This window comes from Petromyzon marinus, chromosome 48 (assembly GCF_048934315.1).
Source record: "Petromyzon marinus isolate PM22_M1 ecotype Great Lakes invasive population chromosome 48, UKy_Petmar_22M1.pri1.0, whole genome shotgun sequence".
In the NCBI taxonomy this organism is placed as follows: domain Eukaryota; kingdom Metazoa; phylum Chordata; class Hyperoartia; order Petromyzontiformes; family Petromyzontidae; genus Petromyzon; species Petromyzon marinus.
In genome coordinates this window covers 7,856,603-8,102,064 of record NC_133714.1, presented here as the reverse complement: position 1 = coordinate 8,102,064, position 245,462 = coordinate 7,856,603, and the positions used below count along the sequence as shown (strand labels likewise).

General features: G+C 53.0%; 6 protein-coding genes and 1 long non-coding RNA gene across 11 annotated transcripts; 3 read left to right on the top strand and 4 right to left on the bottom strand.

Moving 5' to 3' along the window:
• Positions 1-29,231: 29,231 nt before the first annotated feature.
• On the bottom strand, positions 29,232-63,235 carry LOC116952693 (inter-alpha-trypsin inhibitor heavy chain H4-like). 2 transcript variants are annotated; one of them, XM_032972279.2, is made up of 16 exons: positions 62,988-63,234; positions 59,745-59,908; positions 58,901-59,011; positions 55,416-55,520; positions 53,497-53,639; positions 52,049-52,218; positions 51,412-51,528; positions 50,352-50,523; positions 48,781-49,605; positions 48,050-48,115; positions 46,375-46,587; positions 44,500-44,529; positions 42,689-42,739; positions 40,781-40,888; positions 30,945-31,292; positions 29,232-29,934 (listed from the first exon to the last, which is right to left on the bottom strand). In XM_032972279.2, exons 1-16 carry the CDS (start codon positions 63,069-63,071, stop codon positions 29,738-29,740), a joined length of 2,904 nt encoding a protein of 967 aa, XP_032828170.1. In that variant the 5' UTR covers positions 63,072-63,234; the 3' UTR covers positions 29,232-29,737. The 2 variants fall into 2 exon arrangements, with proteins under 2 accessions (XP_032828170.1, XP_075930625.1); XM_076074510.1 differs by lacking the exon at positions 44,500-44,529 and having other exon boundaries at positions 62,988-63,235.
• An 11,693-nt stretch (positions 63,236-74,928) lies between these two features.
• Positions 74,929-94,358, top strand: ORC5 (origin recognition complex subunit 5). Of its 2 annotated transcripts, none has more exons than XM_032972379.2 (15): positions 74,929-75,165; positions 78,940-79,110; positions 79,583-79,675; positions 80,338-80,541; positions 81,324-81,398; positions 84,730-84,841; positions 86,396-86,526; positions 86,732-86,780; positions 87,588-87,678; positions 89,151-89,203; positions 89,547-89,659; positions 90,607-90,654; positions 91,344-91,454; positions 92,881-92,993; positions 93,674-94,358. In XM_032972379.2, exons 1-15 carry the CDS (start codon positions 74,956-74,958, stop codon positions 93,717-93,719), a joined length of 1,620 nt encoding a protein of 539 aa, XP_032828270.1. In that variant the 5' UTR covers positions 74,929-74,955; the 3' UTR covers positions 93,720-94,358. The 2 variants fall into 2 exon arrangements, with proteins under 2 accessions (XP_032828270.1, XP_032828269.1); XM_032972378.2 differs by having other exon boundaries at positions 74,933-75,165; positions 78,934-79,110.
• A 568-nt stretch (positions 94,359-94,926) lies between these two features.
• Positions 94,927-112,785, bottom strand: LOC116952767 (kininogen-1-like). The gene is made up of 10 exons (XM_032972392.2): positions 112,430-112,785; positions 110,357-110,473; positions 106,642-106,741; positions 102,879-103,039; positions 102,094-102,207; positions 101,020-101,125; positions 99,198-99,364; positions 96,597-96,707; positions 96,258-96,371; positions 94,927-95,181 (listed from the first exon to the last, which is right to left on the bottom strand). The coding sequence occupies exons 1-10, from the start codon at positions 112,691-112,693 to the stop codon at positions 94,975-94,977; spliced, it is 1,461 nt and encodes a 486-aa protein (XP_032828283.1). The 5' UTR covers positions 112,694-112,785; the 3' UTR covers positions 94,927-94,974.
• Positions 112,786-116,130: 3,345 nt separating this feature from the next.
• On the bottom strand, positions 116,131-135,600 carry LOC116952754 (uncharacterized). Of its 3 annotated transcripts, none has more exons than XM_032972371.2 (6): positions 135,503-135,600; positions 126,281-126,469; positions 122,458-122,650; positions 119,762-120,267; positions 119,139-119,318; positions 116,131-117,994 (listed from the first exon to the last, which is right to left on the bottom strand). In XM_032972371.2, the coding sequence occupies exons 2-6, from the start codon at positions 126,416-126,418 to the stop codon at positions 117,896-117,898; spliced, it is 1,116 nt and encodes a 371-aa protein (XP_032828262.1). In that variant the 5' UTR covers positions 126,419-126,469; positions 135,503-135,600; the 3' UTR covers positions 116,131-117,895. The 3 variants fall into 3 exon arrangements, with proteins under 3 accessions (XP_032828262.1, XP_032828263.1, XP_075930624.1); XM_032972372.2 differs by lacking the exon at positions 135,503-135,600 and adding an exon at positions 123,960-124,090 and having other exon boundaries at positions 126,281-126,369; XM_076074509.1 differs by lacking the exon at positions 135,503-135,600 and adding an exon at positions 123,960-124,142 and having other exon boundaries at positions 126,281-126,345.
• On the top strand, positions 126,964-198,449 carry LOC116952741 (voltage-dependent L-type calcium channel subunit alpha-1D-like). Its single transcript, XM_076074508.1, is given in 43 exon segments — positions 126,964-127,840; positions 138,304-138,520; positions 141,122-141,227; positions 143,301-143,440; positions 145,185-145,327; positions 146,031-146,183; positions 146,416-146,618; positions 148,156-148,259; positions 149,695-149,846; positions 150,268-150,352; positions 150,534-150,560; positions 150,969-151,129; positions 153,443-153,668; positions 154,288-154,409; positions 154,412-154,494; positions 155,964-156,084; positions 156,812-156,926; positions 157,798-157,885; positions 159,311-159,380; positions 159,915-160,086; positions 160,702-160,831; positions 161,875-161,934; positions 163,728-163,834; positions 164,710-164,797; positions 165,795-165,902; positions 167,096-167,148; positions 171,175-171,315; positions 171,846-172,047; positions 173,128-173,286; positions 173,595-173,705; positions 175,342-175,425; positions 176,634-176,684; positions 180,152-180,298; positions 181,179-181,244; positions 181,770-181,861; positions 184,350-184,509; positions 185,986-186,113; positions 188,757-188,853; positions 189,516-189,618; positions 191,073-191,174; positions 193,442-193,554; positions 195,408-195,554; positions 196,463-198,449. Coding segments are annotated over 43 exon segments (5,499 nt in total). The 5' UTR covers positions 126,964-127,692; the 3' UTR covers positions 196,877-198,449.
• Positions 198,450-203,413: 4,964 nt separating this feature from the next.
• On the top strand, positions 203,414-232,023 carry LOC116952749 (interleukin-17 receptor A-like). Its single transcript, XM_032972358.2, has 15 exons — positions 203,414-204,335; positions 208,575-208,599; positions 209,481-209,606; positions 210,833-210,951; positions 212,367-212,475; positions 213,106-213,147; positions 214,940-215,079; positions 216,873-216,947; positions 218,098-218,152; positions 219,950-220,113; positions 221,858-221,929; positions 226,513-226,555; positions 227,499-227,600; positions 228,209-228,241; positions 229,874-232,023. Exons 1-15 carry the CDS (start codon positions 204,198-204,200, stop codon positions 230,773-230,775), a joined length of 2,145 nt encoding a protein of 714 aa, XP_032828249.2. The 5' UTR covers positions 203,414-204,197; the 3' UTR covers positions 230,776-232,023.
• Positions 213,682-219,972, bottom strand: LOC142931081 (uncharacterized). The gene is made up of 2 exons (XR_012947088.1): positions 219,811-219,972; positions 213,682-217,151 (listed from the first exon to the last, which is right to left on the bottom strand). It is a non-coding gene; the product is annotated as an uncharacterized LOC142931081 (long non-coding RNA).
• Positions 232,024-245,462: the final 13,439 nt, after the last annotated feature.

The window sequence follows — 245,462 nt, the reverse complement described above, 5'->3', positions numbered from 1 at the left end:
AATTCACGTTTGGAGTCGTCCTGCTGCTACTGCTGCTGTTGTTGGGGGTACTCGCCCGGCTGGGACGTTGCGGACGCGTCGATCAGAGAGGGGTGGAGGGTGGTGGGGGGGAGTAGTGGGGGGGGAGGGTCAGAATTAAAGAAGTCAAACCAAAGTGGAGGAACCAAACAAAAAGGAGACGGATTTGCAGAACCCCACGGACGGGAGTTGTGCTCCGAGCAGCTGCCCGGCGGATTCCCGCCCATGTAGAGCGCGGCGTGTGTGTAGCGATCCCCAGTTCACGACCCTCACGGTCGCGAAGTGGCCGTGAGGGTCGCGAAGTGGGGAGTGAGTGACTGGGTGTGAGGGTGAGTGAGTGAATGGGTGACTGCTGGATCATCAATCACTGAGTGAATGGGTGTGAGGGTGAGTGAGTGAATGGGTGACTGCTGGATCATCAATCCCTGAGTGACTGGGTGTGAGGGTGAGTGAATGGGTGCGTGAGTGGAGTGCATTGGTGAGTACTGGATCATCAATCACCCTGAATGTGTGAGTGAATGAATGGGTGACTGCTGGGTCATCAATCACTGAGAGACTGGGTGTAAGGGTGAGTGAGTGAATGGGTGGGTGAGTGGAGTGCATTGGTGAGTATTGGATCATCAATCACCCTAAATGTGTGGGTGAGTGAATGAATGGGTGACTGCTGGATCATCAATCACTGAGTGACTGGGTGTGAGGGTGAGTGAGTGAATGGGTGACTGCTGGATCATCAATCACTGAGTGAATGGGTGTGAGGGTGAGTGAGTGAATGGGTGACTGCTGGATCATCAATCCCTGAGTGACTGGGTGTGAGGGTGAGTGAGTGAATGGGTGACTGCTGGATCATCAATCACTGAGTGAATGGGTGTGAGGGTGAGTGAGTGAATGGGTGACTGCTGGATCATCAATCACTGAGTGAATGGGTGTGAGGGTGAGTGAGTGAATGGGTGACTGCTGGATCATCAATCTCTGAGTGACTGGGTGTGAGGGTGAGTGAATGGGTGCGTGAGTGGAGTGCATTGGTGAGTACTGGATCATCAATCACCCTGAATGTGTGAGTGAGTGAATGAATGGGTGACTGCTGGGTCATCAATCACTGAGAGACTGGGTGTAAGGGTGAGTGAGTGAATGGGTGGGTGAGTGGAGTGCATTGGTGAGTATTGGATCATCAATCACCCTAAATGTGTGGGTGAGTGAATGAATGGGTGACTGCTGGATCATCAATCACTGAGTGACTGGGTGTGAGGGTGAGTGAGTGAATGGGTGCGTGAGTGGAGTGCATTGGTGAGTACTGGATGATCAATCACCCTGAATGTGTGGGTGAGTGAGTGAACGGGTGACTGCTGGATCATCAATCACTGAGAGACTGGGTGTGAGGGTGAGTGAGTGAATGGGTGCGTGAGTGGAGTGCATTGGTGAGTACTGGATCATCAATCACCCTGAATGTGTGGGTGAGTGAGTGAACGGGTGACTGCTGGATCATCAATCACTGAGAGACTGGGTGTGAGGGTGAGTGAGTGAATGGGTGCGTGAGTGGAGTGCATTGGTGAGTACTGGATCATCAATCACCCTGAATGTGTGGGTGAGTGAATGAATGGGTGACTGCTGGATCATCAATCACTGAGTGACTGGGTGTGAGGATGAGTGAGTGAATGAATGGGTGAGTGGAGTGCATTGGTGAGTACTGGATCATCAATCACCCTGAATGTGGGTGAGTGAATGAATGGGTGACTGCTGGATCATCAATCATTGAGTGACTGGGTGTGAGGGTGAGTGAGTGAATGGGTCCGTGAGTGGAGTGCATTGGTGAGTACTGGATCATCAATCACCCTGAATGTGTGGGTGAGTGAATGAATGGGTGACTGCTGGATCATCAGTCACTGAGTGATTGGGTGTGAGGGTGAGTGAGTGAATGGGTGCGTGAGTGGAGTGCATTGGTGAGTACTGGATCATCAATCACCCTGAATGTGTGGGTGAGTGAATGAATGGGTGACTGCTGGATCATCAATCACTGAGTGATTGGGTGTGAGGGTGAGTGAGTGAATAGGTGGGTGAGTGGAGTGCATTGGTGAGTACTGGATCATCAATCACCCTGAATGAGTGAGTGAATGGGTGACTGCTGGATCATCAATCACAGTGACTGGGTGTGAGGGTGAGTGAATGGGTGCGTGAGTGGAGTGCATTGGTGAGTACTGGATCATCAATCGCCCTGAATGTGTGGGTGAGTGAATGAATGGGTGACTGCTGGATCATCAATCACCTAGTGACTGGGTGTGAGGGTGAGTGAATGGGTGGGTGAGTGGAGTGCATTGGTGAGTACTGGATCATCAATCACCCTGAATGTGTGGGTGAGTGAATGAATGGGTGACTGCTGGATTATCAATCACTGAGTGACTGGGTGTGAGGGTGAGTGAATGGGTGCGTGAGTGGAGTGCATTGGTGAGTACTGGATCATCAATCATCCTGAATGTGTGAGTGAATGGGTGACTGCTGGATCATCAATCACTGAGTGAATGGGTGTGAGGGTGAGTGAGAGAATGGGTGCGTGAGTGGAGTGCATTGGTGAGTACTGGATCATGAATCACCCTGAATGTGTGGGTGAGTGAATGAATGGGTGACTGCTGGATCATCAATCACTGAGTGACTGGGTGTGAGGGTGAGTGAATGGGTGCGTGAGTGGAGTGCATTGGTGAGTACTGGATCATAAATCACCCTGAATGTGTGGTTGAGTGAATGAATGGGTGACTGCTGGATCATCAATCACTGAGTGGGTGTGAGGGTGAGTGAGTGAATGGTTGGGTGAGTGGAGTGCATTGGTGAGTACTGGATCATCAATCATCCTGAACGTGTGGGTGCGTAAGTGAATGAATGGGTGACTGCTGGATCATCAATCACTGAGTGACTGGGTGTGAGGGTGAGTGAGTGAATGGGTGGCTGAGTGGCTGAGTGGAGTGCATTGGTGAGTACTGGATCATCAATCACCCTGAATGTGTGGGTGAGTGAGTGAACGGGTGACTGCTGGATCATCAATCACTGAGTGACTGGGTGTGAGGGTGAGTGAGTGAATGGGTGGGTGAGTGGAGTGCATTGGTGAGTACTGGATCATCAATCGCCCTGAATGTGTGGGTGAGTGAATGAATGGGTGACTGCTGGATCATCAATCACCTAGTGACTGGGTGTGAGGGTGAGTGAATGGGTGGGTGAGTGGAGTGCATTGGTGAGTACTGGATCATCAATCATCCTGAATGTGTGAGTGAATGGGTGACTGCTGGATCATCAATCACTGAGTGACTGGGTGTGAGGGTGAGTGAATGGGTGCGTGAGTGGAGTGCATTGGTGAGTACTGGATCATCAATCACCCTGAATGTGTGGGCGAGTGAATGAATGGGTGACTGCTGTATCATCAATCACTGAGTGACTGGGTGTGAGGGTGAGTGAATGGGTGCGTGAGTGGAGTGCATTGGTGAGTACGGGATCATCAATCACCCTGAATGTGTGGGTGAATGAATGAATGGGTGACTGCTGGATCATCAATCACTGAGTGACTGGGTGTGAGGGTTAGTGAATGGGTGGGTGAGTGGAGTGCATTGGTGAGTACTGGATCATCAATCACCCTGAATGTGTGGGTGAGTGAATGCATGGGTGACTGCTGGATCATCAATCACTGAGTGACTGGGTGTGAGGGTGAGTGTGTGAATGGGTGGTTGAGTGGAGTGCATTGGTGAGTACTGGATCATCAATCACCCTGAATGTGTGGGTGAGTGAGTGAATGGGTGACTGCTGGATCATCAATCACTGAGTGACTGGGTGTGAGGGTGAGTGAGTGAATGGGTGGGTGAGTGGAGTGCATTGGTGAGTACTGGATCATCAATCACCCTGAATGTGTGGGTGAGTGAGTGAATGGGTGACTGCTGGATCATCAATCACTGAGTGACTGGGTGTGAGGGTGAGTGAGTGAATGGGTGGGTGAGTGGAGTGCATTGGTGAGTACTGGATCATCAATCACCCTGAATGTGTGGGTGAGTGAATGAATGGGTGACTGCTGGATCATCAATCACTTAGTGACTTGGTGTGAGGGTGAGTGAATGGGTGCGTGAGTGGAGTGCATTGGTGAGTACTGGATCATCAATCACCCTGAATGTGAGTGAGTGAATGGGTGACTGCTGGATCATCAATCACTGAGTGACTGGGTGTGAGGGTGAGTGAATGGGTGCGTGAGTGGAGTGCATTGGTGAGTACTGTATCATCAATCATCCTGAATGTGTGAGTGAGTGAATGGGTGACTGCTGGATCATCAATCACTGAGTGACTGGGTGTGAGGGTGAGTGAGAGAATGGGTGCGTGAGTGGAGTGCATTGGTGAGTACTGGATCATCAATCAGCCTGAATGTGTGGGTGAGTGAGTGAATGGGTGACTGCTGGATCATCAATCACTTAGTGACTGGGTGTGAGGGTGAGTGAATGGGTGCGTGAGTGGAGTGCATTGGTGAGTACTGGATCATCAATCACCCTGAATGTGTGGGTGAGTGAATGAATTGGTGACTGCTGGATTATCAATCACTGAGTGACTGGGTGTGAGGGTGAGTGAATGGGTGCGTGAGTGGAGTGCATTGGTGAGTACTGGATCATCAATCATCCTGAATGTGTGAGTGAATGGATGACTGCTGGATCATCAATCACTGAGTGAATGGGTGTGAGGGTGAGTGAGAGAATGGGTGCGTGAGTGGAGTGCATTGGTGAGTACTGGATCATGAATCACCCTGAATGTGTGGGTGAGTGAATGAATGGGTGACTGCTGGATCATCAATCACTGAGTGACTGGGTGTGAGGGTGAGTGAATGGGTGCGTGAGTGGAGTGCATTGGTGAGTACTGGATCATAAATCACCCTGAATGTGTGGTTGAGTGAATGAATGGGTGACTGCTGGATCATCAATCACTGAGTGACTGGGTGTGAGGGTGAGTGAGTGAATGGTTGGGTGAGTGGAGTGCATTGGTGAGTACTGGATCATCAATCATCCTGAACGTGTGGGTGCGTAAGTGAATGAATGGGTGACTGCTGGATCATCAATCACTGAGTGACTGGGTGTGAGGGTGAGTGAGTGAATGGGTGGCTGAGTGGAGTGCATTGGTGAGTACTGGATCATCAATCACCCTGAATGTGTGGGTGAGTGAACGGGTGACTGCTGGATCATCAATCACTGAGTGACTGGGTGTGAGGGTGAGTGAGTGAATGGGTGGGTGAGTGGAGTGCATTGGTGAGTACTGGATCATCAATCACCCTGAATGTGTGGGTGAGTGAGTGAACGGGTGATTGCTGGATCATCAATCACCGAGTGACTGGGTGTGAGGGTGAGTGAGTGAATGGGTGGGTGAGTGGAGTGCATTGGTGAGTACTGGATCATCAATCATCCTGAACGTGTGGGTGCGTAAGTGAATGAATGGGTGACTGCTGGATCATCAATCAACTAGTGACTGGGTGTGAGGGTGAGTGAATGGGTGGGTGAGTGGAGTGCATTGGTGAGTACTGGATCATCAATCACCCTGAATGTGTGGGTGAGTGAATGCATGGGTGACTGCTGGATCATCAATCACTGAGTGACTGGGTGTGAGGGTGAGTGTGTGAATGGGTGGTTGAGTGGAGTGCATTGGTGAGTACTGGATCATCAATCACCCTGAATGTGTGGGTGAGTGAGTGAATGGGTGACTGCTGGATCATCAATCACTGAGTGACTGGGTGTGAGGGTGAGTGAGTGAATGGGTGGGTGAGTGGAGTGCATTGGTGAGTACTGGATCATCAATCACCCTGAATGTGTGGGTGAGTGAGTGAATGGGTGACTGCTGGATCATCAATCACTGAGTGACTGGGTGTGAGGGTGAGTGAGTGAATGGGTGGGTGAGTGGAGTGCATTGGTGAGTACTGGATCATCAATCACCCTGAATGTGTGGGTGAGTGAATGAATGGGTGACTGCTGGATCATCAATCACTTAGTGACTTGGTGTGAGGGTGAGTGAATGGGTGCGTGAGTGGAGTGCATTGGTGAGTACTGGATCATCAATCACCCTGAATGTGAGTGAGTGAATGGGTGACTGCTGGATCATCAATCACTGAGTGACTGGGTGTGAGGGTGAGTGAATGGGTGCGTGAGTGGAGTGCATTGGTGAGTACTGTATCATCAATCATCCTGAATGTGTGAGTGAGTGAATGGGTGACTGCTGGATCATCAATCACTGAGTGACTGGGTGTGAGGGTGAGTGAGAGAATGGGTGCGTGAGTGGAGTGCATTGGTGAGTACTGGATCATCAATCAGCCTGAATGTGTGGGTGAGTGAGTGAATGGGTGACTGCTGGATCATCAATCACTTAGTGACTGGGTGTGAGGGTGAGTGAATGGGTGCGTGAGTGGAGTGCATTGGTGAGTACTGGATCATCAATCACCCTGAATGTGTGGGTGAGTGAATGAATTGGTGACTGCTGGATTATCAATCACTGAGTGACTGGGTGTGAGGGTGAGTGAATGGGTGCGTGAGTGGAGTGCATTGGTGAGTACTGGATCATCAATCATCCTGAATGTGTGAGTGAATGGGTGACTGCTGGATCATCAATCACTGAGTGAATGGGTGTGAGGGTGAGTGAGAGAATGGGTGCGTGAGTGGAGTGCATTGGTGAGTACTGGATCATGAATCACCCTGAATGTGTGGGTGAGTGAATGAATGGGTGACTGCTGGATCATCAATCACTGAGTGACTGGGTGTGAGGGTGAGTGAATGGGTGCGTGAGTGGAGTGCATTGGTGAGTACTGGATCATAAATCACCCTGAATGTGTGGTTGAGTGAATGAATGGGTGACTGCTGGATCATCAATCACTGAGTGACTGGGTGTGAGGGTGAGTGAGTGAATGGTTGGGTGAGTGGAGTGCATTGGTGAGTACTGGATCATCAATCATCCTGAACGTGTGGGTGCGTAAGTGAATGAATGGGTGACTGCTGGATCATCAATCACTGAGTGACTGGGTGTGAGGGTGAGTGAGTGAATGGGTGGCTGAGTGGAGTGCATTGGTGAGTACTGGATCATCAATCACCCTGAATGTGTGGGTGAGTGAACGGGTGACTGCTGGATCATCAATCACTGAGTGACTGGGTGTGAGGGTGAGTGAGTGAATGGGTGGGTGAGTGGAGTGCATTGGTGAGTACTGGATCATCAATCACCCTGAATGTGTGGGTGAGTGAGTGAACGGGTGATTGCTGGATCATCAATCACCGAGTGACTGGGTGTGAGGGTGAGTGAGTGAATGGGTGGGTGAGTGGAGTGCATTGGTGAGTACTGGATCATCAATCATCCTGAACGTGTGGGTGCGTAAGTGAATGAATGGGTGACTGCTGGATCATCAATCAACTAGTGACTGGGTGTGAGGGTGAGTGAATGCGTGGGTGAGTGGAGTGCATTGGTGAGTACTGGATCATCAATCATCCTGAATGTGTGAGTGAGTGAGTGGATGACTGCTGGATCATAAATCACTGAGTGACTGGGTGTAAGGGTGAGTGAGTGAATGAATGGGTGAGTGGAGTGCATTGGTGAGTACTGGATCATCAATCATCCTGAATGTGTGGGTGCGTAAGTGAATGAATGGGTGATTGCTGGATCATCAATCACTGAGTGACTGGGTGTGAGGGTGGGTGAGTGAATGGGTGCGTGAGTGGAGTGCATTGGTGAGTACTGGATCATCAATCACCCTGAATGTGTGGGTGAGTGAGTGAACGGGTGACTGCTGGATCACCAATCACTGAGTGACTGGGTGTGAGGGTGGGTGAGTGAATGGTTGGGTGAGTGGAGTGCATTGGTGAGTACTGGATCATCAATCACCCTGAATGTGTGAGTGAGTGAATGAATGGGTGAATGCTGGATCATCAATCACTGAGAGACTGGGTGTAAGGGTGAGTGAGTGAATGGGTGCGTGAGTGGAGTGCATTGGTGAGCACTGGATCATCAATCATCCTGAATGTGTGAGTGAATGGGTGACTGCTGGATCATCAATCACTGAGTGAATGGGTGTGAGGGTGAGTGAGAGAATGGGTGCGTGAGTGGAGTGCATTGGTGAGTACTGGATCATGAATCACCCTGAATGTGTGGGTGAGTGAATGAATGGGTGACTGCTGGATCATCAATCACTGAGTGACTGGGTGTGAGGGTGAGTGAATGGGTGCGTGAGTGGAGTGCATTGTGAGTACTGGATCATAAATCACCCTGAATGTGTGGTTGAGTGAATGAATGGGTGACTGCTGGATCATCAATCACTGAGTGACTGGGTGTGAGGGTGAGTGAGTGAATGGTTGGGTGAGTGGAGTGCATTGGTGAGTACTGGATCATCAATCATCCTGAACGTGTGGGTGCGTAAGTGAATGAATGGGTGACTGCTGGATCATCAATCACTGAGTGACTGGGTGTGAGGGTGAGTGAGTGAATGGGTGGCTGAATGGAATGCATTGGTGAGTACTGGATCATCAATCACCCTGAATGTGTGGGTGAGTGAACGGGTGACTGCTGGATCATCAATCACTGAGTGACTGGGTGTGAGGGTGAGTGAGTGAATGGGTGGGTGAGTGGAGTGCATTGGTGAGTACTGGATCATCAATCGCCCTGAATGTGTGGGTGAGTGAATGAATGGGTGACTGCTGGATCATCAATCACCTAGTGACTGGGTGTGAGGGTGAGTGAATGGGTGGGTGAGTGGAGTGCATTGGTGAGTACTGGATCATCAATCATCCTGAATGTGTGAGTGAATGGGTGACTGCTGGATCATCAATCACTGAGTGACTGGGTGTGAGGGTGAGTGAATGGGTGCGTGAGTGGAGTGCATTGGTGAGTACTGGATCATCAATCACCCTGAATGTGTGGGCGAGTGAATGAATGGGTGACTGCTGTATCATCAATCACTGAGTGACTGGGTGTGAGGGTGAGTGAATGGGTGCGTGAGTGGAGTGCATTGGTGAGTACGGGATCATCAATCACCCTGAATGTGTGGGTGAATGAATGAATGGGTGACTGCTGGATCATCAATCACTGAGTGACTGGGTGTGAGGGTTAGTGAATGGGTGGGTGAGTGGAGTGCATTGGTGAGTACTGGATCATCAATCACCCTGAATGTGTGGGTGAGTGAATGCATGGGTGACTGCTGGATCATCAATCACTGAGTGACTGGGTGTGAGGGTGAGTGTGTGAATGGGTGGTTGAGTGGAGTGCATTGGTGAGTACTGGATCATCAATCACCCTGAATGTGTGGGTGAGTGAGTGAATGGGTGACTGCTGGATCATCAATCACTGAGTGACTGGGTGTGAGGGTGAGTGAGTGAATGGGTGGGTGAGTGGAGTGCATTGGTGAGTACTGGATCATCAATCACCCTGAATGTGTGGGTGAGTGAGTGAATGGGTGACTGCTGGATCATCAATCACTGAGTGACTGGGTGTGAGGGTGAGTGAGTGAATGGGTGGGTGAGTGGAGTGCATTGGTGAGTACTGGATCATCAATCACCCTGAATGTGTGGGTGAGTGAATGAATGGGTGACTGCTGGATCATCAATCACTTAGTGACTTGGTGTGAGGGTGAGTGAATGGGTGCGTGAGTGGAGTGCATTGGTGAGTACTGGATCATCAATCACCCTGAATGTGAGTGAGTGAATGGGTGACTGCTGGATCATCAATCACTGAGTGACTGGGTGTGAGGGTGAGTGAATGGGTGCGTGAGTGGAGTGCATTGGTGAGTACTGTATCATCAATCATCCTGAATGTGTGAGTGAGTGAATGGGTGACTGCTGGATCATCAATCACTGAGTGACTGGGTGTGAGGGTGAGTGAGAGAATGGGTGCGTGAGTGGAGTGCATTGGTGAGTACTGGATCATCAATCAGCCTGAATGTGTGGGTGAGTGAGTGAATGGGTGACTGCTGGATCATCAATCACTTAGTGACTGGGTGTGAGGGTGAGTGAATGGGTGCGTGAGTGGAGTGCATTGGTGAGTACTGGATCATCAATCACCCTGAATGTGTGGGTGAGTGAATGAATTGGTGACTGCTGGATTATCAATCACTGAGTGACTGGGTGTGAGGGTGAGTGAATGGGTGCGTGAGTGGAGTGCATTGGTGAGTACTGGATCATCAATCATCCTGAATGTGTGAGTGAATGGGTGACTGCTGGATCATCAATCACTGAGTGAATGGGTGTGAGGGTGAGTGAGAGAATGGGTGCGTGAGTGGAGTGCATTGGTGAGTACTGGATCATGAATCACCCTGAATGTGTGGGTGAGTGAATGAATGGGTGACTGCTGGATCATCAATCACTGAGTGACTGGGTGTGAGGGTGAGTGAATGGGTGCGTGAGTGGAGTGCATTGGTGAGTACTGGATCATAAATCACCCTGAATGTGTGGTTGAGTGAATGAATGGGTGACTGCTGGATCATCAATCACTGAGTGACTGGGTGTGAGGGTGAGTGAGTGAATGGTTGGGTGAGTGGAGTGCATTGGTGAGTACTGGATCATCAATCATCCTGAACGTGTGGGTGCGTAAGTGAATGAATGGGTGACTGCTGGATCATCAATCACTGAGTGACTGGGTGTGAGGGTGAGTGAGTGAATGGGTGGCTGAGTGGAGTGCATTGGTGAGTACTGGATCATCAATCACCCTGAATGTGTGGGTGAGTGAACGGGTGACTGCTGGATCATCAATCACTGAGTGACTGGGTGTGAGGGTGAGTGAGTGAATGGGTGGGTGAGTGGAGTGCATTGGTGAGTACTGGATCATCAATCACCCTGAATGTGTGGGTGAGTGAGTGAACGGGTGATTGCTGGATCATCAATCACCGAGTGACTGGGTGTGAGGGTGAGTGAGTGAATGGGTGGGTGAGTGGAGTGCATTGGTGAGTACTGGATCATCAATCATCCTGAACGTGTGGGTGCGTAAGTGAATGAATGGGTGACTGCTGGATCATCAATCAACTAGTGACTGGGTGTGAGGGTGAGTGAATGCGTGGGTGAGTGGAGTGCATTGGTGAGTACTGGATCATCAATCATCCTGAATGTGTGAGTGAGTGAGTGGATGACTGCTGGATCATAAATCACTGAGTGACTGGGTGTAAGGGTGAGTGAGTGAATGAATGGGTGAGTGGAGTGCATTGGTGAGTACTGGATCATCAATCATCCTGAATGTGTGGGTGCGTAAGTGAATGAATGGGTGATTGCTGGATCATCAATCACTGAGTGACTGGGTGTGAGGGTGGGTGAGTGAATGGGTGCGTGAGTGGAGTGCATTGGTGAGTACTGGATCATCAATCACCCTGAATGTGTGGGTGAGTGAGTGAACGGGTGACTGCTGGATCACCAATCACTGAGTGACTGGGTGTGAGGGTGGGTGAGTGAATGGTTGGGTGAGTGGAGTGCATTGGTGAGTACTGGATCATCAATCACCCTGAATGTGTGAGTGAGTGAATGAATGGGTGAATGCTGGATCATCAATCACTGAGAGACTGGGTGTAAGGGTGAGTGAGTGAATGGGTGCGTGAGTGGAGTGCATTGGTGAGCACTGGATCATCAATCATCCTGAATGTGTGAGTGAATGGGTGACTGCTGGATCATCAATCACTGAGTGAATGGGTGTGAGGGTGAGTGAGAGAATGGGTGCGTGAGTGGAGTGCATTGGTGAGTACTGGATCATGAATCACCCTGAATGTGTGGGTGAGTGAATGAATGGGTGACTGCTGGATCATCAAGCACTGAGTGACTGGGTGTGAGGGTGAGTGTGTGAATGGGTGGTTGAGTGGAGTGCATTGGTGAGTACTGGATCATCAATCACCCTGAATGTGTGGGTGAGTGAGTGAATGGGTGACTGCTGGATCATCAATCACTGAGTGACTGGGTGTGAGGGTGAGTGAGTGAATGGGTGGGTGAGTGGAGTGCATTGGTGAGTACTGGATCATCAATCACCCTGAATGTGTGGGTGAGTGAGTGAATGGGTGACTGCTGGATCATCAATCACTGAGTGACTGGGTGTGAGGGTGAGTGAGTGAATGGGTGGGTGAGTGGAGTGCATTGGTGAGTACTGGATCATCAATCACCCTGAATGTGTGGGTGAGTGAATGAATGGGTGACTGCTGGATCATCAATCACTTAGTGACTTGGTGTGAGGGTGAGTGAATGGGTGCGTGAGTGGAGTGCATTGGTGAGTACTGGATCATCAATCACCCTGAATGTGAGTGAGTGAATGGGTGACTGCTGGATCATCAATCACTGAGTGACTGGGTGTGAGGGTGAATGAATGGGTGCGTGAGTGGAGTGCATTGGTGAGTACTGTATCATCAATCATCCTGAATGTGTGAGTGAGTGAATGGGTGACTGCTGGATCATCAATCACTGAGTGACTGGGTGTGAGGGTGAGTGAGAGAATGGGTGCGTGAGTGGAGTGCATTGGTGAGTACTGGATCATCAATCAGCCTGAATGTGTGGGTGAGTGAGTGAATGGGTGACTGCTGGATCATCAATCACTTAGTGACTGGGTGTGAGGGTGAGTGAATGGGTGCGTGAGTGGAGTGCATTGGTGAGTACTGGATCATCAATCACCCTGAATGTGTGGGTGAGTGAATGAATTGGTGACTGCTGGATTATCAATCACTGAGTGACTGGGTGTGAGGGTGAGTGAATGGGTGCGTGAGTGGAGTGCATTGGTGAGTACTGGATCATCAATCATCCTGAATGTGTGAGTGAATGGGTGACTGCTGGATCATCAATCACTGAGTGAATGGGTGTGAGGGTGAGTGAGAGAATGGGTGCGTGAGTGGAGTGCATTGGTGAGTACTGGATCATGAATCACCCTGAATGTGTGGGTGAGTGAATGAATGGGTGACTGCTGGATCATCAATCACTGAGTGACTGGGTGTGAGGGTGAGTGAATGGGTGCGTGAGTGGAGTGCATTGGTGAGTACTGGATCATAAATCACCCTGAATGTGTGGTTGAGTGAATGAATTGGTGACTGCTGGATCATCAATCACTGAGTGACTGGGTGTGAGGGTGAGTGAGTGAATGGTTGGGTGAGTGGAGTGCATTGGTGAGTACTGGATCATCAATCATCCTGAACGTGTGGGTGCGTAAGTGAATGAATGGGTGACTGCTGGATCATCAATCACTGAGTGACTGGGTGTGAGGGTGAGTGAGTGAATGGGTGGCTGAGTGGAGTGCATTGGTGAGTACTGGATCATCAATCACCCTGAATGTGTGGGTGAGTGAACGGGTGACTGCTGGATCATCAATCACTGAGTGACTGGGTGTGAGGGTGAGTGAGTGAATGGGTGGGTGAGTGGAGTGCATTGGTGAGTACTGGATCATCAATCACCCTGAATGTGTGGGTGAGTGAGTGAACGGGTGATTGCTGGATCATCAATCACCGAGTGACTGGGTGTGAGGGTGAGTGAGTGAATGGGTGGGTGAGTGGAGTGCATTGGTGAGTACTGGATCATCAATCATCCTGAACGTGTGGGTGCGTAAGTGAATGAATGGGTGACTGCTGGATCATCAATCAACTAGTGACTGGGTGTGAGGGTGAGTGAATGCGTGGGTGAGTGGAGTGCATTGGTGAGTACTGGATCATCAATCATCCTGAATGTGTGAGTGAGTGAGTGGATGACTGCTGGATCATAAATCACTGAGTGACTGGGTGTAAGGGTGAGTGAGTGAATGAATGGGTGAGTGGAGTGCATTGGTGAGTACTGGATCATCAATCATCCTGAATGTGTGGGTGCGTAAGTGAATGAATGGGTGATTGCTGGATCATCAATCACTGAGTGACTGGGTGTGAGGGTGGGTGAGTGAATGGGTGCGTGAGTGGAGTGCATTGGTGAGTACTGGATCATCAATCACCCTGAATGTGTGGGTGAGTGAGTGAACGGGTGACTGCTGGATCACCAATCACTGAGTGACTGGGTGTGAGGGTGGGTGAGTGAATGGTTGGGTGAGTGGAGTGCATTGGTGAGTACAGGATCATCAATCACCCTGAATGTGTGAGTGAGTGAATGAATGGGTGAATGCTGGATCATCAATCACTGAGAGACTGGGTGTAAGGGTGAGTGAGTGAATGGGTGCGTGAGTGGAGTGCATTGGTGAGCACTGGATCATCAATCATCCTGAATGTGTGAGTGAATGGGTGACTGCTGGATCATCAATCACTGAGTGAATGGGTGTGAGGGTGAGTGAGAGAATGGGTGCGTGAGTGGAGTGCATTGGTGAGTACTGGATCATGAATCACCCTGAATGTGTGGGTGAGTGAATGAATGGGTGACTGCTGGATCATCAATCACTGAGTGACTGGGTGTGAGGGTGAGTGAATGGGTGCGTGAGTGGAGTGCATTGTGAGTACTGGATCATAAATCACCCTGAATGTGTGGTTGAGTGAATGAATGGGTGACTGCTGGATCATCAATCACTGAGTGACTGGGTGTGAGGGTGAGTGAGTGAATGGTTGGGTGAGTGGAGTGCATTGGTGAGTACTGGATCATCAATCATCCTGAACGTGTGGGTGCGTAAGTGAATGAATGGGTGACTGCTGGATCATCAATCACTGAGTGACTGGGTGTGAGGGTGAGTGAGTGAATGGGTGGCTGAATGGAATGCATTGGTGAGTACTGGATCATCAATCACCCTGAATGTGTGGGTGAGTGAACGGGTGACTGCTGGATCATCAATCACTGAGTGACTGGGTGTGAGGGTGAGTGAGTGAATGGGTGGGTGAGTGGAGTGCATTGGTGAGTACTGGATCATCAATCGCCCTGAATGTGTGGGTGAGTGAATGAATGGGTGACTGCTGGATCATCAATCACCTAGTGACTGGGTGTGAGGGTGAGTGAATGGGTGGGTGAGTGGAGTGCATTGGTGAGTACTGGATCATCAATCATCCTGAATGTGTGAGTGAATGGGTGACTGCTGGATCATCAATCACTGAGTGACTGGGTGTGAGGGTGAGTGAATGGGTGCGTGAGTGGAGTGCATTGGTGAGTACTGGATCATCAATCACCCTGAATGTGTGGGCGAGTGAATGAATGGGTGACTGCTGTATCATCAATCACTGAGTGACTGGGTGTGAGGGTGAGTGAATGGGTGCGTGAGTGGAGTGCATTGGTGAGTACGGGATCATCAATCACCCTGAATGTGTGGGTGAATGAATGAATGGGTGACTGCTGGATCATCAATCACTGAGTGACTGGGTGTGAGGGTTAGTGAATGGGTGGGTGAGTGGAGTGCATTGGTGAGTACTGGATCATCAATCACCCTGAATGTGTGGGTGAGTGAATGCATGGGTGACTGCTGGATCATCAATCACTGAGTGACTGGGTGTGAGGGTGAGTGTGTGAATGGGTGGTTGAGTGGAGTGCATTGGTGAGTACTGGATCATCAATCACCCTGAATGTGTGGGTGAGTGAGTGAATGGGTGACTGCTGGATCATCAATCACTGAGTGACTGGGTGTGAGGGTGAGTGAGTGAATGGGTGGGTGAGTGGAGTGCATTGGTGAGTACTGGATCATCAATCACCCTGAATGTGTGGGTGAGTGAGTGAATGGGTGACTGCTGGATCATCAATCACTGAGTGACTGGGTGTGAGGGTGAGTGAGTGAATGGGTGGGTGAGTGGAGTGCATTGGTGAGTACTGGATCATCAATCACCCTGAATGTGTGGGTGAGTGAATGAATGGGTGACTGCTGGATCATCAATCACTTAGTGACTTGGTGTGAGGGTGAGTGAATGGGTGCGTGAGTGGAGTGCATTGGTGAGTACTGGATCATCAATCACCCTGAATGTGAGTGAGTGAATGGGTGACTGCTGGATCATCAATCACTGAGTGACTGGGTGTGAGGGTGAGTGAATGGGTGCGTGAGTGGAGTGCATTGGTGAGTACTGTATCATCAATCATCCTGAATGTGTGAGTGAGTGAATGGGTGACTGCTGGATCATCAATCACTGAGTGACTGGGTGTGAGGGTGAGTGAGAGAATGGGTGCGTGAGTGGAGTGCATTGGTGAGTACTGGATCATCAATCAGCCTGAATGTGTGGGTGAGTGAGTGAATGGGTGACTGCTGGATCATCAATCACTTAGTGACTGGGTGTGAGGGTGAGTGAATGGGTGCGTGAGTGGAGTGCATTGGTGAGTACTGGATCATCAATCACCCTGAATGTGTGGGTGAGTGAATGAATTGGTGACTGCTGGATTATCAATCACTGAGTGACTGGGTGTGAGGGTGAGTGAATGGGTGCGTGAGTGGAGTGCATTGGTGAGTACTGGATCATCAATCATCCTGAATGTGTGAGTGAATGGGTGACTGCTGGATCATCAATCACTGAGTGAATGGGTGTGAGGGTGAGTGAGAGAATGGGTGCGTGAGTGGAGTGCATTGGTGAGTACTGGATCATGAATCACCCTGAATGTGTGGGTGAGTGAATGAATGGGTGACTGCTGGATCATCAATCACTGAGTGACTGGGTGTGAGGGTGAGTGAATGGGTGCGTGAGTGGAGTGCATTGGTGAGTACTGGATCATAAATCACCCTGAATGTGTGGTTGAGTGAATGAATGGGTGACTGCTGGATCATCAATCACTGAGTGACTGGGTGTGAGGGTGAGTGAGTGAATGGTTGGGTGAGTGGAGTGCATTGGTGAGTACTGGATCATCAATCATCCTGAACGTGTGGGTGCGTAAGTGAATGAATGGGTGACTGCTGGATCATCAATCACTGAGTGACTGGGTGTGAGGGTGAGTGAGTGAATGGGTGGCTGAGTGGAGTGCATTGGTGAGTACTGGATCATCAATCACCCTGAATGTGTGGGTGAGTGAACGGGTGACTGCTGGATCATCAATCACTGAGTGACTGGGTGTGAGGGTGAGTGAGTGAATGGGTGGGTGAGTGGAGTGCATTGGTGAGTACTGGATCATCAATCACCCTGAATGTGTGGGTGAGTGAGTGAACGGGTGATTGCTGGATCATCAATCACCGAGTGACTGGGTGTGAGGGTGAGTGAGTGAATGGGTGGGTGAGTGGAGTGCATTGGTGAGTACTGGATCATCAATCATCCTGAACGTGTGGGTGCGTAAGTGAATGAATGGGTGACTGCTGGATCATCAATCAACTAGTGACTGGGTGTGAGGGTGAGTGAATGCGTGGGTGAGTGGAGTGCATTGGTGAGTACTGGATCATCAATCATCCTGAATGTGTGAGTGAGTGAGTGGATGACTGCTGGATCATAAATCACTGAGTGACTGGGTGTAAGGGTGAGTGAGTGAATGAATGGGTGAGTGGAGTGCATTGGTGAGTACTGGATCATCAATCATCCTGAATGTGTGGGTGCGTAAGTGAATGAATGGGTGATTGCTGGATCATCAATCACTGAGTGACTGGGTGTGAGGGTGGGTGAGTGAATGGGTGCGTGAGTGGAGTGCATTGGTGAGTACTGGATCATCAATCACCCTGAATGTGTGGGTGAGTGAGTGAACGGGTGACTGCTGGATCACCAATCACTGAGTGACTGGGTGTGAGGGTGGGTGAGTGAATGGTTGGGTGAGTGGAGTGCATTGGTGAGTACTGGATCATCAATCACCCTGAATGTGTGAGTGAGTGAATGAATGGGTGAATGCTGGATCATCAATCACTGAGAGACTGGGTGTAAGGGTGAGTGAGTGAATGGGTGCGTGAGTGGAGTGCATTGGTGAGCACTGGATCATCAATCATCCTGAATGTGTGAGTGAATGGGTGACTGCTGGATCATCAATCACTGAGTGAATGGGTGTGAGGGTGAGTGAGAGAATGGGTGCGTGAGTGGAGTGCATTGGTGAGTACTGGATCATGAATCACCCTGAATGTGTGGGTGAGTGAATGAATGGGTGACTGCTGGATCATCAATCACTGAGTGACTGGGTGTGAGGGTGAGTGAATGGGTGCGTGAGTGGAGTGCATTGTGAGTACTGGATCATAAATCACCCTGAATGTGTGGTTGAGTGAATGAATGGGTGACTGCTGGATCATCAATCACTGAGTGACTGGGTGTGAGGGTGAGTGAGTGAATGGTTGGGTGAGTGGAGTGCATTGGTGAGTACTGGATCATAAATCACCCTGAATGTGTGGTTGAGTGAATGAATGGGTGACTGCTGGATCATCAATCACTGAGTGACTGGGTGTGAGGGTGAGTGAGTGAATGGTTGGGTGAGTGGAGTGCATTGGTGAGTACTGGATCATCAATCATCCTGAACGTGTGGGTGCGTAAGTGAATGAATGGGTGACTGCTGGATCATCAATCACTGAGTGACTGGGTGTGAGGGTGAGTGAGTGAATGGGTGGCTGAGTGGAGTGCATTGGTGAGTACTGGATCATCAATCACCCTGAATGTGTGGGTGAGTGAACGGGTGACTGCTGGATCATCAATCACTGAGTGACTGGGTGTGAGGGTGAGTGAGTGAATGGGTGGGTGAGTGGAGTGCATTGGTGAGTACTGGATCATCAATCACCCTGAATGTGTGGGTGAGTGAGTGAACGGGTGATTGCTGGATCATCAATCACCGAGTGACTGGGTGTGAGGGTGAGTGAGTGAATGGGTGGGTGAGTGGAGTGCATTGGTGAGTACTGGATCATCAATCATCCTGAACGTGTGGGTGCGTAAGTGAATGAATGGGTGACTGCTGGATCATCAATCAACTAGTGACTGGGTGTGAGGGTGAGTGAATGCGTGGGTGAGTGGAGTGCATTGGTGAGTACTGGATCATCAATCATCCTGAATGTGTGAGTGAGTGAGTGGATGACTGCTGGATCATAAATCACTGAGTGACTGGGTGTAAGGGTGAGTGAGTGAATGAATGGGTGAGTGGAGTGCATTGGTGAGTACTGGATCATCAATCATCCTGAATGTGTGGGTGCGTAAGTGAATGAATGGGTGATTGCTGGATCATCAATCACTGAGTGACTGGGTGTGAGGGTGGGTGAGTGAATGGGTGCGTGAGTGGAGTGCATTGGTGAGTACTGGATCATCAATCACCCTGAATGTGTGGGTGAGTGAGTGAACGGGTGACTGCTGGATCACCAATCACTGAGTGACTGGGTGTGAGGGTGGGTGAGTGAATGGTTGGGTGAGTGGAGTGCATTGGTGAGTACTGGATCATCAATCACCCTGAATGTGTGAGTGAGTGAATGAATGGGTGAATGCTGGATCATCAATCACTGAGAGACTGGGTGTAAGGGTGAGTGAGTGAATGGGTGCGTGAGTGGAGTGCATTGGTGAGCACTGGATCATCAATCATCCTGAATGTGTGAGTGAATGGGTGACTGCTGGATCATCAATCACTGAGTGAATGGGTGTGAGGGTGAGTGAGAGAATGGGTGCGTGAGTGGAGTGCATTGGTGAGTACTGGATCATGAATCACCCTGAATGTGTGGGTGAGTGAATGAATGGGTGACTGCTGGATCATCAATCACTGAGTGACTGGGTGTGAGGGTGAGTGAATGGGTGCGTGAGTGGAGTGCATTGTGAGTACTGGATCATAAATCACCCTGAATGTGTGGTTGAGTGAATGAATGGGTGACTGCTGGATCATCAATCACTGAGTGACTGGGTGTGAGGGTGAGTGAGTGAATGGTTGGGTGAGTGGAGTGCATTGGTGAGTACTGGATCATCAATCATCCTGAACGTGTGGGTGCGTAAGTGAATGAATGGGTGACTGCTGGATCATCAATCACTGAGTGACTGGGTGTGAGGGTGAGTGAGTGAATGGGTGGCTGAATGGAATGCATTGGTGAGTACTGGATCATCAATCACCCTGAATGTGTGGGTGAGTGAACGGGTGACTGCTGGATCATCAATCACTGAGTGACTGGGTGTGAGGGTGAGTGAGTGAATGGGTGGGTGAGTGGAGTGCATTGGTGAGTACTGGATCATCAATCACCCTGAATGTGTGGGTGAGTGAGTGAACGGGTGACTGCTGGATCATCAATCACTGAGTGACTGGGTGTGAGGGTGAGTGAGTGAATGGGTGGGTGAGTGGAGTGCATTGGTGAGTACTGGATCATCAATCACCCTGAATGTGTGGGTGAGTGAGTGAACGGGTGACTGCTGGATCATCAATCACTGAGTGACTGGGTGTGAGGGTGAGTGAGTGAATGGGTGGGTGAGTGGAGTGCATTGGTGAGTACTGGATCATCAATCATCCTGAACGTGTGGGTGCGTAAGTGAATGAATGGGTGACTGCTGGATCATCAATCACTTAGTGACTGGGTGTCAGGGTGAGTGAGTGAATGGGTGGGTGAGTGGAGTGCATTGGTGAGTACTGGATCATCAATCACCCTGAATGTGTGGGTGAGTGAGTGAACGGGTGATTGCTGGATCATCAATCACCGAGTGACTGGGTGTGAGGGTGAGTGAGTGAATGGTTGGGTGAGTGGAGTGCATTGGTGAGTACTGGATCATCAATCATCCTGAACGTGTGGGTGCGTAAGTGAATGAATGGGTGACTGCTGGATCATCAATCACCTAGTGACTGGGTGTGAGGGTGAGTGAATGGGTGGGTGAGTGGAGTGCATTGGTGAGTACTGGATCATCAATCATCCTGAATGTGTGAGTGAGTGAGTGGATGACTGCTGGATCATAAATCACTGAGTGACTGGGTGTAAGGGTGAGTGAGTGAATGAATGGGTGAGTGGAGTGCATTGGTGAGTACTGGATCATCAATCATCCTGAATGTGTGGGTGCGTAAGTGAATGAATGGGTGATTGCTGGATCATCAATCACTGAGTGACTGGGTGTGAGGGTGGGTGAGTGAATGGGTGCGTGAGTGGAGTACATTGGTGAGTACTGGATCATCAATCACCCTGAATGTGTGGGTGAGTGAGTGAACGGGTGACTGCTGGATCACCAATCACTGAGTGACTGGGTGTGAGGGTGGGTGAGTGAATGGTTGGGTGAGTGGAGTGCATTGGTGAGTACTGGATCATCAATCACCCTGAATGTGTGAGTGAGTGAATGAATGGGTGAATGCTGGATCATCAATCACTGAGAGACTGGGTGTAAGGGTGAGTGAGTGAATGGGTGCGTGAGTGGAGTGCATTGGTGAGCACTGGATCATCAATCACCCTGAATGTGTGGGTGAATGGGTGAACGGGTGACTGCTGGATCACCAATCACTGAGTGACTGGGTGTGAGGGTGAGTGAGTGAATGGTTGGGTGAGTGGAATGAATCGTTGACTGCTGGATCATCAATCACCCTGAATGTGTGGGTCAGTGAGTGAACGGGTGACTGCTGGATCACCAATCACTGAGTGACTGGGTGTGAGGGTGGGTGAGTGAAAGGTTGGCTGAGTGGAGTGAATCTTTGACTGCTGGATCATCAATCACCCTGAATGTGTGGGTCAGTGAGTGAACGGGTGACTGCTGGATCACCAATCACTGAGTGACTGGGTGTGAGGGTGAGTGAGTGAATGGTTGGGTGAGTGGAGTGAATCGTTGACTGCTGGATCATCAATCACCCTGAATGTGTGGGTGAGTGAGTGAACTGGTGACTGCTGGATCACCAATCACTGAGTGACTGGGTGTGAGGGTGGGTGAGTGAATGGTTGGCTGAGTGGAGTGAATCGTTGACTGCTGGATCATCAATTACCCTGAATGTGTGGGTGAGTGAGTGAACGGGTGACTGCTGGATCACCAATCACTGAGTGACTGGGTGTGAGGGTGGGTGAGTGAAAGGTTGGCTGAGTGGAGTGAATCTTTGACTGCTGGATCATCAATCACCCTGAATGTGTGGGTCAGTGAGTGAACGGGTGACTGCTGGATCACCAATCACTGAGTGACTGGGTGTGAGGGTGAGTGAGTGAATGGTTGGGTGAGTGGAGTGAATCGTTGACTGCTGGATCATCAATCACCCTGAATGTGTGGGTGAGTGAGTGAACTGGTGACTGCTGGATCACCAATCACTGAGTGACTGGGTGTGAGGGTGGGTGAGTGAATGGTTGGCTGAGTGGAGTGAATCGTTGACTGCTGGATCATCAATCACCCTGAATGTGTGGGTGAGTGAGTGAACTGGTGACTGCTGGATCACCAATCACTGAGTGACTGGGTGTGAGGGTGGGTGAGTGAATGGTTGGCTGAGTGGAGTGAATCGTTGACTGCTGGATCATCAATCACCCTGAATGTGTGGGTGAGTAAGTGAACGGGTGACTGCTGGATCACCAATCACTGAGTGACTGGGTGTGAGGGTGGGTGAGTGAAAGGTTGGCTGAGTGGAGTGAATCTTTGACTGCTGGATCATCAATCACCCTGAATGTGTGGGTCAGTGAGTGAACGGGTGACTGCTGGATCACCAATCACTGAGTGACTGGGTGTGAGGGTGAGTGAGTGAATGGTTGGGTGAGTGGAGTGAATCGTTGACTGCTGGATCATCAATCACCCTGAATGTGTGGGTGAGTGAGTGAACTGGTGACTGCTGGATCACCAATCACTGAGTGACTGGGTGTGAGGGTGGGTGAGTGAATGGTTGGGTGAGTGGAGTGAATCGTTGACTGCTGGATCATCAATCACCCTGAATGTGTGGGTGAGTGAGTGAACTGGTGACTGCTGGATCACCAATCACTGAGTGACTGGGTGTGAGGGTGAGTGAGTGAATGGTTGGGTGAGTGGAGTGAATCGTTGACTGCTGGATCATCAATCACCCTGAATGTGTGGGTGAGTGAGTGAACGGGTGATTGCTGGATCATCAATCACCGAGTGACTGGGTGTGAGGGTGAGTGAGTGAATGGGTGGGTGAGTGGAGTGCATTGGTGAGTACTGGATCATCAATCATCCTGAACGTGTGGGTGCGTAAGTGAATGAATGGGTGACTGCTGGATCATCAATCAACTAGTGACTGGGTGTGAGGGTGAGTGAATGCGTGGGTGAGTGGAGTGCATTGGTGAGTACTGGATCATCAATCATCCTGAATGTGTGAGTGAGTGAGTGGATGACTGCTGGATCATAAATCACTGAGTGACTGGGTGTAAGGGTGAGTGAGTGAATGAATGGGTGAGTGGAGTGCATTGGTGAGTACTGGATCATCAATCATCCTGAATGTGTGGGTGCGTAAGTGAATGAATGGGTGATTGCTGGATCATCAATCACTGAGTGACTGGGTGTGAGGGTGGGTGAGTGAATGGGTGCGTGAGTGGAGTGCATTGGTGAGTACTGGATCATCAATCACCCTGAATGTGTGGGTGAGTGAGTGAACGGGTGACTGCTGGATCACCAATCACTGAGTGACTGGGTGTGAGGGTGGGTGAGTGAATGGTTGGGTGAGTGGAGTGCATTGGTGAGTACTGGATCATCAATCACCCTGAATGTGTGAGTGAGTGAATGAATGGGTGAATGCTGGATCATCAATCACTGAGAGACTGGGTGTAAGGGTGAGTGAGTGAATGGGTGCGTGAGTGGAGTGCATTGGTGAGCACTGGATCATCAATCATCCTGAATGTGTGAGTGAATGGGTGACTGCTGGATCATCAATCACTGAGTGAATGGGTGTGAGGGTGAGTGAGAGAATGGGTGCGTGAGTGGAGTGCATTGGTGAGTACTGGATCATGAATCACCCTGAATGTGTGGGTGAGTGAATGAATGGGTGACTGCTGGATCATCAATCACTGAGTGACTGGGTGTGAGGGTGAGTGAATGGGTGCGTGAGTGGAGTGCATTGTGAGTACTGGATCATAAATCACCCTGAATGTGTGGTTGAGTGAATGAATGGGTGACTGCTGGATCATCAATCACTGAGTGACTGGGTGTGAGGGTGAGTGAGTGAATGGTTGGGTGAGTGGAGTGCATTGGTGAGTACTGGATCATCAATCATCCTGAACGTGTGGGTGCGTAAGTGAATGAATGGGTGACTGCTGGATCATCAATCACTGAGTGACTGGGTGTGAGGGTGAGTGAGTGAATGGGTGGCTGAATGGAATGCATTGGTGAGTACTGGATCATCAATCACCCTGAATGTGTGGGTGAGTGAACGGGTGACTGCTGGATCATCAATCACTGAGTGACTGGGTGTGAGGGTGAGTGAGTGAATGGGTGGGTGAGTGGAGTGCATTGGTGAGTACTGGATCATCAATCACCCTGAATGTGTGGGTGAGTGAGTGAACGGGTGACTGCTGGATCATCAATCACTGAGTGACTGGGTGTGAGGGTGAGTGAGTGAATGGGTGGGTGAGTGGAGTGCATTGGTGAGTACTGGATCATCAATCACCCTGAATGTGTGGGTGAGTGAGTGAACGGGTGACTGCTGGATCATCAATCACTGAGTGACTGGGTGTGAGGGTGAGTGAGTGAATGGGTGGGTGAGTGGAGTGCATTGGTGAGTACTGGATCATCAATCATCCTGAACGTGTGGGTGCGTAAGTGAATGAATGGGTGACTGCTGGATCATCAATCACTTAGTGACTGGGTGTCAGGGTGAGTGAGTGAATGGGTGGGTGAGTGGAGTGCATTGGTGAGTACTGGATCATCAATCACCCTGAATGTGTGGGTGAGTGAGTGAACGGGTGATTGCTGGATCATCAATCACCGAGTGACTGGGTGTGAGGGTGAGTGAGTGAATGGTTGGGTGAGTGGAGTGCATTGGTGAGTACTGGATCATCAATCATCCTGAACGTGTGGGTGCGTAAGTGAATGAATGGGTGACTGCTGGATCATCAATCACCTAGTGACTGGGTGTGAGGGTGAGTGAATGGGTGGGTGAGTGGAGTGCATTGGTGAGTACTGGATCATCAATCATCCTGAATGTGTGAGTGAGTGAGTGGATGACTGCTGGATCATAAATCACTGAGTGACTGGGTGTAAGGGTGAGTGAGTGAATGAATGGGTGAGTGGAGTGCATTGGTGAGTACTGGATCATCAATCATCCTGAATGTGTGGGTGCGTAAGTGAATGAATGGGTGATTGCTGGATCATCAATCACTGAGTGACTGGGTGTGAGGGTGGGTGAGTGAATGGGTGCGTGAGTGGAGTACATTGGTGAGTACTGGATCATCAATCACCCTGAATGTGTGGGTGAGTGAGTGAACGGGTGACTGCTGGATCACCAATCACTGAGTGACTGGGTGTGAGGGTGGGTGAGTGAATGGTTGGGTGAGTGGAGTGCATTGGTGAGTACTGGATCATCAATCACCCTGAATGTGTGAGTGAGTGAATGAATGGGTGAATGCTGGATCATCAATCACTGAGAGACTGGGTGTAAGGGTGAGTGAGTGAATGGTTGGGTGAGTGGAGTGCATTGGTGAGTACTGGATCATCAATCATCCTGAACGTGTGGGTGCGTAAGTGAATGAATGGGTGACTGCTGGATCATCAATCACCTAGTGACTGGGTGTGAGGGTGAGTGAATGGGTGGGTGAGTGGAGTGCATTGGTGAGTACTGGATCATCAATCACCCTGAATGTGTGAGTGAGTGAATGAATGGGTGAATGCTGGATCATCAATCACTGAGAGACTGGGTGTAAGGGTGAGTGAGTGAATGGGTGCGTGAGTGGAGTGCATTGGTGAGCACTGGATCATCAATCACCCTGAATGTGTGGGTGAATGGGTGAACGGGTGACTGCTGGATCACCAATCACTGAGTGACTGGGTGTGAGGGTGAGTGAGTGAATGGTTGGGTGAGTGGAATGAATCGTTGACTGCTGGATCATCAATCACCCTGAATGTGTGGGTCAGTGAGTGAACGGGTGACTGCTGGATCACCAATCACTGAGTGACTGGGTGTGAGGGTGGGTGAGTGAAAGGTTGGCTGAGTGGAGTGAATCTTTGACTGCTGGATCATCAATCACCCTGAATGTGTGGGTCAGTGAGTGAACGGGTGACTGCTGGATCACCAATCACTGAGTGACTGGGTGTGAGGGTGAGTGAGTGAATGGTTGGGTGAGTGGAGTGAATCGTTGACTGCTGGATCATCAATCACCCTGAATGTGTGGGTGAGTGAGTGAACTGGTGACTGCTGGATCACCAATCACTGAGTGACTGGGTGTGAGGGTGGGTGAGTGAATGGTTGGCTGAGTGGAGTGAATCGTTGACTGCTGGATCATCAATTACCCTGAATGTGTGGGTGAGTGAGTGAACGGGTGACTGCTGGATCACCAATCACTGAGTGACTGGGTGTGAGGGTGGGTGAGTGAAAGGTTGGCTGAGTGGAGTGAATCTTTGACTGCTGGATCATCAATCACCCTGAATGTGTGGGTCAGTGAGTGAACGGGTGACTGCTGGATCACCAATCACTGAGTGACTGGGTGTGAGGGTGAGTGAGTGAATGGTTGGGTGAGTGGAGTGAATCGTTGACTGCTGGATCATCAATCACCCTGAATGTGTGGGTGAGTGAGTGAACTGGTGACTGCTGGATCACCAATCACTGAGTGACTGGGTGTGAGGGTGGGTGAGTGAATGGTTGGCTGAGTGGAGTGAATCGTTGACTGCTGGATCATCAATCACCCTGAATGTGTGGGTGAGTGAGTGAACTGGTGACTGCTGGATCACCAATCACTGAGTGACTGGGTGTGAGGGTGGGTGAGTGAATGGTTGGCTGAGTGGAGTGAATCGTTGACTGCTGGATCATCAATCACCCTGAATGTGTGGGTGAGTAAGTGAACGGGTGACTGCTGGATCACCAATCACTGAGTGACTGGGTGTGAGGGTGGGTGAGTGAAAGGTTGGCTGAGTGGAGTGAATCTTTGACTGCTGGATCATCAATCACCCTGAATGTGTGGGTCAGTGAGTGAACGGGTGACTGCTGGATCACCAATCACTGAGTGACTGGGTGTGAGGGTGAGTGAGTGAATGGTTGGGTGAGTGGAGTGAATCGTTGACTGCTGGATCATCAATCACCCTGAATGTGTGGGTGAGTGAGTGAACTGGTGACTGCTGGATCACCAATCACTGAGTGACTGGGTGTGAGGGTGGGTGAGTGAATGGTTGGGTGAGTGGAGTGAATCGTTGACTGCTGGATCATCAATCACCCTGAATGTGTGGGTGAGTGAGTGAACTGGTGACTGCTGGATCACCAATCACTGAGTGACTGGGTGTGAGGGTGAGTGAGTGAATGGTTGGGTGAGTGGAGTGAATCGTTGACTGCTGGATCATCAATCACCCTGAATGTGTGGGTGAGTGAGTGAACTGGTGACTGCTGGATCACCAATCACTGAGTGACTGGGTGTGAGGGTGGGTGAGTGAATGGTTGGCTGAGTGGAGTGAATCGTTGACTGCTGGATCATCAATCACCCCGACTGCTGCTTCACTCAGAACCAAGTGCTGTGAGGTTCAGAACCGAGTGCCACCACCCCACACGTAACAGCAGCAGGCTCCCAACCATAACGAGGGAACGATGGAGCTATAAGAAACCATTTTAGATGTTCGATCTTGCACAACTATTGTCAAAACATCTTCCTTGAGATTCAAGTCAGGAATCGGGTTCTCATTCTGGCTCGCGTTTTTTGCCTCTTGTTTGTAAAGTTGTGTCCACTCCCAGAGCCTCGATGTAACTTTTTAATGACTCTTGAACAGGCGATTCTCTCTCACACGTTCAGATACCTGCATCACGACCACAATGATCAATTTCAATTGATGGCAAAGCAATGCATCGTTGCAAAACCTATTCTCTTGAACGCACGAGAGTTTACCACCACCACCACCACCACCCTGCCCCCAATATTTAAATTCCAGCTCATCGTATCTTTCTCCGCTTTGGGGTAATTTCCACACCAAATGAACCAGCTTTCGGTGAAATTTGGCGGACCACTTTTGCATTTGGCAAAGAATTGCTTCCACCCAAGGTTTAGGTAAATGTGACCGCCCCTTTCGCAGATATAGGTCATCGAGATTTGACCCTTGGCAACCGGTCCAGTCACTGGTGCCTTCGCTAATAGTTTATGTAGAAAGGCGAGTACAGTCCGCGTGTTTTCATGACGCGAATTGGATACATAACGCGATGATGAATGTACGAGGAAAAACTCATGGTTTTTTATGACGCGCATATGAATTGGACACAATGGAACTGCGTCGCAGCGCGAGTAGGAACGAGCGGTCGTACGGCTGCCTCGGCGTAGCCTCGTCGCGCAGGGCGTTGGGGATGCTGCTGGATGCTTATGGACGCTACCCACGCGCCTCGGTCTTTGTTCGGCCTGTGTCACGCATACCGCGTGCTATCGCGGGCTGCGCTTTGCCCCCTATATTATTTATTATCACGCCGTTTTTTTTTCCATAACTTGGTTGTTCTTCAGGAAGGCAACTACTCCCGCGTTATAGGAGAACACACTGCATGTTGTCCTTTAAAGCTCGAACAAGGGATCTATCTGTTTAGTTCCATGGGCGAGGGGGGAGGGGGAACTGAGTGATATGACGAAAAATGGGTCTCCATTATATTTGACCTTGCCCAGGTGGGTGTCAACTTGGATTTTCTGCAAAATGTCACGTGCTGCAGCCACGATACTTCCGATTAGCGCGGTTGGCTACGCACGGCGCGAAAGACGTTCAACATACACAGGTGCATACATGCGTACAACAACCACTGCAAGTCAGTGAATTCCCGCCGCACCACGTGCTCTCTCCATGACCCCCCCCCCACTTTTATACTCCGAGCCGCCCCTCCCTTTCTTTTAGAACCTTCTGGAATGTCCTCTTGTTGTGCCCCACCTCTTCCTCCTCTTCTCACCAATCACTTTTCTCTCTTACCTAACCGCCCCCAACGGTCTTACACCTCGTCATCCCATCTTACCGCGTTCTACCCCCCCCCCCCTACCCACCCACCCAGCCCGCCGTCCCCAAGTTGAACCTCCCGACCAATCCCACGTCCAGTTCCGCGGCAGCTGTGGCCGCCAGCCGCTCGTTTTTTTGTTATTATATCGATCGCCCGCAGGTGCCCTGACGTGACGCGCACGGACGCTTGAAAGCGTCGCCAAACGCCAAACGTTTGGGAGTTGCGAGCCGTCTTTCGTCACGCGGCATCGGGTGGAACGCCACGATTCGGGATGACCGCACAGTTTCCACCGCTGTTGCAGAGGTTCGTGGTTCGAACCTTATAGCCGCCCTGGTTAATACCGCGGGTGTATTAAAACTGTTTTAACTTTTTATTTTTTATGTTGCCAGGCCCACTGAGCTACGCAGTTCTTTTTCGGAAGTGACTTGGCCACAAATGACAGCTCATCGAAGTGGCTTGTCATCACGCGTACATTTATTGCGTCCAAATACTCTAAAACACGCGATGTTGATTCGAAATGTGGAGGGGGGAAAACCCGGAGGACCTGGAGAAAAAGCCACACGGCCACGGGGAGAGAGAGAGAGACACGCAAACTCCAAATATACAGCAGGCGTCAGCGTCGTGATCGAACCCACCGCTTCCTGTATACCAGGCGAGGTAGTTAACACCTCGCCGCCGGCAGCGCCTGTTATTAATCATTTAGCCTCGCGTGGTTTGTGTTCATGGTGGATGCGAATTGTGGGCGACACGGCCCACGAAACCAGAAAAAAATTTCAACGATTAGGAACAAACAAAAAAACCCCACGGAAATCGTCGATCCGTGAGACGTAGCCGGGACCCCTCCTATAATGAACGAGCGCCCGTGACTCGGCGACGACAAGTGAGCAGTGATGACGGTGGCCGGGCGAAATCGTCGGGGGGGAAATTCTCTTCGCTCCCGACGTGGCGACCGACGCGAGAGCCTAGGCGCCCAGCAGCGCGAAGTCGGTCTGCAGGCACTCCGACGGTGACTCCGAGGTCGCGGGCTCCAGGTCCTTCCTCAGGACGCTCAGCGTGCGCGAGCCGATGGAGATGGACGGGGCCAGGTGTGTGCTCAGCCCGGGGTACGCGGCAATGTGGGGAGGAGGAAGCAGCCTCACGTTCTGGTGCAGAAGCACGCCTGGGATGGGGGGGGGGGGTAGAGAGAGAGCTTGACATCTCAACAATGTTGAGTAAGGGGCAAAGAGATCTCGGCAAGAAGACGCCCCGACCGTAGCCGTGGTCGTTTCATCTCCGGACGTTTCGACAGCCAATCCTGGCACACCCCTTCAACCCCTGTCGGGTTCCGCACACGCCAGTTCCCTTGGCTTAGCCGTGTTCAGGAGGTCTGAATGATGGGCACGCAGTCCCCTCCTGCAGCACAGCCACTCGGACCGCCTTTATATCGGCATGGGGTTCTAACGTCTCCCCACGATCCCTCGTCGCCCGTCGCGACCGCTCTCCGATTGGGTGCGTCTCGAGTTCTCTTGAGGTCCTCCTCGTGAGTGCACGAAGGCCGCCTTTAAACTGGGATGGCGATGCAGCAGAGAGTCGCAATCCCAAATCCCCACGAGGAACGTCTTGAGACGCCAAGGTGGTGAGATGTTAACTACCTCGCCTGGCATACAAATAGGGGGTTTGATCCCGACCGTGACGCCTGTTGTATATCTGGAGTTTGCCTGTGTCTCTCCCCGTGGATGTGTGAATCTTTCTCCGGGTCCTCCGGTTTTTCCCTCCGCATTTAGAATCAACATCACGCGATTAAGAGTATTTGGCTGCTGTAAACTTCCACGTGACAATAAGCCGCTCCTCCGTTGAGCAATCATTTGTCATAGTCAGGTCGCTTCTGAAAAATAGCTGTGCAGCTCAGTGGGGCCTTACCCAGTCAAATAAAATAGCATAGTTCAGTTTCATCGTTTAGGAGCGAGAGACGCCCAGGGAATTGTCGCGACGGTCTGCGATGTCTCGCATTTCGGACGAGGGGAAATTCGAGAATTTTTTTTGAAGGGCGCTGATACGGAGCTGGGAGCTGCCACGGCGGTGTAAGGGTTGCCACACCGGACTGGCATTCCCAACCGTCGCCGGGTCGATTCGACGCTCCGGCATGACAGTTGGGACAAATGGTGCAAGACTCCCGGTCCGCTCACTCACCCAGGAGCCCCTTGGTCGCTGGCGACAGCCCTCGCGGATTCAGAACGGACAGCGCCAGCTGATGTCGGCGCTTGGCGCCGTGGATCGACGCCACGATCTCCACGCCGCCGGCGACGCTCACGACCACCGCCTTGTCCCATTCCACACGCACAGTGACGTTGTCGATCTGGTAGTTGCTGTTCGTCTGCAGGGACACGCTCAAGTTGTGTGGCAGGTTGAGGTGCAGGTGGGTGGCGGTCACGTGGATCTTCAGGCTGCCCTGGTCGGTCGGGACCTGGATGTTGACCTCAGAATAGCCGTGCCAGCTGTTTCTGTGGTTGGTGCCCACCTTGGCGCTCACCAACACCCCTGCACCCGTTGCGCGGAATGTGCACAGCAGCGCGACGTTCAGCGGTGTGACAATATAATGTTCGGCAGCGTGACACTGGAACGTTCAGTGGTGTGACGGTGGAATGTTCAGTGGTGTGACGGTGGAATGTTCAGTGGTGTGACACTGGAACGTTCAACGGTGTGACACTGGAACGTTCAACGGCGTGACACTGAACGTTCTGTGGTGTGACACTGGAACGTTCTGTGGTGTGACGGTGGAATGTTAAGTGGTATGACACTGGTACGTTCAGCGGCATGATACTAGAACGTTCAGCGGTGTGACACTGGAACATTCAGTGGTATGACACTGGAACGTTCAGCGGTGTGACACTGGAACGTTCAGTGACAGTGGAACGTTCAGTGGAATGACACTGGAACGTTCAGAGGCGTGACACTGGAACGTTCAGCGGCATGACACTGGAACGTTCAGTGGCATTGACACTGGAACGTTCAGCGGCATGACACTGGAACGTTCAGTGGCATGACACTGGAGCGTTCAGTGGTGTGACACTGGAACGTTCAGCGGCATGACACTGGAACGTTCAGTGGCATTGACACTGGAACGTTCAGTGGCATTGACACTGGAGCGTTCAGCGGCATGACACTGGAATGTTCAGCGGCGTGACACTGGAACGTTCAGCAGCATGACACTGGAACGTTCAGCGGCGTGACGGTGGAACGTTCAGTGGCGTGACACTGGAACGTTCAGTGGTGTGACACTGGAACGTTCAGAGGCTTGACACTGGAACATTCAGCGGCATGACACTGGAACGTTCAGTGGCGTGACACTGGAACGTTCAGCGGCATGACACTGGAACGTTCAGCGGCGTGACGGTGGAACGTTCACTGGCGTGACACTGGAACGTTCAGCGGTGTAACACTGGAAAGTTCAGCGGCATGACACTGGAACGTTCAGCGGCATGACACTGGAACGTTCAGTGGTGTGACACTGGAACGTTCAGTGGTGTGACACTGGAACATTCAGAGGCGTGACACTGGAACGTTCAGCGGTGTAACACTGGAACGTTCAGAGGCGTGACACTGGAACGTTCAGCGGCATGACACTGGAACGTTCAGTGGCATTGACACTGGAACGTTCAGCGGCATGACACTGGAACGTTCAGCGGCATAACGGTGGAACGTTCAGAGGCGTGACACTGGAACGTTCAGAGGCGTGACACTGGAATGTTCAGAGGCGTGACACTGGAACGTTCAGTGGTGTGACACTGGAACGTTCTATGGCATTGACACTGGAACGTTCAGCGGCATGACACTGGAACGTTCAGTGGTGTGACACTGGAACGTTCAGCGGTGTAACACTGGAACGTTCAGAGGCGTGACACTGGAACGTTCAGCGGCATGACACTGGAACGTTCAGTGGCATTGACACTGGAACGTTCAGCGGCATGACACTGGAACGTTCAGTGGCATGACACTGGAACGTTCAGTGGTGTGACACTGGAACGTTCAGCGGCATGACACTGGAACGTTCAGTGGCATTGACACTGGAACGTTCAGTGGCATGACACTGGAGCGTTCAGCGGCATGACACTGGAATGTTCAGCGGCGTGACACTGGAACGTTCAGCAGCATGACACTGGAACGTTCAGCGGCGTGACGGTGGAACGTTCAGTGGCGTGACACTGGAACGTTCAGTGGTGTGACACTGGAATGTTCAGAGGCTTGACACTGGAACGTTCAGCGGCATGACACTGGAACGTTCAGTGGCGTGACACTGGAACGTTCAGCGGCATGACACTGGAACGTTCAGCGGCGTGACGGTGGAACGTTCACTGGTGTGACACTGGAACGTTCAGCGGCATGACACTGGAACGTTCAGTGGTGTGACACTGGAACGTTCAGAGGCGTGACACTGGAACGTTCAGCGGCATGACACTGGAACGTTCAGCGGCATGACACTGGAACGTTCAGTGGTGTGACACTGGAACGTTCAGTGGTGTGACACTGGAACATTCAGAGGCGTGACACTGGAACGTTCAGCGGTGTAACACTGGAACGTTCAGAGGCGTGACACTGGAACGTTCAGCGGCATGACACTGGAACGTTCAGTGGCATTGACACTGGAACGTTCAGTGGCATGACACTGGAGCGTTCAGCGGCATGACACTGGAATGTTCAGCGGCGTGACACTGGAACGTTCAGCAGCATGACCCTGGAACGTTCAGTGGAATGACACTGGAACGTTCAGTGGTGTGACACTGGAACGTTCAGCGGCATGACACTGGAACGTTCAGCGGCGTGACACTGGAACGTTCAGTGGCGTGACACTGGAACGTTCAGCGGCATGACACTGGAACGTTCAGTGGTGTGACACTGGAACGTTCAGAGGCGTGACACTGGAACGTTCAGCGGCATGACACTGGAACGTTCAGCGGCATGACACTGGAACGTTCAGTGGTGTGACACTGGAACGTTCAGAGGCGTGACACTGGAACGTTCAGCGGCATGACACTGGAACGTTCAGCGGCATGACACTGGAACGTTCAGTGGTGTGACACTGGAACGTTCAGTGGTGTGACACTGGAACATTCAGAGGCGTGACACTGGAACGTTCAGCGGCATGACACTGGAACGTTCAGTGGCATTGACACTGGAACGTTCAGTGGCATGACACTGGAGCGTTCAGCGGCATGACACTGGAATGTTCAGCGGCGTGACACTGGAACGTTCAGCAGCATGACACTGGAACGTTCAGTGGAATGACACTGGAACGTTCAGTGGTGTGACACTGGAACGTTCAGCGGCGTGACACTGGAACGTTCAGCGGCGTGACACTGGAACGTTCAGTGGCGTGACACTGGAACGTTCAGCGGCGTGACACTGGAACGTTCAGAGGCGTGACACTGGAACGTTCAGCGGCATGACACTGGAACGTTCAGCGGCATGACACTGGAACGTTCAGTGGTGTGACACTGGAACGTTCAGTGGTGTGACACTGGAACATTCAGAGGCGTGACACTGGAACGTTCAGCGGTGTAACACTGGAACGTTCAGAGGCGTGACACTGGAACGTTCAGCGGCATGACACTGGAACGTTCAGTGGCATTGACACTGGAACGTTCAGCGGCATGACACTGGAACGTTCAGCGGCATGACGGTGGAACGTTCAGAGGCGTGACACTGGAACGTTCAGAGGCGTGACACTGGAATGTTCAGAGGCGTGACACTGGAACGTTCTGTGGCATTGAAACTGGAACGTTCAGCGGCATGACACTGGAACGTTCAGTGGTGTGACACTGGAACGTTCAGCGGTGTAACACTGGAACGTTCAGAGGCGTGACACTGGAACGTTCAGCGGCATGACACTGGAACGTTCAGCGGCATGACACTGGAACGTTCAGTGGTGTGACACTGGAACGTTCAGAGGCGTGACACTGGAACGTTCAGCGGCATGACACTGGAACGTTCAGTGGCATTGACACTGGAATGTTCAGCGGCATGACACTGGAACGTTCAGCGGCATGACACTGGAACGTTCAGTGGTGTGACACTGGAACGTTCAGTGGTGTGACACTGGAACGTTCAGAGGCGTGACACTGGAACGTTCAGCGGCATGACACTGGAACGTTCAGCGGCATGACACTGGAACGTTCAGCGGCGTGACACTGGAACGTTCAGTGGCGTGACACTGGAACGTTCAGCGGCGTGACACTGGAACGTTCAGTGACAGTGGAACGTTCAGTGGCATGACACTGGAACGTTCAGCGGCATGACACTGGAACGTTCAGTGGTGTGACACTGGAACGTTCAGAGGCGTGACACTGGAACGTTCAGCGGCATGACACTGGAACGTTCAGTGGCATTGACACTGGAATGTTCAGCGGCATGACACTGGAACGTTCAGCGGCATGACACTGGAACGTTCAGTGGTGTGACACTGGAACGTTCAGTGGTGTGACACTGGAACGTTCAGAGGCGTGACACTGGAACGTTCAGCGGCATGACACTGGAACATTCAGCGGCATGACACTGGAACGTTCAGTGGTGTGACACTGGAACGTTCAGCGGCGTGACACTGGAACATTCAGCGGCGTGCCGCTGGAACGTTCAGTGGCGTGACACTGGAACGTTCAGTGACAGTGGAACGTTCAGTGGCGTGACACTGGAACGTTCAGCGGCATGACACTGGAACGTTCAGCGGCGTGACGGTGGAACGTTCAGTGCCGTGACACTGGAACGTTCAGTGGTGTGACACTAGAACGTTCAGTGACAGTGGAACATTTGTCTTCTATGCTCTTCCTGAAGTCTGGAAGAGACTTACTTTCGTTGCCTCTGCTTCCAATGGAGCAATCAATGCAAAATAATTCAAGAAACAAGTCAATTGAGTGAGCATATTTCAACACATCAATGAGTCAATCAATCAAACATTTACCTAACCATTCAATTAACCGATTAACGAGGCAATCAAAATAACAGTAGACCAAATGAATAAAACCGTTCACAACATTCAATTTTGATTTATAGCTTTCGTGACTGCAGGGATTCAAATTCTTGGTTCGTTCGGTAAAGTCACGTAGAAGGGAAACAAAATAATAAAAATATAAAACAATAAAATTCTCACGACGTTTCGACTGTAACACAAGCAATCATCATCAGGTGTGAATACCTTCACGACATTATTCGACCTGGCGAAGAGAGACCTCCAAGACAATTCCTTGGGGGCTGTAAAAGGGTCACCGAGCCGACTGAATCACCGTGGTGGCGAGGCTGGGCTCACCCCCAGATTACCCACTGACTCAAGCAAACCGACCATGGCCCCGAAGTCGACTTGATCGGTGGGCCCGGGAATCGGCACCGCGGACAACACGCGGACTGGAGGCCTATGTTGACGTCCTCCCCCACCCCCCTCCCTCGTAACGCGGTGATAATGCACGCAGCGTGCTTCAAAACAATGTTTTGACAGTTCTGAGAATTTGCAACAAAATTCCACGAGAAATGTGTCGCCTCCGGACTCTGGAGACCACCTGGAGAGAAGATTCCAGGCCACGCGTTGACAACGATGGCGAACAAATGGAGAGACTCTTTGACTTTTTGAAGCTATTGACATTACAGTTGTTATCACGTTACAGTGTATTATTATTATTCGCTCTTTCCCCATTAAAAACGATCGTCATCTCCCCCTCCCCCCCCCCCCAATTTATTTTCTCCCGTGCTATCGGTGTAACATCACAAGACGAAGAATCCCTTTCTGAATTCCTGTAAAAAATATCCAACCCCTCCCCCCGCCCCCACTACGTTGCGAATGGCACAAGGGAAAGCGGATATCGCAGAAGTATTTCTGAAATCTCTTATTTTGGTAAGTCATGCACACCCTGGTCCACGCATTGTGGAAGAGTGCTCCCTCGCTCGGACCGCTTGCCGCTCAATCCGATGCGGTGAATCCTCCGCGCTGAAATTTGGCCCAAGTGAAATGCAGAACCGAGTCCGGATGCGATAGGGCTGCCCTTTTGTTGTTTGGGTACAATCGTCGCGCTTGAGAGCAAGGGTTTAATCGATCCGAACCGGGCGTCTCGGCTGCGCCAGCTCAGAGCCCTGACCTCCGAAGCCTCAAAGGACGCCGCCTCAAATGAAATTCGAGAAAACACATTTGATTACTGCGCTCACGGGGGCCCCTATTCAATCGCCGCCGAAAACCGGCGGCGATTGTTTAACAAAGCCTGACTCCTCCGATGGTGAGCCGCAAGGTCAAAGCCATTGCAGCGTTTCCTTTGCTTGAACACGTGCCCCTGGTTTCACGTAATAATCTGGGAGGCCGGGTCAACGGACCTAAAGCATATTGTATTTTTAATGCGGACCAAAGGACAGTGGCCTAGCTATCGTGTGGTGCGGCCGGCACTGTGGCTGGAGGGCCAGAGGTGCCCAGGTACGGCGGGGGGGAATTGGAGAGGGAGCGGCCCACTTCCTTCCTTGCACAGGGCCCACGCCAATCGTGCTCCACCATTTGGACTCATGGTACCCTTCCAGGCTAAGTCTGCCTTCGGGTTCACTGTTCATTCTAGAGGCTCGTAAAGCTCACAATAAGGCTTGGCCCTAGGGCTCCACTTAGTGGTGTAGTTGGAGAGTATGCAGGCGGTGCAACTGCACCCCCCCCCCCCCCCGATGCGCAGGCGCCGGGAGGGGAGCGTGGTAGGAAACTGGCGAACCCGGAGGGAACCCACGCGGAACAGAGGGAGATAAAATGCAAAGTCCACCCAGGAAGGTGACCCAGGTCAAAGAATCGAACTCAGGGCCTTGGTGTTGTGAGGCACGAGTGTTGTTCTGCCTCACGGCAGGTGTGGGGGTGTGTGTACACAGGAATTTCCTGTTTGGAGGTTGAGTTTGGTCACGTGACCAGTAAGTTCCGATTTAGGATTCTCTCAGCCACGCGGCGGCGTGTCAGCCATTACACAGAGTACAAAATGGTGGCACAAATAGCGTCCCAGTGAAGGCGGGTGCATCTGTTCATTGTGGGACTTTAAGAAGCATTGTCTGTAAGTTCGTTTATGTTCTTATAATGCTGGGAATGCTATTATAATGTTAGAATGGCCGTTATAATGATGTAAATGCCTTTATAATGCTGTTTAATTGTTATGATAAATATGAGGCCTAGTTAACAACGAAGCCTGCCACGTGCCTTATTGTGAATATTACTTGTAATTTAATAAGTCGAGTCAGACTTGTACCCATGTAACCTCATTGTGATCTTGAGAGCAAGGATGACGAAATATCTCATCCACAGTTCAGTGTTATGTGTGGTGCTGTACATTTCGGCTGCAGTATGGTGATTACATGATGTGCCCTTACTTAACACAGTAGCTTACTCTCTTGTATAGCTGTTCAGTACTAATGTGGGTGCCTGGTCCATCCAGGGTCTATTGTTGAGTTTCATGTTATCTAAGACAATGTTATGATGCTGTAGTGTTCATTCATTGTATTGATATTTCCAAGTATTAACAGATGCTGTATTTGTGCTGTGTTTTTTCCATCAGTTTTACCTCGTTCAATTCATCAAATACGTTTGGAGTCGCATGTTCACCCTGGCTCTGAAGGTTTATTGAATGCGAGGTTAACTACTCGGATAGTGGTGCAACGCAGCGCACAGCGAGGCCGAGATAAGTGTGTCAACCTGATGAAAGCCATTGATTGATGGTTTGGTGGTAATGATAAAGATGTTGATGTCGATGACATTTAGATAATGATGGCTCTAGGTAGCGATGATTGCTGGATGTATTTACGATCCACCATTGGGATGACAGATACCAGTCGTTAAATATAATAGGATAATGATAGAGTTTAATTGATTACAATAATTCTGATGATTGTTTGAGGATGACTGAAGAATGATGTTGTTGACACATTAATGATTGCGTGCATTTCATTCGGTCATTTCTCGGGAAGTAAAAGGCAACGGGGGAGGGCGCGCGGCACAGGTTTGCCACCGGCTATCGTTGGTATGGCGGCGATCGTGTCGCTACAGTTCTCTGCGGTGAGCAACGACCTCTTTAAAAACAGCGGCGCTGGCGCGACGCCCCCCCCCCCCCCCCAAAGAAAACAAACGCCGAGCCGCTCGCGGGAAACGGGACACCCAGCACCCGGCGACTCGCAGACCGTCTCGGAAACGGGAAATGGTGAAGGGTGGGTGTTTATACGTGCGGAATGTCCGAAAATGACCCCATGCCAACGAGCAGCCTGGCGGCTATTTCGAAAATAAAAACCAAGGTCTCCCGATTGACCGAAAGAGGCCTCCGCAGGGATTGGTCGGGAAGTAGGCTTTGAAGAGGTTGGAGGGAAAGGGGTTGGTGGGAAGAGAGGAGATCCGTTTTTGAAAGGAGGACAGGGATTGGCTAAGGGGAAAAACAGGGGCAAGGAATGTTCGAGAGAGGCTCGAGGAGCGTGGACGTTCGAGAGGAGACGGAAGTCCAAGCCACAAGAACAAGCCCGGGCCGAGACAGCGCTGTGTCCGAAATAGAGGCAACGTAAATAATTACACGTGCCGGCGTCACTTCACACGCAACAGGAGACCAGCGCACCACGCGTGCGCGATGGGGCAACGCTCTATCCCGCCGCCTGACTTCCGTGGACGTTAAAAGAGGGACAAGGAATGTTTTCCCCCCCGTGTCCACACTGAGCTTTCCACTTCTAGCCCCGCCCACTTCCCCACCCCCCCAGCCTCACGTCCTCTTCCCCTTGCGCTCACGCGGCCCTCCCCATACTCCCCCCCTCTCTCTCTCCCCCCTTGCTCCTCCCCCCTTTCTCACCTATATAACCTCTTGCCACGGCAGCTCTCCCGCCTACATCAGCATTTTCCTGCTGTGGTTGTCCCACCTGATGACGGACGCTTGTGTTGCGATCGAGACGTCGCGATTTGTTTTATTTTATTTCTACCTACGTGACTTTACCGAAAGAACCAAAGAGTATTCAAAGCTTTCCCCTGCCCTCGTCCCAATCGGGCAGCCCGTTCCAAACGTGACCCCGCTAATCACCCAACTGTGCAGCGCGTGTGTACGTACGTTGGACTTCTTCGGACTTCTTCGCCGGCGTACGTAGCCGGCCGTGCTAACAATGTGTACGCGCGTGTTCAAGGTGATTTGTTTTGCTTTTTCCTGCGCTTTGGTCTACTGTTCCGTTTGTTGTTTTGTAACTGTTGCCGTAACGTTCTTAGCCCGTCTGTGAGAAAACAAGCTTCATAGCTCCTCGGATTCCTCCTGCCGTATAAACGTTGTGATTGCGAGTCGAGGGGCCGTGTGTGCGACACACGGCTCGTGGTGGGAGCTCTGCACCGTAAGGTTGACCAGCGCCAATACCAACCTATGGCAATGATGTTTGTTGCTGTGTTCACGGTGATTTGTTTTGCTTTTTTCCTGCGCTTTGGTCTACTGTTCCGTTTGTTGTTTTGTAACTGTTGCCGTAACGTTCTTACCCCGTCTGTGAGAAAACAAGCTTCATAGCTCCTCGGATTCCTCCTGCCGTATAAACGTTGTGATTGCGAGTCGAGGGGCCGTGTGTGCGACACACGGCTCGTGGTGGGAGCTCTGCACCGTAAGGTTGACCAGCGCCAATACCAACCTATGGCAATGATGTTTGTTGCTGTGTTCCGATTCGTTCTCGCTGTGGTTTTCACACCCGATGATGATGATGATTTGCTTGTGTTGCAATCGAAACGTCGTAAAGAATTTTATTGTTTTATTTTTATTATTTTATTATTTCCCCTTCTACGTGGTGACTTTACCGAATAGAACCAAGAATGTGAATCCCTGCAGTCACGAAAGCTTTAAATCGAAATTTAACACACACACACTTGTTCAAACATCGACAACATATTAAACCAAATTGACGGTACGTTAAATAAGCGTATTCAATGTGTCGTCGATTTTTCAGCAGATGTTAAAATAAAAATCAAGTGTAGCAATACATATCGTTGCCGTACCAACTGTTGTTAGTATTCATCTTATTCATGACCGTGTCACCTGACTGGGGATCCTCCAAGAGCACGATCGTCTTTCTGTCCGAGCCGTGCGATGAGAAGCAGAGCGTGATGTTTTTGCTCGGAAGGTGGAGAACCGTGGGAGGACGTTCTGCGTGGCACGGGGAGAGGGCGGGGGGGCGGCAGGGTTAAGGCAACGAGGGGGACGCATGGCCGTGCCACGAACACACAGTGACTCCTACTGGGCATGGCTTGGCCTAGTTTTTGGCTCGCGTATGTGGTGGGACCCGTTTTTTGCCAGCATCAAGGCGATACCAATGAAGAGGACAAAGGCTTTTAGCCTTTCTGGAAATAAATACGGGCGCTGGGATGTTGGAAGTGCAATGCAGACATCGACAACGCATGTGGTTTATTTTTGCATGCTGTTTAACGCAAGTACGTGTGGGCTTTTTGTTGTTTGCAAACTTGATGCCTTTGTAAGAGGAGTCTTATTTTTTTGCGTTTGGACACTTGGACAGCTCTATTTATTGCCCAAAAGGGTTAAAGCCATTCCTCTCTTCTTTTTTTTACCCCCATCATCATAGTTTACGCTTCATAGCGAGGTTTCTGAAATGTCATTTTTTGCCAAGACAGCCCGCGTAGCGGTTTTTTATTCTCCCGGTTACGCTTGGCTGCGAGCGTCCCCCGATGTTTCGCACCACACCAAAGGCGTCCGGCCAGCGAGGAGGTGGAGGGGTGGGTAAGAGGGGACCCCCCCTCCCACCCACCCACCATAGCGAAGGCGTGATCAAGCAATTGCAGGGCTGAGCCTCTAGTTTATCTACCGCAGCATCGCTAGGCCGTGGAAAGCCGGAGTTACCTATTTTTATTCAACTTTTCAATTTTACCAACGTAAGGCCCCCCCCACTGAGCTGCGTGGCTCTTTTTCAGAAGCGACCTCGCCACAAATGATCGCTCAACGAAATGGCTTATCATCATCACGTGGGAATTTTTAGCAGCCAAATAGGGGGCCGTCCATAAATGACGTCACGCACCTGGGGGGGTGGGGGGGGGGTCAGACATTTGTGACGATGTGTGACGAGGAAGGGTGATTTGAGAAATGTGACGTCACATCAACATGCGCAACCTTTAATAAATATATAATTGTTTTAACAACGCTAATTGTTATAACACTCCTACAACATCAGTGCAGCGCCACATTAAATACGCACTGCAATGACAATAGTTTAACGCGATTTGAAGCACGTTTTATTTTCAAAATGGAAATATGTTTTTGGGGGGGGAGGGGCAGAGCGTTGTGACGTCATATTTGAGGGGGGGGGGGGTCTGACTTTATGTGACGCCGTGTGACGAGGGAGGGGGGGTCAGAAATCGTCCAAAATTGTGTGACGTCATTTATGGACGGCCCCATACTCTAAACGCGTGATGATGTTGATTTTAAATGTGGAGGGAAAAACCGGAGGACCCGGAGAAAAATCCACGCGACCACGGGGAGAGAGACACAACAAACTCCCAAATATACAGCAGACGTCAGGGTTGGAATCAAACCCACGACCTCCTGTGCACCAGGCGAAGTAGTTAACATCTCCTAGCCACCTTGATGATGATGACAGACAGTCAGGGTCGGGATCGAACCCACGACCTCCTGTGCACCAGGCGAGGTAGTTAACATCTAGCCACCTTGATGATGACAGACAGTCAGGGTCGGGATCGAACCCACGACCTCCTGTGCACCAGGCGAGGTAGTTAACATCTCCTAGCCACTTTGATGATGATGACAGACAGTCAGGGTCGGGATCGAACCCACGACCTCCTGTGCACCAGGCGAGGTAGTTAACATCTCCTAGCCACCTTGATGATGATGACAGACAGTCAGGGTCGGGATCGAACCCACGACCTCCTGTGCACCTGGCGAGGTAGTTAACATCTCCTAGACACCGCGGCGCCCTACCTGGTTTGATGAGGCCTCTGTGAAAGCTGTCGAAGCTGGGAACCATGGTGGCTGTACACACACAAAGACAAAGATCCCCCGTACAGCCTTGACCGACTTTTGGGACAAGTGCTGTGAGTGAGCACCTGTTAGGGTGGTTATTTCATCAACACTGAAAAGAAACAAGAACATTTAAGTCAGATATCTACCGCTGAGTACACTGCCACAGGTTCGTCCACAAGTCAAGATGCACAGCGTGTTTTTTATTTAGCTAAACGGTTGCATTAAAACATAATAATTGCTTAGTCTTTAAGTTATTTTAGTCTGAACATTTGTTAAAATTTACCAAATAACCACGTGTGGTTTGTTGAAACAGTGTGTGGTGAGTGTAGTGTGAGTGGTGAGTGTAGTGTGAGTGGTGAGTGTAGTGTGAGTGGTGAGTGTAGTGTGAGTGGTGAGTGTAGTGTGAGTGGTGAGTGTAGTGTGAGTGGTGAGTGTGAGTGGTGAGTGTAGTGTGTGTGGTGAGTGTAGTGTGTGTGGTGAGTGTAGTGTGAGTGGTGAGTGTAGTGTGAGTGGTGAGTGTAGTGTGAGTGGTGAGTGTGAGTGGTGAGTGTAGTGTGTGTGGTGAGTGTAGTGTGTGTGGTGAGTGTAGTGTGAGTGGTGAGTGTAGTGTGAGTGTGAGTGGTGAGTGTAGTGTGAGTGGTCAGTGTAGTGTGAGTGGTGAGTGTGAGTGGTGAGTGTAGTGTGAGTGTAGTGTGAGTGGTGAGTGTAGTGTGAGTGTAGTGTGAGTGGTGAGTGTAGTGTGAGTGGTGAGTGGTCAGTGTAGTTTGAGTGGTGAATGTAGTGTGAGTGTAGTGTGAGTGGTGAGTGTGAGTGGTGAGTGTAGTGTGAGTGGTGAGTGTAGTGTGAGTGGTCAGTGTAGTGTGAGTGGTGAGTGTAGTGTGAGTAGTGAGTGTAGTGTGAGTGGTGAGTGTAGTGTGAGTGGTGAGTGTAGTGTGAGTGGTGAGTGCAGTGTGAGTGTAGTGTGAGTGGTGAGTGTAGTGTAGTGTGAGTGGTGAGTGTAGTGTGAGTGTAGTGAGTGGTGAGTGTAGTGTGAGTGTAGTGTGAGTGGTGAGTGTAGTGTGAGTGGTGAGTGTAGTGTGAGTGGTGAGTGTAGTGTGAGTGGTGAGTGGTCAGTGTAGTGTGAGTGGTGAGTGCAGTGTGAGTGTGGTGTGAGTGGTGAGTGTAGTGTGAGTGGTGAGTGTAGTGTGAGTGGTGAGTGTAGTGTGAGTGGTGAGTGTGAGTGGTGAGTGTAGTGTGAGTGGTGAGTGTAGTGTGAGTGTAGTGTGAGTGGTGAGTGTAGTGTGAGTGGTGAGTGTGAGTGGTGAGTGGGGATTGTGAGTGGTGAGTGTAGTGTGAGTGGTGAGTGTGAGTGGTGAGTGTAGTGTGAGTGGTGATTGTGAGTGGTGAGTGTAGTGTGAGTGGTGAGTGTAGTGTGAGTGGTGAGTGTAGTGTGTGTAGTGTGAGTGGTGAGTGTAGTGTGAGTGGTAAGTGTAGTGTGTGTAGTGTGAGTGGTGAGTGTAGTGTGAGTGGTGAGTGTAGTGTGAGTGGTAAGTGTAGTGTGTGTAGTGTGAGTGGTGAGTGTAGTGTGAGTGGTAAGTGTAGTGTGTGTAGTGTGAGTGGTGAGTGTAGTGTGAGTGTAGTGTGAGTGGTGAGTGTAGTGTGAGTGGTGATTGTGAGTGGTGAGTGTAGTGTGAGTGGTGAGTGTAGTGTGAGTGGTGAGTGTGTGTGGTGAGTGTAGTGTGAGTGGTGATTGTGAGTGGTGAGTGTAGTGTGAGTGGTGTTGTCATCACCTTGCATCTCGTGCACGTCATCAAACGTGTCTGCAAGTAACAGAAACACAACAGGTTGTGAGCCTCCCCAATCCTCAATCATTCCCCCCCCCCGACCCCCCATTTTGAGTCGACGATGGCCCAGTACGAGCCAGCCAGTGAGTATTATTACTTGTTTATTTACACAGAGAAGCCTCATTGAGCTTCAACGATTATTTTCAAGAGGGTCCTGCCACGCTTTCACCATGGAGTCATTTGCAGGTAATCTGTGCAGCGACGGGAAGCTGTGGCCAAAATCAGTGACATTGGTTGGGGGTGGTGTTGTTATTCTTTAGTTATGAGAGGAAATCGTAGAAAGGTGAGGAAACTCGTGCAGACCAGGGAGAGAACGTACAGACTCCACTCTCTAGATCAGAGGGAGAACGTACAGACTCCACTCTCTAGATCAGGGGGAGGACGTACAGACTCCACTCTCACTCTAGATCAGGGGGAGAACGTACAGACTCCACTCTCTAGATCAGAGGGAGAACGTACAGACTCCACTCTCTCTCTAGATCAGGGGGAGAACGTACAGACTCCACTCTGTCTCTCTCTAGATCAGGGGGTGAATGGGTCGAGGTGTGTGGGTGAATAAGTCGTGGTGTGTGGGTGAGTGTGTCGGGGTGTGTGGGTGAGTGTGTCAGGGTGTGTGGGTGAATGTGTCGGGGTGTGTGGGTGAGTGAGTCAGGGTGTGTGGGTGAGTGGGTCGGGGTGTGTGGGTGAGTGTGTCGGGGTGTGTGGGTGAGTGGGTCAGGGTGTGTGGGTGAGTGTGTCGGGGTGTGTGGGTGAGTGGGTCAGGCTGTGTGGGTGAGTGTGTCGGGGTGTGTGGGTGAGTGGGTCAGGGTGTGTGGGTGAGTGGGTCGGGGTGTGTGGGTGAGTGTGTCGGGGTGTGTGGGTGAGTGTGTCAGGGTGTGTGGGTGAGTGGGTCAGGGTGTGTGGGTGAGTGTGTCGGGGTGTGTGGGTGAGTGGGTCAGGGTGTGTGGGTGAGTGGGTCGGGGTGTGTGGGTGAGTGTGTCGGGGTGTGTGGGTGAGTGGGTCAGGGTGTGTGGGTGAGTGGGTCGGGGTGTGTGGGTGAGTGTGTCGGGGTGTGTGGGTGAGTGTGTCAGGGTGTGTGGGTGAGTGTGTCAGTGTGTGTGGGTGAGTGGGTCAGGGTGTGTGGGTGAGTGGGTCGGGGTGTGTGGGTGAGTGTGTCGGGGTGTGTGGGTGAATGTGTCGGGGTGTGTGGGTGAGTGTGTCGGGGTGTGTGGGTGAATGTGTCGGGGTGTGTGGGTGTGTGGGTGAGTGTGTCGGGGTGTGTGGGTGAGTGTGTCGGGGTGTGTGGGTGAATGTGTCGGGGTGTGTGGGTGAATGAGTCGGGGTGTGTGGGTGAATGAGTCGGGGTGTGTGGGTGAGTGTGTCGGGGTGTGTGGGTGAGTGTGTCGGGGTGTGTGGGTGAGTGTGTCGGGGTGTGTGGGTGAATGTGTCGGGGTGTGTGGGTGAGTGTGTCGGGGTGTGTGGGTGAGTGTGTCGGGGTGTGTGGGTGTGTCGGGGTGTGTGGGTGAGTGTGTCGGGGTGTGTGGGTGAGTGTGTCGGGGTGTGTGGGTGAGTGTGTCAGGGTGTGTGGGTGAGTGTGTCGGGGTGTGTGGGTGAGTGACAGGGAAAGCGATGTTGTTGGATGCAGACAGGGTAGAGTTAGGGTTTGTGTGTACAACAAGTGTGTATGTGTACAGCAGGTGCCTGTGTGTGTACAGCCAGTGCGTGTGTGTGTAAGCCAGTGTGTGTGTGTAAACCAATGTATGTTTGTGTGTACAGCCAGCGTCTGTGCGTGTGTACAGCCAGTGTGTGTGTGTAGCGTCAGTTTCTGAGCGTGATCGTTACCATCGACCGTGTCGAAGGCTGGAAGTGGAGACAACATTGGATGAGAAGCAGCACTTCCAAGTAATGAAAAGCTTTGAGGACCAGGTAGGCCCCTCTGCCCGGAGCTGCCGTAGCCGCCCTTGTGCATCGTTGGTCGAAAATTCACTTGTGGCTGACTGCTGCCGATGTACCTGCTGCTAAGCCTGCCGACGTGTTGACTCGATCCTCCTCTAGCTGACGAAACCACACGGTGCATTGAAAGCCGGGAGGGGGGGGGGGGGGGAACACACACGGCAAATTGGGAGGGATGCTGAACCTGACACCGATCATCGCTCCCTTCTGCTCGATCCCCAGAGTTGTTGCGTTCTTGAGACCCGAGATGACATCCAGAGGAACCGCTATTACAGCACCGTCATCATCATCACCACCACCAACACCGCCTCACCTCATCTCTTCTCTTCCCCTTTGGTCGTCAGTCTCTGGTTGCCACTCCTATGCCCGTCTCGGTAACTCTCCCTCCTCCAAGCCTACACACATGTGATGGTGGTGGTGATGATGAGACTGTAATAGCGGTGGTGTGATGTTAACTACCTCGCCTGGTATACAGGAGGTCGTGGGTTTGATCCCGACCCTGACGCCTGCTGTATGTTTACAGTGTGCGTGTCTCTCTCTCTCTAATCATCACCAGGGTGGCTAGGAGATGTTAACTACTTCGCCTGGTTTACAGGAGGTCGTGGGTTTCATCCCAACCCTGACGCCTGCTGCTGCTGTATATGTGGAGTTTGCGTGTCTCTCTCTCTCCCCGTGGTAGCATGGATTTTATCTTCAGGCCCTCCGGTTTTTTTCGCTCCACGTTTAACAACGTGCATCAACGTTATTTAGATTATTTTGCCGCTATATATTTCCAGGTGAAAAGCCACTTTGCTGAGCTATCATATGTGGCCAGGTCGCGTCTGAAAAATAAATTAAGACCTCAGTGGGCTTTTCCTGGTAGGGTGGGATGGTTTCGTGTTATATTTGTCTATGTTTGTGTGGTCCTCTATATGTGAAGGTGTTATCAGCCGATTAGTCCACGTGGGAGTTTCCATGTGGGAGGAAGCCGGAACACCCAGAGAAAACCCACACGTGCAAGGGGGCAACACTCTATCCCGTGCGGACGGAACAGGTTGGGTTTCACATTTTCCGTGCCGCATCCTCATGGCGACCCACGGTACGGCACCTCCTTTGACGCCCGCGGCAAGGTCGCTTCACAGCGCTTGTGCGATCCACCAACCGTCACTTCCTCCACGGTGCCGGATTAGAGGCCATGTGCGCCACCGCCAAAACACAAAGACACCAAAGCTGGGCCGTCGAGCGAAGCTGCCTTGTGTCCTGTCACCCAACCCCGCCACCCACCTCCCCGGCGGGTACTCCGCACGGTTAAACTCAGCCGGTTGTCGGACTTACGCATTGCCACGGCCAATTTTTGCTGTCCCTCCGTAGGATGCCGACTGCCGATGTTTCCGCAACGTGCTTCTCATTTTGTCTCCCCCCCCCCCACCCCCACGCCGGGAGAGATGACAATCGGATGCGGAGTCGGTGGTGCAAACGTCGGGGACCCGCGAGCGGTGGGCACAGCGAGCCGCGACGCGGTGGGCCGGGGTTCGTGCACGCGCGAGCCGCGCCAAGGATTGCGTCGCGGCCGGCGGTGAGGCACCTGTTAAGAGCACCTTGGCGTCGCGGACCGGGAAGCCGGGGTGATCGACCACATCATCGGCGGTGCCTGCAGACGGAATCGCAGGGGGGGGGGGGGGGGGCGGCACGTTGCGAGGGTGGCACTTCCCCGGCTCTCGCTTTAACGACAGCCCCCCGTGACCAGGCGTGGAATTACTCTCGACTAAGCTATCAGGTAGGTAATTAACGATTGTGCTCGTTTACCCAGGAAAGCCTCACCGAGTCTCAAGGTTCTTTTGTCAAGAGGGTCCTGGAAGGTAATCGGAAAAACCCGGAAGACACCCATGGGGCGCCACGGTGGCGAGATGTTAACTACCTCGCCGGGTATGCGGGAGGCTGTGGGTTCGAGCCGGACTCTGACACCTGCTGTGGATTGTCGTCCGGGTCTTCCGGTTTTTCGCTCCACATTTAGAATCAACATCACGCGTTTAAGAGTATTTAGCTGCTATACACTTGCACGTGATGAGGCGATTTGTTGAGCTATCATTTGTGGCCAGGTCGCTTCTCAAAAGGAACTGTATAGCTGGTAAAATAAAAAAAAACTTGGTTAAGGTTATAAAATAGTTGGAGAACATACGAACGCCAGGCAAGACATGCGCCCCGAGTCGCGAGTTGAACCCAGGTCTCTTGCCACGCCAGCGCGGCCACTACAAACGGAGCCACGCTGCTGCCAGCAAACAATGCCGTGTTGGTGCTCGGTTGGGTCACACCTGCCTTTGGCCTCGACTTCGAGGGACTTTTTCGGCTTGGGTTCATCGCCTCCCTCCTCCTGCTCACCGTCGTCGGGCACGGTCACCACCATCGACGTGAGCGGCGTCACGAACCCGTAGCGCAGCGACAGCGCGAGCGTCTCGTTGTCGAGACGCCCCTTCGTTGCATCGTCGGTCGCCGACACCTTTTCCTTGAGCAGCTGCTTGATGGTCAGGAAAGCCCACAGCCGCTCCGTGTGGCTGGGAGGCTCGGGGGGCCCGGGGGCCGGCGGGTACGGCCGCGGCGGGAACGGCCGCGGCCAAGGCGGCACGACGCACTCCACGGCGAGCGAGGTGGCGCCGCTCTCGCTCTGCCCCTCGACGGTCGCGACGAGGCTGCCCGTGTCGCCCCGCACGCGCCCCGCCACCACGATCTCCGAGCCGCTGAAGTAGTTGGAGAAGGTGCTCTGCGTGAGTGCCGCCACCTCGTTGCCGGTGTACTTGACGACGACCTTGGACAGCAGCGGCGTGCCCACCTCGTCGTAGAAGCCCTTGAGCTGCAGCGTCGCGTCCACGTCCACGAAGATCTTTCGCGCGAAGCCCGAGTTGGGCAGCGCGAGCTTCTCCAGGAAGTTGAACTCGACGTCCTGGCCGAAGCCCAGGCAGTAGAGGCTGTAGAGGCCGGCGATGTCCGAGCGTGCGCTCTCGATGATGACCTCCAATTTGGTCTCGCCCACCGTCGGCTGCCCGTCCGTGAGCAGGATAATGAGGGGGACGCTCGTTTCCTTGCTCACCTCCTGGTATTTGAGGAGGCTCACGGCCTCGGACAAGGCATCCTTTATGTTTGTCCCTGTGGGGGGGGGGGGGGGGTCGTGCGTGGGGTCGCGCGCAGCAGACAAGTGCACAAAGGTAAGACGCCAAGGAGGCGGATGGACGGGGAGGCAAGGCGGACGGGAGAGGCAAGCGCACACGCGAGGCAGATTGAAGGCAGGCAGACAGCAGACGCAGGACAGAGACGCACGAGATGGAGGGACGGGGGACACACGGGAGAGGAGACAGACAGGAGACACAGAGCCCTCCCCCGCCCCGAGCAGCCCGCCGTGTGTCTGGTTGTGTCTGATGCGGGGAGCGGTGCTGGAGTAGCGGTCAGCGCTACGCCGCGCAACGAACCAGGCGACCCGAGTTCGATTCCCGCTCATGGCCAACGCCGGTAACGAAAATTTGAACCAATCCTGGACCTCCCCTAGGTCGATTTGAGTACCCGGTGCGGTGTGTAGTTAACATCACCACTGGGGGAGACAGAGGCGGACGAGCGTGGTGCTGGCCACCCACTCCCTCGTGTACCGATTCCGGCCTTCACAGGTGCTACTCGCTAACAGCACTTGCCCCAACAGTCTCTTAAGGCTACACGGGGTATCTTTGTCCCTGTCTTTGATTGCGCCAGCCTACCACGGCAGAAGATGTGTCACGGCCACAACGCCTCGATGAGCCCGTTAGTTATCAATAGAGAGGCTCCTGTGACTCCTTCCCCTCCCCACCCCCGAGGGGAACCGAGTGTCATGGTGGCTGATCTAAAAACAGTGCCTGGTCCCTCACCTCCGTCTGCCACCATGGTAGAAACAAATTTCTTGGCGCCCTCGATGCTTTCAGCTGAAGCCTTGACCAGGCCTCGATTGGCCCATTTATTCACGCCGTAGGAGAAGGTCACGATGTTAAAGTGGTCCTTTGGTCTCAGGTCGCCCAGGATTTTCAGCATCGCTTCCTTTGTCTAAATGACAACAATGATTAGTGATGTGCCATGAACGATTGGCTTCCGGTTTTGCATTGGCTTCCGGTTGAGGAACAAATACGTTTAAAAGGTCTCACTCATTACACGCAAATCTGCTCATCACGAATGAACCACAATACCTTGCTGATTTCATCAAGGAGCATAAACCATCACGTGGAATCCGGTCATCCTCGTAGCGGCTTTTGGCTGCACGCTTTCAGATGCGCTTCTGCGGCCGTCTGGAACGCTCTTCCTTCCGATGTTAGGATGCTACTGGAGCTATACACTTTTGAATCTCGATTGAAAACGTATTTCTTTAGAACGGATTTTTGCATTTAGTTTTGATGCCCTTGCCTGCACCTGCCATTCGCACGGTTCGCTACGAACGATGCGAAAGAAGTTCAACATACATACGTACAATTAGAGTTTGGCTTTATGGGGGTGGAAGCCGGGAGGACCCAGAGAAAGCCCGTCACACACACGAGGGGATAACACTCAACATACGGATTTAATTCACAACCTGACTCAAACCAGTGAGTTAGCAAAATCTGTGGCCCACACCCGTTGCTCTACTGCCATTCACCAACACCTCGAAGCACTCTTTGTGGCAGGGCCAGCGAGAAAGGTCTGTCTCCTATCGTATGGACCAAATCACTTGACGGAATCTCAGACGTAGCTCTGTGATATCCGCTTTCACGAGCCGTTCTCTGACACAAAGTGCTTCGCTGCTCCACGAGACATCTAAACGGGCTATTCCTTTCATGGCATTAACACGGAGAGCACAGTTAGGCTACAATTAGGGAAAAATACATCACATTTTCGCTTTAAGTGTTACACTGGACATCCTCCATCAGGTATCCCTTGTCCCATGCTGTCTCGGCGTCTCACCTGCTTAATCTTGGTCCCATCCATCGACCCGCTCACGTCTATCACAAACACGATGCTCTTCGGCAAAGCGCTCAGATGTTTTGGCGCAAAGAAGTGCGCGAAGTAGCCGTTCACTATCTGAAACGCAGGGACACAGCAAGTGGCACATTCACCACGTGCAGGACACACACGGTTCCGGGGCGACGGACTCAGGCGCAAGCTGATCCGGCACTTTGGCAACACGTGTCGGTGGACCGCGGAACCCCCTGCTGGGGTGTGGGGTGGTCAGGCGTTAAGCAGTTCATGGCCCGTGGTTGCCGATTTGTGAGCGGTGCGTGAATGCGTAACCTGTGATTGGAAAATGGTGCATCGCATCTGATCGGTGATTGGCGAGTGGTTCGTGATTCTTGGCCAATGATTAGTGGGCGTTTCGTGAATCTTTCGTAGTGATTGGTGAGTAGTTCAAGTTTGACTGTGAGTTTATCGTTATTGATGGCCCATGATCCGCGGGTGGTGAGCGGTTCGAGTTTGACAACAAGTGGGTGGCGATTCGAGGTCCGCAAGCGGCGATTCCCTTCGTGGTTTGTGGTCGTGTTGCGATTATTATTATCGGCTGGGTTGTTCTCTCTCTCTCTCTCTCTCGGGCCCACGTCCCCACCTCCAGTTGCCCGGCCTCCTCCGCTCGCTCCACGTCGTAGCGGACGATGAAATCCCCGAGGACTCCATCCTTCGCCAATGCCAGCTGCTGCTCCACGCTCGGCTGAAACCGCACGACCACAGAGGTTGCCGTGCGCACGATGGAGGTGGCAGGCGGAGGGTCCGCGTCAACTGCAGAGGGGTAATCACAACACCATGTGGATTAATTATCGTCATCGTCTTCATCATCACCTTCGTCTTCGTCATCATCAGGACCCTCCTGAAAACGAGTCATTAGACCCAATGATAATCTGGGAGAAAATCATGTTTTTTCTTTTTGCAAACGTTTCTGGGCACCAGGACAGTCTTAAAAAATAAAACAGGTTTATCAGTCCAAAACCAGGACGTTTGGTAGCTCCTTAAGTTACGAGACATGGGCACTTGATGCAGGATGTCCAACGTGAGATCTGAAGGGGGTTGCGATCCAGATGTATGGAGCGTGACATCAAACAACACCTTACACCACTATCTGCACATCTAAGGAGGTTCCATCATTATTAGGCCTCCATTTCAACAAAATCCTGATCATCATAATCAAGCAATTATCTACAACTGGACGAAGGCCTCCTCAAGCCGCTGCTCTCTCTCAAGATTCCAGGATGCAACAATCCAACCAGCTCCTGCTGCACATGAGCTGATACCATCCGCTCCATCTCCACAGCGTACGTTATTCTGGACCATCGGCCGTTCGTCCCTTATAAGTAACGTGGCCTGCGCCAAGCCCATTCCCGTGTGATGGAGCGCCGCACTCGCAAACACTGCCGGAACCACCCACCGCATCAGAAGGTTAAGAGGTGTATGCGCTCGTTTCCGTCACACGTGTAAAATTTAAGACAAGCCACATGGTCGTGAGACTGTGGTCATGCAACCCAAGCTATGAGCCACAGAGTAAACACACTGTGGGTTTACTGTGTGTGGGCTTACTGTGTGTGGGTTTACTGTGTGTGGGTTTACTGTGTGTGGGTTTACTGTGTGTGGGTTTACTGTGTGTGGGTTCACCATGCTCCTTAAATGGAGGAACAGCAAAACGACACGAACTCTCTCTCTCTCTCTCCTGAAGCCCTCTTTTCGTGGCCAAGCAGACCTCGAAATCGGCATTTAGCTCCTGAGCCGCGTTCAGTGCCATCGTGCGCAAAAACGGAATCGAATTTAACCAGCAGATGGAATGAAACCCAGTGACAAGACACACGAAGCGCCGCCTCTCTTGCAAGGGGCGACCCGACCCGAGTTGGTGGCTTCCACCGCTTAAGGCGCTGGCAAGAACGTCCAGTCGGTGGCAACAGTTTCAGCTTCACTCCTCTTGCAACCCAGGGCACGCGCCCGACCGTGCTGACGACAACGACGGTGCCGAGGTCGTGTTGGGGTGCCCGCGGGGGAGGGAGGGAGGCCTTCCTCAACGACCGCACTCACCGCCGACGTCATTGGTGATGAGGTTGCTGGTGCGGAGAGGAGGCACGGTGATCCGGGACAGCCCAGCCTTCTCCTCGATCGACACCTCCACCGTGAGGTTGTCCACTGTCTGCTGAGGACGCACGCTCACCACGTGCTCATACCTGGAGGGCCGACGGTCCGCCTTTTATTACCGCGCAGTCGGCGAGTTCGGGTCTAGCCGAGAATCCGGTCGCCTGCTGTGAGTGCCGAGGACTAGGGGTGCCGCGGTGACGTGATGTTAACTACCTCGCCTGGTATACAGGAGGCCGTGGGTTCAATCCCGACCCTGACACCTGCTGTATATTGCGAGTTTGCATGTTCTTCTCGTGGTCGTGTGGAATTTTCTCTGGGCCATCCGGTTTTTCCCTCCACATGCGTTAAAAGTATGTGGCTGCTGTGCATTGCCACGCGACAAGCCGCTTCGTTGTGTGAACAATTTTGGCCAGGTTGCTTCCGAAATAGAGCTACGTAGCTCAGTTATCCTTACTTGGCGAAGTAAAACATTGTTTAATAGTTTTATTTTAAAACCTGCAGTCAGTGGGCAACAGAGCCTTCGGTAGCAGCCAGGAGTCTCGTCTGTGGGGCAATGCTCTTCCCCAGGACATCACCAGGGACTCCCGGTCGGTGGAGTCTTTCGGGCCCCCGTTTTAGAACGTATCTCTTCTAGCTGGCGTGTACCACCCGTCCGTGGAGGCCCCGTGCCTTCTGCATCGTTTTTTTTTATCCTTTTTAGTTTTATTCGCCAATATATTGTAAGGGGTCGTTCACGGTTTGGCTCTTCTCTGTAGAGCGCCGTGAGGCCTTGCCCGTGAATGGCGTCGCAGAGTAATCGAGCCTTGGTTTGGTGGTCCGTGATTGACTTGGCGGTTGTGCGGTGTGGCTCACTGTGGTGTTGGGGTGATGGTGAGCAGTGGGAGTTAGGCGATGGTGAAGGAGGTAAGGCTGCCAAACCCTGAGCCACAAGGAGATTAGCCCTTGCTGATGTCGTCAAGGAGCGTGAAACATCAAACTCCGGTCATCCTCGCAGCAGCGGATTTTGGCTCGCCATCGAACAAAGACGGTCACCACACCGCCAGCTTCTGCAGCCGTCTGGAATGCTCTTCCCATCTGATATTATGAAGCCACTGGAGCTACGCACTTTTAAATCATCTAAATTGCTTTATGTGTCTAGTTTTATGTCCTTCCCCCGCACCTCCGAATAGCACGGTTGAATACGTACGGTGCGAAAGATGTCCATCACACGTGCATTCGTGCGGTAGGCTGCCGAGCATTTAACCCTACCAAATTTCCAAAGCGAATCACTCTCCGCTCTGTGATCTTCCGTAATTTGTTTGCACCGGTAAAATTTCCGGCTTGAAAACCGGCATGCGGGGACCGAATCGGAAAAGTCAACGGCTCAAATCAGTACGGTTGGCGAGTATTGGGGGGGGGGGGGGGTGGGCGGGAAAACAATTTACAACTCACCACTCGACCCCAACTCACCACGGGCAACACCACTCACTAATTTACAAGTAGTAAGTGGTGTTGCCCGTGGTGAGTTGGGGTCGAGTGGTGAGTTGGCAACACGGGCGGTGGGTTGTTGATGTTACAGTGGCGGTTTTGGTGAGGTGCCGCTGCCTTCTGGTTCGTGTTCTGGTGAGTGAAAGTTGCGCAGGTGAGCGTCGTGGTTGAGTTGGTGAGGTGGAGGCATATGGTGATGTACTGGCGAGTGTCGTGGTAAGTTGCGTGGTGGCATGTGCTAAAGTTCTGGTGAGCATCGTGGTGAGTTGGTGATGCGGTGGCGTCTAATCCTGGTGTGGTGAGCGTCGTGGCGAGTTGGTGGCATGTGCTCCTGTTGTGGTGAGCGTCGTGGTGAATCGGTGCCGTGTGTCACCGTGCTGGCCACGGCGCTCGCTCACCATGCCAGCTTCCGCTGCAGGAGCTCCTCATAGCTGAGGGTGAAGAGCGCACGACTTCCAGCACCCACGTTCACGCTCACCATGAACTTGTCTGTTTCCCTTTCTCTGCACGCGGGGGCACGGGGGTCAAATCATCGTCGTCATCTTCGTCATCTTCATCGTCATCATCATTGTCATCATCATTGTCATCATCATTATCATTGTCATCATCATTGTCATCATCGTCATTATCATCGTCATCATTGTCATCATCGTCATCATCATCGTCATCATCGTCATCATCATCGAACATCATCATCGTTATCGTCAGGGGCGGAGCCAGGGGGGGTGACAGGGGGTGACATTCTGCGTATAAGTGTACGACACTCGGTCTGGCGGACTCAGTTCAACTGCATTGTCAGAGTGTGTCGCCAACCGATGGCGTCTAGTTCAACAGCCTGACTCTCTAATCATTCTTGAAATTAACATTTGTTGAATGTCACCCCGGGCCTGAAATCCTGGCTCCGCCCCCTGGTTATCGCCGTCATCGTCGTTGTTGTCGTACTGCTGCTGCTTCTTCTTCTTCCGTACGGCTGACGTAGATGCAGAGCAACGACTACTATTTCACATTCAGGTGGTCAAGCCAAATAACCGCATCAGGAGCAGCAGAGTGGTGCATCGCTGTGATGTCTCCTTCATCTTTGTGGATCGGGCATTGCGTCATTATACGTTGTATCGTCTGCTGCTGCCGATTCACTGAGATGTAACGCGCAGATTTTCGCAGCGAAATGTTCAGATTCATAATAGAATTTCGGGTTCGGCCACGTGGTCACGATCTGACCAAATGTGTGTTGTAACAACCCTCCACCACCCGACGCATCCAAACAAATTAAATTGTCACGTGGTGTACTGTACACGCGTTTAACGATTGTTATTTTTTATCCTTTCAGCTCGCTCGCCGCGGGTTGAGTTGACTGACGAACGATCCCCAGAAGCCACATTTAGCTTTTAGAAACGAATTAAGGTTTTAAACTGCGCCACGCATCATGGGGACAAGATAAAGGAAGTCATGTGTCACCTGACTCGGCTTCTTACATACAGTGAGGGAAAAAAGTATTTGATCCCCTGCTGATTTTGTACGTTTGCCCACTGACAAAGAAATGATCAGTCTATAATTTTAATGGTAGGTTTATTTGAACAGTGAGAGACAGAATAACAACAACAAAATCCAGGAAAACGCATGTCAAAAATGATATGAATTAATTTGCATTTTAATGAAGGAAATAAGTATTTGACCCCTCTGCAAAACATGACTTAGTACTTGGTGACAAAACCCTTGTTGGTAAACACAGAGGTCAGACGTTTCTTGTAGTTGGCCACCAGGTTTGCACACATCTCAGGAGGGATTTTGTCCCACTCCTCTTTGCAGATCTTCTCCAAGTCATTAAGGTTTCGAGGCTGACGTTTGGCAACTCGAACCTTCAGCTCCCTCCACAGATTTTCTATGGGATTAAGGTCTGGAGACTGGCTAGGCCACTCCAGGACCTTAATGTGCTTCTTCTTGAGCCACTCCATTGTTGCCTTGGCCGTGTGTTTTGGGTCATTGTCATGCTGGAATACCCATCCACGACCCATTTTCAATGCTCTGGCTGAGGGAAGGAGGTTCTCACCCAAGATTTGACGGTACATGGCCCTGTCCATCGTCCTATTGATGAGGTGAAGTTGTTCTGTCCCCTTAGCAGAAAAGCACCCCCAAAGCATAATGTTTCCACCTCCATGTTTGACGGTGGGGATGGTGTTCTTGGGGTCATAGGCAGCATTCCTCCTCCTCCAAACACGTCGAGTTGAGTTGATGCCAAAGAGCTCCATTTTGGTCTCATCTGACCACAACACTTTCACCCAGTTGTCTTCTGAATCATTCAGATGTTCATTGGTAAACTTCAGACGGGTATGTATATGTGCTTTCTTGAGCAGGGGGACCTTGCGGGCGCTGCGGGATTTCAGTCCTTCACGGCGTAGTGTGTTACCAATTGTTTTCTTGGTGACTATGGTCCCAGCTGCCTTGAGATCATTGACAAGATCGTCCCGTGGAGTTCTGGGCTGATTCCTCACCGTTCTCATGATCATTGCAACTCCACGAGGTGAGATCTTGCATGGAGCCCCAGGCCGAGGGAGATTGACAGTTATTTTGTGTTTCTTCCATTTGCGAATAATCGCACCAACTGTTGTCACCTTCTCACCAAGCTGCTTGGCAATGGTCTTGTAGCCCATTCCAGCCTTGTGTAGGTCTACAATCATGTCCCTGACATCCTTTGAGAGCTCTTTGGTCTTGGCCATGGTGGAGAGTTTGGAATCTGATTGATTGATTGCTTCTGTGGACAGGTGTCTTTTATACAGGTAACAATCCGAGATTAGGAGCACTCCTTTTAAGAGTGTGCTCCTAATCTCAGCTCGTTACCTGTATAAAAGACACCTGGGAGCCAGAAATATTTCTGATTGAGAGGGGGTCAAATACTTATTTCCCTCATTAAAATGCAAATCAATTCATAACATTTTTGATATGCGTTTTTCTGGATTTTTTTATTGTTATTCTGTCTCTCACTGTTCAAATAAACCTACCATTAAAATTATAGACTGATCATTTGTTTGTCAGTGGGCAAACGTACAAAATCACCAGGGGATCAAATACTTTTTTCCCTCACTGTGTCTGTGATCTCACATGAACCAACCAATCCGATTCACCACTATAAATTAATGTAGCCCAATCTATACACATATATAGACTCTATCTAGCCCAATGTTTCCCGCATGTGTGTTTGGCCATCATTCCACCCGTAACAAGAACGAGAGTGCCACCCAAGGAAAAAAAAATCCGCTAGAAAAAATACATTCCATAAACGCAGGGCTCGTCGATTTATCCCGGCGTGACCTGACCTGAATAGCGGGCAAATAAGGTTAGCGGACAGAAGCTCACAGCTCAGCAAATGATCACCAGCCTCGCATGCCATCTGCGAGGGGCAAAGCGATAAGGAGGGAGACAGCGAAACAGTGCGTGTGGGGGCAAGGCGAGGGGAGAGAGGGGGAGTGAATTGACCGCCGTTCACCATCCATTGCGGTGAACGGATGACAACTCCGGACGTAGCCATGGTAGCGAGACTGCTGAGGTCGAGTCCGGGTTTCGGCTGTGTGGAAAATCAGGCGCCACAGTGGCGAGATGTTAATTGCCTCGCCCGGTATACAGGAAGTCGTGGGTTCGATCCCGACCAAAGCACCACGCTCACACCACTCACCAAGAGCCAATACTACACCCGCCACGAAAGAAGTTCAACATACGTATGGACGTACATCAAGAAAAATGAGAAACCGTGCATTGCCTGGGTCAGATTGAGGCATTGGTGGGTGGGTGGATGGGTGAGTGGGTGGGTGGGTGGATGATTGAGTAGGTGGGTGGGTGGATGAGTGAGTTGGTGGGGGGGTCGTGGGGATGACATCTGTGAGGCTTTCACCTGGTAGCAACGAGCCCGGCCGACCAGCCCTGAGCCACGGCCGACGAGTACACCTGTTTGGCCTGCTCCTTCTCCTTCACCACGCCGGGGTACGTCTTGTTCCGTACCGTCCTGAGCAACGGCGGAACACAAAACGGGGTCGCCTCATCGTCCGACACGAGCGGGCCTTACAGTCTGTGTTCTCCTATAGCGGCGGCGGTCGTTGCGCTCTGGACGAGCACGGCATGATGGGAAAAATCGTGTTGTAATAGATAATGTACAATGTAGGGCTAAAGCGCAGTCCGCGATAACACGCGAGAAGCGTGACGGTAAGTACTAGAATTTCGTCCGTGTTTTCTTACTTCATAATCTTAACATGTCCCATTGGCATTGGTGAGTCTCGTTCACACCACGGAGTTCAACCGCCACACAGCAGGCCACACACGGCCTTCTCCTCCTGATTCTTCCCTCGCGCACCTCCACTATCGAATTCCACCCATCGCCTTCTCCCCTCCCCGGGTTCTTATCACCTTGCTCAATTCAAATACGGCCATGCCTCTTACGGCGCTCGGTATGACATGAGTATACCAAGTTTGCGGTCGATACCACATTGGGAAGTGGGTAAAAATTGAGTTACGAGATTTGAGGATACGACAACGACAACGACGATAACAACATCAGCCGACAGAGTGAGTTAATAGAAAGCGTGTAATAATAAAAAGGAGACTGAAGACTTGGCGACGCTTCCCCCCACCCCCCCCGCGTCTAAGCAAGCGCAACGGCAGTGGCAAAACGTCGACGCGTTGCTTTGGCGACGCTGCCGCCGCTCCGCGGACCGCCGCCGACGGAAATAATAAAAGTTCACATTGAGAAGGCGGAGATGAAGGCGGCCTCCGGGAGCTGCACGTGGAAGGTGACCTCCTTGCCGTGCGAGGCCGTGTTGAGCACCCAGCTGTTGATGGTGGTGTGGGCGTATCGCGACGTGATCCGCGACACGACGCTCATCTCCGTTATCTTCGGCGTGGCGCCCTGCGAGCGAGGACGTACACACCACCGCAGTGAGCGAGGATCGGTCCGCGTAAAGAGAGCTGCTTCGCTCAGTGGGTCTTACCGGCTGAAATAAAGTCCCGGAGTCTAGAGAGGGCACCAATGTCGGGCGAACGCCGGACGCCCGCTCTGTGCTGAATGCACACGGACTCGGCTCCTCTGTGCGGCAGTTGGAATGGAAACGTTTCTTAAGCCTGAACCGTTTCGATGACGTACGTGCGGGTACGTGTACGTCATCAGTTGTTTCGTACGTGTACGTCTCATCGGAACGGAATCAGAAGAAGACCTATATCTTTATCGGCACGTCTTCAGGTCGGAAGGCGTACCGAGGCTCCCACGAGGCCATGCGGGAGGGCGTGTGGCACAGTTTGGCGCCCGCTATCATAGAGTGCGGTGGTCGTGTCGCGACAGTCCTCTGCGGTGAGTACAATGTCTTTAGAAACGACGGCGTGCAGCATGTGGACTAATCGCCAACTGTTTCCATCTGTATGGGGATAGAGTGCTGCACCCCTCGCGCAAGGCGTGGGTTTTTTTTTTCCAGGTGCTCAGCTTTCATCCTGCACGTATAAAAACTCATTAATTGGAATAACACCTTAATACGCAGAGAACCGCAGACCTTGGGTGTGGGTGGGGAGGGGGGGGGGCAGTTTTGGCACCGTTTTATCGCCTGGCTGCCTTTCCCACTTTGCGGTTTCTCGCGCCTCCTAAGTCGTTCTCCCTCTCTCTCCTCGGGAGCGAGGGGCGAACACCATGCAGCGCGGTGTTTAAAAAAGTTGAATGCTTCATGTTAAAAAAAACAACAAAAAGACACGTTAAAACCGTTTACGAAAATGGTGAGGCTACGCTGAGAAAGGGCATGGAATTGCAAGATACACACGTGAAGGGTGACTCGGGAAGCGGTGCCACGGTTTCGACAAAGTTACCGGCAGCGACGCGTGAAAATGTTCGTTGCAAATTTGTGTTGAGAAACAAAAGCGACACGAAGATCAAATGGCCAAAGTACGAGCCATGTCAGATTTAAACTATTAAACAAAAAAATCGATCAACTGCTTTTCTTTACCAAGTGAGGAACACTGAGCTACGTGGCTCTGTTTTTCAGAAGCGACCTGGTCCACAAACGATAGCTCAACGAAAGTGGCTTATCATCACGAAGATCAAATGGCCAAAGTACGAGCCATGTCAGATTTAAACTATTAAACAAAAAAATCGATCAACTGCTTTTCTTTACCAAGTGAGGAACACTGAGCTACGTGGCTCTGTTTTTCAGAAGCGACCTGGTCCACAAACGATAGCTCAACGAAAGTGGCTTATCATCACGAAGATCAAATGGCCAAAGTACGAGCCATGTCAGATTTAAACTATTAAACAAAAAAATCGATCAACTGCTTTTCTTTACCAAGTGAGGAACACTGAGCTACGTGGCTCTTTTTTTCAGAAGCGACCTGGTCCACAAACGATAGCTCAACGAAAGTGGCTTATCATCACGAAGATCAAATGGCCAAAGTACGAGCCATGTCAGATTTAAACTATTAAAAAAAATGATCAACTGCTTTTCTTTACCAAGTGAGGAACACTGAGCTACGTGGCTCTTTTTTTCAGAAGCGACCTGGTCCACAAACGATAGCTCAATGAAAGTGGCTCATCATCACGTGGAAATGTATAACAGCCGAATACTCTGACGTTGATTCTAAACGTGGAGAGAAAACCCGGAGAACCCGAAGAAAAATCCACTCGACCACAGGGAGAGAGACACGCAAACTCCAAACATACAGCAGGCGTCAGGGTCGGGATCGAATCCACGACATCCTGTATACCAGGCGAGGTAGTTAACATCTCCTAGCCACTGTGATGATGATGAGAGAGAGAGACACGCAAACTCCAAACATACAGCAGGCGTCAGGGTCGGGATCGAACCCACGACCTCCTGTATACCGGGCGAGGTAGTTAACATCTCCTAGCCACTGTGATGATGAGAGAGAGACACGCAAACTCCAACTATACAGCAGGCGTCAGGGTCGGGATCGAACCCACGACATCCTGTATACCAGGCGAGGTAGTTAACATCTCCTAGCCACTGTGATGATGAGAGAGAGACACGCAAACTCTAAACATACAGCAGGCGTCAGGGTCGGGATCGAACCCACGAACCTCCTGTATACCAGGCGAGGTAGTTAACATCTCCTAGCCACCGTGATGATGATGAGAGAGAGAGACGCAAACTCTAACATACAGCAGGCGTCAGGGTCGGGATCGAACCCACGACCTCCTGTATACCAGGCGAGGGAGTTAACATCTCCTAGCCACTGTGATGATGAGAGAGACACGCAAACTCTAAACATACAGCAGGCGTCAGGGTCGGGATGGAACCCACGACCTCCTGTATACCAGGCGAGGGAGTTAACATCTCCTAGCCACCGTGGCGCCCCAGTTGTCGATGACACAGCAATAGTAATGTGGAGTTGGCAATGGGCTACAGGAAAAGATCGAAGTAGTTAAAAAAAAAGGCTGCAACGTTGGGCTCCAGTTAAATCTGAAGGATACGGGCTCAAAGGCAACTTGAGTGTGGCCAATAACAGCTTATGAACATACACGTATCCCTCCGCTTCGTGTTGGTCATGGGGGGCTCTTTGACCATATTTCACCACACCGATCAGTGTGCGGGTTCAAGTACAGGGGAAGGGATCGACCCAGGAGGACTGCTTTGGATATCACTCGCCAATGACGTTTGCCATGGCCGAGACTAAAACCCAGGTTGGTGGGTTCATAGCGCACGGTGTGCTAACCATTTGCACCACCAATGTAACCCACTGGAGCGAAGTCATTAATCCGGTTTTTCCCCTCCACATTTAGCATCAACGTCACGCGTTTAGAGTATTTGGCTGCTGCTATCAATGTGCGCGTGATGAGCTCTCATTCGCGAAAGCCAAGGTCGCTTCCGCAAAAAGAGACCGACGCAGCAGCTCAGCGGGGGACCTTACCTGGTAAAATAAATATTTAACAAAAACATAGCGTAATAGTTTTAAGTAGGGGTTCAACGAACTGCGTAAAGCACAACACGCACCTCATTCCCGTCGACGGGACCCGCTCCAGTCCACGTCGGAAGAGCGAGCGCGAGACACAAACCCAGCAGACCAAGTCTCGCCATGGCTCCTGGACTCACGCTTTGCTTTACCCCACCTCTTAGCAGCGTCTCTCTCTCTCTCTCTCGGGTTCCTACTCACGATCGCTCGCTCGTTCGCTCGCTCTCTCTCGAGCGCGCGCACACACACACGCGCGCGCGCCGTGCTCGCTTCGTTTTATGGATTAGCGAACCGCGAGTACAAAGGGTGATCTGTGTGTAGGTTTTTGTTTGTGTGTGTGGTCACGGGGTGTGTGTGTGGGGGGGGGGGTGAATGTTGATTTTACATCGGCGTGGGGATTGAACACTTTCCCATCAAGGGGACATGTGCTTGCTGATTTGCCAGGAATATAAAAAAAGCCCCGCGCACGCAGTTTTAGATGGGAACGTCGACCGCTCGGGGTGATGGGAGCGGGAGGTGGAGGAACTAGGACAATATTTGAGGTGAGATACCAGTCAAGGCCAGCACTGGCTGACTCTCGTTTCACAACCCACGCTGTTGACAAGAAGGGCTGGATTCAGTTTGGCCGAGGGCCCAGTGCTATTGTAGTCTTGAAGAGGGGGTTTCACCTCTGTGTGTAGATTTAACATTTAATTCCGTCTCTTCACAGTCAGAATCGTGGCTTTAAGGTAAGCGCCACTTTGAAGGGGAAAGCTGCTCCTATGAAGAGACTCGCCCCTGTCCTGGGAATGTGGAATTTCCACCACTGGCTTTGCAGGACTGTAAAGCAGGAGGTGAACACCAATGCCTCAATGCTCGTTTAAGCAAGACATCACTGCGACTCTTTATCACCACCCATGCCCGATACTGAAACACTCCATAGTCCAGTCGTGTCCTCATATAACGTAGTGGCAGTTCCTGAAGGACACCGCGTAATGGAAAAAAATCGCGTTATAATGAAGAATGTAGGGTAAAGCACAGTCCGCGATAACACGAGATGCGCACGCAGGCTGAAGAAAGACCGAGGCGCGTGGGTAGCATCTAGAAGCATCCAGCAGCATCCCGCCTTGTGCGATGATGCTACGCCGAGGCAGCCGTACGACCGCTTGTGTCTACTCACGCGACACAGTTCCGTTCGCTTGATCGCATTGCATCCAATTCGCATCCGCGTTATTAAAAAAAGATGTGTTGCCGAATACAATCATCGCGTTATATCCAATTCGCGTTGTGAAAACAACGCGTTGCAGGAGAACAGACTGTAATTCACCCTGGTTGTTTCAACTCTGGTTGCTACACGTGACGCACGAATTGTAAAGCTGAATCAAAGTTAAAACGAACACAACTTTTAATTTACATCATTAGACCTCCTTTGCCAGTACCAAAATATAAGAATATGGGGGAAAAACCCTATTCTTAAAACTTTTAATTGTTGTGCCCAGGGGCGGAGCCAGGATTTCAGGCGGGGTGACATTCAACAAATTTTTATTTCAGGAATGATTAGAGAGTCAGGCTGTTGAGCTAGACGCCATCGGTTGGCGGACACACTCTGACAATGCAGTTGCACGGAGTCCGCCAGACCGAGTGTCGTATACTTGTCACCCCTGTCACCCCCCCTGGCTCCGCCCCTGGTTGTGCCTCACTGGCAGTAATACACACAGCGAATCTATGGCTTTAATCACCAGAATACCCGATAGGGGTGTATTATAGTGCTACCGATGGCACCTGGATCTGCTCCGTGACCTGCCAGCGGGCATTCGACACTTCACGTTGCCTTAAAGTGCACATAGCCTGGCACAAGCGCCGTGGTGCTGTCACCGCCACTTAGGGGCGAATGTCGGTTGTTTGTGTTGCGGCGTTTCAGCTGTTTTAAAAAGCAGTATGTTTTTGAGAGGGTCTCAAAATCCGAAGGCCCCAAAAGCCTCTGCATTAACCAGGGGCCTGCTCGACCTTGGTGGATTCAAGGTGGGGTGATTGCCTTCCCCAACCAGATTTAGACCCTAAAAGTTGGTATTTGATTAATTGTAATATTATCGTGGATCAGACTTATAACGCTCGCAAAATTCGTTCGGCGAGTCGCTGACAGCTGTTTTTATTATTAATCTAGGGCCCTATTTTAAAAAGTCTCAGATGAAGAATGTTCGTACACGTAAGAAAAAATAATGCGTGACTAATCTGCACGTGCCCATCAACGAGACCAGGGTAACTCTCGTTTGCAAGCGTGGCACGGGAGGGGGGGGGGTCACCAAAACGGTCAAATGGCAAAACAAATAAAGTTTCGATACGGCAGTGAAGCAAATATAAACCAGCGCAAAAAGACAACTGCGTCACGGGAGTCAATGTTCAATCATAAATTCCCCGTAGCCTAAGTCGTATCGGGCAGATTATAATTGATTTGAAGCTTTCGTGACTGCAGGAATCCATACTCTTTGGTTCTTTCGGTAAAGTCACGTAGGTATAAAATAAAATAAATTGCGACGTTTCGGGCGCAACACAAGTATCCGTCATCAGGAGGGGAAGCATGGTCTGCTGCTGATGCAGACTGTTTTAAAAGGTTTGAAATGGTTGTAGCCCAAGGATCATAAAGAAGTGGGCGGGGCTAGTTATGTTAATGTGAGAAATTAGCATGTTAATGTAAGATAGGAGAGCAGCCTCCTCGACTAGGGCACGGAAGTGGCTATGTTAATGTGAGAGATTAGCATGTTAATGTGAGATCGAAGAGTGGTGCAATCCAAAGGCATGAGAGTGCAATCCAAAGGACATGTGAGCATGAGAGTGCAATCCAAAGGACATGTGAGTATGAGAGTGCAATCCAAAGGACATGTGAGTATGAGAGTGCAATCCAAAGGACATGTTCAATTTATAGTTCCATTTATTTATTTGTATAGCCCTGTGAGCCATTCGGCTCTTGAATCGGGTGCAACCACAACAAACAAAAACATGAACAAAAAAACATCTTAAAGTGACTGTGTGACTGTGCAAACAGAAAATCCAGGGAAAAAAAACCCATCAAAATATTCCTGAAATAGCACCGTACACCAACGCTGTGTGCAAAAATCCCAGTGGGATGCAAGTCAAACAACAACAACAAACATAAAACAACTAAGATTAAGGCCATCAGTCTAACTGCGTACTACAATAAACACAAACATGGCCAAACCAAAAAACTTTTCGAAATCAAAATAAAGCCATAAATGCAATGTAACAGTGATCATAGGGACTGTGACCGAATTTTTAACAATTAACTACATAAATAACATGTAACACCAAACCCTAGAGCCATAGCTGGCTGCATGAGTCACTCCACAAACAACAGGAGCATCAATCGGAGTATCACATTTTTCAATGCACCTTTAAGATCAGCACACTAAATCAAATACAGTTAATACTTTGCAGCGGTCATCCGGAGCGAAACATTTTATTTTAGGCCACTGAATAGCAGTGGCAGCTAGGGGTGTACAACTCCTCTAGAGCAGTTTTGAGTGAAGATCTCATAGGTAGTGATTCAAGTTGCAGTTTATTGGCAATAGCATTCCAGACCCTGGGGGCATCAATAGCAAAGGCCCTTCCTCCAGTTTTTGTACGGCAATAGGGAATGTGAAGCTGGTAAATGAGCGAAGACCTGAGGTCAAATTTGTTATTTGAGACAGAGAGGAGATCCAGCAGGTAGTCTGTGGATTTTTTTTGTAAGTACAGCGTGAATAAATAAGATCTGGTGCACAAGCCGTCGAACATTAAGAGATGTTAAGTTTGACCCAATGTAGAGATCACAGTGGTGAGTCCTATATGGGCAGTTCAATGCAAATCTTAAGGTCGAGTGATAGATGGAATCAAGCTTCTTCAGTACATTACTTGGGGCTGATTTATACACGATATCACAGTAATCAAGTAGAGGCAGTATGGTAGCTTTTATCAATTCCAAACGGAACATAGGGGGGAAGCAGTGCTTGTGTCGATACAGAAAACCATTTTTTTGTCTTTTAACCAATATAATCAATGTGATCTTCAAAATTAAGTTTTGAATCCAGGATGACCCCAAGATACTTATAGATCTTGACTTACTCTATTTGATAATTATTTAAGGAATGTAATTGGGGAAAAATAACTTCCTGCTTTAGTCCCGGTGAGAAGCATAGCACCTTGGTTTTTGAGGTATTCAGGACTAGTTTAAGAGCAACTAGCAGATGTTGTAGTTTGTTGAAATCACCCTGGAGCTTAGCAATCACGTCATCCGGAGAGCGGCCAGCAGTAATCAGTATCGTGTCATCTGCAAAAACATTTACCCTGGAATTATCCAGGTCAGTGCCCAAGTCATTGACATAAAGAGAGAACAAGAGGGGGCCGAGGATGGATCCCTGTGGAACCCCTTTTGTTATCTTAACACTGTTTGACCTCCAACCATCTGTGAATACAGTTTGGGTGCGAGAAAAGAGGTAATTTTTTAACCATTGTACTGTGTTTTCAGAAAAACCGAGGCAACTTAGTTTACTAAGCAGGGTGTTGTGGTCTGCTGTATCAAAAGCTTTGGACAGGTCAAGAAAGAGACAGGCACAGTACTGCTTATTATCAAGGCTACTGTAAATTTGATTCAGAGAGTCTAATGCAGCAGATGTGGTGCTGTATTTTTTTCAGAACTCAGATTGTTTTAGATGTAGTAGATTGTTGATGGACAGGAAACTGCTAATTTGGTAGTTCAAACATTTTTCAAAAATTTTCATCAATGGGGACAAAATTGAGATAGGTCGGTAGTTATTGGGATCATTTTTAGGGCCCCTTTGTGAAGTGGATGGACATAGGAATGTTTCCATTCTAGAGGAACTGATGCTTCTTTGATGGATAGGTTGAAAATATTGGCTATAGGTTTGTATATTAGGTGACCAACAGTTCATAGAGCAAAGACGGGAAAACTATCTGCTCCGGTAGTGGAGGACCCTTTGAGGTAGGACAGTTGTTTCAGAACATTACTTTCGTGGATTGGCTGGAAACTAAATTCGTTTAATGTTTGGACAGGGGTGTAGGAATTTGCATGAGCAGGGGTGACTCCCAATACATTATCAAAAAGATTACCAGCTTCAGAAAAATGAAGGTTAAAGTTGTCAACTATTTTTTGGGATCTGAAAAATATTCCTCATTTCGGTTAAGCTCAACGGGCAGATTGTCTGTTTTGAATGCCTTTTCGATACATTTGATTGTTTAAAAAAAAAAATCCTGGCATTTCCATGTGATGCCAGGAGAGTGGAGGAAAAGTAGGCATTTTTTTCATGCCGTATTTTTTTGACGCATCTATTCCTTAAAATCCTGTATTCTAGCCAGTCATTTACCAAATTACTTTTCTGAGCACATGCCAAAGCCTTGTCCCTAGTTTTCATGAGCTTTGTAATCAAAGGATCATACCATGGTGGGCGGTTGCCTTTAGTTTTAAATCTAACCAACGGAGCATGTTTGTTAAGAATTTGGAGAAACGTGTACCTGAAAGTCTCCCAAGCCGTAGTCAGGTTGGGGATATCACAGACCTTGTCAATATCCGAGTGAAGCACATCATTAGTAAATGCCTGAGTGCTGAAGTGCCTCAAAGAGTGCTTCTCAACAATTTTAGGGGGGGCTTTGGGTCTGGCTGATGATCTCACCCCAAAAATGAAGGAGTGATCACTAAGGTTATTACCCAGAACACCAGTCAGTGCGAAATTGTAAGGGGCATTTATCAATAGGACGTCAAGCAGAGTTGACTGTCCCGGATTTTTTAGGTTGGGTCTTGTGGGGACATTTATTAATTGAAACAGGTTAAATTCATCTGTAAAATTTGTGGCCACGGCCGGCGGGTTTAGCCAATTCCAATTTAGATCACCCACTAAAACTATTTCACCTTTAGGGAGGCCCCCAAAAAGCTCTCTCAGTGCAGATGCAGCTTCAACATCCTTCCCACTAGGCGGTCTATAGCAGCACACTACCATTTTCTGTTGATTATTTGGGAGAGTTATTCTGAGAGCCAAACCTTCAAAGCAACATTTTTTAAACAAGTAATGAGCTGGTGAACATGCAATAGTATTACGAACATAGATGGCAATTCCACCTCATTTAGATCCTCGGTCAAGCCGAAAAAGGTTGTAGTTGTCAATCATAATCTGCAAGTCATTGACGGCAGGAATAAGAAATGTTTCTGTTAGGCAAAAAATGTCCCGGTCAAGATTTGACACTTCTAGTTTTAGTTCACTTAATTTAATCACAAACCCTCTGATGTTGACATGTAGAACACAAACACCTTTTCTGCCAGAAAAATCTACAGAATTATACGAGTTCTTTACATTTGGGCCAGGATGCAGCTCAATACCACCCAGAAATAAGAAAAGTAGAATTAATAGTTTGCACAAGTATTTTCTGTGAAAGGATGAAGAGCGGCGAACCTTGGACGAATAGCAGTAGCTCGCAGATGGTGTTATATATAAGAGCAGAATGAAGTTTGGAAGGAGTGCTGGTGAAGTAATGGGACAAAGATAGGGTTTAAAAGGATACAATTATGGAGTGTAGAAGTGTCTATGAGCTGTTTCATTAGCAGGTGTAGTGGCAAATCGAGCAACAAGTATGGACGCAAAGTAACGAGGGTAGCTGTTCGTAGAGTTGAGTGTGGCACTAGATATGGCCGGGAGGGACAGCAGTAGGATACACAGCAGGAGAATTGCCATCTCTAAAATATCCGGGGTAAACACAGATTAACTCACAAGCGGAAAAGAAAAAAAATATATACTTGTAGGCCGAGCGCTAGAAAAACGTCTTGCTGCACTCAAGCATGAGAGTGTATTCCAAAGGACATGTGAGCATGAGAGATCTAAGAGAGAGGCATAGAGAGAGAGAGAGACACAGAGAGTCGGAAATAACAGCTGACATAGGCAGGTAGGATGGAAACATCACAGTCAGTTAAGACTTTACCTGGTTAATATCGTCGTTCCAATGATTGCTCAGTTTGTACCAATATTGTTAGTTGAAGTTGTGTCTGTGTTTATATATCTGGATGGCTTCATGAACAAATCTCTGAAGGTAGCCAGTAGGTTTGCAGAGTACCTCCGTCTTGGAAAAATAAATTTCCTGTGAGCCCACAGCGTTAAAACGTTCGTGAACACAAGGCAGATCTGAAACACGGTAAGACCAATACCTCTGTCGTTGCTGATCATTGGTTTAACACTGTGGGCTCACGCGAAATATATTTTCCAAAGACGGAGGTACTCTGCAAACCTACTGGCTACCTGCAGAGATGTATTCATGAAGCCATCAGGATAAATAAACACGGACACAACTTCAACCGAGAAGATGGGTACAAACTGAGCAATCATTGGAAGGACGTTATTAACCAGGTAAAGTATTAACTGACTGTGATGTTTCCATCCTACCTGCCTATGTCAGCTGTTATTTCCGACTCACTGTGTTTCTCTCTCTCTCTATGCCTCTCTCTTAGATCTCTCATGCTCACATGTCCTTTGCATTGCACTCTCATGCTCACATGTCCTTTGTATTGCACTCTCATACTCACATGTCCTTTGGATTGCACTCTCATGCTTTTGGATTGCACCACTCTTCGATCTTACATTAACATGCTAATCTCTCACATGACCATCACTAGCCCCACCCACTTCTTTATGACCCTTGGGCTACACCCATTTCAAATCTTTTAAAACAGTCTGCATCAGCAGCAGCAGACCATGCTTTCCCACCTGATGACGAACGCTTGTGTTTCGCCCGAAACGTCGTGATTTATTTTATTTTATACCTACGTGACTTTACCGAAAGAACCAAAGAGTATGGATTCCTACAGTCACGAAAGCTTCAAATCAAGATTGAACCGTCTCTACGGGGGAGGGTTTCCACACATCTGTTCGAGCTTTTAACAGACTGCGAGACAAGAAGGCTCACCTGATCGAGTCACTAACGTTTCTCAAGAAATGTCGGATACCAAGGTAATACCGATGGCATTTACACTCACATCTGCTGCTGTCACTTCTCCTAATGCTAAACGGAGCTTGTTCAAAGTTAACCTATCGCTAATCTCAGAGAGAATATGATTGCTCCGATTTGAACTTGATCATTTAGACAAGATTCTCTTACAATGACACCTAAAATTAACAGTTCAAATGTCCACTTCTGATTGGGACCATGTAGATACCATGACAGTTTCTTTATGAGACCTCCTTTGCCAGTAGCAAATATAGTAATAGGTTTTTACCCTTTTATCTGGTACCAAAACTGACACCTTTATACAAGGGATCATGTTTGCAATAACCACAACACAAGCAGTCAAAATGCAAACAAAAAGAGACAACTCTGATAATGATATGCACTGTCCTTGAAATTGATTGGTCCACACCCGAGACGGCTTTTCTTAGAGCCTAGTCTCCACTGGTGTTGGACCAGATGACGCCAAAAGGCGTACAACTCAAAAACAGCGCACTATCAGAGTATTGAGAGCTCGGGGTAAGCATTTACATTTTGAGACCTCCTTTGCCAGTAGCAAGATATAGTAATAGGTTTTTACTCTCACTGACAGCTCATTCTCAATTAATGTGGGTGATTCATCACGTGTTTGTGCCACATTTTGTATCTCAGTTGAGCCCATTATTTTTTCCTTACTTCCTGTTTCTCTACTCGCTCCTGGTAGAGCTGGTGGTGGTATCGATCGGAAGTGGGCAGATTGTGTTTGACCTTACGTGTGCCGTGGCATTGGGTACTGGTATGATTCTGCTCTTGGCCTCCACACGTTGCGATTCTCGTAAATACGTTTCTTTGCGTGCTGTGATCGCCTCCAATTTGTGTGCCACTGCCTCGCTGAATTGTTACCTTGCCATCTGTGTATGTAATTATGTTGGTAGTTTGTGGGTGCTTGCTCCTCTCTGCATTGCGGGGCTTGGTGTATTAAATGCCTCACATGTGGGGTGTTGTAGCTGCTCCCGTGATTTTTACTTCCCTCAGAAAGGCTGGGTACATTATCCCTCTCCCTGTGTGTTGGACCCGAATTATGGCTCCTAGTTCTATATATCCATGCCATGTGAGCCCTATTCTCAATGTGGTGTAAGGAGGCTGTCTCTGGGTCCAAAACTATTCCCACAATTTCTGTAATCTCTGGACTCAAGGATTCAAAAAAACATGATATTGAACATTTTGTCACCTTCGTGATACTGATCCACAGCGCCTACGTGGTATGCTCTTTTAAATCGTAGGAGGTAATCTCGCGGATCCTCGTCTACGCACTGGGTCATAGATTTGGCAGCATTAAATTCCTAAGACAGTGTTGAATATTCTCCAAACTTCTGAATCACTGCCAGGCTCAGTTGTTTGAAATCATTCCTAACCTTGTATGGTAGCGACTTGACCCATGATATAGAATGTTCACGTAAACTTATTTTCAGCAGACTCGCTTTCTCATCCTTTTTCCTCAGACCTCTGATCATTGCCTCTGCTTCTACTGTTGCGATATGAGTGTGTATGTCTCTGTTCCTATTGTGTGGATTAAAATAGGGAATTCTGACTAGAGCTTTGTCCATCAATTTCAGTCTTACTACTGAATCAGAAATTCGGAAAGTTGGTCGTCATCAGTGGAGTCAGAGTCAGATGAGCTATCACTCCAACTGTGGCGCTGTTTAACGTAACTTCTGTAGTGTATTTTGCGCCTGTAACGTGGGCAAACTTTGCTTGGTGATTCCTGCTTATCCCATGGCTTGTGCTTATGTGGTGAGTGCCTTTGAGCTCGGTTTTCCTGCTGCTCACTCTGTGTATGGTGTTTTCTAGGTGTAGCGCTTGCGTTCCGAGGTCCTTGTTTGATGTTGGATTTAGATTTGTTTTGTGCCTCGTGCCTGTCGTGATGTTTGTGTCTGTCGTCTGTGGTGCGGATTGTTTTGTCTTGGTGGTTTTTTGCGTAGCATGCGTCTCTCTGGTGAGCTGTCCCTGCGATCTGTGCTGTGTCGGTCGTGTTTGAGTGGTGTGCGTCTCTCTGGTGAGCTGTCCCTGCGATCTGTGCTGTGTCGGTCGTGTTTGAGTGGTGTGCGTCTCTCTGGTGAGCTGTCCCTGCGATCTGTGTTGTGTCGGTCGTGTTTGAGTGGTGTGTGTCTCTCTGGTGAGCTGTTTCTGCTGTGCTGTGTCGGTCGTGTTTGAGTGGTGTGTGTCTCTCTGGTGAGCTGTTTCTGTTGTGCTGTGTCGGTCGTGTTTGAGTGGTGTGCGTCTCTCTGGTGAGCTGTTTCTGCTGTGCTGTATCGGTCGTGTTTGAGTGGTGTGTGTCTCTCTGGTGAGCTGTTTCTGCTGTGCTGTTCGTGTTGCCAAGTTTCCGCCCTTTTTGGCGCTATCAGTACAGAATATCCTGGCGACTTCGTTTTAAGATTGTGTCTCCCTCTGACTTCGGGGTTGTCAGTCCCACTTGTTCCCTGCTGCATCTGTATTTATCCATCCCTTCTCTCGAGTTGCAAGGGGGTTTCTTTGTCAAAGTTACTTTGATCGATGACCATATTTGTTGTGTGGGTCTGTTCCTGTACTACGTTGACATACCCAAGAAGGTTGTGTACTGCTACCTTCGTATTTGTTTTGTGAATCAACGTCTGTGAGTTTCGCTGGTGCCGCTAGCACCGATTCCTTCTCCGTCACGAGTGCGTGAAAACACATTACCTCGTTTATCAGAGACAGTTTCTCGCCCGTTTCTTTTCCGAATTTTTCCTCATTCCATAATCTCCGTCTGTCTGCCTGTGCGAGAGGGTATGAGTCCAGTCTCGCTATTTCTGTAGTTTTTACATCGTGTTCGCTTTTGTCACATTTTATCAAGTCCTTAAGTAGTTTCCCTCGATGTGTCCCAATGTCATCGATACGGCTCTCCTCCGATCCACTCAAAAAATTCCTCTTAATCCTAGCATCTCTGGCATTCCACTTCAGAGTGCGTATCATAACTCAGATGTCGCTGCGAGACTTCCTTCCCGCGGGGTAGGTGCCGCAGAGTCGCCGGACACCCCGGCTCGCCAGCAAAGGGGCAGTGCACCAAGCCGAGAGTGCAGGCAGATCTCCGTCTCCCGTGGTTCTTTCGGTAAAGTCACGTAGGTATGAAATAAAATAAGTTAAATCACGACGTTTCAATTGCAACGCAAGCAATCATCTACCCCACACCCCCATCCCTCCCTCTACCCCCTTGCTCCTCCTCCCCCTCTCTTACCCTATATAACTTCTTACCACGGCATCTCCCTCCCACTTCAGCAACAACAAAAAATGTTCTTGCTGTGGTTTTCCCACCTGATGACGATTGCTTGTGTTGCAATCGAAACGTCACGTGATTTATTTTATTTTATCTTCTAACCTACGTGACTTTACCGAAAGAACCAAAGAATATGGATTCCTGAGTCACGAAAACTTCAAATCTAGATTAGATCTCCATCTGTTGCATCTCCTTTCCCATGGCTTTGAGCAGGGTGCCATCCTGTAACCTTGGCTCGTCAGGGGGGTGGTCGAGTGTACTCATCTCCATCTATTTGCGATCCGTACGGGGATTGAGTGTTGCCCCCTCGCACGCGAATGTTTTCTCCGGGTGCTCCGGTTAACCGCCCCCTGCCTCGCACATCCACACACCTAGAAGCAATTATTCTTTGGCCGATAACAGCTCGACACACAGAGGACCGCAGAACTTGGACAGTTGCTGCCATTCTTCGCGCTCCTTCCGTGGTTCCTCCTCGTGCCCCTGAGTCGTCTGAATCTTGTCGGCGCGTCACTGTGTTGCGCGTTATGAGCAGCTGACATTCGCATTTGCAGGTCTTCACTTAATAAGTTTTATTTGACGCCGAAGCCTCCGAATCCCAACGGCGCGATGACGTCACGCCTGGGAACGTCCCACCCCCACCTCGTACGGTGACGTCAAGAGACGTCCTGTTTTACGCGATGACGCCGCGACGACCGGTTTTACGCGATGACTTCACGAAGCTTCCGTCCACGCGTTGACGTCACTACGCCAGCTTTTACGCGATGACGTCACGACGTCCGCTTTTACGCGATGACATCACACCCACCAGTTTGTCGGCGGTAACATTGCAGAAATGCTTCAGCTTCACAGCGAATTTACTCTCAATAAGAATAATAAACGTCAGTGATATTAACGTTATCGCGATTACAGCAACTCTGAACCCCCCTCGGCTAGAAACGCTGCGTGGAGAGTCGGGAGAGGCGATCGCCGTGGTGAGTTCGCAGGCTTTGTTCAAACTAAGTTTGGGCGACTTCTGCAGCCGCATCACATGGGGGTTATTGGTGTTGCCAGGGTTCGCTCCCGCCATAGGAACGTGGAATGCACACTCGTGCGGGCGTTGCTTGTCGGGCACGGGGGTAGGAAACCCGAAGAGTCCAGCGAGCAGCTCTCAGGGGGAACACTGCGGCTTCATTGATTATCGAACCTCGGCCACCTGAGGCCTGTCCCTTGGTATCGATACGAGTCTATGGGTCCCTCTGTGAGTCTGGGTCCCTCTGTGAGTCTGAGTCCCTCTGTGAGTCTGGGTCCCTCTGTGAGTCTGAGTCCCTCTGTGAGTCTGGGTCCCTCTGTGAGTCTGGGTCCCTCTGTGAGTCTGGGTCCCTCTGTGAGTCTGGGTCCCTCTGTGAGTCTGAGTCCCTCTGTGAGTCTGTGGGTCTCTCTGTGAGTCTATGGGTCCCTCTGTGAGTCTATGGGTCCCTCTGTGAGTCTGGGTCCCTCTGTGAGTCTATGGGTCCCTCTGTGAGTCTATGGGTCTCTCTGTGAGTCTGGGTTCCAATGTGAGTCTATGGGTCCCCTCTGTGAGTCTATGGGTCCCTCTGTGAGTCTGTGGGTCCCTCTGTGAGTCTGAGTCCCTCTGTGAGTCTATGAGTCCTTCTGTGAGTCTGGGTCCCTCTGTGAGTCTATGGGTCCCTCAGTGAGTCTATGGGTCCCTCTGAGTCTATGGGTCCCTCTGTGAGTCTATGGGTCCCTCTGTGAGTCTGGGTCCCTCTGTGAGTCTATGGGTCCCTCTGTGAGTCTATGGGTCCCTCTGTGAGTCTATGGGTCCCTCTGTGAGTCTGGGTCCTTCTGTGAGTCTATGGGTCCCTCTGTTCGTCTGGGTCCCTCTGCGAGTTTGGGTCCCTCTCTGAGTCTATGGTTTGCTCTGTGAGTCTGGGTGCCTCTGTGAGTCTGGGTCCCTCTGTGAGTCTATGGGTCCATTTGTGAGTCTATGGGTCCCTCTGTGAGTCTATGGGTCCCTCTGTGAGTCTGAGTCCTTCTGTGTGTCTGGGTCCCTCTGTGAGTCTATGGGTCCCTCTGTGAGTCCATGGGTTTCTCTGTGAGTCTATGGGTCCCTCTGTGAGTCTATGGGTCCCTCTTTGAGTCTGGGTCCTTCTGTGAGTCTATGGGTCCCTCTGTTAGTCTGGGTCCCTCTGTGAGTTTGGGTCCCTCTGTGAGTCTATGGGTCCCAATGTGAGTCTGGGTCCCTCTGTGAGTCTGGGTCCCTCTGTGAGTCTATGGGTCCCTCTGTGAGTCTATGGGTTCCTCTGTGAGTCTGGGTCCCTCTGTGAGTCTATGGGACCCTCTGTGATTCTGGGTCCCTCTGTGAGTCTATGGGTCCCTCTGTGAGTCTGGGTCCCTCTGTGAGTATATGGGTCCCAGTGTAAGTCTATGGGGTCCGTCTGTGAGTCTATGGGTCCCAATGTGAGTCTGGGTCCCTTTGTGAGTCTATGGGTTGCTCTGTGAGTCTATGGGTCCCTCTGTGATTCTGGGTCCCTCTGTGAGTCTATGGGTTGCTCTTAGTCTGGGTCCCTCTGTGAGTCTATGGGTCTCTCTGTGAGTCTATGGGTCCCAATGTGAGTCTGGGTCCCTCTGTGAGTCTGGGTCCCTCTGTGAGTCTATGGGTCCCAATGTGAGTCTATGGGTCCCAATGTGAGTCTGGGTCCCTCTGTGAGTCTGGGTCCCTCTGTGAGTCTGGGTCTCTCTGTGAGTCTGGGTCTCTCTGTGAGTCTATGGGTTGCTCTGTGAGTCTATGGTCCCTCTGTGAGTCTATGGGTCCCTCTGTGAGTCTGGGTCTCTCTGTGAGTCTATGGGTCCCTCTGTGAGTCTATGGGTCTCAATGTGAGTCAAGGGTCCCTCTGAGTATATAGATCGATTCGTGAGGATATGGGTTCCTATGTGAGTCGGGATCCATGTGATTCTGTTGGTCGGAATTTGAGTCTTTGGGTCCCTGTGTGAGTCTGGATCAAGATGGAAGTCTGTCGATCCCAAAGTGAGACTATGGGACTCTATGCGAGTCTGTGAGTCCCTATCTGAGTCTGTGTCCCTATGTTAGTCTATGGCTTCCCAATGTGAGACTATGGGTCTCTATGCGAGTCTGTGATTCCCTATGTGTGAATGATTCCCTATACGAGTCTGTGAGTCCCAGTGTGAGTCTATGGAACCCAATGTGAGTACGGAACCCAATGTGGCTGGCTCACCAAGCCCTATTTCAGTGCCCTATTTGGCCCTCGGTAACGGAATAACTTCAACAGATGCATAAATAATATCGTGGCCTTCAAGGAAACAATAGGCGACGTTTCAGGCAACAGCCCTTCATAGCACATGTTAGGCCATACTGCGTAATGAAAATATGTATGCATCCCTGGTTACGGTGTTAAGTTTGGGGGTACGGGTTTGGGGTTAAGGGGTGTAAGGTGTCAGGGATAGGGAATTATAATTAGGGGTCAGATGTTGTGATTGAGTCTTTGGGCTTACGGTGTTGGGATTGGAAGTATGGGTTAGGGAGTTAAGAGTTTAAGGTGTCAGGGATAGGGATTTTGGGGTTATGGGTTCGACATCAGAGGTAGGGGTCTGATGTTGTGCATGGTCAACCCATACGGTTTACCCAGTATTCTTGTACAGGAAAATTGAGTTTTCAGGTCCATACGGTGTATAGCCGTTTCAATACGGGCAAAAAGATGTTTGAAACAATTTCTATTTTTATTTCTCCCTTGTGATGGGAATTTGCAGGATGAACGTTATCGCTTTTATAAGGGTTACCAGGTGATCAATAAGGTCTGAATTGGTCTGTAATAAGGTAGGAACTGATAAGGGGTTGACAGATATGTAAATGACTCAATTGGACATTGTGAACAAGAACTTCATAGCTCATCGGATTGTTCCAGTCTAAGTAAAGATTCTGATTCTGAATAGAATGTTGGTTGGGGCTACCAAAGCAATTCTGAAAAGTAATATCGGCTGAAAAAACTTTAGTGTATAAGTGCACTGAAAGTTTGACTGCTTTAGTCACCGGGACTCGGATAATAATGATGAATACCACAGACTTATGCTAAAACTCCACAGGTTGTCATCGACTAAGACTGTGACTAAAATATAAAACGCTGACCAAATTAAAACTGAATGGGTGAGCCAGTGAGTGGGTGTGTGAGTGATTGGGTGGGTGTGTGAGTGAATGTGCGAGCGAGTTATTCATTGGGCAAGTGGGCATTTTAGTGAAGGAGAGAGTGAGTGAGATGGTGAGTGACTAAGTGGGTGGGTGTGTGAGTGATTGGGTGGGTGAGTGGTTGCGCAAGTGAATAGGTGTTTTAGTGAGGGAGAGAATAGGTTAGTGGATGGGTGAAGAATAATAATAATAATGAAAATGTATAATGCTCATTCCACCCTAGGATCCCAATGCGCACTGCATGAAAGCAGGAAACAGAACCAGGGGCAACCGACCAAACTAAAGAGAGATGGGTTTTCAAAGCAGATTTGAATCTATCTACCGACTCATGATTTTCTGATTTCAAGTGGCAAAGCGTTCCATAGATTTGGGTGCCATGCTAAGTGAGTGATTGAGTTGGTGGGCGAGTGAGTGCATGGATTCGTGAGAAGAGGGGGGGGCGGGCGGGCGAGCGAGTGAGTGGGTAAGATTTGCGCAGGTTGTCGTCGGCCCCACAAATACTTTCGCCGACCCTAAAGCACGCCGCCGGCTCTATTAACGCCTCGCTCACTGTCTTGAGGCTCAGGAGCCGGCGCCCCGCCTGCGCTTGCGGTTTTGGCGGGCGGGCACCGCCCTCGAGTGGCTGGTGCTGCCACGCGCGAGGATGGAGGAGGAGGTGGAGACGCTGGCGCGGCTCGGAGCGCTGGCGCCGGGCCGGGAGGCGGTGCTGCGCACCCTGCTGCAGCTCTTCGGACAGGTGTCCCTGCGTCCCGTCGCTCATCGCGCTCCGCTGAGCAGATCACTGCGGGGAACTGGCGTCTGTGCCGGAGCGCCTGTAATCCTCCACTGGAGGAGGCAGCGAGGGTTGGTGGATCGCGCAAATCGCGAAACTCCCCCGTCCCTGGGCTTGCGTGGCCAGGACGGCGAGTGGGTTAACATCCACCTGTACAAGGAGCGGGTGTTGGACGCGTGGATTTTCACCGTGCACTCCGGTGTCCTCCCACATGTATGAACACTCGTTCGTGGAGTTGGCCAAGATATCTCGGTGTAGGACCCACAGAGATTGGGCAATAGACGGTGTCAGTTCTGACTGACTTCTACGTTTGGCAACGATTAAATCAAAACGGGGGCATGAGATGCAAATGGTATGAAATTATGTTGTATAAACAAATGCTTCTATTATTCTTATTATTGCTGCTTGATACTCATCATTTTTTCTATAATTGCAGCCCGAACACTACTCCTACCCCTCCATATTTATTTACGGAAACACGTCGACCGGGAAGACCCACGTCATGCAGACGCTTCTGAGAGAGCTTCAGGTATGGCTCCGACTGATCGCGGCAGAAGCCAGCTCGGGTCATCGACTCGCGATCTGAAGGACCGCGAGTTCGAATCCCCGGTCAGGGTTTCGACTTTATGATTCTGCACATAAACGTCTTTCTGCTACTTTAGTGTTCCTTGGTGATTCTACCGAATCTATAAACTTTAAACTATTTTAAAGTTCACTAGGTAAGGCCCACTGAGCTATGTAGCTTTTTTTCAAAGAGACCTGGCCACAAATGATAGCTCAACGAAGTGGCTTATCACGTGGACATTTATAGCAGCCAAATACTCTAAACGCATTTTGATTCTAAATGTGGAGGGAAAATCCGAAGGACCCAGAGAAAAATCCACGCGCCCTCGGGGAGAGAGAGACACGCAAACTCCAAATACACAGCAAGTGTCAGGGTCGGGATCAAACCCACAACCTCCTGTATACCAGGCGAGTTAGTTAACATCTCGTCACCATGGCGCGTTTTTCCCTGTTGGTAGTCTGGCTGAACCATGGTTGCATGACTCCATATTTCCTGACTAAAATGCAGACGAATTCCACATTACCACATCAAAAGCCATATGTGTGATTCCACTCCTCCACAACCACAGGTACGGTTTAACCGAACGCCGCCGCCACCGCTCTATCTCTCCCTCTCTGTGCCGCCAGCTGCCGCACGCGTGGGTGAGCTGCGTGGAGTGCGTGTCGCCGCGCCTGCTTTTCGAGCACGTGCTGGATCAGCTGGTGGGGCTGTGCCCCGACAGAGCCAACTCCGCCCACCAGCGCTGCGACAACCTCAGCATCTTCACCAGGGCCTTCCGCGCCGCCGTCACGGCCGCCCAGAACCGGCTGTGCGGGCGCACGGTCTACGTGGTGCGTGGCCGAAGGTCGCATCGCACGATGCCGTGTGCGTTCGGTGTCATGTTCGTCGTCGTGAGCATCGTCAGCAGCAGCGGCAGCCTCGCTGTCAGCAGCAGTACCGAACACAGGGGCATTTGGTCTTCGTCGTACGTGGCCAAAGTTCGCTTCTTACTGGCACTTGCCGGCAATGGCTATCATGGTCATCGTCATTGTCTATCATGGTCGTCATCATGGTCATCACCAATGTCTATCATGGTCATCACCAATGTCTATCATGGTCATCACCAATGTCTATCATGATCATCACCAATGTCTATCATTGTCGTCATCATCGTCATCACCAATGTCTATCATGGTCATCATCAATGTCTATCATGATCATCACCGATGTCTATCATTGTCGTCATCATGGTCATCACCAATGTCTATCATGGTCATCACCAATGTCTATCATGGTCATCATCAATGTCTATCATGATCATCACCGATGTCTATCATTGTCGTCATCATCGTCATCACCAATGTCTATCATGGTCATCACCATTGTCTATCATGATCATCACCGATGTCTATCATTGTCGTCATCATCGTCATCACCAATGTCTATCATGGTCATCATCAATCTCTATCATGATCATCACCGACGTCTATCATTGTCATCATCATCGTCATCACCAATGTCTATCATGGTCATCATCATCATCATCGCCAATGTCAGCTGCAGCGGCTCCTGCTGCCGCTATGAAAAAGGGACAATGCACGTTGACTCGGCGGCGCGATTCCTTCCTGTGCAGGTGCTGGACAAGGCTGAGTACGTACGGGACATGGACTCCGGTCTGCTTGGTGCGTTCCTCAGGCTGCAGGAGCTGGTGAGTCCGCCGCACTCATCACCGCACGTCGCCAACCCTTGCGAATTGTGCGCGAGTGCAGGGGGTCGGAAACCTGCGGCTCCGGAACCGCACACGCGGCTCTTTAAGGACTGCTGGCTTCGTGACGTCATTTAACGAGGACCCCCACCGTCTCTCGTGTTCACCGCACGGTGCATTGCGGCTCTTGAATTGTTGAGTTTCTTTGCGAATTCGAAAAAAAATGTCTCTTCTCGTTTATTTTTGTTGCCAACCCCTGCGTTATGTTATGGCCAAGTACCTAAACCCTTTGACATCTCGCGACGGTGGCTAGGAGATGTTAACTACCTCGCCCGGTATACAGGAGAGCGTGGGTTCGATCCCAACGCTGTTCGCCTGCTGTATATTTGGAGTTTGCGTGTCTCTCTCCCCGTGGTCGCGTGGAGTTTTCTCCGAGACCTCTGATTTTCCCCTCCAAATTTAGAATCAACATCGCGTGTTTAGAGTTTTTGGTTGCCGTAAATTACTTCAACATGGTAAGCCACATCGCTGACCTATCACTTGTGGCCAGGTCTCCTCTGAATAAGAGCTGTCTGGCTCAGTGGGCCTTACCTGGTAAAATAAAATTTAAAAAATTGTTTATAGTTTAGTTTTAAAACGATTTTCAAAGCTTATTTTCATCGGTCGTGATCAGTCCACTGCTGGATGACGCCCTCCCCCAAGCTTCTGCCATCTTCCGCGGTCCTGCGATGTAACGCCCTGTCCAGCGCCTGCTGCACACGCGCTGATTCCATCGCTCCATCTCTTCGGCGTACGTCCTGTCGGAGCGTTCCGCTCCCTGGCTGCCACTCCGTCGTGATTCTTGACCATCGGCCACTGCCGTCGCTTGCAGCGACATGTCCTGCCCAAGCCTCACTCACTTTTATCAGCGGTCCCGACGATGCCAGTAACCTGCTTTTGTTATCTATTTTTATTTTCGACCAGGCAAGGCCCACTGAGCTATTCTTTTTAGAAGCGAACCTGCTCATCGCAAATGATAGCTCAACGAAGTGGCTTATCATCACGTGGTAATTTATAGCAGCCAAATACTCGACATTTAGAATGAACCGGAGGACCCGGAGAAAAATCTACACGGGCACGGGGAAAGAGAGAGAAAGAGATATGCAAACTTCAAGTATATATCAGGGGTCGGGATCGAGTCTACGACTTCCTGTATACCAGGCAAGGTAGTTAACATTTTGCTGCCGTAGCGCCCCATATAATCCGATGTGTTCCTCTTTCCGTCTTAGAATGTTTTAAAAAAACGCAACAGCACAGCACGTTTGCGTTGAAAATCGGTAGGTTGTAATAGGGTTTGGAAATGCCTATGGGGACCCGTTTGCCGGAATCAAGATATTGAATGACAAATGAAGCTTTACACTTTCTGGCATAAATACGGGAGATGTTAACACCAGAAAGCTGTTTTCATCATTCAATATCTTAACACTGGCAAAGGGCTCCAATGGATATAGCTGCCTAACCGAAGCTACTAATGCTTTGGTGATTGCATGGTCTTTTGTACTCCATAAGAGAGGTTTTTTTTGGGTTAGATCGCGTAAATATAAATGTGTCATTAAACCCGCCACCACACGACGCAGCCAATTAGAAGGTTTGTCGCGTAAACAGAACATGCCATTCGTTACTAGTACAGCACTAGTGTATAAGGTAGTGTATTGTGTATAGTGTAGTATATTGTATAGTGTAGTGTATCGTGTAGTGTATAGTAGTATATTGCATAGTGTAGTGTATAGTATAGTGTATAGTAGTGTAGTGTATAGTGTAGTGTATAGTGTAGTGTATCGTGTAGTGTATAGTAGTATATTGTATAGTGTAGTGTATAGTAGTGTAGTGTATAGTGTAGTGTATAGTAGTGTAGTATATAGTATAGTGTAGTGTATAGTAGTGTAGTATATAGTGTATACTAGTACAGCACCACACCGGTGTATTGGAGAGCACATCCACAAACATTACCAATCTGATTTTTGATTTAAAGCTTTCGTGACTGCATGGATTCATCTTCTTGGTTCTTTCGGTAAAGTCACGTAGAAGGGAAATAATAAAAGAATAAAAATAAAACATAATAAAATATTTTCTTTCGTTTTATTTTTATTATTTCCCTTCTACGTGACTTTACCGAAAGAACCAAGAAGAAGATTACCAATCTGAGCACGACGTTTCGCCAGTAATTACAACCGGCATCATCAGGCGACAGCCAGATTTGTTCTGTTCACATTTTGGCAGCCTTTGGTCTCTATCACTGGCAAGACAAAGCCACGAAAGAGGCTTTCTCCGGTGCAGGCCAATCAGTCTCGAGGGCAGCGCACACATCTTCCAAGCACGTTGCCATTTGTTTCCCACAAGTGTGTGTGTGGTTACTGTAGGCTGTCATCTTCTACGATGCCAGAAAGGGTGCTTTAAAAACAAAAACCGCACCTCTGATTGCCACGGTTGGCTACGTGCGGTGAGAAAGAAGTTTAACATACAGTCATGAGGCATACATGAAGAGCCTAGCGCTTACATCGGTAGCGTTGGCAAAGGCGATGCTGATGGAGCGCCTTCAGGCTTCTAAATTAAACTATTTAACAATTTAACAATTTTTTTTATTTTACCAGGTAAGACCCCACTGAGCTATGTAGTGGCTTGTCACGTGGAGATTTATAGCAGCCAAATCCTCTTAAATGCGTGATGTTGATTCTAAATGTGGAGGGACCCGGAGAAAGGTCCATGCAACCACGGGGAGAGAGAGAGACACCCAAACTCCAAATATACAGCAGCAGGCATCAGGGTTGGGATTGAACCCAAGACCTCCTGTATACCAGGTGAGGTAGTTAACATCTCATAGCCACCGTGATGATGATGAGAGAGAGAGACACCCAAACTCCAAATATACAGCAGGCATCAGGGTCGGGATTGAACCCAAGACCTCCTGTATACCAGGTGAGGTAGTTAACATCTTGCTACCACCCCCCCAATGACCGCACAGGGCTTCTAGCCAACTATGGCAATAGGAGGTGCGGGCCTCTAGCCCTGCGCGGTCACAGGGCTTCTGTGCGGTTAGAGGTCACAGGGCTTCTGTGCGGTCAGAGGTCACAGGGCTTCTGTGCGGTGAGAGGTCACAGAACTTCTGTGCGGTGAGAGGTCACAGGTCTTTTGTGCGGTGAGAGGTCACAGGACCTTTGTGCGGTCAGAGGTCACGGGTCTTTTGTGTGGTCAGAGGTCACAGGGCTTCTAGCTTCTAGCCCTGTGCCGACATGCCACGACCAGGGCGGCATAACCACGTCACCCCCCCACCGTCCCGCCGATCCGTGCCGCGCAGACCGAGTGCAACGTGACGGTGGTGCTGCTCAGCGAGCTCGTGTGGGAGAATTTCCGCGGGGATGCTGGTTTCTACGAGCCCATCACCCTGCACTTCCCCGTCTACACCAAAGGTGTCACCCCCCCAGTAGACGTCTTCACGATTTTCCGTGCCGCAGTCCGTTTCTCTCGTTTGTGCAGTGCCTCGGTCGTACTGTCTGAATTGTACTGTCCCGTTTGTAGCGTCTCGTCGTGCCTCACCCCACACTTGGCTCGCCCCACGCTCGTCACGTCTTACCCCACGAGATGGTCGTGTGTCTCGCCCCACGCTCATTGTGTCTCACCACGAGTACGTCGTGTGTCTCGCCCCACGCTCATTGTGTCTCACCACGAGATCGTCGTGTGTCTCACCCCACACTTGTCTCACCCCACGCTCATTGTGTCTCACCACGAGATGGTCGTGTGTCTCGCCCCACGCTCATTGTGTCTCACCACGAGTACGTCGTGTGTCTCGCCCCACGCTCATTGTGTCTCACCACGAGATGGTCGTGTGTCTCGCCCCCACGCTCATTGTGTCTCACCACGAGATGGTCGTGTGTCTCACTCCACGCTCATTGTGTCTCACCACGAGATGGTCATGTGTCTCACTCCACGCTCATTGTGTCTCACCACGAGATGGTCGTGTGTCTCACCCCACGCTCATTGTGTCTCACCACGAGTACGTCGTGTGTCTCACCCCACGCTCATTGTGTCTCACCACGAGATGGTCGTGTGTCTCGCCCCACGCTCATTGTGTCTCACCACGAAATCGTTGTGTGTCTCACCCCACGCTCGTTGTGTCTCACCACGAGATGGTCGTGTGTCTCACCCCACGCTCGTTGTGTCTCACCACGAGATCGTCGTGTGTCTCACCCCACGCTCATTGTGTCTCACCACGAGATGGTCGTGTGTCTCACCCCACGCTCGTTGTGTCTCACCACGAGTACGTCGTGTGTCTCGCCCCACGCTCGTCACGTCTTACCCCACGAGTACGTCGTGTGTCTCGCCCCCACGCTCGTTGTGTCTCACCACGAGATGGTCGTGTGTCTCACCCCACGCTCATTGTGTCTCACCACGAGATGGTCGTGTGTCTCACCCCACACTCGTTGTGTCTCACCACGAGATGGTCGTGTGTCTCACCCCACGCTCATTGTGTCTCACCACGAGATCGTCGTGTGTCTCACTCCACGCTCATTGTGTCTCACCACGAGATGGTCATGTGTCTCACTCCACGCTCATTGTGTCTCACCACGAGTACGTCGTGTGTCTCGCCCCACGCTCATTGTGTCTCACCACGAGATGGTCATGTGTCTCACCCCACGCTCATTGTGTCTCACCACGAGATCGTCGTGTGTCTCACTCCACGCTCGTTGTGTCTCACCACGAGATGGTCATGTGTCTCACCCCACGCTCATTGTGTCTCACCACGAGTACGTCGTGTGTCTCGCCCCACGCTCATTGTGTCTCACCACGAGATGGTCGTGTGTCTCGCCCCACGCTCATTGTGTCTCACCACGAGATGGTCGTGTGTCTCACCCCACACTCGTTGTGTCTCACCACGAGATGGTCGTGTGTCTCACCCCACGCTCATTGTGTCTCACCACGAGTATGTCGTGTGTCTCACTCCACGCTCGTCTCCTTGCCTTCAGGGGAGCTGCAGCAGATCCTGTGCAGAGACCAGCCCTCGGAGGTGACCTCTGACCTCTACACCACCTACGTGAACATCCTGCTGGGCGTGTTCCACACAGTGTGCCGCGACCTGCGCGAGCTGAAGCACCTCGTGAGCGATGCGTCTCCCGCACGCAGCCAAACGCCAAACACCAACGGCAAACACCACCAAACAACGGCAGACACCGCCACTGTCGTCGTCGTCGTCGTCATCGTCGTCATCGTCGTCATCGTCGTCATCGTCGTCATCGTCGTCGTCGTAGTAATAGTCACGAGCGTAACAACTGCTTGTGCTTTTCTCTCTATCCTCGCCACAGGCCGCCTTGAACTTCCAGAAGTTCTGCGAGCCCCTGCAGAAGGGTGAAGGTGAGAGAGCCCCGAGTGGACGAGAGCCAGATGCATGAGCCCTTGCCCCCCCCACCCCACCCCCCCACCCACTCTCCCCGCACCGGGGTACGGTACCAGCGCCGGTCTGCTCTCCGTTCTGCGGTTAACCGGACGCCACGGCTGCTGACACATGCTCCCATTGCCTGGCGGCGAGCGGGCAAGCTGCTCACGTGACGGAACTTTTTACGTAACGCTCGCCGTTTGTGAAATGCCGGAGGAGTTGGAAGGAAGGCAATGGTTGAGGCGATATCTGCGGCCGCCTGGAACGCCCTTCCGATATTAGAAAGCCACTGGGAGCTATGCGCTTTTAAATCTAGAGTGAAAAGCGATTTCTTTAGAACTGATTTTTGTGTTAAGTTTGTTGTTATCCTTCCCGCGCACCTCCGATTAGCGCGGTTGGCAACGTACTGTGCGAAAGAAGTTTGACATATGTACGTACCTAACCAGCCCCCCCAAACCCCCCCCCCTGGGGATAAGTGGATGGATTTGCCTCACGCCTCTATCGCGGATAACGGAGATGCCGTACCGCAAATGACTTATCTGAAGTCACCAATAATTATAATAATAATGGGTTTTCCCGGAGCCCTACAGCTGCCGCCAATAGGAGTCGCGGATAATGTGGCGCGGCGGATAAGAGGGGGGAAAAGCCCTCCCATCACGTGGCGATCGTCGCTCGTCAGCGTCGCACGTGCCGGCCATTGTCGTCACCGAATTGCGTCCGTCCCCCCTCGCCCCCCCCCCGCCCCCCCCCGCCCCCTCGCCCCCCCCGCCCGGACGTCGTTGCAGCCACGGCGACGGACGTGCACAAGCTGTGGCGGAACATCGAGCCGCACCTCAAGAAAGCCATGCAGACCGTGCACCTGCGGGAGGTCTCCAGGTGCGGCAGCCAACGCAGCGGGGGGGGGGGGAGGGGGGGGCCCGACTGTGGGCTGGCCGAACCCACGGCCGCGACGTCTCCTCGGTGCGACCGCGCACGCAGGCAGGCAGGCAGGCAGCAACCGACTGCCTACCTGTGGATGTGAAACGCTCGTTGATTGGCTGAAAACATCTCGATATGTGGTGCACCGCAGAGCTTGGGGAGTTGTTGGCAGCGCCGGCTCGCCCCCACCGCCACTGCGGGTGCGGAGTTACGAGCCGAGAGGTTGCCTTCACTATTCCCAACTTCCCGTACCCGCCCAACGCTCTCGCTCACCGTTAACCACCCGCCGCCACTTTTGCCATCGTTTATTTGACCCATCGTAGTGTGCGTTGTCCACGACCTTGGTGAATGCGCTGAACACGTTTGTTGTTGTTGTTGTTGTTATTTGTACGGCGGGAATAGCTGTGATGAGATGAGCTGATGAGAAGCACGGGCCCGTGTTACGTATGAATTAGAATAAGATCAGACAGTGATTTCTTTGCAGCTCGAAATGAGCATCGAGACATCCGGAGATCCTCTCCTGTTGTACAGCCCTGCAGAGGCAGCGGTGGAAATTCCACATTCCTGTGGTTGAGTCTCGTCTCTCCACAGGACAACCGCTGTTGACCCTGGAGGCACGATGGGTTTGGTGGAGTCAACCTCCAGCCACGATTTTTACTCGCGACCTTCCCATGAGCTTAGCGTGTTGAGTTTGCCGAGCCAGTGATAATTGCCGCGTCAAACACTCGCACTCACGTGGCTGTATAATTTAGTTTGGCTGTGTTGGGTGGTGGAGGCTCTTGCGAGAGTTAGCCGCATCATTTCTTGGCCTTAACCCAACTACAGTAAAACCTTTTATTGCGAGCATTATTCGTTCCGGAAACGTGTTTGTAATCCAAAGCACTCGTATATCAGTTGTGTGATCACGTGACGCTCGGCAGACAAAGCGTACACGTACACTACTCGTATTGCAAGACCCTCGATCGTTTATCAAATTAGTATTTATCTAAAATTTTTGCTCGTCTTGCAAAACACTCGCAGACCAAGTTACTCGCAATCCAAGGTTTTTACTGTATTTTGAAGCTTCCCATTGTGAGCCTTACTATTGTGACCCTTCCTATTGTAAACCTTACTCTTGCTAACCTACCGATTGTGGGCCTTACTCTGGGTGAGCCCGCTCTAGGGACCCCTTGACTTGTCTACAAACCCACACAGGGTTCCCTGGATAGACCTCTTTCCGCGAGCCCACGGCCTGACCACACTCACCTAAGAGGCCTTTATATTTGTCCACGCACATATATATAAACACAACACACACTCGTTGACCCAACCTCTGAATTGTCAGAGGGCTGGTAAACCTAGCATGAGACGCTGCATGCTCAATTTTTCGTGTACTTGCTCGCCAACGCTGTCGCGTGCAACCGCCGTCGTGTGTACCCTGTTGTGATCAGCGCGCAGTGGGAGAAGATACAGCAGCAGCAGGAGGACGCGACGCAGATCAAGGGTACGTCCTGTGCTCGCACCTCCCGGCTAGCACGCGGTTGGCTACGTACGGCGCGAAAGAAGTTCAGCGTACACGCATGCGCACGCGCATGCACACGCGCATGCACACGCGCGTCCCCTGGCGACGCCGGTCGTTTGCAATCGGCAGCGAAACGTCAAACTCAAATCGTGCAGCGGGTGCGGCTTGGCTCTCTTAAACGCCTCCGGTGTCCTGAAGCGGCAGCCCGATTGGCACGCTCTGCTCACGTGACAAACCTTTGCCAATTGGCCGTGTCGGGGGGGAGGAGGAGGAGGTGGTGGGTTTAATGGCGGCGGTGGCGGCGGTGGTTGCTCTCCGCGCTCAGGCCCGTCGGTGCACGCCCATGTGGAGCTGCCGTTCTACTCCAAGTTCCTGCTGATCGCCGCGTACCTGGCCTCCTACAACCCGGCCCGGACGGACCGACGGTTCTTCGTGAAGGTGCGGCTCAGGATCGGAGTCTTTATTTATCCTGGAGAAATCCGGCTGAGCTGCGAGGGTGCCACGGTGGCTGGGAGGTGTCAGATACCTCGCCCGGTATGCAGGAAGTCGTGGGTTCGATCCCAAACCTGACCCCTGTGTATTTGGAGTTTGCGTGTCTCTCTCCCCGTGGTCGCGTGGATGTTTCTCCGGGTCCTCCGGTTTTTCGCCTCCACATTTAGAATCGACATCACGCGTTTAGAGTTTTGGCTGCTATAAATTCTCACGTGATAAGCCACTTCGTTGAGCTATCATTTGTGGCCAGGTCGCTTCTGATAAAGAGCCATGTAGCTCAGTGGGCCTTTCCTGGTAAAATGGAAATGGTAAATAGCAGGTAGGGCCCACTGGGCTATGTAGCCCTTTTTCAAAAGCGACCTGGCTATCGCAAATTATCGTTCAATGAAGTGGCTTATCATCGTGGAAATGTATAGCAGCCAAATACTCTAAACGCACGTCGATTCTAAATGTGGAGGGAAAAGCCGGAAGACCCGGAGAAAAATCCTCGCGAGTACAGGAAGGGAGACACGCAAACTCCAAATATACAGGCGTCGGGGTGGTGATCGAACCCACGACTTCCCGCATACGAGGCGAGGTAGTTAACATCTAGCCACCGCGGGGTGTGGATGCGTCACAGGAGACCTGGTATCCACGACCGCACCTCACAGCTGTCCTTCCTTCATCAAGCCGATGCTGTGCGATCGCCCTGCCACGAGAATTTACCGTGAATTTACCGTGAAGGTTGGCGAAGCGGTGGAGGGTAGGCGTGGACATTCGCAGTTTTGATATCAAACTCGGATCGCTGGGTTCGGGTTCTTAGTGCGGCACTTTAACCACTTGATCACGTTGACGATGTTGACGATGTTGACTACGTTTACGATGTCGTTGCTGCTGCTGCTGTTGCGTTTCAGTTCTCCGAGAAGAAGAAGAAGAAGAAGACGTTCGTGAGGCGTGAGAAGGTGAGGGCTCTTCGTGCCGTCCCGTCCCCTCCTCGCCCCCTCCGCACATCACACGTTGAGGCCCGGGAAGTTCAAGGGTCGGGGAGACGATGAGCCGGCACCTGGGTTCGAAATACCGGGTTTCAGCTGCCCGTCATTGAACCGGGTTTTCAGGGTTTATAGCGGCGAGTCCATGATCTCCACGGCTCGCTCGCCCAAGCGACTGCTGCGCAAAATGAAAAAGAACCCGCGAGCACGTTCAGTTTGGTCGCGCGCTTATTTTGGCTGAGGTGCCGAATCGTCGGACTGGCGCCGTACGCATCTCCCGAAAAGCTCTCCCATCGCCACGGTGGCATGTCGCTTGCACGACGTCACGCCTACGTCACGTCTACATCACACCTTCGTCACACCTACATCACACCTACGTCACGCCTCCCCCCCACCCAGGACGTGTATCCCGCGCGGGGCAGCGCTAGCCGAAGCCAAAATAGAATGTGCAACGTTAACTGGCATTAGCCAACACATCCCAATGCTGCACGTAGGGGCAACGTCACCCCTCCCACCCCCCCCCCGCCTCTCACTGCGAATAACTTGGCAGGACCCCCCTGAAAACTAGTTTTGAAACTCGCAAAACAAATGCGACGTGGACTATCGCCGCCCCAACCGCTGACCGCCCCACCACCAACCATGTCCTCCTTCCTACCTCCCAGACCAGCAACCACCTCATTGGGCCCAAGACCTTCCCGCTGGACCGCATGATGGCAATCTTCTACAGCATCGTGGACGGACGCGTGGCGCCCACCGCCAGCATCTTCTCCCAGGTACGGCGGCCCTGCAATTCCGTACCGGGGGGAGCGTACGGCACGGCTGGCAGTCCAGTCCAATCGGGGAGCCTTCCATTTAGTCGGTGGAGGATGGCGGAGGTGGGTGGGGGGGGGGGGGATTCCTCAGAAATCATCGTCGTTTTCATCGTCATCACCTGCCGGATGAAGGTATCCCAAAGTGGTCGCCCCCCCCCCCCCCCATACCTCTGATTAGCAAAGATCCCCCATGTAAATCTTGACTTACAGCTTTCGTGACTGCAGGAATTCATATTCCTTGGGTCTTTCGGTAAAGTCACGTAGAACAAAACAAAATTAGCAAACAAAATTAACAAAAACTACGAAGTTTCGATCGCAACACAAGCAATCGTCATCTTTTCTCCTCCTGATGACGATTGCTTGGGTTGCGATCAAAACGTCGTAGTGTTTGTACATGTTTTTGTTCTACGTGACTTTACCGAAAGAATATGAATCCCCCATATACCTTTAACACACTGTTAGGGCAAGCGCTGTTAGCGAGCACCTATGAAGGCCGACACGGTACACGGGGGGTTGGTTGGACAGCACCACGCCCGACCGCCTTTGTCTCCCCAGTGGCGATGTTTACACACCACACCAGGTACTCATTTGAGGCTCAGTCGACCTAGGGGAGGAGGCCCAGGACCGGTTCAGATAATTGTCACTGGTGTTGGCCGTGAGAATCGAACTTGGGTTGCCAGGTTCGTAGCGCAGCGCGCTAATCGCTGCTGCACCACTCCCCACATACACACATATACGGAGTGCTTATGGGGCCATCGTTTTTAATGGAAAAAGAACGGATAACATGATAACAAATGCAATGTTAATAGCTTCAAACAGAGTCTCCCACTTGTTCGCCATCATTGTCAATGCGTGGCCTAGAATCTTCTCCAGGTGGTCTCAAGAGCCCGGAGGCAGCAGCACATTTCACGTGGCATTGTTGCAAATTCTCAGAAGTGTTCGCATTTTTTTTGCTAGCACCCTGTACATCCATTTCTCGGGGTCTCGAGACGCAGTGATCCCGTTTAGCTCCCGCGTACGGGCCGAGTTAATCGTTCCATCTCTGTGGCGCGACGTAACCCACGGGCGTCTCGTCTCCTTTGGCTGTCGCTCTGTCCTCATCCGTTGTCGTGAAGTGGGCGAGGTGGGCAGGACAAAGGGGGCAGTTGCTCTACGCTCCGAATGGATCCCTCACCCCGTGGCGCGACACCGATGGCACAAATCGGCGTACAAACAACTTCTCGCGATGGACCGTCGCCTCCCGCGGGAGGGCTCGTGCGAGTGAGAGCGCGCCGCTTGAAGGGTTCCCGGGAGTAGTTCTGCGGCGTCCTGTTCCGCGGGCGGCTCGTTCTCCGCGAGAGTACATATTTTTTTTCCATCCGGGCGCGCCCGGTCCCTCCTCCCGCAGATCTCGTCGCTGGTGAGCCTGCAGCTGCTGACGCTCGTGAGTCACAGCGACCAGATCGACAGCCCCAAGTACAAGTGCACCGCGTCGCTCGACTTCATCCGCGCCATTGCCAGGTACAGGGCCCGCCGGCGACCACGACGGATGCAGCTCGCTCGCTCGCTCTCGCTTACTCTCTCGCTCACGCTCACGCTCACTCTCTCACGCTCACTCTCTCGCTCACTCTCTCGCTTACGCTCGCTCACGTGCGCAGCCGTTCCCCCCCCCGCGCTTCGTTGGGCCCGCTCGATTTTGACGCTCGCGTAGCATTCATCGATGAGCCGTTGGTCGTCGTTACTTGAACGGCAGGGTGGCGCAGCGGCATCACTTGCAGCCCACAGCAGGAAGGAGACCTGGGTTTGATCCCGGACTCGGGCGCCTCTCTCCGTGGAGTGTTTGTCTTCTCCCCCTGTTTTGCGTGGGTTTCCTCCGGGTTGTCCCGGATCCCTCCCGTAGCTAAAAAAAGAAAGGCGCACATCGTTGTGAACTGGTATTGGGCCAAAACATCGCAATGCTAAACCCCATGTACCTGCAAATTATTCGATTGGGATTTCACACGGCAGCAGCGTCACCCCCCCCCCCCCCCCGACTGTGGAAGCTTGGCAGGACCTCCCTGAAAAAAAAGTCTCGAGACTCGCTGCGGCTCTGCGGGGATAAGCAAGTGGAATCATAACGGTATTAATAATAATAATGATGATGAGTTTGAGGGAGATGTCTTGATGGCGCGCACGTTTGTCAAATTATTCCCCCTTTCCAGGACGGTAAACTTCGACGTGGTGCGGTACCTCTTCGACTTCGTGTGAGGACGATGGCGGGGCGGGGCGGGGCGAAGGGGAGCCGCCGTCGGACACAGCACGGTGGGGGGCGGGGGGTGGGGGGGGGCGGAGAGGTCAGCTCGACCGATCTCGCTCGCTCCGGGGAGTCCGCCGACAGACCGACCACAATGCGGCAACTCTCCCTCGCCGCGTCCGTGCGTCCTGACGGCGTTGTAGCGCAACGCGTGCGTGCGTGCGTACGTACGTGCGTGCGTGCGTGCGTATGCATCCGCTCTATAAACCGTTTGGGGGGGGGGTCTCCGGACGAGTACCTCCGGTCGCGCTGCGGTGCTGGCTCGTCTCGCACGGCCGTCGTGCGCGTCGGTTGTAAAGGAGCGGGAGCCGGAGGACGAGGAGGGTGCAGCAGACCAACCAATAGGGAGAGGCTCTTGATTTGTTGCCGTGTACCCCTGGGCCTTGTGCTCCAGGCTCGTCCGACGCCAGTTTGAAGTCACTTTGGGCGGAGGGCTCTCGCGACGCACCTGACTTGCGCCGGAAGCTTCGCCTCGCGCCGGAAGCTTCCGACTCGCGCCGGAAGCTTCCGACTCGCGCCTGGCAGCCATGTTTAGTTTTATGATCGCCTACACGTCGGTATCGCAATTCGTAATAAACGACCATTTTGCAGAATGTTTTTTTCCACGAGCCGCTTTTATTTCAGACGGTGATGTACGTTCAGAAATTCCATTTGTTTTTTTTTAAATGTTATTTTGATATCGTTTTTTATTTTATTACCATCTTCGGCCGGGGCGTGATGACGGCTGCATCATCTGGCCACCGCACCCACTTCAAGCGGGTCAGCTGCCGGGAAAAGATTTCAACCGTGGGCGGCTTACCCCTGGAGTCGGTACGGTCGGCGGGGATTGCAGTTCGGGGGAGGGGCATGGGGGGAGGTGTGTGAGGGGGGGAGGGGGGGGTGCGTGGGGGGGAGGAGGTGCGTGGGGGGGGGAGGTGCATGGGGGGGGGGAGGTGCATGGGGGGAGGGGCGTGGGGGGGGGGAGGTGCGTGGGGGGGGGGAGGTGCGTGGGGGCGGGGAGGTGCGTGGGGGGGCGGGGAGGTGCGTGGGGGGGGTGCGTGGGGGCAGGAGGTGCGTGGGGGGGGGATGTGTGTGGGGGGGAGGTGCGTAGGGGGGGGTGCGTGGGGGCAGGAGGTGTATGGGGGGGGGGGGGGAGGTGCGTGGGGGGGTGCATTAGGGGGGTGACCGCCGCTCGTTTTTCTCGTAACTCCTCGGCTGCCCCCGCCGCTCTTATCCCAGAGCGTCCAGGAGGTCGAAGTCCGTGAGCGTGGGGTCAGAGGGCGCGGGAGACAGCACGTGCGAAATGTCCGTCACGTCCAGCCCCAGGTGCTCGGTGATTTTGCCGTTCCGGTCGGCCGCCACGGCGTCCCCACCACCGGGGCTTGAGCCGGAGCCGCCCGTGGAGGCACCCTCGGTGCTGGTGGTGGAGACCGCCTCCTGCCGACAGCGCCACCGGTTAGCGCGGTAGGCTACGCACGGTGCGAAAGAAGTTCTACGTAGAATGAGAATTAAATAAATTGATAAAATAAAATAACAATATTCTCACGACGTTTCGGCCACAACACAAGCGGCCTTCATCAGGTGAAGGGGACGAGACTGTCTGGAGGACAGCGCTCCAGACAGACAGCGCTCCAGACAGACAGCGCTCCAGCGCTGTCCTCCAGACAGTCTCGTCCCCTTCACCTGATGAAGGCCGCTTGTGTTGTGGCCGAAACGTCGTGAGAATATTATTGTGTTATTTTATTTTATCAATTTATTATTTTATTCTCATTCTACGTGACTTTACCGAAAGAACCAAAGAAGATGAATCCTTGCAGTCACGAAAGCTTTAAATCGAAATTTAAGTTCTACGTACGTACGGCGGTGGCGGCGTCTCACGGTCACGCCCTGCTACAGCCGCCATCCCCCCCAACCCTCCCCCTGCCTCCTCAAGGATCGCAGGTGAAAGGTCAGGTTAAAGGGGGGGGGGGGGGTCATCACGAAGATTCAGGGTGGCTCGGGGAGTCACGGCGCTGAGCCCACACTGCCGAGAGCCTGGGATCAAATCCGGGTTTTTGCCCGCCGTCCACGACTGAACCGGGGTTATTAAGCGCAGTGAGTTGATGATGGGCTCAACCAGGTCACCAGTGACTTAAATTAACCTTTTTATTTTACCAGGCAATGGCCCACTGAGCTATGTAACTCTTTTTCAGGAGCAACCTGGCTATCACAACACGATAGCTCAATGAAGTGGCGTATTATCACGTGTACATTTATTGCAGCCAAAAACACTGATTTTATTCTGAGTTGTCGCTCATATAGAGACCCATCGACTCGCACAGAGACCCATAGACTTACGACGAGACCCAGAGAACTGCATGGAAACCCAGAGACTCGCACGCGCACTGTGTCGTGGTCAAACTTTGTTCCCGAGCGCGCTATAAGAATGGCGCCGATGCGTATGAAATTAGGGTTGTCCTAAAGCCCCCAACGGCTACGCTGAACGACGGTGTGAACACTGGCTGCGCTCGTACCGATCTGCTGATGAGCTGCGTCTCGTTGTCTCTTGATACGTTGCAGGCGATGGCGATCTGAGACAGCCGATGCTGAGCGTTGCGCTTCTGTTGCACCGTGCAGATTCCGGAAGTCTGGAACACATGCGCGTGCTTTGATAATGTTCACGTATTTAATATCTTATTTCCGTATTTAGTTTAGGTAATTCACGTAATAAGAGAGGTTTGTTTTCGTCGGACGATCATTATCCGCGAAACTTGCTCTTCACGAGCATCTCCGGCACGAGGGAACGCTGCAAAAATAAAACGAATATTACAATTTTTTTTTTTTTAAAGTCCCAGCCAGAGAGGCCTCCTCACCAGGTGTTCTCCCGTGCTGAACTCGCACGTGGGCTTCACGCTGTCCTGCGGCGTCTCGCACCTCCCCTGCAGCACCGTGAACCTCACGTGCGTCACGTCTCCCACGGCCGTCTAGACGCGCACGCACGCAACAAAGATCCTCCTCTCCAACCGTGTGGCCTTCACAGGCTGTTGGGGGCAAGCGCTGTTAGCGCGCAGCACCGCCTATGAAGGCCGCCATGGCACAAGAGGGGGTGGGTGGGTGGCCGCCACCGCTCCCGATCACCTTTGAATATCGATTTAAAGCTTTCGTGACTGCAATGATTCATCTTCTTTGGTTCTTACGGTAAAGTCACGTAGAATGAGAATAAAATAATAAAATAACACAATAAAATTCTCACGACGTTTCGGCCACAACGCAAGCGGCCGTCTTCAGGTGAAAGGTACAGACCTGTCGGGACGACAGAGCTTCATTGTGTTATTTTATTATTTTATTCTCATTCTACGTGACTTTACCGAAAGAACCAAAGAACACCTTTGAATAGTCACGCGTACAGGTGTGGCACTTGTACAAATAACAACTAACAACAACTGAAACAATGACAATTGGCACAACATAAACGCTCGTACACGCGACAGTATAATTTGTTGCAAAAAATGACGCGAGTGGAGGGTTTCACGACGTAAATTTGGCAAATTGACGTCGCCGCTGCCTTGCCAGTGGCGCGCAAGCACAAATAACTACACCGTGCGGGTGGGGGGGGGTGACGTTTCGGGCAATGGGCCTTCTTCATAGCACGCAATTTTTGGTTGAGTCATCACGACACCTACAGTGAGGGAAAAAAGTATTTGATCCCTTGCTGATTTTGTACGTTTGCCCACTGACAAAGAAATGATTAGTCTATAATTTTAATGGTAGGTTTATTTGAACAGTGAGAGACAGAATAACAACAAAATCCAGAAAAACGCATGTCAAAAATGTTATAAATTGATTTGCATTTTAATGAGTGAAATAAGTATTTGACCCTCTCTCAATCAGAAAAATTTCTGGCTCCCAGGTGTCTTTTATACAGGTAATGAGCTGAGATTAGGAGCACACTCTTAAAGGGAGTGCTCCTAATCTCAGCTTGTTACCTGTATAAAAGGCACCTGTCCACAGAAGCAATCAATCAGATTGCAAACTCTCCACCATGACCAAGACCAAAGAGCTCTCCAAGGATGTCAGGGACAAGATTGTAGACCTACACAAGGCTGGAATGGGCTACAAGACCATTGCCAAGCAGCTTGGTGAGAAGGTGCCAACAGTTGGTACGATTATTCGCAAATGTAATAAACACAAAAGAACTGTCAATCGGCCTGGGGCTCTATGCAAGATCTCACCTCGTGGAGTTACAATGATCATGAGAACGGTGAGGAATCAGCCCAGAACTACACGGGAGGATCTTGTCAATGATCTCAAGGCAGCTGGGACCATAGTCACCAAGAAAACAATTGGTAACACACTACGCCGTGAAGGACTGAAATCCTGCAGCGCCCGCAAGGTCCCCCTGCTCAAGAAAGCACATATACATGCCCGTCTGAAGTTTGCCAATAAACATCTGAATGATTCAGAGGACAACTGGGTGAAAGTGTTGTGGTCAGATGAGACCAAAATGGAGCTCTTCGGCATCAACTCAACTCGCCGTGTTTGGAGGAGGAGGAATGCTGCCTATGATCCCAAGAACACCATCCCCACCATAAAACATGGAGGTGGAAACATTATGCTTTGGGAGTGTTTTTCTGCTAAGGGGACAGGACAACTTCACCGCATCAAAGGGACGATGGACGGGGCCATGTCCCGTCAAATCTTGGGTGAGAACCTCCTTCCCTCAGCCAGGGCATTGAAAATGGGTCGTGGATGGGTATTCCAGCATGACAATGACCCAAAACACATGGCCAAGGCAGCAAAGGAGTGGCTCAAGAAGAAGCACATTAAGGTCCTGGAGTGGCCTAGCCAGTCTCCAGACCTTAATCCCATAGAAAATCTGTGGAGGGAGCTGAAGGTTCGAGTTGCCAAACGTCAGTCTCGAAACCTTAATGACTTGGAAAAGATCTGCAAAGAGGAGTGGGACAAAATCCCTCCTGAGATGTGTGAAAACCTGATGGCCAACTACAAGAAACGTCTGACCTCTGTGATTGCCAACAAAGGTTTTGCTACCAAGTACTAAGTCATGTTTTGCAGAGGGGTCAAATACTTATTTCCCTCATTAAAATGCAAATCAATTTATAACATTTTTGACATGCGTTTTTCTTGATTTTGTTGTTATTTTGTCTCTCACTGTTCAAATAAACCTACCATTAAAATTATAGACTGATCATTTCTTTGTCAGTGGGCAAACGTACAAAATCAGCAGGGGATCAAATAATTTTTTCCCTCACTGTAACCCCAAAAAATCTCGTCAGCCGCCTTGTGCAAACGGTTCAAAAAATTCAGAAAAACGATGTCAAATCGTCTTTGAAGATCCCGGCATCCCAAACGTGTTTTTATCCGGATCTCATCCCTGAATCGTAGCACCATACTCCACCTGGTCCACCCCCCCCGCCCCCACCCAATTGTGCCCTTTGGTTGCGGGCGTGCCGTACATGCCGCTCGGCTGACAGGACGACCGCGGGCGCCAGCGGAGGGAGGCTGGCGTTGGCGGCGGTGGCGTTGAGGACGGGCAGCGCGGTGCGGATGACGAGCCACGCGGCCGGGTCGTCGTGGTGGATCGGCACGGGGCAGCCCGTGCACGGGGCGCTCGCCGCGGGCACTGCGCAACGAGTGGAACACGTGGGAGGGGTGCGGTGAGACGTGCTCGTCAGCCGGTCGCCTCCGCGTCACTCCGCTACGGCCGCTGTGATGCTTGCTGTCCGCGTGAACTTCACTCGCTCGCCCATCGTCCTACTGTGTACGCATGGTGAATTTATTTCGCACCGTACGTAGGCAAACCGTGTGCCACCCGCTCGTCCATCTGCCCGACCGAATTGCCCAACTTATATTCTGGTCGCTGCTCCCGTAGTAACCGTTCGCGTGAACTCCACTCGCACGCACGCCCACTCTCCCGCCCACCCAGTCACTCACTAACCCACTCACCTACTCGCTCACCCACTCACCCGCCCATCCAGTCACTCACTAACCCACTCACCTACTCACCCACTCACCCGTCCACCCAGTCACTCACTAACCCACTCACCTACTTGCTCACCCACTCACCCGCCCATCCAGTCACTCACTAACCCACTCACCTACTCACCCACTCACCCGTCCACCCAGTCACTCACTAACCCACTCACCTACTCACTCACCCACCCACCCGCCCATCCAGTCACTCACTAACCCACTCACCTACTCACCCACTCACCCGTCCATCCAGTCACTCACTAACCTACTCGCCTACTCACCCACTCACCCGCCCATCCAGTCACTCACTAACCCACTCACCTACTCACCCACTCAACCGTCCACCCAGTCACTCACTAACCCACTCACCTACTCACTCACCCACACACCCGTCCATCCAGTCACTCACTAACCCACTCACCTACTCACTCACCCACCCACCCTTCCACCCAGTCACTAACCCACTCACCTACTCACTCAGCCATCCACCCAGTCACTCACTAACCCACTCACCTACTCACTCACCCGTCCAACCCAGTCACTCACTAACCCACTCACCTCCTCACCCACCCGTCCATCCAGTCACTAACCCACTCACCTCCTCACTCACCCGTCCATCCAGTCACTCACTAACCCACTCACCTACTCACTCGCCCACTCACCCCTCCATCCAGTCACTAACCCACTCACCTACTCACCCGTCCACCCAGTTACTCACTAACCCACTCACCTACTCACTCACCCACCAACCCAGTCACTTACCCACCTGGGTGGGGGTGGTCTCCATTCCACTGCACGAACTGAAACTCGCTCAACCCCACCTGGAACCTTCACCAAGCCCCAACCTGACCTGACCCTCACTCCATCCCTCCAACTCCACCTTCGCCCCAATGCAACGCTGACTGCCCACCTCATCCACCGGTTCCCTAGCTCCGCCAACCACCGCTGGTCTACGCACGGCCATGGGACCATTGTGCCTCTCGGACCTCCGAGAGGCTGGGAATCCCTGTCTCACTTTGCCCGTCTCGACTTAAGACTGTCGTCTCTGGTGCAGGCCAATGGGCCTCAAAGACGATGCCTCAAGTTATCGGAGCACGTTTAGTTTGCATGTTTTATTTTGCGCAAAGTACGTGTGGCCAATGCAGGCCTGATGCCTTGCAAAAAGTTTATCCATCGGGCGTTTGAACATGCGAACACCTTTATTTTTTTCTGCCGGAAAGGGTAAAAAGCTCTTCTTCATTTCATCGGCGTAACCGCTAACACCCCGTGCGGAGCGGCGAGCACGTCGCCGTGTGGAGGGGTTACCGCTCTCGTGGACGGGCGAGGTGAGCTGGCACGCGGGGAAGCCCCTCACTCGCCCCTCCGACTCCCCGACCCCAAACGCGACCTCCGCTCTGCACTTCCCCAGCGTCTGCGCTCGCGACGGTGCGGACGGGAGAGGACGGGAGAGGACGGTTAGAGCATCGGTCCCCCGAATCGGGTCATCGCCTCGTGACCGCTCAGTGCGGGGAGTGTGGCCGGAGTGTGGGGAGTGTGGCCGTAGTGCGAGGAGTGTGGCCGGAGTGGGGGGAGTGTGGCCGTAGTGTGGGGAGTGTGGCCGTAGTGCGGGGAGTGTGGCCGTAGTGCGGGGAGTGTGGCCGTAGTGCGGGGAGTGTGGCCGTAGTGTGGGGAGTGTGGCCGTAGTGTGGGGAGTGGGGAGTGTGGCCGTAGTGTGGGGAGTGTGGCCGTAGTGCGGGGAGTGTGGCCGTAGTGTGGGGAGTGGGGAGTGTGGCCGTAGTGTGGGGAGTGTGGCCGTAGTGCGGGGAGTGTGGCTGTAGTGCAGGGAGTGTGGCCGTAGCGTGGGGAGTGTGGCCGTAGTGCGGGGAGTGTGGCCGTAGTGCGGGGAGTGTGGCCGTAGTGCGGGGAGTGTGGCTGTAGTGCGGGGAGTGTGGCCGTAGCGTGGGGAGTGTGGCCGTAGTGCGGGGAGTGTGGCCGTAGCGTGGGGAGTGTGGCCATAGTGCGGGGAGTGTGGCCGTTGTGTGGGGAGTGTGGCCGTAGTGCGGGGGGTGTGGCCGTAGTGCGGGGAGTGTGGCCGTAGTGTGGAGAGTGCGGGGAGTGTGGCCGTAGTGTGGGGAGTGTGGCCAGAGTGTTGTGGGGTGTGGCCGTAGTGTGGGGAGTGTGGCCGGAGTGTGGGAAGCGTGGGGAGTGTGGCCGTAGTGCGGGGAGTGTGGTGGAGTGTGGGGAGTGTGGGAAGCGTGGGGAGTGTGGCCGTAGTGCGGGGAGTGTGGCTGGACTGTTGTGGGTGTGGCCAGAGTGGGTAGTGTGGCCATAGTGTGGGGAGTGCAGGCCGTGTGTGCGTGTGTGTGAATATTGCAGGTGAGCGGGGCGGGGGAGACTCACGGCCACGCCCAGGGCCTCTAGGGAACAGCGCCCCCGCTGGCCGGAGCTGCCGTTGCTGGAGCACGACGTCTCCTGCACCGAGAACTCCACGTGGAACCTCAGCCCCACCACCACCTGGGGGGGGGGGGACAGCAGGCGAGCGGCAGAACGACAGCAGCGGCGGCGGCGGCGGCATCGCCACCCGTGACACAGCACGCTTTGGGCACCACGCGGCCAGCGGCAAGTGAGAACATTTGGTCTTGCGCACCCTCATGCGTGCGTCCAGTCCACCACCAATGCGCACCGATCACACACTGAAATAGGCTCTCTGAAACATCAACAACAACAACAATGCTTTTCAGTCCGTTGCAGGGCTGGCTCAGGACTCGGGGATGGATCACGAACGTCAACTTGGTAGCCGTGTTCCAGGTCTTTGGGCCACGGTGGCTAGGAGATGTTAACTATCTCGCCTGGTGTACAGGAGGTCGTGGATTCTATCCCGACCCTGGTGCCTCCTGCTGTATATTTGGAGTTTGCGTCTCTCTTTTCTCCCCGTGGTCGCGTGGATTTTTCTCCGGCTCCTCCGGCTTTTGCCCTCCACAATCGACGTGCGTTACTTAAGGAGTATTTGGCCGCTATAAATTTCCGCCTGACGATAAGCCACTTCGTTGAGCCATCATTTGTGATAGCCAGGTCACCTCTGAGAAACAGACCTTTTCCGCTCGGTGGGGGCCTTACCTGATGAGATGAAATGTTTTTATTTAAACAGTTTTTTTGTTTTGTTTTGACACCGCGCTGTATGTCACCTCCTTGGTCGCCCTGTCGACGCTCTTCAGCGCGAACTGCTTGTGCTGCGCGTTGGCCGAGTTGAAGACTCTGAGCGCCGCATCGACCGCAACCTGGGCCTCCTCCCTGGAAACCGGCACGGCACATCCGGAGCAGCCGGATCCCCAGGTGACCAGCGTCTCTGCGCGGTGGAGTCGAGCACGGTGAGACTGGTACGGTGAGACTGCTAAGTTGAGACGGGCAAAGTGATACAGATATGTTTAGACGAAGATCCCCCCCCGTATAGCCTGAACAGACTGTTGGGGCAAGTGCTGCTAGCGAGCACCTGTGAAGGCCGACACGGCACACGAGGGGGTGGGTGGACAGCACTGTGCCCGTCCGCCTTTGTCTCTCCAGTGGCAATGTTTACACACCGCTACGTACGGTACGAAAGAAGTTCTACATACATACATATCTGACCATATACATATATCCCCGTAGGTGATGAGTGGATGGGTGGGTAAGTTATTAGTGAGTGAATGGGTGGGTAAGTGACTGGGTGGATGGGTGAGTGATTGGGTGGGTGAGTGGGTTAGTGAGTGACTGGATGAATGGGTGAGTGATTGGGTGGGTGAGTGAGTGGCTTAGTGAGTGACTGGATGGATGGGTGAGTGATTGGGTGGGTGAGTGAGTGGGCTAGTGAGTGACTGGATGGATGGGTGAGTGATTGGGTGGGTGAGTGATTGGGTGGGTGAGTGAGTGGGTTAGTGAGTGACTGGATGGATGGGTGAGTGATTGGGTGGGTGAGTGAGTGTGTTAGTGATTGACTGGATGGATGGGTGAGTGATTGGGTGAGTGAGAGAGTGGGTTAGTGAGTGACTGTATGGATGGGTGAGTGCTTGGGTGGTTGAGTGAGTGGGTTAGTGAGTGACTGGATGGATGGGTGAGTGATTGGGTGGGTGAGTGAGTGGGTTAGTGAGTGACTGGATGGATGGGTGAGTGATTGGGCGAGTGAGAGAGTGTGTTAGTGAGTGATTGGATGGATGGGTGAGTGATTGGGTGGGTGAATGAGTGGGTTAGTGAGTGACTGGATGGATGGGTGAGTGATTAGGTGTGTGAGTGAGTGGGTTAGTGAGTGACTGTATGGATGGGTGAGTGATTGGGCGGGTTAGTGAGTGGGTTAGTGAGTGACTGGATGGATGGGTGAGTGATTGGGCGAGTGAGAGAGTGGGTTAGTGAGTGACTGGATGGATGGGTGAGTGATTGGGTGGGTGAATGAGTGGGTTAGTGAGTGACTGGATGGATGGGTGAGTGATTGGGTGGGTGAGTGAGTGGGTTAGTGAGTGACTGGATGGATGGGTGAGTGATTGGGCGGGTGAGAGAGTGGGTTAGTGAGTGACTGTACGGATGGGTGAGTGATTGGGTGGGTGAGTGAGTGGGTTAGTGAGTGACTGGATGGATGGATGAGTGATTGGGCGGGTTAGTGAGTGGGTTAGTGAGTGACTGGATGGATGGGTGAGTGATTGGGCGAGTGAGAGAGTGGGTTAGTGAGTGACTGGATGGATGGGTGAATGATTGGGTGGGTGAATGAGTGGGTTAGTGAGTGACTGGATGGATGGGTGAGTGATTGGGTGGGTGAGTGAGTGGGTTAGTGAGTGACTGGATGGATGGGTGAGTGATTGGGTGGGTGAGAGAGTGGGTTAGTGAGTGACTGGATGGATGGGTGAGTGATTGGGTGGGTGAGTGAGTGGGTTAGTGAGTGACTGGATGGATGGTTGAGTGATTTGTTGAGTGAGAGAGTGGGTTAGTGAGTGACTGGATGGATGGGTGAGTGATTGGGCGAGTGAGAGAGTGGGTTAGTGAGTGACTGGATGGATGGGTGAGTGATTGGGTGGGTGAGTGAGTGGGTTAGTGAGTGACTGGATGGATGGGTGAGTGATTGGGTGGGTGAGTGAGTGGGCTAGTGAGTGACTGGATGGATGGGTGAGTGATTGGGTGGGTGAGTGGGTTAGTGAGTGACTGGATGGATGGGTGAGTGACTGGGCGAGTGAGAGAGTGGGTTAGTGAGTGACTGGATGGATGGGTGAGTGATTGGGCGAGTGAGAGAGTGGGTTAGTGAGTGACTGGATGGATGGGTGAGTGATTGGGTGAGTGAATGAGTGGGTTAGTGAGTGACTGGATGGATGGGTGAGTGATTGGGTGGGTGAGTGAGTGGGTTAGTGAGTGACTGGATGGATGGGTGAGTGATTGGGCGGGTGAGAGAGTGGGTTAGTGAGTGACTGTACGGATGGGTGAGTGATTGGGTGGGTGAGTGAGTGGGTTAGTGAGTAACTGGATGGATGGGTGAGTGATTGGGCGGGTTAGTGAGTGGGTTAGTGAGTGACTGGATGGATGGGTGAGTGATTGAGCGAGTGAGAGAGTGGGTTAGTGAGTGACTGGATGGATGGGTGAATGATTGGGTGGGTGAATGAGTGGGTTAGTGAGTGACTGGATGGATGGGTGAGTGATTGGGTGGGTGAGTGGGTTAGTGAGTGACTGGATGGATGGGTGAGTGATTGGGCGGGTGAGAGAGTGGGTTAGTGAGTGACTGGATGGATGGGTGAGTGATTGGGTGGGTGAGTGAGTGGGTTAGTGAGTGACTGGATGGATGGGTGAGTGATTTGGTGAGTGAGAGAGTGGGTTAGTGAGTGACTGGATGGATGGGTGAGTGATTGGGCGAGTGAGAGAGTGGGTTAGTGAGTGACTGGATGGATGGGTGAGTGATTGGGTGGGTGAGTGAGTGGGCTAGTCAGTGACTGGATGGATGGGTGAGTGATTGGGTGGGTGAGTGAGTGGGTTAGTGAGTGACTGGATGGATGGGTGAGTGATTGGGTGGGTGAGAGAGTAGGTTAGTGAGTGACTGGATGGATGGGTGAATGATTGGGTGGGTGAGTGAGTGGGTTAGTGAGTTACTGGATGGATGGGTGAGTGATTGGGTGGGTGAGTGAGTGACTGGATGGATGGGTGAGTGATTGGGCGAGTGAGAGAGCGGGTTAGTGAGTGACTGGATGGATGGGTGAGTGATTGGGCGGGTGAGAGAGTGGGTTAGTGAGTGACTGGATGGATGGGTGAGTGATTGGGCGAGTGAGAGAGTAGGCGTGCGAGCGAAGTTCACGCTAACGGTTACCACGGTAGCAGCAACAGAACATAAATTGGGTGATTTAAGTGGGAAGATGGGCGAGTGAGTGGCACGGTGCGAAAGAGGTTGTACATACATGCATACATACAGCGCGCTTGGAACTCGGTGTAACGTGACATGGCCTTCACCCCCGGGGGGGCGGGGGGTGGGGTGGCATGCCGTGGCCCTCGGCTTGCGCAAACAGCCGGTGTGGCACGGTGCAGAGGCCGCGGGGTCCTCTCTCTCTCTCTTGTTGTCATGTCCCCATGCGCTTATCGGAGCGCTCGGCTCTTTGATGTTACGGCGGCCGCCCCCCCCCACCCCCCTTCCGCCATCGCACGGCAAATCATTACCCAGGCCTTGGCTGGCAACTGGGTTTGAGTTGGTGCAGATGCAGGTGCCATGGCCAGCCCGAGTCCAATGGGGAGTCACTGACACGGTGGCGGAGGGATAATCAAATCGTCGTCGCGCGGGATGGCGTGGTGTCCGTGCCGTTCTTGGAAGCACGACATTCAACAGGAAGGCACGCACCGTGTTGCGCAGACGCAGCCTGCGGGAGTTCCGCAGCTGGGTTGCGGTACTGCCGCGCGATGGATTTCGACGATGACGACGACGACGACGTGCGAGTAAGGGAGCGAGCGAGTTACCTTCGAGGATTGGTTTCTTCATCTGGCACGTGGGGTGTCCCACAGCCGTGGCCTCCTTGCCCGGAAGGAAGTCAACGTCCCCGTAACAGACACCCAGCATCTGCGCGTGGGGACACGGGGGGGGGGGGGGGGCACGTGGGGACACGGGGGTGACGCGGGGTGACGCGGGGGGACATGCAAGGACACGGCGGGGACACGGGGGGACGCGGGGGGACACGGGGGGGACACGGGAGGACACGGGGGGACACGCAGGGACATGACACATGGGAATAAGGGGACTTATGGATATAGAAACATGGCGACACATGGAATGTGAGGATAGAGGGACGTGGGGACATGGGTACAGCGGGGTATAGAGACGTGAGTACAGGGGGTCGATGTGATCTCTGGTCCACCCAGTAGCAAGCAGCACCTCAATGGAATTTAACCAAATTAAGTGCACAACCAAATGTGTATGTGGCGGTCCCCCAATTTAGTCGTCCCCGAGTCTGTGGGTTTTCCACGCAAGCCTGTGGGTTTTCCACGCGAGCCTGTGGGTTTTCCACGCGAGTCTGTGGGTTTTCCACGCGAGTCTGTGGGTTTTCTACGCGAGTCTGTGGGTTTTCCACGCGAGTCTGTGGGTTTCCCACGTGAGTCTGTGGGTTTTCCACGCGAGTCTGTGGGTTTTCTACGCGAGTCTGTGGGTTTTCCACGCGAGTCTGTGGGTTTTCCGCGCGAGTCTGTGGGTTTTCCACGCGAGTCTGTGGGTTTTCTACGCGAGTCTGTGGGTTTTCCACGCGAGTCTGTGGGTTTTCCCCACGAGTCTGTGGGTTTTCCACGCGAGTCTGTGGGTTTTCCACGCGAGTCTGTGGGTTTTCCACGCGAGTCTGTGGGTTTTCTACGCGAGTCTGTGGGTTTTCCACGCGAGTCTGTGGGTTTTCCACGCGAGTCTGTGGGTTTTCTACACGAGTCTGTGGGTTTTCCACGCGAGTCTGTGGGTTTTCCACGCGAGTCTGTGGGTTTTCTACGCGAGTCTGTGGGTTTTCCACGCGAGTCTGTGGGTTTTCCACGCGAGTCTGTGGGTTTTCTACACGAGTCTGTGGGTTTTCCACGCGAGTCTGTGGGTTTTCTACGCGAGTCTGTGGGTTTTCTACGCGAGTCTGTGGGTTTTCTATGTGAGTCTGTGGGTTTTCTACGCGAGTCTGTGGGTTTTCCCCGCGAGTCTGTGGGTTTTCTATGTGAGTCTGTGGGTTTTCCACACGAGTCTGTGGGTTTTCCCCGCGAGTCTGTGGGTTTTCCACGCGAGTCTGTGGGTTTTCTACACGAGTCTGTGGGTTTTCTACGCGAGTCTGTGGGTTTTCCACGCGAGTCTGTGGGTTTTCCACGCGAGTCTGTGGGTTTTCTACACGAGCGTGTGGGTTTTCCCCACGAGTCTGTGGGTTTTCCACGCGAGTCTATGGGTTTTCCACGCGAGTCTGTGGGTTTTCCACGCGAGTCTGTGGGTTTTCCACGCCAGTCTGTGGGTTTTCCACGCCAGTCTGTGGGTTTTCCACGCGAGCGTGTGGGTTTTCCACGCGAGTCTGTAGGTTTTCTATGCGAGTCTGTGGGTTTTCCACGCGAGTCTGTGGGTTTTCCACGCGAGTCTGTGGGTTTTCCCCACGAGTCTGTGGGTTTTCCACGCGAGTCTGTGGGTTTTCTACGCGAGTCTGTGGGTTTTCCACGCGAGTCTGTGGGTTTTCCACGCGAGTCTGTGGGTTTTCCCCACGAGTCTGTGGGTTTTCCACGCCAGTCTGTGGGTTTTCCACGCCAGTCTGTGGGTTTTCCACGCGAGCGTGTGGGTTTTCCACGCGAGTCTGTAGGTTTTCTATGCGAGTCTGTGGGTTTTCCACGCGAGTCTGTGGGTTTTCCACGCGAGTCTGTGGGTTTTCCCCACGAGTCTGTGGGTTTTCCACGCGAGTCTGTGGGTTTTCTACGCGAGTCTGTGGGTTTTCCACGCGAGTCTGTGGGTTTTCCACGCGAGTCTATGGGTTTTCCACGCGAGTCTGTGGGTTTTCCACGCGAGTCTGTGGGTTTTCCACGCCAGTCTGTGGGTTTTCCACGCCAGTCTGTGGGTTTTCCACGCGAGCGTGTGGGTTTTCCACGCGAGTCTGTAGGTTTTCTATGCGAGTCTGTGGGTTTTCCACGCGAGTCTGTGGGTTTTCCACGCGAGTCTGTGGGTTTTCCCCACGAGTCTGTGGGTTTTCCACGCGAGTCTGTGGGTTTTCTACGCGAGTCTGTGGGTTTTCCACGCGAGTCTGTGGGTTTTCCACGCGAGTCTGTGGGTTTTCCCCACGAGTCTGTGGGTTTTCCACGCGAGTCTGTGGGTTTTCCACGCCAGTCTGTGGGTTTTCCACGCGAGTCTGTGGGTTTTCTATGCGAGTCCTATGGGGTCTCGTCAGCGACCGGGCGCCGGCTCCCGTGCTGCGACCTCCCGAGCCTCTCTTCCACCTCTTGATGACAGTGCACCTCACATCATACGACCTACTGGAGTATCGCCAGGGTGCAGCTACCCTCATGCCGATTCCTCTTACCCGTGTCGAGGACTCCAAACCGACCGTTTTGTTTCATTCACCCCCCCCCCTCCCCCCATAGCCTGAAAGAACTGTTGGGGCAAATGCTGTGAGCGAGTAGCACCTCTAAAGGCCGCCACGGCACACGAGACGGTGGGTTGGCCAGCACCACGCCCGGCCGCCTTTGCCTCCCTCTGTGTCGACGTTTCCACACCGCACCAGGTACTCATTTGAGGCCGAGTCGGCCTCGGGGAGGCCCGGGACCGGCGCAGAAAATCGTCACCGGCGTTGGCCCGTGAGCGGGAATGGAACTCGGGCCGCCGGGTTCGTAGCGCGGCGTAGCGCTAAACCCCATGCGCGATCGCTTTCCCACAACCACCGCCACCGCCACACTGCAGGTTCCCGTTTCTGTTCTAGCGCACGGCGGCAATCCGGGAGCCGGATGCCACCGTCGAGGTCTGCTGCTGGCCACGACGAGAGGGCTTCACAGCAGAGAGAGAGAGAGAGAGAGTTCGTGTCGTTTTGCTTTTTTCTTTCATTGGGCCATAGTTTGGGTTCCACGGTCACAGACGCGCTGCCGCTACCGGCAGCGCGTCTCGAATTTCCCATTCACGAAGGGGGAAGTTGCGCTTCGGCCTGCTGTTGGTGTCCTGACGCGGTCGTCGATGGTTCCACCACCAGGGTCACCGAGCGGGAGGAATATCACAGCCAGGAGGTGTGCGATGTTTGGGTCTCGAAAGAGGCGGTGTTTATTCTGGATACTGCAGGTCACAACAACACACTAACTCAATCAGTCAATCATGCACTCACCCACTTACTCACCCACTGACTCGCTCACCCCACCCACGCACTCACTGCACCACAGGTCACCTCACTTCTCTCTCTCTGCTTCTCCCCTCGTACTGCTCCACTCTGGAAATCCCTCCTCCTCCTCCCATCACCATCATCATCATTGTCGTCGTCGTCGTCATCGCGTTTATCCAAACGCTTTTACAACAACAACAACAACAACCTTGCCCCAATACGAGGAACGTGTTACACTCTCACTATATATTCCAGCTTTTACAGTGCTGCTTGTGGCTGGCTGCATGACATTCTGAAGCCTTTGGGCACCGTGCTCAGCAACGGTGATTTTTTTTGTGTGTTTTTTGTGTTGTTGTTGTGGCAATGCTGGTGCCAGCGCTCACTGCAGTGTTGTCGGACTTGAAGAGACACTCGGACAGCCTGGAGCCGCCCTTCTGCTCGCACTCCGTCTCCTTGATGTCGAACATCAGGTGGTAGCGCTTCAGTTCCCCAGGGAGGTCCTGGTAGGGAGACGCGGACGCGCACGCCGGCACACGCAGACACACACGCAGACACACGCAGACACACACGCCGGCACACGCAGACACACACGCAGACACACGCACACACAAACGCAGACACACGCACACATACAGACACACACGCACACACACGCAGACACGCGCACACGCAGACACGCGCACACGCAGACACGCGCACACGCAGACACACATGCACACAAACGCAGACACACACACACATGCAGACACACACGCACACAAACGCAGACACACACACACAGACACACGCACACATACAGACACACGCACACACACGCAGACACACGCACACATACAGACACACGCACACACACGCAGACACACAGACACACACGCACCCATACAGACACACACACACATGCAGACACACGTAGTGCGAAGACAACCATACCCCTCCCCCCCCCCGACGTGTAGCCTGTAACAGACTGTAAGGGCAAGTGCTGTTAGCGAGCAGCACCTATGAGGCCGGCACGGCACGCGAGGGGGTGGGGTGGCCGGCACCACGCCCGGCCGCCTTTGTCTCCCCGGTGGCGATATTTACTACACACCGCACCAGGTACTCATTTGAGGCTGAGTTGACATAGGTAGAAGCCCACGACCGGTTCGGATAATCATCACCGGTGTTGGCCACGAGCGGGAATCGAACTCGGGCCTTCAGGGGGTTCCGAGCGCAGCGCGCCAACCGCTACTACGCGACCGCTCCCCACACACACAGTGACAAAGATAAAAGATCCCCCGTATAGCCTTAACAGACTGTAGGGGCAAGTGCTGTTAGCGAGCACCTATGAATGCCGGAACGGTACACGAGGGGGTGGGTGGCCAGCACCACGCCCGACCGCCTTTGTCTCCCTAGTAGCGATGTTTTACACACCGCACCAGGTACTCATTTGAGGCTGAGTCGACCTAGGGGAGGCCCGGGACCGGTTCAGATAATCGTCACTGGTGTTGGCCGTGAGCGGGAATCGAACCCGGGTCGCCAGGTTTGTAGCGCAGCGCGCTAACCGCTACACCACCGCTCCCCACACACAGTGACACACACACAGTGAGACAGGGATGCACATACGCGGGCACACAGTGACACACACACACAGTGAGACAGGGTTGGACATACGCGGGCAAATGGACAAGCACACGCGCAGGCACCGCGTTTGCGTAGAGTGATACGAGAAGACGCGCCTGGGAAGATTGGGAATCCCGCCGTCAGGTTTCCTCCCATCCTGCTCCCTCTTTTTCCAGCGTCACTGCCGCGACTATCGCTGCTGCTGCTGCTGCCGACGCCGTAACGAAATCGGTCACGTTTGTTCGTCATTCGACAACTTCATTAAATCGGCCGTGTCGGGTGGAGGAGGCTGCACGACACAACATATTACTTACGTGGCCCAAAAAAACGTGTCAATTACGGACGATTCCAGGCTATGTTGAGCAATAAGTTGATACAAATTCCAATATCGCCATCGTCATGATAATCAAGATCCATGGGCAGGCAGCCCCTAGGTGTCCACTGCACATTTCGTCATTTGTTTACACTTTCCTCTTTTCTTGTGCCAATCTGCTCAAATAGTGGCCACATCTTTCTGGCACCAATCTCTTATGGTGGCGTGTCGTCAAGCCGTCCTCTTTTAGGTCTTCCTCTCTTTCCTGTTCCTTCCATTTTTCCCCAAACAATACACTCTACATGTTTCTACTGTTGTCCATCGTGCATAGCTACTATAAATTAAGATGAATGGGTAAATTGCACCTTAAAAAAAGACAAATCACCAAATTGGTACCGCCGGTTAGTTACGTTGTACGTGTGCGTTGAACTTCTTTAGTACCGTACGTAGCCGACCGCGCTAACCGGAGGTGCGACCGCGCCGTCGGCGGCACTCGCGTTGCCCGGACGCACACTCCCCGCTCGGCAAAAAAGCCTCGCCGCACCTTGCGCCAGGCCATCTTGACTCGCGCCAGCCGGTAGAGGTGCCCTCCGGACGCGCCGTTGAAGCTCCCCACGGCCGTCTCGGCGGCCAGCCGCACCTGCGCGTCCGTCACGGGCAAGCGGCTCCCCAGCTCCTCCTGCGCCTGCGGTGCCGTCGGCGCCCCCATCCCGCCGCGGCCGAAGAAGAACAAGCAGCAGCAGCAGCAGCAGAGCAGCAGCAGCGGTGACGGCGACGACGGCCGAGGACGACGGGGCGGCGGCAGCATCGTGGCGAGCGCCGGGCGTAGCGAGACGACGGGAGAGAGGAGTGGAAACGATGCTGCGAGCGGGATGTGGCGGTGACCGCCACACCCCGCCCGCTTATTCCCCCCCCCCCCCCCCCGATCACTCCGCCGTCCGGTGCCATGTGTTTGACCCCGGGTCGGCCGTTGGGGCTGACGTCCAAAAAGCAGGGGGGGAAGAGGGCAGATGTGGAGGCGCGATAGCAGGCGTGGGCTGCGGCGACTATGCAGTAAACACGCGGCGCCACTCGGTAAACACGGGGAGGCGGGCGACGCACGGAGGCGGGTTGCAGCGATGGGCAGCCTGCGCGGTGAGGGGTCCGCGGGGGTCTCTTGCCACAGGCCGCCACGTCGACCGATTGAGCGGCGATCCATCGAGCTGCTTCGAGTTTATTTCATTCGTTACACGGACCCGTTTTAGCCGGGTGCCCGGGTTATTTTACGCGGGAGATCGCTGGAGCCGCGTAGTACGGAGGGTTGATGGGCAACATTTGCGCGCTCTGGCGAGCTAGCCAGTGGACGTCTTGAGGAGTAGCCTCGTGGTGAATATGTACGGTGGACTTCCTTCGCACCGTTCGTAGCCAACCGTGCGAATCAGAGGTGCGGGGGAGGGACAACAAACTAAACACAAAAAATCAGTTCAAAAGAAATGCGATTTAAAAGTGCCAAGCTCCAGTTGCTTCCTAATATCGGAAGAGCGTTCCAGACGGCCGCTAGCCGAAAGCCGCTGCGAAGATGACCGGAGTTTGCGCGACGGTTTATGCTCCTATTCCGCAATGCAGGCCTGCGAATGAAGTAATTGGCGCTGGGAGTTTACGACACGGTGCGAGGCGTCGACTCACGGAGGGGAAACTTCATTAGACTCGCACGAGAGACCCACGGACTCGAATAGACGCCGCCACAGAGTCACGTGGGAGATTCGCAGACCCATGGACGTTTAAGCGGCGACGGTGATGATAATAATGCAATTTAAAACGCGCTCAAATTTGCGGACGTAACGGCCGCAACTCAGAGGCGCGGAGCCAAGCTCAGAGTCACTCGAAAGCGTGGTTATAGAGGTGAGTTTCATAAGTGTCTCCTGAAGGAGGCGATTGAGGTGATGCTACGAATGTGCAGAGGGATTGCGTTCCAGACTGTTGTTTGTGGGTTTTTTTGTGCACAAGTCGCGGCTCGACGTTGTCGGCGACGTTCTCGGCCCCGGGGCCGCCCTAAAGCATCCGTCGGTGCTCAGGAGCAACTTGGCCCCCAACATCCGCCGTGCGATGTTCCCAACGCAGGTCTCCGTACGGAATCATCGCCTTTGGCTTTGCGAATCGAAACGCCGGGGGTTACGGAAAAGGGATGGGGGGTTAGAAGCTGGTCGCGACACGAGAAGAGGATGGAAGGACAAATCGGAGATAATTGGGTATGGGGGGGGGAGGAATTGCCGAGAGATCTGGATGAGAGGCAGGGTGGCGGCGTTCATATGGGGCCTCATGGCAGCACAAGATTGCACACGAAACCCAACCTTCTGGCAATTTTTTTGTAACCCCTTGAGGACGCGAAAAAAAGTGATGGCCTCGACAGGCTTTTACGTTAACCCAGCAGCATTCGCTTTCAACACACAACCTCTGCAACGGTTTCGCCCCTCCTAGGACTCATCAGCAAGAGCCGGGCACGCTCCACAAATACCGCTGCTCTCTCTGCGAACGTACACGCTGGTGTTCTTTGTTTTGTAACAGAGTTGCCGAGCACAGTGTGTCCAACGACAACCACTGGTAACCAAACAGCGGCCCGTCAGTGTCGTAGTGCAAAAGAGTGTGGGCGCGTTCCTTGAACAGAGTGGGGTTACCGTCGTTGTTGTTGTAAGAGCTTGGAGGGGAAGAGACGGTGATGGTGGTGGTGGTGGTGGTGATGATGATGATGGGAGTATGGAATTCCAGAGCAGAGCAGTGCAAGAGAAGAACCAGGAAGAGAAGCGAGGTGACCTGCAGTGTGGCGAGTGGGCGAGCGAGTACGTAATGAGTGTGTGGGTGTAAAGATGGCTGAGTGGGTAAGTGTGGTGTTGTGACCCGCAGTGTGATGAATGGGTGGGTGAGTGGGTAAGTGTGGTGCTGTGAGCTTCAGTGTGATGAATGGGTGGGTGAGCGAGTGGTTAAGTGTGGTGCTGTGAGCCGCAGTGTGGGTGGGTGAGTGTGGCACATTAGGAATGGACCACTATTTTAATTATTTCCTCGTGCAGAAAGGGAGTAAAGTGTGGTTTTGTGAAAGTCCTTGTGCTGTGCAGTCCATCAATGCACGTGTGTACACCAGCATGCAATAACGGAGTTGGGCCTGTAGGGGGCTGGCAGGGTTATTGATTAACCAGACCTGTACACCAGTCACGTGGTTAATGGCGACTCGGTGGAGGATTGCTGTGACACACGTGCTGTTCCATTTTACAGGAAAAGGACCCAAAGGCTGTTTTTGATCGTTATAGAAATGTTCTAGACTTGTTCTAGACTTAAAGCTTGGCTTTGAATTGTTAGTTTGTCATATATTCAATAGGAGAGGTTTTAGCACTGTGCACTGTAAAAGATGACGTACTGTAGTCAATACTTGTAATTCTATAACCATGCCCATACACCCAGAGTAAGACTACTCGCAAATGCTATTGAGAATAGAACGCGTAAGTAGTAAGTTGTACAATGTTGACAAATACAGTACGTATATTGTACACACACAGTACAGATAATGGGTGTAAGATACCGATACAATTGGATGGCATAGATAGACATACAGCTTAGGATTAATGTAATATTCGAATAGTGCAGTGTAAAGGTTACTGTCAAAGACAAAGATGGTTTATCAGTAGTAGAATTGGGTTTGAGAAACTTAACCGACTTGTACACCAGTCACGTGGTTAATGGCGACTCGGTTCAGGATTGCTGCGTGACACGTGCTGTTCCATTTTGCAGATTTACCACAATAAATGTTTGCCCTCGATTTGGAGCACCTGCCCACGTCCTTAATTTCGAGTGTGCAACATGAGTGAGTGTGGTGCTGTGAGCCGCAGTGTGGTGAATGGGTGGGCGAGTGAGTGGGTAAGTGTGGTGCTGTGACCTGCAGTGCGGTGAATGGGTGGGCGAGTTGGTGGGTAGATAGGCGAGCAAGTGGCTGGGTAAGTGCGGTGTTGTGACCTGCAGTGTGGTGAGGTGGGTTGAAAGGCGAGTGGTTGAGTGGGTGATTTTGTTGTTGTGTGCCCTGTAGTGTGGTTGGTGGTGGTTGAGCACAGTGTGAAAGGAGACAACAGCATCCGGTCGACTCAAGTCCTCAACACGGGTGGAGGAAGCAATGAAGATAAGTTCACAGCAACAGTGACCATGTGAGTAGCTACAGAAGCGTGACAAGGAGGCGACCGACCCCTGGTGAGCGAGCGAGCGAGCAAGCAGGAGCTGAAAGTGTGGATTTTTCCAAAATCCTTTATTAGTTTACGTCCAGCGCAGGCAAAAGAACGCCGACGACAAGTACATCACCAAAGTGCAACTCCCAAACCAGCGACACAACGCTTTGCCACGGAGCACTCCGTTCCGTCTCCACAAACAAAACGAACGCTGCGTTTATAGGTCGACTGGGGCCCCGGCGCCTCCCCAGGCCAATCCCGTAAGTGCAATCCGTGCGAGCGTTTGCCTAAGCGAGCAAACTCCGGGCTGATGTCGACCTTGCGCATCTCATCGGCAGACTCGGGGCTTTGTTAAACAAACGCGAGACGTCCAAGGCAAGGGGCGCTTCGATGATGAATCAGGGGGTGCCGATCAACACAGAAAGAAACCGCCAAGCAACTGCCGTGCACAAACACCACGGCACACCGGCATCTACCTTTGCAAGCGCCTAAACAGGTCTCTGGCCAAACATTACCAACGCTGAAGCACAGCAAGCATCATCATCGCCCCCCCCACCCACCAAACCCCCAACCCCGTGACAGTGAAAGCTTGCGCCGGAACCCCCTCCTAAAAAAACGAAACACAAAATAAGGTGAGGCTCCCCCCACCCCTCTCCCCCCCCCCCCCCCCCGGATAGACGAGCGTAATCGCCGCTTGCCAAAGTGGGAAGAGGGGTCCAAATAAATCGAAATCGGCCAGGTGCGGGGGCAGAGGCGTGGGGGCGCGCGGGGGAAGCGTCCACGTAACCTGGAGCCGACCCGGCAACTCCCCTCGGCAAACGTCACGACGGTGACCCAACCGAGACGTTCAGATCGAGGGCGCGTTCCACAAGGTCCCCACCGCCCCCGCCCCCACCTCATCACAGCGAGCGGCGGACGACGACGCCCGGCGCCGGAAGAGGACGTCGCGGAACTTCTTCCGAAGGAGCCGCTTCTTTTGGTGTCTCTTTATCCGCCCACGATGGGGCCACATTCTTTTTCACTTGCACAGACCTTGCCAAAAGAAAAATGTCCAAAAAAAAACTTACGTTTTCAAACCTCTCAAGCGGCTGGGCTATTAACGCGAGAAAGGTTTTTCGCGTAGTCTTTGGTGACCGGGCTGAAGACAGTCAAAACTCGCCCACTGCACTTGAGAATTCCGGTCGAATCACCGGCTGAAACCCGGACTCAAACCCAGGATTGTCAGCGGTACCGGCTCGGCGTTTCCCCCCGACGCAGCCACCACGGGGCCTCCAGCACCCTAACGTGGCTGTGATGGTTATTTCGCTAAAACTTTGGCACACAACAAATAACATAAACCATCCCTGGACACCCAATCAACAACGCGGCTGGACCCAGGTGAGCCGGCACAGGTGAAGGGTGGGTGCCCCCCCCCACTCCGTGTTCAAGGCACTTTGGGTCCCGCCTGGGGACTCTTTGGCAAGTGGGTGGGTGCCAGCGTAGCCTGGGGTGCTTAGGTGCTGCCCTGGCTACGCCGGCTGCCCTGACGGTCACTTTGGCTCGTTGTCGTTGTTGCTAGGGTCTGTGTTTGTATGGTCCTGGGCTGGTGCCCCGTGCTCCCCTGGCCTGACCTCGCTGCCGCTTCTACCGCAACGTAGTCCTGCGGCAAGCAGCTGCGCCGAGATGCTGTTCAAATTGAAAATCGCCGCCCCCGCTGCTGCTGCCGCTGCTGGCGGTGGTGGTGGTAAGGCCGCACGGTTCGGCGTTGCGTAACGCTGGAGCCGTCACGACCACCACCTCCGGGTTGATTTTGCGTCGCCGTGGGTGTGGAGCCTCTAGGGTGCCGCTCAACGCGGAAGGCACTGGGGGTGGGCGTCTCGCGACGCGGCGCCAGAGGAGCGGTGCAGGTAAGCGCGGTGGATTCTGTCCACAAATTCGTCGTCGTTCTGCAACACAGCGTTAGCGCACGTCATCTCTACCGCAGCGTTCTTCATTGCAAGGCCCCCCCCCCCCCCCCGCGGGCCACTGGCTGGCCCTGGAGGCCTTTAGTGCGGCCCCCGACAACACACAAATGGTGAAAACACCGCCACCCATCATCGTGCTGCTGTCAAACCCCAATGTTTTAAAATGTGTGGCGGCCCTCAACACTGGTGAGGTCTCATCGGGCTGTGTAACCTTCACTGACTGTTGGGGCAAGTGCTGTTACAGAACACCTACGAAGGCCGGCACGGCACAACGGTTGGTGGGTGGCCAGCACCACGCCCGGCCGCCTTTGTCTGCCTAGTAGTGGATGTTTACACACTGCAGCAGGTGCCCATTTGAGGCCGAGTCGACCTAGGGGAGGCCCAGGACCGGTTCAGATAATCGTCACTGGTGTTGACCGTGAGCAGGAATCGAGGCCGGGTGGCCTAACCGCCGCTGCACTGTCGCTCCCCATCGAAGGCCAACGCACACGCACGCCTACGGTGTCTGCTGCCATCTGTTGGCAACATCTATAAAAAAAATTAAAAGAGTGCGAGGACCCCAGGGTCATGCCCCCCTCCTCCCCGCCCCGTTCATTCTATTTCGCAGATTTTACCCAGGGAAGCCTCGCCGAGTCTCAAGATTCTTTCTTCAGGGAGGGTCCTGCCAAGGTTTCTCAGCGAGGGGAGCGATGTTGTCACCGCCACGTGGAAATCCCAGCCGAGCGATTCGCGTTTTTTTTTTGTTGCAACATTGTGCACGTTTCGCCAAACCCCACGCACAACAGGGGACTCCCCCTATTACAAACGCCACACAGAGAGGTGCCCGAGTCGTGAATCTAATCCAGGCCCTTCTTGCTGTTGGAGTCACGAGTGTTACCAACCGACTTAAGGTTTCTTACTTAACCAAAAATAAAATAAGGAGATTGCAGAATTTCTTTTTTTTAAGTGTCTGGCTGCAGGGTGTCGTATACAGTGTTAAAAAAAGTTCACGGCTGTGAAACGATCGAAGCTATGACCGCGTGTACGGGAAGTTCGGCTGACAGATTGTGTGTGTAATGGCGAGAAAGCGGAGTGGTGGGGAGGAGAGGGGAGGGGAGCGGAGTAGAATCGGAGGGGTGCCACGCACCTGCAGCAGGTAGAGCAGCGTGTCCTGCAGCTGGGATTGAGTCAGCACAGACGGCTGCGGCGGCGGGGTCGGCGGGATGACAAGTCGAGTGGGCGCGCGTGGGCCCAGCTCAAAATCCCACGGCGTGAGGAGGGTCGGCGGGGTCACCGGCCTCGGCTCGCAAGGCACGGCGGAGCGCAGCTGCGGCAAAGTACAGTCGATGGCGTCGTCGTGAGCGTCGGCAGTGAGAGCAACGTCGTCATTACCACCACCATCGTTGGCGTCCGAAGCAAGAGTGATAATCGCCATCGTTACCATGGGTGCCAGCACCGTCAAGAGCGTCGTCATTATCATCTGCACCATCGTTATCGTCCACAGCAAAAGTATTATGGTCGTCAGCAGCGCCAGCAAAGAGCATCGTTAGCGTTAACGCATCATTGGCATTGACAAGAGCGTCAAAATCGGCCACAACGGAGCCGTAAACGTTATGGACGGCAGCCGTGGCAGCCGCACCGGGATCATTGTCGGCATCGCCAAAAAACCTGAATGGTGGCGGCCCGTCGAGTCGCCGTAGGCCGCTCGTTGGGCCGGGGATGGCCGTCAGCCAACGAGGAAAGAGAGTCGCTCGCTGCCCATCGGTTTACCTCCTCCCGGCTCGTGTCCCGGCTCGTGTCCCGGCTCGTGTCCCGGCTCGTGTCCCGGCTCGTGTCCCGGCTCGTGTCCCGGCTCGTGTCCCGGCTCGTGTCCCGGCTCGTGTCCCGGCTCGTGTCCCGGCTCGTGTCCCGGCTCGTGTCCCGGCTCGTGTCCCGGCTCGTGTCCCCCGTGCCGCCACCCAGCGCCGACGGCCGTCGCGGCAGACGACATAAACCCCCAACGGTCGACCACGAGGAGCAGGAAGAAGAAGAGAACTCGACGAAGGGCGGCATCGGCAGCTCCACCGTCAGCTGATGCGGCATCAGCAGCAGCGGCGGCGGCGTCTCGCGGTCACGGCTCGAGTCCGACGCCGATGCGCCCCTCGCCCTCCGTGGGTCGGCCGCCTGGAAAACGGTTGTCGGCACCGCAGGAGGCTGGAGCCCGAGCCGGGCCTCACCGTGGCATGACCCCGAGGTGGCGGCTCTGGACAGCCCGGCCGCCGTCGCCTCGTTTGGTTCTGCCGGGGGAAGGCGCGGCGGCCACGGGGAACATATATATTTTTTTTATCAAAAATAAAATTGGGAAAAGTGGACGGACAATCACGGCGGCATCGCGGAACCCCAAGGTTGTACGGATACGGTGCAGTCACAGTACAGACACACGATATACACAGTACTAACGGTATAAACATACACATTACAGGGCTGGGATCTCGGCGGATGTCGAATCTACGGGTTGCTATGTAAGTCTCTGGGGCTCTGTGGACGACTCTGGGCCTCGGTGCAAGTCACGGAGGACTGGATTGACACCATCAACTTCGCCACACTTGAGAAACCGGATTCGAACCCAGGCTCTCAGCGGAGCTGGCTCAGCGCTCAGAGCCACCCAGTTGCCTCCTCTTGGCTCTGTTGGTGAACACCGTAAGCTACACAACCAATCGAACTAAATTGTACACCGCAGTGCCCGGCGCTTGCTCAGTTCCCGCTGGCTCTGCCTGCCCCCTCACCTGCCCCCCCGCCTGCCCACCCACCTGCCCCCCCGCCTGCCCACCCCTAGGAGCTCTCATCCTCACCCCCAATCGCCGCGGCCGGAGGCGGAGGAGGAGCAAGAAGAGGAGAGGGAGCCCGGCGAGCGCCGGGATCCTGCTGCGGATCGGCGCCAGCGTGCGGCCGGGCACCGGCAATCCACACGGGGACGGGCCGGCCAGCGGGCGCGGGCTCCGGCTGCGGGCCGATCAGCACCGACAGGCTCAGCCACTCGGCGGCGCCACCGCCGCGCCGGACCGTGGCGCGCTCATTTGTACGGCGGAAATGCCACCGCGTCCCGAGATGCCGTACGGAAACGGACGTAGGCAGCGGAGCAGAGGAATAGCCTCGAGGATCCGGATGTTTAACCTCGGCGGGGCTTACACGTGGGGCGCGAACTCAGGATTCGAGCGGCGACGGCTCACTGCTTTGACTACTTGGGTTCAAGTCACGTGGTTGTGTACATAAATCCCTTGTTGGCGAATGTCCGCTATACTTAAACTAGTTCATTAACCCCATTAACCCCATTATCAAACCCAAGAAAACCTATCTATCTATCCCAAGAACATGAATAGGAATATGTTACAAAGCCTTTGCTGTTGGAGCACAAACGTTTTGAAACAATCTGGTTTCCTCCCTTAAAATTGTAAATCTTTCTTTAAAAAAATTGGTGCACTTATGCAATTTCAACTTAACAGTGTATACTATCTGTTTTACGTGTTACATTTTTTTGCGATTTGCTTTCCTACCTATACTCTGCACTCCCGATCATTGCTTTATCGTTGTATCTGTGTGACCCTGTTCCCCCTACCGGATATCTGTGAGAAAAAAAGCTTTGCAGGTCATCGGATTTCTCCCAGATAAAGAAAGATTACGATTCCGACCTGGCTGCCCGCCCACATTGACCGCGCTTCGCTACCACTCGTCCGCCCCCCCCCCCCCCCACCAGCCCATTTGGATCGATTGACCTCTGACCTCATCGATACCAACGCGAAAACTCCACCGCCACTGGCTCAAGGGCCCGAGGGCGGAGAATTAGAATATTCATTTATCCTGAAGGAATCCGATGAGCTATAAAGCTCTTTATCATGGGACCTTTTTGTCAGTATCAAAAGGTATCCCATGATATAGCTTCTCACCCCGAGCTATAAAAGCTCTGATACTTGCATTGTCTTTGTACCGTTCACCTTTTGGCGTTGTTCTCTCGTCTGACACTGGTGGTGAGACTAGGACATAAAGAAGGCCCATCTCCGGTGTAGGCTAATCAGTTTTAAAGGCAATGCAAGATATAATTATATTAGCAGAGTTTGTTTGCATGTTCACCACAAGTACGTGTGGTTAATGCATACTTGATTCCTTGCAAAAGGTATCCTTTTTTTAATCTACAACTGTTTTATTGCCGTAAAGGGTAAACCCTATTCTTATAAAGCTCTTTTTTCACAAATGTCCAGTCGGGGCGGGTAAGAACATTACAACAAACAGTACAATACCACGACAGCAGTGCAAAGTACAAGAGAGGCAGAGAAATCAACAAAATACACAATACAAACTAAACCATCCCCATCCTCACCAGACGAAGCCAACCTCAGATATTAACTTGTTTTTTCAAAAGCGACCTGGCCACGGAATGAAAGCTCAACAAAGCGGTGCCATCATTTGACGAGCAGGGAGACAACTCTGACCTTGAGCTTTGGAGCGCGTCGACTGCCGCGGAGAGGCGACCGGCCTGGCGCCGGACGTGAGGAGCTCGCCGTGCCGGTCGTCGCAATGGGGGTGGGGCCATGACAGCTTGATGGCCACGGGCCTCGCCAGGTCCGGGTTGCCGTGCGTGGCCAAAGAGCTCACCATCGGCTTGGGCTCAGAGACGTGGAACCCCTAGGAAACGGTCGGTGGGTGGGGGGGGGTTAAACAGGGGAGTCCAAACCAGTAACACACAAAGATCCCCCCCGTATAGCCTCAACAGACTGTTGGGGCAAGTGCTGTTAGCGAGCACCTGTGAAGGCCGGCACGGCGCATAACGGGGCGGGTGGCCAGCACCACGCCCGGCCGCCTTTGTCTCCCCAGTGGCGATGTTTCCGCACCGTACCAGGTACTCATTTGGGGGCCGAGTAGACCTAGGGGAGGCCCAGGACCGGTTCAGATAATCGTCACGGGTGTCGACCGTCAGCGGGAATCGGACTCGCATTGCCAGGCTCGTAGTGCAGCGTAGCGCTAACCGCTATTACACTACCGCTCCTCCCCGGGTATGGGGGACACCAGGTACTCATTTGGGGCCGAGTAGACCTAGGGGAGGCCCAGGACCGGTTCAGATAATCGTCACTGGTGTCGACCGTCAGCGGGAATCGGACTCGCATTGCCAGGTTCGTAGTGCAGCGTAGCGCTAACCGCTATTACACTACCGCTCCTCCCCGGGTATGTGGGACACCAGGTACTCATTTGGGGACGAGTAGACCTAGGGGAGGCCCAGGACCGGTTCAGAAAATCGTCACGGGTGTCGACCGTCAGCGGGAATCGGACTCGCACTGCCAGGTTCGTAGTGCAGCGTAGCGCTAACGGCTATTACACTACCGCTCCTCCCCGGGCATGGGGGACACCAGGTACTCATTTGGGGCCGAGTAGACCTAGGGGAGGCCCAGGACCGGTTCAGATCATCGTCACTGGTGTCGACCGTCAGCGGGAATCGGACTCGCATTGCCAGGTTCGTAGTGCAGCGTAGCGCTAACGGCTATTACACTACCGCTCCTCCCCGGGTATGGGGGACACCAGGTACTCATTTGGGGCCGAGTAGACCTAGGGGAGGCCCAGGACCGGTTCAGATAATCGTCACTGGTGTCGACCATCAGCGGGAATCGGACTCGCATTGCCAGGTTCGTAGTGCAGCGTAGCGCTAACCGCTATTACACTACCGCTCCTCCCCGGGTATGTGGGACACCAGGTACTCATTTGGGGACGAGTAGACCTAGGGGAGGCCCAGGACCGGTTCAGAAAATCGTCACGGGTGTCGACCGTCAGCGGGAATCGGACTCGCATTGCCAGGTTCGTAGTGCAGCGTAGCGCTAACGGCTATTACACTACCGCTCCTCCCCGGGTATGGGGGACACGCGGGAGACAGAGGGACAACCGCCAGTGTTACCACGTTCAAGATGTTTTTGTTGTTTTAATTTGCATTCTTCCACGCTGTCACCTCGATTGTTGGCTATCGGCCGGTTGTCTCACGGGACGAAGGTGCAGCGCAATCTTTCGTGTTGGGCAGAGAATGGCTCGCGGAAGCAGAGGTCGCTCAGAGCTGCCTCTTGAGATGTCTGCGAGTGAGCCCTGGCCCACACGGTGGGTGGGGTGGAGGGTGTCAAGCACTCGCCCGCCCGCACTGTTAGGGAAAGTGCCGTTCGTCACATCAGTCAAACCGATCATATTTATAATTCTCAGAGACGGAAGTTTGCGATATTAAGTGCCGTGACCCCAATGGGTTCCCGCTTCCATCCCTCCCTTAAAGTTCTCTTCTCCTTAAGCCCACCCTGCTGCTGGTACTCCCTACCCCCAACCCGCCAGCTACGACCAGGCCTACCTCAACACCTATTCACCACCGCCACCCCCATCACTATCCCTAGCCTCATCACTACCCATACCCCCATCACTGTCCCTAGCCTCATCACTACCCATACCCCCATCACTATCCCTAGCCCCATCACTACCCATACCCCCATCACTACCCATACCCCCATCACTATCCCTAGCCCCATCACTACCCATACCCCCATCACTATCCCTAGCCCCATCACTACCCATACCACCATCACTGTCCCTAGCCCCATCACTACCCATACCCCCATCACTATCCCTAGCCCCATCACTACCCATACCCCCATCACTATCCCTAGCCCCATCACTACCCATACCTCCATCACTATCCCTAGCCCCATCACTACCCATACCCCCATCACTGTCCCTGTTACTGCTACTCCCTATCCCCACAACTCACCAGCTACGACAAGGCCAACCCCTATCACAACCCCTATCACTACCCCAGCCCCTATCACTACCCCTACCACTATCACTACCCCAGCCCCTATCACTACCCCTACCACTATCACTACCCCAGCCCCTATCACTACCCCTACCACTACCCCTACCACTACCCCTACCTTAACCACCCCCACCCTCTTCTCGCAACTGTCACCGTAACTACATCACCACTCTATTTCATCCACCATCACCTTATGCACAAAATCGTATAATTGTGTTGAAAAAGCGCCTCGTGTTAAGGCGCTACTATTTAAATGTACACAAGGAGACCGGGCACCGTTGTGCGACCCGACCGGAGGCAACCGAGTGCCTTAAACAGGGCGGGGGAACTGACGGGCGCCTGGCAGTCGGCAGGAATCTAATTGGGGCACGGTGGGAATATCCGTGACCGAGTATGGAATTGGAATCCCACCAACTCGATAAGAGCTCCCGCGCGAAGCCGTTCTTGCCTTTACGACCACAGCCGCCTTCACTCCTTCAGCAAGCCACTCTCCCTCCCGACAAGGAGAGGTAGAGGGAAAAGTGAATAACAAACTCCAGTCGCGGGGAACTTTCAAGGAGGTACGCTCGATGACACCGAAGCCAGCTTGTCAATGAGATGAGCGAGTGGCTCAGAGGTCAGAGTGCTGAGAGCTGAGTTCGAATCCAGGCGTCCGCTGCCCTCAATTAAACCGGGTTCACGAGTGAAGAGAGTTGATGGTCTCAGCCAAGTGAATGACTTGCATAGGCACCCACAGATTTACGTGAATAATCACAGGCTCACAGAGAGACTCGTAGACTCGCATCATGATGACAAGAGTTATGATTAAGCCGGGTTCTCAAGTGCAGCGAGTTGATTGCGATGATGGTGGTGATAATTTTATGGATTAGATTTTATGGTGGCAAAAGTGGTATTGATTCATTGGGGGGCGGTTAGCTTTGTGGCTAGCGCGCTGCGCTACGAACCCAGCGACCAACAACAGTGACGAATATTTAACTGCTCGGCCTCAAGTGGGTACTTGGAAGTGTAAACATCAGCACGGAGGAGCTGACCACCCTCGTGTACCGTGCCAGCCTTCATTAGGTGCTCGCTAACAGCGCTTGCCCCAGAAGTCTCTTAAGGCTACATGGGGCGACCTTTGTGCCTTTGCAGTGTGAAACACCAGACATAAATGCTGTCAATCGCTTGCCACAGCCAAACGATAGCGCGTTCGGCACTTGGTTTGCGCTTCGAACCCGGTGGGCGCCCTGGTTAATACTGCGGTTGTGTTGACCAACGCGCAATGGTGCCGTCTTGCTTCGCATCGGGCGTTTTAAGATCTCGCGACGTCATTGGCAGATGAATGTTGTGGCCTGCAGCGGTTTTAGCACACTACGTGACAGACGAGTTCGATTCCCGCTCACGGCAAATGCCAGCTTCGAAAATGATAACGATGCAAATGACAACCGTGTAGACAACAGCAGTGACAGGTGCCCCCAACGAGCACGGCTACCCTCGCTCACCTGGCCAACCTCGGTCCGAGCGTTGGCGACGATCTCTACGGTGCCCGTGGCCCCGTACTCCGAAGGGGCCCTCAGCGACACGGTGGCATCGGCGAGGACCCACGGCGGGGCCCGCGGGAAGCGCACGGAGAAGCTCATGCACGGAGCGCGTCGCCGCCTCCTCCTCCTCCTCCGCCGCCGGTGCCGGGCCTGGGCGTCCGCACGGACGGGAGGCATACGCCGTCAGCCGATATCAAGCGAGAGCAGAGGCTTGTGGGTACGCGGGGAGACCCGTGTGACCCCGAGCACGTGCGCATCACCCCAACAAGACCTCTACCATGCACGTTCGTTGAACTTCTTTCGAAATTGTACGTAGCCAAACCGTGGCTAACCAATGGGCCCGTGTTGGTAGTACAGTAATGTACAAGCACCAACCAAAGCCCGTAACCCTACACAGATCCGTAGACTCTCACTTAGATTCATCAACTTACACCGAGGGTGGGTATCCATTGAGTGTGTACTGGGGCCCATGGGCCAGAGGGGCCCCAAGTGCCAGGCTATGAAGAGGGGGAGGGGCCCCCACCACCCTCCCCACCCCCCCACCCTCCCCACCCCTCCCATTTCATTAGTTGCACCAGGGCTCATGTCAACCGTTTGTGAGCACCCAATAAATGCAAACCCGAAGCCACGCTCCCGCTACACCGCCGCCCACAGCGAGACTTCACGCACCTCTGAACGCCGCCCTGCACCCCGTGCGAATCCTCAACTAAAAACGGGCCCAATACTTCCACGCTATCTCGAGCAGACGGGTGCCACGTGCCCATCAAGCGAGCGCCAACGCCACATTCCCGTCGGCCGTTTGCCGCCCTGGTCTGGAACACATCTCCGGCCACCGCCGAGTCCGTCCCGCGGGCGTGAGTGACGGGCCCTCCTTGCCCCCCCCCACACCCCGCCCACCGCCCTCGAACAGCAGCTACGGCGCCAATCGGCGACCCTCCCTCGACACCACGGCAGCCCGCGCTCCGGTCTCCTGTCGGTAAAGCGGCTCCATCGAAGCGACACGCGCGGTTCGAGAGGTGGAGCGGCAAAGTGGTCTCCATGTCCGCCGGCGCATTCGGATGACGCTTCTGGACAAGAAGAGAGTGGACGAGTAGGCCAAAGCAACACTCTCTCGAGAGTGTGGAAACCCTCCCTCGAGCGGAGACCCTTCCCGCCGGGCAGCGGCGCGAGCGAGCAATCGCAGGGCTGCGCCTTTGCCTCTTAACTGGACAAGCGCAACCACCGAGGAAAGGAAAGAATTGACAGTTGAAGGCTGACGACGGCAAACAACGGCAACAACACAGCACCGACCAAGAGCACACGCAAGGCAGACACGGCACGCACGAGCGCGGCTTCGCGTTGCACCGCGGGGAGTGCGTTCCCCCTAGCTGGCCATGGCCAACAAGCTCCTGGGCTTCGTCCAGCGAATGAGGGGGAAGAAGGTGGCGTCGGCGGCGAAGGAGGACGACTCGGACGCCGCCTTCCACGGGAAGGTGGTCAGCATCGGGCTCGTAAAGAGCAAGTACCTGCAGGGCTCCCCACGTGAGTTACCCATGCGCAGCACACGCACTGCAGAGACGGCCGGGTAACGAGAGTTCAAGTTACGTGCGCGCCGTGCACAGATTTTGGGGACGATTCGGGAGGCGCGGGCAACCGGCCGATAAAACTAAGGCTAAAAAAAGGTAGCATAGTTCATTTATTAGTTCATTTATTTGGTATAGCCCTGTGAGCCATTCGGCTCTTGAATCGGGTGCAACCGCAACAAACAAAAAACATGAACAAGAAAACATCTTAAAGTGATTATGTGACTGTGCAAACAGAAAATACAGGAAAAAAAATATCAAAATATTCCTGAAATAGCACCGTACACCAACGCTGTGTGCAAAAATCCCAGTGGGATGCAAGTCAAATAACAACAACAACCACAAGACAACTAAGATTAAGGCCATCAGTCTAACTCCGTACTACAATAAACAAAAACATGGCCAAAACAAAACAAAAACTAGCAGGAACTGGCTCCAGCATCGGGCCCTGTTTTGGGGAAGTTTGACCAACTCGGTTACCGAGTGTTCATGGGAATAGCCGTAGAAAATCCACGGGTGAGAGGGGTGGTGGTGGTGGTGGTGGGGGCAACGCTCAATCTCCGCGCAGATGTAAATGGGCGGAGATTAATCCACTTGCTGTACCGCCATTTCCTGGCGAGCAAGGGCATGTCAACTCCTCAACCACTCGCAGGAAGGGCGCGCCGCTAAACATGTGTGCGCGATACACCAACCCTCGCGCTGTCCCCCCTCCGCAGTGCTGGATTACACGGGCACGGGGCAACAAAAACGTCCCAACGTAGAATCACGGAGCTTGGGCAACTGTTGGTCCCAGTGCCGGCTGCCTTCAGTGGCTCCCGGTGCCTCCGTGTGCGAAAATCTTCGCGCGTTACAAATCCACGCCGCGTTGAGAGAGATGCAACTTGCGAGACTGACGCCCCCAACACCACCACCACCACCACGTACGAATAAAACATTGCACGGGGCCTCGGGCGACACCGGGCACGAATTTAAAAAAATGTTTCGTGTCGTAATCCCTCCACCCGACACAACGAATTAACGAAGTTGTCACGTGAACATCAAACATGCTGCCGAATCGGTAATTACATTGGCTGCGCTTGTTCAATAACGTGACAACTTCATCAAGTGGTTGTGTCGGGTGGAGGAGGGATTTACGGCACACACATTTTACCTACGAGCTCCGACTCGAAAATAATCCAATGTGAAAATCAGAACATTGCGTCGCAAAAGCATACACAATCACATCCACAGTACAAAGTACAGATACACAGCACGCACACACAGTACAGTTAACATAGTACACGCAGTACAGATACACAAAAACAAAGATCCCCCGTATAGCCTTAACAGACTGTTGGGGCAAGTGCTGTTACCGAGCACCTATGAAGGCCGGCACGGCACACGAGGGGGTGAGTGGCCAGCACCACGCCCGACCGCCTTCGTCTCCCCAGTGGCGATGTTCACACATCACACCAGGTACTCATTTGAGGCTGAGTCGACCTAGAGGAGGCCCAGGACCGATTCAGATAAACGTCACCGGTGTTGGCCGCTACACTACGTGGTACACAGCACATATACACAAGTACACATAGTGCGTGCATACACGCAGTATATACTGTACACAAAGTAGCTCCGATTAGCACGGTTGGCTACATCCGGAGCAAAAGAAGTTCAACATACCGTACTATATTCTTGGTTCTTTCGGTAAAGTCACCACGTAGAAGGGAAACAATAAAATACAAATATAAAACAATAAAATTCTCACGACGTTTCGACTGCAACACAAGCAATCATCACACCGTGCATGCATAAATACGTGCGTGCACGCAGCACACACGGTTAGTGTTCGCTTGTGAATGTTGTTACCTAGATTCTCCATAAGGACGTGAACGATAATGATTGTAAATGTTGTGGCTTGGCATGTTCCGTTTACGTGACAACCCTTACCGATTGGCTGTCGGGTGGTGGCGGGTTTAACGACACATTTATACATTTTGATTTAAAGCTTTCGTGACTGCAGTAATTCATATTCTTAGTTTTTTCGGTAAAGTCACGTTGAAGGGAAACAACAAAATAATAAAATATATATAAAACAATAAAAACATTCTCACGACGTTTCGACCATAACTCAAACGGTCGTCTTCAGGTGTGTTGGTTTGCATAAATGTATTTTTAAACGGCGCATTTATTTATTTATAAAAACGTTAGCGCCACGCGCAACGATTTGGCAATTTATTTAGGACTAGTCCATCTATATTCTGAAAAGAGGAGGGGGGAGACGAAATTTTTTATAATGTATCCTGTCTGAAAGCCACTGTAAGCGTGAACAATCAATTAAGACCTGAAATGGTTTATCAAATCTTTCCAATGATTGCTAAGATAGAATCCATCTTCTCGGTTGAAATTGTCTCTGTGCTTGTATATGTGGATAGCCACATGAACGAATCTCTCATGAAAGCCAGATGGCTTACAAAGAACCTCTGTCTTGTAAAAGTCAATGGCATGTGAGCCTACTGAATTAGAACAATGATCTGCCACGGCCGAGGTGTTGGTCCTACCGTGTTTAAGGTCTGCTTTGTGTTCACGAATGCGGTCCGAGACATGGCGTTTGGTTTCTCCAATGTAACTACTACCACAGAGGCAACTTAGTTTGTAGACACCAGGGTATTGTATGTCCGGAATCACATCTTTTACAGACGGAACCAGATCACGGATTTTATGTAACACATTACATGTCTGTAAAAGATGTGATTCCGGACATACAATACCCTGGTGTCTACAAACTAAGTTGCCTCTGTGGTAGTAGTTACATTGGAGAAACCAAACGCCATGTCTCGGACCGCATTCGTGAACACAAAGCAGACCTTAAACACGGTAGGACCAACACCTCGGCCGTGGCAGATCATTGTTCTAATTCAGTAGGCTCACATGCCATTGACTTTTACAAGACAGAGGTTCTTTGTAAGCCATCTGGCTTCCATGAGAGATTCGTTCATGAGGCTATCCACATATACAAGCACAGAGACAATTTCAACCGAGAAGATGGATTCTATCTTAGCAATCATTGGAAAGATTTGATAAACCATTTCAGGTCTTAATTGATTGTTCACGCTTACAGTGGCTTTCAGACAGGATACATTATAAAAAAAATTCGTCTCCCCCCTCCTCTTTTCAGAATATAGATGGACTAGTCCTAAATAAACTGCCAAATCGTTGCGCGTGGCGCTAACGTTTTTATAAATAAATAAATGCGCCGTTTAAAAATACATTTATGCAAACCAACACACCTGAAGACGACCGTTTGAGTTATGGTCGAAACGTCGTGAGAATGTTTTATTGTTTTATATATATTTTATTATTTTGTTGTTTCCCTTCAACGTGACTTTACCGAAAAAACTAAGAATATACATTTATACATTTACGCGATCTAACCCAAAAAATATATATTATGGATGATATTGGCCGTGATGCGTATTATAAATTGGATTGCGTTGCGCAAGCGGCCCACGTCTTAGCGAGAGGGTCCTTACCAATAACACCCTGGGGCAGCTCATCAGCATTGGTTCAAACAAAGCCCGACACTGCTGATGAGCCGCCGTGTGCCGAGGCAGGTTTCGGATTTTGCTTTCGTTGAACCATTGCTGATGAAATGATGCACTCACTAAAGGGCCATGTGGTTGACGGGAAGTAGGGACAGATATATAACGATGATGATGAGTATAAGCATTATGATGACATTTTATAGAGGATCATTCATAGCACTGCATCTCAACTATGCCGTACAATAATTACAAGGTTACATCAAACAGGGAGTTTAAACACGTAGGCTCTCGCGACCAATATACACCCTGCAGGCTTTTTGGGTGAGATCGCGTAAATGTGTGTCGTTAAACCCGTCACCACCCGACACAGCCAATTAGTAAGGTTTGTCACGTAAACAAAACATGCATATTCATTACTAGTACAGCACACTGGCGTGTTGGAGAGTAAGCCCACAATTTGGCATGTATATTTTGTTTACGTGACAAACCTTACCAATTGGCCGTGTCGGGTGGTGGCTGGTTTAACGACACATTTACATTGACGTGATCTAACCCAAAAAAACCTCTATTATGGATCAAAGATGGAATTTGTGCAACGGAGGCTAGTTAGTAAGTGCACACCATGAAGACAATTACAGAAAGGTAAGCGGCCCAAATATATGCACGACCAATCAAGCAGTTTCTGAAGTTCAAGGTTTTTCCCCTTTTCTGGCAATAAAACAGGTGAAGATGTTCATACTCTTGGTTCTTTCGGTAGAGTCACGTGACTTTACTGAAAGAACCAAGAATATGAATCCCTGCAGTCACGAAAGCTTTAAATTAAAATTTAGGTGTGAAGATGTTCAAGCTCCGCATTGAAACCTTTCTGCAAGGCCTCAAGACTGCATTGACCATACTTACTTGTGGCAAAACATGCAAACACGCTCTGATTATAAATGTACAGTGGTACCCCGGAGATCGAACTTAATTAGTTCCAGAAGGCCATTCGAACACCGATTAGTTCTAACACCGAATTAATTTTCCCCATAAGAATTAATGTAAATGACATTAATTGGCTCCAGACACAAAGAAATCTGTCATTATAAAGCATTTTTACACGAAGTTTACAGTAATTACACGTATAAAATCATGCAAAAAAACAAGTAACACAATAAATAAATGGAATAAAAGAATAAATATGGAATAAATGAAATAAATGAATATTGAACTTCACTTTACCTGTAATAAGGAGAGTTGATGGCTTGAGTGGAAGGTGGTGAGGAGGAGGAGGTGGTGGTGTCATTGTTTGGAAGGGGAGTCCCCTTTGTCTGGGCAAGCGTCATGCACGCTGCTGGACACCACGTGTCTCAGTCGTGTACAGGTTCTTTCAAGTCGCGATTGCCCCGTTCGACCTCCGAATTTCGTTCGGTTTCCGGGGCAAAAAAAAAAACGTTCGGAAATATCGATCGAACACCGATTTTTGTTCGAGTTCTGGTGCGTTCGATCTCCGAGGTTCTACTGTACTGTCTTTGAAACTGGTTGGCCTCCACCAGAGACATTCCCCTCTATGTTGTTCTACCCGAGCTAGAAGTGTTTCGATAGTTGCATTGCCTTTGTAGTGTTCGCCCTCTTGGTGTTCTCTGGTCTAACACTGGTGGGGACAAGGCCACAAAGAACGTCGTCTCTGACGTGCTGGCCAATCTTATTTTTCATAATTTTTTCTGTTATAGGGGGCAAAAAGGTCCCAGCGAGATATCGTGCCTGCTTGTTCATATCAAACAGGAGGGAACCACGGCACGGCGAGATGGGGCAGAGGAAGGAGAAGAGAAATGTGCAGATTTAGAGTTTCCATGTCTGTCTCTCTCTCTCTCCCCCATGGTCGTGTGGATTTTTCTCCAGGTCCATCGTTTTTTTCCCCTTCACATGTAGAATCAACATCGCGCGTTTAGAGTATTTGGCTGCTATAAATTTCCACATAGGTGATACGCCACTTCGTTGGGCTATCACATGCGACCAGGTCGCTTCTGAAAAAAAAAAGAGCTGTATAGCTCACTTGGGCCTTACCTGTTAATATTAAAAAAAGTGTGTAGCCTGGCACCCGGACCAACTCTGGCTGGGGATTCTCATGGGCAGTTGCACCGCCTGCATACTTGATAGCTACGCCACTTTCTGGAGTCTCTGGTGAAGCAGCTGCTGTGTGAGATACAGGATGAATCACCGACACAATGTAATCGTGTCTGTATCGGGTAAAAGTGGAAGGGAGATGCCGATTATTTCATGTACTGTACGTTGAACTTCTTTCGCACCGTGCGTAGCCAACTGTGCTAATCGTAGGTGGGGAAAAAAAAATCGGAGGTGCGCGATTCTTACAGCGATTAAAATATGAATTCCAAAACTCGGGGGTCACTTGCGTGAAATCGTCGTATGGAAGAATGTAACCACGCGATGTATTAAAGTTGGACGACATTTAATATGCTAACGTCACATTTAGGCCAAAGGAAATTTTGGGGAACAAACCCCCAGAAAAGAAGACAATGGAAAAGAGAGACAATGGGATTCTTGAATTGTGACCCCCCCCCCACCCCGAATCGTGCCAATTCATAAAATCGCGCGGATCGTTTACGGGAGTCATTCTAAAGGATCCGGCGGAACCGTGGGCACAACAAGGGTGGCTCACGTTGTTGCCCGACGCACGACCCACCAACCCTCCCCCGGGGTTACCCGGGATCGATCCCCAATGATCCAGGGCCCCACATCAGTGGCGAGCGGCGGCGTCCGAAACCGGCCGCAAATTGTCAACGGTGGAAGTGCGGTGAAACTCTTCCCACTTGAGAGGAGGACTTCGTCCAGCAGAAGTGGGGTGATGTTTACCAAGGGGAGGAAGACGACACACGCCGTTGTGTGGTCATTCGCAACCCCGTTGAGAACAAGGGGGTTGGTCGCTCTTTCCTTGGAGAGATTTAGAAGTCTGTTGGGTCAAGATCAGTGCCAGATTATCCTCCTAGCAAAAGTAGCTACATGTGTAGTAGCAACATGTGTAGCAGCTACTACAAATGTAGTAGCTGCTACACATGCTACGGGCCCCGCACTTTAAAGGGCCTGTAGCTAAATGCTTTCAAGCTATCAATTCCGGTTCAGTGATTCTGCACTTACTCTATTACTATACCGCCTTCAACTTTTATGAACGACCGGGTGTTTAAGGTTAGCCATTTGTCATGTTATCTGGCTGGAAAGCAAATGAAAAAAAAATACAATTAGTTTACTATGCAAATGAAAAATGTGTTTTAATATTAACGTTTTTATTTTATTTAAGGGCCCCTTTATAACATATTTTACAGGCCACCGAACCTGAATTGATAGCTTGAAAGCATTTAGCGCGGGGCCCTCGAAAGTCGCGGGTCCCGTAGCTCCACATCCGTAGCTACACTTTTGCTACGGGGGTAACCCGGCACTGGAGACAATTCAGTAGGCAAGCAGGCGGCTCCTGAACTAATAGTCACAGACGGAGCTGTGAGCGGTGGGTGCGGTATTGCCGGGGGTGCCATTTCCATTGCCAGAAATGTCCACGCGATGATCATTAAGAAGCCACCTCGTCGAGCCATAGTTTGTGGTAGCCAGGTCGTGTCGAAAAAATAAATAAATGAAGAGCTGCGCTGCTTAGTAGAGGAGTAATTACAGGCCCGGCCGTAATGAAGCCTTGCACGGGAGACAAGGCGGAGGAAGAAAGGGGAGTTCGGGCAGACGATGGGACACGGGGCACTGCAAGAGAGAGAGAGAGACACCGACAGAGACACGACATTGGGGGAAGACACGGAAGGTAAGACAGAGGGAGACACAGCAAGGTAATACAGAGGGAGACACAGCAAGGTAGAGACAAGGAGATGAGGAGACAAGGGAGACAGGGGTTTTAGAGGCGTTACACAAGGCAGGTCGGGAGGGTGAGCACGTGAAGACACGGAAGCTGTAAGACGAGGCAGGGAGATGTACGGGGGAGACACTGCGGGGATAACTTAAAAGACAGAGGGATACGGGGAGACACGGACACACAGCAGGAAGAACTGAAGGACAAGGCAGGGGGTAGACAGGTAATGGGGAGACGTGGGGATCGAGGCGAGTCTCACCGGGGCAGATGGAGGGGTCTCAGCTGTTCGTGTGGCCGCCACGAAGCGAACTGCCAAGTCCACGTTGACTCAAGCCACGCCCCTGCCACCCCGGGGCCCCGCCTCTTAACCCCTACCCCACACACAAACCCCGCCCCCTCCCCCAAACCACGCCCTCTCCACTCAAACCACACCCCCTGTTCCCGAACCCCACCCCTCAACACAAACCCCGCCCCTTCCCGCAGTCATGACACGTCCACGTGCATCGAGGCTCCGCACCGGCATGGCTCACCACTGTGATCATGCCCAGTGGCATGGCTCACCACTGTGATCATGCCTAGTAGCATGGCTCACCACTGTGATCATGCCCAGTGGCATGGCTCACCACTGTGATCATGCCCAGTGGCATGGCTCACCACTGTGATCATGCCCAGTGGCATGGCTCACCACTGTGATCATGCCCAGTAGCATGGCTCACCACTGTGATCATGCCCAGTAGCGTGGCTCACCACTGTGATCATACCCAGTGGCGTGGCTCACCACTGTGATCATGCCCAGTGGCATGGCTCACCACTGTGATCAGGCCCAGTAGCATGGCTCACCACTGTGATCATGCCCAGTAGCATGGCTCACCACTGTGATCATGCCCAGTAGCATGGCTCACCACTGTGATCATGCCCAGTAGCGTGGGTCACCACTGTGATCATACCCAGTGGCATGGCTCACCACTGTGATCATGCCCAGTGGCATGGCTCACCACTGTGATCATGCCCAGTAGCATGGCTCACCACTGTGATCATGCCCAGTGGCATGACTCACCACTGTGATCATGTCCAGTAGCATGGCTCACCACTGTGATCATGTCCAGTAGCATGGCTCACCACTGTGATCATGCCCAGTAGCATGGCTCACCACTGTGATCATGTCCAGTAGCATGACTCACCACTGTGATCATGCCAAGTGGCATGGCTCACCACTGTGATCATGCCCAGTGGCATGGCTCACCACTGTGATCATGCCCAGTGGCATGGCTCACCACTGTCATCATGCCCAGTGGCATGGCTCACCACTGTGATCATGCCCAGTAGCATGGCTCATCAACGCGGCCATGCCCAGTGGCATGGCTCACCACTGTGATCATGCCCAGTGGCATGGCTCATCACTGTGATCATGCCCAGTAGCATGGCTCACCACTGTGATCATGCCCAGTGGCATGGCTCACCACTGTGATCATGCCCAGTGGCGTGGCTCACCACTGTGATCATGCCCAGTAGCATGGCTCACCACTGTGATCATGCCCAGTGGCATGGCTCACAACTGTGATCATGCCCAGTGGCATGGCTCACCACTGTGATCATGCCCAGTGGCATGGCTCACCACTGTGATCATGTCCAGTGGCATGGCTCACCACTGTGATCATGCCCAGTGGCATGGCTCACCACTGTGATCATGCCCAGTGGCATGGCTCACCACTGTGATCATGCCCAGTGGCATGGCTCACCACTGTGATCATGCCCAGTGGCATGGCTCACAACTGTGGCCATGTACAATTATCTCTGGTACATAAGATTCATTTCAAAAGCCATCACCGTTTTTTTCGTTTTTATTTGGTGTAACCAATATGTATGATAACTCAAAGAGACCAGGTTCGTCTCATTGTGTTTAGTTTTGGTGTCCCGTCCCACGCAGCTCTGATCAGCACGGTTGGCTACGTACGGTGCGAAAGAAGTTCAACAAAGTACATCGTCAAGAGTGTCACTTGGGCCACCAAAGTAACAAAAAGTAAAACAAATAAAACTAAATTGGAGCAGGACAACCACGTTAAAGAAGTATGTTTTAAAAAATACCTGCACAAATAAACATATCAACATTACATTAAAAAAAACCTCAATTTCCGGTGCCATAAAGTTTTTGCTCGATCAGATTTGTTGGCTGGACCGGTGGAGTTAGCTCCATCAGTCTTGTGGGGGGTCGGGGCGTAGGGGGTGGGGGTATAGATACCGATATTCAGCCCTGCCAGGTGCGAAACGATGGTTGGTGGGTACGTGGCAGCCGCATGTGACGCATAGGGGCCCGAATGAAAAGATTAAGAAGTTAATAAAATGTTAAGAAATGTTATTTTTTTTTAAATTCCAACAATTCACAAATGCCAAAAAAATAAACCATTGTTACAAATGAAGAAAATAATTTTTCCTAAAAAAAATACCGAGCGTAAAGTATAGTATCCGCTACTGCTGGTGTTTGTGGGTATTGTACTTTCGAATCTTTATTAATAACTGTCATTGTGAGACTGTCTTCCTCTAATCCCAATAGACGGTGCAACTAAAACAATATATCTAGACATAGCCCTACATATTGTTGTGTCTGGGTTACAAAATATGCGCGGCGATTTCAGTAAAAGTGAGTCGGGGGAGGTGGGACCGCAGTCGTATCTTGCATAGCCCTGTTTGAAATACAAGGACTCCTCTACTTACGAACATTCGACTTACGAACTTTCAGAGTTACGAACAAACCTCGTCCCGCATGGTCCAGTTGCCTGTTCGTGCCGGTGGTGGCATCTACATCTGCAGAATTCGAAGAAGCAGTGGCATCTACATCTACGGGGAGAGAGTATACAACTGTTAAAGCAATTGCCCGTGTTTTTAGTGTACACGCCGTACAACGTGTTTGGAATCGGCAAAGGAGTAAAGTTGGACTTACGAACAAATCGACTTACGGACAGCAACCTCTGGAACCGAACTCGTTCGTAAGTAGACGAGTCCCTTGCAGGTCGACGCGCCCCTGAGTCCCTTGCACGAACCCCTCGTCCGACTGGAACGCAGCATCGCAGGGTGGCACATCGAAGGACACGCCGCTCACGTGGCAAGCCGCCATCCGCATCGCCCGCGAAGAGGAGGAGCGCCGCGGGCGGGCGCGCAAGGCCGCCGGTCCTGCCGGCGACGGCGGCGTGGCCGGGAGCACGCGGGCTGCTCGATCGCTCTTCTGCCTCTCCCTGCAAAACCCCGTGCGCAGGGCGTGCATCAGCATCGTGGAGTGGCGGTAATACACGGAATAGGGCTCCTCTCGCGCCGTCGCGTCTGCCCGCCGCTGTCACGGAACCATAATGCTGCGCTGGAATGACGATCAGAACCTTTTGCTTACGCTGGAGGGATCCGATGAGCTGTGAAGCTCTTTCTTTTTTCAAATCAGGGGTCAGAAAGTTACAGCAGCAAATCGAATTCGATGACACGATAGGAGTTGCAAAGTACACGAAAAGGTAAACAAATCGCAAGTATATATTTATGTCTATTTTGTACTTTACCGGGTAAAGCCCCACTGAGCTATTAGCATATTTTTTTTAGAAGCGACGTGACCACAAGTGATAGCTCAACGAAGTGGCTTATCGTGTGGAATGCAATTACTCCGTTGTACCCCACAGCCCTGCTACACCTGGTTGTTTTTTCATGTTTTCAGCCAAATTATGAGTTGCTTATGCATTCGGGGAAGGAAACCGGAGTACCCTGAGAAAACCCACGCGCGGGTGAGAGGGCAACGCTCTATCCCCGCCTCACCCACGGGAAGAGAGTTGTTTCACAGCAACGTTCGTGTGATCTACCAACTCTCACTGCGTCCACAGTGCTGGATTACAGTTCGCGTGCAGCGTAGCCACCATCACTAAATATATGTGTCTTATCTGTGTTGCGTCAGTCGTCACCCTGTGGCTGATTAGATGGGAGGCTGGCTGAAATAGTCCACTCTGGCTCCGTTCATGGCGATCGCTTCTTGTAGACAGGGTCATCCGGAGGGCTTCTTCTAGACAGGGTCATCCGGAGGGCTTCCTCTAGACAGGGTCATCCGGAGGGCTTCCTCTAGACAGGGTCATCCGGAGGGCTTCTTCAAGACAGGGTCATCCGGAGGGCTTCTTCAAGACAGGGTCATCCGGAGGGCTTCTTCTAGACAGGGTCATCCGGAGGGCTTCCTCTAGACAGGGTCATCCGGAGGGCTTCCTCTAGACAGGGTCATCCGGAGGGCTTCTTCAAGACAGGGTCATCCGGAGGGCTTCTTCAAGACAGGGTCATCCGGAGAGCTTCCTCTAGACAGGGTCATCCGGAGGGCTTCCTCTAGACAGGGTCATCTGGAGGGCTTCCTCTAGACAGGGTCATCCGGAGGGCTTCTTCAAGACAGCGTCATCCGGAGGGCTTCTTCAAGACAGGGTCATCCGGAGGGCTTCCTCTAGACAGGGTCATCCGGAGGGCTTCTTCTAGACAGGGTCATCCGGAGGGCTTCCTCTAGACAGGGTCATCCAGAGGGCTTCTTCTAGATAGGGTCATCCGGAGGGCTTCTTGAAGACAGGGTCATCCGGAGGGCTTCCTCTAGACAGGGTCATCCAGAGGGCTTCTTCTAGACAGGGTCATCCGGGGGGGTGCTTCAAGACAGGGTCATCCGGAGGGCTTCTTCTAGACAGGGTCATCCGGAGGGCTTCCTCTAGACAGGATCATCCGGAGGGCTTCTTCTAGATAGGGTCATCCGGAGGGCTTCTTGAAGACAGGGTCATCCGGAGGGCTTCCTCTAGACAGGGTCATCCAGAGGGTTTCTTCTAGACAGGGTCATCCGGGGGGGTGCTTCAAGACAGGGTCATCCGGAGGGCTTCTTCTAGACAGGGTCATACGGAGGGCTTCCTCTAGACAGGATCATCCGGAGGGCTTCCTCTAGACAGGGTCATCCGGAGGGCTTCGAAGGCAAATGGGGAAATTTGCCCCGAGCCACACACAGCAGGGCCGCCCCTCCAAACTCCAAGCCAGTTTATTTTGTTGATACTGAATTACGGAGGCCCACGTGGCAGTCGGCCGTGCGCCACCAGCTCCCGGTACTTTGGGAAACCTCTGTGTAGCCTCACGTGTCTGTCTCCTAAGGCGAGATGTTAACTACCTCGCCTGGTATGCAGGAGGTGGTGGGTTTTATCCCGACCCTTTGCTTGTATATTTGGAGTGTGCATGTCTCTTTCCCCGTGGTCGCAGTGGATTTTTGCCCGGTTCCTCTGATTTGTCCCTCCACATTTAGAATCGACGCAAGTTACTTTAGAGTATTTGGCTGCTATAAAATGTCTGCCTGATGGTAAGCCACTTCGTTGAGTTATTATTTGTAGCCGGGTCGCTTCTAAAAAAGAGCTACGTAGCTCAGTGGGGCCTTACCTGGTAAAATAAAAGTAATAGTTAATGCCGTAAATCCACTTCTCGCGTTGGTAGCCTCGACTTTGTCTCTCCTCCCGCATGGCACCACGAGGCCACTCGTGGTAATCTGTTGGCCTCCAATTTATAGCTCAATCGGCACCCCCCAACCAAACGCATTTTGCTTGCCCCTTCGTTCTTTGGCAAATCTCTCCTCCAAAAGGAGCCCTCCCGCCCCTTTGATCTGCGCCGTACATCTTCCTTGCCCGACTCGGGCAAGGACGTTACAGGCCACCTCGACGAAGTTCGGCTGCCAACAAATGTTTGCGGACAGCCGAGTCGCGATGTGTGACGGGAGGCGTGGGCGAAGTCGCGGGTGACCCCCTCGTGTCGGTCGATTAGAGCGGGGGCTGGGGCGACTGCGGAACCCCCCCCCCCCCCCCACTTTGCACCCCGCTGCCCACCGCTCCCACCTCTCTCTATCGTCTCGCAGGCCGTTCGACGTTCTCATTCTGCTCACCATCTTCAGCAACTGCGTGGCGCTCGCCGTGTACGTGCCCTTCCCGGACGATGACACGAGCTCGACAAACCTGAGCCTGGTGAGCAGCCGCGCGCCAAGGCTGCCGCACCGGGCGGCAAACGGCGGAGGGAACTCGGCTCGCGCAGCGGGCCAGCGAGGACGCTCGGCCGGTGGTGGCTGTGGTCCGAGGAGTGGTGGTGGCTCCGGTAGCGGTGGTGGTGGTGGTGGGGGTGCTGCAGGTGGCGTTGTCGTCTGATCTCGGATGTTGCCACCCTGCGACGCTGCGTGCACAGTCGGACGAAGGGGGCGTGTGGGGCTCGGGGGCTGTGGAAGATCGGACTGAGGCGCCCACCCCCACCCACCCAACCACTACTTACTCCCGACTCACTTTTATTGAAATGGCTTCGCACGTTTTGTAACCCGTATACAGTTGTATGCAGAGCTATGAGGGGCCGTCCATAAATGACGTCACGCACGTGGGGGGGGGGGGGGGGTCAGACATTTGTGACGGGGGGTGAGGGGTGAGAAATGTGACGTCACATCAAAATGCGCAACTTTGAATAAATATAGAATTATTATAACAACACTTATTGCTATAACAACACTCCCACAACATCAGAGTGCAGCGCCACATTAAACACGTACTGCAATGACAATAGTTTAAAGCGATTTGAAGCGTGTTTTATTTTCAAAATGGAAATATGGTTTTGGGGGGGGGTCCAGAGCTTTGTGACGTCATATTTGAGGGGGGGGGGTCTGACTTTTTGTGACGCCGTGTGACGAGGGGGGGGGTCAAAAATCGTCCAAAATCGAGTGACGTCATTTATGGACAGCCCCTAACTACGTATGCTATTTTAGTTGCACCGTGTGTTGGGATTAGAGGAAGACAGCCTCACAGTGACAGTTTTAATAATCAAGATTTGAAGGTACAAATGCACACAATTGAGTTACTGTATCATCTCAGTCAGCCAGCCAATGACGCCTGGAGTCTTGTCCCGTGACCTCCTGGCCCAGCCGAGCCTTCGACACTGCACGTGGCCTCAAAGTACACCTGGCCTGGCACCATCCCGATGGTGACGTCGCCGCCACTTAGTTGACCCAGTTTGTCTTGTGACCGTGTCTGCGCAAATCGGGTAAAAACGATGTCAAGTTCACAGTGCCCGTAATATGTTTGGCCTCCCTTCGTGGTTTTGTGTCTCGCGGTCGACACCCGGAGTGGAGCGAGAGAGAGAGATAGGCAGTCCAGGTATTGCCGTGTTGGGGGGTTACAGTAATCTCGTTGTGGATGCGGGCGATGAGCGTGCGGTGAGGCATTTGGAGAGGACGTTGAGGAACGAGGTGCAACCGTGGAGTCGGGCGACATTGGTAGTGAGATCACGGGACCTTTCTTGCCAGTATCAAAATATAAGAATTGGTTTTACCCTCTCTGACAATAAAGCAGTTGCTCTTTGGTCTTCAGGTGGAACAGTCACCTTGATTTTGCTGTGACTGTTCCACCTGAAGACGGAAGCTTGTGTTGCCTCCGAAACGTCGTGATTTAATTTAGTTGTTTTCATTTATTTTATTTTTATTTTACCCACGTGACTTTACCGAAAAAAACCAAAGAGCATGAATCCTTGCAGTCACGAAAGCTTCAAGTCTAGAATAACACAGTTGTGTTAAGATGTTAAAACACCGAACAGAAACCTTTTGTAAGGACTCATGTCTGCATTATCCACACGTCCTTGTGGTGAACATGCAAACAAAAATCATGCTCTGGTAGTATATGATGATGCATTGTCTTTGAAACTGATTGGTCCACATCAGAGACAGCTTTCTTTAGAGCCTAGTCTCAAACAGTATCGAACCAGAGGACGCCAAAAGGCGAACAGCACAAAGGCAATGCCACTATCAGGACATTCATAGCTCGGGGTGAGCAGCTACCTTTCTTGCCAGTATCACAATATAAGAATTGGTGGGAGAGATCGTTGCAGCGGCTGAGTTGAAAATGGTGGAGTGCACGCATCGAGGTCTCGCCGACAGCTGGGACAAGGCAATGGTTGGCGGGGCAGATGTCATGCAGATGGAACGGAGACGATGCCATCTGCCGCCGACTTCCAATCTCGCTCCGTCGATTATCCGTCTCTTCATATTCCGTGCTGCGCGTGCGCAGGAGAAGTTGGAGTTTGTCTTCCTGATCATCTTCACGGTGGAGGCCGTGTTGAAGGTGGTGGCCGATGGCCTGGTGTTTCACCCGAAAGCGTATCTGCGAAACTGCTGGAACCTCCTGGACTTTGTCATTGTGCTTGTCGGGTGAGCTTGCGTCGGTACGGCGATCGTCAAACACATGGTTGTTGAAACGAGAGCGTAGTGGTGCCACGTACATCACCCCATGTAGAGTCGTCGAGATTGGAATGGTAACTGCAGTACAGTAAATAGAGTAACTTTATTTTTGTCTATTTGAATGTTTGTTTATGCCAATTTCATAAATGAAACAATTTAAAACACTAAAGAACACATTCACAACACGTAAAAACGTAACGTAATTCGAGAACGTGCAAAAATTAGCTATTTCAAATAATGATGATTGGTTAGTGATTATCCGGCGTTTTCGAAAATCCAGCGCCCCTTCCATCCGAAGCCGCCGGATACTTGATGATCTGCTCTGTGTCGAACGTCTTTCGTACCGTGCGTAGCCAACCACACTCGTCGGAGGTGCAGGGGGAAGGACAACAAACTGAACACGATAACAAACAATTTTGAAGAAATTAGTTTGTCACTCTTGACCATTTCATGGTGCATAACTCCAGTGGCTTCCTACTATCGGGAGGAAGAGCGTTCCAGACGGCAGCAGAAGCGCATCTGAAAGCGCGTGATGCGGTGACCGTCTTTGTTCGATGGATTAGCCAAAAGCTGCTGCTGCGAGGATGAGCGGAGTTCACGTGATGGTTTATAGCTCCTTAACGAGATCGGCGAGGTGATTGTGGTTTCATTCGTGGCAAGCACTTCGTGTGCGTGATGAGCGCGACCTTATAACGAATTCGTTCGGCAACCGGAAGCCAATGCCGCTCTGCGAGCACCGGACGGACACGGTGGGATCTTGCGCTAACCCGTCACGACGCGCGCCCGAGAATGTTGCACACGCTGCAGCTTGGTGGCGATGTTTTTGCCAGACGTCCCGTAGAGCAGTGAGTTGCAATAATTGAGCCTTGTTGATACACTACGCCACACGCCACACGCTACGTCAACGAAATGACATCGCCAGCATACGTCCCCAGCGACCATTAAGGACGTCGGTGTGTCTTAGGCCGTTTTAACTTCGATTATCAAATCGCCGATGCCCTCCGACGCCAAACAAGGTGTCTTGAAGCCACTTAAATCTCACGTAAAGTGAGGCTTAGGTGGCTCACGTTACGTCGCGTGCGTTAAGTGCCCCCCACCTGAACCCACCTTCACCCTGATCGCCCGTCAGTTCACCGAACGTCTTCAAGGTGCGCCTACAGAATAGGGAGTCAAGTCGACGTGACTTCGTTGCTCGAATGAGCCCTGAGCCAGTGGAGGGAATTCCTCGTGCCTATGACAGGTGCGAGTCTTTCCATAGGACCACCTCTGTTAACTTCCCAACACGGTGGCACTCAATCACCACCACCAGTGTAACGGGCCATTAGCCCCATGACCTCACTTACGGGAGGGTTTAGCGGCCCGATCTTCACGTCGCAGGGATTCAGTTAACAAGTGTGAGCCCACATTACCACGCCAATGCCCGCTCTCTCTGTGCCCCCCCCCACCCCCGCGTGCCCCCCACCCCTTCCCTCCCCCACCCCCGCGTGCCCCTTCCCCCACGCGTGTCCCTTCCCCCCCACCCCCGCGTGCCTCTTCCCCCCCGCGTGCCCCTTCCCCCCCACCCCCGCGTGCCCCTTCCCCCCCACCCCCGCGTGCCCCTTCCCCCCCCCACCCCCGCGTGCCTCTCCCCCCCCCGCGCGCCCCTTCCTTCCCCCCCCGAGTTCCTCCTTCGCCCACCCCCCGCCTGCCCTCCACGTGTGCCCCCCCCCCCCAGGCTGTTCAGCGCCGTGCTGGAGCAGGTGTCGCGTGCCGGGGTGGTGCCGGGCTCGCACGCCGGGAAGAGCGGCGGCTTCGATGTGAAGGCGCTGCGAGCGTTCCGTGTGCTGCGCCCCCTGCGTCTCGTGTCCGGCGTGCCCAGTGAGCCGATCCCGGATCCAGTGAACCGATCCCGGGCCACGTGAGCCGATCCCAGGCCACGTGAGCCGATCCCAGACCCAGTGGGCCGATCCCGGGCCACGTGAGCCGATCCCGGGCCACGTGAGCCGATCCCGGGCCACGTGAGCCGATCCCGGACCACGTGAGCCGATCCCGGATCCAGTGACCCGATCCCGGGCCACGTGACCCGATCCCGGGCCACGTGAGCCGAGCCCAGACCCAGTGAGCCGATCCCGGATCCAGTGAGCCGAGCCCAGACCCAGTGGGCCAATCCCGGGCTGCAGCGTGTGTGCAGATTCCAGGAGGCGCTCTGAGTCTGGGTTTTATTTTATAAACCCGAATCCCTGATCGAATCCAAACCCTAGCCTTCTCCGAAACCCTAACTTTTAATCCTTAACACCAGCACCAAACTTTAATTCAAACACGGACGCTAAACTCAATTCCAACCATAATAATAACATTATCGCCAACCATCATTTTATCTTCAGCTATATTCCCAAATACCAGCCATAAGGTTAGCGATTTGTCGCATTATTTGGCTGTATAGCAAATTAAAAATACAATTACTTGACTATGCAAGCTATACAATTGTGTGTTTAATATTTACGTGTTTTTTTTTATTTAGGGCCCCTTTATAACATACGCTACAGGCCCCGCACTTAGCTTAATCCGGCACTGCCTGCAGGCCTCCAGGTGGTGCTCAACTCCATCATCAAGGCCATGGTGCCGCTGCTGCACATCGGCCTCCTCGTGCTCTTCTTCATCATCATCTACGCCATCATCGGCCTGGAGCTCTTCATGGGCAAGATGCACAAGACGTGCTACTACACGGGCACAGGTGCCCGCCACCTCCGACACACACTGACACGCCGTGCTGCTGTCGTCCTCGTCCTCATCATCATCATCCGCACCATCCGATGAGCACGGTCGGCTGCGTACGGGCGCGAAATAAGTTCAGCAAACGTCGGGCTGCGTGCACGCAGCTTCGCGCGGAGGGAGCGTTCGCGACCACCTCGCCCCCTCCCCCTGCCGCCCCAACCCCGCTCGCGTCTCGCCCCCCGGTCCGCCAGGGATGCTGGCCGACGACGAGGAGGTCGTGGCGCCCTGCGCGTTCGCCGGCAGCGGACGGCAGTGCGCGCGGAACGGCACCGAGTGCCGGTCGGACTGGGCGGGCCCCAACGACGGGGTCACCAACTTCGACAGCTTTGGCTTCGCCATGCTCACCGTGTTCCAGTGCATCACGCTCGAGGGCTGGACCGACGTGCTCTACTGGGTGAGCCCCCCCCCGCCCCCCATGGTCCCCCCCTCGGCCCCCACCCCTTTGTGACCCTCCCCCCCCGCCCCCCACCGCCGCTGCCCCCCATCCCTGGTTGCAATCCGCCCCCGTCAGTTTAACACGGAGGAGGCTTTCGCGAACAATATTATTAACAATCAAGGTTTTTGGGCTAGATCGCGTAAGTGTCAATGTTGTGTCGAAACCCTCCACCACCCGACACAGCCAATCGGTAAGAGATTTGTCACGTCAACAAAACGCGCCAATTAGTGACTACTTTAGCCCACCGGTGTGTTGGAGAGTAAAGCCACAAACATTTACTATTTGAGTAGTCCGACGTTTCGACGGTGGAGGGTTTCGACACGCGATCTAACCCAAAAACCTTCATTACGGAAAAGGAATCCCCCGTGTAGCCTGTAACAGACTGTTGGGGCAAGTGCCGTTAGCGAGCACCTATGAAGGCCAGCACGGCACACGAAGGGGTTGGGTGTTCAACGCCAAAGCCTTTGTCTTCCCAGTGGCGACGTTTAAACACCACACCACGTTCTCATTTGAGGCTGAGTCGACCTAATGGAGGACCATGAGCGGTTCAGGCACCGGTGTCGGCCGTGAGCGGGAATCGAAACTCGGGCCGCCGGGTTCGCAGCGCAGCGCAGCGCTAACCGCGACTGTACGGCCGCTTGTGTCACAAGTGGAAAAACATGCGAACAAGCGTGCTTCGGCGCTCTCCTTCAAACTCATCGGCCTCCACCAGACGCGGTTCCAAGGACAGTGCCAACGCATTATCGAAGCGACGTTGCGCGCACGCCACATTCGCGCGGCGATCCGCCGACCCCCTCCACGGTGCCGGGTTACGAGCGTGGCCCAACCGCAACGCTGCCCGGCCCGCTCATCCCCTCGAGACGGGGGTTGGTGTCAGTTTGCCCAGGGGGCAGGAGGGAGGTTGGCGAACCGCCACGCTCACTTTCCACTGGCCACTCGCCCGGGGATTCTGCGTGTGCCAGGCAGGTGAATGTGCGTGTGCCCGGCGGGTGAATGTGCGTGTGCCCGGCATGTGAATGTGCGTGTACCAGGCAGGTGAATGTGCGTGTGCCAGGCAGGTGAATGTGCGTGTGCCCGGCAGGTGAATGTGCGTGTGCCAGGCAGGTGAATGTGCGTGTGCCAGGCAGGTGAATGTGCGTGTGCCAGGCAGGTGAATGTGCGTGTGCCAGGCAGGTGAATGTGCGTGTGCCCGGCAGGTGAATGTGCGTGTGCCCGGCAGGTGAATGTGCGTGTGCCAGGCAGGTGAATGTGCGTGTGCCAGGCAGGTGAATGTGCGTGTGCCCGGCAGGTGAATGTGCGTGTGCCCGGCAGGTGAATGTGCGTGTGCCCGGCAGGTGAATGTGCGTGTGCCAGGCAGGTGAATGTGCGTGTGCCCGGCAGGTGAATGTGCGTGTGCCAGGCGGGTGAATGTGCGTGTGCCAGGCGGGTGAATGTGCGTGTACCAGACAGGTGAATGTGCGTGTGCCAGGCAGGTGAATGTGCGTGTGCCCGGCAGGTGAACGACGCGGTGGGCAACGATTGGCCGTGGATTTACTTCGTGAACCTCATCATCGTGGGGTCGTTCTTCGTACTGAATCTGGTGCTGGGGGTGCTGAGCGGGTGAGTGACTCCACCCATTCCACACATCCTACTCCCCCGCCCCCACCCCGAACTCCCTCCCACCCCCACGTAGTCGATCTCATCGCTGCCTGTGGCAGACAATGCTCAGCCGGGTCTCTTGAAAGTTGCTCAAGGGATTTAGAATCGAGCTTTCTTTGAAGAAAAAAAAATCTACAAATATTGTTCTGCACTCTCGGCAATAACTCCCTGCGTGGGTGGCCATAAAATAAAATAATATACACAACAGACGATGTTTCGGGCGATGGCCCTTCTTCATATCCCATCAAGCATTCGCCCTCCTTGACGTTCCTCTCTCAAAGCCTCACCTCTTCTCCACTGCCCATTCCCTGCCTCGTCCCTTCACCTCCCCCTCCACTCCTCACCATCCCCCTCCCTCAGTGCCCTGGGGGGAGGGGGTGGAGGTGGGGGGCGGGTGGAGGGGGGTAGAGGGGGGGCGGGTGGAGGGGGGGGCGGGTGGAGGGTGGAGGGGGGGTAGAGGGGGGCGGTTGGAGGTGGGAGGCGGGTGGAGGGAGTGGGACGCGGGTTGGGGGGTGGAGGGGGGGTGGAGGGGGGGCGGGTGGATGGCGTGGGCGAGGCGGGTGGAGGGTGGAGGGGGGGTGGAGGGGGGGGGTGGTTGGAGGTGGGGAGCGAGGGGGTGGAGGGGGGATGGAGGTGGGGGGCGGGTGGAGGAGGCGAGCTTGTGGACATGGGGGGCCGCGGTTGGAGGAGGAGCGGGGCGGGTGGAGGGGGAAGGGAGGGTGGAGGCGGTTGGAGAGTGGGGGTGGATGGGGGGTGGAGGTGGGAGCGGGTGGAGGGGGGGTGAAGGTGGGGTCGGGTAATCGCGTTAAACGGGGTTGGTGGCGAGCGATCGGGTTGAGTTTGTGACTTTTTCTCTTCTTTTGCGAACGGAGCCTGGAGGATGGACGTCGACTTTGCCACAGCTGCACCACCACGCACGCAGTCTGGCAAAGAGAAAGGACGCGTTGGCGACGCGTGGCGGCCACCAATTGGCGGCGCCATCGGCCACAGTGACCTCTTGACTTTGACCCGAGTAACGCGATGGTGGCAGCATGGATTTGACCTTTGACCCTCGTTGGTGGGGGTGCTGATGGCGGTGATGCAGGTGGTGCAGCGGTTAGCGCTACGCTGCGCTACGAGCCCGACGACCCGAGTTCGATTCCCTCTCAACGCCAACACCGGTGACGGTTATCTGAACCGGTCCTGGGCCTCCCTTAGGTCGACTCAGCCTGAAATGAGTACCCGGTGCGGTGTGTAAAATCATCGCCACGAGGGAGACAAAGGCGGCCGGGCGTGGTGTTGGCCACCCACCCCCTTTCCAGCCTTCAGAGGTGCTACTCGCTAACAGCTAATACTCGCTAATGCTACACGGGGGACCTTCGTCTTTGATGCTGATGGGTCCTTTCCGCACGCTCAGCGAGTTCTCCAAGGAGCGCGAGAAGGCGAAGGCACGCGGCGACTTCCAGAAACTCCGCGAGAAGCAGAAACTGGATGGCGACCTGCGCGGTTACCTGGACTGGATCCGGCAAGCGGAGGACATCGAGATGGAGCGAGACGGCGCCTCGAGCGGTAAGTGGCACAACGGGGGGGCGGGGGGGGGGTGGCGGAGAAGGGGTGGGGGGTAGCAGAGAGGGGGAGGGGGGCGGGCCGGAGAGGGGGGGGGTGGCAGAGAGGGGGCGGGGGGGTGGAGAGGGGGGGGGAGACGAGGCGGGACACCCGGGTGCTGCTCGTGAATCTCTTCGCGGCACCGCTTACGGGAGAACTTGAAGTGCGGGCAGCAGAGGGGAGCCCAGGAAAATCCAACTGCTACCCACAACCCTAACCCACACTCGCCAACCAGACGCTAACCACACCAGCCAACCAGGCCCTAACCACACCAGGGTGCCGCGTCTCCGCGTCTTTGTGTGTGTGCCGCCGAGTGTGTGAGTGTGTGTGTGCGCACCGTTAACCGCGAGCTTCTTGCTCGCGCCCCCCCCCTCCCCGCGCGTAGGAAGCAAGTGTTCGAGCGAAGCCTCGGTCCATTCGGACACCGCCGGGAGCTCCGGAGAGAGGGCGCCCCTGTGGGTCCGCCTCGGGTACGATGGGGGGCACCCGGCACACCGCATCAACGGTGGCTGCTTCCGAGCTATCGGCGAGCCGGAATAACATCGAGTGTTTCTCTCGGTGGGAGAGCTCACACGTAGTGGCATGGACGATTGAGTTATCTAAATGTCCAGTGTTTAGTAACCCGCTCTGACGGATTTGTTTGCTTTGCAGGGACGTCATTTTGAAGTCGCAAATCAGGTGAGGTGTGAAAACCATTTCATTTCATTTGAAAGTTTAAATTTAAAAAAAATCTCATCGCGAATTTACCCACAACCGCCGGGGTAGCGTCACCGCGGTCCGCGTCGGCACTAGCCCGCGGAGCGATTTGATTCAACAATCGATTTTTACTTCAACACGGCGGTGGAAGGTAGCGGACCTCTAGGTGGCTGCAGCGACCACGTGAACCTGTTACGCGCGGCATTTACGAATCAAGAAGTCACATATCGATCCGTACACGCACGGTCCGACGCCGTGTATCGCGAGCTCAAAAATAAAAATTAATCTACCACCGCAATGCGCCCGGTCGACCCCATTGCGGTCGGCGGCCTATGATCCCGCACGCGACCCCTGACCCCCTCGGGCGCGACCTCTGACCCCCTCCCGCAGCCGCTGGTGGCGCCGGTGTAACCGGCTGGGCCGCCGCCGATGCCGTGCGGTGGTGAGGTCGCCGTCCTTCTTCTGGCTCGTCATCGTCCTCGTGTTCATCAACACGCTCTCCATCGCCTCCGAGCATCACCAGCAGGCCGCGTGGCTCTCCCGCATGCAGGGTGAGCGGCGCAGGAGTCAGCCGCGTTTGTGTAACGGCACGGCCGGAGGTCGTGGCGGCGGGGGCTACGCTGCTGCACGTGGCCTTTGATCCAGCACTGTGGGGGGCAGCGGCGAGGATTTGTGGATCACCGCACACGCAGGCGTTGTGTTGTGAAGCTCCCGTCGAGTGACTCGCCAGGACAAGGCGGTAACAGCACGCTGTGGACCAATCGCCGTCTGTTTAACACGCAGGCTTTCGCGACGTATATTGATAACAGATATCCGTCATCAGGTGCGAAAGCACCTGATGACGGACGCTTGTGTTGCGCCCGAAACGTCGTGATTTATTTTATTTTATACCCACGTGACTTTACCGAAAGAACCAAAGAGTATGGATTCCTGCAGTCACGAAAGCTTCAAATCTAGATATCCGTTGTCATTTTTGTGAATACATTAACCCACCCCCCTACCACCCCTCTGGTCTTCGCACCTGATTGGCTCACGAGTGGCGACATCGCATCTATCCCTCGATTTAAGACCGAAACAGGTGGATTTCGCCACAACACTGCTGCTGTCTGCCTGATGATGCTGGTTGTTTTAGTTACTGACGAAACGTCACGGGACTCGAATTGTAAATGTAGTAGTGGGTTTACTCTCCAACACAACTGGCGTGCTGTACTATTAGCGAACTGGCATGTTTTATTTACGTGACAAACCTTACTAATTGCCTGTGTCGGGTGGTGGCGGGTTTAACGACACATTTATATTCACACGATCTAACCCAAAAACCTCTATTATGGATGATCACCATTTGTTTACATCTGTACGGGGATAGAGCGCTGTCCCGTCGCACACGTGGAATTTTCTCTGAGTGCTCCGGTTTCCTCCGACTTGTAATTATAAACACAGCCCATCATTAATTGGGTGAAAACATCTTAAAACTAAATCCAAATTAGCAGTAGCAGGACCCTCCGGCAAAATAGCCATAGGACTGCTGGATAAATAAGTGCGTTTCCAAAGGTTAACAGCAGGTGTCCAGTGTGTTCGGGTTTCCTAGACATCGCTCATCGCAACCCCACCACGTGTTCCCTTTATCCACGGTTGCCAAGCGACCAGCCACAAACAGCACTATTGAAGGCGTGAATGGGAGAAAAAAAAGGTGCGTTCTTCTCCGCGCGAATACAAATGAAGGTGGTGACGTGCTGCACTTGCCTGATGATTGGTAAACATCAGCCAATGAATGGTGCGTTGTGTTTATTGTACACGTGGGAGGAAACCGGAGCACCCGGAGAAAACCCCCACGCATGCGGGGGGGGGGCAACGCTCTATCCCAGGGGCCGGCAACTAACATAACAAGAAGATTAAAAATCAAGGTTGTTGGGTTCGATCGCATAAGTATAAATGTGTCGTGACCCTCCACCACCCGACACAGCCAGTAAGGGATTTTGATTTAAAGCTTTCGTGACTGCAGTAATTCATATTCTTAGCTCTTTCGGTAAAGTCACGTTGAAGGGAAACAATAAAATAATAAAATATATAAAACGTCGTGAGAATTTTAATTGTTTTATATATATTTCATTATTTTATTGTTTCCCTTCAACGTGACTTTACCGAAAGAGCTAAGAATATAGTAAGGGATTTGTCGCGTAAACAAAACGTGCCAATTAGTGACTGCTTCAGCCCACCGCGTGTGTTGCAGAGTAAATCCACAGCTTCTACAAGTTGAGTACTGTCACGTTTCGCCGGTAATTACATAAACTGGCATCATCGGCAGCTTTTTCGAATTCGGTAACCCCCCCCCCCCTCCGCAATATTCCAAGAGCCACAATGCAGCGTGGACGACTTCCACAAAGCGGCCCTTAACGAGCTACCGCATGTTGGTTGACGACCGCCTGCTCTAGCTTACCGCACACGAGGCACAGACTCTACCACTCCACACTTTGCCCCGCTGCATTCTGATGGCGAAGCCGAGCACATTGCAGCCTCCTCGACGCCCACTTTGTCGTCGTGCGCGCGGTGACCCACCAACCCTCGCCGCCGCTGCCTCCGCAGCGCTGAGTCACTGCAGGCAGCCACGTGCAACAGCAGCAGCAGCAGCTACGCTGTTTTTAGAATCCATCCATCCCTCGTGGCGATGAGGCCTTTCCGTCCGTATGTCTGTACGTACATCAGTCCATCTGAACGTCCCTCCGTCTGTACCTACGTCCGTCCGTTCATACGTCAATCTGCACGTCCGTCCGTCTGTCCGTCTGTCCACCTGTACGTGCGTCCGTACATACGTCCGTCCGCCCGTCTATCTGCCCCTCTGTCCGTGCGTCTCCGCACGCGCGCAGACCTGGCGAACAAGGTGCTGCTCACGCTCTTCTCGCTGGAGATGCTCGTGAAGATGTACGGCCTGGGCCTGCACGTCTACTTCACGTCGCTCTTCAACCGCTTCGACTGCTTCGTGGTGTGCGGCGGCATCACGGAGGCCGTGCTCGTCGGCCAGGGCCTCGTCACGCCACTCGGCGTCTCCGTGCTGCGCTGCGTGCGTCTGCTGCGCATCTTCAAGGTCACCAGGTGCCCAGTGGGAGCACGGGAGTGTGATGGATGGGGGTGAGGGTGGGTGGAGTTGCAAGGTGCAGTGCGATTGTTACCGACCCGTTGCTTTGACCGGCCCACTGATGTCACGCCCCAGCTCCGTGTGTGTGCTGTGGTGCGTTTGTTAATGTGGAGCGCGGCTCGCAACACCGTTTACGGGAGAGCTTGAAGTGTGGGCAGCAGAGGGGAGTGCATGAAAATCCAACTGCTACCTATAACCCTAACCCACACTCACCAATCAGACACTAACCATACCAGCCAACCAGACACGAACCACACCAGCCAACCAGACACGAACCACACCAGCCAACCAGACACGAACCACACCAGCCAACCAGACACTAACCACACCAGCCAACCAAACACTAACCACACCAGCCAACCAGACACTAACCACACCAGCCAACCAGACACTAACCACACCAGCCAACAGACACTAACCATACCAGCCAACCAAGCCCTAACCACACTCATCAACCAGACACTAACCACACTAGACAACCAGACCCTAGCCCCTAATAACGCCGGCCAATGTATCCGTGGTGATCAAGGAGTGGACAGATCTTCATCGTCATCATCGGCGCTTGCTCCGCCACAGGTACTGGAACGCCCTCAGCAACCTCGTGGTGTCGCTGCTCAACTCGATGCGCTCCATCGCCTCGCTGCTGCTGCTCCTCTTCCTCTTCATCATCATCTTCTCGCTGCTCGGCATGCAGCTGTTCGGGGAAAGTTCAACTTCGACTCGACGCAACTCCACCGCAGCTCCTTCGACTCGTTCCCCATCGCGCTGCTCACCGTCTTCCAGGTGGGCGAGCCCCCCCTGCCCACTTCCCCCCTCCCGGGCCCTGATTGGTCGGTCATCGCAGGGACTCCTCTGCTTACAAAACGAGTGAGGTTCCAGAGGTCTGTTCGTAAGTCGATTCCAAACATGTTGTACGGTATGTACACTAAACATGGGGAATGGCTTTAAAAGTTGTATAATCTCCTGTAGATGCCGCTGGTTCTTCACGTTCTGCACATGTAGATGCCACTGGTTCTTCACGTTCTGCAGATGTAGATGCCACTGGTTCTTCACGTTCTGCAGCTGTTGATGCAACTGCTGCTTCACGTTCTGCAGATGTAGTTGCCACTGGTTCTTCACTTTCTGCAGATGTAGATGCCACTGGTTCTTCACGTTCTGCACATGTAGATGCCACCGGTTCTTCACGTTCTGCAGATGTAGATGTCACTGGTTCTTCACTTTCTGCAGACGTAGATGCGATTGGTTCGTCATGTTCTGCAGATGTAGATGCCACTGGTTCCTCACGTTCTGCAGATGTAGATGCCACTGGTTATTCACGTTCTACAGATGTAGATGCCACTGGTTCTTCACGTTCTGCACATGTAGATGCCACTGGTTCTTCACGTTCTGCACATGTAGATGCCACTGGTTCTTCACGTTCTGCACATGTAGATGCCACTGGTTCTTCACATTCTGCACATGTAGATGCCACTGGTTCTTCACGTTCTGCAGCTGTAGATGCCACTGGTTCTTCACGTTCTGCACATGTAGATGCCACTGGTTCTTCACGTTCTGCACATGTAGATGCCACTGGTTCTTCACGTTCTGCAGATTTAGATGCCACTAGTTGTTCTTGTTCTGCAGATGTAGATGCCACCACCGCCATCTTTTGCACGGCGGTTGAACTTACAGCTCTCAATCTGAACAGGCAACTGGACGTATGGACAGGTTTGTCCATATCTCTGAAAGTTCGTAACTCGAATGTCCGTAAATAGAGTCCCTGTAGATCGGGTGGTTGGGCATCCTCCGCCTGGATTGATTGGCGGACGGAAGTACTGTGTGGCTAAGGTTCCCGGAGTGCAAGTAGCAAGATGGGAGTTGCCGATCAAGCGCGTGGGTGGCAGGGGTGAGAGATGTTGAATTCTCGACGAATGGCTTTGTTTTTTAAAAAGAATTTCAAACGTTCACTATCGTGAGAATTCGGGCCACGACATCTCCTGTGAATCATGCGCCAAAGTAATGGTGTCCTGTGCCTACCTTACCGTCTGTCCCATGGGCACTGTCAGTGTCTCGTCTGTATACTCATTCCATCTTGCATGTAGTTATTTTTTCTTGTCTGCACTGTCTGTTTCGTCTGCACTGTCTGTACCCTCTTTTTGTTCGTCCGCACTATCTGTCCAATCTTTACCAACTGTAACCGTTCGTCTCGTCCGTACTCCGTCTCTCCTGTGCCGCTCGCGTCTCGTCCGCACCGTCCCTTTGTGACGGCGCAGATCCTCACTGGGGAAGACTGGAACACGGTGATGTACAACGGGATCCGCGCCTACGGGGGCCCCTCCTTCCCCGGCATCCTCGTCTGCGTGTTCTTCATCATCCTCTTCATCTGCGGGAACTGTATCCTCTGCTGGCGGTGGAGATGGCGTTTGGGGTTGGGCGGGGGCGAGTCGGTCCTAGCCATGGCCCCATGAATCATCTCGATTGTTCCGTCACTTGATTGGTTTCGTTCGGCAAACTGCGGGCAGACGTTAAATTTTTTTTTAACGTTTAACGTAATCTGTCGTAAAAATCGTATATGAAATGGATGAAATGGCAGGAAATGGGTCACTATGGAATGCCTTGGTGATGACAAAATGTACAACAGTGAAACTATATTGTCAAAGAATAACTAAGGGGGGGGGGGGTGGTAGTGGGGACTACCTAGACGCAGTTTCTTCCATCTGTGTTTATGTACAAGGAGCTCTGCGTGTGATGCGGTTCTTCAAACTATTTTGGACAAAAACACAAAAAGGCGGCTCTTCTTTGAAATGTTTCCGACCCCCTGGGATAGGCTGATGGGAACATCACCCAGCCCGCTTTGGCCACGGCATTCGGCTATCCCCGGTGTCTCCCGCAAAGCATTCGCGAGTAGTGGGAACTCGTCCCGGTTCAAACCATCGCCCGTCCCCCGCGCCCGACCCGCGATGCGGGAACAGGGCGGTCGCTAACCGAGCGGCAGCTTCCGTCTTCGTCGTTTTGTCGTTCGTCGGCCGGCGGTCGGCGGAAAACCTCCCCCCCCCCCGTCCCTCTCCGCCGGTTTTGAAACCCGCGGCGATCGGGGTCCTGAGCAGCAGCTCCGCGGCAGACATCCTGCTCAACGTGTTCCTGGCCATCGCCGTGGACAACCTGGCGGACGCCGAGAGCCTCACGTCGGCTCAGAAGGAGGCCGAGGAGGAGCGGGAGAGGAAGAAGACGGCGAGGTGAAGCAGCGCGGTCGGCACGGGCATCCGGTGCAGGGAAAGAAACGTGCCCCCCACCCCCCCATTCAATTTCCCCCCCCCCACCCCCCCAACCACCTTTTCACAGTCCGGTGCCTGAGGACGTCTTGACCCCAGGGGTTTACGTCCGGTGCGGTTGCACCACCTGCACGCCCACAGCCACGGTGTCACAATCGCTCAAGTGAACAGGGTGTCCACAATAGAGGATTTTTTGGGGTTAGATCGCGTCAATATAAATGTGTCGTTAAACTCGCCACCACCCGACACAGCCAATTAGTAAGGTCTGTCATGGAAACAAAACGTGCCTAATTCGTTATTAGTACAGCAAACCGGTGTGTTGGAGAGTAAACGCACAACATTGAAAATTCAAGTACTGGGTTTACTCTCCAACGTTTTGTTTATGTAACAAACTTTACTCATTGGCTGTGTCATGGATAATATCGGTCGCGAAAGCCTACGTGCTTGGGATTGTGGGAGTATTGCTCGCTGATAGTCGGGGATACATACCACAGTAGCCAAGCAGAATCTAATTGCACTCTTAGCCCTGTGTATGTATGTTGAACGTCTTTTGCACCGTCCGTAGCCAACCGTGCCAATCAAAGGTGCCCTAACCCTAACCACATCAGCCAATTGGAGCCTCGTCGAATCGCTAAACCCTGGCGATAGCTACACAGGCCGACCGGACCAAGACAAACCATGGCTGCATCCGCCCGCACGCGCGCAATTCGTGGCGTCCCTCACGAATGAGTCAGTCTTCGGCGGCGAATCCATGCGTGCGCACTCGCCTCGTCGACTGGGTAAGCAGAGCGACGTGGTCACGTGACGCTGTGCCGCCACCATTTACGCCGAGCAGGGCGGCGAACGCGGAGAAGCCGAAGAATGAGCTCGCGGACACGGCGGAGGCGGAGACACAGGGCGGTGCGCTGGATGCTGCAGCTAAGGTCAGCAAGGCTGGGGTGGGGGGGTTAGAGTGGACCTGGGCTGGGGAGCTTATGGGCACCGGGAGGCTCCCAATACTTATTTTCCATTGCACAACCGAGCCGTGCCGGGGCCACGTCGAGCCAGCCCGGCATGGGTCAGGAGGCACCAGGTTGTTGTTTTTTTCCACTGGAAGAACCCAAGCTGGGCTGCTGACATAGGACGTGATGATTAATGGGTCGAGTCCGAGTGTAGATGACGTGGTGACGTCGCATCCTCGCAGTGACTTGGCTGACCTCGCGCATAATGAACGTGTCGTTATCCCTGGCCCTGCTTGAGCCCCGAGCCAGATTCAGACGTCCACTTGCAATGGGGAGATGTGAACTACCTCGCCTGGTGTGCAGGAGGTCGTGGGTTCGATCCCGACCCTGACGCCTGCTGTATATTTGGGGTTTGCATGTCTCTCTCTTTCCCCGTGGTTGCGTGGAATTTTCCCTGGGTCCTCCGTTTTTTCCCTCCACATTTAGAATAAGCATGCATGTGGAATATTTGGCGGCTATAAATTTCCACGGGATGATGAACCACTTCTTTGAGCTATGATTTGTGACAGCCAGGTCGCCTTCTGAAAAAGAGCTACGTAGCTCAGTGGGGCCTTACCTGGTCAACAAATAAAAGTCTTTTTTTTATAGAGGCCAGCAAGCGTGGCACGGTTTGGTTCTGGCTCGGCAAGGCAAACAACCAGTGGCATGCCAGTTTAACGCTTAGTAGTAGTAGGGCTTTCACGACCTCTATTATCCGCAATACAGGTGATTTTTGTCTTGTATAGATTGTGTAATTATAGTTATAATTATAAATGTGCGTCGTTAACCCACCACCGCCCGACACAGCCAATCAGCAATGGTTTGTCACTTGACCAAAACGTGTCAATTATTTACTACTTCAGCACTAACTGTTTGTGTGTTGGAGAGTAAACCCTCTACGACATTTACATTTTGAGTTTTGTGACGTTTCGCTGGTGAGTACAACCAGCTTTATCACGTGATTTTGCCCGATGTGCCGGTGGGACTCCATGAGTCCGTGGGGGTCCCAGCAATGGACTTGGCTCAGATGAGCCGGTGGCACTCCATAAGTGCGTAAGGGTCCCATCAATGGACTTGGCTCGGGTTTACAGGTGGCACTCCATAAGTGCGTGAGGGTCCCATCAATAGATTTGGCTCAGGTTTACCGGTGGGACTCCATGAGTGCATGAGGGTCCCAGCAACGAGCTCGACTCGGATGTGCTGGTGGGGGGAAAAGGGTGGCAAGGATTTGTCTATCACCTTTGAAGTGCGCCGGCCGCTCTCTCGTGCGATCCCATGTCGATGTTTCGTGCAAAAAAAATTAAAAAAAATTGGCATTTGTGGTAACGGACCCTTGCTTGGGGGTGGCGTTTCACCCTGCCGCTTCAGGCTGCTGGAGCGAGAGTGGATCCCAGAGGACACGAGCGGGGATCCTCACATCCTGATACGCGCCCCCCAGGTTGGTTATAAATCATGGGACCCCTCCCCCGCCCCCCCCCCCACCTCTTTCCGAGAGAGGATCGATCGGCCAGGTGACGATGCGGCGTCTGCCGCTGTTAAACGATTTAAAAACATTTTTTTTTTAATTTCACCAGGTCAGGCCCACTGAGCTGTGTTGCTCTTTGTCAGAAGCGAGCTAGCCAACAAATGATAGCTCAACAAAGCGGCTTCTCATCATCATGTCGAAAATTCTAGCGGCCAAATACTCTAAACGCGTGACGTCGATTCTAAACGTGGAGGGAAAAACCGGAGGACCCGGAGAAAAATCGTTGTGGCTACGACGGGGAGAGAGACACGCAAACTCCAAATATACAGCAGCAGGCGTCACGGTCGGGATCGAACCCACGACCTCCTGCGTACCAGGCGAGGTCGTTAACATCTCCTAGCCACCGCCTGGAGATGCGGTCACGTTAACCCTCCGCCGCGTAAACCCTCAGCGGATTGTTAACGGCGCAGCCCCCAGGACAATCTCAAGCTGTGGATCCCTCGGCAGGCAACGGGACGGGCGACAGCGGCGGCGACGGCGGCGGCGACGGCGGCGTGGCGGGGGAAGAGGGGTCGGCTTCGCGACCGCGACCCCGCCGTCTGTCCGAACTCCGCCTGCCCGAGAGGCGGCAGAGCGTGCCGCGCAGCTCCTCCTTCTTCGTCTTCGGCAGTGCCAACCCGTGAGCCCTTCCCGTCGGAGCCGGGCGTCGACGCACCGCCGCGTCCCTCGACCTGCACAAATGAGCGCCGATTCGGGGACCTCGGCTCCCATTCGCAGCCCAGAGGCAAATCGGTGCAAGTTTCCTCGTTCACGTGGCGGGGGACGAGTTTGCCCGAGGGACGATCACTGCTGATATGTGCCCCCCCCCCCTCCAACACCCCCCACAAAAGTGGTACTGATTTTATCGACCCTCCCCCGCACCCTGATGGAGGATCGCCGCCCCCCCCCCTCACCACCCACCCCTCGCTACCCCCCCCCCTTGCCACCCCCCCTCGCCACCCCTCCCCCTCGCCCCCCCAACCTCGCCCCCCCCGCCACCCCCCCTCGCCATCCCCCCCCTTCGCCACCCCCCTTCGTCAGCCTACCTCCCCCCCCTCTTGGAGAAGTCACGCTCTCGTTTGCAAGCTCGTCCACTTTTTGCAGTCTGACAAGGGGGGTGGGGGGGGGCTTTTCCGGTCAAGATTTTGAGCGCACGGCCTCAAAGAGAACGCGGCGGACAACCCACCTCACCCCGCCCCCACCCCTCCACCTCCCCCCCCACCCCCTCCACCGCCCCTTCTTTCTGTCTCCCCAGCGTCCGCGTGTTCTGTTTTCGGGTCGTGAACCGCTTGACCTTCGCCAACTTCATCCTGGCCGTCATCATCCTGAGCAGCCTCGCGCTGGGTGCCGAGGATCCCATCCAGCCACACTCGCTGCGCAACCAGGTTCACACACGCCTCCAGTTTGACACGTGCCACCAGCGGACGTATTCGTTACGCTTTCACGGCCAATATTATTCGCGATAATGGGGGGGGGGGGGGGGGGGGAGGGGTTTAGGGTTAGATGCCCTCACCCTAACCGCGTCGTTCTCCCACCACCACCACCACCACCGCCGCCACCCGACGCAGCCAATTGGGTGAGGTTCGTCACGTGACAAAAGAAACGTGCCGATTAGTTACTAGTTGGGCACACTGGCTGTGTGTTGGAGCGCAAATCCACGACGTTTACAATTCGAGTACGACGTTTCGAGTCGAGTGGCTTGCAGATTGCGCGTTGACGCTGCTCGTTCACTCGCGGCGCGTGGCGTGACGGGGTACCGAGCTGCATTGGCTTCCGGTTGCCGAACGAATTCGTTAAACGGCCGCACTCGTTTACACACACGAAGTGCTTGCCACAAATGAACCACAATACCTTTGCTGATCTCGTCAAAGGGGCTATAAACCATCACACGAACTCCGGTCATCTTCGCAGCCACTTTTGATGAACCGTCGAACAAAGACGGTTACCGCATCACGCGCTTTCAGATGCGCTTCTGTGACCGTCTGGAATGCTCTCCCTTCCGATATTACGGAGCCACTGGGAGCTACACACTTTGAAATCATCATCGTCTAGATTGAAAACTAATTTCTTTAAAACTGCTTTTTGTGTTTAGTTTGTTGTCCTTCCCCCGCACCTCTGATTAGCGCGGTTGGCTACGTACGTTGCGAAAGAAGTTCAACACACACACACGTACATAGACTCGCACAGTGACTCAACCGCTCACACAGTCACTCATCCACACACTCACCCGCCCTCCGATTAGCTACGGTTGACTACGTACGAAAGAAGTTCAACATACGTGCGTACAAGGAAGGCCTCACTATCCCCGACCGTGGCCCTGCTTGGCCCCCGAGCCGCGGCGAGTGCAGGTGACCCAGCGGACGGCGAGGTTCGGGTCTCGGCGCGCCGTGCCTTGCGTCTCACGCCGCGCCTTCATTTTCGTTTTCAGATCCTGGGATATGCCGATTACCTCTTCACCGGCATCTTCACGCTGGAGATCCTCATGAAGGTGACCGCCGCGCGTCCCGGGTCTCTCGCCTTCACGGACCGTCGCGATGAGACGCGTCGCGCCGAGGGCGTCTCGAGCAATCGTCAGGCGCGCGTGGTGTGTAGTGACCTGATGTCAATGGCGTGGTGATGATATCATCAGCTCAGGGGGTGCGGCGATCGGTCAGCGTGGGGGGCCCCCCAACATCTGATTTGTCTCGCACGGTCGCACCCGGGCTGTTATTGCATATTGCGGGCTCCTCTTTGCCTAATCACGCCATTACGTGTGCGCGGGGAGTAGTAGTGTAGCGGTTAGCGCACTGCGCTACGAACCTGGCGACCCGAGTTTGATTCCCGCTTACGATCAGCACCGGTGGCAAATGTTTGAACCGGTCCTGGGCCTCCCCTAGGTCGACTCAGCCTCAAATGAGTACCCGGTGCTGCGTGTAAATATCAGCACTGGTGAGACAAAGGCGGCCGGGCGTGGTGCTGGCTACCCACCCCGTCGTATGCCGTTCCGGCCTTCATAAGTGCTCACTAACAGCACTTGCCCCAACAGTCTGTTCAGGCTATACGGGGGATCTTTGTATTATGTGAGGTTAATGCAAATTTTATGCTTTGCAGTCAGTGTTTTATTTGGTGTTTGAACATCGTAACGCCTCCTGTATTCTTGCCAGAAAGGGTAAACGCGTATTCTCTTTTTTCATCAAGAAAAGTACATATACAATGGCCGACGTTTCAGGCACTGGGTCCTTCACAGCACACAGGGAGGCCAGCGGAGAGGTAGAGTGGATAAAGGGTTGGAGACGGAACTTTATATACAGCCATGGGGCCGGCCACACCATCCCCTCCTCCAGCGTGCCGGCCACGAACAGGTGCTCGCTGACAGCACTTGCCCCCAAACAGTGCGGTGAAGGCTTCCCCGGGAGATCTTTATGTAATGACTACTTGATAATAGGTTTTTCCCCTTTTTCTTTCTGACAACAAAACAGGTGTTAAGATGTTAAAACACCAAACTGAAACCTTTTACAAGGAATCATGTCTGCATTAACCACAATGCTTGTGGTCAGAATGCAAACAGAACAACATACTCTGATAACATAAGCATTGTCCTTGAAGCTGGTTGGTCCACACCAGAGACAGCTTTCTTTTGAGCCTCGTCTCAAATGGTGTTAGACCAGAGGACGCCAAAACGCTTTTTGTAAAAGGTTTCATGTTGGTGTTTTAACATCTTAACACCTGTTTTGTTGCCAGGAAAAAAGGGGAAACACCTATTATCAAATTTTGGTACTGGCAAAGGAGGTCCCATGATAATGGCGACTTTACACACTTCTCATGAGATGGCACTCTATTGAAGGCACGTTCACTTGACATCAGGCGGAGACCCCCACTGCAACAGCCCCGAGTCTCCTGCACATCTCCCTTGTCTATACCAACCGAGGCCACACCCCCATTCCCGAACCTTCTCGCTGACTCTGGACGCTCGCTCCACCGGCAGACTCTACCGTCACCTGGCCGTGCTCCCTTCTCGATCATTCCCGAAGCCACTAGTGCATTCGCACTGCAGGCTGACTCCCCTGTCATTACCTCCCGTGGCCACTAGTGCATTCGCACTGCAGGCTGACTCCCCTGTCATTACCTCCCGTGGCCACTAGTGCATTCGCACTGCAGGCTGACTCCCCTGTCATTACCTCCCGTGGCCACTAGTGCATTCGCACTGCAGGCTGACTCCCCTGTCATTACCTCCCGTGGCCACTAGTCCACTCACACCGCATGTTGACTCCACTGTCATGACATTTGTGTCCGTGCGTGCAGCTCACAGCGTACGGAGCGTTTCTGCACAAGGGCTCCTTCTGTCGGAGCTGCTTCAACTTGCTGGACTTGCTGGTGGTGGGGGTCTCCCTCCTGTCCTTCGGCATGCAGTACGCAGAGCAGCACGCGCCGTGCGGTACACAGGCAGCGTGCGGTACACACGCAGCGTGCAGTACGCACAGCGGCACGCAACTTGCAGTACACACCTTGCAGTACACGCCTTGCAGTACACACTGCAGTATGCACCTTGCAGTACACACCTCAGTACACACTGCGGTACACACACTGCAGTACACACTGCAGTACACACTGCAGTACACACTGCAGTACACACACCGCAGTACACACTGCAGTATGCACCTTGCAGTACACACCGCAGTACACACTGCGGTACACACACTGCAGTACACACTGCGGTATGCACCTTGCAGTACGCACACTGCGGTACACACACTGCAGTACACACACTGCAGTACACACTGCAGTACACACTGCGGTACGCACCTTGCAGTACACACTCTAGTACACACACTGCAGTATGCACCTTGCAATACACACTGCAGTACACACTGCGGTACACACACTGCAGTATTCACCTTGCAGTACACACCTCAGTACACACTGCGGTACACACACCGCAGTACACACACTGCAGTACACACTGCAGTACACACTGCGGTACACACACCGCAGTACACACACCGCAGTACACACTGCGGTACACACTGCGGTACACACACTGCAGTACACACTGCAGTACACACTGCGGTACACACACCGCAGTACACACACCGCAGTACACACTGCGGTACACACTGCGGTACACACACCGCAGTACACACCGCAGTACACACTGCGGTACACACACTGCAGTACACACTGCGGTACACACGCTGCAGTACACACTGCAGCACGCACCGTACTGTTGCGGCGGACACCCCACGTGTGTCGCGTGCCCCCCCCTCCCCCCGCTGTCCCCCGGCAGGTCGAGCACCATCTCCGTGGTGAAGGTCCTGCGCGTGCTGCGCGTGCTGCGTCCACTCCGCGCCATCAACCGCGCCAAGGGCCTCAAGGTACGCCACCTCCGGCCCCCGAGGAGCCGCTCGCCCCCCCCCCCCCCCCCGTGACAATCCGTGGGATGCGCTCGGCGATGATGGGACGGTGGGGTGGGGGGGGGGCTCGACCGGACTCGAAGGTGGAGTCAGTGAACTTCTCCCTCGGCAATGCGAGCGTGCCGATAATAATGACGACGACGATGAACGACGTTTACGAAGAACGGTGAAAGTGCAAGCGGTGGGCTCAATGTTACGCTCGGGCTCACGGAGCGAACGAGATGGAGACATGGAGAAATGATCCGCATGAGACGAATAAGGGAAACGGGCGTGGCTCGCGGACTTAGAGGAGAGATGGGGCTGATGTGGCACGGGAGGATGTGGAGCTGAGCGGCGGTGTCAAGGCCGGCCTCTGCGGAGGAGGCTCGTGAAGGACGCTGCTGCTGCTACTGAGCAGTTGGAGGCAGTCGCCCTCCAGCAACAACGGAGGGCGGAGGAGCGACGCTCACAACAACGAGCGGAGCGCCGGGCGGCTAAAACGCAGCGAGTCGGCAGAGTCGGGGGCGCACAGGTGATGCGTGGGCCAGTCGTCTCAAGTCAGTCGACCCGTGACACCTGCAGGGTCTGTCCCGTGACCTAGGAGCGGCAGCGAGCCTTCGACACTTCACGTGACAGTCTCGACGTGCACCTAGCCTGGCACGAACGCAGTGGCGACGTCACCGCCACTTGATCGTTTTTCGTGTGCGCGCGTTTGAGACGGTGCGCGAGAGTGACGCGCGTGCGTGCGTGTGCGCAAATGCGCCGTGTGAATTTGTGTGCGTGCGTGTGTGTGCGCGTGCGCGCGTGCGCGCTCACGCGTGTGCTCGCGCGTACGCGCGTCTCTACATGCCTATCCGTGCATGTATGTGCACTTGTGTGTGTGCGTACGCACGTGCACAAGTGTGTGTGTGTGTGCGCGCGCGCGTGCGTCTGCGCATGTGCGTGCGCGTGCGTCTGCGCGTGTCTGCGGACGACGCAGCACGTGGTGCAGTGCGTGTTCGTGGCGTTGCGAACCATCGGGAACATCCTCCTGGTCACCACGCTGCTCCAGTTCATCTTCGCGTGCGTCGGCGTGCAGCTCTTCAAGGTTTGAGACCGCGCGGTGGCATCGTCATCATCGTCGTCATCATCATTATCATCGTCGTCATCATCGTCATCGTCATCATTATCATCGTCGTCATCAGCGTCGTTATCATCGTCGTCATCATCGTCATCATCATCGTCGTCGTCATCGTCGTCATCATCGTCGTCGTCGTCAACATCATCGTCGTCATCATCATCGTCGTCATCATCATCATCATCATTGTCGTCGTCATCATTATCGTCATCATCGTCGTCGTCATCATCGTCATCATCATCATCGTCGTCATCATTATCATCATCATCGTCGTCATCAATATCGTCATCATCATCATCATCGTCGTCATCATTATCGTCATCATCGTCGTCGTCGTCATCATCATCATCGGCGGCGACTGCCTCCGTCACCATTCCAAGCCAGTGCCGTAGACGTCGCGCAGACGAACGAAGTGCCCCTGAACCCCACCCGTAGCCTGTGACAGGTTCCGTGCTCGGCCGCACCTCCCCCCTTCCCCCCTCTGCGGGAGGTACCCATTTAAGGCTGAGTCGACCTAGGGGAAGCCCAGATTAGAGGTGATGATGGGTACCTGTAACCCAGCGCCCCCCCCCTCTCCCCCACCCCACCTCCTTGCGTAACTGATCACTGATGTTGGCCGTGAGTGGGAATGGAACTCGGGTGGGGTTGCCCGGGTCACAGCGCAGTGCCGCTAACCACGGTGCCACCGCTCATTGAACCGCTCGTGTCAGGCGTGTTGTGCGCGTGTCTCACGTGTTACACGTGCTATGCGTCTTGTATGTTGTATGCATGTCCCGCGTCACGTGTGCTGTGTGTCGTGCGTTGGATGCGTGTCTCGCGTGTCACGCGCGCTGTGCATCATGCATGTCGCATGCGTGTCTCATATGTAACGTGTGCTATGTGGTTTAATTGCCATCTGTGGCTCACGTGTAATGTCAAAAGCGTCAGGTGTGTTGCATGCACGTCTCACGTGTCGTGTCATGCATCATGCGTGTTGCATGCACGTCTCACATCTCACGTGTTATGCGTCACGTGTGTTGCACGCCTGCCTCACTTGTCACGTCTGATGCGTCGGGCGTGTTGCACGCGCATCACGTGTGTCGCACGTGTGTCGCACGTGTGTCGCACGCGCATCACGCGTGTTGCACGCGTGTGTCTCGCGTGCCCGTGTGTGCCGTGTGCAGGGGAAGCTGTTCAGCTGCACCGATCAATCAAAGCACACCCCAAGCGAGTGCAGGTCCGTGCCCTCCCAAGTCCGCATCTAGCGAGTTTCAGTAACGGTGAACCGATTAATTAATGGGCGCCGCGGTGGCTGTGAGATGTTAACTACCTCGCCTGGTACACAGGAGGTCGTGGGTTCAATCCCGACCCTGACGCCTGCTGCTGTATATTTGGAGTTTGCGTGTCTCTCTCTCTCTCATCATCATCACGGTGGCTAGGAGATGTTAACTACCTCGCCTGGTGTACAGGAGGTTGTGGGTTCAATCCCGACCCTGACGCCTGCTGCTGTATATTTGGAGTTTGCGTGTCTCTCTCTCTCATCATCATCATCACGGTGGCTAGGAGATGTTAACTACCTCGCCTGGTACACAGGAGGTCGTGGGTTCAATCCCGACCCTGACACCTGCTGTATATTTGGAGTTTGCGTGTCTCTCTCTCATCATCATCACGGTGGCTAGGAGATGTTAACTACCTCATCTGGTGTACAGGAGGTCGTGGGTTCAATCCCGCCCCTGATGCCTGCTGCTGTATAGTTGGAGTTTGCGTGTCTCTGTCTCTCATCATCATCACGGTGGCTGTGAGATGTTAACTACCTCGCCCGGTATACAGGAGGGGTCGTGGGTTCGACCCCGAACCTGACGCCTGCTGCTGTATATTTGGAGTTTGCGTGTCTCTCTCTCATCATCATCACGGTGGCTAGGAGATGTTAACTACCTTGCCTGGTGTACAGGAGGTCGTGGGTTCTATCCCGACCCTGACGCCTGCTGCTGTATATTTGGAGTTTGCGTGTCTCTCTCTCTCATCATCATCATCATCACGGTGGCTAGGAGATGTTAACTACCTCGCCTGGTGTACAGGAGGTCGTGGGTTCAATCCCGACCCTGACGACTGCTGTATATTTGGAGTTTGCGTGTCTCTCCCTCTCTCTCATCATCATCACGGTGGCTAGGAGATGTTAACTCCCTCGCCTGGTATACAGGAGGTCGTGGGTTCAATCCCGACCCTGACGCCTGCTGTATATTTGGAGTTTGCGTGTCTCTCTCTCATCATCATCACGGTGGCTAGGAGATGTTAACTCCCTCGCCTGGTATACAGGAGGTCGTGGGTTCAATCCCGACCCTGACGCCTGCTGTATATTTGGAGTTTGCGTGTCTCTCTCCCCCTTGTTGCTCTTTGGCTGCCCCCTTGTGGGCAGCCGTTTAAAAAAAAACCGTAAATCTTAAACGTAATTGAACGTAAAAATATTTAATTAAATACGGCAAGGAAGGGAGTCACTAAGGAATGTTTTGGGGAAGACAATGTACAAGAATAACCGTCAGAATTTGTTTGTCATCAACACGGTGGCTCGGAGATGTTAACTACCTCGCCTGGTATACAGGAGGTCGTGGGTTCGACCCCGACCCTGATGCCTGCTGCTGTATATTTGGAGTTTGCGTGTCTCTCTCTCTCCCCGTGGTCGCGTTTTTCCCTCCACATTTATAATCGGCGTCACGCGTTTAGAGTTTTCGGCTGCTGCTATAAAATTGCACACGATGACGACGACGATGATGCTGAGCCACTTCGTTGCGCTATCGTTTAGTGATGGACAGGGCGCTTCTTAAAAAGAGCTACACAGTGTCAGAGATTAGGGGCCGTCCATAAATGACGTCACGAGATTTTGGACGATTTTTGACCCCCTCCTCCCTCGTCACATGGCGTCACAAAAAGTTAGACCCTCCCCCTCAAATATGACGTTACAAAGCTCTGCCCCCCCCCCCCAAAAAAAAAATGCTTCAAATCGCTTTAAACTATTGTCATTGTAGTGCGTATTTAATGTGGCGCTGCACCCTGATGTAGGAGAAAACATTTATTTAAAAAGTCTATTTAATTAAGTAGAACGTGTTGTCTATATTTATTTAAAGTTGCGCATTTTGGCGTGACGTCACATTTCTCAAACCCCCCCCCCCTCGTCACACATCGTCACAAATGTCTGACCCCCCCCCCCCCGCTGGATGCGTGAAGTCATTTATGGACGGCCCCTTAAACTTGGCTGTTGGACTGGGGGTGAACTGGGGGCACAGAATTGCTGTCAGACACACGAAAGCCGCCACTGCTATTAGACCCCTGTAAGGCATAGACTCGCATAGAGACCCATAGACTCGCATAGAGACCCATAGACTCACATAGAGACCCATAGACTCGCATAGAGACCCATAGACTCGCATAGAGACCCATAGACTCACATAGAGACCCATAGACTCGCATAGAGACCCATAGACTCACATAGAGACCCATAGACTCGCATAGAGACCCATAGACTCGCATAGAGACCCATAGACTCACATAGAGACCCATAGACTCGCATAGAGATCCATAGACTCACATAGAGACCCATAGACTCGCATAGAGACCCATAGACTCGCATAGAGACCCATAGACTCGCATAGAAACCCATAGACTCGCATAGAGACCCATAGACTCGCATAGAGACCCATAGACTCACATAGAGACCCATAGACTCACATAGAGCCCCATAGACTCACATAGAGACCCATAGACTCACATACAGACCCATAGACTCCCATAGAGACCCATAGACTCACATAGAGGCCCATAGACTCACATAGAGACCCATAGACCCACATAGAGACCCATAGACTCCCATAGAGACTCATAGACTCACATAGAGACCCATAAACTCCCATAGAGACCCATAGACTCGCATAGAGACCCATAGACTCACATAGAGACCCATAGACTCACATAGAGACCCATAGACTCACATAGATACCCATAGACTCCCATAGAGACGCATAGACTCACATAGAGACCCATAGACTCACATAGAGACCCATAGACTCACGTAGAGACCAGTAGACTCACATAGAGACCCATAGACGTAGACTGAACGTTGGTTAAACCAGGTTCCCAAGCGTAGCGGGGTTGATGGTCTCAACCCAGTCACCAATGACTGCACGAGAGAGAGCGAGAGTGAAAAAACCCCAGTCACATCCACGAAGCTGACCGAATGGTTGTCGTCCCCGCTAACGAGCTCCTTCGTTACGGTCTCGTTAACCCCTTCCCCGTTCCGAGACGTCTGCAAGTCGCAGGGTGGGGTGGGGGGGGTTCCCCGTTCACCGCCGCATCTCGGAACGCGTAAGCGGCTCAGCCTAGATGTTTATTTAGGGGGGCGTACTGGCAGCGCCGCTGTTTTTTAAAGACATTGTTACCGCACAGAACCGTAGCGACACGGCCGCCGCCACTCTACGATAACCGGCGCCAAAACTGCCGCACGCCCTCCCCGCATGGCCTTGTGGAAGTCTCGGTGCCGTGGTAAAGTTATTTTACTTTTAATTTTTTTTCGGTCCCGTTCCGATGACGTACACATATGCCATTGGTACACGTACGTCATCGGTACACGTACAGCATCGGTACACGTACGTCATCGGTACACGTATGTCATCGGTACACGTACGTCATCGGAACGGCAAAGGTTTCAGATGAGCTGGGCCGTAGTAATAGGTTTTTACCCTTTTATCTGGCACAAAAACTGACATCTTTATACAAGGGATCATGTTTGCCATAACCACAACACAAGCAGTCAAAATGCAAACAAAAAGAGACAGCTCTGATAATGATATGCACTGTCCTTGAAATTGATTGGTCCACACCCGAGACGGCTTTTCTTAGAGCCTAGTCTCACATGGTGTTGGACCAGAAGACGCCAAAAGGCGTACGCCAAAAGGCGTCCAACACCAGTGGAGACTAGGCTCTAAGAAAAGCCGTCTCGGGTGTGGACCAATCAATTTCAAGGACAGTGCATATCATTATCAGAGTTGTCTCTTTGTGTTTGCATTTTGACTGCTTGTGTTGTGGTTATTGCAAACATGATCCCCTTGTATAAAGGTGTCAGTTTTTGTGCCAGATAAAAGGGTAAAAGCCTATTACTATATCTTGCTACTGGCAAAGGAGGTCTCATAGCGAGCTGGGCCGTGTTTGGACCTTTGGTCGGCGAGCGGCACATTGTTGTTGTTCTGTGAGCATCGCGTCGTCCTCCACACAGGGGCTACTTCGTCGTCGTGCGGGAGCACGCGCCTCCCGTGGCCGTGAGGCGCGAGTGGCAGAACAGCGAGTACAACTTCGACGACGTCCTCTCGGGCATGCTCACCCTCTTCACCGTGTCCACCTTCGAGGGCTGGCCCGGGTGAGTGTCAGCGCTCACGCCTCTTCACCGTGTCCACATTCGAGGGCTGGCCCGGGTGAGTGTCAGCGCTCACGCCTCTTCAGCGTGTCCACCTTCGAGGGCTGGCACGGGTGAGTGGCACTGCCCATAGCGATCAGCGTGCCACGTACCGCCGGTGAGTCTCACTGTCCAGAGTGAGTGTCACTTCTATAGTGCGCCGTGAGTTTGAACTTCCAGTGGTCGTGATGCTGATGAGAGTGATAATGACGCTGCAACTGCTGGCGATAATAATGCGCGTGTTCATGACGATGGCGATTCTGAAGATACTGGTGATCGTGCTGACGATGACGTTGGTGATCCGGCTGCTGATGCTGCTGCTGCTGATGATAGTGATAGCGATGTCGACGCTGCTGATAACGGTGATGACGGTGATCCTGGCGATGCCTCCGACAATCACGACACAGGCGACAGCGACGACTGCCGCTGGCGGCAGCGGCGGCGATGGCGCTACCGACGGAGGACAACGCTGACCTTCCCGTCTTTCCCCACAGGCTGCTGTACAAGGCCATCGACTCTCGGGGAGAGGACTTGGGCCCGGCCCACAACCACCGCCTGGCCGTGTCCATCTTCTTCATCGTCTACATCATCATCATCGCCTTCTTCATGATGAACATCTTCGTGGGCTTCGTCATCATCACGTTCCAGGCGCAGGGCGAGCAGGAATTCGAGAACTGCGAGCTGGACAAGAACCAGGTGAGGTGACGTGCGCACGCTTCTCCTACGCCGTGATCTATCCACTGCTGGATGAAGGTCTTTACCTCCCCCACCACCCCTGTTGTGTGACATTGGAACCGATATTTGAATACTCAGAGCTGGACTGTATCCAAATTAAGTGCAGCAGACCCCGAAATCTACGTGACCAGTGCGGAGTCCATCAACCTCACCACTCGCAAAAACCCAGTTCAGTGGCAGCTCGGTCTATTCGAGTGTATGGCTATCATTGTGCCTCTCTGGGTCTCTCTGTGAGGTTATGGGTCTCTGTGTAAATCTATGGGTCTCTGTGTAAATCTATAGGTCTCTGTGTAAATCTATGGGTCTCTGTGTAAATCTATGGGTCTCTGTGTAAATCTATGGGTCTCTGTGTAAATCTATAGGTCTCTGTGTAAATCTATGGGTCTCTGTGTAAATCTATGGGTCTCTGTGTAAATCTATGGGTTTCTCTGTGAGGTTATGGGTCCCTGTGTAAATCTATGGGTCTCTGTGTAAATCTATGGGTCTCTGTGTAAATATATGGGTCTCTGTGTAAATTTATGGGTCTCTGTGTAAATCTATGGGTCTCTGTGTAAATCTATGGGTCTCTCTGTGAAGTTATGGGTCTCTGTGTAAATCTATGGGTCTCTGTGTAAATCTATGGGTCTCTGTGTAAATCTATGGGTCTCTATGTAAATCTATGGGTCGCTCTGTGAGGTTATGTATCTCTGTGTAAACCGGTGGTGACCAGGGCAGGGTCCATCGACTCGCGAGTCTTAAAATCCGGGTTGTTTTTCTCTTTAGCCTGTTGTCCCCCCCCCCCCGCACCTCCGATTAGCACGGTCGGCTACGTGCGGCGCGAAAGGAGTTCAACAGTACACACGTAACATCATCCACAATTATCGCAGGCGGCTGAAACCCGGAATCGGAGCCGGTCCGGCTCGTTGTCTGTTGACCTCCTGGGCCGCTCGGCCACCTCACCCTGAATGTGAACTTCTCCCGCGCACATCGCCCTGTCCCTCTGCCTCTCCCGCCGACTCCGCCATCGCCCGCCCGACCGACCGACCGACCGGCCGCGGCCAGCGCAAGTGCGTGGAGTACGCGCTGAAGGCCCGCCCGCTCAAGAGGCAGATGCCCGCAGGAGCCAGGCAGCGGTGGGTGTGGAGCGTCGTCACCTCCACGCCCTTCGAGTACCTCATGTTCGTCCTCATCCTCCTCAACACGCTGTGCCTCGCCTCGCAGGTGCGTGGCCGAGCGGGCGTCGAGTCACGGGCGAGCGTGGGGCGTGGGGGGTGGTGGGCAGCTCTGCCGCTCGTTTGTCGTCCCTCGTGCCTCTTGAATCGTTCGCGCTCCCTTAGAGAGCGAGCGAAGAGCATGCGCGCACCGGCGACGCGTCACAAATTACTATCACGTGACATCGACACGTGCGACCTTCTCGCGTGCCCGCCTCTTGCTCGCTCCCCGCGGTGGCCGGGTCTGGCCGCGCCGTCGTACCGGAGTCATTATTCTTGTTGTTGTCTTTTTGTTGTCTTGTTGTTGTTGTCGCGCAGCACCACGGACAGAGCAAGGGATTCAGCCGCTTCATGGACATTTGCAACGTGATCTTCACCGTGCTGTTCGCTCTCGAGATGCTGCTCAAGCTCATCGCCTTCCAGCTGAGGGTGCGAGACCGACTCCACGGACCCGCGGGCCCGTGGAGTCGGTCTCGGCGGAACGCAGCTCCCCCACCACCGCCCCTCCCCCACCTCCCCCCAGTCCGGTCCACTTGTGGCTGAGCCGCCACCCGCCCACCGCCGGTGGCGCTTGCGGGCGATCACTTTAGGAGCGGTCGCCCCGCGCTGCAGTCGCTGCGGCCAACGTCTTGAGCGGCCCGGCCCTACCCCGAGGCGTGAGTGGTGATAGCGCAGGTCAGGCCTCAATACCCACGGCGTGCGGCTAGTCACGCGGCGCGGCGCTAGCCCCACGGTGTGCCCCAAGGGCAGGGCTTGGCAAACCTTTCAAAAGGTAGAAGAGCCATTTTGTCGACGGTTTCAAATCTTGATATCAAATTTGCGTCCACTTCCAGTTGTCCAATTCATTCGACATTTTGCACACGTACTCAGATCCGGTGACAATGCATGCCTGTATCAAAATTGGCATCAATTAATTCGCTGCTTTCAAGCAATTTACATTTTGTATGGCCGCCTTGTTATTATTTTTATATATTTTGTTGTAGGGCAAAAACGCCGCGGTCCCTAAACTGTGGAATCGGCTCGCACAAAACTCAGCGTGTCTCAGGCTTACTTCTCAAAGACCGTGAGTTAAACGAGGTTGTTAATAAAACCGTTGTTTAAAAAAACAAACTTTTTGGCCGAAATAGTTCGAGAGGCTCATATCACACGCAGAGCTACTCGTACACAAACAAATTCTGACGTAAATAAACAAGATAGGTTATGGAATAAACTGTATCTATTTAGTTCCCCCCCACCCCCACACCTCAGTTATTCTTTAACAATGTAGTTTCGCTGTTGTAAATTGTCTTCCGCCAAAACATTCCATAGTGACTCCATTCCTTGCCATATTTAATCAAATATTTTTACGTTAAATTACGTTTAAAATTTACGTTTTTTTTTAAACGGCTGCCCACAAGGGGGCAGCCAAAGAGCAGTAAGGGGGAGAGAGACACGCAAACACCAAATATACAGCAGGTGTCAGGGTCGGGATGGAACCCACGACCTCCTGCATACCAGGCAAGGTAGTTAACATCTAGCCACCGTGATGAGAGATAGAGACACGCAAACTCCAAATATACAGCAGGTGTCAGGGTCGGGATGGAACCCACGACCTCCTGCATACCAGGCAAGGTAGTTAACATCTCCTAGCCACCGTGATGAGAGATAGAGACACGCAAACTCCAAATATACAGCAGGTGTCGTCAAGGTCGGGATGGAACCCACGACCTCCTGCATACCAGGCGAGGTAGTTAACATCTCCTAGCCACCGTGATGATGATGAGAGAGAAAGAGAGACTCGAGACTCGCAAACTCCAAATATACAGCAGGCGTCGTCAAGGTCGGGATCGAATCCATGACCTCCTGCATACCCGGCGAGGTAGTTAACATCTCCTAGCCACCGTGATGATGATGAGACACTCACGGACGTGTCCCGCCCTCGTCCACCGTCCCTTCCATTGACCTGCGCCAGTCCACCCTTTATACAAATGTTTAACTTCTTTATTAATGACGGCCTTCCACCCCTATGCTCCCTCCTCCCCTCCCCCCTCCTCCCCCCTCCTCTTCCTTCGCTCCCCCTGCGTAGGGCTACTTCAGCGACCAGTGGAACACGTTCGACTTCCTCATCGTCGTGGGCAGCGTCATCGACGTCGTCGTCAACGAGCAGGAGGTGAGGGGGCACGGGCGCCGCTGTTACGGTGAAATCGGATTCCCGAAGAAATCGCCGATCAATATATGGAAGACAGTAGGCTTTCTTGATCGTATCGATTCGCCGCCCAGTCGATCGGGCAGCCAGCTCGGCGTCGACCGTAATTTTTCGGGTTATTCGCCGTGTCGCTTCACTGCCGCAATCGATCCACGCATCGAGCATGATCCCATTGGGTTGCTAGAGCGTCGTGTGACATGCCCGCACCTCTCTCTTTGTTTTTTGATCGGACAAAATATCCGCACCGCCGTCGGTGATTCCGCCGCGGTCCGTTTGTTTGTTTTTGCGCTTGCACCGCGGGCGCCAACGCGCGCGACGCTGACCCCGCCGCCGTGACCTCGCCGCAGTGACCCCCCAGGGTGACCCCCCAGGGTGACCCCCCCCCACCTCCGCCGAGTTTCCTTGCCGCGTCACCCCCACGATTGGCTCCGCCGCTCCCCCAAAACCGAAGGAGCAAACGCCGCGGAGTTCCCGAGAGAAGTTCCCCAGGCACGGGGGTGGGGGGGGGCCGGACCGATCTTCGGGGCATCCACCAAGCCCCAACGGCCGAGCGGCACAGGCCGGCCAGGAAACACGTCGGAGAGCCGCACGGCGCCACCGCGGGGCAAAACTACGCCCCCCGCCGCCCCCCGCCGCCCCCCGCCGCCCCCCGCCGCCCCCCGCCGCCCCCCGCCGCCCCCCGCCGCCCCCCGCCGCCCCCCGCCGCCCTCCCGAGTAGAAAATTCGCGCGTCTGCATTTTCGAGCGAAGCAAAACGCGACCCGAATTGGTGCAGTTGGCGGGAAACTCGCGGGCACTTGCCCAGGGTCATCGTCTCTCGTTGAGGCAGCCGCCATCCCGGGACGTCTGCAGGCGCTTCCTGTGGACGGTAAAAAAAAAAAAAATTCCCGGGGGTTTTTGTTTTTTCTGACAATAAACTACTCCGGGCAACGCATTTATGCGTTGGTCCAATTCTCTGCCGGTGTTGCGAGATATTCTACTTCGCGCGATCATGATCATGTACGCCCCGGGTTTTAATGTATCTCGGAGGTAGGCGAACCCCTAAAGCGTACTGCGTCATTGCTGGCACTGGCCTGGGTAGTACGCAAGAGCTCTGGAAGTCATGGGTCGGTCAGGTGGTTAAGGTGTTTTCGTGGGTCGCGCTAACCGCTGCTTGGCTCTGTTTTCTAACAGCTGTTGTTGCTTTGCTGCAAGTTCCCCTCCACCACCGCTGGTGCGCTTCTGGTAAGAACTCCCATGGGCTGCACGGTGCCAGATCAGAGGTCTTCCCGGCTAAGCCGTTCTCGCACCTCCGCCCGCTTCTCCTGGCCCCTGTCGCCGTATCGTGGCAAAACCCCGGTCTGCCGCGGCACGGCGATACCAGGATGTGCGCAGTACACACGCAGGTCGAACGGCCGGTCGCGTGCGGTTGGGTAAAGTGCGGGCGACTCCCGCCCTCTTCCAAGGCATCTGGCCAGCGTGGAAGAGTAGGCCAAGTTATCCTCGAGAGCGGCGCGCTTCCAGATCTCTCTCCCCGTGGCTTTCGCGGATTTTTCTCTCCGGGTCCTCCGGTTTTGTCCCCTGCACATTTTTAAATCGACGTCGCGCGTTCAGAGCATTTGGCCGCTATGAATGTCCACGTGACGATGATAAGCCGCCTCGTTGGGCTATCATTTGCAATAGCCAGGTCGCTTCCGTAGGCCTTCGCCGGAAAAATAAAATACCCTTGATTTCATGTATAGTTGAACAAAAACCAATGAAGAATCTTGGAGGGCGATGAGCTCTCGCTAACCACTGAGCGATGGGCGCCCTCTGGGACAGATGTGCAGGTTGCGGTCACTTCCCACGGCAGCTCTCGTAGCGGTGGGTGGCAGCTCGCTCTCTCTGACCCCGTGCCCCCTACTGGACGTCCGTGGCGGGGGGGGGGGGAAAGAGCTTCGTAGCTCATCGGATTTCTCCAGGATAAATCAAGCCTACCGATTTTTGAGAGCGGCTGTCTGTGGCTACCCCTCTGGCGGAGGCCCTCTCCCAAGCGCATCGGTGGCGCCGTGAGCAAGCCAATCGCGGTGGGGCGGCGTATTTACCTCCGCCGCCGGCCCCGGCGTCGCCCCCCAACCTTTAATAACCGCGCGACACCGTGAACGACCGTGCGTGCCGCGTCAACTGCGCGGTCGCGTTTGCCGCCACCACAAAAAATGCGACGCCGCAGCAGGCCGCCGTGTCGCCTGGGCGGCGTTGACGGGAGAAGGGAAACCTCTGATCAGGGCTTCCTCCACGTGGTGCCCCTGTTGGGTGCTGGCCAGGAGCTATGTGGGCAGCTCGGGTCAGCAGGCCCCGTGTGCTTTCATTTCTTGTCCAGGGTTTTTGGGGGAGGGGGGGTGAGGTTGCTTTGACATGTGGCCCCCCCCTCCTTCCCGTCCCCCTGCACCGCCCCCTCCCCCCACTCACGAACAATGCACGCTCGCACTCGCAAAGGATCGCGCCTCGTTTGGTTAAGGTGAAAGAAACTTTACCATTTTTTAGTTAAGGGATCCACGTTTCCACCAGCCCCACGATTTAAGCCGAGTTCCGAAGTGCGGTTTTAGTCGATGGTCCCGGCTCTCGTCGCGGATGACTCATAGAGAGAGAGAGAGACCCCTCGACGTTCACAGAGGCCCATAGGCCCAAATAGAAACCCATGAGCTCGCATAGAGACCCGAAGGCACTCGCATAGACTTGATTGTTATTAAACCGGGTTCCTAAGCGTGTGTGTCAGTCCGGTCACCGGTGACTTACACAGAGGCCCATAAACTCACGTCGACTGAGATTGAATAAACCGCGTTCATAAGTGCCGTGAGTTTATGGGTTTCAGCCTGCTCACTGATGACTGCACAAGCTAAAAATCACTAAAAACTAATAAAAGGCTCACCGCCTTTCCAATGTGCATCTGTGCAAGGGCATACCCACAATTGAACACGTGTTACTTCTCCCATCTTTTGACGAAATCTGAACAACAACAACATCAACAGGAGAGACACCAGGGTGCGTTTCGTGGATAAATTTAAAATACCCGACGCGGATGACGCTTAGCGGGGCGTAAATCGTCCGTCTTTGTTTACGAGGGGGTGTCCGTCCTCGGTGTGAGGCCTTTTGCGATCGGGGCCCTTCGCTCGCCTGGCTCCTGCGACTGTGGAACTCGCTGCCAACGGCTGTCCAGACAGTCCGGTTCGCCGGTATGGAACCTTCAAGTACTTCCGCCCCCCCGTTCGGAAGGAGTTTCCTTGTTGAGCCAAATCGCTTCTTCACTCTTGAGATTTTTATGAAAGGTTGCTGCTGCTGTACGATCCGTAATTATTATCATAGGAACACGTGGTTACTGCACAAGAACTCAGCTGGGGCTGCGTTGGCGAGAAATGGAACTGACATCGGTTGCAGAACGCTTCCTGCACGTCTAGGGACTTAACCAAACGTGCTCTTGCGCTGATCCGGCATTGTTTGCAAGTTGTAATTTGTTTTACAACCCCCAAAAAGAGTGTGGTGGTGGTGTGTGTTTTACTGTTTTTCTTCAATGGCAGATGTTTGATTTGTGCGTCAATAAATGCCATTTATGTTGGCGAATCAAACATCGTGACGTTTTCCGTGTCAGTGGGCACAGCAAAACATGGCGCTAACTTGATGTGTTGTTGATAAAAGCGTGGGCTTGGTGAACACCAATATAGTGATTCATGATTGGTTTCTGTTAGGTTGAAATGTCAGCTTGATTCCTAAACACGCACACCTTCGCATAGTTACGGTCCGCCTCATTTCACCAATCGCTAAATGGATTAAACTTTATTAAACTAGCCCAGGGGTCGGCAACCACTTTTTGAGCTTCGGGATCGTGAATTTTAATTCTTACATTTTTCTCTTCGGTGCTCCCCATTCCCAAACCCCCGCCCTCCCACCGTGTTACACGCAGGACACGGTACAGTGCTGTATATCCACCCTCATTATTTCAAGGACACATCTTAATTTCTACCCGTCACCTTCCCCATCGCTTGCTGACCCGTCGCCCCCAACCGCTGTGATGTCGTTGTTACGTCATCGTGACGCCTCGGTGACGTCTTGTTACGTCATCGTGACGTCGCCGCAACATCGTTGCGGCGACGTCGCCGTGACGTCGCCGCGACGCCGTCGGTGACGCCGTGGTGACGTCTTGTTACGTCGTCGTGACGTCACCGTGACGTCGCCGCGACTTCGCCGCGACGCCGTCGGTGACGCCGTGGTGACGTCTTGTTACGTCGTCGTTACGTCGCCGTGACGTCGCCGCGACGTCGCCGCGACGCCGTCGGTGACGCCGTGGTGACATCTTGTTACGTCATCGTGACGTCGCCGCAATGTCGTCGTTACGTCGCCGCGACGTCGCCGTGACGCCGTCGGTGTCGCCGTGGTGACGTCGCGGTGACGCCGTGGTGACGTCTTGTTACGTCGTCGTGACGTCACCGTGACGTCGCCGCGACGTCGCCGCGACGCCGTCGGTGACGCCGTGGTGACGTCTTGTTACATCGTCGTTACGTCGCCGTGACGTCGCCGCGACGTCGCCGCGACGCCGTCGGTGACGCCGTGGTGACGTCTTGTTACGTCATCGTGACGTCGCCGCAATGTCGTCGTTACGTCGCCGCGACGTCGCCGTGACGCCGTCGGTGTCGCCGTGGTGACGTCGCGGTGACGCCGCGATGCGCTGCTCCCGCCAGCGCGACCCCCACGCCGGGGTGGAGGAGGAGCGCCACCGCTTCTCCATCACGTTCTTCCGCCTCTTCCGGGTGCTGCGCCTCGTCAAGCTCCTGAGCCGCGGGGAGGGAATCCGCACGCTGCTCTGGACCTTCCTCAAGTCGTTCCAGGTGCGGCGATGGGCCGGCCGACGCGGGTGGTGGCAGGAGGGGGAGGGGTTAATGGTCACATTTCCACTCGTTACACTGCCGCCACCGCCTCTCGCTCTTGAAGAGAGAGAGAGAGGACGGCTCATGATAACTGAGGATTGTCATCATGCACATCGTCATAAATCCAAATCATCATCATAAGCTGCACCACCATCGTCATCATCATTACCACCACCACAACATAAATTATCATTAAAATTATCACCAATTCAGTCATTATTTCCTGGACCATCATAACCTGCGTCATCACCATGTGCAGCATCACCGGAATAATCATCATCATAGACTTCAACCTCCACATTTACCATCACCTTAATAATCATCATGACCTCCGTTATCATTTCCTGTTTCCATGTACGTATGTTGAACTTCTTTGCACCATACGTATCCAACCGCACTAAACGGAGGTGCAGGGGAAGGACAACAAATTAAACACCAAAAAGCAGCTCTAAAGAAATGACTTTTCAATCTAAAAAAATGCGTAGCTCCAGTGGCTTCCTAATATCGGGAAGGAAGAGCGTACCAGACGGCCGCAGAAGCGCATCTGAAAGCGCGCGATGCAAGTGACCGTCTTTCTTCAATGGCGATAGCCAGAATTCGCCGCTGCTGCAAGGATAAAAGGAGGGGAAGACAGTAGCAAGACGGTAAGCCGGAGCCAATGATTCCCCAAGCTCCGCACTCCTCTGTATACTGAGGTGGTATCAGCCAATTAATGAGTGTTCCCACGTGGGAGGAAACGGGAGCACGCGGAGGAACATCACCGCCATTTTGTGGCAAATGGCGACCGTTGTTGTTCTCGTTGCTCCTGCCAGAATGCCGCTGTGTCTCCTTGTCCCCACAGGCGCTTCCTTACGTCTCACTCCTCATCGCGATGCTCTTCTTCATTTACGCCGTCATCGGCATGCAGGCGAGTTGGTCCCGCATGGCTCTACGCACGAGGCCTTGATTACGGCTAAACGATTAATCAATTGTCCGATTCGTCAGCTGTTCGACTATTAAAGCTGTACAGTTAACCAACTGTCCGATTAATTAAGGGATCTGTTACTCGACAGATTATCGTTTCCATCCTTCAACGAATCGGATCGCGCGAAAAACTAGTCCGGGAATAAAGTGCCGCCTCCGTTCCCGCGCGTGCCAGTGGACGGGAGGTTAAGAGGCGGGGCTTGGTCACATCATCAGTACCATCAGCCCGGCCGCGGTGGGCCGTACGGGGGTTTCCCACCTTCGCAAGGCGCGAATGTGGGAAGGCGGCGCTCCGCTTTTAAATTATTGCCGACAAAAAATATAAATGTGCGGATTGCGACCTCATTTGCCAACCGATCGACTTGATCGACTTGATCGCCCCAGCCACACTTCCCATCGAAGCTCCCGGTCGAGCGTCGCCACGGCAACCCCCCCCCCCCCCCCGCGTTCCCGCCGTGTCTGTGGACAGCTGTTCGGCAGGATCGCGCTGCAAGACGGAACGCACATCAACAGGAACAACCACTTCCAGACGTTCCTGCAGTCCATCCTCCTCCTCTTCAGGTGACTCCCGACTGCCAAACTCTTCCGTCCCTCAGTGGCCTCCGCGACGCTGTTGCGGCTCCGTCGCCACCGACCCGCCCTGGCTCGCGATGCCACTCGAGGTGTTTTTCTTCGATATTTTAAGACGAGCCGATTCGTCTTGAGGGCGGGGAGGGTCGCCGAGGCCCGCCGAGCGTCCTCGTTGAGCCTCGCCGGCAATGCGGCAGCATACAGCGGCATCGGCGATGCCTCCGCGCCCTGCCGAACCCTCGCGCGTCAGCGCCCTGCCGCTGTCAATGAGAGCCAGGCCATGCGCAGACGCAATCGCGGACCAACGCAACGGACCATCAGCTGTCCAAGCGGACCAACCGACCGACTGTCTGACTGACTGACCGACTGACCAGGAGACACGGTGGCTAGGAGATGTTAACTACCTCGCCTGGTGTACAGGAGGTCGTGGGTTCCATCCCGACCCTGACGCCTGCTGCTGTATATTTGGAGTTTGCGTGTCTCTCTCATCATCATCACAGTGGCTAGGAGATGTTAACTACCTCGCCTGGTGTACAGGAGATCGTGGATTCGATCCCGACCCTGACACCTGCTGCTGTATATTTGGAGTTTGCGTGTCTCTCTCTCTCTCATCATCATCACAGTGGCTAGGAGATGTTAACTACCTCGCCTGGTATACAGGAGGTCGTAGGTTCGATGCCGACCATGACACCTGCTGTATTTTTGGAGTTTGCGTGTCTCTCTCTCATCATCATCACGGTGGCTAGGAGATGTTAACTACCTCGCCTGGTGTACAGGAGGTCGTGGATTCGATCCCGACCCTGACACCTGCTGCTGTATATTTGGAGTTTGCGTGTCTCTCTCATCATCATCACGGTGGCTAGGAAATGTTAACTACCTCGCCTGGTATACAGGAGGTCGTGGGTTCGATCCCGACCATGACACCTGCTGTGTATTTGGAGTTTGCTTGTTCTCTGTCTCTCTCATCATCATCACGGTGGCTAGGAGATGTTAACTACCTCGCCTGGTGTACAGGAAGTCGTGGGTTCGATCCCGACCATGACACGTGCTGTATATTTGGAGTTTGTCTTTCTCCACGCGGTGGTCGCGTGTTTTTTTTCTTTTCTCCGGGGTCCTCCGGTTTTTTCCCTCTCCACATTCAGAATCAACGTCACCACGCGTTTAGACTATTTGGCCGCTGTAAAATTCCCACACGTCGACGATGATGATGAGCCACTTCGTTGAGCTGTCATTTGTGCTCGCCCGGTCGCTTCTGAAAGAGAGCTGCGTGGTAGTTCAGTGGGGACCTTACTCGGTCAAGTAAACAACAACAAAATCGTGTTATACTCTAGTTTTAGTTAGAGCAGTGGTTCCTAACTTTTACTGCAGCCTGCAGAACCCTTTGGTTCTCAATCGTAAGAAAAAAAATGTAATAATGTTAATAAGTAATTTGTAACTGACGTGCCTGTGCTTAATTTGTGTTTTCTATGATTTTACCTCCTAAAAAGATCTGGCCATTCCTCGCACCCCCAGAAAGGACACCTCGCACCCATCACACAAAGAATCCAGAGACTCACACATACCCATAGACTCATACAGAGAACCATAGACTCACAGTCGTGACCCATAGACTCATCACACAGAGCACCCTCCAGACTTACACAGAGAATCGTAGACTCACCACACAGACCCACGCGACTCATCACACAGAGACACACAGACTCATTACTCAGAAACCCACAGGCTCGCACAGAGACCCACAGACGCACGCATAAGCCCATAGACTCACGCATAGACCCATAGACTGACGCATAGACCCATAGACTCACGCATAGGCCCATAGAATCACGCATAGACCCATAGACTCACGCATAGACCGATAGACTCACGCATAGGCCCATATAATCACGCATAGACCCATAGACTCATGCATAGACCGATAGACTCACGCATAGACCTGTGGACTCACGCATAGACCCATAGACTCACGCATAGACCCATAGACTCACGCATAGGCCCATAGAATCACGCATAGACCGATAGAGTCACGCATAGACCCATAGACTCACGCATAGACCCATAGACTCACGCATAGGCCCATATAATCACGCATAGATCCATAGACTCACGCATAGACCCATAGACTCACGCTTAGACCCATGGACTCACGCATAGACCCATAGACTCACGCATATGCCCATAGAATCACGCATAGACCCATAGACTCACGCATAGACCGATAGAATCACGCATAGGCCCATAGACTCACGCATAGACCCATAGACTGAAGCATCGACCCATATACTCACGCATATGCCCATAGAATCACGCGTAGACTGATAGGCTCACGCATAGACCCATAGACTCACGCATAGACCCATAGACTAACGCATAGACCCAAAGACTCACACATGCCTATCACCAAACCCCAGGTTTCAGAAGAAGAACCCACTGGGTTAAATTGACCGTCCGACCGACCGTGATTGTGTCACTGGAGCAGGTGTGCCACGGGCGAGGCGTGGCAGGAGATCATGCTCGCCTGCATGCCCGGCCAGCGCTGCCACCCGGGGCTCGGCCTCCCGCGCCACGAAGCCTACTCCTGCGGCTCCTCCTTCTCCGTCCTCTACTTCGTCAGCTTCTTCATGCTCTGCGCTTTCCTGGTGAGGAGCGCGCGGGCGGGAGGGGAAGAGAAGGGCAAAGCGCGGGCTGTAGGCGGCGGGTGGAATATGCACATTGAATGCGTCACTGAACGCGCTGAGAGTATTGCCGGATTAGGTGTCACGTGACTCTGAGCCACAGCCACTGCGAGCGGTATACGACTAAACTTCTGCTGTTTTTATTTTACGAGGTAAGGCCCACTGAGCTACGTAGCTCTTTTTCAGAAGCGACCTGGCTGTCACAAATGGTAACTCAACGGTGTGGCTTACCCACGTGGACATGTGTAGCAGCCAAGTACTCTAAAACGCGTGCTGACGTTGATCCTAAATGCGGAGGGAAAGACCGGGGTACCCGGAGGAAAATCCGCGCAACCACGGGGAGAGATACGGACACGCAAACTCCAAATATCCAGCAGGCGTCATCAGGGTCAGGATCGAACTCACGGCCTCCTGCATACCAGGCGAGGGAGTTAACATCTCCCAGCCACCGCGGTGCCCTACTGGATGTGATGTGCCGGGTGCAGAAATATTTTCAAAGTCGTCGACTCAGACATGCCAAGGTAAGGGAGCCGTGCTTTTGGCGAAGGTGAAAGGATGAATTTCGGAGAAGGTTAATATCACTTTTTGGGATGGTGGGGCGGCGGGGGGGGTAGGAACGAATGGACAAAGACAAGAGAGTCCCGCGAGAGGTCGCCACGAGCGAGAACGCCACGGTGCCAGACGGACGTGCCCAGCAGTCCGGTGGGCCGGTCCATTCCGAGGGCAGGTGGGCCGGTCCGTTGAGCTAATCGCAATGTTTTCATCAGAGTAAAAAAGAAAGTAAGATATATTTCTGTTAATCAAACCATTTAACTCCCTCCAACGTGTACGCTGCATTGCTTCTTTACGCTCTCTCAGTTGGCATTAAGTCCCCCAAGATATTCGGCAGCCCCCAAGATTATTTTTCGCCGGTGGCTCCCACCACCCCGTTTCCCCTCCACGAAGCCCTCTTGTCGCGGCCGACAGCAGCGGCGGCGGCGGCGGCAGACCTCGACATTGGCGTCGAGCTCCGGGCGCATCGTGCTGCCATCGTACGCAGCAATAGAAAGGGGCGCGGCAAAGTCACCAATTGCTCGCCGCTGCAGAGTCTGCCTCTGGGAACCATGGCGCACTGCAATGGTTCCCAGAGGCAGGTCTTCACCACTGCGTGGGGGGACCGCGTGTTCACTTGCAGAACGGGTGGCCAGGTTTTGAGCGGGGGGGGGGGGAGGGAGAGGCGAGAGAGGCAGGCAGGACAGAGTCACCGCACAAGCGACTGCCTTGTTCATCCGTTCACTCGCTCACAAAAAAAACAAACACCTCTGTTATGGATAAGCTTGGTCACGAGAAAGCCCACGTGTTTAACCGCTGAGGAACACCCGGGCCGGCTCGGTCCGACGGAGGAAAGTCAACGTCGCTCCGGTAATGGGAAATGGGTTTTGTGCGTCCCGTCGCCGCCAGATCATCAACCTGTTCGTGGCGGTGATCATGGACAACTTTGACTATCTGACGAGGGACTGGTCCATCCTGGGGCCTCACCACCTGGACGAGTTCAAGCGGTGCTGGGCCGAGTACGACCCCGAGGCCACGTGAGTGGATCATGAGTGGATCATGAGTGGATCATGAGTGGATCATGAGTAAAAATGAGTGGATCATGAGGGAATCATGAGTGAAATCATGAGTGGATCATGAGTGGATCATGAGTAAAAATGAGTGGATCATGAATGGATCACGAGTGAATCATGAGTCCATCATGAGTAAATAATGAGTGGATCATGATTGTATCATGAGTGTATCACGAGTAAATCACGAATGAATCACAGGTGAATCATGGGTGAATCACGGCTGATTCACGGGTGAAACACGGGTGAAGCACGAATGAATCACAGGTGAATTACAGGTGAATCACGGATGAATTACGGGTGACTCACGGGTGAATCACGGGTGATTCACGAGTGAATCACGGCGAATCCCGCACCTCTGATTAGCACGGTTGGATTCGTACGGTGCACAAGAAGTTAAACGTACACACGCGCAACCACTCACTTTACCGGCTCGATCACTAAACATCTCCCTCAACTAACTACCCGCTAGACCATTCCTAAACCACTCGCTCGCCCCCTCATGCTCTCATTCGTACCGACGCGCACGCTCACACACACTGACCTCCGTGTTCATTAATTCACTCGCTCATTCATTCACTCAGTCGCTCACTCAATACCACTCACGCCTTCACTCACTTAAAACCATTCACTCAATCACTATAGCCCATTGATTCAACTCCTCGCAAACTCTCCTCAAGCACTTGCCCACCCACAAAACTCGCCCTCACTCACTCACACACCCACTGTGTATGACGCTCTCCCCCTCTCTCACACACTCACACCTCTTTCTCACCTCCACGCTCACCTGGTGCTCCCTCACCCTCAGCTCTGACGTCACCACCTCTTAAGTATTTCCACCGGACACTTGAGATGATACTCTTTGGTTCTATTTTTTTTGTTGTTTTATAATTTTACGTGACTTTACCGAATAGAACCAAAGAGTATGGATCCTTGCAGTCACGAAGGCTTAAAATCTAAAACACTTGAGATGAGTCTCGAGGGTGTCTGTCAAGTCGATTTTGTGTAACCAGGTGACAACTCCAGACCAGAACCGAATCTCAATTGCAAGAGTGAGTGGGTGAGTGAGTGAGTGAGAGGGTGAGTGAGTGAGTGTGTGGGTGAGTGAGTGAGTGAGTGGGTGAGTGAGTGGGTGAGTGGGTGAGTGAGTGGGTGGGTGAGTGAGTGGGTGAGTGGGTGAGTGAGTGAGTGGGTGAGTGAGTGCGTGAGTGAGTGGGTGGATGGGTGAGTGAGTGGGTGGGTGGGTGAGTGAGTGGGTGAGTGAGAGGGTGAGTGGGTGAGTGAGTGGGTGAGTGAGAGGGTGAGTGAGTGAGTGAGTCGGTGAGTGAGTGGGTGAGATTCTGGGCGAGTGAGAAGGTGGGTGAGATGCTGTGGGAGTGAGTGGGTGAGTGGGTGTGTTAGTGAGTGAGTTGGTGGGCGAGATGGTGGGTGAGCGAGTCAGTGAGTGAAAGGGTGAGTGAGTGTGTGTGTGGGTGAGTGAGTGTGTATGTGGGTGAGTGAGTGAGTGGGTGAGTGAGTGAGTGGGTGAGTGAGTGAGTGAGTGGGTGAGTGAGTGAGTGTGTGTGTGGGTGAGTGAGTGAGTGTGTGGGTGAGTGAGTGAGTGAGTGGGTAAGTGAGTGGGTGAGTGGATGTGTTAGTAAGTGAGTTGGTGGGCGAGATGGTGGGTGAGCGAGTCAGTGAGTGAAAGGGTGGGTGGTTGAGATGTTGGGTGAGCGAGTGAGTTTAAGGTGCGACCAGCACCGAGTCTCATTTGCAATGGTGAGTGAGTTGATTGGCAAATGCGCAAGTAAGTGAATGAATAAATGAGGGGATAAATGAGTGGATGAGTGAGTGAGTGAGTGAATGAATGGGTGGGTGAGTTGGAGGGTGAGTTGGTAAACGATTGAGCGAGCGAGTGAGTGCAAGTCCTGGTTGTTTTTTTGTGTGAGCAGCTAACTAGGCGAGGGACCAGGGTGAGTCTCATTTGCAACAGTGGCCTGGGGCATTGAGTCTGCCAGCAGGGGCAGACCAATGAGTGCTGCTGCTAATGTGCGTGATGCTAATTGAGTAATGTTCATGTAATGACGACTTGACACACTTGCCTTGGGATGGTTTATTTATTGTAGAGACACTTTCACTCGAACAGGCGAACACCCACTGCAACAGCCCCGGGTCTCCCGCGCATCTCCCTTATATACGGTCCGAGGCCATGCCCCCATTCCCGAACCTTCTCGCTGACTCTAGACGCTCGCCCCACCAGCAGACTCCACCGTCCTCTTCCGTCACCTGGCCACGCTCCTATTCTCGATCGTTCCCGTGGCAACCAGTCCCTTCGCACTGCAGGCTGACTCCCTTGTCATTACCTACCGTGGCCACTAGTCCATTCACACAGCAGGCTGACTCGGCTTGTCATTACCTCCCGTGGCCACTAGTCCATTCGCACAGCAGGCTGACTCCCCTGTCATTACCTCCCGTGGCCACTAGTCCATTCTCACTGCAGGTTGACTACTGTCATTACATTCAGGTAATGTACAAATTAGAATTTTGGCAAATTTGGACCGCGACTCCGGTGTGCGCGCACACACACCCCACACACTGGCCTGCTATTCTTGCCGAACGACTCCACCGCAGGGGTCGCATCAAGCACGTGGACCTGGTGATGCTGCTGCGTCACATCCAACCCCCGCTGGGATTCGGGAAACTCTGTCCCCAACGTGTTGCCTGCAAGGTGAGGGCCGTTCATGCTCACACACACACACGTGCACACACACACACACACACGTGCACACACACAGACGTGCACACACACACACGTGCACACACACGCGCACACACACGCACAGATGCTCACGTGCACAAAGACAAAGATCCCCCGTATAGCCTTAACAGACTCTAGGGGCCAGTGCTGTTAGCGATCAGCACCTATGAAGGCCGGCACGGCACACGAGGGGGTGGGTGGCCAGCACCACGCCCGGCCGCCTTTGTCTCCCGAGTGGCGGTGTTTACACACCGCACCAGGTGCTCATCTGAGGCTGAGGTCAGGCCCACTGAGCTACGTAGCTCTTTTTTTCAGAAGCGACCTGGCCACAAATGATAGCTCAACGAAAGTGGCTCATCACCACGTGCAGATTTAAAGCAGCCGAAGACTCTGAACGCGCGGCGTCGATTCTAAATGCGGAGGGTGAAACCCACTGGATCCCGGAGAAAAATCCACGCGACTACGGGGAGAACGCGCAAATATAGAGCCGCCAGGGTCGGTATGGAATCGCACGCACGACCTCCTGCCTAAACCAGGCGAGGGAGTCAACATCTCGTCACCACCACCACCACCACCATCAGCGGTGGTGATTTGGATCGGCGTGGGCCTGTGCGCGTCTCCTCGCGTGTCAGAGGCTCGTGATGATGAACATGCCCCTGGGCGGTGACGGCACCGTCAGGTTCAACGCGACGCTGTTCGCGCTCGTTCGGACCTCGCTAAAAATCAAGACGGAGGGTGAGTGTGTGTGTGTCTCTGTGTGTGTGTGTGTCTCTGTGTGTGGTGTGTCATGCAGGGGCGGAGCCACAGGGGGGGCTGGGGGGGGGCTCAGCCCCCCTGAAATTCTGGGAAAGTCGGTAATCGGGATAACCGGATATCCGGCTGCTGCAAAATGCTGCAGGCTGCCACCTTGTGCTGCCCTTCAGGCTGCCACCTCGTGCTGCCCTGCAGGCTGCCACCTTGTGTGCTGCCCTGCAGGCTGCCACCTCATGTGCTGCCCTGCAGGCTGCCACCTTGTGCTGCCCTGCAGGCTGCCACCTTGTGCTGCCCTGCAGGCTGCCACCTCATGTGCTGCCCTGCAGGCTGCCACCTTGTGCTGCCACCTTGTGCTGCCCTGCAGGCTGCTTGAGCGGCAGCCTTGCGAACTTATCGAACTTATTAGCCACATCAGCGGCTCCGACCTATTAATAAACTCTGCGTTCAAATCCTTTAAAAAAATTTATACATTTGTGGCGCCCATTGGAAAACATTACACTGGATATCTCAGAATATTGAAGTCAGCCCCCCCCAAAGTCAAAATCCTGGCTCCGCCCCTGGTGTCATGTCATGTTGCTGGGTCATGTAGCCCGCATGCTCAGCCACCGCGTGCCTAAACAGCTTCTCTTTGGCCGGATAGAGGGGGCTAAACGGACGTGGCACGTGCTAGAGAAAAGATGGAGTGATGTGGTACAAGATGATGTGGAGCTGAGCGGACTTGCCGATGACCGGTACCAGTGGTGTCAAGATCGGCCTCTGTGGAGGAGGCTCGTGAAGGACGCTGCTGCTGCTACTGGGCTGTTGGAGGCAGTCGCCCTCCAGCAACAACGGAGGGCAGAGGAGCGTGTGGTGTGTGTGTGTGGTGTATGTGTGGTGTGTGTGTGGGTGGGTGCTTGCTAACAGCACTTGCCCTGACAGTCTGTTAAAGGCTATACAGGGGCATCTTTGTCAAATGAGTACCCGGTCCGGTGTGTAAACATTGCCACTAAGGAAGACAAAGGCGGCCTGGCGCGGTGTTTACCACCCATCCCATCGTGTGCCGTTCCGGCCTTCATAGGTGCTACTCGCTAACAGCACTTGCCCCAGCAGTCTGTTGAGGCTACACGGAGGGATTTTAAGCTTTGTGTGTCACCGCACTGTCAGTCATGGGACACCGCACTGACCGTTCTTTGTTAAAGGCCAGCGTTATATTATGAAACGTCGAATCCATCCGGAACTCGTGCAGAGCATAGCGGCCCCGTGGCCCTTAGGGGTGGGCAGTTGGGGTGGTCAACGAGGATGTGAAGCTGCAAGCGCTGCTGACAGAGTCCGAGCGTGGAAAACGTTTCCCTCTATCTCGCAGCCTTTGCAGGAATGTATCTCTCCCTGTCTGCTCTCTGCGTCTCCTCTCTGCGTCGTCTCTCCCCTCGCCGTCCACTCTCGTACCCCCGCGTCAGGCAACGTGGACCAGGCCAACGAGGAGATGAGGGCCATCGTGAAGAAGCTCTGGAAGAGAACCAACGTGGCGCTGCTGGACCAGGTCGTGCCGCCTGCCGGAGGTGAGCGTTCCACCGCGTGGCACCGAGGTGCCACCGCGCTACACCACGTGGCACCGCGCCACCGCGTGGCACCACGCTACACCACGTGGCATCACGTGGCACCGCGCCACCGCGTTGCATCGCGCTACACCACGTGGCACCGCGCTACACCACGTGGCACCACGTGCCACCGCGTGGAGTGATTGTCACGGTGCGTGGCGCGGCGTCCGTTAATTCGAATGCCTTCGTTTCTGTGATCATTGTGAACTGGGCCCTCTGCGGGCACAGAACCGGCATTGCCACTGACCCAGGATGGGCACCACGGCACACGGGTGACCTGGACGTGTGTTGTGAGCGCGTGTGTGTTGTGAGTCCGTGTGTGTTGGGGAGCGGCGGTGTAGCGCAGCGTAGCGTTTCGCGCCTCGCTGCGCTACGAACCCGGCGACCCGAGTTCGATCTCCCGCTCACGGCCACCAACACCGGTGACGATTATCTGAGCAGGTCCTGGGCCTCCCCTAGGTCGACTCAGCCTCAAATTAGTACCTGGTGCGGTGTGTAAATATCGCCACTGGGGAGACAGAGGCGGTAAGGGCGTGGTACTGGCCACCCACCCCTTCGTGTGCCGTGCCGGCCTTCATAGGTGCTTGCGAACAGCACTTGCCCCTACAGTCTACACGGGGGGATCTTTGTCTTTCACAATCGAGGTTTTTGGGTTAGATCACGTAAATATATAAATGTTATGTTGTTAAACCCGCCACCACCCGACACAGCCAATTTGTAAGATTTAGTGTCACGTATACAGAACATGCCAATTCGTTACTAGTACAGTAACGAATTGGCATGTTCAAATTTGTCAAATCTGGCTGTCGCCGCATGCAGCTAATTGTAATTACTGGCGAAACGTCGTACTCAGATTCTAAATGTTGTGGCTTGGATCTCCAACACACCGGTGTGCTGTACTAAGTATACTACACTATATACTACACTACTATACACTACACTATACACTACACTATACAATATACTACACTATACACTACACTACTATACACTACATTATACACTAGTGCTGCCCTAGTATACTACACTATACAATACACTATACACTAGTGCTGTGCTAGTGACGAATTGGCCACGTTCTGTTTACGTGACAACCCTTACTTAGTTGGCTGTGTCGGGTGGTGGCGGATTTTAACGACACATTTACATATATACAAGATTGACCCCCAAAAGAAAAAACCTGTATTATGAATGACATTGGTCACGGAAGCCCGACTACTACGGGTTAAACTCGCGCTTACTGACCGATTTCATGCTTTTGTTGACAACTTTATCCCGACCGTGCTATTGGCGTCACGTTACGAGACGGGATAATCCGTTGAGGGCCACCCCCCCCCCCCCCCCTCGTGCCTGGAGACCGGCCGCCGCAGAAGCGGATATCGCAGAACTGCCTTCGAGGTCCATTCAGGCGGCCTCTTGATTCGCGCTGCAGAGGGCAGCGCTCCGCCGCCCGCCCAATGCCCGCCCACGATGGTGACACTCAAAAACAGCGCCTCGAAGTTTCGCGGGCGCAAATTTACACTCCCGCTCTGCCGCTAATGTCCATCGCATGGCGGTCAAAGGTCGCGCCCGAACATGCTGGGTCGGCGATGACGACGTCCCCACGTGACCCAGACGACGAGGTTGACGGTTTACTCGCCAGCATTTTGTAAATGACTGCTCGTAATCGATTCGTTTTTTTTTTTGCGTGTTGGGTCAGAACGCCGTGCGAAGTAAATCGTTGGCGTGTCGTGCAACCCCTCCTCCACCCGGCGCAGTTGTCACGTGGTGAACAGACCAACGAGAGAGCGCGCCGCTTTACCCTCTACCCCGGGCCGCTCCGGGGCGTTGCTGGAGAGCGATCCACACGCATTTAATCGGAATCTTTAACGAGGCTGGAGGAATCCGAGGGGCTCTGAGGCTCTTTCTTTCTTCAGAGATGTCCGGTTTCAGAGGTGGCCGCGCGATGGACGTGTCGCCCGTAGCTACAACCAGCATCGTCAGGCAGTGTGCCACACATTGCTTATACCGTCTGGTGCTGCCCAAGCCATAAATGAATCGTCGCGTTACAACTTTATCGATGGGCCGTGTCGGGTGGAAGAGGGTGTAACGACAACAGCGTTTTACTCACGGTGACCGTCTGACCTCCCCCTCCCCCCCAAAAAAAAAGTGTCACGAATCACAACGCCGGTCGCGAGAGCCCGCAACGCACGTCTTCAATTAACGGCGTCGTTGCGCGTGCGAGACAGATGACGAGGTGACGGTGGGCATGTTCTACGCCTCCTTCCTCATCCAGGACTACTTCCGAAAGTTCAGGCAGCGCAAGGAGCAGGGGACCTTCAGCAACGCCGTCATGCTGCGCGTAAACACGCTCCCACTCCACCTCCTCCCCTACTCCCTCTTCCTCCTCCCACTGCCACACCTCCACCTCACACGGATGTTGTCGTGAAGCTCCCCCCCCGTTCCCCTGGGCGTCGAGGAGGAGCCGTGCGTGCCCTGGTTCGCCAGGAGACGGCGGTTACAGGCAGTGGACTAATCGTGTACGGGGATCGAGTGTTGCCCCCTCACACGTGCCGGTTTTCTCCGGGTGCTTCGGGTTTTTTTTTTGCCCACACGCACAAAACAACTCGTATATTGGCTGAAAACATCATAAAATAAAAGCCCAATGTAGCAGCAGGACCCTCTGATGGTCGCTGGGTAAACCCTGATGGTGGCTGGGTAAACCCTGATGGTCGCTGGGTAAACCCTGGTGGTCGCTGGGTAAACCCTGGTGGTCGCTGGGTAAACCCTGATGGTCGCTGGGTAAACCCTGATGGTTTCTGGGTAAACCCTGATGGTGGCTGGGTAAACCCTGATGGTGGCTGGGATAACCCTGATGGTCGCTGAGTAAACCTTGATGGTCGCTGGGTAAACCCTGATGGTCGCTGGGTAAACCCTGATGGTCGCTGGGTAAACCCTGATGGTGGCTGGGTTAACCCTGATGGTCGCTGGGTAAACCCTGGTGGTCGCTGGGTAAACCCTGGTGGTCGCTGGGTAAACCCTGATGGTCGCTGGGTAAACCCTGATGGTGGCTGGGTAAACCCTGGTGGTCGCTGGGTAAACCCTGGTGGTCTCTGGGTAAACCCTGGTGGTCGCTGGTAAACCCTGGTGGTCGCTGGGTAAACCCTGATGGTCGCTGGGTAAACCCTGATGGTGGCTGGGTTAACCCTGATGGTCGCTGGGTAAACCCTGGTGGTCGCTGGGTAAACCCTGGTGGTCGCTGGGTAAACCCTGATGGTCGCTGGGTAAACCCTGATAGTCGCTAGGTAAACCCTGATGGTCGCTGGGTAAACTCTGGTGGTCGCTGGGTAAACCCTGGTGGTCGCTGGGTAAACCCTGATGGTCGCTGGGTAAACCCTGATGGTCGCTGGGTTAACCCTGATGGTCGCTGGGTAAACCCTGATGGTCGCTGGGTAAACCCTGATGGTCGCTGGGTAAACCCTGGTGGTCGCTGGGTAAACCCTGGTGGTCGCTGGGTAAACCCTGATGGTCGCTGGGTTAACGCTGATGGTCGATGGGTAAACCCTGATGGTCGCTGGGTAAACCCTGATGGTCGCTGGGTAAACCCTGATGGTCGCTGGGTAAACCCTGATGGTCGCTGGGCAAACCCTGATGGTCGCTGGGTAAACCCTGATGGTCGCTGGGTAAACCCTGATGGTGGCTGGGTAAACCCTGATGGTCGCTGGGTAAACCCTGGTGGTCGCTGGGTAAACCCTGGTGGTCGCTGGGTAAACCCTGATGGTCGCTGGGTAAACCCTGATGGTCGCTGGGTCCTGATGGTCGCTGGGTCCTGGTGGTCGCTGGGTCCTGATGGTCGCTGGGTCCTGGTGGTCGTTGGGTAAACCCTGATGGTCGCTGGGTAAACCCTGATGGTGGCTGGGTTAACGCTGATGGTGGCTGGGTTAACGCTGATGGTCGCTGGGTAAACCCTGATGGTCGCTGGGTAAACCCTGATGGTCGCTGGGTAAACCCTGATGGTGGCTGGGTCCTGATGGTCGCTGGGTAAACCCTGGTGGTCGCTGGGTAAACCCTGATGGTGGCTGGGTTAACCCTGATGGTCGCTGGGTAAACCCTGGTGGTCGCTGGGTAAACCCTGATGGTTTCTGCTTCTGGGTGGTTGAGTGTACCGGCTGGTGACCAGTCAGAGGTCTCCTCCTTCCTGCCGGCTGCTCCCAGGCCGGGCTGAGGAGTCGTCAGGAGTTGACCCCCACGGTGAAGCGAGCCATTTCAGGGACGATCCCGGGAGAAGATGACCAAGACAGCGCGGACGAGGAGATGGAGGAGGTTGGGGATGAGGAGGAGAAAGGCCAGGCTTTAACGAGGGTAAGAGCAGCAGAATCGGCGTGACCACCAAAGTGGCCTGCCGAGGCTGTTGGGGAAAGTGCTGTTGGCAAGCGCTCTACACACACAAGACAAAAATGCCCTGGATAGCCTTTAACAGGCTGTACGAGAAAGGCGGGTGTAATAGGTGTGGGGAGTAGAGGGCAGTCCAGAACAATCCATCGTGATCCTGCGAGCAAAGGCCCCCTGTAACCTTAACAGGGCGTCGGGGCAAGTGCTCTTCGCGAGCGCTCATGAATGCCTGAACGGCGCACGGTGGGACGGGTGGCCATTACCACGCCTGGCCCCCATTGTCTCCCCGATGCTGATGTTTCGCCACCACACCAGTTACTCATTTAAGGCTGAGTTGAGCGAAGGGAGGGCCATGACCGATGTTGGCTGTGAGCAGGAATCAAACTCGGGTCGGTGGGTTTGTAGCGCAGTGTGCGCTGACCGCAACACCGCCGCTCCCGCATTGTTCTTCTGCGCGCAAACACACCCCCTCCCCTTCACCGAGTCGCAATGACCAGCGTGGTGAAGTACGGTCAAAATAACCATCCAATAACCCTCCATCCAGCAGTGAATTGACCGTCGGGCTTTGTGGATCCGCACCGAACACACACTAAAACGAAACTTTAAACGATTTATTTTATTTTACCAGGTAAGGCCCACTGTAGTGTATAGCTATTTTTTTTCAGACGCGACCTGGGGAGGACCCGGAGGAATATTCACGCCACAGCAAGAAGAGAGGCACACAAACTCCAAATATACAGCAGGCGTCAGGGTCGGGATAGAACCAATGCCCTCCTGTATACCAGGCGAGGTAGTTAACATCTCCTAGCCACCGCCCTGACGCGTGTGGCCAGTCACGAGACCATCGGCCTCCCGGTTCATTTCACCCTTCGCCGCAGGTCACGAGCGACGGGGATCCGGTGGCGCGCCGGTCTGGCGAGTCCGTGCCTCCAGCCCAGCGGAGGCCGCTGCTGCTGCCGCCGCCGCCACCGGTGGCGCGGGGCCGGGCACCGCGAGACGTGGCGGTGCGCTCACGGCCTCGCGACGCCGTCCTTCCACGCGGCCCTCGCAGGTCCCGGGCCCGGCGACCCGGGGCCGCCGCCGACGCCACGGTCGCGGCCGTGGGTGGCGGCGGTGCCCCCGGCGAAGCCACCGCGCGCGCCGCCGCCGGCGGAGAGATCCGCGGGGCGGCAGGGACGCGAGCGGGAGCGGTGCCGCCGAGCGACGGAGACGAAGCGGAGATGACGTACCACCCCACCTGGTCGCTCCGGGTCGCGGCGGCGCCGGGCGACCCGTGTCCTGGTCACGTGTAAGGGTGATGAGTCAGCTGATGAGTAGAGTTACTGGTGACGTTATAGGTGTGTGTGTGTTTAACTTCCTTCGCGCCGTACGTAGTCGACCGCGCTAATCGGAGGTGCGGGGGAAGGACAACAAACTAAACACAAAAAGCAGTTCTAAAGAAATGAGTTTTCAATTTAGATTTGAAGTTTTCGTGACTGCAGGGATCCATACTCTTTGGTTCTTTCGGTAAAGTCACGTAGGAATAAAATAAAATAAATTAAATCACGACGTTTCGATTGCAACACAAGCAATCATCGCCAGGTGGGAAAACCACAGCAATATCTTTTTTTGCTGTGGTTTTCCCACCTGATTTAATTAATTTTATTTTCTATCTACGTGACTTTACCGAAATAACCAAATGAGTTTTCAATTTAGATGATTTAAAAGTGGCATAGCTCCCAGTGCTTTTCTAATACCTGAAGGAAGAGCGTTCCAGAGGGCCGCAGAAGCGCATCCGAAAGCGCCACGCGATGCGGTGACCACCGCCGTCTTTGTTCCATGGCGAGCGGCCAAAAGCCGCCGCTGCGAGGATGACGGGCGGAGTTCGCGTGGAGGGTCACGTGATGCGATGGCCGACGGGCAAAGCCGACGGCGTCTCCCCGCCTGGGCACTTTCCCGTCGCGTGCCGTTCCCCTGGGCCAGGTGCAGCGATAGCGACCAGCCTGGCAGCGCACCCGGCGGGGGAGTGGTGGCGCAGGGGTTAGCGCGGTCCGAGTGCGATTACCGGGCTAACGCCGTTGCCGAGTAGGCCCTCGCCGACCCCGCGCCCGGCTCCTCTCCGGCACGCACCGTTCCGTGTCCTGGCCAGGCGTCTGCCAATTTAGCAAAACAATCGCAGGAGTTTGCACCAGTTCCACAGTTTTGTTTTTCCACGGTAGACCACAATTCTTCACAACCTGCTGCGTCACGTGTACAAGTATTCATTTCTGGAAATGTCGCACACCCACGGACTCCCAATTGCACGGATGGATGTCTTTGAATTACTCAACTATTTTTTTATTTTAACAGGTAAGGCCCACTGAGCCTGCACAGTTCGTTTTCAGAAGCGACCTGGCGATCACAAATGATAGCTCAACCAAGTGGCTCGTCATCATCATCATCATGTGTGAGTTTGTTAGTCTCTGTGTGAGTTTATGTATCTGTGAATTTATGTGTCTGTGTGTGAGTCTGTGGGTCTCTGTGTGGGTCCATGGGTATGTGTGTGAGTCTATGCGTCTCTGTGTGAGTTTATGGGTATCTGTGTTCATAGGTATCTGTGTGAGTTTATGGGTCTCTGTGTAAGTTTATGGGTCTCTGTGTGGGACTATGGGTCTCTGTGCGAGTCTAAGTGTGTCTGTGTGAGTTTATGGGTCTAAGTTTTTCAGTTTATTGCTGTTTTTTTCCTGGATTTTTCTGTTTGCGCGTAGTCACTTTAAGATGTTTTCTTGTTCATGTTTTTGTTTGTTGCGGTTGCACCCGATTCAAGAGCCGAATGGCTCACGGGGCTATACCTAATAAACGAAGCTGAAAAACACTGAAAATGTGGAATTTTACAGCAGCCAAATACTCGAAACGCGTGATGTTGATTCTAAATGTGGAGGGAAAAACTGAGAAAAATCCACGCGACCACTCGGAGAGAGACACGCAAACTCCAAACATACAGCAGCAGGCGTCAGGGTGGGGACCGAACCCACGACCTCCTGCATAGCCGGCGAGGGAGATAACATCTTGCCGGTGCCCCATCTGTTCTCGAGTCCGTCGTGGGGAAGACAGGGAGATGAATGGGGGGGGGGGGGTAGATACTGCATGAGCCTGAGCCACAGAACTCACTCAAGTTGTATGTCCCACCCCCCACTACCAGAACCCCCCCCCCCCCAACTAAAAAAACAAAGATCCCCCGTGTAGCCTTAGACTGTAGGGGCAAGTGCTGTAAGCGAGTATCTATGAAGATCGGCAAGGTACACGAAGGGGTGGGTGGCCAGCACCACGCCCGACCGCCTTTGTCTCCCCAGTGGCGATGTTTACACACCGCACCAGGTACGCATTTGAGGCCGAGTCTACCTAGGGGAGACCCAGGACCGGCTCAGACAATCGTCCACCGGTGTTGGCCGTGAGCGGGAATCGAACTCGGGTCGCCGGGTTCGTAGCGCAGCGTAGCGCTCACCGCTGCACCACCGCTCCCCACGACACCCCCCACCCACCCACCCGCACGAGGCAGCACCGCGTGCCCGAGTTTGTCGTGAACTCGCGAGTTTTCTGCCACCCCGCGGAGGACGACGAGCAGCCGTTGCGTGGTGCTGATCACACCCCTCCCCCAACTCCCCTAGGGCGCCGCGCCGGCCTTAATAGGTGCTCGCTAACATCATTTGTCACCACCTCCCCCACGCCAGAAGTCTGTGTCAGCGACTGCGTGTTTTGTTCTTTGCTTGTCGAAGAGAGTTGGCTGCCAGGTTGACCCGGAGCCTGCTGCGTTCCGTCGGGGGGGGGGGCCGAGTGACGGTGGACGCACATCGGCAGGCGGCGTGCCAACGCCGCCGTCAGCGTCTCGCGAGCGTGGCACGAATCGTTTTTAAATGTCACCTACAATTTGTAGTTTCATTTGGTGGCCGAGCGCGGCCTCTTGACCTTTCCCTCGCCAGGTATTCGAGGCATTCTGGGCTGCCCCGACTTCGCGCCAGTTGGAGGCCCGCCACAACTCGCGTGATGAACTGCCGGTCGTTGTAACTGCCCGCCTTTCGTTTTTGTTGTTGTTGTTGTTGTTAAAATCTCGGGCCCGAGTTGACGTCGCTTTAAGCGGAGGCCAAGTGAGTGGAGTCCGACTCAAGTCGGCCGTCCTATGGAAACAAAGCACTGGCACCGCTCCCGCTAAAAAAAAACCACGTAAATATTAAAACACATACATTTTGAACTTGCATAGTGAAGTAATTGTATTTTTTTCATTTGCTGTTCAGCCAGATAATGCGACGAATCGCTAACCTTAAACACCCATTCGTTCATAAAAGTTGAAGGCGGTATAGTACTATAGTAATAGAGCAAGTGCAGAATCACTGAACCGGAATTGATAGCTTGAAAGCATTTAGCGCGGGGCCCTTGAAAGTGCGGGGCCCGTAGCTACTTCATGTGTAGTAGCTACTACACGTGTTGTAGCTACTACACGTGTTGTAGCTACTACACGTGTTGTAGCTACTACACGTGTTGTAGCTACTACACGTGGTGTAGCTACTACACTTGTGCTACTGGGATAATCCGGCACTGCGAACGGCCACAACAAAGTGTTTGGTTTGTTGTGCGGCGAAACGCTCTTTGTGTTCTTGTTCAGAATTTGCGTGGCAGAGAGGGGGAGAGGAGGTGGGGGCAACAACGGGGGGAGTCGTCGCGAATGTTTCTGGCGAATCGAAGGGGGCGGTGGGGGGGGGTTTGTATCGGCGCAGCGCGATCGACCGCGTTGGGAGACAAAAATAAATTGGCATTTGTAGGCGGCATTTTTGTGTGCCTCACTCACCTGTTGTCCCCCCGCTGACGAGCTGTCCTTCGGACACATCGTTTGATTCATATTTGTCCAGGGGTGGGGTGAGGGTGGAGAAAGAGGTGGGTGGGGGCGAAGGGGGGAGGGTAGGCAAGGTAAGGAGGGGTCGGGAGCTTATTGGCGTGATACATGGACTGGTGATGATGTGTGGGAGTTCCCAGTTGGTATTGTGGCTTCACCGCGTGAGAGCCCAGAGATACATCTCATCCATGGGGGACCCCCCCCCCTTCTCATACATGGGGGACTCCCCCCCCCTCTCATCCATGGGGGACCCCCCCTTCTCATCCATGGGGGACCCCCACCCTCTCATCTATGGGGGACCCCCCCTTCTCATACATGGGGGACCGCCACCCTCTCATCTATGGGGGACCCCCCCTTCTCATCTATGGGGGACCCCCACCCTTTCATCTATGAGGGACCCCCCCCCTCTCATCCATGGGGGACCCCCACCCTCATCCATGGGGGACCCCCCCTCTCATCCATGGGGGACCCCCACCCTCTCATCTATGGGGGACCCCCCCCCCCTCTGATCCATGGGGGACCCCCACCCTCTCATCAATGGGGGACCCCCACCCTCTCATCCATGGGGACCCCCCCCTCATCCATGGGGGACCCCCCCCTCTCATCCATGGGGGACCCCCCCCCTCTCATCCATGGGGGACCCCCCCCCGCTTTGCCAGTGTCTAAAATTACGAACAAAAACAAGAATGGTTTGTACCCTTTCCTGGCGATAAAGCAGGTGGTGTGTTAAGACGTTCAAACACCAAACAGAAACATTTTGCAAGGAATCAAGTCTGCAGTAACCCACACACGTACTTGTGGTGAACATGCAAATAAACATGCTCTGTTAATGCGTAGGCTTTCAGGACCAATATCCATATTAGGGGTTTTTTTTGGTGAGATCACGTAAATATAGCTAACCCCCAAAAAAACTATTATGGATGCTCTGTATTCTTGGGTCTTTCGGTAAAGCCACGTAGATAGATCAAATAATACAAATATAATTATGCTATTATTTTTATTATTTTTTTAACACCTACTAAAATAAGAAAAATAATAAACATGTTTTGTTATTATATATTCTTGGTTCTTTCGGTAAAGTCAAGAACCAAGAATATGAATTCCTGCAGTCACGAAAGCTTTAAGTCATGGATGCTTTGATTATATAAGCATTGTCTCGATTCCTGCAAAATGTTTCTGTTTGGTGTTTGACCATCTTACCACCTCCTGTTTTACTGTCACAAAAGGTAAAAAAAAACCTATTCTGATTTTTACCCTTTGGTTATTTCGGTAAAGTCACGTAGAAATAAAATAAAATAAATAATAGAGTACGACGTTTCGATTGCAACACAAGCGACCGTCATCAGGTAGAACTACATTTGAGAGAGACACAAAACACAGACGCGGAGACACACAGGCAGACACACAAGCAGAGAGAGACACACAACATAGACACACAGAGAGACACACAAGCAGAGAGAGACACACACAACATAGACACACAGACAGACACACAAGCAGAGAGAGACACACAACATAGACGCACAGAGAGACACACAAGCAGAGAGACACACAACATAGACACACAGACAGACACACAAGCAGAGAGAGACACAACATAGACGCACAGAGAGACACGCAAGCAGAGAGAGAGACACACAACATAGACACACAGACAGACACACAAGCAGAGAGAGACACACAACATAGACGCACAGAGAGACACACAAGCAGAGAGACACACAACATAGACACACAGATAGACACACAAGCAGAGAGAGACACACAACATAGACATACAAGCAGAGAGAGACACACAACATAGACATACAAGCAGAGAGAGACACACAACATAGACACAGACAGACACAAGCAGAGAGAGACACACAACATAGACACACAGATAGACACACAACATAGACACAGACAGACACAAGCAGAGAGAGACACACAACATAGACACACAGATAGACACACAAGCAGAGAGAGAGACACACAAGCAGAGAGAGAGACACAACATAGACACACAGACAGACGCACAAGCAGAGAGACACACACCATAGACACACAAGCAGAGAGAGACACACAACATAGACACACAGATAGACACACAAGCAGAGACACACAACATAGACACACAGACAGACACACAAGCAGAGAGACACAACATAGACACACAGATAGACACACAAGCAGAGAGAGAGAATGTGAAACTCGCGAGCTGTAGGAAACATTAAACAGCCTATCGGGTGAGCATTGCCCCAAATAATGTACTTGCTTCATCTCCATAATATAGGGGGGGGGGGGGAGGTTTGGTTTGGTTCGGTTAGATCGCGTAAATATTAATGTGTCGTTAAACCCGCCACCACCCGACACAGCCAATTAGTTAAGGGTTGTCACGTAAATGGAACGTGCCAATTCGTTACTAGTACAGCACACCCGTGTGTTGGAGAGTAAAGCCACAATGTTTACAATCTGAGTACGACGTTTCACCAGTAATTACAACCAGCATCATCAGGCGGACAGCCAGATCTGTGGATAAATCCTCCTGTTTCGTTCCTTAAATAGAGGGGTAGATGGTGCTGACATCACCTGTGAGCACTTCTTGAGTGACGTGAGATGGGGGGGGAGGATTAATGAATGACAATAGGTTTACAATGCCGGTTAGGTTATTTATATGGCAATCAACGCACAATTTGCACGCGTATATTATACAGCCTAAGTACGTGACGTCTCGGCAGTGATTACAACATCAGGCGGACAGCAATATCCGAGGGGTAGATGTGATGACATCACTTGTGAGCACTTCTTGAGCGAATTGTTGGGGTGTGTTTGTGTGTTGGGGGGGGGGGGAGATTAATGAATGCATATGAATGACAGTGGCTTTTCAGGAATTTTTTTTAAACAAAAACTCATCTGAGAAGTGCTCAGTGAAGCGCAGAGGAGAGAGAGGCCCTGTTCGGAATAACACCGAGGGAGAGACACAACAACAACAACAACAACACAACCACGGGGGGTTGGGAACGCTGGGAACGCCGATGACGAAGACTCGTGGAAGTCTTTGTTTTCTCTCTCTTATGAAGCCTTCTGGGTTGCCCGTGCTCACAACCAGCCCCCCTCTGCCCCCCCCCTCCCCCCGTCACGCGTGAGGTATGAGGAGGTCTGCCCGGATTTATCGCCTCTGGGCAGGGTTGGGTGCCCAGAGATCTGCGACTGCATTCGTCCAACCGGTTCCCGGCAATTATCCCCAAATAAAACAACTCGCGTCTCTAGCACGTTGACGCATCATTCCTCACCATGCACATTCCCTCGTTCCCCTGTCACGCTCATCGGCCATGATCAATCTACTGCTTGATGAAGACCCCCCCCCTCCCCAAGCCTCGCCCTCCCCAAGCCTCGCCCTCCCCGCCTGCCCCTCCCTCTCCCCGCCTGCCCCTCGCCCTCCCCGCCTCCCTCTCCCCGCCTGCCCCTCGCTCTCCCCGCCTCTCACCAACCAGCAGCGGCTGCGTGAGCGGAGCGAGCGACTTTTCAGTCTTCAGTCGCTCGCTGACGGCTCGAAGTGGAGCGCGCTCATTGCGACTTTCGGCGCCCCATTCAACGTCCACTTCTGTTACAGCCCTTGCGGACCGGGTGGGTGGAAATTCCACATTCCTATGGCGAGCCCGGAGAATCTGTGGCCAGCAATAGCGATTTCAACGACTTCTTCCCGCACGGCCGTGGATTTATAATTCATCATCACCAAGACCACCACCGCCCCACCACGCAAGACGAAGGGACTTTAACGTCAAATGATGATGGAGATGAAAAGGTTGCGACCGTGGTCGACGATGGGGACGGTGATGGTGGCGATGACGACGATGGTGATGGTGATCCCGTCGCTGGCGACTCGGACACTCGACACGTGCAGCAGGAATTGCTCGCAACAGGTGAGTGCGCGTTCATAACGCAACAGGGGCCATCAAAGACCAAAGTTACCTTAGAGTGCCAGGGGTCTGGCCCTGCCAAGGCAACCGCAGGCGGGACTCGAAATTCAACAAATCTAGGAGCAAACCTGGAAAAGCAGTTGCGAGTAGCAGCATCGTCAATACCAGCTAACATCATCAATACCAGCTAACATCATCAATACCAGCTAACAACATCAATACCAGCTAACAACATCAATACCAGCTAACAACATCAATACCAGCTAACAACATCAATACCAGCTAACATCATCAATAGCAGCTAACATCATCAATACCAGCTAACATCATCAATACCAGCTAACATCATCAATACCAGCTAACAACATCAATACCAGCTAACATCATCAATTCCAGCTAACAACATCAATACCAGCTAACATCATCAACACCAGCTAACATCATCGATACCAGCTAACATCATTGATACCAGCTAACATCATCAATACCAGCTAACAAAATCAATACCAGCTAACATCATCAACACCAGCTAACATCATCGATACCAGCTAACATCATCAATACCAGCTAACAACATCAATACCAGCTAACATCAACACCCGCTAACATCATCGATACCAGCTAACATCATCAATACCAGCTAACAACATCAATACCAGCTAACATCAACACCAGCTAACATCATCGATACCAGCTAACATCATCAATACCAGCTAACAACATCAATACCAGCTAACATCATCAACACCAGCTAACATCATCGATACCAGCTAACATCATCAATACCAGCTAACAACATCAATACCAGCTAACATCATCAACACCAGCTAACATCATCGATACCAGCTAACATCATCGATACCAGCTAACATCATCAATACCAGCTAACAAAATCAATACCAGCTAACATCATCAACACCAGCTAACATCATCGATACCAGCTAACATCATCAATACCAGCTAACAACATCAATACCAGCTAACATCAACACCCGCTAACATCATCGATACCAGCTAACATCATCAATACCAGCTAACAACATCAATACCAGCTAACATCAACACCAGCTAACATCATCGATACCAGCTAACATCATCAATACCAGCTAACAACATCAATACCAGCTAACATCATCGATACCAGCTAACATCATCAATACCAGCTAACAACATCAATACCAGCTAACATCATCAACACCAGCTAACATCATCAACACCAGCTAACATCATCAATACCAGCTAACAACATCAATACCAGCTAACATCATCGATACCAGCTAACATCATCGATACCAGCTAACATCATCGATACCAGCTAACATCATCGACACCAGCTAACATCATCGATACCAGCTAACATCATCGATACCAGCTAACAACATCAATACCAGCTAACATCATCAATACCAGCTAACATCATCGATACCAGCTAACATCATCGATACCAGCTAACATCATCGACACCAGCTAACATCATCGATACCAGCTAACATCATCGATACCAGCTAACAACATCAATACCAGCTAACATCATCAATACCAGTTAACAACATCAATACCAGTTAACAACATCAATACCAGTTAACAACATCAATACCAGCTATCATCAATACCAGCTAACATCAATACCAGCTAACATCAATACCAGCTAACATCATCAATACCAGCTAACATCATCGATACCAGCTAACAACAATACCATTTTGATTTAAAGCTTTCATGACTGCAAGGATTCATATTCTTGGTTCTTTCGGTAAAGATACGTAGAAGGGAAACAATAAAATAAAAAAACAAGAATATAACATCAATACCAGCTAACATCATCAATACCAGCTAACATCATCAATACCAGCTAACATCATCACTACGCCTCACCAAAGAGAAGCAGTTCCAGCCATCATCGCATTAGCGGCGAGTTAATGAAATGTTTGACCAAACATAACGGCCTAATTTTTAAGTTGATCATTTTGTATGGCCCGCGAATAATGTTATATAAATATACAAATGGCCCTTGGCAGAAAAAAGGTTCCCAACCCCTGATAGCTTAGACAGACTGCAGGGGCAAGTGCTTGTTAGCGAGCACCTCCGTGAACGCCGCCACGGCCGGGGTCCGTTGTCTTCCGAGTTGGAGACGTTTTTGTTTTGTTTTACACATCGCGTCCAGGCACTCATTCGAGGCCGAGTCGACCTAGGGGCTGAGTTCGCGAGCGGGAATTTGAAACTCGGGTGACGCCGGGTTCGTAGCGCAGCGCGCAAGCCGCCGCAACCGCCGCTCCGATTAGTAACGAAGACAAAGATCCCCCGTGTAGCCTTAACAGACTGCAGGGGCAAGTGCTGTTAGCGAGCAACCTATGAAAGCCGGAACGGTACACGAGGGGGAGGGGGGGGGGTGGCCAACACCACGCCCGACCGCCTTTGTCTCCCCAGTGGCGATGTTTACACATCGCACCGGGTACTCATTTGAGGCTGAGTCGACCTAGGGGAGGCCTAGGACAGGTTCAGACAATCGTCCACCGGTGTTGGCCGTGAGCGTGAGTCGAACTCGGGTCGCCGGGTGCTTAGCGCAGCACGCTAACCGCTACACCACCGCTCCCCAATGAGTGACACACGTCCATACAACGACAACACATAACACGCGTGTCGCCTTCAAGTGCTGTTCGCGCGCACCTATGAAGGTCGTTACGGCACACGAGAGAGTTGGGTGGCCAACGAGACCACGCCCGGCCGCCTTTGTCTCCCCAGTTCTCATGTTCAGTGTGTGTGTGTGTTAAACACATCGCACCTACACGTTGGTTCAAATCCAGCGGTCGGCGACAAAGATAAGGAGAATAGCAATTTCGATCATTGTTTTTTTTATCCTTTTATCTGGCAACAAAACTGACACCTTTCTTACAAGGAGTCATGTTTGCATTAACCACAATACCTGCGGTCGGAATGCAAACAAAAAACAGCACTCTGATAATGTATGCGCCTTTTGGCGTCATCTGGTCCAACACCAATGTGAGACTAGGCTCTAAGGAAAGCTGTCTCGGGTGTGGACCAATCAATTTCAAGGACAGTGCCAATACATTATCAGAGTTATTTTTTTTGCTTGCATTCCGACCGTAGGTGTCAGTTTTGTTGCCAGATAAAAGGGTAAAACAATTATCATATGTTGCTACTGGCAAAGGAGGTTCCAATGGTGGAATAGCAATTTCCTTTGCCGAATTCGGCAAAACGCTCACGATGTCTCAAGAGTCGCCGTGCACCGCATGGTGAACTCGAGACGGCGGGTCCTTAGTAGATGACGTCACGAAGCAGTTCCTTAATGAGCCGTCCATGGTATACTGGACCCTCATGGTAAACTGGACTTCCATGGTAAACTGGACTCGCATGGCAAACTGGACTCGCATGGTAAACTGGACTTCCGTGGTAAACTGGACTCGCAAGGCAAACTGGACTTCCGTGGTAAACTGGACTTCCATGGTAAACTGGACTCCCATAGTAAACTGGACTCGCATGGCAAACTGGACTTCCGTGGTAAACTGGACTCGCATGGCAAACTGGATTCGCATGGTAAACTGAACTCACATGGTAAACTGGACTCGCATGGCAAACTGGACTTGCATGGCAAACTGGACTTCCGTGGTAAACTGGACTTCCACGGTAAACTGGACTCGCATGGCAAACTGGACTTCCATGGTAAACTGGACTTCCGTGGTAAACTGGACTTCCGTGGTAAACTGGACTTCCAAGGCAAACTGGACTTCCGTGGTAAACTGGACTCGCAAGGCAAACTGGACTTCCATGGTAAACTGGACTTCCATGGTAAACTGGACTTCCACGGTAAACTGGACTCGCAAGGCAAACTGGACTTCCGTGGAAAACTGGACTCCCATAGTAAGCCGGACTCCGATGTTAAACTGGACTCGCATGGTAATGGGTCGGCAACCAAAATAACAAGCAGAGACATTTTTTTTCGAATTCGGTAACCCCCCCCATCCCCCGCAACATTTCAAGAGCCAGATCCGTAAAGAGCCACCGCACGCGGCTCCCGGAGCCGCAGGTTGCCGACCCCTGACCCCCCCGTGACTGATATCACCCGCAACTAACGCGAGCCGTGGCAGGGACTCGAACTCGGGTCCGCCGTGGTTCAGTAGGGCACCCTACCTCGCCTACTCTGCGGGCATTGCTGGGAATTCCAATGGACGTGTCTGCATTGCCCATTAATCACCGTTGTCTTCTTTCTGCCTTGTGTCTCAGGGTCTCGCCTGCACTGTGGTCAAAGGTGAGTTGGTCCACGGCCATATCGTTTGGGAGTCTTGAATGCGTTGACAAAAAAATTAACGTGGACATTGTAATCGGATTGGCGGACGAAGGCAGGTAACGGGTAATCCCTGGTAACCACCCTGAGGATCGCCACGGTGGCTAGGAGATGTTAACTACCTCGCCTGGTACGCAGGAGGTCGTGGCTTCGAGCCCGACCCTGACGCCTTCTGTATATTCGTAGTTTGCGTGTCTCTCTCTCTCATCATCATCACGGTGGCTAGGAGATGTTAACTACCTCGCCTGGTATGCAGCAGGTCGTGGCTTCGATCCCGACCCTGATGCCTTCTGTATATTCGGAGTTTGCGTGTCTCTCTCTCCACGTGGTCGCGTGGATTTTTATCTGGTTCCTCCGGTTTTTCCCCTCCTCATTTATCATCAACGTCACGCGTTTCGAGTATTTGGGAACTTTAAATATGCCACGTGATGATGATGGTAAGCCATCTCGTTGAGCAAACATTCAACCGTGTTTCTGGGTGGTTCACGTTCGGCACTGAAGGGCTTCTTGCTGTTGTAACTTGCTCACTGATGTTGTGACTCGCTCACCCGCCTATACTGGACATCTGTGTGAAAAAACAGAGCTTCATAGCTCATCGCATTCTTCCCGCAGTCTCAATAAAGATTCTGATTCTGATGGGCCCTGGTGGCTCAGACGAGCTCTGAAAAATTACGATTGTCGGACCGCATGGATCCGGGTGGGACTGTGTGGGTTTGGGATTGTGATGGATCGACCCCGATGTCCCCCACGTGTCCCCCTGCGTGTCCCCCCCCCCCCCCCGCGTGCCCCCCTTGTATGTCCCCCTTGTATATCCCCCTCGTGTCCCCCGTGTGTCCCTCATGCAGGCTGCGAGTCTCTTCTGGGAGGCGACCTTCTGCCCTCGGTCCCACAGAATCTGCACTTGGCCACCGTGCCCTCGGCCAACGGGAAAGCGCTGGTGCTGAGAGTCGCTTGGAGCCTGCCCGTGGATGGTGAAGCCACGTCGTCATCGTCGTCATCGTCATGATTGTCGTCATCGTCGTATTCGTCATTATTGTCGTCATCGTCATTATTGTCGTCATCGTCGTCATTGTCGTCATGATTGTTGTCATCGTCGTCATCATCGTCATCATTGTCGTCATCGTCATCATTGTTGTCATCATTGTCGTCGTTAGCATCATCAGCAGCAGCAGCAGCAGCGTTATCAGCGCCATTATCAGCATCATTGCCATTTAAATTTTCAGCATCAGCGTCATCAAAGTTCCCATCATCATCAGTGTCGTAATCATGATTAGAGTCATCGTCAGCTTTGTCATCATCAGCAGCAGCGGCATCAACGTCATCATCATCATCAGTCATTGGCGTGACCATCTTCGTACGTATCATCATCAGCATCATCAGTCATCACCATAACCATTGTCAGCATCCTAACTGCTCCCTGTTCCTCATGGCATCGCCACAAAGGCTACTAACTCGTGTGTCTCCTGTCCCCGTGTCTCCCATTCCCCTGTCTCCCACCCATGTCCCCGTGTCTCCCACTCCCGTGTCTCCCACCCATGTCCCCGTGTCTCCCACTCCCGTGTCTCCCACTCCCGTGTCTCCCACCCATGTCCCCGTGTCTCCCACCCATGTCCCCGTGTCTCCCACTCCCGTGTCTCCCACCCATGTCCCCGTGTCTCCCACTCCCGTGTCTCCCACCCATGTCCCCGTGTCTCCCACTCCCGTGTCTCCCACTCCCGTGTCTCCCACCCATGTCCCCGTGTCTCCCACCCATGTCCCCGTGTCTCCCACTCCCGTGTCTCCCACCCATGTCCCCGTGTCTCCCACTCCCGTGTCTCCCACTCCCGTGTCTCCCACCCATGTCCCCGTGTCTCCCACTCCCGTGTCTCCCACCCATGTCCCGTGTTTCCCATTCTCGTGTCCCCCACTCCTTTGTCTCGCTATTCCATCCCCACGTCTCCTGCCCCCGTGTCGCTTGTCCTTTCTTCCTGCACATGTCCCCGTGTGTCTCCTGTCCCCGTGTGTCCCCTGTCACTGTGTGTCCTCCTGCGTCCCTGTGTCTCCCCGCGTGTCCCGGTATGTCCCCTTGTGTCCGGTGTGTTCCCGTGTGTCCCCGTGTGTCTCTGTGTCTCCGCGCGTGCCCCCGTGCGTGCCCCCGTGCGTGCCCCCGTGCGTGCCCCCGTGCGTGCCCACGTGTCCCCCCGTGCATGCCGAGTAGCGAGTGTTCGCAGCGTGACGGGCTTCTGCGTGAAGGTGAAGGTCCGCGACCGGCACGAGAGCGTCTCCCTCCACTTCCCGAGACCCCCCGCGGAGCAGCGCGACCCGCAGGGACGGCCGGTGAGCACGGAGGGGGGGGGGGGGGGGCATGGGAAGGGGAGGGGTGGGGGAACGAGGAGGGGGGGGGCGGCGGGGGAAGGGGGGGGATACAGGGGGGACGCAGGCGCTAGGGCAGCGATTGCACGCTGCACCCCCAGGGGGTGAGAGATGCCCTTTCTGGGGGTGTGAGACATGGCCACATTTATTTTTCGAAGGTAAATCATCGGCGACACAAATTAAGCACGGGCACGTAAGTTACAACTTACTTTCTTTCATCAAACCCTCTATGTATTTGTTAACATTGTGCAAGGCTGCAGTAAATGTTAAGAACCGCTAAGAGCTGTAAGTGAGCACCTATTAAGGCCAAACCAATTCACGACGGGGTAGTGAAGCCAGCACCATGCCTGGCCATCTTTCTCTCCGCCAGTGTGGTTTTAGGTAGGGGCGGTCCTGCACGGGCTCCATACTTTGTCCGTTTGCTACAGCAGAGGTGTAGAGAATTTCAACAGGACCTGGCCAAGGCCTAGGATACGATGAATAGGCCAGTGCTGTGGGTTGTTCTTCGTGCTTTCTGGGTCCCTGATTCTGATCACAATCATTAAGGACCTTCACCATGGTGGGCAGGCCCGGGTAAATCTGCGTAGCCGGGAGTCGGAGTCACTCCCTGTTCACGGTCGAGTGCGACAGGGACGTTCTCTGGCTCCTCCACTATTTAACATCGTCTTTGATTGACGTAGTTTGATCAACTGTCCATGACTACTGGAGAAATTTCCGTCTGCTAAGGATACAATGGGAGGCTGATAGATGCGGTCCAAGAATGGCTTCCTACTGTTCAGCCACATGATGTGATGTGGATGACCTGGTAACTACTGCTCACTCTGAGAAGGAGCTCGAGATGCCACCCTCACTATCACAGTGATCCCTTGGATGACAGGAACAGTGCCCACTGCCCACCCCAAAGCCATCGATCCCAGGTGTAGCCTTCGTAGACTGGGGGGGAAAGTGCTGCTCATGAGTACCTATGAAGGCCGGCATGGCACGCAAGGGCATGCGTGGCCAGCACCACGCCCGGCCGCCTTTGTCTCCCCCAGTGGCGATGTTAACTGCAGACTGCACCAGGTACTCATTTGATGCTAAGTCGACCTCGGGGAGGCCCAGGACCGGTTCAGTTTAGCGTCACCGGTGTTAGCCGTGAGCGAGCATCGAACTCAGGTCGCCGGGTTCGTAGCACCTCGGATTAGCACGGTCGGGTACGTACGGTGCGAAAGAAGTTCAACATACACACGCACATACGAAGCGCAGCGCAGCACGCTAACCGCTACACTACCGCTATCAATACGCACGTACATGCACACACGCACGCCGTCTGCGCCGGGACGGTCTCCGTTGAGTTGCCCACGTCTCCGTGCCCCCTTGTATTGCCCGTCGTGTCACAGTGGAGCTTCACGTACTCGTGTTTCTCCGTGAGCCCCGGGGAATTTGTGTACGTGAGCGTCCACAGCCAGCCGTACGTGGAGAGCGCCAGCGCCAACTACACCGTGCCAGGTACGCTCGCCACCACACAGCCTCGCTAGCGCACCCCCCCTCCCTCCCGCCATTGTGCCGGGAACACGCATGGGCAGAGATTGTACGCGGAATCAGACTCACGGCTGTGTCAGACTCAAGGCTGTGTCAGACTCAAGGCTGGATCAGACTCAAGGCTGGGTCAGACTCAAGGCTGGATCAGACTCAAGGCTGGGTCAGACTCACGGCTGTATCAGACTCACGGCTGTGTCAGACTCAAGGCTGGGTCAGACTCACGGCTGGGTCAGACTCACGGCTGTGTCAGACTCAAGGCTGGGTCAGACTCAAGACTGTGTCAGACTCAAGGCTGGGTCAGACTCACGGCTGGGTCAGACTCACGGCTGGGTCAGACTCACGGCTGGGTCAAACTCCCGGCTGGGTTAGACTCAAGGCTGTGTCAGACTCAAGGCTGGGTCAGACTCAAGGCTGGGTCAGACTCACGGCTGGGTCAGACTCACGGCTGTGTCAGACTCAAGGCTGTGTCAGACTCACGGCTGGGTTAGACTCACGGCTGAGCTACACGAGGTACAATCCCTAGGTTTGAACTTGATACCTGTGCTAGATCAAGGCAGGCAGCATTGATCGTACCTCTGTCTCTTTCTCTCTTCACAGTTTGTACTGACCCGAACCTCGCAAAGTTTCCAATCTGCAAAAGTATGTACAGCACACACCACTCACTATACATACACATGTGCACACTTCTGTGTGTGTCCGTATACGTGTGCCAGCATGTCAGCGGTGGGGAGTGCTGGCGCAGTGGTTAGTGGACAGCACTACGAACCCGGCGACCCGAGTTCGATTCCCGCTCACGCCCGATAAGTGTGAATATTTCAACCAATCCTGGGCCTCCCCTGGGTCGACTCAGCCGTAATTGAGTGCCTGGCGCTGCGTGTAGACTTCAGCACAGGTCAGAGATGAAGGCAGCCGGCCGTGGTGCTGGCCACTGACCCTCTTACAGGTGCTACTCGCCAAGAGCACTTGCCCCAATAGTCTGTGCTGATAACCCGTAACACCTGGGTCTGTCCCCATGACCTACCAGAGAGCCGTCATGCGATGGCCACACGGTGCACCTCGCCTGGCACAAGCACCGAAGAGGTGAGGGGAGCAGGGCCGTGGCCGGCAGTTGCCCCCCCCCCCCCCCTTTGAAATGCAAACATTTGGTATGTTTTTGATATTTACCAGAGAACATACATTGAACGTTTTTAATGTATGTACGTTAAACTTCTTTCGCACCGTACGTAGCCAACCATGCTAATCGGAGGTGCGCGGGGGGTAGGGGAAGAACAAAAAACGAAACGCAACAACAAGCAGTTCTAAAGGAATGAGTTTTCAATTAAAAATGAGTTTTCAATCGAAAATTAGTGTTCAATCTAGGGCACTGTTTAGAAAGCCTTGAAATGTCATGGCCGCCGCAGAGGCGAGGAGATGTTATCCCCCGTGCCTGGCGCACAGGAGGTCGTGGGTTCAACCCTGGACCATGACAGTGCCTGTTGCTGTACACAGGGTGCTTCAAAAAAATGTGAACACTTCGGAGGATTTGCAACAATACCGCAAGAAATGTGCTGCCTCTGGGCTCTGGAGATCACCTGGAGAAGCTTCCAGGCCACGTGTTGACAATGATGGCGAACAAGTGGAGACTCTTTGACTTTTTGAAGCTGTTAACATTACATTTGTTATCATGTTACAGTGTATAATCTTCGGTTTTTTTTCCATTTAAAAACGTAACTCCCATGTAAGTGTTAACATTGTTGTGAAGCACCCTGTACTTTGCGTCCGTGTGTTCTCTTTTTCCCCCCATGGTGATTGTAGCGTGGATTATTTTCCCCGGGTTCCTCCTCCGGTTTTGTCCCCCCCCCCCAATCAATTCCACATTCAGAATCAATGTCACGCCACCCTTGAGTTTATTTGGCTGCTACTGTAAATCCCCAGGCGTGATGGTCACATAAGCCGAGCTGTCAGGTCGCCTCTGAAAAAGAGCCCATCGTTCGGTGGGCTTTACACCGGTGAACAGTCGGACTGCCTTCACCCCATGGATAACTTTCTCGATCTGACTCTTGAGTCGCGGCGGCTTTTGGCTATCCATCGCAACAAAGACGGTGGTCACCGCACCGCTCGCGGCGCTTTCAGATGCGCTGCTTCTGCGGCCGTCTGGAACGCTCTTCCTTCCGATGTTAGGAAGCCACTGGGAGCTATGCACAATTAAATCATCCAGATTGAAAACTAATTTAATCAGAACTACTGTTTGCGTTTAGTTTGTTGTCCTTCCCCCGCACGCACCTCCGATTAGCGCGGTTGTCTACGCGCGGTGCGAAATGAGTTCAACGTACATACGTACGTTCGTCCCGTGCACCGCGCCGGCCTTAATAGGTGCTCGCTAACGGCGAGCCTGCGTAGGCCCGCAACGGGTGGCGGTTTGACCTCTGCCTTCGTGTGCGGTTTGGGGCAGAGTGGACGGCACTCGTCAGCCTGGCCGTCAACGCGACGCCCGGGCGGTTGCTGGTGTCCTACCGAAGCTTTGACCCTCGCCCGGAATACAACGTGCGGCTGTGCCACCTCACGTTCGCCAGCTGTGCCGGCGCGGCACCCGTGAGCGCCCCCTCCCCCTCATCACAAATGATAGCTCAATGGAAGTGGCGGTTTTGCATCGCGAGGAAATGTATAACAGCCGTATACTCTGAAACGCGTGATGTTGATTCTAAATGTGGAGGGGAAAAAACTGGACGACCCAGAGAAAAATCTACGTGACCAAGGGGACAGACAGAGACACGCAAACTCCAAGTATACAGCAGGCATCAGGGTTGGGATCGAATCCACGACCTCCTGTATACCAAGCGAGGGAGTTAACATCTCGCTGATAAGCCAACTCGTCAAAACGTTCCATCTTCGTTGTCTTCGTGGTCTGAGTCATACTTCCCATTTTTGCATGGCGTCGCACGGGCGGGGGGGGGGGCTGCGCAGATTTCTTTTCCTGTGTGAGCTCTTCTCGAGTCACAGACCACGGTGCTTTCATGGCCTAGTCCCCAGAGGCTTGGGGACTAGGCCATGATCACTTAATATAGAGCCCCAGAGGCTTGGGGACTGGGCCGTGGCCACTTAACGTAGAGCCCAGAGGCTTGGGGACTGGGCCGTGGTTACTTAACGTAGAGCCCAAGGCTTGGGGACTGGGCCGGGTTCACTTAACGTAGAGCCCAGAGGCTTGGGGACTGGGTCGTGGCCACTTAACGTAGAGCCCAAGGCTTGGGGACTGGGCCGGGTTCACGTAACGTAGAGCCCAAGGCTTGGGGACTGGGCTGTGTTCACTTAACGTAGAGCCCCAGAGGCTTGGGTACTGGGCTGTGTTCACTTAACGTAGAGCCCCAGAGGCTTGGGGACTGGGCCGGGTTCACTTAACGTAGAGCCCAGAGGCTTGGAGACTGGGCCGTGGTTACTTAACATAGAGCCCCAGAGGCTTGGGGACTGGGCCATGGCCACTTAACGTTCAGCCCCAGAGGCTTGGGGACTGGGCCGGGTTCACTTAACGTAGAGCCCAGAGGCTTGGAGACTGGGCCGTGGTTACTTAACATAGAGCCCCAGAGGCTTGGGGACTGGGCCATGGCCACTTAACGTAGAGCCCCAGAGGCTTGGGGAGTGGGCTGTGGTCACTTAACGTTCAGCCCAAGAGGCTTTGGGACTGGGCCGGGTTCACTTAACGTTCAACCCCAGAGGCTTGGGGACTGGGCCGGGTTCACTTAACGTAGTGCCCCAGAGGCTTTGGGACTGGGCCGGGTTCACTTAACATTCAGCCCCAGAGGCTTGGGGACTGGGCCGGGTTCACTTAACGTAGAGCCCAGAGGCTTGGAGACTGGGCCGTGGTTACTTAACGTAGAGCCCCAGAGGCTTGGGGACTGGGCCGTGGTCACTTAACGTAGAGCCCCAGAGGCTTGGGGACTGGGCCGTGGATACTTAACATAGAGCCCCAGAGGCTTGGAGACTGGGCCGTGGTTACTTAACATAGAGCCCCAGAGGCTTGGGGACTGGGCTGTGGTCACTTAACATTCAGCCCCAGAGGCTTGGGGACTGGGCCGGGTTCACTTAACGTAGAGCCCCAGAGGCTTTGGGACTGGGCTGTGGTTACTTAACATAAAGCCCCAGAGGCTTGGGGACTGGGCCGGGTTCACTTAACGTAGTGCCCCAGAGGTTTGGGGACTGGGCCGGGTTCACTTAACGTAGAGCCCAGAGGCTTGGGGACTGGGCTGTGGTCACTTAACGTAGAGCCCCGATGGCTCTAAGACTGGGCTCTAGTCACGCGCTGGAATTTCAGAATCGGAATCTTTATGTAGACTGCAGGAGCAATCCAGACGGAGCGGTGAAAACGCTCCCACGGTCGTTCCCTTCCACAGATTCGGACCCTGACAGGGAGCAGCAATTCGAGCGAGTTCATCATAGAGCAAGCCATGCCCTGCCTCTGCGTCGAGGTGAGACGGTGGTGGGGGTTGCGGGGTGGTGGTAGCAGTGGCGATGGTGGCGGCGGCGATGGCAGCTGCGGCGTTGGTGGTGGTGGTGACAACTCCCGCTGCTTTCCAACGGCCCTTCGGAAGCCAGACACGTGCCGTGCCAGCCCTGTTCATGGCCCGGCTCAGCTCTCATTGCTTCAAGAGCCACGTGGCACCGTGCTAAAACTGTAAACAGTTTTTGATAGATGTCCAGAAGGGGCACGGGGTCAGAACGTTACAACAACAAACAATACAAAAACACGATAGGAGTGAAGTATAGGAAAGATAGACAAATCACTTAAAATATATGTACACAAGTAAAACTCAACTATTTTTCTTTTTTACCAGGTAAGGCCCCACTCGGCTATGCAGCTTTTTTTCAGGAGCGACCTGACCACAAATGATAGCTCAACGAAGTGGCTCATCGTGTGGAAATTTATAGCAGCCCAATACTCTAAACGCATGTTAATTTTAAATGTCGACGGAGGAACCCGGAGAGCAATTCACGCAATCACCACGAGAGAGAACACACGGACTCCAAATATACAGCAGCAGGCGTCAGGGTCGGGATCGAACTCACGACCTCCTGTATACCAGGCGAGGTAGTCAACATCTCATAGCCACCGCGATGCTCTCAGAACCTCCCACTGCATCTACACTCCGAGGAGTCCTGGGATCGCTGATCCTGCCCTGGCTGTCCCAGCAGTCCCTGAGCTTGTTGTTGTTGTGGTTGTTGTTGTGGCTGTGGTGTCTATTGTAGTGGTTGTGGAAATTGTGGTTGTTGTGGTCGTGGTTATTGTTGTTGTAGTTGTCGTTGTAGTAATTGCTATTGTGGTGGTTGTTGTGGTGGTGGTGGTTGTTGTTGTGGTGGTTGTTGTGTTTGTTGTGGTGGTTGTTGTGGTTGTTGTTGTGGTTGTAGTGGTGGAGGTTGTTGTCGACTCAGCCTCTAATGAGTACCTGGTGCAGTGTGTAGTAAACATCGCCACTGGGGAGACAAAGACGGCCGGGCGTGGTGTTGGCCACCCACCCCATCGTGTGCCGTCCTGGCCTTCATAGGTGCTCGCTAACAGCACTTGGCCCAACAGTATTTTAAGGCTATACGGGGGATCTTTGTCTTTGTGTGTGTGCCCAGGTCTACGCTACGAGGGAGAGCTCGTTGCGAATCCAGAAATGTCCCTTTGAGAACGGTGAATGCGCACACGCGCACATGCACACACGCGCATGCACGCGCACATGCACACACGTGCATGCACGCACATGCACACACGTGCATGCACACGCACGCACACACGCGCATGCACGCACACGCGCGCATGCACACACGCGCGCACATGCACACACGCGCATGCACACGCACGCCCACACGCGCATGCACACGCACGCACATGCACACACGCACGCGCACATGTACACACGCATGCGTATGCACACATGCACGTGCATGCACATGCACACACGCACGCGTATGCACATGCTTGCACGCGCACGCGCATGCACATGCACACGCACGCACATGCACACACGCGTGTGCACACACGCACGCGTATGCACATACGCACGTGCGTGCACATGCACACACGCGCGTGCACATGCACACACGCACGGGTATGCACATGCACACACGCACGCGTATGCACATGCATGCACGCGCATGCACACAAGCACGTGCATGCACATGCACACACGCACGCGCATGCACATGCTCGCACGCGCATGCACATGCACACACACGCACGTGCATGCACACGCACGTGCATGCACACGCATGCACGTGCGCATGCACGGTCATTCCACTGCTCGTGTTTTAAACCACCCTGAATTGAGAAAAATCTATTCGCAAGAGGGAATGGGCAACTTCGCGGGAAATAGGTTCGTAGTAACCCGCTTGCTGTACTGATATACATGTTTTATTTTAAGGCCACTGTTGTTGATCAGCGTGCTGAGCTTTCAATGTGTGTACGTACAGCACGTTGAACTTCTTTCGCACCGTACGTAGCCGACCGTGCTAATCGGAGGTGCGGGGGAAGAACAACAAACTAAACGACAAAAGCAGTTTAATTTTGATTTAAATTTAGATTTAAAGCTTTCGTGACTGCAGTGATTCATATTCTTGGTTCTTTCGGTAAAGCAACGTGACCTTACCGAAAGAACCAAGAAGACAAAAGCAGTTCCAAAAGAAATGACTCTGCCAATCCTGATGACGATGTAACAGTGCCGTATCTACAATGGCTTCCGGATATCGGAAGGAAGAGCGTTCCGGACGGCCGCCGGAGCGCATCTGAAAGTCGTTGCCTCCCAGCGCACCGTCGACTTCCCAACTTCACCTCCCAGCCGACATCACAAAGCCCCAGTTTCGGCCCAAGTTGTTGCCTCCCAGCGCTCCCTTTGGCTTACCAATTTCACCTTCCAGCCCACACCCCGCTCCCACACTCACCATGCCCCCCCCCTCCCTCTCTCCATGCCCCGCGACTATATAATCCCTCGTCACAGCCATCTCTGAGACACACTTAAGCGTTTGTGCTTTTGCTACGTTGTCCCCCACCCGAAGAAGGACGCTTGTGTTGCGCCCGAAACGTCGTGATTTAATTTTTTTAGCTACGTGACTTTACCGAAAAAAACAAAGAGTATGAATCCTTGCAGCCACGAAAGCTTCACATCTAGAAGCATCTGAAAGAGCGCGACGCGGTGACCACCGCCATCTTTGTTCGCTGGCTGAGCCAAAAGCCTCCGCTGCTGCTGCTGCTGCTGCGAGGATGACGAGCGGAGTTGGTGTGGCGATGGTTTACAGCCCCCCCCGGCTACTCATTAGTGGCGTGCGTGTCATGAGCGCGACCTTGTAACGTACCCGTTCGGCAAACACGGAAGCCAAAGGAGCTCGGCGAGCACCGGACGGACACGGTCGGATCTCGCCACGACGGACGGACGGACGACGACGACGACGACAATGACCGCGGGGTTGTCCTTGCGGTGTCGGCTTGCCGCAGTCACGGCGGAGTGGGGGGCGCTGCGTCTGAGCCGGGCGCCGGGCGGCGTGACGCTGCGCGCCGACGGGCTGCTGCGCAGGTGCGTGTACGAGGTGCGCGCCACGCTGCTGGTGCGACGGGGAGGGCGCGACACGGCCGTGGACAGCGCCACCGCCGAGAGACAGGTGAGGCGGGAACGGTTTCGTCAGCGCCGGCGGCGGCGGCGGCGTGGTCACGATCGCCGATCGTCGTAGTGATCGCGATCATCGTCGCCGTTGTCATCGTCATCATCATGAATGTCATCGTCACTCGTAGTACCGGTTTGTCTGGGTTAGATCGCGTAAATATGAATGGGTCGTTAAACCCGCCACCACCCGACACAGCCAATTAGTTAAGGTTTGTCACGTAAACAGGACGTGCAAATTCGTTACTAGTACAGCACAGCCGTGTGTTGGAGAGCCAAGCCATAACATTTATAATCTGAGTACGACGTTTCACCAGTAATTACAACCAGTATCATCAGGCGACAGCCAGATCTGTGGATAATTTCCTCCTGTTTCGTTCCTTAAATAGAGGAGTAGATGTGATGACATCACTTGTGAGCACTTCTTTAGTGACATGAGACAGGGGGGGATTAATGAATGACAATAGGTTTACAATGCCGGTTGGGTTATTTATATGGCAATCAACGTACAATGTGCATTCGTATTTCTCGATTTGAAGTTTTCGTGACTGCAATGATCCATACTCTTTGGTTCTTTCGGTAAAATCACGTAGGTGAAAAATAAAGTTAATCAAATCACGACGTTTCGGAAGCAAACACAATCCTCCGCTACAGCAAATTACTTCTCGCTGTGACTATCCCACCTGATGACGGAGGCTTGGGTTGCTTCGGAAACGTCGTGATTTTATTAACTTTATTTTATTTTTTAACCTACGTGACTTTATCGAAAGAACCAAAGAGTATGCATGCGTATATTATACAAGCTGATTGTTCTTGTAACACACGTCGATTGTGTGCACTAAAATATCAGTACATGCCATTGTGGAGGGGCATCGGATTGGTTGGCATGAGATGTGGAGGGGCATCGGATTGGTTGGCATGAGATGGGGAGGGGCATCGGAGTGGTTGGGATGAGATGTGGAGGGGCATCGGATTGGTTGGCATGAGATGGGGAGGGGCATCGGATTGGTTGGCATGAGATGGGGAGGGGCACCGGAGTGGTTGGGATGAGATGTGGAGGGGCATCGGATTGGTTGGCATGAGATGTGGAGGTGCATTGGAGTGGTTGGCATGAGATGGGGAGGGACATCGGAGTGGTTGGCATGAGATGGGGAGGGGCATCGGAGTGGTTGGCATGAGATGGGGAGGGGCCTCGGAGTGGTTGGCATGAGATGGGGAGGGGCATCGGAGTGGTTGGCATGAGATGGGGAGGGGCATCGGAGTGCTTGGCATGAGATGGGGAGGGGCATTGGAGTGGTTGGCATGAGATGTGGAGGGGCATCAGAATGATTGTCATGAGTTGTGAAGAGGCATCGGAGTGGTTGGCATGAGATGGGGAGGGGCATCGGAGTGGTTGGAATGAGATGGGGAGGGGCATCGGAGTGGTTGGCATGAGATGTGGAGGGGCATCGGAGTGGTTGGCATGAGTTGCTGTAGCGTCTCAGCCAGCGCCCTGCAAGTGCACACGTTGCGTGCCCGTGCGATGTCTTCCCTATAACCTCCTCGCCTCCCCCCCCCCCCCCCCCCCCGTGGCTCCCTGCGGCCCAGCTCTGTGTGCCCTCCCGCCGTCACCTCCCGTCTCGGCTCCCGGGGACTGCGGAGGAATGAGTTCGAGTCCCCGCGTGATGCGAGGCTGCTGACTCCTCCTCCCCCCCTCCCCTCTCCCTCCTCCTCGTCCTGTTACCAACTTCTTCTGTCCTCACCAGGAGAACGGCTCCATCATCCTCGGGTTCGCGCTGAACCCCGAAGTCGAGGACCAGGGGGAGATATGCGTCATGGTGAGTGAGATGCGTGGTCGTCGTCATCGTCGTCATCATCGTCGTCATCATCGTCATCATCATTGTCATCGTCGTCATCATCGTCGTCATTGTGATCATCGTCGTCGTGATCATCGTCATCATTATCATTGTCGAAGTTATGCAAGATTATAGGTTTCGGTAAGTGTATGGGTCTCTGTAAGTGTATAGGTCTCTGTGTAAGTGTATGGGTCTCTGTAAGTGTATGGGTCTCTATAAGTGTATGGGTCTCTGTGTAAGTGTATCGGTCTCTGTGTAAGTGTATGGGTCTCTGTAAGTGTATGAGTCTCTGTAAGTGTATGAGTCTCTGTAAGTGTATGGGTCTCTATGTAAGTGTATGGGTCTCTGTAAGTGTATGGGTCTCTGTAAGTGTATGGGTCTCTGTGTAAGTGTATGGGTCTCTGTAAGTGTATGGGTCTCTGTAAGTGTATGGGTCTTTGTAAGTGTATGGGTCTCTGTAAGTGTATGGGTCTTTGTAAGTGTATGGGTCTCTGTAAGTGTATGGGTCTGTGTAAGTGTATAGGTCTCTGTGTAAGTGTATGGGTGTGTGTAAGTGTAAAGGTCTCTGTGTAAGTGTATGAGTCTGTGTAAGTGTATGGGTCTCTGTAAGTGTATGGGTCTCTGTGTAAGTGTACGAGTCTCTCTGTAAGTATATGAGTCTCTCTAAGTGTATGGGTCTCTGTAAGTGTATGGGTCTCTGTAAGTGTATGGGTCTCTGTAAGTGTATGAGTCTCTGTAAGTGTATGAGTCTCTGTGTAAGTGTATGGGTCTCTGTAAGTGTATGGGTATCTGTGTAAGTGTATGGGTCTCTGTAAGTGTATGGGTCTCTGTAAGTGTATGGGTCTCTGTGTAAGTGTATGGGTCTCTCTAAGTGTATGAGTCTCTGTAAGTGTAAGGGTCTCTGTGTAAGTGTATGGGTCTCTGTGTAAGTGTATGGGTCTCTGTGTAAGTGTATGGGTCTCTGTGTAAGTGTATGGGTCTCTGTAAGTGTATGAGTCTGTGTAAGTGTATGGGTCTCTGTAAGTGTATGGGTCTCTGTGTAATTTTATGGGTCTCTGTGTAATTGTATGGGTCTCTGTAAGTGTATGGGTCTCTGTAAGTGTATGGGTCTCTGTGTAAGTGTATGATTCTCTCTGTAAGTATATGAGTCTCTCTAAGTGTATGGGTCTCTGTAAGTGTATGGGTCTCTGTAAGTGTATGGGTCTCTGTAAGTGTATGGGTCTCTGTAAGTGTATGAGTCTCTGTAAGTGTATGAGTCTCTGTAAGTGTATGAGTCTCTGTGTAAGTGTATGGGTCTCTGTAAGTGTATGGGTATCTGTGTAAGTGTATGGGTATCTGTGTAAGTGTATGGGTCTCTGTAAGTGTATGGGTCTCTGTGTAAGTGTATGGGTCTCTCTAAGTGTATGAGTCTCTGTAAGTGTATGGGTCTCTGTAAGTGTATGGGTCTCTGTTTAAGTGTATGGGTCTCTGTAAGTGTATGGGTCTCTGTAAGTGTATGGGTCTATGTAAGTGTATGGGTGTCTGTAAGTGTATAGGTCTCTGTGTAAGTGTATGGGTCTCTGTAAGTGTATGAGTCTGTGTAAGTGTATGGGTCTCTGTAAGTGTATAGGTCTCTGTAAGTGTATGGGTCTCTGTAAGTGTATGGGTCTCTGTAAGTGTATGGGTGTCTGTAAGTGTATAGGTCTCTGTGTAAGTGTATGGGTCTCTGCAAGTGTAAGAGTCTGTGTAAGTGTATGGGTCTCTGTAAGTGTATGGGTCTCTGTAAGTGTATGAGTCTTTGTAAGTGTATGGGTGTCTGTAAGTGTATGGGTCTCTATAAGTGTATGAGTCTCTGTAAGTATATGGATCTCTGTAAGTGTATGGGTCTCTGTAAGTGTATGGGTCTCTGTAAGTGTATGGGTCTCTGTGTAAGTGTATGGGTCTCTGTGTAAGTGTATGGGTCTCTGTAAGTGTATGGGTCTTTGTAAGTGTATGGGTCTCTGTAAGTGTATGGGTGTCTGTAAGTGTATAGGTCTCTGTAAGTGTATGGGTCTCTGTAAGTGTATGGGTCTCTGTAAGTGTATGGGTCTCTGTAAGTGTATGGGTCTCTGTAAGTGTATGGGCCTCTGTAAGTGTATGGGTCTCTGTAAGTGTATGGGTCTGTAAGTGTATGGGTCTCTGTAAGTGTATGGGTGTCTGTAAGTGTATAGGTCTCTGTGTAAGTGTATGGGTCTCTGTAAGTGTATGAGTCTGTGTAAGTGTATGGGTCTCTGTAAGTGTATGGGTCTCTGTAAGTGTATGGGTCTCTGTGTAAGTGTATGGGTCTCTGTAAGTGTATAGGTCTCTGTGTAAGTGTATGGGTGTCTGTAAGTGTATGGGTCTCTATAAGTGTATGAGTCTCTGTAAGTATATGGGTCTCTGTAAGTGTATGGGTCTCTGTAAGTGTATGGGTCTCTGTAAGTGTATGGGTCTCTGTAAGTGTATGGGCCTCTGTAAGTGTATGGGTCTCTGTAAGTGTATGGGTCTGTAAGTGTATGGGTCTCTGTAAGTGTATGGGTGTCTGTAAGTGTATAGGTCTCTGTGTAAGTGTATGGGTCTCTGTAAGTGTATGAGTCTGTGTAAGTGTATGGGTCTCTGTAAGTGTATGGGTCTCTGTAAGTGTATGAGTTTTTGTAAGTGTATGGGTGTCTGTAAGTGTATGGGTCTCTATAAGTGTATGAGTCTCTGTAAGTATATGGGTCTCTGTAAGTGTATGGGTCTCTGTAAGTGTATGGGTCTCTGTAAGTGTATGGGTCTCTGTAAGTGTATGGGCCTCTGTAAGTGTATGGGTCTCTGTAAGTGTATGGGTCTCTGTAAGTGTATGGATCTCACTAAGTGTATGAGTCTCTGTAAGTGTATGAGTCTCTGTGTAAGTGTATGGGTCTCTGTAAGTGTATGGGTCTCTGTGTAAGTGTATGGGTCTGTGTAAGTGTATGGGTCTCTGTAAGTGTATGAGTCTGTGTAAGTGTATGGGTCTCTGTAAGTGTATGGGTTTCTGTAAGTGTATGAGTCTCTGTAAGTGTATGAGTCTCTGTAAGTGTATGGGTGTCTCTAAGTGTATGGGTCTCTATAAGTGTATGAGTCTCTGTAAGTGTATGGGTCTCTGTAAGTGTATGGGTCTCTGTGTAAGTGTATGAGTCTCTGTAAGTGTATGGGTCGCTGTGTAAGTGTATGGGTCTCTGTAAGTTTATGGGTCTCTGTAAGTGTATGGGTCTCTGTGTAAGTGTATGGGTCTCTGTAAGTGTATGGGTCTCTGTAAGTGTATGAGTCTCTTTACGTGTATGAGTCTCTGTAAGTGTATGGGTCTCTATGTAAGTGTATGGGTCTCTGTAAGTGTATGGGTCTTTGTAAGTGTATGGGTCTCTGTAAGTGTATGGGTCTGTTTAAGTGTATGGGTCTCTGTAAGTGTATGGGTCTCTGTGTAAGTGTATGAGTCTCTGTAAGTGTATTGGTCTCTGTAAGTGTATGGGTCTCTGTAAGTGTATGGGTCTCTGTGTAAGTGTATGGGTCTCTCTGTAAGTGTATGGGTCTCTGTAAGTGTATGGGTCTCTCTGTAAGTGTATGGGTCTCTGTGTAAATGTATGGGTCTCTGTGTAAGTGTATGGGTCTCTGTGTAAGTGTATGGGTCTCTGTAAGTGTATGGATCTCTCTAAGTGTATGAGTCTTTGTAAGTGTATGGGTCTCTGTGTAAGTGTATGGGTCTCTGTGTAAGTGTATGGGTCTCTGTAAGTGTATGAGTCTGTGTAAGTGTATGGGTCTCTGTAAGTGTATGGGTTTCTGTAAGTGTATGAGTCTCTGTAAGTGTATGGGTGTCTGTAAGTGTATGGGTCTCTATAAGTGTATGAGTCTCTGTAAGTGTATGGGTCTCTGTAAGTGTATGGGTCTCTGTGTAAGTGTATGAGTCTCTGTAAGTGTATGGGTCGCTGTGTAAGTGTATGGGTCTCTGTAAGTGTATGGGTCTCTGTAAGTGTATTGGTCTCTGTGTAAGTGTATGGGTCTCTCTGTAAGTGTATGGGTCTCTGTAAGTGTATGGGTCTCTGTAAGTGTATGGGTCTCTCTGTAAGTGTATGGGTCTCTGATTAAGTGTATGGGTCTCTGTGTAAGTGTATGGGTCTCTGTAAGTGTATGGGTCTCTCTGTAAGTGTATGAGTCTCTGTAAGTGTATGGGTCTCTGTAAGTGTACGGGTCTCTGTGTAAGTGTATGAGTCTCTGTAAGTGTATGGGTCTCTGTAAGTGTATGGGTCTCTCTGTAAGTGTATGAGTCTCTGTAAGTGTATGGGTCTCTGTAAGTGTATGGGTCTCTGTAAGTGTACGGGTCTCTGTGTAAGTGTATGAGTCTCTGTAAGCGTATGGGTCTCTGTGTAGAGTGACTAAGGGATGGTGTAGGAACGGAGCTGCCCAGGGCTGTACCTGGCCCAGCAGCGGCCGTGGGAATGCGGCGTGGCCGGACTCTGGTTCCGTGGGTGTGAGCTCGCTCGCTCGCCTGCTCAACGTGATTTATTGTCTCTTCTCCCCCCCCCCTCCTCCCACCATCGCTGCCATCGCAGCTCCAGGCGGACAAGTTCTACGCGCCGAGCGACGTCGTGTGCGGTGAGTCGGCACTTTCTTTCGCAATTGGTCCGCCGGTGGGCGTGAGGAATCCTCTCGCACGTGCGCACGTGCACTGCGCGTTTCGTAGAACCGCACGTACGCACGCGCGGTTCTACAAAACGTAACTTCGCATCGGTGCCGCGGGTCACGTCGGTGGCGAGTGAGATCGCGATGTCGGTCCCGGGCCGCCGCCTGCCCCCCGCCGACCCACCGACCCCCCCCCTACCGATGCCGCCCGCCGCTTTCACCAACCGGCACTGACCAGCGTGGTGAAGTACGGTCAGTCTTCGGCCACGACTGACACGGGTCGGTAAGGCCTTCATCCAGCAGTGGAGCGACAAAGGGCGTTGATGACGACGACGTTAAAAGGTGATGGTGATCGTGACGATGAAGGTGGTAGTGAGGATGACGGTAGTGAAAACAATAATATTGATGATAACGATGAAAGGGAGGATGATGCTTAACACGTCGTACGCTTTCGCGACCAATATCATCCATAATAGAGTTTTTTTTGGGTTAGATAGCGTAAATATGTAATTGTGTCGTTAAACCCGCCACCACCCGACACAGCCAACGAGTAAGGGTTGTCACGTAAACAGAACGTGGCAAATTCGTCACGAGTACAGCACGCAGATTGTGTGCTGAAGAGCAAAGTTTGTAAATGTTGTGGCCTTGCTCTCCATCACGCCCCGGTGTGCCGTACTAGGAACGAATTGACCACGTACTGTTTACGCTATCTAACCCAGACAACCTGTATCAGGATGATGATGATAATTACGGGTCATGCCGGTGATACTGAAGACGGCAATGATGATGATGCTAATGAACACGGTGGCATTGATGGCGATGATTAGGAGATAGATGAAAATGACGATGTCGTTCTCCCACATCTCCACCCCCCGCCCCTCCCACCACTCCCCCCGCCGTCTCTCCCTGTGCTCAGTGCCACGCTGGCGCTGGGTTCCGCTGCTGGCGCTGGGTGCCGTAGTGCTCGCGGGCGCCCTACTCACCGCACTGGGAGCCTCGCTGGGCCACGCACCAGGACGTAAGCCGCTAGCCCACCCCGCCGCTCGCCCACCCCGCCGCTCGCCCACCCCGCCGCTCACCCACCCCGCCGCTCGCCCACCCCGCCGCTCGCCCACCCCGCCGCTCGCCCACCCCGCCGCTCGCCCACCCCGCCGCTAGCCCACCATGCCGCTCGCCCACCCCGCCGCTCGCCCACCCCACCGCTCGCCCACCCCGCCGCTCGCCCACCCCGCCGCTCGCCCACCCCGCCGCTAGCCCACCCCGCCGCTAGCCCACCCCGCCGCTCGCCCATCCCGCCGCTCGCCCTCCCTGCCGCTCGCCCACTCAATCCCTAACTCTCCCTTCCACTCGCCCTGTGCGTGGGGGAGGGGGGGGGGCGTCCAAGCAACGGAGGGAGATGGAGATACAACATGGGCTCGCGTGCCTTTGCCAGGAGGTGGATGGTAGCAGAGTCGCGAGAGGCAGGTGGTGGCGGTGGGGGCGGCAGCATGGGGAGGCTTCATCCAGCAGTGAACTTGATCATGGCTGCTGCTGCTGCTGATGGTGATGATGGTGATGATGACGATGGAGACATGTGCTGACCCGGTGCTACTTTCTCTCCGTCTCTCTCTCTTTTTTCCGTCGCAGGATTTTTTGGCGGCGCCAAAGAAAGCCGAATGGGTGAGTGTACGTGTGTGTGTGTACGTGTATGTACGTGTGTGTGTGCGTGTGTGTACGTGTATGTACGTGTGTGTGTGTGCGTACGTGTGGGTACGTGTGTGTGCGTAGTGTGGGTATTTGTGTACGTGTGTGTGTGTACATGTGTGTGTGTGTGCGTACGTGTGGGTATGTTTGTACGTGTGTGTGCGTACGTGTGGGTATGTGTGTGTGTGTGTACGTGTGTGTGTACGTGTATGTACGTGTGTGTGTGTGCGTACGTGTGGGTACGTGTGTGCGCGCGTGTCTGTGTACGTACGTACGCTGAACGTCTTTCGCACCGCCGTGCGCGTAGCCAATCGCGCTCATCGAGGGATGTGGAGCGAACCGCTTGAACGACCATTCCGTTACCCCCCCCAACCCCCCGGCGACGCGTCGTCGCGACCGTGCGCGCACCGATAGCTGCCGCTGCCGCCGCCGTCGCCGTCATTCACGGGAAGTACAACAACACGAACGCCTCGCTGTGAAAGAGCCGACGCCAGGAGATCCCCCCCCCCCCCGGGGGTTTTGATCTTCCACGAGGCCGAAGCGCGTGCCTGACGACGCGCAAAGCGGAGCGTTAAAAACTCGCCGGTAGCGTGCGACCGTGGTCGTCCAGAACGTGCGTTGCGAAGGTCGGTCGGCCCGGAGCAGGCCCAGCTGTGACCCACGGATGCCACGGCTACGCCCCATAGATAGCGTGGGAGCAATCGCACGCACGCACGCACGCCGGAACGCTCTGTCTGGCCGCGTGTGCGTCTCTCTGTGTGTCCGTGTGCGTCTGTCTCCGTGTATCCGTGCCTCCGTGTGTCTGCCGGTCGCCACGTTGTCCGTCTGTGTGTCTGTACCATCGGCGATGACGAGGGGTTTGCGACGTTAGCGCTGTCCCCCCGTGTGGCACGAAGTGACTTGGGCACCTGGCCTGCCAAGTGAGCACGAGTTATGCCAGTCGGGGGGTGGGGGGGGGTCGATGATTGATACTGCTGATGCTGCTGTGTGTGTGATCCCAAGTGGGTCATTTGCGGTGTAATTTTTCGAACGCTGGGGATGACGTAGCATTGGCATGGTTCAAACCGCACCACCACCACCGTTGTGTTAACCAGGGCGGCCACCGAATTCGAACCGCGAACCTCTGCAACAAAACTAAAAACTATTTTTTATTTTACCGGGTAAGACCCGCTGAGCTATATAGCTCTTTTTTTCAGACCTGGCCACAAAGCTCAATGAAGCGTCATATACACGGAAATGTATCGCAACCAAATACTCTAAACGCGCGATGTTGATTCTAAATGTGGAGGGAAAAACCAGCGGACCCGGAGAAAAATCCAGGCGAGGTAGTTAACATCTTCTAGCAAACCATGATGAGAGAGAGAGACACGCAAACTCCAAATATACAGCAGGCGTCAGAGTCGGGATCAAACCCACGACCCTCCGCACACCAGGCGAGGTAGTTAACATCTCCTAGCCACCGTGATGAGAGAGAGACACACGCAAACTCCAAAAATACAGCAGCAGGCGTCAAACCCACGACCCCCCGCACACCAGGCGAGGTAGTTAACATCTCGTAGCCACCACGGCGACACCCACCCATCCCTCCGCGTTCCCCTCCCCCCGCAGTGCTGCTGCTCCACGCCCACGAGGACGGCGCCGACCGCCCGCCATCCTCGCTGCTGGCCCTCGTCGGGGCGCTGGCGACGTTCCTGCGCCGCCGCTGCGGCGCCGAGGTGGCGCTGGACGCGTGGGAGAAGCGGGAGGTGGCGCGCCTCGGCCCGGGGCCCTGGCTGGCCGGGCGGCTCGAGCGGTGCCAGCTGAGCGGCGGCGCCGTCGTGGTGTTGGCGTCCGGCGCGGCGCGGCGCCGCTGGGACGAGATGCGCGGCCTCCGACATCCCCCGGCCGGCCGCGGCGGCGCCGGCGATCCGGCGAGCTCGGACGACGCCGGCGGCGCCACCGAGCTGGGCGACCTCTTCACGCCGGCGCTGCGGCTGCTGTGCGAGCAGGACGCGGCCTGGCGGAGCGCGAACGTGATGGTGGCGGTGTGCGTCGACGGCGGGGACGTGCCCTCGTGCCTGCGCTCGGCGCGGATCTTCCGTCTGCCCGGCGACCTCGGTAGGCTGAGCGCGGCGATCGGGGGCGGCGGCTCGGTCCGGGACGGCGGCGGCGGGCGGCGCTTGCGGGAGACGCCGGAAGGCGCGGCGCTTTTGGCCGAGATCTCCAAAGCGCGGGAGCGGGCGAGCGGACGAGGCGGAGGGGCGACTCCGCCGCTCGCCACGGACGCCGCCGCCGAGAGGTCCGCGGCGGGCGCGGATTTCCCCGGGACGGCGATCACGGAGACGAAGCTGCAGATGTGGCCGTTCTTGCCGGATCCGAGCGGCGGCGGCGATGGAGAAACGGACAGCGCCTACAGCAGCCTCGAGCCGGCCGCGCTGGAGGTGGGCGGATTCAGGCTGACCCGGGCCGAGCTCCTGCAGCTCGTCCAGCAGCGGAGCGAGAAAGGGCGCGGCGGCCCCTGCCCCACGTGACGCAGAAAAACCGGAACTGAGTGAGCGGCCCGCCTTTCGCGGCCGCCCCCCCCAGGAAAGGCTGGCCACCGATGCGGCCGCGCCTCGCGCCAGCGTGAGCCGTCGAGCAAACGGTCTGAACAGAACGGGTCGTGCTGGTACCTTCTTGGAACCGTCAACTGTGCTGGTGATTCACCAGCACGCTGGTGAAGCGTCCAAAAGCGTGGAAGTGGGCCCCCCCCTGCGGTGACTTTGACGTCACGTGAACAAAACTCTTGGCACCGGGCTGCCTCGGTCGGCGATTGACGGCAGCCTCCTCCTCCCTCCTCCTCTTCCTCGCTCCTTCCTCCTTCCCGCCTCCCTTCTCCCGCCTCCCTGCGACCGATACTTATTTTGGAAGTTTATTGAGGTTTGTTGAGTGCTTGATGAAGCCATGTTTTAGTAGTTTGCCAGTGAAGTTGAAACAAAGAAATACCTCAACACCAAGAGACACCACTACCTCTTTTTTTTCCCACTGCACAACCAAACCGTGCCGGGGGCTGTGCCGAGCCAGAATCCGAATATGTATTTATACTGGAGGAATCCGATGAACTATAAAGCTCTTCTAACCGGGTTGGTTTTTTTGTATCACTGCCAAAGCCGAGCCGTTCCCCTGACGTCACGCGTGATGAACTCTGAACTCGTCGTTAGCCCCGCCCCCTGGCTCTGCTTGCCCCCCCCCCTCCCTCCTCCCAGCAAGATTCAAGACGTCTGCCTTGTGAGGCCGGGCCGAGCGTGCTTCGGTTCTGGCTCGGCACGGCAAAATATGGAGTTGGAAAAAAAACCGCCCGAGACGGTTGAAGGGCACCGTCTTGGCTCAGCTCGATTGTGCCAGTGGGAAAGGGCTTCAGGATAATTACAGAATTTGCCGTTATCAACACTGGACAATAATTATTACGGGAATTATAATCACGGGAATCAACTCAGGGGTGGTGGAGTGATGGAGGGGGGTGTCCCAGTGTATCGCCGTCGACCGTTAACAAGCTCCCCCCGTTGTTGTCTCCACGTGTAAGACCATGCGGAGCCTGTTTACAGGCCGAAATGTTACCGTGTATTTATTTATTGTGTTGCATATCACGGGCTGGCTTGCGTACGGTGCGAAAGAAGTTCAACAAGAAGACGATAGAGGGTTATCTCATTTATCTTAACTAATGTTCAAACAGAATTCCATAAACACGAATGCATGAATTATCTTTTAAAACTCATTGAGAACTTTTATTATATATAAAACATTACAGGTGTGTGATCTGTGAACATTCAACAATTGTCTTCTTTGGTTCTTTCGGTAAAGTCACGTAGAATGAGAATAAAATAATAAATTGATAATTCATTCTACGTGACTTTACCGAAAGAACCAAAGAAGATGAATCATTGCAGTCACGAAAGCTTTAAATCGAAATTCAACAATTGTGTTTTGTCTCAATGCATTCAGGGTTCTTGGTCGAGTTGAGTAAATGTGTCGTCTGAGAAGTAAGAAGACACGTATGGCAATTAATAATGATAATCAATCAATAAAAATAACTTACAGAAAAAACAATTAAAAAATGTGTGTTTTTTTTTTAAAAGCCAGTCTGAAAATAAATGGAATAACCCAATGTGGTCCTGACTGTTGGGGCCACCCTTTAATCATTTTCCAGGGCTCACCTCAAACCAGCAATGCAAGCGACGGCTCAAAACGCGCCTGGGACGGAGCGGTGAAATCAGCCGGCGTGCTCGTCAGCGCGACGGACTGCCCCAACGCACGGCGGCGGGGAGAGCTCGCGACGGTTTGGGGAGGTGGTGGCGGGGGGGAGGCCTTCATCCAGCAGTGGATCGGCCGTGGCTGATCATTATGAAATGTTTGTCCCATGGAAAGACTCAAATCCTGCGGCCCGGTCATCCCTCCAGGGTGGATAAAATAAGTACCACTGTTGCGATGAAGTCAACGGTGCTTGTCTGATGGAGCGACTCGCCCCCGCCATAGTAACGTGGAATTTCCACCACTGGCCCCAGGGCTGTAGACAGGAGATGAGCGTTGCCTCAATGCTCATTTGAGCAGCAGGAATTCACCTCGAAAGGTTTTTTTTAAATTTACCCAGTCATGCGCCGAAAATTATACCGCTGTTTCTTTTTACGTCAATTTAGATTTGCTATTCCTCCGTCAGCTTTAGAAAGATTTTTTAAAAAACTCAACTGAAAGAAGCAAGGTGAATAATAGCCGAGATGAAGTTACGAACGCCTCCCCCGCAAAAGAGATTACCCTCGCTTCCATCGTCAGCGAAGCTTCTGGGGCCACAACCCCTGCCCCTGCGCATCATCCATTGCACACAAACCGCTCATCCCCAGCAGCAGCAGCGGCGGTAGCGGCTTTGGCTTCCCATCGGACAAAGGCGGTGGCGGTCACCGCATCGCGTGGCGCTCATGCGGCCGTCTGGAACGCTCTTCCCTCCGACATTAGGAAGCCGTTGGAGCTATGCAGTTTTAAATCATCAAGATTGAAGGCGCATTCCTTTGGTACTGCTTCTTGCGTTTAGTCTGTTGTCCCTCCCCCCGCACCTCCGATAAGCACGGTTGGCTGCGTAAGGTGCGAAAGAAGTTCAACGTACACACGTGTAACGTACACACCGCGGCAGCAGCAGCAGCAGACGCGCAAACTCAGTGACGCAGTCGCAGTGTGCAAAGACCTTGGCCGGCCCGAACAGAGCCACGGAGCGCAAGACGACTCCAATGCCCGACTTGCACACACGAAGGATGAGGAGGAGGCATCGTCACAGCGATGCTCCACTCTGCTACTCCCTGGCCCAGATGCAATCGCCTGGTTCAGCCGCCCCAATGGAAAATGACAGTTGTTATTCTCTACATCAATAAGGCACCACGGTGGCTAGGAGATGTTAATGACCTCGCCTGGTATGCAGGAGGTCGTGTATTCAATCCCGATCCTGACGCCTGCTGCTGCTGTATATTTGGAGTTTGCGTCTCTCTCTCCCCCCGTGGTCGCGTGGATTTTTCTCTGGATTCTCCGGTGTTTCCCCTTTACATTTAGAATCAACGTCACGTGTTTATGATGATGATAAAAAGCTGCTTCCGTTGCGCTATCATTTGTGATGGCCAGCGTCACTTCCGAAAAAGAGATCTACAGTCCAGTGGACTTTACACGCCTAAAATAAGACTGAGGCGTTGTTTCTCTGTGTGCCGATGTGTATGTCTCTCTATGTCTCTCAGCGATAGTGTAGCGGTTAGCGCGCTGCGCTGTGAACCTGACGACCCGGGTTCGATTCCCGCTCACGGCCAACACCAATGACGATTATCTGAACCGGTCCCGGGCCTCCCCTAGGTCGACTCAGCCTCAAATGAGTACCTGGTGCGGTGTGTAAACATTGCCACTAGGGAGACAAAGGCGGTCGGGCGTGGTGCTGGCCACCCACCCCCTCGTGTACCGTTCCGGCCTTAATAGGTGCTCGCTAACAGCACTTGCCCCTACAGTCTGTTAAGGCTATATGGGGGATCTGTGTTGTCTGTCTCTCTGCTTGTGTCTATGTGTCTGCGTGCCTGTGTTTTGTCTCTCTCTCAAATTTAGTAATCTTTGGAAGGACGTAATCAACCAGGTAAGGTGTTGATCGTTGTGTCAGCCGACTCTCTGTGTTGTATTGCATTATTTTCATCATTCATTCGTACCTGATGACGATTACTTGTGTTGCAATCGAAACGGCGTATGCTATTATTTATTTATTTATTCTTTCTACGTGACTTTACCGAAAGAATCAAAGACTAATAGTTTTAATACGGGGTGCTTTAAAAAAATGTGAACACTTTTGAGAATTTGCAACAACACATCGAGAAATGTGCCGCCGGGCTCTGGAGGCTACCGAGAGAAGATTCCGTGCCACGTGTTGACAACGATGGCGAACGAGTGGAGAGACTCTTTGACTTTTTGAAGCCATGAACATTACATTTGTTATCACGTTACGGCGTAGCAGTATCTATTTCCATTAAAAACGGCAGTCCCATGTAAGTGTGAGCATTGTTTTGAAGCACCCTGCATTAGCCGCGCGTTAGTCAGTAATCGTATTAGTAAAAGAAGGATAGCGATGGAATGTTTGGCATTGATTGTGGGTGGTGGTAAAACAATACAAGGGAAGGAATTAAATATACAAATAAGGTCCCCACCCCACCAACCAAAACTCCACCAGCCCCCAGGGCCTTTCCCCCTCGCTCTCAAACGTAACCGTGCCGCTGGTCCGGGCGGTTGTTTGTGTCGCAGGAGGGGGGGGGGACATCGGTGTGGGGCCGCGACCCCTCGAATCCGGTGTGGGAGCTTGCTGGGCGATTCGCACGCCCATTCATTTACACCACCACCAGCACCCACCCACCAGCACCCACCCACCACCACCCTCCACCACCCCCACTACCCACCACCACCTGCAAAACATCACCTACCCAGCCACCCCCACCACCCCCCACCTACCACCCCCATCACCCACCCACCAACCACCCACCAGCACCCACCACCACCACCCACCACCCTCCACCACCCCCCCTAAACCACCACCACCTGCAAAACATCACCCCCCCAATCACCCCCCACCTACCACCATCCCCCCCAACCACCACCCCCTACCACCACCCTCCACCATCACCCCCCACCACCATCCCCCCAACCACCACCCCCCACCACCACCCCCCACCATCACCCCCCACCATCACCCCCCACCACCATCCCCCCCACCATCACCCCCCACCACCACCAACCCCCCAAACACCCCCAACCACCCCAACCACTCCCGCCGGGCGTGTGTGACGAGGTCGCGCAAACCCCGCGCATGAAACCCCGCGACCTTTCGCTCACCGAGCGCCGTGGCGAAAACACAACAAATGTTGTTTCGTTTTAAACTAAAAACCCCGAGCACGAGACTTCGCTTTTTAATTTTTTTACAAATCGTGGCCGCTCAACATGAGACGGCGAAGCGCGAGACAGCCGCGTGTCGGCACGGCGAGCTTGGAGCGTTCTGCCTGCCCTGCGTCAAAACTAATTACACGTTGCTTATTCATCTTTGTTTAGTAAATTATAGTTAAACGAGTCGGCGAGCGGGCGGGGGGGGGGGGTATTGATTTAACACGTAGGCTTTCGCGACCAACCCGACGTGACAACCCTGACAAGTTGACCCGAGTCGGGTGGTGGCGGGTTTAACAACACATTTATATATTTACGCGATCTACCCCCCCCCCCCCCCACAAAAAAAAACCCTCTGTTATGGAGTTATATTGACGTTGTCTTTTTCCACCTCGACTTCATCACGATTCCCCTATCGGCGTCGCGGCGAGATTAAGAATCCACTGTCGCACAGCGGGGTTCCCATAATCCCAGTCGTGCGAGAGGGAATGGGCCCGTGGAAGCGGATCTCACAGAACCACTCATTAACATTCCTTGGACGTGCTCCTTCATGCTTTCCCCGTGCAAGTTTCAGATTTTTGCACTGCAATTTTTTTTAAAAAATTGTCAGGTGCCTTTGTCTTCTGAGCTGTGTCGTAACACACGACACTGATTTAACAGCTCGCCCCCAATTAAGGTTCATCGTGGTGACGTTCACCTTGACGTGTTAAGTTCAGCTTTCGAAAGGTACTCCAACCTGCTCTATTACTTTGGTGGTTGGGTCGTTGGCTTCCGTGAGGTTGAGTTGACGGAGATGCCTGCCCCGCCCTCATGTTTCAATCACGAGGCAAAGCTCATTCGTATTAACAGGACACACACACACACTGTATTGACAGTGTGTGTGTGTCCTGGCTGTATTAACAGTGTGTGTGTCCTGGCTGTATTAACAGTGTGTGTGTCCTGGCTGTATTCACAGTGTGTGTGTCCTGGCTGTATTCACAGTGTGTGTGTCCTGGCTGTATTCACAGTGTGTGTGTCCTGGCTGTATTCACAGTGTGTCCTGGCTGTATTGACAGTGTGTGTGTCCTGGCTGTATGCACAGTGTGTGTGTCCTGGGTGTATTAACAGTGTGTGTCCTGGCTGTAGTCACAGTGGTTGTGTCCTGGCTGTATTCACAGTGTGTGTGTGTCCTGGCTGTATTGACAGTGTGTGTGTCCTGGCTGTATTCACAGTGTGTGTGTGTGTCCTGGCTGTATTAACAGTGTGTGTCCTGGCTGTATTGACAGTGTGTGTGTTCTGGGTGTATTCACAGTGTGTGTGTCCTGGCTGTATTAACAGTGTGTGTGTGTCCTGGGTGTATTCACAGTGTGTGTGTCCTGGCTGTATTCACAGTGTGTGTGTCCTGGGTGTATTAACAGTGTGTGTGTCCTGGCTGTATTCACAGTGTGTGTGGCTGTGAGCCTGGCTGTAGGACCTTGCATTGTAACGATAGACACCTAAACTTTTCAGAATCGACCTGGCGATCGAAAATGATAGCTCAACGAAGTGGCTTATCATCATCATCATCACGTGGAAACTTATAGCAGCAGCCAAATATTCTGAACGCGTGACGTTGATTCTAAATGAGGGAAACATCGGAGGACCCGGAGAGAAATCCACGCGACCCCGGGTAGATAGAGAGAGACACGCAAACTCCAAATATACAGCAGCAGGCGTCAGGGTCGGGATCGACCCCACGGCCTCCTGCACCACAGGCGAGGTAGCGAACATCTCCCAGCCACCGTGATGATGATGATGAGAGAGAGACACGCAAACTCCAAATATACAGTAGCAGGCGTCAGGGTCGGGATCGACCCCACGGCCTCCTGCATGCCAGGCGAGGTAATGAACATCTCCTAGCCACCCTGATGATGATGAGAAAGACACGCAAACTCCCAATATATAAAGCAGCAGGCGTCAGGGTCGTGATCGACCCCACGGCCTCCTGCATGCCTGGCGAGGTAGTGAACATCTCCTAGCCACCGTGATGATGATGAGAGAGAGACACGCAAACTCCAAATATACAGCAGCAGCAGGCGTCAGGGTCGGCATCGACCCCACGGCCTCCTGCATGCCAGGCGAGGTAGTGAACATCTCCCAGCCACCGTGATGATGATCATGCGAGAGACACGCAAACTCCAAATATACAGCAGCAGCAGGCGTCAGGGTCGGCATCGACCCCATGGCCTCCTGCATGCCAGGCGAGGTAGTGAACATCTCCCAGCCACCCTGATGGTGATGAGAGAGAGATCAGTTTAACACGTGAGAGAGAGACACGCAAACTCCCAATATACAGCAGCAGCAGGCGTCAGGGTCGTGATCGACCCCACGGCCTCCTGCGTTCCAGGCGAGGTAGTTAACATCTCCTAGCCGCCCGTGGCGCCCCTGCTTGACAGCAGCGATGTGGCCACCCGGCATTCGTCTCAACCCCCCCCACCCCCCGAGGGCCGCCGTCCACTCAAGACGCTCACGAGCAAACACGCAGCGATGTCACCCAACAGGGCACGCGGCGTGCCGAGCCGTGCTGCTGGCTTCGGGGGTTGCCACCCGTCCCGGGTTTCCGAGGATTGTCCCTCCTATTGAGGACGCCTGCCGCCGTTCTGGGAAATCTGTGCCGAGTGTATCCTAGGGCAGTGTGGTTCTTGTTCGGCTGGGGCTGCACGCTGCAGCACCCTAGGGGGTGCGAGATGCCCTTTCTGGGGGTGCGAGACATGGGCAGATTTTTTTTAGAAGGTAAATCATCGAAAGAACTAATTAAGCACGAGCAGGTACGTTACAACTTACCTTGTTCCAGAAAACCCTACGCATATGTGCGCATGCATTTTGTTTTGCACAATTGAAAACCATAGATATAGCTGCTGAACACAAGCTGTTCATGATTCGGTGCTTGCATGGTCCTTGTACTGTTCGCCACTTGGCGGCCTTTGGCCTCCAGCACCGGTAAGACGAAGACATAAGAGAGGCCCTCAATGTATATACGCACAGCATTATATTTAGTTATGAGGAACCAAAACTATTGTGCTGTACATCAAAATCATTCACGTGATGACGCATCGTTACAAGCAGTAAGGTTAAACGCCCGAGAGTCTGGCTGGCGTAATAACACGCACATGTGCGGACTTCGTCAATCCACTGCTGGTTGAGGGCCTCCCCCCGACTCCGTATTGGCCATGGGCATTGCTCCACCAGACTGCACACGGCGGTGATGATGATGATCAGTGCGAGTTGGTGAAACCAGAGAGAGTTTGGTTGAACTCAGCAATTGCTTCACCAAACTGCACACGGCGGTGATGATGATGATCAGTGCGAGTTGGTGAAACAAGGGAGTTTGGTTGAACTCAGCAATTGCTTCACCAGACTGCACACAGCGGTGATGATGATGATCAGTGCGAGTTGGTGAAGCCAGAGAGAGTTTGGTTGTATATTCGTTGGTTCTTTCGGTAAAGTCACGTAGATAGAATTTTTTTTTTAAAACACGTGGCTGTACCCAGCACAATGGACGCACAATTTATTGCCCTACACTGCCCTCTGCTGCCCATGGCACCTGGGTCTGCGCCGTGACCTCGCGTCAGCGGGCGTTCGAATACTTCACGTGGTCGTTAAGTGCACCGAGCCTGGCACAGGCGCCGTGATGACGTCGCCGTCACTTCGTGGCGAGTGGCGGGATATTGTTGTTGTTTGCTGCCCATCTAGAGAAGCGGTAGGGTAGCGGTTCGCGCAGCTGCGCTACGAACCAGAGACGCCTCTTGAAAGCGCGCGGTGCGGTGACCACCGCTCATTGTTCGATGGCTCAGCCAGAGGCCTGCCGCTGCTGCTGCGAGGATGGTGAGCGGAGTTCGCGTGATAGTTGATGGTCTGTGATGCTACTTGACGAGCTCAGCGAGGCATTGTTGGTTCATCCGTGGCAAGCACGCTGCGCTTATCTGTCAGAAACGAACGTATATATAACGTGAACGATTAACGTTTGGGAATCGAACACGGAACAGCCTACTTTGAAGACGCCTGTGCTATCACTCCCGGAGGGCCTGGCGCTGGAAACACACGTCTTGCTATTAAATCATTGTCGCTTTTACTTGTTTTGTTGCGGAAAACAAAAAATAATAAAGCATTTGGAGAGATGCACCCTCGATTCGATGCGCATGCATTGTTAAACTTCACAATGGAACGTTAGACGCGAGCGCACGACTCGCATCCACACGCACTGCCACGCAAGGTCGCACACGTAGGAATAATTTTTTAAGTATACTATATATAAAAGTTTAACACGTAGGCGGCTTTCGCGACCAATATTATTCACAATAAAGGTTTTGGGGTTGAGATCGCTGTGAGTATAAATGTTGTGTGGTAACCCTCCACCAGCCGACACAGCAAATTAGTAAAGGATTTGTTACGTAAACAAAAGGCGGCAATTCGTGACTATTTCAGCCCACCGGTGTGTTGGAGAGTAAATCCACATTTACTATCTGAGTAGTCCGACGTTTCGCTGGTAATTACATCAACCAGCATCACGGAACCAAATCAGGTGTAGAGATCAAAGGCGGAGGGTGGGGTATTGTTTTCAAATAATAGATTAGTAATAATTAATGTTTCCTCTATTAAGGAAATGTAATTGTTTAATAACGCTCCACAGCATTTATAGACCTTTTAACAACACCCCGATGCCACGACAAACCCTTTACAGTCTTAACCTACGATGGTTGGATGTGGATTGAATCTCGGGGAAGGAAGAAAAAAAATAACTGGCGCAGCTGAAGCGTGCCCCCCTTCCAAAAGCTAACAGCTACTTTCCCAAAGAATGGTTCGGTATTTTATGCGAGGCTATGAGAGTTGGGACATCAAAGGGATGTTTCAATATTCAATCGTAGCAAAGTCAGCAGGCTTGGGCAGGATATGTTATAAAACTATTTTTTTATTTACCAGGTAAGGCTCACTGAGCAATGCATGCAGCTCTTCTTGAGAAGCGACCTGGCTATCATAATTGATAGCTCAACGAGGTGGGCTTATCACGTGGACATTTAGCAGACAAATATTCTAAACGCGTGGTGATGTTGATTCTAAATGTGGAGAGGAAAACCGGGGGAACCCGGAGAAAAATCCACGCGACCACGGGCAGAAAGAGGCAAACTCCAAATACACAGCAGGCGTTAGGGTCGGGATCGAACCCATGACTTCCTGTATACCATGCGAGGTAGTTAACATCTCCTAGCCACCGTGGCGAGAAGGGATGATGGCCGGTGGTCAAGACTAGTGATGGAGTTGCAGTCAAAGGAGAGAACAGTTGGCCGAAAAAATGTCCACCCCACCAGGTACTCATGAAGGATGCTGCTGCTGATACTGGGCAGTTGGGAGGCAGTCGCCCTCCAGCAACGGAGGGCAGAGGAGCGACGCTCACAACAACGAGCGGAGCGCCGGGTGTCTAAAGCACAGCCAGTTGGCACAGTAGGGGGCGCAGGTGGTGCATCGGCCAGTCGTCTCAGTCAGTCGACCCGTGGCACCTGCAGGGTCTGTCTCGTGACCTCCTGCCAGCAGGCGTTCGACACTTCACGTGGCCTTGACGTACACATAGCCTGGCACAAGCGCCGTGGTGACGTCACCGCCACTTAGTGATGATAGAGGTGAGGTGATAGGGGTGAGGTGGGTGAGCGTATGAACGAGAGGAGAGTGTGTAGATGAAAGTAGAGTGATATGAGAGGGGAGTAGAGTGAGATGAGAGGTAGGAGGGTGCGTGGAGGGGAGTGGAGTGAGATGAGAGCGGAGAGGTAGGAGAGTGCGTGGAGGGGAGTGGAGTGAGATGAGAGGGGAGAGGTAGGAGAGTGCGTGGAGGGGAGTGGAGTGAGATGAGAGGGGAGCGGTAGGATAGTGCGTGGAGGGGAGTAGAGTGAGATGAGAGGGGAGAGGTAGGAGATTGCGTGGAGGGGAACATTAAATGGTAAGCAGACAGGGGCGAGTTCATGAAGAGGACCTCAACGATGGCGAGTGTGACCTTGAAATTATTCGGGATTGTATTTGGATTCTAGATTTGAAGCTTTCGTGACTGCAAGGGTCCATACTCTTTGGTTCTATTCGGTAAAGTCACGTAGGTAAAAAAAGTAAAACAGCAAAAAGCATGACGTTTCGGCCACAACACAAGCGGCCTTCATCAGGTGAAGGGACCAGACTGTCTCGAAGACTGCGCTGGAGTGAAACAGAGCCAAGCTCAGACCACAGCCTTTAAGCTGTGTGAGAGGGATTAAGGTGCCTTGACAAAGGAATTATCATAAAAAAACTTGCATTTTAATAGGCGGACTTAGCATGATGAAAGGTAGGGAGGGGGTCGACCTGTGCAGGCTGGCGAGGTGACACGACAGCGTCCACATGCTGGTGGTGTGAAAGGGGATTTTTAATCTGTGAAAGTTTGGGGTACCGCTACTAGAAAATATACTGTACCATTGAAAAATTAGTTTAATGTTTGGTTCGATTTAGAACATCTTTCCAATGGTTGCTTAATTTGAAACCATCTTCTCGGTTGAAATTGTGTCTGTGTTTGTAGATCTGAATTGCCTCGTGAACAAACATTAAACGAATGTTTCAATGGTACAGCTTAAAGGCTGTGGTCTGAGCTTGGCTCTGTTTCACTCCAGCGCAGTCTTCGAGACAGTCTGGTCCCTTCACCTGATGAAGGCCGCTTGTGTTGTGGCCGAAACGTCGTGGTTTTTGTTGTTTTACTTTTTTTTTACCTACGTGACTTTACCGAATAGAACCAAAGAGTATTTGGAGCCAAGTGGAATGTATCGTCATTAGAGCGAGCGGGCGAGTGAGGGAGCGAGCGAGGGTTCCGTGGCAGGCACGGTCCACCTTCACAAATGAGCGCTGCCGACCCCCATCACTTCCTGCTCAAGAGTCGGAACCGTTCCCGTGCAGTGGCAACCAAAGAGCTTGTGATTTATTTCCACGCGCGAAGAGAATGTCCGCAACAGGCGCACACGCGCGCGCGGCGTACAACGCAACACACAAACCACGCCGAGCCACGTTCGGCCTCGAGGCCCCTGCGTGATGTGTCGACACGCTTTGTCGTTTGGCTGTCGCAACTTGGCGGCAATGCCGCAACAGGAAACAGCAGCAAACCGGTTTGTCCCCAAATGCATCCCGCTCGTAGCCCCGCGTCCATGGGTGCACACACTCCTGGGATTTTGAGGGATGATACAGCCGAGAGAGAGGGGCGGGGAGGGGGGCAACTCTGCCGACCACGCATTTGGCACCCACATTCTTGTGCTTATCAGCCGTAATAAAGGTTTTTTTTTTGGGGGGGGGGGGTTAGATCGCGTAAATATACGTGTCGTTTTATATATATTTGCGCCATCTAACCCCCGAAAAAAACCCCCCTGTATTATGGGATATAACTGATCGGCCACGTGCGCCCACACACACAGCTGTTTGTAGGTAACCCACTGCTGGATGAGGGGTCCCCCCTACACAACGCCGTGGCTCTCCGCGGAGCCTCCTTGACCCATGACCTCGCCACGCTGCCCCGTGCGGGTTGCATCCCCATCGCCACGCCCGAGAAGCCGAGCAGAATCGAGCCTGCACAGTGCTGGGGGGGGGGGGGGAGGAGGGTAACCACCATGCATAACAGCTGTTATAGGCTGTGGCGGCTGCTGCTGCTGTTAGGCAGCGACCTTGTCAGCAGAGGGCAGTGCAGCCCACATCCACGATTGCACGGCGCTGTACAGGGCTCCCAATATCTATGACTTCCCCCCACCTTCAACAAACCCGCACTGTGACCAGCGTGAAGTATGGTTGTGAAATAAAGTAACTCCCGTGATCCGAACGGCACGGTGATGCCCGTCATCCGGCAGCAGCGTGACAAGCGGGCTGTAGACGTCACCAAAGGATCGAGTCGCACAGCAAAAACCTTCGTTGAAGCGTCCCTTGTAGCGCAACAACTAAACCCCCCCCCCACGAACTGGTGCCAGTCAAGGATACTGAGCACACGGATGCTTTCCGCAAGGTGGCCGACGTTTTAAACCCAAGTATTTTCACGGACAACATCGTATCCGTAAGACTATTTACTCTCAGGAATATTCTGTTATTCGTCGGGGCCACTGGTCCCGGTGCCTGGGATGTTGGGTATTTAACTTCTCAACACGGTGGCTAGGAGATGTTCACTACCTCGCCTGGTATACGGGAGGTCGTGGAGTTCTATCCCGACCCTGACGCCTGCTGTATATTCAGAGTTTGCGTGTCTCTCTCTCCCCGTGGTTGCGTGGATTTTTCTCCGGGATCCTCCGGTTTTCCCTCCACATTTAGAATCGTGCGTTTTAATAGTATTTGGCTGCTATAAATGTACACGTGATGATAAGCCACTTCTTTGAGCTCTCATTTGTGGTGGCCAGGTCGCTTCTGAAAAAAAAAAGAGCGCTACGTATAACTCAGCGGGGCCTTACCTGGTCAAATAAAAAGTTTAGTTTGGTTAGCCTAGATGATGCCCCCGCGTCGCCAAGAGGCCCGATTCACCCTCACATTGCGCGCACATTATCCACTCGCCTCTCCCACGGACAAACGGAGTATCAATCTGTCGCGGTTAATGTGCGCCGAACGGGCACTCTCGCGTGTCACCGCGGGACACAGAGGAGAGCTCTCCTGCGGCGGAAACCTCAGGACAATCGCGCTAGACAAGTCCTTTACACTTCGAACGATCGAGGCTGTGAGGCTGTGGTAGTGGTGGCCTTCATTGACTTAAGCCAGTAGTTCTTAACCTATACTGCAGCCTTGCATCCCTTTGGATTCTCAATCGTAAAAAAATATAAGTTAATAAATGCATAGGTGGTTTAATGAAAGAAAGTTGTACTTACGTGCCTGTGCTTAATTTGTGTTTCGATTATTTGGCTTCTAAAAGATTCTGGCCATGTCTCGCACCACCCCCCCCCCCCCCCCCCCAAAGAAAGGGCATCTCGCACCCCAGGTTAAGAAGAGCCACTGACTTAAGCGGATCATCGAAGATTTTTCCTTCACGTTCCCCAACGCTCGTGGCCAAACATTAAAGGGCCGGGTGAGGCTAAAGAGTCACAGAAACAACCAAACAAAAAAAACCTAACAGTGTATAGTGTAGTGCAGGGGTGTCCAAAGTTTTTTTTTTAGTGAGGGCCAAATACAGAAAAATAAACAAAAGGCCGGGCCACACACTAGAGGTGACATATTGACACATGATGAATACTGTGTGTATTTCTAACTCACCTATAATGTGAATAACATTGCACTCAGTGGGAGCATTGATGCTGTCCTTTGGATTGAAGGATGGCTGACATGTCAGGAGAAAGTTTGGTGGTTGAGACACGAAGGACTTCACAGAGATGGCTATCAGTCATTCTGGTTCTCAGTCTGCTTTTGTTCTGATTTAACAGAGAAAATGTTTGTTCACATATGTATGTTGAGCCGAACAGGCTCATCATTCTTTTTGCATGGCGTCTCATCAGAGGAAACTTGGCATTATCCAAACTCTGATAGAAGTCAGGGAGGGAGAGAAGCTGATGTTGACTCTTCAGAGAATCATCACATTGCATTTCAATCAGTTCTAACTGCAGACTCTCTTCCACTTCTTCTGCATCCACCAGGAAGGGGGTCGAGAACAGCTTGATTTGTTTATCAATGACAGAAAAATCTTGGAAACGCTGGTTGAATTCTGTCACGAGAGATACAATCACACACATATTTCTCCTTTTTAGCAGAAAGGTCGGCCTTTGGAAAAGCAGACTTGATTTCAGACAGCGCAGGGAAGTGTACAGCATTAAATCTCCGTAGTTGC

Bases quoted from the DNA above. Each gene is read 5' to 3' on its own strand.
- LOC116952693 (XM_032972279.2), bottom strand. From the start codon at position 63,071: ATGGCGAGACTTGGTCTGCTGGGTTTGTGTCTCGCGCTCGCTCTTCCG. The intron at 53,640-55,415 runs GTGAGCGAGCGC...TCGGCCCTCCAG, and splicing joins CTGCAGCGGAAGCTGGCATG to GTATGAGCACGTGGTGAGCG. The intron at 46,588-48,049 runs GTGCCTCACCGC...TGGTTTCGTCAG, and splicing joins CGCCAAGGTGCTCTTAACAG to CTAGAGGAGGATCGAGTCAA.
- ORC5 (XM_032972378.2), top strand. From the start codon at position 74,956: ATGACGTCACGACGTCCGCTTTTACGCGATGACATCACACCCACCAGT. The intron at 75,166-78,933 runs GTGAGTTCGCAG...CACTGTCTTGAG, and splicing joins CGGGAGAGGCGATCGCCGTG to GCTCAGGAGCCGGCGCCCCG. The intron at 86,781-87,587 runs GTGAGAGAGCCC...ACGTCGTTGCAG, and splicing joins GCCCCTGCAGAAGGGTGAAG to CCACGGCGACGGACGTGCAC.
- LOC116952767 (XM_032972392.2), bottom strand. From the start codon at position 112,693: ATGCTGCCGCCGCCCCGTCGTCCTCGGCCGTCGTCGCCGTCACCGCTG. The intron at 103,040-106,641 runs GTAACTCGCTCG...TCCACCGCGCAG, and splicing joins GAAGAAACCAATCCTCGAAG to AGACGCTGGTCACCTGGGGA. The intron at 96,708-99,197 runs GTACGGCACGCC...GTGCGCGTCTAG, and splicing joins TCCTGTCAGCCGAGCGGCAT to ACGGCCGTGGGAGACGTGAC.
- LOC116952754 (XM_032972371.2), bottom strand. From the start codon at position 126,418: ATGAGCTTCTCCGTGCGCTTCCCGCGGGCCCCGCCGTGGGTCCTCGCC. The intron at 122,651-126,280 runs GTGAGCGAGGGT...ACCGTTTCCTAG, and splicing joins CTCGGACCGAGGTTGGCCAG to GGGTTCCACGTCTCTGAGCC. The intron at 117,995-119,138 runs GTGCGTGGCACC...GCTGTGTTGCAG, and splicing joins CGCTGCTCTACCTGCTGCAG to AACGACGACGAATTTGTGGA.
- LOC116952749 (XM_032972358.2), top strand. From the start codon at position 204,198: ATGATGATGGAGATGAAAAGGTTGCGACCGTGGTCGACGATGGGGACG. The intron at 215,080-216,872 runs GTGAGCGCCCCC...TCCCTTCCACAG, and splicing joins GCTGTGCCGGCGCGGCACCC to ATTCGGACCCTGACAGGGAG. The intron at 226,556-227,498 runs GTGAGTCGGCAC...CCCTGTGCTCAG, and splicing joins GCCGAGCGACGTCGTGTGCG to TGCCACGCTGGCGCTGGGTT.